This window comes from Dendrobates tinctorius, unplaced genomic scaffold (assembly GCF_039654945.1).
Source record: "Dendrobates tinctorius isolate UK_male_01 unplaced genomic scaffold, ASM3965494v1 ptg000103l, whole genome shotgun sequence".
In the NCBI taxonomy this organism is placed as follows: domain Eukaryota; kingdom Metazoa; phylum Chordata; class Amphibia; order Anura; family Dendrobatidae; genus Dendrobates; species Dendrobates tinctorius.
Genome location: NW_027361771.1, coordinates 22,546,729 through 22,794,292, shown reverse-complemented (window position 1 = coordinate 22,794,292; position 247,564 = coordinate 22,546,729). Strand labels below are relative to the sequence as shown.

The following is a 247,564-nucleotide window of genomic DNA, read 5'->3' as shown; positions in this document are numbered from 1 at the left end:
CGTCAGCAATGGCTAATTGGGGTCTATGATACACTACAGAAGGTTCAGCCTTAGATTCTTTTTTTCACACATACATTATTCAGTAGCTTAAGTAATACATATATTAGCGCTTTTACGGCTACATAAAACAATAAGCAAAACAACAAAATTTGCATACAAGTCTGTACAATGCCAAAAATCCATCCTGCTAGGCCATTAAACCAATTTGCTGGATTTAAAAAAAGAGACTGTATTACCCCACCAGGAGTCTCTGTTTGCACTGTGTTGTTTTAACCATTGGTCTCTAAGTTCACCTATTTTGTCTATACTGGCCCTGATCTGGAGATTGCCAGCAGAGTCAATATAATTACAACAGGTGGGACCAATTATTTGACACATTCTTCCTTCTTTTGCTGTCAGATAATCTAGTACTATAGTATGTTGTTTAGTAACTATGATTAATTGTCTCTGTATTGTATTAGTTTCATTAAGAACTTCAAGAATCTGGAAAATCTGATCGTCCAGGTAGTCGATAGCTTCCACTAATTTATCACTCATTTGTGTTATGAAGGGGTATATTAGCATACTACTGAATATTTTATTTGTTATCGCCATTTCTACTAGATGTGGCCTACCATTTGGACAGGGCTTATTGTATGCAGCCCTTCTATACAAATTATGAATTGGAACTGCTGCAATGTCTATTTTACTATGAGGAACTATGAAAGTGGTTGGTGTCAGTTTGGCAAGAGTGCAAACCCCTCTTATGTCTGGGCTCACCCACCTGTAGGCATGATGTCCGCAAACCAAGAATACTCCTTCTGGGAGAACCCAAACGTGACCAGGGGTCTGTATACATTGGTACAAACTCAAAAGTCCTGTCATAGGTTTATGGGCACACCAAGTATTATTCATTTGTTTTCCGTTTATACCAAATGTACATTTACCCCTTTCTTTCCCGTAGATGCTTTACAGCCTTCAACACCATCTTGGTACACCATCTCATTAACTTGTGTTTGATCATGAGTGTATATACAGAAGCAATTATTGTCCTCACCACAGGTATTTGCTCCAGTGTGTTGAAGACTGAACCACAGTCCATCATTGGGAATGGGATCTGAGTGAGGGATTTCAGTCCTCCTCCCGGCGACCATATTTCCGACGTCTGAATCATATTCCCGCCACCACATTTGTACCTTAGGCCGCGTTATATTAAACTGAAACCAGGGATTAGCGGCCCATCTGATTATAGCCAATGAAGCAGATATATCACGGGGCACATCTTTTCCCCAAAACCTAGACTGAGTCCAAGTCTCATTGTGTATGCAGTGTGGGGTTAATACCTTCCATGGCTCTAGAGGTAAGGCTAAGTACGGCATAGTCCTTGCAGATACTGGACTGTGTGTACAGATCCAAGTCTTTCGATTTCTGTCCTTCCATGTCCTTTATAAGAAGAGCATGATGTCAAATAAGTTTGTTGTCCCAGTCAGATTTGGACAGCTGGACTTGGAAGGGGCCGTCATATCGTGGGTCTAGACTCCTTCTCACGTGTCTGCGTATGACCACCCAATCACCTGGATTCAGCTGATGCACATCTGCACTTTCATTAGGATCTGGAATGGATGAGAACACATGTTTATGTACCACATTAAGTCTTTCCTGTAAGGCCTGGACATAGGCTGTCATAGAACCGTGTTGCATTTGTAGCACCTGTGGGAAGTAACCAGTCTTTGGTGCGCTACCAAGCAGGACTTCAAAAGGAGACAAGCCTGTCTTTCTATTTGGAGTGTGTCTGACTGAAAATAGTGCAAGAGGCAAGCACTCTACCCAGCTCTTTCCTGTCTCTGCCATGGCCTTTTGAATTTCAGTTTAAGTGTCCCATTTAGTCTTTCCACTTTCCCACTACTTTGTTGCCTATATGGTGTATGAAATGCTTGCTGTACACCCAGGGCCTGCATGACTTCCCTCATTATTTCTCCCGTGAAGTGTGTACCCCTATCGCTTGCTATGGTTTCTGGGACACCATACCTGCAGATCAGTTCTTTCATCAGTTTGTCTGCATTCGTTTTAGCATTTGCAAATTTTACCGGATAGGCTTCTGGCCAACCAAAGAAGGGATCTACACATACTACGACATTTGCATACACTCCTACCTTGGTAGCTGTATGTAGTTAATCTGCAGTCTCTGAAATGGGTAGAGAGGCCTAGGTGTCGTTTTCTTAGGGACTTTTACTGTTTTACCTGGGTTGTGCTGTGCACAGATGAGGCTTGATTGTATGAGTTTCGTGGCTGCTTAACTGAAACCAGGAGCGATCCAGAAGGCATCAACCAAGCACACGTGACTTTTTGAGGCGTGAGTGGGGCCATGTGTTGCTTGTGCCATAATTGGGAATAGGGACTTCGGAAGGCACAATTTATCCTTATTCTCCCATACTCCAAATGTTAGGGCTGGCGGAACGCACCAAATTATAAAATAATAGTAGGTCCGTTCGCAGCCCGAGGTCCACCGTGCAGAGGTGGTACACTGCTGCTAAGTCATGGCGGAAGAATTAAGCGGTGTGAAACCAGTCACATGTGGGTTATGTCACCCAATGTGAACAGGGCAAACTCTGTTACTGCACAGAGCCGCACCACCGCAAAACGTAGATGCCGGAGCCTGTTTAGCTCTCAGAGCCCAGCCAAAAGAGCGCACAGTGTACGGCCACAGAACTCTACCCCAAGGACACGGGGATAGAGTCCTTCTAGGCCCACTGAACGCTCGTCGTCGCTGCCGCGAGCGGCGCTATAGACGCTGGCTATGGAGCACGTGCACTGAGGCGTGCCAAGTCCCTGGTGAGACCTGATGCCTGACTCAACCTCAGACCTACCTACGCCTAAGCCTGGGCGCTAGCAGGCTAGACTGCACAACACATTCATACCAAGGGTAGGGGTTTCTTAATGAGTTATTCACCCGAGACATTCATACGTGCATACATCACTCACTTCACATAGTCTGTAAATACAGTCTAAAAACCGGGACATGTGAACCGGCTTAAGGAGAGACACATGAAACGTGTCCGAGATAGCCAAGTGTGGTGGAAGGGCCAGATGGTAGACTACAAGGTTAATCTGCTCGAGGACCTTGAAAGGGCCAATATAGCGCCGTGCGAACTTAGCGGATTCCGCCCGCAGCCTGATGTTTCGAGCGGAGAGCCACACTAAGTCGCCAGGGGTGAAGGGGGACGCGCTGATGCTGACCGTAAGTTAGGAGGAATGGGGTCTGACCGGTGGAGTCGGCCACAGCGTTGTTCAAGGCGAACTCTGCCCACGGCAGCAAAGATGCCCAATCATCCTGCCTGGCCAAGACAAAATGTCACAGGTATGTCACCAGGGTCTGGTTGGCTCTCTCAACCAACCCATTCGTCTCGGGATGATAGGCTGAGGAGAGATTTAGCTCAATGCTGAGCAGAGAACAGAGCTCTCTCCAGAATGGAGACGCAAACTGAGGACCCTGGTCGCTCACAATCTTATCCGGCATGCCGTGTAGGCGGAAAACGTGTTTAATAAACAACTCTGCCAGTACCAGTGCCGAAGGTAGACGAGAGAGTGGTATCAGATGCACCAACTTGGAGAAATGATCGGTGACCACCCAAATGACGGTGCTGCCACTGGACTTGGGCAGACCCACCACAAAGTCCATACCGACCATATCCCAGGGCCTGTCCGCAACCAGCAGGGGATAGAGTAGCCCAGCGGGCCGCTGCCGAGAGGACCTATTCTGGGCGCAAGAGACGCATGCCTGAATATAGTCCCTGACGTCACGAGCCATATGCAGCCACCAGTACATCCTCGCCATGAGATCAGAGGTTCGTTTGGTCCCAAAATGTCCCCCCACCCTGGACGAATGAGCCCAAGAGAGGACCTCTGGTCGCAGATGGGCAGGGACAAAAGTCTTGCCCGGAGGTACCGACTTGAGAGCAACTGGAGCCACGGTCCTCAGACTCTCCGATGGAACTATCAGCCGAGGCTCCTCCTCCTCTGATGACACCACGGAGTGAGAAAGAGCATCGGCCCGGACGTTCTTCTCCTCGGAGAGAAAATGCAGGGTGAAATGGAATCGGGAGAAGAACAAGGGCCATCTGGCCAGGCGAGAATTCAGCCCCTGGGCAGTCTGTAGAGAGACCAAATTTTTGTGGTCGGTGAACACCTGGAACGGATGGCGAGCCCCCTCCAGGAGGTGTCTCCACTCTGAGAAGACCAGCTTCTCTACCCCAAGGACACGGGGTTAGAGTCCTTCTAGGCCCACTGAACGCATGTCGTCGCTGCCGCGAGCGCCGCTATAGACGCTGGCTATGGAGCACGTGCACTGGGGCGTGCTGAGTCTCTGGTGAGGCCTGATGCCTGACTCAACCTCAGACCTACCTACGCCTAAGCCTGGGCGCTAGCAGGCTAGACTGCACAACACATGTGTACCAAGGGTAGGGATTTCTTAATGAGTCATTCACCAGAGACATTCATACGTGCATACATCACTCACTCCACATAGTCTGTAAATACAGTCTATCCTAGCGCATGGCCGAGCGGCCATGCGAACCTTTTATAGCCGCGAGCGTCTGGGACCTTCCTGGCTTCTCGGATGGGCCAATCCGAAGAGGAGCAGGTCCTGAGCACATGACCTTCGATCTCCAATGGGAGATCACTCCACGGGCATGCTCAGTGGCCCGACATGGGGACTTAGTCCCTGGAGAATCTCGCTGCTGAGCAGCATGTATTGCCATAGCTGTGCCAGAGGTGGCGGCGGCAGCAGCAGCAAGCAAACCCACGGAGCTGGTCTGGGCAGAGTGCTTGGACCGACGAGTTTGCTGAGCAACCTCCTCTGTGGCTGGAGAGGAATGGGAGACCGCTGGAAGTAAGGCTCGTTATTCTCGCTGTGCAGCGACAGAAATCCGACACCTAACACCATTTGAGTTCAGTTCAGCTCCCAGTATTCCTTCTCTGTTTGGGCAGCCTGTTGCTGGAGGTATTTCAGGACATCTAGGCTCAGTGTGGCTGGAATACGCTGACTGTCCACTGCTGGCTTGCTGCTACTTTAGCAGCCTTGTCTGCCCTTCTGTTGCCCTCTACCTCCATGGAGTCACTGTTTGTGTGTGCTTTTACCTTGACAATGCCAACCTGAACTGGTAACATCAATGCCTCCATCAATTGTTTCACCAGCTCTGCATTCTTAATGGGCTTACCAGCTGATGTAAGAAACACTCTCATTCTCCAGATAGGGCCATAATCATGGGCTATTCCCCATGCATAATTCAAATCTGAGTAAATATTAGCGACTTTACCTGCAGCGGCTCTACACGCCTCAGTGAGTGCCTTCAACTCTGCCTCCTGTGCCGACATGTGAGGAGGGAGTGGTTCAGCTCAGATTACCTCATGTGAGGATACTACTGCATATCCAGTGTAGAATCGCCCATCCTAGTGGTATCTGGCGCCATCTATAAAAAAACTAAAAATCTGCATTAGGAACAGGTTTTTCATGAACGTGTGCAAAACCCACTGGCTCCTGACTCATCAGTTCAATGAAGTCATGTCAAAGTATTCTTTCTCACTTGCTAATACGGTCACCAATTCCCCCTTTTCTGAATCCACAGGCAGGAGGGTGGCTGGATTCAGAACGTTACATCTTTTGAGGGTGACATACTCAGGAATTAGTAGAGTGCATTCAAGTCGGAGCTGTCTGGCCATAGACAAATGTTTTGGTTGAACTTGTATGAATATGGAATGGATATCATGTGGGGAATAAATTGTCAAAGGAAAAGTCAGCGTGATCCCACATGCCTTCCCTAGTAGTAGAGTAGCTGCTTCTACCACATGGACACACGTAGGTGACGTGACCCTCTGATCACTGGGTCTAATTGTGCTGAGTAGTAAGCTATTGGTCTCTGTTTCCCTCCATGTTGTTGTGTCAGTACTGCGGTAGCATGTCCTCCCTGTTCTGTGCAAAACAAGAAAAATGGCTGGTCATAGTTTGGAATGCTTAAGGCCGGGGCTGACACAAGCAGTCACAGAGTGGTTGCATCATTTGTGAAGCAGACCTTATCCAAGGCTTGCAGTAGGTCACCAAGCCTAGGAAAGTGTGTAGATGCTGATGTGACCTGGGTAGCAGGAAATTTTGAATTGCCTGTTTTCTGTCTTCAGTCAGGTGTCTTGTACCTTCGACAACACAATGTCCCAAAAATGTCACCTTTTGTTTGCAATACTGTAATTTGTCACGTGAGACCTTGCAACCCTTTTTTGCCAAAAAACATAGCAAGAAACCTGTAGCTTCCCTGCAGGACATCTAGTCCAGGCAGAACAGCAAGAGGTCATCCACGTACTGTAAGGCTAAGTGCGCACGCTGCAGAAAATTTCTGCTCAAAAACCTGAATCCCTTCCCAGAAACCGCACCAATTTTTCCACGGTGGTTTTTGCACGTTTTTTGGGCAGTTTTGATGCGTTTTTTTCCGCAGCGGTTTCAAACCACATGGAAGAAGCCAAAACCGCAGAAAAATCCGCAAAATTAATGAGCATGCTGCGGTTTTTACCGCGATGCGTTTTTTTCGCGGTAAAAAACGCATCAATGTGCACAAAAAGTGCAAAATGCATAGAAATGACAGGGAAGCTTATTTTTAGCGGTTTTATAGTGAAAACCGCGGTAAAAACCGCTAAAAAAACGCTGTGTGTGAACACAGCCTAAGGCCGGGGTCACACTGGCGAGGAATACGGGAGAGTGAGAGGCGCAAAAAGCACGCATTAGACACGGACAAATGATTCGCTATGAGGCAGCTCCCATCAGCCGTATATTTCTCCTCAGTATCCTACTCTCCATGCCACTCGCAGCATGCTGCGATTGTCAGCGTACTACGCCCGTAGTACGCCAATGCAAGTCTATGGGTGCGCAAAAAATACGGATTACAAACGGACCACACATGTGTCTTTTAGAAACCCTGTCATAGGGCTCCATTATATGTCCATTTTGCAAGCCTGCGAGAAAATCTCGCCATACGGATGCCATACGGATTGCATACGGATGCTGACATGCGCAAAATACGCGACCACACCTTGATTACGGATGACATACGGAGCACTATTTAGGGGTCTGTCATCCGTATTACGCATGTAAAATACTGACCGTATTTTGCGCAGGTTAGTGTGACTCCAGCCTAAATAAGAGTACAATCTGCGGAGGAGGTTAATGCCACTACTCAAGGATCCCTGCCATCGCTGCTGAATAGATGGCAGGGGATTTCTTTCCCCCTTGTGGGAGGACTGTCCAACAATATTGTTTACCTTTATGAGTAAAGGAAAAAAGATACTGACAGTCAGGGTGCAGGGGTACAGAGAAAAAAATGCATTCGCCAAATCAATGACTGTGAAACATGTTGACATTGCTGGGATCTGTGACAGATGTGTGTGGATCAGGGACAATTGAGGTCACACTTTCTGTAATATCATTAATAGCCCTTAAGTCATGAACCATTCTGTAAGTGTCAGGGGAACCCTTCGGTCCTTTTTTCTTAATGGGATACAAAGGGGTGTTGCAGGGGGAAGATCTTTGCACCAGAACCCCTGCCTTAACATACTCTTCAATATCTCTGCTCAGGGCCATTGATTTGGCTAGGCTCAAGGGGTATTGCTTTAAAACAAGGAGGAGTGGTTCCTTCTTTCAATTTAATCATGACAGTAAATTCATAGGGGTATTGTCACTAACAATAAGTTTTGTAGGCACCACAATTCCAGCACCTCACTGTTTCTAGGTCCCTATTTCCCCTACTACGTCTCCACTGTTTTCCTTGTGCTCCAGCATACATGGAAGGTTGTCATATCGTCCTTGTTTTCCCAACTACTTTAGCCAACTTAGGAAGGTCTTTCGTATCTACATGTCTCCATTCAGGTCTGGCTGTCTGTACTGCGTCTCATAAGTCTTTGTTCATACCGTCAATGAATGCATTCACCAGTATTTTAACATCAAGTGGGTTTATGGGACTGTACCCCATGTCTGCCCATTTCAGTTGTAACCGTCCAAAGTACATCTCTACACTCTCTCCTTTTTGCTGTGTCACGTTAATCAGGAGTACAGACTGCTCTTATTGTTCTACTGTAGCCCACTGTTTTAGTGACTCACAGTACGTCTCCCCAGACCGTGCAGATTTATCATCCATGCCCCAAGCTTGATTCTTTGCCACATCTGTGTGTGTCTTAATTATATGTCCTAGTACGTCACCTGCCTTTAAACTCACCAACCTCTCTAGGTCTGCCCAGGTACACTTGTATTTCCTTTATGTGTCTGTAAAACGGGAATGGTTGATTCAGCATAGCTAGCTGGTCAGAGGGGCTCCATGGATAAGACTCAGCATCCTTCTTACTGTAGTCACCCTTCTAGGTCCTGATGTGGTTGGTCGTCTGGTGTCTACTGTCAGCTTACTCCTCAAAAGTCAATGACCCCACTACCTACTAACCACACTATTAAGTCAGCTTCTTATGTCACTTCATATGATCTTGACCGGACAGGATTTAGCGCAACTCGCTTAGGTTGGAAGCACAGGTCACACAAGTAGCTATTCAGTCTGGGTTTGTCTGAGTCTGACCACAGTGTTTACAAGTCCATCTGTTTTGTCTGGGTCTCTGGTTAAACTTTGTCAATCAAAACATTCATAATACACCTTACTTCCACACTGCTGCACATTCTCAAACATCATTTATTCACTTGCTATTTTCTTCCCTTGTCTGTGCCTTTTTTGTACATCCAAACATTCACACTCTGGCATTTTTGCCTTTTTTCAATATTGGTCCCACTTGTTTTACTGCTTCTTTTCTTCTCTGTCTTTTACAATCTGCCCTTCCTCTCTAGTAATGACCTCTCAAATTCCAGGCTGTTAAATGCAGCCCAGGCCTCTGAGGATGATGGAAGGGTTCCTGTGTTAAAAGGTCCTGGTCCTCTGGGAGTACCCATGGATCCAACACAGACATTGTCCTTAGCCAGTAGAACCAAGGGCTCTTTGGCCAAAATGGGGCTATTGAGATTACTCTGGCTTTGTCTTCTCTGATTTTCCTCAATACTGCTGGTATGAGGCATATTGGAGAAAAAGCGTACAGGAGTCCTGTTGCCCACTCTATTCTGAAGGCGTCCACTGCCAACTGCCTGTCTGCTGGACTTGGGGAACAAAACTTCTGAACCCTTCTGTTGGCTCTTGAAGCAAAGAGATCTATTTTGGGCTGACCCCACATGTCCACTATCCGATTGAAAATGGACTTTTTTAGGGACAATTCTCCTTGTCTCAACTGATTGCAGCTTAAGAAGTCTGCCTTCTGGTTGTCTACTCCTCAGATATGCAGGGCAGATAATGAGAGGAAATGAAGTTCTGCCAGACATAGGATCCTCTCTGCTATCTGCATCAGTGTTAGAGAACAGGTGCCCCCCTGGTGATTTATATAGGCTACTGCCGACTCGTTGTCTGACAGGACTCTCACATGTTGACCCTAAATGCCGTAACAGCCCATTCAGTGCCGTTTCGACCGCCAGCAGTTTGAGGGTAGGCCCCTTTCTTCCTGGGTCCAGGAATTCTGGAGCCACAAGGTATCTAAGTGAGCTCCCCACCCCCAGGGACTGGCATCCACTGTGACTACCCTGGAGGCTCTGCAAGTCCATGGTACTCCTCTTGGGCTGATTTGATTTGCAACCACCATCTGAGTGCCTGGACTACGGAGTCCAGGAGGGTAAGCTTCCGCTCTAACTGCTTCTGTAGTACTAGGTCGTTTTGCGGTACGCACCACTGTAGTTCCCTTGTATGGCCCACTTCACTGCTGGTATGCAGGAGGTTAGGGACCCCAGCAACGACATCGCTTTTCTGAGTGTCATTTCTGGTCTTTTTATTGATGCTAAAACCAATTGTTTGATCCTTTGCGCTTTTTCCTCTGGGAGGCGACATTCCTGTGATACCGAATCTATTTGCAGCCCCAAGAATATCTGTACCATTGCCGGTTCCAATCTGGATTTCTTTAGGTTTAGCTGCCATCCGAGCACGTAAGCTCTCCCCCCCCGACCACGCGCGCGCCCGGTGCGTTATCCAGGCTGTCTCCGGTGATTTTTCCCTGGATGTTCAGAGGTACTCCAAGGAGGGCACAGTCAGGGACTTCCACCCAGGCTCTGACCAGCTGGTCGTCTGGTGATCCAGCTCAACAGGGAGGGCACGATAATGTGGTCTCTGTGGAGCTTATTTCACCCAGACACCGATGCGCCTCAAGGGCTGCATGTCCACCATTTCTTAACAGGGAGGGCACGTAATTGTGGCCTCCGAGGAACTTCATCTCATCCGGGCATTGCCCCATGGGTCGTAGCTATGTTTTCGCTCAGGAAGGGTATGGTGAGACATGGCCTCCGAGGCGTCCTTAGAGGACAACCCGTAATTGTTGCGAAAGGACCAGAATCGTGTGCAGCTGTCGGCGAATAGGACGCCTAACTCTCTGCTGCGGAAGGGACTTACTAGTCCCGCCTGTAGCATCCGAAATAAGCTGGTCCAGCTTTTCTCCGAATAAGCGGCCGCTGTGGTATGGGAGAGAGGTTAGAGATTTTTTGGATGCAGAGTCCGCTCGCCAGTCTCAGAGCCATAGCACTCTTCTAATAGCTACTGCGTTTGAGACTGCAAGTGCAATTAGGCGCATCTAGCAAGGCATTTACCAAATAGTCGCCAGCTAAGGAAATTTGATTGGCCAGCTCCGCTACCTCCGGGGGAAGATCACTTATGTATGGCCTTATGCAGGGAATCTGCCCAGGAAGCCACGGCTTTGGCTACCCAGGTTGCTGCAAAGGAGGGAAAAAGTGCCGAGCCAGAAGCCTTGAAAACTGAACGGGCGAGGTTGTCAATGAGGCGATCTGTGGGATCCTTAATCTAAACGCGATACAGAAGGATCCACTGGAGGGGATTCTGTTCATTGTTTGCGGAGGTCAGGTGAGAAGGGATAGATGTTCTCAAGAGATCTGACCTGCAAAATGTTTGTCTGGCCGCTCCCTATGTCGCCGAGCTGTGTCCTGGAACTCAGGGTGATTGGCAAACACCCTATGCGGATGTTTGGACCTTTCAAAGGACACTGCTTTTTCCACTTGGGAAGTAGTAGGCTCTTCGTCAACCTGCTATGACTGGTTGACGGCCTCAATGAGGCTATCCACTATAGCTGGATAACCTGGCGACTCTAGGTCAAGGTGCCCATCAGACTCTGAATCGGAGTCGTGCTCACTATAAGTCCCTAGAGAGGGAGAGCGAGGAACGGAGCCAACGGACGCCGAGGCGCCAGAGGGCCTGGGTGATGAGCTATGAACCCGTTTCCTAGATGCCTGTCTATTTTAATCGAGAATGGCCCCTGCAAACCGATGGTTCCCCAGATGTAGGGGAATTCTCTGAAGGCGGATTAGTGGTCCTGCTCCTGGAGGGATCCTGAAGGAACTCAATCGCCTTGGTTAGAGAAACCAGATTGTGATAATGACAAAACCCACTCTGGGGGATTAGTCACAGTGGGATCAGTCGCGGTGGGTGGCTCCTGAGTGCAATTAGGGTCACAAGCATCACAGAGCAAAGTATTATGTCCCCTTGGCAACGCAGCCTGACAAGAGGAGCATGAAGCAAAAAACACTTTTGCTGGACTTTTTGGAGGTTTTATGTAGGGACATGCTGTACCCATTATCTCCCAATACACTGCAGGGAAGGCTATGTGCGTGCAGCTGTAGATGAGCAGAGCACTTCGAGTGGAAAAGGGAGGGGGCCTGAGGGCACTGTAGCAGCACTTACCCAGGTCCTGTGCCCCTAAGAATCCTTGTCCCCAGCAGAGCAGCGACGGTCCTAGATGCGAACATAGGGTCCCTGTGTCCATCTGGATATGGCCGCCGAGATCAGGAAGGCGCTTCTCGCAGTGTGCGAGAAGCAGGCAGGTGGGCGGTACCGCCGGCACAACACGGTTGTGGGCGGGGTTACCGGCTTGCAGCCTAGCAAAGGCTGAAGCCGGGGACTAAATTAGCGGTGCCCAGCCATAAAAAGCAACCGGATCCCCAACGCTCAGAGCCCCCCCCCCCCCATCAGAAAACACACCGCGGAAACCTGGAGGGAGTGGAGAGCAGAGCTGCCACCCTCATGCAGGTCAGGGCTGCAACAGGGACGGTGCAGGAACCCTCAAATCCACCATCCACTTGAGGAGGTGGAGGAGGGACTGTCCAAGCTCCAAAGCATCGCTGTTCCATCGGTGGTGGTGCAGTGGGAGCAGCATGGACTCCATGGGGGGGGGACCTTTGTGTATCTGTGTATCCTAAGGCAGGGTTCCCCAACTCCAGTCCTCAAGGCCCACCAACAGATCATGTTTTCAGGATTTCCTTAGTGTTGCTCAGGTGATAATTGCTTCACCTGTGCAATACAAAGAGAATCCTGAAAACATGATATGTTGGTGGGCCTTGAGGACTGGAGTTGGGGAACCCTGCCCTAAGGGTTCACTCCCTTAGGATTTCACAGGACCATGTCCAGCTGTAGCCTGGCTCAGAAGGGGTACATGGAGGTGACACTCCGTGTTCCCGTCTGTTTCTGGTGGGGGGAGATCGGCACCCTAAAGGGAACAGTCGCCCCTAGCTCAGGCATAAGAGAAAACAAGGGCGGGGGCGCAGACATAGGGCTTCACCTGGTATAAATCAATTAAAATATAAAAGTACTCTGGAGTACTCACCCTTTATGGGTTGTGTTCAGACACAACCACTCAACGTTTGTTGCAGTCATACAGCTGCTGCAGAGCTCGTGCAGGTGGACAGCGTCCACTAGGTATCATAAGTTGAGGATCCAAGAAAAGCACTTCTGAGCATCCGCGCTGCTTTAGTGATAAGAATTCTTCAGAAATCCATATAAATCTTTCAAGTTCTTTATTATATGTACTACAGAAACTACACGTTTCGAGGTGACAAACCGCACCTCTTTCAGGTTACAATACAGTGCTTTTCTTGGATCCTCAACTTATGATACCTAGCTCAGGCATGGCATCCCACGTCGCAGGAGAGGATAAGGGGAAGCGACACTCCCCGTGCTCGCCTGTTGTTGGTTGGGGGAGATCGGCCCCTTGAAAGGGACCGTCGCCCCAGTCATCCTCGTGAAAAAAATAAAATAAAAATAATAAAGTATGGTGTGAATAGCAGACCCCGTGTGCCTCCTACGGACACCCTGCATGAACAGTGGGTGGTGTACACTGCAGAGGAGGAGCTGGCCATTTTTTGTACTCACTTAGTGAGCCTCCTAGTGGCAGCAGCATTCACCCCTGTTTCTGTGTCCCCAATGTGGCGTAGGAGAAATTGCAACATTTTCAAAATTTGACAAATTTCTTTTTCATAAATAAACGCAAGTTATATCGAAGAAATTTGACCACTAACATAAAGTACAATATGTCACGAAAAAACAGTCTCAGAATCAGTGGGATACGTTGAAGCGTTCCAGTGCTATAACCCCATAAAGTGATGGTGATCAGAATTATAAATTTTGGCTTGGGCATTAAGTACCAAATTGTCTGTCACTAAGGGGTTAAATAGATAAAAAAAAGGCACATAGTAATGGATGGAGTGCAAACAAAAAAAAGCACAAAATATTATTTGGCTGTGTTTGCTACTTTGAATTATTAGTGATCCTACAGTCTCATTGATTTTTCTGGTGTGATGTATACACCATTTTTTCTTTCTTGGTATTCAAATGATCTGTTCTGCTTTTTAATTCTGTTTTATATTTGTGATTACGAATAAAACATTTACACATCAGTGTATGCAGTACCTTTTTTGTAGGTTTATTAGTTGTATATTTTGCAAGACTACACCACTCCTTGACCTTACAGAGGGTTCTGTGGCTATGACCATTGTTCGTAAGTTTATACACACACAGTGGGGAATTAGCTCACTAGGTAGAGTGACAGACACAGAAAGGTTTCACATGTTCAAAGTTAGGCTCCTTTTCAGCTTTTATTAACACAAGTTCAGTATGGGCAGAAAACATAGGTGTTACACTAGAGATTATATATTTTTCTCTATTCTCACAGGATCAAGAAATAGGATACTGTGAGCAGCTGGTATGGATCTGTGTAAATGTGCACTATAATGGCCTGCATCTCTCTGGACTTGTCTCCCATCAAACACATCTGGGACATCATTGGTCAGCAATTGCAAAGGAAGCTGCCAGCAGCAGATCTTGATGATTTTCATTTTAGAACTTTGCGTGGGCTAGTATCTTCAGTGAAAAAAGAACATGGAGTCCTGGAAGTGATGATATGGCACTACATAGTCCCAATGACAGCATCAATGAGTCTGTGAATGATAACATGAAGAAACAGATTTTCACAAGCCTACATCCATAGAACATCTGTGGTTAGTTCTGCAAGATGTTTGGAACAATCTCACTGCTGAGTTCCTTCAAAATATCCATTTTATAAATACATATAAACACTGTAGATAGAAATATCAAGAAGATAAAAATTACAAAAGAAAAATATTTATTGGAGAGAAAAGAACACTGACAATATGATACAAAAGGTATTTTCTTCCATAAAGGGGGCAACTGGATTTTAACTCAATGTAAAAACATTGTGTGAGATATTGAAGTGTGAACATCGAGTTTATGAAAGAATGGTCCTCCTCTGCTTTTTCAATAAACCTGCAAAAAATTAATAAAATAAGAAAACAGGTGATCCATCAGCTACTGAGATTGAAAATACAGTATATACTTTTCAGTATAGTGGCAGACGTTAGATTCTAGGTCTGTGCCGTTCACGATCTTGTCTAGTTGATCTGCATTAATGAATAATGACCACTAGATGTCTCTATTGTACACAAAATTAAAACGCTAAGTATTATACAGATGGACCCCAATGCTAAAACACCTGCATAATATTGTGGAGGTCCGATGTAAGAAGTTTTTATAAAAAAACAATTTTTTTTTCAAGTTGGGATCTGTTTTGGTGATCATTGAGTGTGTGAGGGCAAGACACCAGCGATCAGACACTTAGCAGCTACCCTGTGAATACTGAGTCCATTAACGGGGCAACCAGTTAAAAGAACTAAAAAGTATAATCTTGCCACATAACTACTGTACATTGGGGAGAATCGGTTTTCCTGCACCCTAATTAATCTAAAATTTCGTTTCGGACAGGCCACTATTAAAAAAAAAACAAAAAAAAAACCGCAGAATACAACAGTGCAGCGTTCTTACCATTCATTGTTCCCAATTAGAAATCAGAGTAATGTTTTAACCTAGGAAAAAGAACAAGAAGTCAGATGTTTCCTGTTTATAGCATTGCTAGATTTAGGCAGGCAACATTTTGTCTTGTGACTTAAGACTTCTTACCTGTACAGTAAGGCTTCACCTTTGTTGTTTCCTATGGAAAAGAAGCCACTATGAGGGGAGAAATCCATTGCTCGGGGAAAGTGGATTATTTTCTTTTTCACTTGTACGGGAAAGTTTGAAAAAACAGTAAATGAAGGTATATGAACCTAATGATAAAAACATAAAACAAAGTATTTTAGCATCACAAAAATATGTGGGGCCTTTAAATTTGATAATTTATATTTAGAATAGATAACAAATCAATGGGAATCCTTCCTTTGGAACCCAAGCAGTAAGAAAAAAAAAGGGGGCCATGGTGATTTTTAATTGGTTTCTTGGAGGGAAAGGATTTGATCATTTCTATGTGCATGTAGCTCTTTCAATGACAAGTCCGGGAATACCTTTATATGGCCAGTCCTTTACACAGTCACTGAGAAATCAAGGTTTGTATTGATATGCAAATGAGGCTGAAGATCTATCTGTAGATCTGAAGCCTCTGTCACTCCAGCTCTATTCCCTTCCCAGCGCTGCCTCCTCCTGCCTGACGACTTTATTTTGCCTGAAGTCACACAGCATAAAAGCAGCCAGTCAAGAAGGAGACCGAGCTCGGAGAGGAATAGAACTGGAGCGACAGAGGCTTCAAATCTACCATAGGCCTTAGGCTAATTTGCATATCAATTAAAATTATGATTTCTGAGTAACAGAGGAATGGACTGTCCATGTAAAAATATTACTGGACCTGGCTTTGGAAAAGCTACATGCACATATATGGTAGTTTGAGGTGTTAAATCCTGCTGACAGATTCCCATAAGCTACGATACCTGAAATACAAGTGCGGCTGTGCCTTGTACTGCAGCTCAGCTCGGTTTACCTGCATGGGCTAAGCTGCGCTACCAGGTACAGTGAAACTCATATGTAGTGTGCTTCGCCAGAATAAGCAATGAAGGGGTTGTGATCATGGACACTCCTTTCTAATCAATACCACTGATCTAAGGAAAAGCCATAAATGAAAAATACATTTTGAGTCAACAATTTTACTTTAAAAAAGGTTTTCTGGAACAATTTAATTTTTCCCTATTGGGCTAAGAACTGACAGTTGATAACTACCTGCCTGGCCAGCGTCAGCTCAAAGTCATGACTGGCGATTCTGATTCCTCATGTCGGCAGAACATATCTTTGATGGGGCATGACTGCCAATGTCATGCTGATTGACAGCTGGATCCCCACAGTTTATGCAGCAGGGAACAGACTGTCAATCAGCATTACATCAGCAGCCATGTCAACAGAGCAGAGCAGATAGGAAACAGCTGCTTTGTCGAAATGATGCCACCAGAAGCCGCAGAATAGCCTGCAGGAGAGGTCTCTGACTGATTTGAACCTGAAGTGATCTGTGCTGGGCACAACAGGCAGGTAGTTAACAAGTACCTAAATTCTTAGGCCCATAAGAAAGAAAAAATAGTCCTGATAAACTGTTTAATATCTAAGCCTTAAAAGGGTTAAGTCAAATAATCTATTAAAATGCTCTTGCCCTAAAGCTAATGGATGACAGACTTGGCATCACACAATTCAATAAAGACGTATTTAGACATGGATTTACTAAATGAGTCAACCCTTTTACTCTCTGTAACACCATCATATCTCCTGAAACACATTGCCCCTTGAGGGGTGCAGTTTTTAGAAAGGTGTCACTTTTGGGTATTTTCTATCATATAGACCCCTCAAAGTGACTTCAAATGTGATGTGGTCCCTAAAAAAAATGGTGTTGTAAAAATGAGAAATCGCTGGTCAACTTTTAACCCTTATAACTTCCTAACAAAAAAAAAATTTTGGTTCTAAAATTGTGCTGATGTAAAGTAAACATATGTGAAATGTTATTTATTAAGTTTTTTGTGTGCCATATCTCTGTGATTTAAGGGCATAAAAATCCAAAGTTGGAAAATTTTCAAAATTTTCTCCAAATTTTCTGTTTTTTTTCACAAATAAATGCAACTTATTGGAATGAATTTTTACCACTAACATGAAGTACAATATGTCACGAGAAAACAATGTCAGAATCACTGGGATCCATGGAAGTGTTTCAGAGTTATTACCTCAAAGTGACAGTGGTCAGAATTGTAAAAATTGGCCCTGTCATTAACGTGCAAACCACCCTTGGGGTAAAGGGATTAAAGAAAAAGGAGACAAAATGAACATATTCTACGATGCCCATATACAGTCATATGTTAAAGTTTGGGCACCCCTATTAATGTTAACCTTTTTTCTTTATAACAATTTTGGTTTTTGCAACAGCTATTTCAGTTTCATATATCTAATAACTGATGGACTCAGTTATATTTCTGGATTCAAATGAGGTTTATTGTGCTAACAGAAAATGTGCAATCTGCATTTAAACAAAATTTGACCGGTGCAAAAGTATGGGCACCTCAACATAAAGTGACATTAATATTTCGTAGATCCTCCTTTTGCAAAAATAACAGCCTCTCGTCGCTTCCTGTAGCTATTGAGTTCCTGGATCCTGGATGAAGGTATTTGTGACCATTCCTGTTTACAAAACAATTCCAGTTCAGTTAAGTTTGATGGTCGCCGAGCATGTACAGCCCTCTTCAAATCATCCCACAGATGTTCAATGATATTCCGGTCAGGGGACTGGGATGGCCATTCCAGAACATTGTAATTGTTCCTCTGCATGAATGCCTGAGTAGATTTGGAGCAGTGTTTTGGATCATTGTCTTGCTGAAATATCCATCCCCTGCGTAACTTCAACTTCGTCACTGATTCTTGCACATTATTGTCTAGAATCTGCTGATACTGAATTGAATCCATGCGACCCTCAACTTTAACAAGATTCCCGGTGCCGGCATTGGCCACACAGCCTCAAAGCATGATGGAACCTCCACCAAATTTTACTGTGGGTAGCAAGTGTTTTTCTTGGAATGCTGTGTTTTTTAGCCTCCATGCATAACGCCTTTTTGTATGACCAAACAACTCAATCTTTGTTTCATCAGTCCACAGGACCTTCTTCCAAAATGTAACTGGCTTGTCCAAATGTGCTTTTGCATACCTCAGGCGACTCTGTTTGTGGCGTGCTTGCAGAAACGGCTTCTTTCGCATCACTCTCCCATACAGCTTCTCCTTGTGCAAAGTGCGCTGTATTGTTGACCGATGCACAGTGACACCATCTGCAGCAAGATGATGCTGCAGGTCTTTGGAGGTGGTCTGTGGATTGTCCTTGACTGTTCTCACCATTCTTCTTCTCTGCCTTTCTGATATTTTTCTTGGCCTGCCACTTCTGGGCTTAACAAGAACTGTACCGGTGTTCTTCTATTTCCTTACTATGTTCGTCACAGTGGAAACTGACAGGTTAAATCTCTGAGACAACTTTTTGTATCCTTCCCCTGAAAAGCTATGTTGAATAATCGTTGTTTTCAGATCATTTGAGAGTTGTTTTGAGGAGACCATGATGCCACTCTTCATAGGAGAATCAAATAGGAGAACTACTTGCAAGTGGCCACCTTAAAGACCTTTTCTCATGATTTGATACACCTGGCTATGAAGTTCAAAGCTCAATGAGGTTAAAAAACCGATTTAGTGCTTCAGGAAGTCAGTAAAAGTAGTTAAGAGTGTTCAAATCAAGAAATTGATAAGGGTGCCCATACGTTTGCACCGGTCAAATTTTGTTTAAATGCAGATTGCACATTTTCTGTTAGTACAATAAACCGCATTTGAATCCAGAAATATAACTGAGTCCATCAGTTATTAGATATATGAAAATGAAATAGCTGTAGCAAAAACCAAAATTGTTATAAAGAAAAAAGGTTAACATTAATAGGGGTGCCCAAAGTTTAACATATGACTGTAATTTGCAACCCAGTCATTGTTTTTCGCCGAGTCTAAAGTGTTTACAAGGCAGCCATGAATGAAGTCTAACTGGCTCCAACAGTGGCGATGCCGAGACCTAATATCAGCACAGACTTTGGAGGTAATTTAGGTTACCCACACCTCATAAAGGTTGTGCAGGATGATGCCTTCCAAAGACATACCAATAGGGAACTTAGTTTGTGAGCCCCATCGGGGACAGCGCCAATAGTGTCTTTAAAGCGCTGTGGAATTAATGGCGCTATATAAATGAGTAAAATAAATAAAATGCCTTGGTGTGAAGGTATCAGCTATGAAGACTACCTCTATATTCTCAAGAACTATTTTTTGCAAAGAAATGAAACACACAGATAAAAGATAAAAAAAAATAAAATAACAGCCCTTACCAGTTTAACAGCATCAGCTGTGTTATTTGAGGCAATTGCCAAAAGTTCTGTACATGGATTAAATACTTGTGTAGAGGCTGCTGTTACCAAATTCATTACAGACTTAAGAGGTTTCGGGGCCGAGCTCTGCAGACAGTCGTCATATCCGTACACATTCACAACACCAGACTCGGAGCTGAAACATGACAATTACAACAAGGTTACCAAAGTGCGGATCGAAGGAAGAGTTAGGCTGTATTTTCCTACTCACAGGAATATTTTCTACAGCTGGTGAAATAAGGCACAACAAAATTAATCTTGACACCTACTGTAATGAAAAGATTGTGAGTCTGCAGATATAAAGGATTCTGCATTAACACCACTACAGACAGGACACGCTTTTGTGCCCACCTACAAGGACAGACACAAACAAAACAGTCCAATGAGAGTCCAAAGGGATAGTCGGCCCCACTGTCCTGAATGGCTTTTGTCTGAACCCAGTTTCTGAGGGATTTACTCAGAATCCAGGATGCAAGTGCTCAGCGTAGAGCACAGTATAAATGTGAGCAGTCTTATTTTTACGAAAGAGTCAAATGACAATAGGAATCAACTGTTAGGGCATGACATTGCATCCTTTTCTAACATTGTATGCACAAAAATTGGATGCCATAGGCAAGGACATTACATTTTGCAATCTATCAAAAAGCTGTGTTTTTAATCCCAAGATTAGAGGGAAGGAAAAAAACAAAAAAAAACTTTATTTGGCATATTGGATGAATAACAATGGACACATCACATGTGTATAATTAATGAAAACCACATTTTTAGTTTGCTAACAATAGAACTGCACTGGATGGTTGATAAATTACTCTTTATAACCGAAAGGGAAAAAAAAATGAACAAATACAGCTATACTTTTTGAAAAGATCATTTAGCAGCAGAGGATGCCCTGAAAAAATATATAGAGTATTGTGGATCAAGCGGGACTCTGCAGCACAATCATATAAGGCTTAATTCAGGATTACACAGTGTAATCATCACATAAATGACCAATGAATCCAGCTGTGTCTATAGCAGATCTATGTTTAGGTTGCTTGTGGAGTAATGCAACTCATTCACTCATAAGCAGGACACTAAATTGCTGTGACTGCATACAGAGTATAGGATACAAAGCACGAAATAAAACTAACAAAAATATTTTGTTATTGTAAACCTATCTAATATCCTGTTGCCACAGGATTTAAGAATGTCAATGTGATGCAGAAAGAAGCCTGAATATTGTGTGATGTGGCCTCTTGGTATATCAGTAGATTAGACTCCGTTAAAAAAAAAAAAAAAAAATATCAAACAAAAAAGATACATATTAGAGATTTGCAGATCGCTTTGCGGATCCCCGGTCCACAGTCCATGTCAGTGCCCTCTGCCCATAGATAGGAAATATGCTTATTTCCTTACAGTCAGGGATCCCAAATTCAGCTTACGAGTGGCCAGGCTGGCGAGAAGTTACAATTGCGTTGGGAAATCCTGACAGTAAGGGTGCTTTCACATTGCGTTTGGTGCCCACGTTGGGTCGTACATCCTAAATCACAAGCAAAACTGGGTCCAGACGCATGCGTCAACGGGGCCGTAGACTGTAATGGTGACGGCAGAGCAAACGTGAGCTCTGCCATCCACTTTTTTTTGATTCACTAAAAAAGTACAAGAAGGGCCTGGATTCTGTGATGGGACATTGATTTAGGGGACTAGTCAGACTGCATTATGTCTAGTCGAGAAGGAATTTTTCCCCTAATATGGGGTCACTTAGCATCTTCCTACTGTCCTCTGGATCAACATGTTAGACTAAAGGTTAAACTTGATGGATTTATATCTACTTTCAACCTTAAAACTATGAAATAATAAAGTACCTTTCAGCAGAGTACAAAGACATGGTATGAATCAAGCGTGAAAGGTTAATACGCCATACAGGCGTTTGCCAACAGAACACTCACCCACAAGACACGTATCGACCGTCTTTAGATACAGCTAGAGAGGTCCCACATAAGCTGCCATCATCAATAAACTTGTTCAGACACCTCCTGCTTTTTACATCCCACACGTACACATGACCTTCATCTAAAGAAAGTAAAGCAGGTACAGCAGTGAGGTGGACAGCCGATCACATAATTTTTACATAGAAAGAGGTCTGTAACAAACGAGATGTCTAAGGAGGTTACACTGGGGTTTGCCCATGGATATGCTGAAGTAATAGAGGGAAGCCACATATACAGAACTATCTTTTGGCCTTTACATTGCTGTAGGAGTGGTCAGTGCAAATAAGTTACATTTTATGCCAAGTATGGGACTGATTCTGGACTGGTCTTCAGAACATTTGTTAATGAAGCAAAACGGGAGAAATCCTGGATTTCAATTGCTGATAAGACTAGATAGGGGTTGTTTATATACTGAAATCATAAAGATACAGCATACATAAAACAGTAAGGAATTCTTATACAGAATGTCAGACAAAAAACAAGAATGTTTCATTTTTTATGTCTTTTGATGTAACAAATTCTTAATGTATGATTTGATACGTCAATGATATCAGAGACTGTAATGGTAATGCTAAAATGAAGGGCTTTGAGGTCCATTTAGTCTCAGGAGAGTCACTGTTGGGGCAATGACTAATGATCTATTTGCAGCTTTTCTGAGTGAAGTTAAAGAGGTATTCCCATCTCCGAGATCCTAGCCCAACATGTAGTAGGTGCAATAAAAATATTAGTAAATACCTCCAATTAGAAATGTAGTATAGTTTTTCTGATTCGATCGATATATCTCTATATATCTCTCTCTATATATATCTATCTATCTCTATCTCTCTTTCCTCATCCTAGGTATCCATGGTTACGGCCACTGATATCATCAGAGTTAGCTATTTGCTAATGGTCGTAACCATGGATATGTAAAGTCTTGCTATGCCTGCACATGAGGAAAGACATAGCGAATCGGAAAAACTATACTACATTTCTAATTGGAGTTATGTGATATTATTATTACTCCTACTACATACTGGGATAGGATCTAGGAGATGGGAAGACCCCTTTAAATAGATATATTTTCAACACGTTCGATTATAGGAATTTATGCAAACTTGCTTTGAAGGGAACCTGTCAGACTGCACAACAGATTGGCAGTATGAAATGAAGAATGGCTGCATAAACCTTTAATATCATTTCATCAGTTTTATCACATTCTTGGAGAGCACCTTTAAAAAAAATTGTCCCAATCATGCAATTCAAATGGAAGCTCGACCTTGTCAAGTGACAGGACAAGATACAGTCTGAAGAAACACCGCTCTGGAGACCTGTGTCAACTGAAGGAGGATCTTTATCATAAGCATTCATACTTCTGTAATCTTAGCAGAAGGACTGTTATATTAGAAGAAATAATGCTTTATCTCGGCTGACTGGACATGCAGGACTGAGGCTGGAGAAAAAAAATCCTTTGTGCTCAGTCAGCCAGGGAGAAGATTTATGTCTTCTGTAATAGCCCTTCTCCGGCAGCTCAGTGGTATGTGTACTGATGATACAGCCCCTCTGACAGTGGAGACCCAGCTCTCAGGAGCAGTGTTTCTTCAGATTGCTGCAACTCATCTTGACACACGACTAGGACGGGCTGCTGTTTGAATTATGTGGTGGGGGCCATTTTATCACATTTCTTGGAGAACCCATTTAAGTAATAAAAAAATAAACAGTAATTGTATTTACAAATCCTTTACCGCAATTTGAGAAGATTTTACTGCTGTCTGAAGAAAATACAGCTTGTACATACTCCGCGTTCATCTTCATACTTCCAATAAGTTCTTTGGTCTAATGAAAAAAAAAAAATGACCTGTTAGCTTACTGTATATGCAGTAATCAACAGAACAAAGGATCTGTCCATCTTTGGAGAACAGCTTGTGAAATCATCATTGTTTTACATGTAGTCTCCATCCCACATGTTTAGTCATGTTGATTCTAGGCAAGGACCCATTTTATTTGCCTAGGATTTGTAAAACACAAACAACAACAACCATTTGGAAAACACAGTACTTGAAAGCTGAAGTATTCTCGAATACGGTCACCATTTATGGCAAATTTACATAAATGAGAATTTTGGGCTAGTCTTCTATTCTATCTAGAAATGTATGAATACATTTACATCTGGGTGCCACCTGTTTGGGTTATGTCCATACACAGACTGATGCTGCCCAATCAGTGCTGACTATACAGAGACGCAACCCTTTAACAAGGTGAATAAAAAAAAACCTTGTCAATTTATTCCTAAATTTCCAAGCGGAAAAAAAAAAAAAAAAAAAAAAAAAAGAAGAGGAATTATACTGTCACGCTCGCACCTTGGCAGATTGGTGCGAGCGAGGGGGTTGTGGATCCACTGTGCCACAAACCAGACTACCCTGGAAGGGGCGTAACTAATGCAGCTACCTCGGTCTTCAATGGAGCCTCTGATGGTGAGGTCAGGCTTGTGCGGCAGGTAGCTGCCAGGTGCCACTCCAGGGTGGTGTCTGGTTGTGGCTGCTGATGCCACTGGGAAACAGAACACTAGGACAGGTGCGACTGGCAGGCAGGCACGGCTGAGACACAGGCAGGCGGGCACTGCTAATTGGGAAGGCACAGGGACATGGACAGGAAGAAGTGGTGTATGGAATAAGTAGAAACCTTTACACACAAGAGGTACTGGTACGGGAAGGATGCGAATATAGATGGGTATGAAGGAACAGGTTTGGACCTGTTCACACTGGAGAAGAACCGCAAGGCTGCGGAGAGGAGCTGCAGTTAGCAGCAAGAGGCTCTGCAGAAGCAGAACAAAGCCGAGCCGCAAGAGTGCGGAGGCCGGGCAGAGCCGCGAGAGTGCGGAGGCCGGGCAGAGCCGCGAGAGAGATTTGGGTTCCAGTACCATCTCTATGCCGATGACACCCATTTATACACTTCTCCTGATATCACGCCTGCCTTTTTGGAAAACACCAGTGATTGTCTTACTGCTGTCTCTAACAACATGTCCTCCCTCTATCTGAAACTGAACCTGTCAAAAACTGAACTCCTTGTGTTTCCTCCCTCTATTAACCTACCTATGCCCGACATTGCCATTTCCGTGTGTGGTTCCACCATTACTCCCCAGCAACATGCACGCTGTCTTGGGGTCATACTTGATTCAGAGCTTTCATTCATATCGATGGATGCTAGGAACTCTCCTTTTTCTATCGAGGTGATGACTGAGTGGAGAGATTCCATTCTGAGTCGTCGTACCTTGACAAAAGTGTTTAAACAGCTTCAGGTCCAGTATGGGCCGCATCGTTCAGTCCTTCTTCGACACCACAAATAGGTTTGAGTAAAAACCCTTGAACCTTTCGTCCTGAGGAACTGGAATAATGACCCCGTCCCTTCGGAGCACATCTACGGCTTGGAAAAAGGCTGTTGTCTGTTTTGGGAGGAGAGGACTTGAAAGAAAACGTGTTGGGGGGGGGGGGGGGGGGGTGGAGAAAACTTTATTTTGTATTCGGAGGACACCAGCTCTCTGACCCACTCGTCGTGGACGACTGAGAGCCATGCCTGACGGAACAAAAGTAAAACAGCCACCTACTTGCCTGCCGGATGCAAAAACTAGTCATTGCGTAGAAGATCTAAGGGGTCTGGCTCCCTTAGATCCAGACGTCTTTGGCCTGGTTTTCCAGGTGCGATTAGGTCTGTATGAGACCTGGGAACCTCTGTCCCCACGCGGGGTCCGCCCTGATCCAGAAGAAAAGGTTGTAGGAGACCAGCTGGAATTGTTGCGAAAAGGCCAGGAAAGAAGCTGTTGTTGATTTTGAAACGGCCGGGTGGGCTTTTGTTGAGGAAGGAATTTACTCTTTCCCCCCGGTAGCGTCATAGATGAGTTGATCCAGTTTTTCTCCAAATAAGCGACCGCTTTGGTAAGGCAGAGAGGTTAAAGACCTTTTGGAAGCAGAGTCTGCTCGCCATTCTCTGAGCCATAGGGCCCTTCTGATGGAGACGGCATTTGCTGCTGCCTGTGCGACAGCATTGGCTGCATCTAGCGAAGCTTTTACCACAAAGTCCCCGGCCTGAGATATCTGACTGGCGAGGCTGACTGCATCCGGAGGAAGATTACCGTCATGAACGGCTGTGGTTAAAACCTCTGCCCAATGGACCATAGCCTTGGCCACCCAGGTCGCGCAAAAGACGGAAAGATAGTCAATTTGACGGTCAGTGGGGTTCTTGACTGAGGAACCGTCAGACAAGGATAGGAGCGCTTTGGATGCAAGACGCGATCTAGAAGGGGACTATATAGCCAATCCTTCATTAGATCCGGAGCAAAGGGATATCTTGACTCAATAGGCTATTGACCTGAGAACCATTTATCTGGCCGGTCCCCATGTCTCTGGAAAATGTCCTTAATCTCAGGATGATCAGAAAACACTGTGAGAACGTTAAGTCTTTTTAAAAGAAACTAAGTGCTCCGGAGCAAATATAGATTCCTCATTCACCCTCAGAGTCTTGTTGACCGACTCAATAAGGGAATCGAGCGTCTCTTGATAACTCTGCGAGTCCTGGACTAAGGACGTATCAGACTCGTATTCGGAATCATGTTCCCTGCGAACCTCGGGAGAGCGAGAAAGTGAACGCCGAAGCGCGAGCATGATCCGGGGTGGTGTCATGGGTCCTTTTTCTAGAAACCTGGGCCCCTTTGGACTGAGTATGACCCCTGCTGGTGGATGGTTCCCGACCATCGCAAGAGCCCTCCGCGGACAGAAAACTAACGTTCTGACTTAAAGTGGGGCCCCGGAGAGAGTATATTGCTTTGGCCAGGGAAGCCATAGACAGACAGGGATGCAGCCCACTCAGGAGGTCTAGGCTTAGTGGGGTCAGTAGCTGTGGCGGGTGGCCTCTGGACGCGTTCCGGGTCACAAGCCGTGCAGAATGGAGTACTGTGAGCTCAGGGCAAGGCAGCATTGCAAGTGGCACATAGGGTAAACACTTTTTTTTAGCCTTCTTGGACTCCGACTGAGACAGTGTACCCGTAGAGGTTATAGACAGAGTATGGGCTGCAGGTGCAGGGAAAAGTGTATAGCACGTGCAGAGAAAGGGGTTAATGTCACCTCTAGATGCGCAGTACAGCTAACCCAGGTCCTGTTCTTTCGTCCCCAGGGAAGAAGTCGGTGATGTCAAGTTGCAAAAGTGCTCTCCGCGATCCCAGCAAAATGCTCTGCGCGATTCTTGCAGCGCTACTGTCAGCGCTGCTAATAAGTGAAGAAGGTACGGGGAGGTATACTCCGCGTTCTCGCCTGTTGATAGTTCGGAGGGAGATCGGACCCTTGAAAGGATCCGTCGCCCCATTCACTCCGTTAATTAAAAAACAGGATTTTTGGGTTGCTTACCGTAAAATCTGTTTCTCGGAGCCTTCATTGGGGGACACAGAAACCATGGGGTGTATGCTACTGCCACTAGGAGGCTGACACTATGTACAGAAAAAAGTTAGCTCCTCGGCAGTATACACCCCACCGACCGGCACTAGTTTCCTCAGTTAGTGAGAAAGTAGGAGAAGTAACAAAATAGAACAAGAACAGAACAGGCAACTCAACTGTAACCAAACAACAAAAGAACAGGAGTTGTAAAACATGGGAGGGTGCTGTGTCCCCCAATGAAGGCTCCAAGAAACAGATTTTACGGTAAGCAACCCAAAAATCCTGTTTTCTCTATTGCTTCATTGGGGGACACAGAAACCATGGGACGTCCCAAAGCAGTCCCTGGGAAGGGAGAAGCAAACTTCCATTAGGTCTGAGAACTCACCACTGCCTGCAAGATCCTTCTGCCTAGGCTGGCGTCCGCCAAAGCGTAGGTGTGGACCTTGTAAAATTTGGCAAACGTGTGGATCGAAGACCAGGTTGCAGCTTTGCAAAGCTGCAGCGCGGAGGCTCTGTGGCGCACCGCCCAGGAGGCACCCACTGCCCGGGTAGAGTGAGCTAATTCCAGGAGGGGGCACTCGATGCTTGACCCGGTAGGCTTCCAAAATTGCCGATCTGATCCAGCGAGCAATAGTAGCCTTGGAGGCCGGCTGTCCTTTCCGCGCACCATCTGGAATGATGAAAAGTGAGTATGTCTTCCGCAAGGGAGCCGTCCTAGCCAGGTAGACCTTCATCGCCCTGACCAGGTCTAGCTTGTTCAAGGAGCGCTCGAGCGGGTGGATTGGACCCGGTCAAAAGGACGGGAGAACAATGTCCTCATTTAGGTGGAAAGTGGACACCAACTTAGGCAGGAAGGAAGGCGGGGGCCGCAGGACCACCTTATCCTGATGGAGCACTAAGAAAGGGGGGTGACAAGAAAGGGCCGCCAATTCCGACACGCGCCGGATGGAGGTGATGGCCACCAGAAAGGCTACCTTCCAGGAGAGAAGTGATTGGGAAACTTCCTTGAGAGGCTCAAAGGGTGAACCTTGTAGAGCTTCCAGAACCAGATTGAGATCCCATGGATCAACAAGAGCGCGATACGGAGGTGCCGCATGAGCCACTACCTGAAGAAAAGTCTTGACCTGTGGTCGGGAGGCCAACGTTTTCTGGAAAAGGATGGAAAGCGCCGGGACTTGACCCTTTAAAGAGCTGAGGGCAAGGCCCGCATCTAAGCCTGCCTGGAGGAACGCCAGGATAGAAGGAATAGAAAAGGACATGGGCGGAATGTCATTGGCCTCACACCAAGTGAAATAGGCCTTTCACGTGCGATAAATTTTGTAAGACGATGGCCTTCTAGCCCGGATCATGGTGTGGATAACCCGATCCGAAAAACCTGACCGTTTTAGAACCGCGGTCTCAACAGCCACGATGTTAAATTGAGCGGCAGAGAATTGGGGTGGCAGATTGGACCCTGAGACAGCAGATCTGCTCTGTCTGGAAGCTTCCAGGGGACGTCTGCGAGAAGGTTGACGATGTCCGCGAACCAAGACCTTCTCGGCCAATCCGGAGCGATGAGGATGACTGGTACCCCTTCCGCCTTGATTTTCTTCAGCAGCTTGGGCAGAAGAAGAAGGGGGAGGAAACAGACAGGGGAACTTGAACTGAGACCAGGGAATGGTCAGAGCATCAGCGCCCACTGCGAGAGGATCTCGGGCCCTGGATACGAACTGTGGGACCTTTCTGTTCAGGCGAGACGCCTGCAGATCTACATCCGGAGTCCCCCAACGACGGCAAAGTTGATGAAAGACGTCCGGATGTAAGGACCACTCTCCCACCGCGAGACCCTCGCGGCAGAGAAAATCGACGGCCCAGTTGTCCACGCCGGGAATGTTCACGGAGGATATCGCTGGGACTTATGCCTCTGCCCAGTGGAGAATCTTGGAAACTTCCGCTAGAGCAGAGAAGCTCCGTGTCCCCCCTTTGGTGGTTGACATATGCCACCGCTGTGGCATTGTCTGTCTGAATCCGGATCGGCAGACCCCCGAGAAGCCTTTCCCAGTGAATGAGAGACAGAAAAATCGCCCGTATCTCGAGGACGTTGATCGGCAGAGTTGTCTCTTGAGTTGACCACCGGCCCTGAACAGTCTGATTGCCAAACGCTGCCCGCCAGCCGAGAAGACTGGTGTCCGTTGTCACAATCTGCCAGTGAATCGGAAGGAATGACCGGCCTAGAGAAATGAGAGGTGACGTCAGCCACCAATTGAGGGACTGTTTGACCTGGGACAAAAGGCGAATTAGACGATCCAGGGAAAGAATAGACCTGTTCCACCTAGACAGGATGGCCTGTTGAAGCGGTCTCAAATGAAATTGAGCAAATGGAATTGCTTCGGCCGTCACCACCATCGTTCCCAAGACCGGAAAGATGGAAGCTGTGAGCTCAGCAGCGCTCGTACATCTCGCCGCAGAGAGATCATCTTCTGTTCTGGGAGGAAGACCCTTGATCGACGGGTGTCAAACAATAAGCCTAGAAACACAAGCCGTTGAGTCGGAACAAGGCAGGACTTCCTTTTGTTTACGAGCCACCCGAAATTGGACAGGGTGTCGAGAACAATGGTAAGACTTTGGAGAGTCTGGTGAAAAGACGGAGCTTTGATTAGAATGTCGTCGAGGTACGGAAAGAGGACGAAACCTCTGGCCCGCAACAGGGCCATCAACGCCGCCATGATCTTTGTAAACACTCTGGGCGCTGTGGGGAGACCGAACGGCAGGGCGACAAACTGGTAGTGGTCCTGATGAATAGCAAAACGCAGGAATTTCTGATGCCCGGGAAAAATGGGGACATGCAGATAGGCATCTTGAATGTCTATTGAGCACATGAATTCCTGCGCCTCCATGGAAGCGATTACTGAACGAAGGGACTCCATCCTGAAATGTCGCAGGCGGACCCTTTTGTTCAGTAGTTTGAGGTCCAGAATGGGCCGAACCGCGCCGCCTTTTTTCGGCACTACAAACAGGTTTGAGTAAAACCCTGAGAATTGTTCTGTTTCGGGAACGGGCACAATCACCCCGGAGCTGAGAAGGGAGGCGATGGATGCAAAAAAACCCGGAACTAGGGCAGGGTCTTTTGGAGGTCAGGACTCGAAGAAGCGATCCCGGGGCCAAGAAACGAACTCCATCTTGTATCCTGAGGATACAACTTCTCCGACCCAAGCGTCTTCCACCGAGGCAAGAGAGACGTCCCTGAAAAAAAGGAGTCGGCCGCCCAGTTGGGAAGGTGCCTCGGGGCTTTGTTGATAGTCATGCCGATGTGGACCGTCCAGTTCTGGACCTGGAGGATCTGCCCTGGGAGGAGTGAGATCGCCAGGAGGGAGTGGGCCTAAAGGAGACCTTCTTCCTATCCTGCCATGCCTGCGGCCTTTGTTGGTTGGAAAAAGGTTCTGCCGTAGCGAGGCGGCGGAAAGGTCGAAACTGATGCCTTGGAGAGGGTCTACGAGGTTTGGCCTGAGGGAGAAGAGAGCTTGTGCCCCCAGTGGTGTCCTTAATAATCTGGTGCAGCTGGGAGCCAAAGAGACAATGCTCCCTGAAAAGGCAGATTGGTAAGGGACTTTTTTAATGACAAATCAGCCTGCCAAGCCCTGAGCCAAACTGTATGCCGGATTGCAACTACGTTGCTGGAGGCTTGAGCTGCGCAAGACGCGGCATCTAAGGAGGCAGAGACCAAATATTCCCCTGCGTGGGAAATCCGGTTGGCTAGCTCGGCCAATCGCTCTGGTTGGGCTCCATCAAGAATGCCTTGACGGAGATCCTCCGCCCAAGTAGCTATGGCCTTTGCTACCCAAGTGGAAGCAAAGGCCGGACTTTGCACCGTCGCAGCCGCTTCGAATGCTGACTTTGCTAAGGATTCTATGATCCTGTCGTTAGAATCCTTCAGAGACGCCACACCTGAAATCGGAAGGACCGTGTTGTTAGCTAGTCTAGACACGGGAGCGTCTACAGAGGGGGAAGCCGACCAGTTGTCGGTGAGCTCTTGAGAAAATGGATACAGCACGCCGAAACGCTTCCCTCTTTGAAGGCGCCTCTTCGGATTTTCTCTTTCCCTGGTGAGGAGCTTGCCAAACTCCGAGTGAGAAGCGAAAACTCTGGAAGGTGCTTCTGCCCTTCTGAACGAAACCTCCTGATCTGAGGGTTTCGCAGGGGAGTCTGTGATCTCGAAAGTGTGGTTAATCACTGCAATGAGGTTCTGTACCGTAACCTTCATGTCCGCGTCATGGTCCGAATCCAGCTCTAAATTCTCTTCAGATGGCGCATCCGAGAACGCTTCGCCTGAATCGGGGGAGGAGGTACGGGAAGGAGACTGCTGGGAAGGAGACTGCTGGGAAGGACTGTGGTGAGATAGGGCGAGGAGAGGATTCCGGCCGGAGATCCTGCCTGGGCCTTTTGCGGCTAATGCTGGCTGGCTCAGATGGAGCCTCTTGTGACCTGCTGGATCCTGCCGAAGTGTCCAGGGGCAACTTATCAAGAACGGCCACTAAGGACTGAGACACCCTGGTGAGATCCGCCACTGATTGAGATAGAGAAGAAGCCCAGTCAGGAATGGGGGATTCACTCTCACGTGGAGCAATAGATGGCTCCTGGGTGGCGGACTGAATGGGATTGCTGCAGTCAAGGCAGAGGGGAGTGGACTGACAAGAGGGAAGTTTGCGTTTGCAAGAAGAACATGCAAAAAACTTGACGAAAGTGCAAGTGGAAGAAGGGGGACGAGCACGATCAGGCTTAGAGTTAGACATAATGAGGGGTGCCGGAAGGTTAAGGGACAGGAGGCAGAGGAGGGTGTCAGTCTGCAGAGCAGAGCTTACTCACGGTCCGGTGTCCTGTAGATGTTTCCAGCAAACGCTGCTGCACAGCTCGACTGGATCTGCGGAGCCCCCGATGGAGGAGACGGAGTCCAGCTGACAGGCTGAGAAAATGGCGGCAGCCTGAGAAGAGCCGGGTAGAAAAAAAAAAGTGCGCGCTTCCTTGAGGAGACAGGGGGAAGGAGAGGGCGGGGCTGACCGCAGTAAGGAGGCGGTAGATGGCGCTGCCCGCTGCCTATAGGCAGGCTAGGGGGCTGAGCGCCGCCCCCAGAACGCAGAAACCGAGGAAAAAAGCGGTGGGCGGGACTACAACGGGCAGGAGAGAAGCCCGACTAAGGAAGAAGTCTGGGGGCATGGCCGCGACGCCGAGGTAGGTCCAAACTGAAGCCGGGGCCTGTAGTAGATGCGGCGGCTGCCTGAAAGCGCGGGGCGGCGCGGAGGCAGCGCCGCACTGCAGCGGCGATCGCTCCTCAAATGGAGATAAGCCTGTAGCCCGGCTGCTAACAAGCACTGATAAAAGTGCAGCCGGGGAGGTGAGGAGATTCAGGGAGAGGAAGGGGCTGTTAAGGGTGACCGAGATACCTGGGTGGAAAAGGAGCCATGACTGCAGCCCGGCTGGTAACAAGCACTGAGATAAGTGCAGCCGGGGAGGATGCTGAGGGGGGGGGAATGCCACTCAGGGATTCCATACTTACCCTCTACCTAGTCCTGCCGCTCTTCAATGTCTTCTGTGTACCTGTGGAAGGGAGTGTACCTCTATCATCCAGCCGAAGGATGTCCGCGTCTCTTCCAGACCGACAAGCTCTGGTGGGCGAGAGACATTTGAAGAGGACCAGTTGGATCGCCTGACACGCGTCCGTGCTTGGGGCTCTTGGTCCTTCCGTGGAGAGCTATGAGGATACGGGGTGGCAGTACACGCCGTACTCATAGCCTCCTTGGGGGACTACAGATGTGACCAATCACTCTGTATCCCTCTGCAAAACCTGTAAAAGAAAATGACGCACACTGAGGTAGATATGGGTCTAATGAAAGACCTGTGTCCACCTCCTACTGACACTAAGCTAAACTGAGGAAACTAGTGCCGGTCGGTGGGGTGTAATTGCGGAGGAGGAACTAACTTTTTTCTGTACATAGTGTCAGCCTCCTAGTGGCAGCAGCATACACCCCAAGGTTTGTGTCCCCCAATGAAGCGATAGAGAAATAAAAATTTACAGAAATAAAATAAAAAATTGAAAATAACGATGGGGTCTGAAACCAGACCCAAGTGCCTCCTACAGACACTAAGCAAGAACTGATTCAATTTGAGCCAGCAGGAGGGTGTATACTGCTGAGGAAGTGTTAAACTTTCTATGTTCTCTTAGTGTCCTCCTAGTTGTCAGCAGCATAACACCCATGGTCCTGTGTCCCCCATGTGGTGTAGGAGAAATTTATTATATAATTACTAACAGAAATATCAAGATAGTGGTTAGCTATTTTTTAAAGCAGTCCAGTGGTCAATCACATAAAAAAAAAAAATTTCCTCTAAGCTAAGTGGATAACAGATTGTTCCACGGGTGACATCACCAGTGATTACACATTTAAAAGAGACTGTCAACACATGACTTCACACCCAGGGCAGGCGTTTGGCGCTTCACAGTCAATCATTTATATACACCTTCCCACCTGCTTGGTTTCCATCTAGCTCTTACTTTTTCTGGCTCTATGAAGCCAGAGCTGTCGATCACATAAGCGGGTGGGCGGGGAGATAGAGTGAAAACAAGCAGGTGGAAAGGTGTATTTAAATGATAGTTCAAACAAAGTCCCGCCACTCGGTGCTCCATGGCGTGACCAGAGTCCCTTTAACTTGAAGAGAAATGAGGACACACGTAAAGTGAAGAATTCTACAAAGCCCATTGATTGTAATGGTCTATCCGGTATAAGTATATGGCATGTCCCTACACTGATAAATTCCCTTTGTGAATGGGGGAGGGGCACTCAAGAATTTCTAACAACGCATTTAAAAAAAGAATTTCACAAATTCATAGATTTTAAACTAGTCCGGGCTTCTCAAATTTTGCCTCCTCAGACAGACTAATGCCCGGACTCATCATCTGTCCATAGCAAAATTAAAATATCCAATTTTGTTCCTTTGTCTCTTGAATCCAGTATAACATTACAATAAGTACAGAAAGAGTCAAATATTTAACTAGAGAATAATGCAGTCATAGCACCATATTGTCACTGCCTTGCTAACAACTAGCTGGTGCCTCATTGCATCCCAAACAGTGAGGCTGGCATTGCCAATCAGGTTACTGGGTTATTTTTTACTTTAAACAATTTACTCATAGAAATAAATTATATCACTAGTGAATAACCAGGCCCAACAAGAAGAGGATCTTTATTTTACTTTGGATTAAAATTTTACCTTCATGGAAAGCATATGTAAATATCCAGAGGAACCTCCGAGTAAAAGCAATGATCCATCTGGAGACACTTCAAAATTTTTTATGTACTTTTCCTCCAAGCCTGAAATAGGAATATATTAAGTAGTAAAATAAAAAAAAAAAAAGCAAAACATATTTACACACAAACACCCTATAGACACACACATACACATACGTGGTCAAAATTGTTGGTACCCCTCGTTTAATGAGAGAAAAACCCACAATGGTCACAGAAATAACTTACATCTGTCAAAAGTAATAACTAAAAAAAATAATCTATGAAAATGAAAGTCAGACATTGATTTTCAACCATGCTTCCACGGAATTTTAAAAAAAATAAAATCTCATGAAATAGGCCTGGATAGAATGATGGTACCCTTAACTTAATATTTTGTTGCACAACCTTTTGAGGTAATCACTGCAATCAAACGATTCCTGTAACTGTCAATGAGACTTCTGTACCTCTTGACAGGTATTTTGGCCCACTCCTCAAGAGCAAACTGCTCCAGTTGTCACGTGTTTGAAGGTTGCCTTTTCCAGATGGCATGTTTCAGCTCTTTCCAAAGATGCTCAAAATATGATTTAGGTCAGGGCTCATAGAAGGCCACTTCAGAATAGTCCAATGTTTTCCTCTTAGCCATTCTTGGGTGTTTTTAGCTGTGTGTTTTGGGTCATTATCCCATTGCAAGACCCATGACCTGCGACTGAGCCAAGCTTTCTGACACTGTGCAGCACATTTCTCTCTAGAATCCCTTGATAGACTTGAAAGTTCATTGTACCCTCCACAAATTCTAGACGCCCTGTGCCAAATGCAGCAAAGCAGCCCCTGTAGGGATAGTGGTCTTTTCTTGATATGCTTCATTTTTCTGTCTGTGAACATAGAGCTGATGTGCCTTGTCAAAAAGTTCCTTTTTTGTCTCATCTGTCCATAGGATCTCCCAGAAGCTTTGTGGCTTGTCAACATGTATTTTGGAAAATTCCAGTCAGGCTTTTTTATGATTTTTTTCAACAACGGTGTCCTCCTTGGTCGTCTCCCATGAAGTCCACTTTGGCTCATACAACGACGGATGGTGTGATCTGACACTGATGTTCCTTGAGCTTGAAGTTCACCTTTAATCTGTTTAGAAGTTTTTCTGGGCTCTTTTGTTACCATTCGTATTATCCGTCTCTTTGATTTGCCATCAATTTTCCTCCTGCGATCACGTCCAGCGAGGTTGGCTACAGTCCCATGGAGATTAAATTTCTGAATAATATGTGCAACTGTAGTCACAGGAACATCAAGCTGCTTGGAGATGGTCTTATAACTTTAACCTTCAATATATTTGTCTATAATTTTTTCCTAATCTCCTTAGACAACTCTTTCCTTCGCTTCCTCTGGTCCATGTTGAATGTGACACACACCATGTCACCAAACAGCACAGTGAGTATCTGTAGCCCTCTATACAGGCCCACTCCCTGACTCCAAGATTGTAGACACCTGTGATGTTAAATAGTGGACACACCTTGATTTAAAGGGGTTGTCCGGGCTTTTCACATAATCTCAGGGCATATCTGGGCTGCAGAATGTTGACAATAAGTAATTTATTTTCTGTGGCCAGTCTGCAAGGTTTCCAAGATATGATCTCTTGCTTGTAAGAAAAACGTCCAGGGGGTGTGTGTTCTGGCATTGAAATGAGAACTGGTCGTTTCCTCCTCACTAGTTTCACTTTCCATAGATCAGTGTTCAGCGTATCTGGGGGAGGAGCAGCTGGGTGGTCCTGCTCTCTGCACCGAGCCTGCTAGAGGGGGAGGATTTGTTAGAGTGTGAGGAGGGCTTGTTCATGTGGTCGGGGAGCGCCTGTAGCTATGGAGGGTGGGGTTGTTGCTATAGAGAGCATGTTTTTAGTTGAGGAGGAAACGACCAGTTCTCATTTCAATGCCAGAACACCCCCCCCCCCCGGACGTTTTTCTTACAAGCAAGAGATGATATCTTGGAAACCGTGCAGACTGGCCACAGAAGGTAAATTACTTATTGTCAGCATTCTGCAGCCCAGATATGCACTGAGATTATGTGAAAAGCCCGGACAACTCCTTTAACGTGTACCTTTTGTCACAAGTTTCAGTGGTACCATCATTTCTGTCAAGTCCTATTTCATGAGTTTTATCTTTTTTTAAAATACTGTGGAAGCATGGTTGAAAAGCAATGTCTGACTTTCATTTGTTCATTTTCATATATTTTTTTTTTTTTAGTTATTATTACCTTTGTCAGATTCAAGTTATTTCTGTGACCATTGTGGGTTTTTATATCATTAAACGAGGGGTACCAACAATTTTGTGTGTGTGTGTGTGTGTGTGTGTGTGTGTGTGTGTATATTAATTACACACACATTATACACAGATATATATCTTGCAACAGTTGTTTAATATCTATCTGCTTTCATTGACTCAGTCTAGTGATCCTTTGTGTCATGGGATTACAATATCTATATACTGTATGTTGCCACAAAAGGGAAGAACGATCAAATAAGTAAAAAGCACAAGCTCAATTACTTCTTGACACATAAGGCACACTATGGGATTACAAGGCTGAACACATGAAAGTAGATATTAGACAATTTTTGTGGTATCTCCAGTCTGCCTAAGGAAATGTTGGGGCTTAAGTATGAAGGCCTGAAAAATGGGACCTGTGCAGAACCATAGAAAGGGTTAATCACTATAAGGAGGCAAATGTAGTCACCTTTGCTCTCTTTTGTCTCTGTTCCAAGAGTGTCTGCCTTTCTGTGGCAGACACAAAAGTGTGTTTGACCATGCTGATCGTGGTCCACAATGCAAAATTCACACATCCACATTTCAGAATCCGGCTATAGATTGATTTCCCGACCAAACTAAACAGCCTCATAGACATATATACGACACTACTGCATTTGGGTCGGGAGACCTGCAGCTGGTCAGGAAATCATGGTCTGTCCATACAGACATGTCAATGTAGAAGCCAGGCCATCTTGATAACTTTTTTCTGCAAACCTGTTTCTTGATGGCTACAAAAGATGTAGTGTGACATGGCAGGTATAAATCACCCTGCCTAGTCATATTTGGTACCCAACAAATGTACGTTTCCAAGAAGTAGGAGGCAGATACATGGTGACTAGAAGGATGAGACTACACACAGGGTTTGCTTATAGTCTGCTCCCGATCAGATGCACAGGCATGTAGAGAAGTAACAGAGAGACAAAGGTATGAGAATTTGATTAAAAATCTGATAAATTACTAAGATTTTGTTTAATATGCACTGAAACTTTAACACGAGTTTTACACCCACCTCTTATCTTGGTAAATGGAATAATGTTTCCACTCATCATGTCGTAAGCATAAAATATTCTATGCCACATTCCAGTGGCGAGCACCTGTTCTCCATCAGCACTGAACTGCGCTTTAAAAACTGGAAATTTGTCTAAATAGACGCTCTGTATCTTTGGATTTAATTTGCCATCAACCTATAGGCAGAACATTGCAAAAAAAAAAAAAAAAAGTATATGTTTTATTTGCTGGAAACAGAATATCAGTTAACCTAATTATACACACAGATGCATTTAGGCCTGTCTGGTTTATACATATATTTAAATGTATTTTTGAATATCGACTGCTTGTTCATTTCAAGATCTGTAACACACGAAACATCTTTTTTTATTCTTCAGTTCATGAAAATCTGTGCTGGGGGATCATTAAAAAAATAGAATGGTCATAATTGCGGTCAAACTGCAACAGAACCATGTGCAAAACAATCCCCATTGCGGTAGCAAGTGGCCGCACTAATTTAATAGTAAAATCACACCACAATAACTAGGTTGGAAGTCAAGTTTAAAGGATTATAATCATCTTTTACATTTATGGCATAACTGCAGGATATCCCCAACTCTATGAGGAATGCAGATCTTACTCTATGGAAGGTAACGGGATGGACATTTCTCTCTACTGTTTCCTAGGAAAGCTATGGAAATTGTTGGGCAAAGATTAAAAAACAAAACAAACCTGAAATAACGATATTGAGCGATCATGGCCTGCAGTCATGAGAACCTGAGCCATGGGGTGGAACTGAACAGTAGTGAGTGGAGTTTTAGACGGCCTCTCGTAATTGCCATTCAAGCAATTTTTTATCTACAAATTAAAAAGGAAAAGATTCATTATAGAAGTTACTATGTTGATGTGTAGTGTTCATAGTCCTATGCACTTGTCATGCAGGAAGAGCACTTATCTTAAAGGTCTTTAGGCACACTGTATTCACTAGGTAATCCTCCAATAAGGAATGGCACACTGCAGTGATGTGCCATCATTTACCATCAGTGAGCGTTTACTGCAGCAACCCTCACAGACCCTCAGAAATTCACAGAACCCCACTGCTCCTGGCCACCTACTGTGGGCGGCCGGTAGTGTGCTACAGAGACCACGCATCCAACACTTGTTTTTAACAGGAACCCCAGAGATTAGACTGCTAGTGACATGTGCTACAATCCCAGTTCCAAAAAAGTTGGGACGCTGTGTAACATGTAAAAAAAAAAGAAAAAAAAGAATGCAATGATTTAGAAATCTTAGCGCCATATTTTATTCGCAACAGAACACAGAAGTTGAAAGTTAGACATTTTTCCATTTCATTTGAATATATTAACTTCCATCTTCTGATCAGTGTTCTTTGTGCTGTTGTGAATAAAATATGGCTATAAGATTTCCAAATTGTTGCATTCTTCTTTTCTTTATGTTTTACACAACGCCCCAACTTCTTGGAAGAAGAGTTTTCGCTAGATGCTATAATACTATGAGTTAGTAATGCAGGTTTATTTTATAGTACAAGTATTGGAATACAGATGGATCCATCTACCCACAAGCAAAGGACGCTCAAACAATAAATCTATAGCTCTTTGGGAGAGTTTAACCTCCCTTCCCTCTAGAATTAGCAGACTGGTGGTGCAGCTTTTTCCCATTCATTACATTGCAAGACTAAATCTTAAGAGCTACAAAAACCCATCACGTGTCCCTCTGCAAACCAGAAAGTACAGACTACCAGGGAACCAGACTTCTTACCTGTAACATGCCCTTTGGGAGGTACGTTGATTTTGCAAGCAAATTTCCTGTTTTACTTAACAGGTTATCTTCATTGTCTTCTTCATCATCATCACCGTCATCATCATCATCTACAAAAAAATGGAGGTGCTATAAAATATAGATCATAAAATGTATGCGAGTCCTCTCAATGAATTTGGGAATGCTCAAATGTGCAACAGTGATTGTACTACTTTCTGAAATTGTAGTGACCACTTCACCTGGACTACAATCGCTTGGCATTCTTGTAGACTGAAAGAGGCACAACCATGATCAAATGTTTTACAGCAAGGCACTCTTTCCACATGGAAAGTTGTTAGTGTCTCAGAGAATGAATGGAGAGGTAGTGTGCATGTTCGAATCCCACTCCGTTCAAATAGATAAAAGAAGGCCCTGTTCTGGCAGTCGTGGGGGACTCAGTGATTGAATCCCCCCAATCTGATAGCAATAATCAATCCAGTGGATAGGCGATAGCTTGTTTTTACAGGAAGACTGCTAAACCAGTCACATCATGGAAATGACAGGTCCTCTTTAATGGAACAACTACATGAATTTGTATCGGGAAACTAGTCACCTCTTCTTAAAGCGAACCCGTTTATGAAATCCCATTTTTTCACTACTTGAAGGGCTTATTTACATGTTGTTGCTTTTGCCACAGAAAAAAAACTATCGTTTTACAATACCAGCAAAGTGAATTAGATTTCTGAAATCTCATGTGCATGTGGCTCATACTTTCGGAATTGAACCTTCAAAGCGGTTTTTTTTTTCCGTTAAATTTGCAGCATCTCATTTCCTTCAGCGTCTTTGCAGCGTTTTTCACCCATTCAAATGAATAGGAAAAAACACAAGTAACTGGATCAAAAACGGGCACGTGATTTGCAGGCTTTTTCATGCAAACTCAGTTTTTTGCAGCAAAAAGGAGATTTTTGTGTACTCACCGTAAAATCTTTCTCTTAGCCTTTAATTGGGGGACACAGAACCGTGGGTGTTATGCTGCTGTCCACTAGGAGGCGACACTATGCATAATCTGAAAAAAATTAACTTTGGCTCCTCCTCTGCAGTATACACCCCTGGACGGCGTCAGCCTTCTCCAGTTTTGTGCCAAAGCATAAGGAGGAACGTAATCAAATAACATAACCATGCCTGTAAGAAGGCTACTATGTACGAGCTCAAAGAACAATATGAGAACTCAACAGTAAACAACGGCCCGTAAGGGCAACAGGGTGGGAGCTGTGTCCCCCAATTAAAGGCTAAGAGAAAGATTTTACGGTGAGTACACAAAAATCTCCTTTACTCTGTCGCCTAATTGGGGGACACAGAACCGTGGGACGTCCCAAAGCAGTCCCTGGGTGGGAAGCAGTGGACGAATATTGTGTTGACAGTTCCCTAGACTTGGGGTACTGCCGCCTGCAGAACCAGTCTACCCAGGCTCGCATCCGCTGAGGACTGGGTATGAACACTGTAGTGTTTCGTAAACGTGTGTAGGCTAGTCCAAGTGGCCGCCTTACACACTTGTTGTGCCGAAGCCTGATGCCGAATGGCCCAGGAGGCCCCTACTGCCCGTGTAGAGTGTGCCGTGATACCGGCCGGAAGAGGGGAACTGTTAAGTCGGTAGGCCTCATGTATGGTGGACTTGATCCACCTGGCAAGGGTAGCCTTGGAAGCCGGCAGCCCCTTGCGACTACCTTCCGGAAGAATGAAGAGGGAATCAGATTTCCGGAAAGGTGCAGTCCTGGACACGTAAATCCGCAATGCTCTGACGAGGTCAAGCGTATGCAGAGCCTTCTCCACTCTATGAACCGGAACCGGGCAAAGGGATGGCAGTGAAATCTCCTCATTGAGGTGAAAGTTGGACACAACCTTCGGAAGGAAGGATGGTACCGTGCGGAGAACCACCTTGTCCTGGTGAAAGGCTAGGAAAGGCCGTCTGCAGGAAAGTGCTGACAATTCCGACACTCTGCGTAACGAGGTGATCGCCACTAGAAAAACCACTTTCTGAGACAGAATGGAGAGTGGAACTCCTCTAAGAGGTTCGAAGGGTGGAGCTTGCAATGCTGTCAGGACCAGATTGAGGTCCCACGTATCCAGCGGACGTTTGTAGGGAGGAACCAATCGGGAAACTCCCTGGATGAAAGTCCTTACTTGCGGTTTAATAGCAATGCGCTTTTGAAAAAGGACTGAAAGCGCCGACACCTGACTCTTAAGCGAACTTAGGGATAGCTTGGCATCTAGGCCCGATTGAAGAAAACCTAGTTCCTTCGGGAGGGAATAAGGGAGTGGGACTTATCCATGAGATTCGCACCAAGAAAAGAAAGCTCTCCAGGTACGATAATAGAGCTTGGCGGAGGCAGGCTTCCTTGCCCTGATCATAGTTGCAATGACTGCCGGTGAAAAACCTGCCTGGGTTAGAATCCAGGTTTCAAGGGCCATGCCGTCAAATTGAGAGCCCCTGAATTCTGGTGGAAGAACGGACCTTGAGACAGAAGGTCGTGACGGTCGGGTAGACGCCAGGGGGCGTCTGCTGTAAGTTGGACGATGTCGGCGTACCATGTACGTCTGGGCCAGTCTGGCGCGATGAGGATGGTCGGAACTCCCTCTTGCTTGATCTTCCTCACGACCCTGGCGATTAGGGGGAGGGGTGGAAAAATGTACAGGAGTCGGAACTGGGACCAGTCCTGGACCAGGGCATCCGCTCCGAGCGACCGTGGGTCGTGTGTCCTGGCCATGAAATTGGGGACCTTGGTATTGAGATGGGATGCCATTAGGTCCACCTCCGGGGTTCCCCAGCGTTGACAGATCTGGCAAAAAATCTCGGGATGGAGAGACCACTCCCCCGAGTCCATTCCTTGCCTGCTGAGGAAGTCGACTTCCCAGTTTTCTACACCCGGAATGTGTACCGCAGAAAGTACCGACCTCGTGTCTTCCGCCCAGCGGAGGATATGAGCCACTTCTCTCATCGCCTGGGCGCTGCGGGTCCCAACTTGGTGGTTCACGTATGCCACAGCCGTGGCATTGTCCGACTGTATCAGTATGTGCGAGGCTGCAAGCAAGTGATGAAAGGCTCTCAGTGCCAAGAGAATGGCCCTGATTTCCAGAACATTGATGGGCAATGTCACTTCCCTCGGTGACCACTTGCCCTGTGATGTAGGTGCACCGCCCCCCAGCCTGTCAGGCTTGCATCGGTAGTCAGGATCTTCCATTGTCCTGAGAGGAATGGCTTCCCTCGTGTAAGCGAGGTTGGTTTGAGCCACCAATGCAGGGACCTGCTGGTTGATGACGTCAACCTGAACTCCCTGTCGAGGGAGAAGGGGTTCCTGTCCCAAGATCTGAGTATGGCTAGTTGAAGGACCCTGATGTGAAACTGGGCAAATGGCACTGCCTCTATTGCTGCTGCCATCCGGCCGAGGACTCTCATGGCAAACCGGAGAGATCGAGGAGGACTGCGAAGGAGTGTGCGAACTCCCAGACGGATGGCCAGTGTCTTGTCCTTGGGAAGGAGCACCAGGCCCCTGGCGGTGTCGAATACCATTCCCAGGAATGTTAGAGTCAGAGTTGGGATAGTCGCCGATTTCTGTAGGTTGACTAGCCATCCCAGGCGACTCAGAGTGTCTAGTGTGATTGAGACACTGACCTCGCAGTCTTTGAAAGTGGGAGACTTGATGAGGAGGTCGTCCAGGTACGGGACGACTAGAATGCCTCGAGTGCAGGACGTCCATGGTGGCCGCAATGACTTTGGTGAACATTCTTGGAGCCGTGGCGAGTCCGAACGGAAGGGCGACAAACTGGTAGTGGTTTTGGTTGACCGCGAACCTGAGAAACCTTTGGTGGGCGGGAGCAATTGGTATGTGGAGATACACATCCTGTATGTCTATGGAGGCGAGGTATTCTCCCTGGTCCATGGATGCACTGATGGACCGGAGGGACTCCATGCGGAAATGACGGACCCGTACGTAATTGTTGAGCTGTTTTAGGTCCAGTATGGGTCGGATGCCGCCTCCTTTCTTGGGGACTACGAACAAATTTGAGTAGAATCCTCGGAATCTCTCGTTCGCGGGAACCGGCACCACAACTCCTGATTGAAGGAGAGAGGAAACCGCTTGGTGGAAAGCACAAGCCTTTTCTGGTGGTGTTGGAGGAATAGAAAGGAAGAACCGGTTCAGTGGAACGGAAGTGAACTCTATCTTGTATCCGGAAGACACTATTTCCCTGACCCACCTGTCTTCTGTAATAGGCAGCCAGACTTGCTGAAAGAGTAAAAGTCGCCCGCCTACTGGTGGGGCGTCTTCCGGAGGTCGCGAGTCATGATGAAGCGAAGTTCTGAGGTTTTCCTCCCTTGGGTTTCGCTTGGCCTGCTTTCGACTGCCAAGCCCTGTCCGATCGCTGCTGCGTCCGTGGGTTGTCCCTGCGTGGAGAACGGTTACGGTTTTGCACTGGGCGCGAAACGGACCAGCCCGAGGAATTCCGAAAGGATCGGAATCGCGTCTGGTTTCTTCGTTTAAACGTGCGTTTCGGTTTTAGTTGAGGGAGAGAAGTACTCTTACCCCCAGTGGCATTGGCTATCATGGTGTCCAACTTTTCGTCGAAAAGTCTTCCAGTAAAATACGGAAGTCGCGTGAGGGACTTCTTTGAGGCCGCATCCGCTTTCCATTCTCGCAGCCAGAGGATGCGTCGGATCGTGATGGCGTTTGATGCTATTCCCGCTACACCTCTGGCGGAATCCAGGGCTGCATGAATCATGTAGTCTGCTACCACTGCTATCTGGACCGCTTGGTCCGAGAGCTCAGGATTTGAAGCCTGAAGACCCTCCTGTAGTTTTTTGGCCCAAGCCAGGATGGCCTTGGCTGCCCAAACTGAAGCAAACGCAGGGCCCAGAGAGGCGCCTGCCGCTTCGAAAATAGAACGAGCCATGCGTTCTACTTGCCGGTCTGCTGCGTCCCTGAGGGTTGAGCTATCCGGCAGAGAGCGTAAAGTCTGCGCTGCTAGCCTTGAAACCGGAGGGTCCACTTCAGGTGGATCTGTCCATTGTTTGGTGTCTTTCTGTGGGAAGGGGTACTTCGCTTCCAAATATTTGCGATTAGCGAATTTTTTCTCAGGCTGCGCAAACTGATTGGTAAGTATTTTCTCAAACTCATGGTGATTAGGGAAGACCTTAGGTGGTTTCTGAACACTTTTGAAGCAAATCCTATGTTCTGGGACTTCCGGGGCCGACTCTGGAATTTTTAGCACCCGATGAATGGCAGAAATTATGTCCTCAACTAGCGCTGTATTGCTAGGGGGAGAAGGTACCACGGACCTGTCCGTTTCGTTATCTGAGTCGGAGTCACAGATGCCCTCCGAATCCTGTGCCTCACTAAGGTGATCCCTGGAGGGTGACCTGGGGCGGGGGTCTTCTGTGGTGGGGGATCTCTGTGGTAAATTGCACTGTCTGTCTGTGGCAGGGGACTGCCCAGGAGACCTGGAATGACGCTGTCTCTCCCTGGAGGGGGACGACCTTGTGCTATAGTGCGACTCAGGTGATCGAGACCTGAGGGTCCGCTTACGTCTGTGAGAGTCGGAAGCAGCATGTTCCTGAGACAAGCTGTCCGTTTGCTGTGTACCGTCCATAGCCGGGGCCCGACTCTGCAGAGCTTGCAGTAATGTAGCAGTTAGGTTGTCTATGGACTGTGTCATGGACTGAGACATCTGAGTTGCCCATTCCGGCGTGGCCTGTGACACTGAAGCGTCAGTAGGGACTCCCTGGGGTTCTGACCCAGAGTTCAGGATGCAGTCCCGGCAGTGCGGATACTTGCTGCCACTAGGGAGCGTGGCTTTGCAGGCTGTGCAGAATGCATAGAAACATTCCTGCCTGGTTCTCTTCCTTGAGCCCGGCATAGTGCACAGAGGCTGGCTATAAGGGATCGTACAGGGGTGGCTACGCAGAGGGAACCCACAGAGAGCCTTATAGGAAGTATAGATTCACAGCTGAGTAATGAGAACCCAGCTGTGAGCTTACCCCACCGGTGTGCCCCTAGGTCCAGCGCTGACAGATCCCAGTTCTGTGCCCCCCGGAGACCGCTGTGATGCTCCTCTCCTGGATCTCATCCAGAAAAAATGGGCACCGGGACTCTGAGGAGAGGGAGGAGGGGGCGGAAAGCTGAAAAGGGCGCGCTGGGCTACGTAAAAACGCCCCAGGGGGTCTTCATCCTCGCCTCAACCTCAACCCAGACCCCTTAAAGGGGTTGGGGAAGGAGGGGGGTCTCGACCTCGAACCAGGACCCGAGGGACTGGGGAGGGAGCGACATGGGGAATAGCCACCTCGACCTCAACCGGGTATCCCTAATAGGGGACCGAGGAGGGAGCCATGCCGGGAGTCTCGCTGGAGACCCTCTTTTCTTCATCTGTATTTCCAGACGAAAAAAGGAAAAAAAAAAAAAAAAAACGGAAGAAAAAAGGTGTGCCTCCTTGCGACACTAAGCAAAAACTGGAGAAGGCCGACGCCGTCCAGGGGTGTATACTGCAGAGGAGGAGCCAAAGTTAATCTTTTTCAGATTATGCATAGTGTCGCCTCCTAGTGGACAGCAGCATAACACCCACGGTTCTGTGTCCCCCAATTAGGCGACAGAGTAAACATCTGCAAATACCCAACAGTAAGGAATCCTTTAGGAACATAAGGAATTAATTCTTTTCACTCCAACCTCTACATTTTTTGGGGTACAAGACTGATTGCAGCGGTCTAATATGTCTAGATGGATTGGCACAGAGTTACTAGATGTAGTACCACCATAACAGTGGAATCTCAATGGCCACCATAAAAGGCACAGGCGCCTATACAACAAAGACGTTACATTAAAGGGAGTCTGTCACCCCCAAAATTCATTTTAAATGGGCTACAGAGGGTTGTATGGACTTGGCCCATATGCTGACCATACTAGCACTGCACCGGTTAGGCTGAGTTCACACGTTGCGTTTTTTTCGCGTTTCCGCGGCGGTTTTAATCGCGCGATTTTGCCGCGAAAACGCGAAAAATAAGCATCCCATGCATTCCTATGGGATTCCGCAATGCTGTGCTAATGCTGCGGTTTTTACCGCGGCGGAATCGCTTCTCGGTAAAAAACGCAGCATGCTCATTAATTTGCGGAATCACGGCGATCCCGCACCCATAGGAATGCATTGTTCCGCTTACATCCCGCATGTGGCTGTGCACACCATGCGAAAAGTAAGCAGAACAATTGCGGATGGTACCCACGGTCCGGAGGAGAGGAGACTGTCCTCCGGGCTTTGGGTACCATATCCCTGTAGAAAATAGAATTTAAAATAAAAAAATATTGTTATTCTTACCTTCCGGCGTCCCTCGCAGCATTCCCGCCTCTCTCCACGCATCCGTTCCCAGTAATCCTTTGCGAAAATGCCCGCGATGGCGTCCGTTCTCGCGGGATCGCGAAGTCTCGCGGTCATTCGCGCGACGTCAGGCGGCCTCAGTAGTAAAAAGTTGGTCACACTCGTCAAACACTATGTTTGACGAGTGTGACCAACCTGTCAATCATTTCTCCAAGCGATGCTACAGATCGCTTGGAAAACACTAGCATTTTGCAAGCTAAATACGCTTGCAAAATGCTAGTTTTTCCGCGGGAAAATCGCGGGAATTTAAAATGCGATTTTCCCGCGGAATGGAATTCCGGAATTCTCGCGGTAATTTCCGCGAGAGTTCCGGTACGTGTGCACTTAGCCTTAGTGGGACAGTGCCTGAGAAAGTGACTTAATCTGCAAGTAAGGAGGCTTTGGTGCATTGTTATGCCTCGCCATTTGCATATTGGTGCCCTTCCTCTTTTCCAGTACTGTCTGATTGCTGCCGGTCACACGCCTTCTCACGGTCTTGTTTCTTCAGATGCCATTCGCTGCACTTTCAGGTAGGTAACGCTAAATTTCCTTCCCAAGGTTCTAGGGGTGGCAACGATAGCGTATTAAAGAAAAGTACTTAGTTATTATATGCTCACCTTCTTTAGAAAGTCTTTTCTTTGGGTCTCTGGAAGCCCAAACTGGCACCCCACCCATTGCTTTCTCAAATCTAGCATATGGATTTAAGAAAAAAAATATTAAAATGAGATTACACACTTATTCACTGATATAACATTTTACATGCAGATACAGAATGGAGTGGTGCAATGAAGGAATCACAGAAGGCTTGTAGCAGAGCCCCTCCTGGTTGTCTACCGCCCACTGTGAGGGGAGACATCCGTTACGCATAATCCGCAGGCGCAAGCATGTACATCAACTACCTACTCTTGTTGCAGTCTGACTTGAAGCTTCTCCTTCTCCAGAGAGGTCTCAGCTTTGCTTTTCATCACATGTTTCCTATAGCGATGGGTCATTTTAATGCTGCAAGTACAAAGTATAAAGATGGTCACAGCCAATCTCATTTACATCCAAAGAAATGGTCTCATCATCAAACCCATTTACTACACCATACCATATACCTTTACATACAGAAGATACAGAAACGTAACAGTGCAATCATTGGGTGGCAATAGGTTGCCTTCAGAATTAGAAGCCTGGCAATGACCCATGTCTGCCTTAGATGTTTACCCGTTTGGTCCTGTGTCAGTAAAATACTGGCAGGCACAGTACAAAGCAATACAAGAGAATTGCAAATGAACATAAAAGAGAAAGGTAAAGTCACATTAGTCGGATGGAAGGCTTTTAATTTTGACTACAATATTATAAAGGAAAAAAATGAATAAAACCATTTATTTGATTTCAACCCCACCATGGTGCCAATGCAAACTTAATGCTGTCAGGAAAAAAAGCTACTTGACTTTAAAAATGTTTTTAGACTGCATATCTGAAAATTTGACACTGCCATAGTCATATTGATCCAAAGATCATAGTGTCACATTAATTATACTAACGCTGTCAAAACAATGCACAAAACATAACTGGATTCACCCCTTCTGCAAATTAGTAATAGACTGGAATGATGAACGAAAGAAAAACATGGATTTTTGTGATAACTCACCGTAAAATCCTTTTCTCCGAGACGCTCATTGGGGGACACAGGTACTGTGGGGTGTATGCTACTGCCGCCTGGAGGCTGACACTAAGTGAAAAAAAAGAGGTTAGCTCCTCCTCCGCCGTATACACCCTCGCCCCGATTGCGGGCGGAAACCAGTTTGGTGCCAAAGCAGTAGGAGAACAAACAAAAATTAGACATCAACCTTAATACAGGTAACATGTCTAGAAAATAGCCACCCTAGTTTCATACCGAAAGCATATTAATTAAATAAACAGAAGCCACTTGGCCAATAGGGTGGGTGCTGTCCCCCCCAATGAGCGTCTCGGAGAAAAGGATTTTACGGTGAGTTATCATAAAAATCCATGTTTCTCCTTCGTCTCATTGGGGGACACAGGTACTGTGGGACGTCCTAAAGCAGTCCCTGGGTGGGAAGTTGACTCACCGATCCAAGCTACATGCACCTCTTGTCTAAAGGTGCGCCACTGCTGCTTGGAGAATCCTTCTACCCAGGCTCGCATCCGCCGAAGCCTGAGTATGGACATTGTAATGTTTAGTAAACGTGTGCAGGCTGGACCAGGCTGCTGCCTTGCAAACCTGTTCCGCCGAAGCCTGGTGTCAAAGCGCCCAAGAGGCGCCCACTGCCCGAGTAGAGTGTTCTCTGATCCCTGCTGGAATCAACAAGCCCCTGACACGGTAGGATTCCTGAATAACAGAACAAATCCATCTGGCTATGGTCGATTTGGAGGCAGCGAGTCCCTTTCTGCAACCCTCAGGGAGCACGAACAGCGAGTCCGACTGACGAAAAGGTGCCGTCCGCGACACGTACCTCCTGAGAGCTCTCACCAGGTCCAACATATGAAGAGCCTTTTCCACACGGTGCTGAACAGAAAGAGGGCAAGACAATATCCTCATTAATATGAAACGACCTTTGGTAAAAAAGGAGGAGCTGGTCTAAGAACCACCTTGTCTTTGTAAAAGGTCAGGAACGGGGCTCGGAAAGATAATGCTGCCAGCTCCGAGACCCTCCTGATCGATGTTATGGCTACCAGAAACACCACCTTCCAGGACAGGTATGACAAAGAGACATCCTGCAGTGGCTCAAGTGGAGCTTCCTGCAGAACACTTAGGACCAGGTTAAGGTCCCAGGCGTCCATAGGTGCTTTATAGGGAGGTACCAAGTGGGAGACCCCCTGGATGAAAGTCTTAACCTGCAGGTTGGTAGCAATCCTGCAATGAAAGAGGACGGATAAAGCCGATATCTGTCTTCTGAGAGAACTGGGAGCCAAGCCTGAGTCTAAACCAGACTGGAGAAAAGCCAAGATATTAGGGATGGAGAATCTCAGTGGCGAACAACCGTTGCCCCGGCACCATGCAAAGAAAACCTTCCAAGTGTGGTGGTAAACTCGTGCCGAGGTAGGCTTTCGGGCGCTAACCATCGTAGCAACCACCTTGCGCCCAAACCCCGTCTGCGTCAGAATCCAGGATTCAACGGCCAAGCCGTCAAACACAGGGCCCCTGAGTTCGGGTGGCAGATCGGCCCTTGAGACAGAAGATCTAGGCGCTCTGGCAGGCGCCATGGCACGTCGACGAGCAGCTGCACTAGATCTGCGTACCACGCCCGACGAGGTCAGTCTGGAGCCAGCAGAATCACTGGCACCCCCTCCGCCTTGATTTTCTTGATGACCCTCGGAAGCAGGGGCAGCGGGGGAAACGGGTATGGGAGGCGAAACTGATTCCATGGCAGGATCAGCGCATCCACGGCGATTGCCTGCGGGTCCCGGGACCGTGCAACGAACATGGACACCTTGGCGTTTGCTCTGGACGATATCAGATCCACATCCGGAGTTCCCCACCGTTGGCAAATCTGCTGAAAAACCTCTGGGTGAAGTGACCATTCTCCGGACGCAAGCCCCTGCCGGCTGAGAAAGTCGGCTGCCCAGTTCTCTACCCCCGGGATGTGGACCGCTGATATCAGCGAGCGGTTCCTTTCGGCCCAGCGAAGCATGTGCCCTACTTCGCGCATGGTTTCCCTGCTGCGGGTGGCCCCTGGAGATTTATGTAAGCCACCACCGTGGCGTTGTCCGACTGAATCCGGACGGGGCGGCCTGCTAGAAGGTGATGGAATCGAGTATCTCCAAGAAGTTGATCGGGAGGGCTGCCTCCTGCGGCGACCACCGTCCCTGGGTCGTGTGGTGGCGGAAAACCGCTCCCCAGCCGAAAAGGACGCTTGACACATTTAAATGACACCTTATGGCCCGCAGCCAGAGTGGAATCATCCTCAATCCCCAGAGTCTGGTTGACGGCTTCTATGAGTCTGTCAACCGTTTCCTGACCACCTGGCGTATCTAGGTCCAGGGGCATATCCGAGTCGAAGTCCAAGCCTTGTTCGCCATCGACTGCTGGCGACGGGGAGCGAGAAGCCGAGCTCACGGATGCCGAGGCACCGGATGGACCGGGAGACGCCGTGTGGGTTTGTTTCCCCCGGGTCTGCCTGGAGTGAGAGCGGCCCCTGCAGGTCGGAGGCTCGTGTGAGGTAGAGGACCCCTCTAAGACAGGAGAGCCACTGTCCCTGCCCCTATCTGCGGCTCGAAGGGACTCGATTGCTCTCGTAAGTGACGCCATAGATTGCGCCAGTGATAACGCCCATTCCGGGGGCCTGTTACACTGGGCTCTGTAGCAGGGGAGGGCTCCTGAGCGCGTTCGGACTCGCAGGCTTTGCATACCAGTTTGGTCTGTGCCCGCGGAAAAGCCGACCGACAGGAGATGCATGCATTGTAAAGGAACGTATGCGTCTTAGATTTTCCTGACATGCTGTACCTGTCAGGTGTCCGTGCTGACAAAAACAAACTGCCGGGGGAGGGCGCTCTTTGTTCCTGATCGTGCAGCCTGTCCGTGGGGTTGGGGGGCAGCACTTACCCCAGTCCTGTGTCCTCAGCGTGCGAGGCGCCGCTTTAATCTGCGCGCCAGTACTGCAGGCTGGCCCCCGGAAGAAAAAGAAGGATCCTGGGGGCGGTCCTTTCTTTGCGGCCTAGTTCCGACCTAAAGCCGGTGCCTAAATTTCTTCAGGCGCCCGCCCAGGCTACGGGGGGCGGGGCCACCGTGACGCTTTGCGGGGGCCGAGGATTAGTGCTGGCTGAAGCCGGGGCCTCGATTTATTCCTCCATCCACCCTGGGGGCGGGCGAAACCGTCGGACCTCCCGAAATGCTCCGGAACCGGATCCCTGGACGCCACAGGAGTCCTCCCTGGTTATCATTCCTCAGGTAGAGGGGAGGGGGGCCCTAAACGACCAGGACGGTGCAGGAACTCTAGCTCCATCTAACCCCCTGCAGGGGTGAGGAGAGGGACCGTACGCCACCCTGCCCCCAGCAGTCCTTAGCATTGGTGGGGCAGCTGGGCTGCGCGGACTACGCTTGTGCCTCTGTGCAGCCCCGGGTTTCAATACCCTGGGGTGGACAGGACTAAGCCCGGCATCACGTCCCACGGTGCGGGAGAGGATACATGGAGGGACACTTGCACGTGCTCGCCCGTTGTTGGTTTAGGGAGATCGGACCCTTTCAATAGGGTCCGTCGCCCCTGTCTTATCTTCATGGGGAAGGAAAAAAAAAAAAAAAAAAAAATCAGTCTTGAGACAGACCGACATGTGCCTCCAACAGACACTAAGCAAAAACTGGTTTTCGCCCGCAATCGGGGCGAGGGTGTATACGGTGGAGGAGGAGCTAACCTCTTTTTTTCACTTAGTGTCAGCCTCCAGGCTGCAGTAGCATAACCCACAGTACCTGTGTCCCCCAATGAGACGAAGGAGAAATAGGGATTTTGTGTACTCACCATAAAATCCTTTTCTCCAAGCCATTCATTGGGGGACACAGACAGTGGGGTGTTATGCTGCTTGCCACTAGGAGCACACTGAGTTAATTTTTTTTCTGGTTAACTCCTCCCCTGCAGTAAACACCCTCTCGCTGGATGAGATATCTCCAGTTCAGTGAAAAAAGCAGTAGAAGCTTAAACAGTCAACAATAACCATAACTATGTCAAATCCTAAGAATGCTACAAATGAGCCAGTAGGCTAAACAGGGCGGGTGCTGTGTCCCCCAATGAATGGCTCGGGGAAAAGGATTTTACGGTGAGTACACAGAAATCCCTATTTCTCCTACGCCTCATTGGGGGACATAGACAGTGGGACGTCCTAAAGCAGTCAATGGGTGGGGAGCATACATCTGCTAATACCCCATGTACCACTGAGTCAACACTGTGGTACTGCCGATTGCAGGATGCGTCTGCCGAGACCTAAATCTGCAGAGGCCAGAGAATGAATTTGGTAATGTTTTGTAAAGGTATGCAGACTGGACCAAGTCGCAACCTTGCAGATCCGTTCTGCCGAGGCCTGGTGCCGAATGGCCCAAGAGGCGCCCACTGACCGGGTAGAGTGCGCCTTAATCCCCACTTGGACAGACGCATTCCTGACACGGTAGAATTCCTGAGTCGCTGAGCGAATCCACCTGGCTAACGCTGCTTTTGAAGCGGCTAGGCCCTTCCTATGCCCCTCTGGAAGTATGAACAGGGCATCTGACTTGAGGAAGGGAGCCGTCCACGAGATGTACAGTCTCAGTGCCCTAACCACATCCAGGGTGTGGAGGGCTTTATCAATGCGATGGACAGGCACCGGACAAAAGGAAGGCAAAACAAATTCCTCATTGAGATGGAAAGAAGAGACGACATTGGGCAGGAAGGACGGGGACGTCCTGAGAACTACCTTGTCCTGATGAAAATTCAGGAACGGAGAACGGCAGGACAGGGCTGCCAATTCCGAAACTCGTCTAATTGACGTAATTGCCACTAGAAAGACCACTTTCCAAGAGAGGACGGTCAATGACACGTCCTGCAGCGGTTCGAAAAGGAGCCTCCTGTAAGGCCCCGAGAACCAGATTAAGGTCCCATGATTCCAATGGCCTTTTATAAGGAGGCGTCACATGGGACACTCCTTGAATAAACGTCTTGACCTGAAGTTTTGTGGCAATCTTGCGTTGGAAAAGCACTGACAAGGCCGAAATTTGGCCCTTGAGCGAGCTAAGCGCGAGGCCTGATTTTAATCCGGATTGAAGGAACTCCAATATGGCCGGAATGGAGAACACCAGAGGGGAACGACCATGATCCTTGCACCATGAAAAGAAGATTTTCCAGGTGCGGTAATAGATACGCCTGGATACAGGCTTCCTAGCACTAATCATGGTAGAAATCACATTGAGAGAGAACCCAGCCTGTGCTAACATCCAGGATTCAAGGGCCACGCCGTCAAAGACAGGGCCCAGGAGTTCTGCTGGTAAATCGGGCCCTGTGAGAGCAGATCCATGCGATCTGGAAGTCGCCAGGGGACGTCGGTGACTAGTTGTATTAGTTTTGCATACCATGCTCGGCCAATCTGGCACGACTAGGATCACTGGTACACCCTCCGCGCTGATCTTCTTGATGACCCTCGAAAGCAAGGGAAGAGGGGGGAAAGATGTACGGGAGCCGGAACCGATGCCATGGCAGAACTAGGGCGTCCGCTCCGATGGCGCATGGATCGCGCGATTGGGCAATGAACCGAGACACCTTGTTGTTTAGTCTGGAGGCCATGAGGTCCACATCCGGAGTCCCCCAACGATGACAAATCTGCCGAAAGACTTCCGGATGAAGAGACCACTCTCCCGAGGCAATGCCTTGGTGACTGAAAAAATATGCCGCCCAATTTTCTACAGCCGGGATGTGAATTGCTGAGATGGGCAAATGGTTGGTCTCGGCCCAATGGAGGATGTGACTCACTTCGTGCATGGCCATCCTGCTCCGGGTACCTCCCTGGCGGTTGATATACGCTACAGCCGTGGCATTGTCGGATTGGATCCTGATGGGGTGACCTGCGAGGAGATGGTGGAAACTCCGTAGAGCAAATCTGATCGCTCGTATCTCCAAAATGTTGATGGGGAGACGTGACTCTCAGGTCGACCAACGACCCTGTGCCTTGTGGTGACGAAAGACAGCACCCCAGCAGAGAAAACTTGCGTCGGTGGTTACTACCAACCATCTTACTGGGAGAAAAGACCTCCCTTGATTCAGGGAGGACCTCAGTGTCCACCACCTGAGGGCTTGCCTGACTTGCAGGGACAGAAGGATCCGGTGGTCCAGGAAGAACGGGTTCTTGTCCCAAGCTAACAGCAAGGCATGTTGTAAGGGACGAAGATGGAACTGTGCAAATGGAACTGCTTCCATCGCAGCCACCATCTTTCCGAGAACTCTCATGCTGAAACGAATGAAGTGAGAATCTGGACGGGAAAGAGTCCGCACTGCTTGTTGTAAGGCTTGCGTCTTTTCTGGAGGGGAAAATGACCAACCCGCGGGAAGTGTCCAAGATCATTCCTAAAAAGGAAATCTGCTGAGCCGGTTTTGGGGAAGACGTTGCAAAGTTTATCTTCCACCCCAGGTGTGAAAGTGTATTTACTGTTATCTCCACAGATTCCTCGCAGGCTGGAAGGGACGGATCCTTGATGAGCAGTTCGTCCAGATACGGTAACACCACTACTCCCCGAGAGTGGAGAATGGCCATGACAGCCACCATGACTTTGGTAAAGACCCTGGGGGCAGTGGTGAGTCCGAAGGGCAAGGCAACGAACTGGAAGTGTTCCTCGTGAACTGCAAAACACAGGAACTGCTGGTGAGATGGGCAGATAGGAATGTGAAGGTAAGCGTCCTTGATGTCGATGGATGCTAGGAACTCTCCTTTTTCCATGGAAGAGACAACCGATTGGAGAGATTCCATTCGGAATCGCCGTACTGTGACAAACTGATTTAACAGTTTGAGATGCAGAATGGGTCGCATCATCCCGTCCTTCTTTGGAACCACAAAAAGGTTTGAATAAAATCCTCTGAACCTTTCATGATGAGGGGCCGGAATGATGACTCCGTCCCTTAAGAGAGCCTGAACAGCCCGTAGGAAGGCTCGTCTTTCCCTTGGGGGAAGAGGAAAGGAAAGAGCGAGTTGGAGGGGAAGAAGAAAATTCTCTTGTATCAGGAAGACACCAGCTCCCTGACCCACTTGTCGTGGACGACCGCGAGCCAGGTGTGGCTGAAGGAAAGTAGGCGACCGCCTACTCTGTTGGCGTCCGCCGGTTACCGCAACAAGTCATTGGGTAGATCTATAAGATCTGGCTCCCCTGGATCCAGAAGCCCTAGGCCTGGGTTTCCAAGAGAGGTTAGGTCTGTATGAGACCTGGGAGCCTCTGTCTCCGCGCGGGGACTGACGTGACTCGGAAGAGAAGGTAGAGGAGCAGCAACCGGAGTTGTTGCGAAAAGATCGAAATCGCGTCGGCTGTTGGTTGCGAAACGGCCGAACAGCTTTTTGTTGAGGAAGGAATTTACTTTTTCCCCCCGGTAGCATCAGAAATGAGCTGATCCAGTTTCTCTCCAAAAAGACAACCTGTTTGAAAGGGGAGAGAAGACAACGATCTTTTAGATGTGGCATCCGGCCGCCAGTCGCGGAGCCATAGGGCTCTTCTAATGGAGATCGAATTAGCGGCAGTTTGAGCAGCGCAATTGGCGGCATCAAAAGAGGCGTCCACTACAAAGTCCGCTGCGTGAACTATCTGCCTGGCGACCGTGGTTGCCTCTGGAGGAAGATTGGTGCCCTGGAAGTAATCAAGACTTAGAATCATAGAATCATAGATTCTATCAAGACTTCTGCCCAAGCGGCCATTGCTTTAGTGACCCAAATTGCTGCGAAAGATGGAAAAAGCGCTGCTCCTGAAGCCTCAAAAACTGAAAGAGCAAGGTAGTCAATCTGACTATCGGAGGGGTTTCTGATTGAGGAACCCTCAGAAACGGATAGAAGCGTTTTTGAATCAAGACGCGATACAGGCGGGTCCACCGGAGGGGACTGTAACCAATCCTTCATTAGGTCTGGATCAAAAGGGTATTTAGCCTGAGTAGACTTTTGCCCTGTGAACCGCTTATTCTGACCATCCCTATGTTTCTGGACAATTTCTTTAATGTCCGGATGGTTGGTAAATAACCTGCGCACACGCTTGGTTTTCTTAAGTGAGATAGGATGTGCAGGAGCGGGAACATTATCCTCAAACAACTTCAGAATCCTTTTCTTAAATAACAAGGCCTATGTAAAGCTTCCTATAATATATACTACAATCCACGAAAAAAGAGGAAGTATGAATAACACTGTAGAAGAACATGCAGTAAGCTAAAAACAGCGTTTATTTAAGTCATATAAAATACATACTCATTGTATGGATCACAAAAGGTATACATAGATACAATGCGCACAATGGAGCCACCAGCAGAGGTCTCACATAAGAAAAAGTATAGGGGAAATGTTACTACCGTATGATTTTATTTAGGTGCACTGAATGATTATCTGAAAAACAATACTGACAGTATATAATGTATAGTTACATCAATGCACCCCTCTTAAATATGTAAATACTGAACAAAATCCCCAATAGCATAATTTATCATGTGATATGAGATGATTAAAAAAGGATGAGCTGTCAGGTAACATATGCAGATAATAAACCACCAGCTAAATCCTCCCAAACTAGCTAGTGCATGGCATAACTAAAGAAGGCTGACAATATGTAAGAGAATTGTATGTCCATTTTCACCAAAAAAGTGCTAAGTGCAAAATGCAATGAGGTAAAGGTATTGTGTAGCCTAGTGGCAATGCATGGAAGACCAATCACAAGATCAGAAAGCCTCCTACCATGGGAAGAACATATCGCTATGTGGAAAAGTGCAAATGCACAACTAAAATAATTAAATATGCATAGCAGCTCAATGTGAATACCTGACCTGTAGGTGGCAGCCGTTCCCCGACGCGCGTTTCGCGTGAGCTTCAATAGGGGGTATTGAAGACGCTCACGCGAAACGTGCGTCGGGGAACGGCTGCCACCTACAGGTCAGGTATTCACATTGAGCAGCTATGCATATTTAATTATTTTAGTTGTGCATTTGCACTTTTGCACATAGCGATATGTTCTTCCCATGGTAGGAGGCTTTCTGATCTTGTGATTGTTCTTCTATGCATTGCCACTAGGCTACACAATACCTTTACCTCATTGCATTTTGCACTTAGCACTTTTTTGGTGAAAATGGACATACAATTCTCTTACATATTGTCAGCCTTCTTTAGTTATGCCATGCACTAGCTAGTTTGGGAGGATTTAGCTGGTGGTTTATTATCTGCATATGTTACCTGACCGCTCATCCTTTTTTAATCATCTTATATCACATGATAAATTATGCTATTGGGGATTTTGTTCAGTATTTACATATTTAAGAGGGGTGCATTGATGTAACTATACATTATATACTGTCAGTATTGTTTTTCAGATAATCATTCAGTGCACCTAAATAAAATCATACGGTAGTAACATTTCCCCTATACTTTTTCTTATGTGAGACCTCTGCTGGTGGCTCCATTGTGCACATTGTATCTATGTATACCTTTTGTGATCCATACAATGAGTATGTATTTTATATGACTTAAATAAACGCTGTTTTTAGCTTACTGCATGTTCTTCTACAGTGTTATTCATACTTCCTCTTTTTTCGTGGATTGTAGAACTTCAGAATCCTGTTGACTGATTATATAAGAGAATCAAGCGACTCTCGATCAGTTGGGGGATTCTGAGGGGCTGACGTGTCAGATTAGAATTCAGAGTCGTGCTCGCTGAGAACTCCAGGAGAGGGAGAGCGAGAGACAGGATGCGCAGATGCAAAGGCACGAACGGAACTAGGGGCCGCGTCATGGGTCTGCTTTCTAGAGACCTGACCATCCCTTGAACAAGTACGGCCCCTGCTGGTGGACGGTTCCCGGCCAACGCCAGAGCCTTCCTCGGTGGGAAAGGACTCCTTCTGGCTTAATGAGTGCTCCCGGAGGGAGAATATAGCCTGGGTCAGAGACTCCACCGACCGTGACAGGGACGCAGCCCACTCAGGGGGTACTAAACGCAGGAGGCCCGTCAGCAGCAGCGAGGGGCAAATGAGCGCAGGTCAGGGCGCACGCTGGGTCGCAGTCCGTCCATAACGGATTAGTCTGTGCACTGGGTAAGGCAGACTTGCAAGTGGTACACAGAGTAAAAAATGCAGTGTGCTTTTTAGCAGCCCGTTTAGCCTCCTTATATTGAGACATAGCGCTCCTGAAAGGGTTAACGGCAGAGTCAGCTGCAGGGAATGTGCCAGGAAGGGGTTAAGCTTTATTCTGAGGGCAGACACAGCTTACCCGTTCCTATGCTGTGTCCCCCGGGAGGAATAGCGGTGTCCCTGCGGTGTCACATGGTATCCGGCAGAATACTCGCCTCACAGCTCGTGTCCAGAGCAGGCTGAGGTAAAAAGACATGGCCCCCGAGATTAGAATTGCACGTCTCGTCAGGGATGAGAGGCGCCAAGGTGAGGGGGCGGCAATAATAGCGCGGGCGGCGCTATTCAAATTGCGGCCTGGTAGGCCAGAAAAGCCGGGGGCGAAATTTTTGAGCCTACCTGAGGTAGGCGCCGGTGGGCGGGGCGGCGCTATTGAAATTGCCGGAAAAGCCGAGAACTAAATTTTTCGGGCTACCCGCGGTAGCGCCGAGGGGGGGGGAGGGGGTGCGATGGGGGGGCTACGTCAGCGCTTCTCCCGGTGGCCAGGACCCGACCCCATACCTCAACTCCAGTGCTCAGCGCTGTCCGGCCATCCACACAGGCTCTCATCCTCCTGTGCTGATGTAGCAGAGCTGGAGGAGTTCTTAAAGGGCCATGCTCAATCGATCCTCCCTATGATAGGGGGATGGAGAGCTATGGGGCTGATTCAGGACCTACGTAAGCGCTGTCCAGTCTTCTCCATTCCGTGCGCCTGCCCTCATATCCGTGGATTACCGGTACTCCGGTTGTAAGGATCATCGCCAATATTGCCAGAGGAATCAGCCCCAAACGTCGCAGGAAAGTGTACGGGGAGGTATACTCCGCGTGTTTGCCTGTTGGTTCGGGGGAGAGCGGGCCGTAGAAAGGAACTGTCGCCCCCTTCTCTCTGTTAATTAAAAAATAAAAATTTACAGAAAAAAAATCAAAAATAAAATAAAAACGGTGGGGTCTGAAACCAGACCCAAGTGCCTCCTACAGACACTAAGCATGAACTGGAGATATCTCATCCAGCGAGAGGGTGTATACTGCAGGGGAGGAGTTAACTTTTTTTCTGGTTTACTTAGTGTTCTTCTAGCGGCAAGCAGCATAACACCCCACTGTCAGTGTCCCCCAATGAGGAATAGGAGAAAAAAAACACTGCGTCCTTGAGGTACGATTGAGACGGCCAAAGAAACGTTCAGGTTAGTGACGTGTGGAAACTGTAAATGTGACTGTTTCGGTCTGCAGATCCGTGTTCTTATCAGAATTGCAGACGGGTGCAGGAGCTGCATGTAGGTACATTCTCATCTGTCACACATACTAGACTAGTTTATGCTGTGACTTATCGCTTGTGTGTACTGGCACGTAGGCCAAAATTGGGGGCTGTCTGTGCATGCGGATGGCACCGCGATGGACAAAATACAGGAGTTAGAAAGAGGCCCATAGACTGAAATAATTGCCAAAAACAAAGGAGCTTGAAGTCCGGCACCTGTCACAAGTATCCTTGTCATTAGCCGAGGACAGTAATGACATTGTGGCAAGCATGTAGATCCACGTGATGAATTCTGAGCAAACTTTTCAATGACCGACAGCAAGGTATCCAATGAAGGATCCTAGAGCCGTCTGGCCATATTGATATTATAATTAAGGCCTACGTAGATACCTTAAGTCTTGTACACGGTGAGTCGCTCGCTACTGTACCTGAAAAAATTGCTGTAAATTCTAAAAGATGATCTATCGTACTGAAATTTGGACTGGACATATCTTGAAAATGACCACCGTTCGCATCCAAGAACGTTCCATAGTGTGATGGTATGTTCCCACGGTCATTAAACGCTGGCGGTTGGACGCTGCGTACATCCACAGCGTCAAACCTGCAGTGAACAGATGTTACAGCATAGTGGATGGTATTTCAAGAAATCCCATGTCCACTATGCATGCTCTGACACCTGCGACGCGTCTTTCCAGACCACAGCATGTCTATTTATCTTGCATTCAAAAGCCGGCAGTGCTTTGGACGCTGTGGACATGTGCTGCATCCAAAGAGCTGCCTAATACTGAACATCTGCACATACTCAAATGTATTCGGCAGGACCTCTTGGGTCATAGCCTGAATTTCTCATTGCATGCTCTCGCAGCGCCTGTAACGTTTGTGACTCGTTCTTGTACGCCCGACCCGTCTAATGGCTCCAAAGGAAAGAAAACAGCATTAACTTCCATAATTATTTTCTCTTGATCAGGTCCTTTCAATTCCTGAATGATAGTGACTCTGTACAGGCGAACACGACCTTTCACTCTGAGATGTGGAATACAACATGCCTGTCTCCTGAGAAAGCCTGTGCAAAGATTTATGTGGAGATACAAGAAGTTGCTGTTTCACATCTTGAATGGTTTCCACAGACATTATTGTACGTCCTCCACATGCCTATCCAGTAATGGTCTTCTATGTTCTAGCATATTCACCAATGACAGAATACTCTGGACGCCAGATTTTGATCTCCAAACTTACTTAGAAACTCACTTCTTTAAAGACCCAGTTTTCCCATAAGTTTTCACAATGAAAACGCGCACCTCCAAACTATCTGCACATTAATAGCAAATGAAGAAGAAATTTGGCAGGAGTAAAATGCAACCACCACACAAACTACTACTACTACTTGATGCGTAGAAACATGTGCAGCAAGGCATATTACAGACGACTGGCGGGGCGACAAGTTGGCAAGACCACTCAGCGCGAGGATGTTCCTCATAGCTGAAGTTCACTGCACGCTCACTACTCCTGAACCAATGCTTGTACAGTCCAAATTTCAGTATGGCCGACTGTCTCTTTCAGAAGTTACAGCCATTTTTCCAGGTAAAGTTGCACGTGAATTACCCTGTAATATAACTACACAAGCCAATGTGCTACCATTCAGACAGATACCAAAATCCTACAGTAATAAAAAACAGGTACAAATATAAAGAAGCAAAAACATTACTTGTGCCTGGTCTTCAAGGGGTTATTACAAGATCATATTCCACTTTACCAGCGTACCTTTCGTCAGCCTCATCATCTTCATCAACCCAAGCTGGTTTCTTGCTGGGGACATCAGCATCCTTTTCTCTTTCATCATCGGAGTCACTCTCTAGAAGATCTGCACTGAGATAAGGTCTGGTCTGCAAGACATAAAACACCCAGCAATGTGAGACAAGCAGAAGACAGGTACATACAAAATGGGCGTTAGTACCAACTAACTAGTACTGCAATAGTGCATCCCTATGACTGACAATCTACTAATGATATAAAAGTGCTTCTACACATATACTGGAGCTTTTCTTTTAGAAAATGTCAGTGATGTCCATTGCATCATTAACACACTGGGAGCAGTTTAAAAAACCAAAAGGACCCATTACGGGTTCCCTTTAATGACTTTGCCCAAATATAGTTTTTTTTTTTTTAATTTGCGCATCTCACTCCGCTCTCTGTCTGGTGTACAGTTTCTGGAGTATTTTTTGGACTTTTCAAAAAAATGTGTAACTTATGTTACTTAAAAAAAGCTGCAAAAAAACCATGAGCATTTTTTATTTTGTGCCAAGTTTGTTAACTTTTTGAAGAATTTGGTGGAAAAAAAAAACATCAAGGCATATAAGGTGACTAAATAAGAAAAGTGACACAAATCACAAGGGATGAATCAGTCACTGTATTGAGTTTCACATTCCTCATTTATCAACTCTGGCTGCAGCACATGTTTTGCAGGAAAAATTGTGTTAAAAAAAAAAAAAAAGCAGTAGCTCTCCTACAAGCACTGTGTGAAGGCATTTTAAAGGGCATGTTCCCACTGTGTCTATGGAGATTTTGGAGCAGGAAACACTCAGAAGAATGGACATATGCACCTCAATGTAAAAATGACTTGCTGTTCATATTTCCAGGCATTGGAGCCAAGAGCCTATCCCAATATGTAGTAGGTGTAATAATAATATTAGCAAATACCTGCAATTAGAAATGTAGTATAGTTCTTCTGACTCGTACGTCACTTTCTCCATGTAGGGCATTGCAGTAGTTAGGTATCCCTGGTTACAACCACACAGTGACAGCAAATTAGCTGTTAGTGGTCATAACCATGGATATCTAAGGTACTGCAATGCCCCATACATGGGAAAAACGACATAGCAAATGTCAGGAGCCATCTGCTAATATTACTGTTACACCTGATACATATTGGGATAGAATCATGGAGATGGGAATACCGCTTTAAGACTGTCAAAGATGCAATTGACGTCCATTCTTCTGGCCTTTTCTGCTAGAAAAAGCCCAATACTTTAAAACAGGTGTTAATGGGAAAGCTAAAAGACTCCCAAACCGGGACAGCGTGTTTAAAACTACCACTAGTTTTCCTGTGCCTGAGCAAAGGAGGGCGACTTGTCAAGATATGGTATCAATATTATGCCTCTGACCCTTAACCCCTTCCTGACATCCGACGTACTATCCCGTCCACGGTACCCGGGCCCGTATGACCGTGGACGGGATAGTACGTCTACAGCGATCAGCGGCGCCCACGTGGTGAGCGCCGCTGATCGCGGCCGGATGTCAGCTGATTATCACAGCTGACACCCGGCACAATGTGTCAGGGGCAGTCACGGACCGCCCCCGACACGTTAACCCCTTGCACACCGCGATCAAACATGATCGCGGTGTACCGGGAGTTAAAGGGAAGAATCGGCAGGGAGGGGGCTCCCTCCGTGCTTCCCTGAGCCCCCCACGGCAGCGCAATGTGCAGCGCTGCTGCGGGGGACTCCTTTCCTCCAGGCCCCCGAATCCAAGATGGCGACGGGGCCTTCAGGGGCCTGAGGAAGCTGGCTTCCTCAGTGCCTGCAAAGCGCAGGCATGAGGAAGCCTTCGGCACTGCCTGTGACAGATCGCTGATCTGTCACAGTGATTGATCGCTGATCTGTCACAGTGATCTGTGATGTGACAGATCAGCGATCTGTCACAGGACAGTGATGTCCCACCTGGGACTATGTAATAAAGTAAAAAAAAAAATTAAAAAAAAAAAAATGTAAAAATAAATTTAAAAAAAAAAAAAAAAAAAAAAAAAATATTCCCCAATAAATTCATTTTTTGAAAATAAAAAAAAAAAAAAAAAAAAACAATAAAAGTACACATATTAGGTATTGCCGCGTCCGTAACGACCTGCCCTATAAAACTGTCCCTTTAACCCCTTTAGCGAACCCCTTAAAAAATAACAATAAAAAACGAAGCAGAAAATAATGATTTATCATACCGCCAAACAAAAAGTGTAATAACGCGCGATCAAAAAGACGCATATAAATATCCATGGTACCGCTGAAAACGTCATCTTGTCCCGCAAAAAACGAGCCGCCACACAGCATCATCAGCGAAAAAATAAAAAAGTTATAGCTCGCAGAATAAAGCGATGCAAAAATAATTTTTTATATAAAAATAGTTTTCATTGCATAAAACCGACAATACATAAAAAAACGACCTAAATGAGGTATCGCTGTAACCGTACTGACCCAAAGAATAAAACTGCTTTATCAATTTTACCGCACGCGGAACGGTGTAAACGCACCCCCCCAAAAGAAATTCATGAAACGCTGGTTTTTGTTCATTCTGCGTCCCAAAAATCGGAATAAAAAGCGATCAAAAAATGTCACGTGCCCGAAAATGGTACCGATAAAAACGTCAACTTGTCTCGCAAAAAATAAGACCTCACATGACTCAGTGGGTCAAAATACGGAAAAATTATAGCTCTCAATATGTGGTGATGCAAAAACTATTTTTACAATAAAAAGCGTCTTTTAGCGTGCGACAGCTGCCAAACATAAAAACTGCCATAAATAGTAAATCAAACCCCCCGTTATCACCCCCTTAGTTAGGGAAAAATAATAAAATAAAAAAAAATGTATTTATTTCCATTTTTCCATTAGGGCTAGGGTTAGGGTTAGGGCTAGGGTTAGAGCTAGGGTTAGGGCTGAGATTAGGGTTAGGGGTGTGTTGGGGTTCGGGTTGGAGTTAGAATTGGGGGTTTCCACTGTTTGGGCACATCAGGGGCTCTCCAAATGCAACATTGCGTCTGATCTCAATTTCAGCCAATTCTGAGTTGAAAAAGTCATATGGTGCTCCTTCCCTTCCAAGCTCTGCCATGCGCCCAAACAGTGTTTTACCCCCACATGTAGGGTATCAGCCTACTCAGGACAAATTGCAAAACAATTTTTGGGGTCCAATTTCTCCTGTTACCCTTAGGAAAATAAAAAATTGGGGGCAAAAATATTTTTGTGGAAAAAAATGATTTTTTTATTTTCACGTCCGAGCGTTATACACTTCTGTGAAGCACTTGGGGGTTCAAAGTGCTCACCACACATCTAGATAAGTTCCGTGAGGGGGTCTAGTGTCCAAAATGGGGTCACTTGTGGGGAGTTTCAATAGTTTAGGTACATCAGGGGCTCTCCAAACGCACATGACACCCGCAGACCATTCCATCAAAGTCTGCATTCCAAAACGTCACTGCTTCCCTTCCGAGCCCAGACGTGTGTCCATACAGTAGTTTTCTCCCACATATGGGGTGTCAGCGTACTCATGACAAATTGGACAACAACTTTTGGGGTCCAATTTCTCCTGTTACCCTTGGGAAAATGAAAAAATTGGGGACTAATTGATCATGTTTGTGGAAAAAATACGATTTTTTTATTTTCATGCCCGGGCATTATAAACTTCTGTGAAGCCCTTGGGGGTTCAAAGTGCTCACCTCACATCTAGATAAGTTCCTTAGGGGGTCTAGTTTTCAAAATGGGGTCATTTGTAGGGGGTTTCCACTGTTTTGGTACATCAGGGGTTTTCCAATCGCGACATGATGTCCGATCTCAATTCCAGCCAAAAACGTCAAATGGCGCCGCTTCCCTTCCGAGCTCTGCCATGCGCCCAAATAGTGGTTTACCCCCACATGTGGGGTATCAGCATACTCAGGACAAATTGCACAATAACTTTTAGGGTCCTGTTACCCTTGGGAAAATAAAAATTGGGGTGAAAAGATCATTTTTGTGGAAAAAATATTTTTTTAATTGTACCGCTGTACGTTATAAACTTCTGTAAAGTCCTTGTGGGTTCAAAGTACTCACCACATATCTAGATAAGTTCCTTGGGGGGTCTAGTTTCCAAAATGGGGTCACTTGTAGGGGGTTTCCACGGTTTAGGTACATCAGGGACTCTCCAAACGTGACATGGCGTCCGATCTGAATTCCAGCCAATTTTGCATTGAACAAGTCAAACGGCGCTCCTTCCATTCTGAGCTCTGCCATGCGCCGAAACAGTCGTTCCCCCCCACAAATCAGGTATCAGCGTACTCAGGACAAATTGCACAATAACTTTTCCAGTCCAATTTCTCCTGTTACCCTTGGTAAAATAAAAAAAATTGAACCTGAAGTATTTTTTTTGTGAAAAAAAGTTAGATGTTCATTTCTTTTTAAATATTCAAAAAAATTCCTGACGCACCTAATGGGTTAATAAACTTCTTGAATGTGGTTTTGAGCACCTTAAGGGGTTCAGTTTTTAGAATGGTGTCACTTTTGGGCATTTTCTATCATATAGACCCCTCAAAGTGGCTTCAAATGTGATGTGGTCCTAAAAATAAAATGGTGTTGTAAAAATGAGAAATCGCTGGTCAACTTTTAACCCTTATAACTTCCTAACAAAAAAAAATTTTGGTTCCAAAATTGTGCTGATGTAAAGTAAACATGTGGGAAATGTTACTTACAAAAAACTTGATGTGCCGTATCTCTGCGATTTAAGGGCATAAAAATTCAAAGTTGGAAAATTGCGAAATTTTCAAAATTTTTGCCAAATTTCCATTTTTTTCACAAATAAACGCAAGTTATTTGAATGAAATTTTACCACTAACATGAAGTACAATATGTCACGAGAAAACAATGTCAGAATCACTGGGATCCATGGAAGCGTTCCAGAGTTATGACCTCATAAAGGTACAGTGGTCAGAATTGTAAAAATTGGCCCGGTCATGAACGTGCAAACCACCCTTGGGGGTGAAGGGGTTAATATAGCTACCATCGCTGCCATAATCTTTGTGAAAATTCTGGGGGCTGTTGCCAGCCCACATGGCAGGGCCACAAACTGGAAATGCTGCTTTTGGACAGTAAAACGCAGAAACATCTGATGTCCCAGAAAAATGGGGGACGTGTAGATAGGTGTCCCGGATGTCTATGGAAATAGGAATTCCTGATCCTCCATAGACATAATTACCGACCGAATCGATTCCATCCTGAAATGGCGTAAGCGGACCCATCTCGTTTAGCCTTTTGAGGTCTAGTATGGGCCGAACTGAGCCATCCTTTTTTGGTATCACAAACAGGTTTGAGTAAAAGCAGGCAAAACGATCCTGCTCGGGGACGATTACTCCTGCGTTGAGGAGAGAGTCGATTGCCGCAGAAAACCTTGAGCCCTAGCAGCGGCCTTTGCTGGTTGCGATAGAAAGAAGCGATCTCGCGGAAGCACGTTGAAGTCTATCTTGCATCCTGTCGATACTACCTCCTTTACCCAGATATCCTCTACTGAACTCCGCCAGATATCTCTGAAGAGAAGGCGGCGGCCTAGTCTGGGAGAGGTACTGGAAAGGGAGCTGGACTCCCTGCTGGCGTCAGGCTGAAGTGGCTGTGCCCGGCCCTGACCTGGTAGTTCTGCTGTTGGAACTGCGGGAATGCCATGAAGGGGTGGCTGAAAGGATAGCTTCCTCCCATCTCTCGGTGCTTGCGACCTCTGTGGGCCCTGAGCATAAGTGCCTGTCGCTGGGGTACGGCGAAAAGGCTGAGCCCTACGTTTGAAAACATATTGATGAGGCTTGGCCTGAAGGAGAAGGAAGCGTGTACCCCCTTGCATCCTTAATGATTTGATCTAACATTGACCCAAAGAGCCGAATGCCCTGAAACGGCAGATTGGTCAGTGATTTCTCTTAGGACAAATCAGCCTGCCAAGCCTTTAGCCAGACCGTCCGCTGGACGGCTACCACGTTACTGGATGCTTGAGCTGCGCAAGAAGCGGCATCCAGGGCTGCTGATACCATATACCTCCCGGCATGGGAGATTTGATCTGCGAATTCCGTCACTTCCGCTGGTGGTGCTCCGGCCATTATGCCCTGTCTAAGCTGTTTGGCCCATTCTGTAACAGACTTAGCTACCCAAGCTGAGGCGAAGGTTGGACACAATGTGGCGGCTGTTGCCTCAAAGGCGGATTTTGCAGGGGATTCTATCCTCCTAGCATTGGGATACTTTAGGGCTGCCCCACTGGCGGGTGGGAGGACTGTGTTGGTAGCGAGTCTGGACACTGGTGGATCCACCGAAGGGGAGGCGGTCCAGTTGGCGGTGAAATCTGGAGGGAAGGGATACAATTTCCTCTCTGAAATCGACTGGTTGTGTTTTCACAACACTTCCTCAAAATCCTTGTGGGAGGTGAAAACCCTAGAGGGGACCTATGACGCTTAAATGAAAAAGCCTGATAATTAGGTTTTGATGTGGCGACCCCAATGTTAAAAGGTCTCACTGACTGCGGCAATGAGGCCCTGAACCATATCCTTGACCTGGGACTGTTCCGGCCCATACTCAGAACCCTCCTCTGAGTGTGTCTCCGATAATGCCTCGCCTGATTACGGGGATGAGGACCGGGAGGAGGCAGACGGCCAGAGGAATTCTGGCAGTGAGACGGGGACCTGGGTTGATGGTCCTATCTAAACCTTTTACGGCCTCTAGAAGGCCCAAAAGGAGGCTCCTTTGGTGCTCCTATGTTCACTGGAGCCTGAAGTGGCAATCTGTTAAGCGCGCCGTTACCAAGGTCTGTGATACCCTGGTAAGGTCGGCCACGAACTTGGATAAGGAAGAGGCCCATCCTGGACACTCGCTGCCTCCCGTGTCGATGGATGACCCCTGGGCGGCAGGCATGGTGCTTCCTCCTGCTCCAGGGGTAATGTGGGAGCTCTGACAGCCAAAACGGGGGGGCTACACCTGCTCTCTATCGTAGGTGACACCGTAGGTCTACTGCAATCTGAGCAGAGTGGAGAGGACTGACTTGAAGGAGGCCTAACATTGCATTTGGTACATACAAAATATTTGACCAAGGAGGAGCGGGACTGCTCTCCCTTGGGCATACTGACAGGTTTTACCTGGTGCCGACCGTCAGGGGTAGAAAGCGGAGTGAGGGAGCAACCTGTAGTGCAGTACTCACATACCCACGACCTGTGTGCCCACCGCAGCTGCAGCCTGAAGGCTGATGAGGGGGAGAGAGCGAGGTGAACAGCCCTGCCTAGAAACATTATGAAATCCGGGCGGGGCCCTGCTCTGGCCTCCTGGAGCACCAAGATGGCGCTGGTACAGGAAGAGGAAGCCGGGGGGTGGAGCCTGCCAGAAGCCGGAATCTAGTGTCGGCCTTGCTGGGCTCCTGCTGGAGCCCAGGGCCATAACACCGCCATGGGAGGAGGCTGGAACCGTGCTGCACCGCTTGCTTGAAAGTGTTGGCTCTTAACATAAGTATAGAGCCCTGAGCTGTAAGCCCAAGTGCTGATTACAGCGGTCACATTCAGCCAGAGCGGATGGTAAGTGGGTTATACAACGCTGCATCCTCTTACCTCCAGTTCACCCCGTAACAGGGGTCGGTTATTATTATGCATTTATATAGCGCCATTTATTCCATGGCGCTTTACATGTGAAAAGGGGAAATATAGACAAGTATAATAAACATATGTAAGACAAGGGACACACAAGTACATAAGGAGAGGGGACCCTGCCTGCAAGGGCTCACAGTCTACAGGGATGGGTGAGGATACAGTAGGAGAGGGTAGAGCAGGTCGTGCGGTGGTTCAGTAGACCGAGGATCATTGCAGGCTGTAGGCTTGTCGGAACAGGTGGGTCTTCCGGTTCTTCTTGAAGGTTTCCGTTGATGGTGAGAGTCTGATGTGTTGTGGCAGAGTTCCAGAGTATGGGGGAAGCACGGGAGAAGTCTTGTATGCGGTTGTGGGAAGAAGAGATAAGGGGGGAGTAGAGAAGGAGATCTTGAGATGATCGAAGGTTGCGTGCGGGTAGGTACCTAGAGACCATGTCACAGATGTATGGAGGAGACAGGTTGTAGATGGCTTTGTATGTCATGGTTAGGGTTTTGAATTGGATCCTCTGGGCAATAGGAAGCCAGTGAAGGGCCTGGCATAGGGGGGGAGGCTGGGGAATAGCGGGGAGACAGGTGGATTAGTCGGGCAGCAGAGTGTAGGATGGACTGGAGAGGAGCCAGAGTGCTAGAGGGGAGGCCAGAGAGTAGGAGGTTGCAGTAGTGGAGGCGGGAGATAAGAGCATGCATTAGTGTTTTTTGTGGTTTCGTGGTTGAGGAATGAGCGGATCCAGGAATTATTTTTGAGTTTGAGGCGGCAGGAGGAGGCGAGGGCTTGGATATGTGGTTTGAAAGAGAGCGCAGAGTCGAGGATCATCCCAATGCACCGAGCGTGCAGGACTGGGGAAAGAAAGCAGCCATTGACATTGATGGATAGGTCTGGTGGAGGGGTAGCGTGAGATGGGGGAAAGATGATGAATTCTGTTTTGTCCATGTTCAGTTTGAGAAAGCGAGTAGAGAAGGCTGAGATAGCAGACAGACATTGTGAGATTTCAGTCAGTAAGGAGGCGAGGTTGGGTCCAGATAGGTAGATCTGCGTGTCATCGGCATAGAGTTGATACTGCAAACCGTAGGATTCTATGAGTTGTCCCAAGCCAAAGGTGTAGATGGTTATCTGCATGAAAAGATTGCTGTCCCAAACCTTATCTGCAGGACGTCTCTCTCGATCATCAGGCTCTGGAGGGCGAGTGATGGGAGACGAAGGTCAGGACCAGGAGCTGCCACCTGAACACGAGTCCTGTGTTAGGGGATAGGGTCCTGCCCGTGGGATTCATTAGGATACGGGGTGGCAGTACACGCCGTACTCATGATCCCGGTGTGGGAGTACAGATGTAGCAGCTCTACTCTGTATCCCTCCATGGTTACCTGAAAAGGAGCGACGCACATTGAGGTAGACATGGGTCTGTCCACCTCTTGCTGACACTAAGCAACACTGATTGTCCTACAGCCTGTCAGAGGGGTGCATACTGCGGAGGCGGAGTTAACATTTTTTTCATGCATAGTGTCAACCTCCTAGTGACAGCAGCACGCACCCACGGTTTCTGTGTCCCCCAATGAGACGCAAGAGAAAAACGGACGAAAAATTACCGTAAAAAGTCATCCAAAAAGACTGCATAATAAGTTGCCAAAATAATTTGAAAGTTTAAAAAAAATGATTAAAAACTTCAAGTTGAACACTGAACATACCCTAAAGGGATTAGAATTAATAAAAACAGGACTTTCTAGAAACCTATCCATGGGTTGCAGTTTCGTGTTGAAGCTCTGCAGTATTAAATTAAATACAACCTGCAAACAGAAGTTTATGCGGTTTTGGCATAAGGTAGCTTGGGCCACGTTCACACGTTCATTATTTGGTCAGTATTTTACACCAGTATTTGTAAGCCAAAACCAGGAGTGGGTGACAAATACAGAAGTGTTTCTATTATACTTCCCACTCCTGGTTTCGGCTTACACTTACTGAGATGGAATACTGACCACATACTGAATGTGTGAACGTGGCCTAATTGTTCTAATGCTTGACAACCTTTCAGAAAAATGAAAAAAAAAAAAAAAAAAAAAAAAAAAAAAAGCTTACCTTGGAATTACCAAGAAGTCTGTCCACAAACTCATCCTCGCCACCAAAAACCAAGTCCTCCAAACATTTCTCTTCATCCCGTTTCTTGGCCAAAATCCGCAAGTTTCTAGCCTTCATCCCCGCCTCTTGTTCTTTATACTGCAGCCGCTTTGACATGCCTGGCTTTTTGCGAGAAGGGCCACGGCCTTCTTCTCCCTTTCGTTTGGCTGAATTATTTTGCAAAGTTTTTTTGGGAGGAGGGTTGAGACCTTCATGGCTGCCGAGTTTTGACGACAGCATTTCACTAGACAGCTACAAAAAAGGACATAAAAAGCATCATTAAAGAAAATGATCCTAATAATAAGCTATTGCTTTATATGGCAAACCCCTCAGTGCTGGGATCAGAGCCCGCTCCAGTCCCAGCACACACAGCAGGAGACAATGACTGGTGCAGGTGGCACAGGTGTACCGCCATGGCTTCCTTCTGATGTGACTGCATGGCCAGATGCAGTCATTAACACATCAGAACCAAGTTACATCCTATAAGGAAAATGGACTTTTCACCATCGATTCCATCAATGTATGCCTTGGCTTACTGGGTGCAGCACTTGTGATACAATCAAGAGTGTTTTTTAGGTGTAGCAGGGCTCAGACAGCTAACCCTGCCCTCACCACAGCTTTCAGCATACATTACACATTGACAGTCACAGTTTTTGTTATGCGTTCTGAGGACAGCCTTCTATAGGTGTCTCAGACACAGATTTCAGGCATGTCACTTATTAGGCTGCGTGCTGCATTTTCAGTGCTATCAGTGTTTTATCAGCAGGAGATTATCACAGTCAGACTAGCTCCTGTGTACCAAGTGGTCCAACCATACCCCCAGCACTGATTAGCAGCTTACTGTCACTGCGCAATGTATACAGAAAGCTGTGGTGAGGGCAGGGTTAGGCTATGTGCACACGTAGTTTGAAGTCCTGCGGATTTGTAAAAATCCGCAGGTAAATTCTCTGGTCAAAAGACCTGCGGTTTCACACCTCTACAATGGAGGTGTGAAATCGCTGCAGATTCCGCACAAAACTGACATGCTGCGGATGCACAGCGTTTTTCAGTTTACCATTGAAAACGATGGTACTGTACAATGCACCTAAATCTGCTGCAGACCCGCAGAGCCTGAAACGCTGCGGATCTGCAGCAGAATCTGGACCGTGTGCACATAGCCTTAGCTCTCTGAGCTTTTCTACATCTAAAAAATACTCTGGACTGTATCACAACTGCTGCACCCAGTAAACAAAGGTCCACATGGATGGAACTGGGGTGTCCAACTGTGGGAATTACTTATATTCCAAGATCGATTAAAGTGTACATCGTGGTAAAGCCCCTTTAGAAAGTCCAAGCTGGTATTCACTAAGGCTACTTTCACACATCAGGTTTTCGGCGGCAGGCGCGATCCGGCGTCGTGCCGGAACGCCGGATCCGGCAAATGTTTTGTAAAACCGGATGTGACGGATCCGGTTTTCTGCCGGATCCGTCTTGTTCTTGACAGACAAAACCGGATCCGTCTCATCCGGTTCATCCGTTTTTCGAGGGTCCCACTGTCTTGCTTTTATATATGTCTTGTGGGCAGAGCTACTGAGCATGCTCAGACCAAAAAAAACGGATCCGGCGGCGCTCATAGGCTTTCATTGTGTGAAAAAGCCGGACACGCCGGATCCGGCTTTTCCGCCGGAGACAAAAAAACGTTACAGTAGCCGTTTTTTCCAGACGCCGGATCGCGACACATTGCCGGATCCGGCGAAAACCGGATGAAACGCATGGCCATCCGGCTCGATCCGGCTCTAATGCAAGTCAATGGGGGGGGAAACCGGATCCGGCATTGCATTTCGCCGGATCCGGTTTTTGTCAAAAGCGCCGGATCGCGCCTGCCGGCGAAAACCTGATGTGTGAAAGAGGCCTTAGATGACAAATACTTTAATTGCTAATACCTCTACAACAAAGGCTAATTAAAAAAAGGGATCTTTTTCCGCTCTGCAGCCACTATTCCATGGTGTGCCCAGCTCCCCACTGGAGAAGCGCTGCCGTCAGTGTGAACAGGGGGATTTTTGTTTTTTTTTTTTCCTTTACACCACGTTCATAGTGTAGGATACATCATGGGATATCTTCGTAGTGTGGATTAATCTTATATTGTGTAGATTAATCTTATATTGTGTAGATTTTTGAGAAAAAAAATATTAGAAATTGATCTAGATAGAAACAAGAAAACAGGATTTTTGGGTTGCTTACCGTAAAATCTGTTTCTCGGAGCCTTCATTGGGGGACACAGAGACCATGGGTGTATGCTGCTGCCACTAGGAGGCTGACACTATGCACAAAAAAAGGTTAGCTCCTCCTCCGCAGTGTACACCCCACCGACCGGCAGGAAATTCCTCAGTTAGTGAGACAGCAGTAGGAGAAGCAACAGAATAGATTGAAAACAGAACAAACAACTCAACTGTAACCAACCAAAGGAAGAACAGGAGTTAAAGAACATGGGACGGTGCTGTGTCCCCCAATGAAGGCTCCGAGAAACAGATTTTACGGTAAGCAACCCAAAAATCCTGTTTTCTCATTCGCCTTATTGGGGGATACAGAGACCATGGGACGTCCCAAAGAGGTCCCTGGAGTGGGAAACAAACTTCCATCAGGCCAGCGGACTCACCACCGCAGCCTGCACAATCCTTCTACCTAGGCTGGTGTCCGCCGAAGCGTAGGTGTGGACCTTGTAGAATTTCACAAACGTGTGAACCGATTACCAGGTTGCAGCTTTGCAAAGCTGCAGCGCGGAAGCTCTGTGGCGTACCGCCCAGGAAGCACCCACTGCACGGGTAGAGTGCGCTCTGATCCCCGGAGGAGCCACTCGATGCTTAATCCGGTATGCCTCCAAAATTGCCGATCTGATCCAGCGAGCAATAGTAGCCTTGGAGGCCGGGTGACCTTTCCGCGCCCCATCTGGAATGATGAAAAGAGAGTCTGTCTTTCGCAAGGAAGTCGTCCTAGACAGACTCTCATTGCCCTGACCAGATCCAGCTTGTTCAGGGACCGCTCCCGAGGGTGAGTTGGACTCGGACAGAAGGACGGCAGAACAATATCCTCATTGAGGTGAAAGGAGGACACCACCTTCGGAAGAAAAGAGGGCGGAGGCTGCAGAACTACCTTATCCTGGTGAAGTACCAAAAAAGGCGAGCAGCAAGAAAGAGCCGCCAATTCCGACACACGCCGGATGGAAGTGATTGCCACCAGAAAAGCTACCTTCCAAGAAAGGAGAGAAAGAGAAACATCCCTGAGAGGTTCAAAAGGAGGACCTTGCAGAACCTCAAGAACCAGATTAAGATCCCATGAAACCACGGGCGCTCGGTACGGAGGAGCCGTGTGAGCCACGCCCTGAAGAAAGGTTTTGACCTGAGGGCGGGAGGCCAACGTCTTCTAAAATAAAATGGACAGCACCGAAACTTGACCCTTCAAAGAACTGAGGGCAAGTCCCGCATCCAGCCCTGCCTGAAGAAACGCCAGAACAGAAGGGAGCGAAAAGCACATGGGCGCGATGTCATTTTCCTCACACCAGGTGAAATAGGCCTTCCAAGTACGATAATAAATTTTGGAAGATGATGGCTTTCTTGCTCGGATCATGGTATGAATTACTCGATCGGAGAATCCTGCCCGTTTCAAAACCTCGGTTTCAACAGCCACGCCGTTAAATTGAGCGGCCGAGAATTGGGGTGGCAAATCGGGCCTTGAGACAGTAGATCTGCCCTGTCTGGAAGCTTCCAGGGGGCATCCGCGAGAAGGTTGACAATATCCGCGAACCATGACCTTCTGGGCCAATTCGGGGCGATGAGAATGACTGGAATTCCTTCTGCTTTGATCCTCTTCAACAGCTTGGGAAGAAGCGGCAGAGGAGGGAACAGGTAGGAGAGTTCGAACTGCGACCAAGGAACGGCCAGAGCGTCTGCGCCCACTGCCAGAGGGTCTCGGGACCTGGAAACAAACTGTGGGACTTTCCTGTTGAGGCGAGACGCCATCAGTTCGACATCCGGGGTTCCCCATTGACAGCAGAGTAGATGAAACACCTCCGGATGTAGGGACCACTCTCCCGCCGCGAGACCCTCGCGGCTGAGAAAATCGGCGGCCCAGTTGTCTACGCCGGGAATGTGTACCGCGGAAATTGTCGGGACAGAAATCTCTGCCCAATGAAGAATCTTGGACACCTCTGCCAGAGCTGAGACACTCCGTGTCCCTCCTTGGCGGTTGACACATGCCACCGCTGTGGCATTGTCTGTCTGAATCCGGACAGGCAAGCCCCTGAGCAGCCTCTGCCAGTGGACGAGAGCCAGATAGATCGCTCGTATCTCTAGAACGTTGATCGACAGAGCTGATTCCTGAGTCGACCAACGACCCTGAACAGTGTGATTGCGGAACACTGCACCCCAGCCGAGGAGGCTGGCATCCGTTGTTACAATCTGCCAGTGAATGGGAAAAGGCCGACCTAAGTGGATAAGAGGTGACGTCAACCACCAGTTGAGTGACCGCTTGATCCGGCCTGAAAGACGTACAGGGCGATCGAGGGACAGAGCCGACCTGTTCCACCTCAACAGAATGGCGTGCTGGAGAGGTCTGGTGTGAAATTGGGCAAAGGGAACTGCCTCTATTGCTGCCACCATCTTCCCCAGGACCCTCATAGCTGTTCGGAGAGACGTAAATCGTGTGGTCTGCAGCGATCGTACATCCTGCTGCAGGGAAAGAATCTTCTCTCGTGGGAGAAAGACCCTTGACCGACGAGTGTCGAACAGTTGGCCCAGAAACACAAGACGTTGAGAAGGAATCAGACAGGACTTTTTCCTGTTGACGATCCACCCGAAATTGGAAAGGGTGTCTAGGACGATCGTCAAACTTAGGCGAGCCTGTGGAAAAGAGGAAGCCTTTATCAGAATATCGTCGAGGTACGGAAAAAGAACGAGACATCTGATCCTCAACAAGGCCATCAGCGCAGCCATGATCTTCGTGAAGAATCTGGGAGCGGTGGCGAGACCGAAGGGGAGCGCGACAAACTGGTAATGTTCCTGGCGAATCGCAAAACGCAGGAACTTCTGATGTCCGGAGAATATGGGCACATGTAGATAGGCATCTTGGATGTCTATTGAACACATGAATTCCTGCTCCTCCATGGAAGCGATTACCGAACGAACCGACTCCATCCGGAAGTGGCGAAGGCATACTCTTGTTGAGAAGCTTGAGATCCAAGATGGGTCGGACCGCCCGCCTTTTTTCGGCACCACAAAAAGGTTTGAATAAAATCCTGTGAACTGGTCCAAGTCGGGAACGGGCACAATCACCCCGGAACTGAGGAGAGAGGTGATGGCCGTAAAGAACCCCGGGATCAAGGCTGGATCTTTTGGAGGACGGGATTCGAAGAAACGATCCCGTGGAAAAGAGACGAACTCTATCTTGTATCCTTACGATACAACCTCCCTGACCCAAGCGTCCTCTACTGAGGCCAGCCAGACGTCCCTGAAGAGAAGTCGACCTCCCAATTGGAAGGGACCCTCGGGAGTCTGACGATAGTCATGCCGATGTAGACCGTCCAGATCTGGATGGTCTGCCCTGGGCAGAGTGGGATCGCCAGGAAGGAGTGGGCCTGAAGGAAACTTTCTGTCTTGGCGCGCCTGCGGTCTTTGTTGGTTGGATGGGTTCTCCGCCGTATTGAAACGGCAGAAAGCCCGAAAGGGTCGAAACTGACGCCTTAGTGGAGGTCTGCGAGGCTTGGACTGAGGGAGGAGGGAACTCGTGCCTCCGGTGGCGTCCTTAATGATCTGGTCCAATTGGGATCCAAAGAGGCGTACTCCCTGGAAAGGCAGATTAGTAAGATACTTTTTAGAAGACAAATCCGCCTGCCAGGCCTTGAGCCAAATTGTACGTCGGATTGCCACAACGTTGCTTGACGCCTGAACTGCGCAGGATGCGGCATCCAAAGAAGCAGAAAGTAGATAATCCCCCGCATGGGAGATCTGATTGGCGAGATCGGCTAACCGCTCTGGGTGTGCTTTATCTAGGATGCCCTGACGAAGATCCTCTGCCCAAGAAGCTATGGCCTTTGCTGCCCAAGATGAAGCAAAGATTGGACATACCGCCGCTGAAGCCGCTTCGAATGCAGACTTAGCTAGGGATTCTATAATCCTATCATTAGAATCCTTTAGAGACGCCATGCCTGAAAGCGGGAGAACCGTGTTATTAGAAAGTCTGGACACGGGCGGGTCCACCGAGGGAGAAGCAGACCAGTTGTCCGTGAGCTCTTTAGCAAACGGGTACAGTACGCCAAGGCGCTTTCCTCTTTGAAAGCGTCTGGTCGGATCTTCTCTTTCCCTGGTAAAAATCTTTCCAAACTCGGAGTGGAAAGGAAATACCCTGGAGGGTGTTTCCGCCCGTCTGAACAAAACCTCCTGATCTGAGGATTTCGCAGGGGGGTCAGCAATCTCGAAGGTCTGGTGAATCGCTGCAATGAGGTTCTGCACCGTAACCTTCATGTTCGCATCCAGGTCCGAATCCAGCTCTAAAATCCCCTCAGAAGACCTGTCTGAGAACGCTTCACCTGACTCGGGAGAGGAGGCCCGGGAAGGAGGCTGCTGAGAAGGACTATGCGGTGAGATGGGATGAGGCGAGGCATCCGGCTGGAGATCCTGCCTGGGTCTTTTGCGACCAACGCTGGCTGGCTCACATGGAATCTCTTGAGACCTGCTGGACCCTGCAGAAGTGTCCAGGGGCAACTTATCGAGAACGGCTACTAGGGACTGAGACACCTTGGTGAGGTCTGCCACTGATTGTGAGAGAGTCGAAGCCCAGCTAGGAATGGGGGGGAGGTTCACTCTCGCATGGAGCAGTAGATGGCTCCTGGGCGGCGTCAGGCTGAATCGGATTGCAAGAAGAGCACGCAAAGTACTTAACTAAGGTGCAAGAGGAGGCAGGAGGACGAGAGCGGTCAGACTTAGAATTAGACATACTGACGGACAGTCACTGAGACAGTGCCGGAAGGTTGGGGGACAGGAGGCAGAGGAGGGTGTCAGTCTGCAGTCGCAGAGCTACTCACGGTCCGATGTCCTGTCGCAGCTTCCAGCAAATGAAGGTGCACGGCTCGTCTGGGCTTGCAGGGGGCACGGCAGTTAGGACAGCGTCCGGCTGACAGGCTGTGAAAATGGCGGCAGCCTGAGAACAGAGCAGGAAGCGCGCGCTTCCCTGCAGAGACCGAGGAAGAAGATGGGCGGGCTAACCGCCGATACTAAAAATGGCGCCGTCCTATCCAGACTGAGGTGGGTGGAGACAGCGCCGCCTCCGGGAGGCTTAGAGTGAGGGGAGAAGGCGGTGGGCAGGCTTAAAGCGGGCGGGAGGAAAGCCCGCCCGAGAAAGAAGGCGGGGGGCGTGGCCGCGACGCAGGACAAGGCCCAAGATGAAGCCGGGGCCTGGATTAGATGAGGCGGTCGCCTGTCAGCGCGGAGGCCCCGCAGCACTGCCGCGGTGACCGCTCCTGAGGCTCGCTGGGGCCGGACAGGAGAAATAAAAACCCCTAGAAATGCACTGGGGGCAAAGATGCGGCAGAACAGGCCGATAAGCCGGGCCTGAATTAAATGCGGCGGCCGCCGGGAAGTGCGGGGCGTCGCAGCACTGCCACAGTGACCTCTGGAGCTGCTGAGGAGAATGGGACCCAGGCCTCATACTTACCCTGCCTGTTCCGTCTCTATGAATAAAGGTACCTTCATCCAGCGTGTGTTGTCACGAAGAGTATCCGCGCCTCATCCGACCGACAGGTTCTGGTAGGCGAGTGGGTGGGAGACGGGGGACGAGGACCATCTGGATCGCCTGACACATCCGTGTTCAGATCTCCTGGTCCTGCTGTAGAGACCTATGAGGATATGGGGTGGCAGCACACGCCGTACTCATAGTCTCTTTGTGGGAGTACAGATGTGACTCTTCACTCTGTATCCCTCCAGATAACCTGAAAAGAAACGACGCACGCTGAGGTAGATATGGGTCTAAAGAAAGACCCGTGTCCACCTCCTACTGACACTAAGCTAAACTGAGGAATTCTCTGCCGGTCGGTGGGGTGTACACTGCGGAGGAGGAGCTAACCCTTTTTTGTGCATAGTGTCAGCCTCCTAGTGGCAGCAGCATACACCCATGGTCTCTGTGTCCCCCAATAAGGCGAATGAGAAAAACTCCATTCACTACAAACGTTGGGAGCAGGAGCCACACGGCGAACCGACCCCCGCCAGACGCTGCTGTCGGAGGCATCGAGGAGAAGCCATGTATAAGGGGCTGACTGCACCTTCCAAGCACAGGACCTGCCGGAAACAGCTGACAACCCTGGGGGTCACACTGCGAAGGGGCTGTCCAGGGCTAGACAACTTCTCAGTGATCCCAGAGTGCTGCACTCCTCCGCAGGACCCCTGACCAGCGTCACATGACCACTGCCTGCAGGACTCCTGCTCTTCCAGTCACACAAGTCATGTTACCTTGGTCCTGACAGGTGTGGGGGGCACAGCATGTATAGGGGTAGACTTTTTGTATGACCTAGCAGCAGGCAGTGTGCCCAAGGGCCAATGTAGGGAGGAGAGGAGGTATCGTACAAGGAGGACTACTGCAGCCCAGGCACCTATGCAGCATCTTGGGGCTAGCGAGCACTGCACCCGGGGGTGGACAGGAACACTGGACGGCACAGTCGCCACCACCATCCGGGCAGCGCGGCCAGTCTGGGGTCCTCCCCTGCACGGAGAGGAAATGAGCGGGACAGAGCTGCCCGTCTCACACCGCCGTTTAACAACCGAACTTACCTCTGCAAAACCACGTGGAGCTTCCTCTGACCTTTGCACCCGAAACCGGAACCCCGCCCCCTGCAGCCCCGCCGCTCCTGCCTCTACACCCCGCGCCACTGGTATCAGCGCAGAAGTTGTGTACTGGGGCGTCACTGTCTGAGAGACCCGCCCCTGCTACGGAACGCAAAGCCAGCCTTCCGCCGGAAGTGGGAGTGGCCGTACAGAGAAAAGCCTATGAGAAGCTTCCTGGCGCGCAGGCGCAGTGGCGGCGTGCTGCTGGTTTTGTTGATGTTGTGCTAGAGTTCATTGTTTTTGTGCTGAGAGGAGATCACGTTCGCCTGCCTGGTTTCCACGGCGCTGGGAACTCACACACGGGTCCTCCATGAGGGGCTGATGGAAAAGGCTAAGGAGCTGGTGAGTGGGGCTGGTCAGCAGGCAGGCTTTGTTGTCATTCCTGTGCTGCAGTGAGGCCTGACTGGAGCAGACCCCAGTGTGTGGGCTCTGGGGGCAGCCGAGTGTGTGCAGCCCGTTCCTCATGCATGCAGCTCTGTGCCCCTCAGTCAGCAGGTGCCCTCCCCAGACCATGTGTGTGCAGGGGCACAAACCGCACCCCCTAGTCTGCAGAGCTGCATTCACACTGCTGCTTCCCCCAGGTGTGACACCTCTGTGCATCCTTCACTGGCTCCAGTCATCTGCATTCTGGGAAGTGTCCTATTAGTAGTAGATCTTCAGATTGTACAACAATCTCCTTGCAGGATATGAGAGAATATGTATACCTGTTGGTAAAAATGCTGCCTGTGATGTGTGTGCTTAATAACTGCTGCAGCCGAATTATGAATGCTGCTCTGGAATGTAATATAGGATGTCACTTATACTAGTGAAGTAATGCACCGTACTTGTATAATGACCGCACTAGCTGCATTATGAATGCAGCTCTGGACTATATAGGATGTAACTTTTGCTAGAGAAGTAATATGTGTATAATGAATGCAGCTCTGGAGTTTAATTAGGATGTAACATATATTAGAGAAGTAATGTACAGTATGTGTATAAACATTAGCTGAATTATGAATGCCGCTTTGGACTATATAGGATGTCACTGATAGTAGAGAAGTAATGTATGTGTATAATGACCGCAGTAGCTGAATTATGAATGCTGCTCTGGAGTGTAAGGTAAAGGATGTCACTGATAGTAGAGAAGTAATGTATGTGTATAATGACCGCAGTAGCTGAATTATGAATGCTGCTCTGGAGTGTAAGGTAAAGGATGTCACTGATAGTAGAGAAGTAATGTATGTGTATAATGGCTGCAGTAGCTGAATTATGAATGCTGCTCTGGAGTGTAAGGTAAAGGATGTCACTGATGGTAGAGAAGTAATGTGTGTGTATAATGGCTGCAGTAGCTGAATTATGAATGCTGCTCTGGAGTGTAAGGTAAAGGATGTCACTGATAGTAGAGAAGTAATGTATGTGTATAATGGCTGCAGTAGCTGAATTATGAATGCTGCTCTGGAGTTTAAGATATAGGATGTCACTGATACTAGAGAAGTAATGTATGAGTGTAATGATTGCACAAATTGAATTATGAATGCAGCTCTGGAGAGTAGAACTATCTGTGGGATAAAAGTAATGTCTTTACAAAGTTACTCAATAACTATCTAGAAACTATAAAAATGGTGTCCAAAGGTTAAAGGTGTTTTGCTATTGTATAGTGAGAGTGTCTTCCTCATTCTTCATAGTAGAGCACTACTTACTGCTAAGGGGACGGGGGATCTAAAGTCTGTACTGTCATCGTATCTGCTCGGCATGTTCTCTGCTCCTCTAATATTTGGAGGATCCCTTTAAGCTTTTGAGATCAGCAATAAGGACACTGTTCAACACTGTATTTGAGATGCCCTAGACCCTGGTTCGGCAACTAGTAGGTGGGATGTATTGGTAGATCGGACAGGTCCTGAGTAGATCAGTGTGTTACCTGACCTAAGGGCAGGTATTGGAGTGGGGTAATCTGTATGGTGCCCCCTGCGGTAGTGAGCCCACCAGTTTTGTTGACTTGCCCTGCAGTGGTGAGCCACTGATCATGCACACGTAGGGGAGGAAGTATACCGCTTGTCTAAGTTACAGTGTGATTCCCACAGGATGGGCATAATGCTAGTACAGGACATGGCACTAATGTTGTAACCTGAACAGACTATCCGTGTCTTATCTATATACTACAGAAGTTCAAAATGATTTCCTCAGGTGACCTGGCAGATGTCTAGGCGGTAGTCGGGTCCTGCCCAGTCACGTGCCAGCATATACTCAGTTATGGACTCCACGGTTTTGCTGATGCGTGTCTCAGGTCATTCAGTTCTTGTGGCAGGGGGATGAAACACTGAGTACTTAATGAAGTTGCAGGGTTTACCATCTGGCAAACATGGAGGCCAGTGCAGTATTGGATAATGGTTTGCCACTAATGTTACCGTTACGTACAAGCCTTTAGTTTTGCACCATCCTTTTTGAAAAAGCCTGTATGTAATATTCCTGATTTGATCACTGGGATCCTCAGCAATGTTTAGATTTGGTCTTCTGAGTGAGGAATTGATTGGTGACAGTCTTGGCTCATGGACCTTATGTTAAATGGAAGTAAGTAATATAGAATGGTGTTTCTCGTCACTCTCCCACCCTGAAAGTTTCCCTGAGGTGCCCCACTAATGCAGGAATCTATGATCTTCCTTTTCTGTCACCCACTAACAGTGCTCACAGTGTGAGCCATGACCATGATTCATGTAGCGATATGGCATCTGTGGTAAACTCTGTAATATCTAGGAATGGGGAGTATCACGTGATGTAAATCTAACTAATGAATCCAAGTAGGCCATGATGATGACATGCTGTATAGGAGGAAGGCAAGAAGAGCCTCCAAGATGTTTCTCTGACAGAGATGGGGACTTCAATCAACTGCATCTATATTATCAGGGGTCCTGGAAACTGAGATATGGTGAAACTGTTAAGCAGTTCCACAGGACCCTACTAATCTGTAGAGCTGGGTTGACCCATGGATGTTTGGGTTCGGCCAAACAGTTAAAGTGTGGGAACCAGAACAGTACCTGGACCCCATCCATTAGAATGGGGGCCCGAACATGCAGTGTTTGCCACGCTGTCATTGGCATGACAGTTCGACAAACACTACGTCTGATCGTCGGTAAAATTATTTCTGCTGGTTGGACAGCCACAGGTCTCACGCTGTCAAATGACAATGTGAGCCCTCAGCTGTGATCAGAGTTAAAAGTTATTCTCGCCTAACGCCCATTCCATTGAAGCCCTTGTTACCAGTAATAAAACAAAAAAACAACCATATCCATCACCGGTCCAACGTTCTGTCCCACGCTGTAATTCATGTCCCATGCCCGAAAGATCAATGCTAGCATAGTGAGAAAAAGCCTCAAGGTGCAGAGGCGAGTTCACCACAGTTCAAATTCACCGCAGTGAAATTCTCCCGGTGAACTCACCTCTGCACAGTGAGACTTTTTCTCACTGTGTGAGCAGTGATCATTTGCCGGCTGGAAAGGCAGCCTCAGTGATCGGCAGTAACCTTGATGACGTCACTGATGCTGCACTTGCAGCAGCTCATTAATCAGTGGTTCTCAGCCTGGACGGTAGCATCTTGGCACCGTCAAGATAGAAACCTTTTTATCCCCAGACATGGATCACGGTGTGGGACAGAAGGTCGGACAGGTGAGGGATATGGTTATTTTTTATTTTTGTTTTATGACAGGAGTAAAAGGATTCATTGGAATGTATGGTAGGTGAGTATAAGTGTGTTTATTTTTATTTCAAATAATAGACTTTATACTGACTGTGTTTTTATTTACCATACAAGTATAGGATTGGTAATGGATAGGCGTCTTATAGACTCCTCCATTACTAATCTGTTGGCTTGATGTCGCCTGACAAAACAAAGGTGACATGAACCCCACTTGCCACCGCTACAGGGCAAGTGGAAAGAGACGGACAAAGCACTTTTCTGGGTGGCTGTGGGCTGCTATTTTTAGGCTGAGAGGGGCCAATATCCATGGCCCCTTACCAGCCTGAGAATACCAGTACCTAGCTGTTTGCTTTAGCAAGTCTGGTTATCCAAAATGCAGGGACCTCATGCCCATTTTTTTAAAATTAACTAAATAATTTTTTTTAAAAACAGCGTGGGGACACCTCTATTCCTGATAACCAACCTTGCTGACACTGACAGCTGAGGGTTGCAGTCCGCAGCTGTCAGTTTTGCCTGGATGGTTATCAAAAATACAGGGAAACCCACGCGGTTTGTTTTTTGTTTTTGTTTTTTGGCTGGCTGTTTTTTGTTTTTTTTTCTAATTATTTAGAACGCATGCTAATGAATACTTCCATCAGCTGAGCCTGTTATCAGTGGCAGCAGGCATAGGATGATGGGAGCAGTATTCCCATCAGCCGACGCCAGTGACTGGAGGAAAACTTTATACCTCCGATCACAGCTGAGCGCTCACGCTGTTATTTGACAGCGTGGGAACCGCGGCGCTATGACTGGTGGTGATGAGTTTACCACCGATCAGAACCAGTGTTTGCCGCAATGTCACCCAGTGGTCGGGGGCCGAACCCGAACAGACACATGTACTTCATGGTGAAGTCGGTGTCTGTGCCCAAACAGTAGGTGTTCGATATGGAAGCCGAACTTTACTGTTCGGGTTTGCACATCTCTACTTATCTGTACTATGTTGGAAACAGTCATAAGTCATTTTTAATTTTTCACATAACTAACAAAATGTGGAAATTCTGTTTTGTTTTTTTTTACCTTTGTAAAAAAATAACTCAACGAGTGAAAAGAGTGTCTCTATCTTTTTTTTTTTTTTTTTTTTTAAATAGGAACTTTACTTTCAACAAACTGTGCATAAAGCTATAGTATGCACAAATATTAGAAACTTTGTAATATGTTACCAGAGAATTTTACTTTTTTTCTACACTTATGAGCCGCTTCTTCCTCCTGAACTCTGCTCAGAGTCAATATTGCATATTGAAGGGGTTGTCAAGGTTTGGGATTCAAGTCTGCAGTTACCCTATGTTGAGACTACACTGCACGCTGTTGAGATTCTCTAGTGCCGGGAACAGGTGTCCCTGTGACTACAAGCATGTGATTTGCATACTTCCAGACACATTCCGACTAGACTTGTCTGACATTGCTCAATTCACTTGTATTGAATAAGCCGCGCATGTCTAGTCGGACCGAGAAAGCATAGATGCAAGTCTCATATAATAAGCCTATTCCCAGCAGCGCAAGTTGTGAGGATGCACGAGTCTGTAGTCACATAGAGTGACTGCACACTGGCACCACAAGCCTGGACAACCCATTTACGAGCTACAGCCAGCAAGATGGGAGACTTGGATACAAGTTATATAATGGCCGAAATAGTGTAATTCCTCATGTACACACAAAACGGCTAATTGTGAACAAGTTACTTGAAAGTGTAGTTACCCATAAGTTGGGTGTCTGTTTGTCAGGTAAAAAAAAAATAAATCATTTCTTCAATTCTATAGGATGAAAAATAAAGAATTTTTCATAGTCTTTATTAAAAAAAAAAAAATGGAAAAAAATCTTTTTGTTTCCAGCTCCTCTGCAGACCTAGGCGTCACCATGGTTACCATAAAGAAGCCATGTGTAGTCATGTGTTACTTCTCCCTTACTAGTAATGATAGAAGAGAATCTGATGGATAATGATGGACAGTGAAGCCTTTCTTTTCGTGACTGGTTTGGTGAAGATGAATGTTGGCTTCTTTCTTTTTTTTGTGTTATAGCCTGGCAGGACTGGAACTTCTCCTTCCTGCTGGATCCACTTCTGACTTTGTTACAAAATGTGCATGTGTTGGCACTGCCTGAATTACCATAGTATGTGTCCTGGGATGTTCTACAGAGGAAGTAACCTGGTGTGCCTCAAGCTGGGTGTTGGGTAACGTAGAAGCCAAATAAACTCTGCCCTTTAATAACCCACTATTGTACTGGGTCCCACTCCTGCAGCCTGTATTTACCTCCCATCCAATCTTATATATGATGACACTCCCTTGTGCCTCCGGGACTATTACTCTATGCAATGCTTTACAGACTGCTAGACTTTAGCTCTCTTCCACTTGTCCCCCCAAAAGGGATGCAACTGTTGGCTGTGTTCTAGCTTAGCCCTCTTCACTTGGCAGCCCATTACTATAACTTTTGTATTACTTTAGACCAAAATTTGCTGCAATTTTGTCACATTTCACGCCATGATCCTGTCTGGCAAGTCATGACCCATTTCCACTTGGCCAAATCCAGATGTGGAGGGAAGTGTAAAATACATTGTCATAATGTTGTGCATGGCTTACATGTGAGGTTTCCATGCACCAGTTAGCAGGGATTGTCCCCTTCTCCTTTCTGTGTTACTACCATTGAGCTGTACAGTTCTTGCAGTCTCCTAAAGTTGTAACAAATGGATTGTTGCTCATCCAACTTCTGAAGATCAATGAATGGCGTTTCTGCCTAGTCAGGGAGGAATTTGGGCAAGTGTATCGCTACACAACTGGCAAGCCATGCCAATAAGAGGTCTGTAATTATTTAAATGGTGTTTGACATGTGTCTTCTCAGGTTGACCTTTCTTCACACTGTGTGCGGAAAAGACGGGACTCATTCGGAATGTTTGACGGGTATGATAGCTGTAGTGAGGACACCAGCAGCAGCTCGAGCTCTGACGAGAGCGAAGAGGAGGTTGCCCCACTCCAGGCCAGTCTCCCCATTATTAAGAACAATGGTCAGGTGTACACGTATCCAGATGGGAAATCTGGCATGGGTAAGTAGAATATTTCCTTACGTAGACGCTGATCTGCCGTACATGTCAGCAGCTGCTAAACAGTGTATAGAGCTGTGGTTTTGTGCTCCGTGCACGGTTTACATCCATCTGCTGCCAGAGATGATGATGACTGATTGGTGAGGGTGCCGAGTCCCCTCTCCTCCATCACCAATCTGACATTGATGACTTATCCAGAGGATGTGGTCATAAATCTAAAAGTAGTGGACAACCCCTTTAATGAATTGCACAGCTACACTGCAAGTCAACTCTCAGAGCTGCAACCTATCTGTTTTTCATCTTTTTGTTTTATTTTATTTATTTTTCAGCTACATGTGAAATGTGTGGAATGGTCGGTGTCCGGGATGCTTTCTACTCTAAAACAAAGCGATTCTGCAGTGTCTCTTGTTCGCGAAGTTATTCTTCAAATTCTAAGAAGGCGAGCATCTTGGCAAGGCTACAGGTAGTGGACAGTAATGCTGGTTCATAGGGCTGGGCCATTAATTCAATTTGCCAAGTTGCCTTCTCAACAAATCTGATTTTTGTCAGAATTGAAAAATCGAATTTGGCCCTGCCACTAAGGCTAGTTTCACACTAGCGTTTTTGAGCGCAGCGACGGCCTGCACACGGCCGCCGCTAAGCCCCGCCCCTGCCGCGCCTCCGCCGGTAGCTCCGCCCACTGGCGCATGACGCTGAATGCGTCCTGCGTCCCCTATCTTTATCACTGGGGGGCGCAGGCCGTGCGCAGTATGCGTTTGGCGGCGCATGCGCCTTTTTGACGGTGGGCCGGCGCAACCAAACTGCAGCAGGTTGCATTTGGCACAGGTCGGCGCACCGTCAAAAGGACGCATGCGCCGCCAAACGCATACTGCGCACGGCCTGCGCCCCCAGTGATAAAGATAGGGGACGCATGCAGCGTCATGCGCCGGTGGGCGGAGCTACCGGCGGAGGCGCGGCAGGGGGCGGGGCTTAGCGGCGGCCGTGCGCAGGCCGTCGCTGCGCTCAAAAACGCTAGTGTGAAACTAGCCTAAAGCAGCATTCACTTACCCTGGGTGGGAGTGGGCAGGAGATGTGTGTAGATCTATATTTAAGTTGGAAAATAATGATCAATGTAGGACAAACTGTTTAAACAAGTATTCCCATCTTAGACATTTATGGCAACTCTCATAGAAAGAATGGGGAGAGCTGTGCACATGTTTGGCTACCTCTCTTCATTCTCTGCCAGGACATGGTGGGCACGGTGGCTCAGTGGTTAGCGCTGCAGCCTTGCAGCGCTGGGGTCCTGGGTTCGAATCCCACCAAGGACAACATCTGCAAGGAGTTTGTATGTTCTCCCCGTGTTTGCGTGGGTTTCCTCCGGGTACTCCGGTTTCCTCCCACATTCTAAAGACATACTAATAGGGAATTTAGATTGTGAGCCCCATCGGGGACAGTGATGATGTGTGTGCAAAAACTGTAAAGCGCTGCGGAATATGTTAGCGCTATATAAAAATAAAGATTATTTATTTATTATAATAGGGGGTTGAGGATCACCTTATCTAATATGGGAATACTGCATTAAGGACATTTGCTTTTTACTGTGTGGCAAGGGTTATATGTTTGAGCACATTCTTTTTACTTTTCAGGGTAAGCCTCCTGTTAAAAAAGCAAAGGTTCTCCAAAAACAGCCATTAGTTGCTAAGTTGGCAGCTTATGCACAATATCAAGCTACCTTGAAGAATCAGTCATTAAGTAAAACTGGTAAGAAATAAATTGTTAACTCTACTTTTGCTGTACAGTGCACCTTGGAGTTTAATTTAATCTATTTTTTTCCCCCATAGTCATAACAGCAGAGGGTTTTAGCTGGGGCAACTACATCACTAGCAATAACTTGGTGGGTGCTCCAGTGTCTTGCTTCAAACATGTAAGTATGGCCCTTTATTGTTAATAAAGATTGTATTATGATGTTGCTGAAGCTTAACAAATATGCTGTTACTTAACTTGTTCGTTTTTTAAATACCCCTTTATCACATGTCTCCAGAATAGGTGGTAACTACTGGATCAGTGGGGGTCTAACACAGATTGCAGTAATGGGACACTTACTATTAATTTCTAAAGCATCATTGATTACATGCTGCTGTTTAGAATGTTTACATACATACAGTGGGGAAAAGTATTTGATACCCTGCCGATTTTTTTTTTTTTTTTTTTTTAAAGTTTTCCCACCTACAAAGAATGGAGAGGTCTGTAATTTTGATCGTAGGTACGCTTCAATTGTGAGAGTCTGAATATAAAAATAACCAGAAAATCACATTGTATGATTTTTAAATAACTGAATTGAATTTTTTTGCATGAAATAAGTATTTGATCACTGACCAACCAGCAAGAATTCTGGCTCTCACAGACCTGTTAGTTTTTCTTTAAGAAGCCCTCCTACTGTGCACTCATTACCTGTATTAATTGCACCTATTTTAACTTGTTACTTGTATAAAAAAAAAACCTGTCCACACACTCAATCACACTCCTTCATGGCCAAGACCAAAATTGCTTTCTAAGGACACCCTGGACAAAACTGTAGACCTGCACAAGGCTGTGATAGGCTACAGGACAATAGGCAAGCAGCTTGGTGATGACTGTCAATCTTCCTCTGGCTGGGGCTCCATGCAAGATCTCACCTCATGAGGTAAAAATGGTTCGGAGAAAGGTCAGGAATTAGCCCAGAACTACACGGGAGGACCTGGTCAATGACCTAAAGAGAGCTTGGACCACGGTCTCAAACACTACCTTTAGTAACATACCACACTGTCATGGATTAAAGTTCTGCAGAGCACTCAAGGTCCCCCTGCTCACTCCAGCACATGTCCAGGCCTTTTTTGAAGTTCGCCTGTGGTCATATGGATGATCCAGAGAAGACATGGTACAAGGTCATGTGCTCTCATGAGAACAAAAAGAACTTTTTGGTATGAACTCCACTCGCCATGTTTTGAGAAAGAAGGATGAGTACAACGCCAAGAAAACCATCCCAACTGTGAAGCTTAATGGGGGAACATCATACTTTGGGGGTGCTCTTCTGCAAAAGGGACAGGATGGCTGCACCGTATTGAAGGGCGGGTGGATGGGTTCATGTATCGTGAGATTTTGGACAACAACCTTCTTCCCTCAGTAAGAACATTGACTATGGGCCATGGTTAGGTCTTCCATCATGACAATGACTCAACATACATAGCCAGGGCAACTAAGGAGTGGTTCCGTAAGGATTTCAAGTTCCTGGAGTGGCTTAGCCAGTCTCCACACCTGAACCCAATAGAAAATCTTTGGAGGGAGCTGAAGCTTAATGTTGCCCAGCAACGTCCCCAAAACCTGAAAGATTGAGACAATCTGTATGGAGGAGTGGGCCAAAATCTTGGTCAAGAACTGCAGGAAACATCTGACCTCTGTAATTACAAAGGTTTCTGTGCCAATTATTAAGTTTTGTTTTTCGATTATATTAAATACTTTTCATGCAATAAAATGCAATTTAATTTAAAAATCATACAATCTGATTTTCTGGTTCTTATTTTTAGATTCTGTCTCTCACAGTTGAAGTGTACCTACTATAAACATTACAGACCTCCCCATTCTTTGTAGGTAGGAAAACTTGCAAAATCGGCAGTGTATCAAATACTTATTTTCCCCACTGTAATGTATGTGTATTATAATGATAAAACTAACAGTGATAAATTGATACAGAGGGGGAGAGGACCCTGCCTTCGGGGTCTTATAATCTGCAAGGTAATTGGGAAGAAGACTGTAGGTTGGGGAGGTCGGAGCAGCTCTAGTGGTAGTGAGCTGGCAACAGGGTTATTACAGGCTGTAAGCTTTCCTGAAGAGATTAATTTTCAAGTTGTGTCTGAAGGTTCCTGATGAGAGAGAGACTATCGGACTTGTTGAGGAAGTGATTTCTTGAATACAATTTGGTAAGGAATGGCTAAGAGTGGAGGAGAGTAGGTCATGTGAGTACCAGGGATTACATATGGGAAGGTAACGGGAGATTAGTTTGGAGACGTATGTGGAGACAGATTGTGAACAGCCTTGAGTGAGATGGAGGAAAGATTAAGTTTGGTTTTGTCCACATTGAGTTTTAGAAAGCGTGATGAGAAGGAGGATTTGGACGATTTAAACTTTGGGATTCTGGACAGCTGAGAGATGCCATCTCTGCTACAGAGGTAGATTTGCGTGTCATCAGCATTTAGGTGGTACTGGAATGAGTTGACTCGGGCCGTATAGATATAGGTGGGGAAGAGTATGTATGAATCCCAGGACGAGCTTTGTGGGGACACCAATGGTGAAAGAGTAGGATGAGGAAGTAGTATAGGAATGAGAAATGCCAAATGTGCAGTTAGTGAAGTATGAGGAGATCCAGGCGATCACATGAAAATTACCTAAGCATACTCACACTGCCCACGGATCCAACGCGTGTCTTTGCTAGCCTGCAGCTTCGTCAGGGGACTCCAGCAATTGCCTTCCCTCATCTATGGACTTGCATGGTAATCATTTGGATTGTTTACATACCTACAAGTGACTATTAGACTGATCAGACTTTACTGCTGCAAATTGTCCATATGTTTATACCAAACACTTTATGCATATTATATGGTGATAGAGGGCATTGTTGTGAATGCATTTTTTTGAAACACTTATTTATATAAACTTTTCTTCCTTTGTATTCTGCATGTGTTCTCCACCTGCCCACTTTTGTTCCATTTGTGGTTTTTAATTGTTTTTATTGTACACTTGGATCTCTATGGCTATTGTATGTCAATAAAAGCCTTTTTCACATGGACATTCTGCTGTTGTGTGCATGTTATCCTGTGTCTCTTTTCTCCCTTTTTTTCATTTGATCTACTTGGCACAGTGTTGCACCCAGTTATCATTCATGACATATTTTCCGTGGTGCCCACCTATACAGTTATAGATAGGGATGATAATGTGAGTAGATGGTGATCAGATAGAAGTGGTAAGGTTATATAGGGATCACAGATGGGTGAAGATGAAGTCTAGTGTATGTCCATCTGTGTGGGTGGATATTGGAGACCATTATTTAAGACCAAAGAATGAAACAAGTGAAAAGAGTTTAGAAGCTGCTGACTGGCAGGTGTCAATGAGAATGTTGAAATCTCTCGTGATGACTATGGCAATGTCAGCAGAGAGAAAGTGTAAAAGACTGATGGAGAAGTGATCAATAAAGGCAGATACAGACCCCAGGGGTTGGTGTATGATGGACATTTGGAGGTTGGAGGAAGCTTAGATATGGGCAGATTGCGCTTCAAAAGAAGGAAGGGTAGAAGTGGGATTGGGCTGAAGGTGCAGTTGTTAGAAAGAAATGCGAAGACCAACTCCATCATGTTTATTGCCAGTGTGAGGATTGTAGGTGAAATGAAGGTGACCATAACAGTGCAGCAATGTTAGAGGGTGTTGGTCATGTTTCTGTGAGTCCCAAGAAGGATACATTGTGAGAAGCAAATAGGTTGTTAATGACAGTTGGGTATTCAATTGTTATCTAGAGAGCGGGTTCACCGGACCAGAAGTCAGGTGAATGGGTTTTAGATTGGAGAGCTAGAGGTGATTTCTAGTAGCTGGGGAGTGGTGGGAAAGAGAAATTAGGTTATCAGCTGTGGAAGACCAAGGCTGGGCGATATATCACCAGCAGTGAGGAGAAGTGCAGAGATGGAGAGTGCATGACTTGTTTTGTGTTTTAAATGGAGAGAACTTGAGTAGTGATGAGCAAACGTCTCCACATAGCGTGTTATCCTAGTTTCCCAGGCATGTTCAGATCCCCGCAGCTGTATGATTCGCGGTTGATAGCTGCAACACATGCAGGGATTGCCTGTTAGACAGCCACAACACATGCGTGGATTGCCTAACAGCTGCAAATCATGCAGCCACGGGGACTCGACCATATTATCCGAGCACGCTGAAGATACTCTTAACACCCCATCATGTTCAGATAACATGTCATTCGAGCTCGTTGCTTATTACTAATCCTCAAGTTTAGGAGCAGATCTGCAGATGAGGTCAAGTGGGGTAGTTAAGAGGGAGAAATGCATATTTGTCTGGGGATGGCAGACGAGTAAGGATTACTGGGGCAATAACTGTAGGAGCAAATGTAAGCATGGTGAAAGAGTAGTTGTGTGAAAACTTAAGCTGGAGGTGCAGTAAGTAATAGGCGTTAGGGGCGGAGAGCGTCTGGTCCCTAATGGATACTAAGGGCAAGAACTGAATGTAGCTTGAATATTTGCGGTCCTTGCTCCCTTAAAGCGATACACACCCCATTATTGGTACATAACTGGGGTACATAGACTGATAATGTCTTGACTAGATGGGAGTAATTGCTGCATCTGCACTGGCACGTTATATGATTCGCTGCTATTTACTCTGTCGCCTTATTGGGGGACACAGAACCGTGGGTGTTATGCTGCTGTCCACTAGGAGGCGACACTATGCATAATCTAAAAAAGATTAACTTTGACTCCTCCTCTGCAGTATACACCCCTGGACGGCGTCAGCCTTCTCCAGTTTTTGCTTAGTGTCGCAGGAGGCACACCTAAGATTTTTTACTCCGTCTTTTTTCCTGGATTTTTTTCCAAAGGACTACAGATGAAGAAAAGAGGGTCTCCAGCGAGACTCCCGGCATGGCTCCCTCCTCGGTCCCCTATTAGGGGTACCCGGTTGAGGTCGAGGTGGCTCTTCCCCATGTCGCTCCCTCACCAGTCCCTCGGGTACTGGTTCAAGGACGAGACCCCCCCTCCTTCCGCAGCTCCGTCCGGCTCTGGGTCGAGGTCGAGGCGACGATGAAGCCCCCTGACGGTGACAGCAGCACCCTCCCTAATCCCCCTCTGGGGGTATTAGGTTGAGACACCGTAGGTAGGGCCTGTACCAGGCACCAGGGACCCCAGTCCACCTGTGGGCTCCTTTTGGGACCGGGGGAGGTGCAGCGAGGCACGGCACTTATCAGAGACCCGGTCTCTGCAGCAATGGCGCCCCAAGGGACCCTCCACAGGGCCCCAGTCACATATATGGCCCCACCGCCAGCCCTCCTTTCATTCTGGGGGGGTCTGGTTTAAATCCGACCCCCCCCCCGCGGACGACCGCGCCGTCCTGGAGCCCTGCTGGGCAGGAGACCTCAAATTTAGGCCGCGGCTTCGGCCTAGCCGAAGTCGCCGCCCCCCAGCCCGCCCCCCGGATGACGAAAATGACACTGCTGTGTCATAGAAGGGGTGGATCGAGGCAGGAGGTGCGTGCTTTTACATGGCCCAGCGCGCCCTTTTCCAGCTCTCCGCCCCCTTCCCTCTCCACCTCAGAATCCGGTGGCCATCTTGCTGCACCTGGAAGAACGCAGCACAGCAGTCTCCAGGGGGGCACAGGACGAGGGACTTATCTGCGCTGGACCTAAGGGGGAGCACCAGTGGGGTAAGATCACAGCTGGGTCCTTGGTACTCAGCTGTGAATTCCTATACCATATAGTGCTCTCCTACTCCTTTCCTCTGCGTAGATACCCCTGTAGGGCCTCCACTAATCAGCCTAGGTACTATGTCGGGCTCAAGGAAAAGAACCAGGCAAGACTGCTTTTATGCAGTCTGCACAGCCTGCAAGGCCACTCTCCCCAGCGGCAGCACGTACCCGCACTGCCGGGATTGTACCCAAAAAACAGGATCAGAACCCCAAGAAGTCCCTACCAACGCTTCTGTGACCGCTACTGCGCCAGAATGGGCGACTCAGATGTCGCAGTCTATGTCACAGTCTATAAATAACCTGACCTCCACATTACTGCAGGCTCTGCAGGGTCATGTCTCGGCTATGAACGTTACCCAGCAAAGGGACGTCCGGTCTCATGATCACGGCGCTTCCGACAGTTCGAGGCGTAAGCGGACCCACAGGTCGCGTTCATCTGCGTCCTCACATAGCAATAGGTCTTCCCCCTCCAGGCAAAGACACAGTGGCCCTCAGGTCACTGAGGCCGTCCCCTGATAGAGAAGGACAATGCAGATCTCCACAACGATCCCAGACCAGGGAAACCTCCGCTCTAGTTCGCCCGCTAGGGAGCTCCTTAGCGATGCGCAGGACTCAGAGGGCATATGTGACTCCAATTCAGATATCGAAACAGAGAACGCTTTGCTCCCTTGTCCCCCTAGCAATACTGCGATAGTTGAGGATATCGTCTCTTCCATCCTTCGGGTGCTGGACATTTCAGATCCAACCCCGGAAGCACCAGAACACAAGATTTCCTTTGAAAGCGTTCAGAAACCATCGAAGGTCTTCCCTAATCACCCGGAATTTCAAAAAATCCTTTCTAAACTTTTTTCGCAGCCTGAGAAAAAATTCGCCAATCGCAAGTATTTGGAAGCAAAATACCCCTTTCCACAGAAAGACACCAAGGATTGGACAGATCCGCCTGAAGTGGACCCTCCAGTCTCTAGGCTGGCAGCACAAACGCTTCTCTCGCTGCCGGACAGTTCAACCCTCAAGGACACAGCAGACAGACAAGTCGAACGCATGGCTCGTTCAATCTTTGAAGCGGCAGGTGCCTCTTTGGCTCCCGCATTTGCTTCAGTTTGGGCAGCCAAGGCCTTCATGGCTTGGGCTGATCTATTGCAAAAGGGCCTTCAAGCTTCAAATCCTCAGCTGGCGGACCAGGCGGTGCAAATTGCAGTGGTGGCAGATTACATGGTCCATGCAGCGTTGGACTCTGCAAGAGGAATAGCGGTAATAGCATCAAACGCCATCACAATCCGGCGTATTCTCTGGCTAAGAGAATGGAAAGCGGATGCAGCCTCAAAAAAGTCCCTAACAAATCTTCCGTACTTCAGTGGCCGTCTTTTTGGTGAAAAGCTGGATACAATGATATCCAATGCTACCGGGGGCAAAAGTACTTCCCTCCCTCAACTAAGACCAAAACGCACGTTTAAAAGGCGTAATCAATCTCGTTTCCGATCCTTTCGGAATTCTTCAGGCTGGTCTGTCTCACGCCCAGCACAAAACCGTAATCGTTCCCCCCGCAGGGACAACACACGTGCGGCACAGAGGCCGGACAGGAACTGGCAATCAAAGGCAAGCCAGGCAAAACCTAAAGGAGGAAAACCTCAGACTTTTCCCTCATCCTGACTCATGCCCTCTGGAAGACACCCCACTTGTAGGCGGACGACTGCTACTCTTTCAGCAGGTCTGGCTGCCTATTACAGAAGACAAGTGGGTCAAGGAAATAGTGTCTTCAGGATACAAAATCGAGTTTACTACCAGCCCACCGCACAGGTTTTTTCCCTCTGTCCCTCCAAAATCCCCCGCTCAAAGCTCAGGCCTTCTGTCAAGCGGTTTCTTCCCTCCTGCGAGCAGGAGTCATAGTGCCAGTCCCAGCAGAAGAGCGCTTCCGAGGGTTCTACTCCAACCTGTTCGTGGTACCCAAGAAGGGAGGCAGCGTCCGATCCATACTAGACCTCAAGCAACTCAACAAGTATGTTCGAGTTCGTCACTTCCGCATGGAATCCCTCCGGTCAATCGTTGCATCTGTGGAAGAAGGAGAATATCTTGCCTCCATAGACATACAGGACGCATACCTTACCTGCATATACCGATTGCTCCCGCCCATCAGAGGTTTCTCAGATTCGCAATCAACCAAGACCATTACCAGTTTGTGGCCCTCCCGTTCGGTCTCGCCACGGCTCCCAGAACATTTACAAAGGTCATGGCAGCTACCATGGACGTTCTGCACTCCAGAGGCATAGTAGTCGTTCCATACCTGGACGACCTTCTCATCAAGGCCCCCACCCTCAAGGACTGCGAGGTCAACGTCTCGATCACGATCGACACTCTGACGCACCTGGGATGGTTAGTCAATTTACAGAAGTCCTCGACTACCCCGAGTCAGTCTCTGACCTTCCTGGGGATGCTATTCGACACCTCCAAGGGTCTGGTGATCCTCCCCAGGGACAAGGCACTGGCTCTCCGTCTGGGAGTTCACACACTCCTCCGCAAGTCCCCCAGATCTCTCCGGTATGCCATGAGAGTACTTGGCAGGATGGCAGCAGCAATGGAGGCGGTACCATTTGCCCAGTTTCACCTCAGACCCCTTCAACTGGCCATCCTCAAGTCCTGGGACAGGAATCCGTTCTCTCTCGACAGGGAGTTCCGGTTATCAGCAAACACCAGGAGGTCCCTGCACTGGTGGCTCAAGCCAACCTCGCTTGCAAGCGGAAAATCCTTTCTCTCCAGTCAATGGAAGGTTTTGACCACCGACGCAAGCCTTATGGGTTGGGGCGCGGTGCACCTACATCACAGAGCGCAAGGCAGGTGGTCACCAAGGGAATCGACCGTGCCCATCAACATCCTGGAAATTCGGGCCATCTTCCTGGCGTTGAAAGCCTTCCATCACTTGCTGGCAGACTCTCATATCAGAGTACAGTCGGACAATGCCACGGCAGTGGCATACGTGAACCATCAAGGCGGCACCCGCAGCATCCAGTCGATGACCGAAGTAACGCGTATCCTACAATGGGCAGAGGCTGCAAGGTCGGTGCTCTCCGCCGTCCACATTCCGGGTGTGGACAACTGGGAAGCCGACTATCTCAGCCGACAAGGAATGGACTCGGGGGAATGTTCTCTCCATCCCGAAGTCTTCTGTCAGATCTGTCATCGTTGGGGGACCCCGGACGTGGATCTGATGGCATCCCATCTCAATGCCAAGGTTCCCAATTTCATGGCCAGGACGCGCGATCCGCGGTCGCTCGGAGTAGATGCCCTGGTTCAGGACTGGACCCAGTTCCAGCTTCTGTACTTTTTTCCACCCCTCCCCCTGATCTCCAGAGTCCTGAGGAAGATCAAACAAGAGGGTGTTCCCACCATTCTGATCGCTCCAGACTGGCCCAGGCGTACATGGTACGCCGACGTCGTGCAACTCACAGCAGACGCTCCCTGGCGTCTCCCCACACGTCCCGACCTCCTGTCACAAGGCCCGTTCTTCCACCAGAACTCAGGGGCTCTCAATTTGACGGCGTGGCCATTGAGACCTGGGCTTTGACCCAAGCAGGTTTTTCACCGGACGTTGTTAAAACCATGATCAGGGCTCGAAAGCCCACTTCAGCCAGGATTTACTATCGTACCTGGAAGATTTTCTTCACATGGTGCGACTCTCGTGGGCAGATTCCACTTCCCTATTCTCTTCCAAAGGTCCTCGGTTTCCTTCAGTCAGGCCTGGACGCCGGGCTATCCCTGGGCTCGCTGAAGAGCCAGGTGTCAGCGCTCTCAGTGCTCTTTCAGAGGCGTATTGCTAACAAGCCGCAAGTGAAGACTTTTCTCCAAGGGGTTTCCCGATTGGTTCCCCCCTACAAACGTCCGTTGGAGACGTGGGACCTCAACCTGGTCTTGACAGCACTACAGTCACCTCCTTTTGAACCCCTTAGGGTGGCCTCACTCCGCTTTCTATCACAGAAAGTGGTTTTCCTGGTGGCAATCACCTCGCTACGCAGGGTGTCTGAACTTTCAGCTCTTTCCTGCAGACAACCCTTCCTGGTTTTTCACCTGGACAAGATGGTTCTCCGTACTGTACCATCCTTCCTTCCGAAGGTCGTGTCCAGCTTCCACCTCAATGAGGAAATATCACTACCGTCTCTTTGCCCGGCTCCCGTTCATAGGGTAGAGAAGGCTCTGCATACGCTTGACCTTGTCAGGGCATTGCGTATTTACGTGTCTAGGACTGTTCCCTTCCGGAAGTCTGATTCACTTTTCCTTCTTCCAGAAGGCGTTCGCAAGGGCCTACCGGCTTCCAAAGCCACCCTTGCTAGGTGGATCAAGTCCACCATTCAGGAGGCTTACCGCCTCAACTATTCTCCCCTTCCGGCCGGTATCACGGCACACTCTACGCGGGCGGTAGGGGCCTCTTGGGCCATTCGGCATCAAGCCTCAGCACATCAAGTGTGTAAGGCAGCCACTTGGACTAGCCCGCACACATTTACAAAACACTACAGAGTGCATACCCAGTCCTCAGCGGATGCGAGCCTGGGTAGACGGGTCCTGCAGGCAGCAGTACCCCAAGTCTAGAGGACTGTCAGCACAATATTCGTCCACTGCTTCCCACCCAGGGACTGCTTTGGGACGTCCCACGGTTCTGTGTCCCCCAATAAGGCGACAGAGTAAAGGAGATTTTTGTGTACTCACCGTAAAATCTTTCTCTTAGCCTTTAATTGGGGGACACAGCTCCCAGCCTGTTGCCCTTGCGGGCTGTTGTTATGGTTGGGTTCTCATATTGTTGTTTGAGCTTGTTTATAGTAGCCTTTTTTTACAGGCATGGTTATGTTTCTGGTATATTCCTCCTAATGCTTTTGCACAAAACTGGAGAAGGCTGACGCCGTCCAGGGGTGTATACTGCAGAGGAGGAGCCAAAGTTAATCTTTTTCAGATTATGCATAGTGTCGCCTCCTAGTGGACAGCAGCATAACACCCACGGTTCTGTGTCCCCCAATTAAAGGCTAAGAGAAAGAGATTTTACGGTGAGTACACAAAAATCTCCTTTTTTGGTTCCCCCATTCCATTTTACTTCTTATGGGACCATTCACTTTACACCTGTGTTAATTAACTATCCACGTTGTCTTTTTTTCCTGCGATTTATGTAATTTATTCTGTTGGACTATATTACTTTTTCTTAATAAAAATGTTTTGATATATTTTATTTGGGATTTTTTTGCTCCTTGCAAACGAAAGAGAGAAATTGTAATTATGGGAGTATCCTGTGCTAATATAGCCTTAATTTTTCCACTGGGTATAAGGATTAACTGATTGATTGATAAGATGTGTTGTGATCTAAGGTTCTTAGTAATAGGTTGTAGCTCGTCAGTTCTGGTATATTTCTAGTGTGCGCTTGGCAGTGCTGCGTGTATAGACCACGGTCAGCAAAGATCTATGGCTTCAAAGATTAAATAACTGTAATTGCACATGACCTAATAAGGAGGAAATAGAGTAAAAAATATACCAAAAAATGCAAACATTTATTGTAGAACATACATAATTAACAATTCCAATATCATATGCTAGCAATTTCTTTATATGTAAGCAATGAATACATGGGTTCTAACATAATAAATAAGTGATTAAATCTATGGGTGTAAACAGCTGAAGAAAAGGTCAGGATATATTAAAAAAAAGAAAAAAAATTTAAACAGAGGGCGGGGAATCAATATATGTACTCAGAGCATGTGCCTCCCGGTATATTAAATCAGCCTAAAGTGCATACTACTGTATCTCTCCGTATGCATATTGTTCTAGTACAAATGACATGAAGCGGGGAATAATTGCCCATCTCCGTGATGTGTCCCGCCTTGACCTTGGCCACGTACCCCGACGCACATTTCGCGTTCCAAAAGTGTTGCTTCCCTATTATGTATTGATTCATGAGTCGCTATTTACATGGGTATATGGTCATCTATTACTGCTAATTTTTTATAGATGTAATTGCACATGAGTTACCAGTTGTGAACAAAAGGGGGAAGAGCTACAGGGAATGCAGTCAGAGGACGTGTGCTTAGTGAAAGGCGTTGCAGTTTGCAATTTACCAGTTTACATAGCAGGGAAGGAAATGAAAACCTGCACATACTACCAGAACTGTAGAGATATTGAGCTGTGAATAAGGATATAAACAGTTGGGGGATTCTGGGTTCAGTGGTACCAGTAAGAAGCAGACCTACTAGTTAATGAGTGATTGGTGGATTGGATCAGGAGGTAGTGATAGAAAATGAATGGATCATGCGATTACATTACTGGTATGTTTCTGTTGTGCACGTAAACGGGGTATCTGGGTCTTTTAAATTAAAAAAAAAAACATGTTGCTTACAGAGGCATGTACCTGCTTATTCTACCTGGCGCCCTTTTTTTTCCACTCTTGCCAAAATTTACTGGTGTCAAGAGTGTCCTTCTGAAAATTTCAGTGGGTTCGCATGCATCTAAAAAAAAAAAAATTGTGTGCACATACCCTGAGACTCACCATAGAGGTCTAAAAAAAAAAAGCTAAGGAAAAAAAAAGCAGCCCACAAATGAGAGGTGAAAAGCGGCTCCCTGATGAACAACAACTGAAGCTGTACCTGCACACCACTACTCTAGTGCTTGCCACCGTGTTTTCTGATTGGGTGCAATGGAGACATGTTGACATGATGTAACCGCTGCATACAATCATTGTACTCCGCAGGGATTCTGTTGTAGGTTGCACCTGAAAAATTTACCCCTTTATAATTTTATATATATGTGTGTGTGTATGTATGTATGTATGTATGTATGTATGTGTTTGTGTGTATATATAATATAATATTTATATATTATAGCATTATAAGCATTTGTGTGTGTGTGTTCGTGCTTGTGGCTGCGTTATACACTGCACCCATTACCACACATCTTTGCAACTTCTTCTATATTCAAAGATCTTAGTCTTTTAACCTGCATCTAGCCATAGGACCTGTATTGCATGCACCTGAAATTTTCATTTACTTGTCAACACATTAGATTTCTAATTCCATCTGAAAAGTCTTGGGTGCCTTTCTAACCGTATGTGCAGCAAGTATTGTAAACTTGAAATGATGGCCTTCTTTTACAGGCGCCAATGGGGAACTGCTGGGGGGACATTTCAGAAGGTGTAAGAGTAGAAGTTCTCAACACCGATAACAGTTTATCTCCAAAAGTGTTCTGGATTGCGGTCATCGTGAAATTAGCAGGTCAGTACTTAGTGTTCTTCATTCATTGTGCGTCAGCTCACTGCGAGTACGGAATACGTGAACTCTACTGGTGCGATTCATGTAAAAATAAACATTCACCCATTACCATGTGCCCAGCCAGGCCTCATGTGAGCTGGGGGACAGCTAGGAAAGTTTGGTGGATAAATGTGCACCCTCATATGCAAGCTATAAAAAAAAAAAAAAAAAAAAATGCATAAATGATTGTTCCAGTACTTTTATATTGATGAGCAATCATTATAGTAGGTCAACAATATAGGGTCGTTTGGTGTGCAGCAACCCTATTCTGAGTGATGTTTGGAGCCTGATGTTAGAACTTATGGAGCTGAACAGCATTTGAATATGGGCAAATCTGCAGCACTCGGAAGCAGCCACAGCACTGCTGATGAAGCTGTCCTGTTCAGCTCCACAATTGCCAAAATCTGGCTGCCACTAGTATTTTAAACAACTAATTGGTGAGGGTGCCAGATGTCTGTCCCCACCGAAGTGACACTGATGCCCTGTACGAAGGACAGAATATCAATATAAAAGTAGTGGAATCCTCCTTTAATACCTCCTCTAACTGTCCTTGTCAATCCATAATTGTCTTTTTTTCACAGCGTGTGACTGCTTAATTAACACAATGTTTCCATATGACATGCATACATATACTGTTCAGTGTGGTCAATTGTAAAATGAGGACTTGTATTTTTTTAAATAAATATCAAAAAGAAAAAAACCAGGAACAGTGAGAGTTATGTAGATGGCATGCTTGGCCTTGGGCTACAAGTCTGCAGTCACTCTGTAACTGCAGACTTGTGAATCCTCACATCATGCACACTGCGCTGTAAGGATTCTCCGGTGCTGGGAGCAACGGGCGCATAACTGCAAGTGTGCAAATGTCATGTATGCTGTCACGTGCCAACTAGACGTGTGTTTGGCCTCAATCAGTGCAAGTTTATTTAGCGAGGCCGGACAAGTCTAGTCAAAATGTAGACTGAATTATGCAAATCAAATCACATACTTGCGGTCACATGACCTCCCGGTGTTGGTACTGGAGAATCCCCACAGTGCACTGTGATGTTAAGATCCATAATTCTGCAGACATAGTGGCTGCAGACTTGTAGCCTTAAGAGCCAGACAATCCCTTTAATGGATTTATATCTACACTAAAGTTATTTTCCATGCTTGGGGTTTAAGTCCGCATGTGGGGTGAGGATTCACAAGTCTGCAGTCAGGTTTCTCTGGTGCAAGTAGCTAGAAGCCGCTAGATCTCAAGTATACAATTTGCTTACATGCTGTCACTGGCTGGACATGTCTAGTCAGAATGTGGCCGGAAGTATGCAGATCGCATATGTGGGGTCACATGCACCAGTGATTCCTGCCAGCGCGCAGTGTCAGGATTCACAAGTCTGCAGTCGCACAGAGTGGACTGGAAATCCCTTTAAATAATGTTACGCCTCAAATGAAAAATAAATATCCTTTTCATATATATTTTGTGTGAGTTTTTGATTTTTATTTTCAGGTTACAATGCCTTGCTGAGGTATGAAGGCTTTGAAAATGATGCCAGCCTTGACTTCTGGTGCAATATCTGCAGTAGTGATGTCCACCCAGTGGGCTGGTGTGCAAGCAGTGGAAAGCCCCTTGTCCCTCCCCAAAGTATGTGTACAAAATTCAGGGGTATATTTTTATTGATGCAATGATAAACTCTCAAGGACATACCATTTCTTATGTTACAATGCATATTACCGTACATACATTATTAAATATATCTTAGACTTAATATGGTGTTCTTTGTAAATCTTTGTATAAATGGCTGTATGTTATTTAATTGGTATTCAAATTAGGAAAACCTATGTTGAAAATTTACATCAACATGGCTGTCTACTCTAGGCATTAAAATTCTCATTTTAAATATCAGGCAGGAAAACTTTCCCATAGCATTATGCACACATTCTGACGTGTGTATACACTCACTGGCCACTTTATTAGGTACACCATGCTAGTAACGGGTTGGACCCCCTTTTGCCTTCAGAACTGCCTCAATTCTTCGTGGCAGAGATTCAACAAGGTGCTGGAAGCATTCCTCAGAGATTTTGGACCATATTGACATGATGGCATCACACAGTTGGTGCAGATTTGTCGGCTGCACATCCCTGATGCGAATCTCCCGTTCCACCACATCCCAAAGATGCTCTATTGGATTGAGATCTGGTGACTGAGGAGGCCATTTGAGTACAGTAAACTCATTGTCATGTTCAAGAAACCAATCTGAGATGATTCGAGCTTTATGACATGGCGCATTATCCTGCTGAAAGTAGCCATCAGATGTTGGGTACATTGTGGTCATAAAGGGATGGACATGGTCAGCAACAATACTCAGGTAGGCTGTGGCATTGCAACGATGCTCAATTGGTACCAAGGGGCCCAAAGAGTGCCAAGAAAAAATTCCCCACACCATGACACCACCACCACCAGCCTGAACCGTTGATACAAGGCAGGATGGATCCATGCTTTCATGTTGTTTACGCCAAATTCTGACCCTACCATCCGAATGTCGCAGCAGAAATCGAGACTCATCAGACCAGGCAACGTTTTTCCAATCTTCTACTGTCCAATTTCGATGAGCTTGTGCAAATTGTAGCCTCAGTTTCCTGTTCTTAGCTGAGAGGAGTGGTACCCGGTGTGGTCTTCTGCTGCTGTAGCCCATCTGCCTCAAAGTTCGACGCACTGTGCGTTCAGAGATGCTCTTCTGCCTACCTTGGTTGTAACGGGTGGCAATTTGAGTCACTGTTGCCTTTCTATCAGCTCGAACCAGTCTGCCCATTCTCCTCTGACCTCTGGCATCAACAAGGCATTTCCGGCCACAGAACTGCCGCTCACTGGATTTTTTTTCTTTTTCGGACCATTCTCTGTAAACCCTAGAGATGGTTGTGCGTGAAAATCCCAGTAGATCAGCAGTTTCTGAAATACTCAGACCAGCCCTTCTGGCACCAACAATCATGCCACGTTCAAAGGCACTCAAATCACCTTTCTTCCCCATACTGATGCTCGGTTTGAACTGCAGGAGATTGTCTTGACCATGTCTACATGCCTAAATGCACTGAGTTGCCGCCATGTGATTGGCTGATTAGAAATTAAGTCTTAACACACAGTTGGACAGGTGTACCTAATAAAGTGGCCAGTGAGTGTATATACCAGCCTCATCATATTGTGCTTTTGTTGACAAATCCGATTTAAAAGGATACTCTGGGGCGGTAAGAAACTGGAAATGGACGTGACTTCATAAACTATAAAGGTAACGTCCATAGTGTTTCTTGTAACCCTGACAGTACGTGCCATTAAATGGGATTGTGGATCCGCGGCTCAGTGCTCTTTCCCTTCTGGGAAGTCACGTCACAGATCAGGGGTATGGCCTGCTCCTGGCTTCTAGTAACAGCATGTACCCTGATAACCTCTTCTTCCCTGCAGCCCAAGATCAGGGACATGGCCAGCCCCTGCTGAGCATCTACAGTCAGTGTACCAGAGCTCTGCGTGCCCCTTTCTCCACTTGTGAGCCATGCCTTCTAATTTCTCAGCTTCTTTATTAGTCACTAGATGGTGGCCTGATTCTAACGCATCGGGTTTTCTAGAATATGGCCAATTCACAATCCATAGAATATGCCCCCATATGCTGCTCCATAGAATATGCCCCCATATGCTGCTCCATAGACTATGCCCCCATATACTGCCTCCATAGATTATGCCCCCATATGCTGCTGCTGCAAAAAATGCCATACTCTCCTCTCCTGCTCAGGACCCGGCACCTGAGATATTCACCTGTCCCCCAGTCCATCGCTGCTCACCCCTGTCTGCCACGTCGACTGTCAGTAACGTTCAGGCAGCAGAGGGCACGGCGCGCACTAGTAACGTCACCACGCCCTCTGTTGGCTAAACGTCACAGATAGAGGACGCAGCAGACAGCGATGAGTGAGCAGCGATGGACTGGGGGACAGGTGAATATCGCTCTACCTACCCCCTTCTGGCACGGTCTCTGCAGCCCTGTTTCTCCATGGTCTCCCTTCCTGCCTTCAGTGGTCACGTGATACCGCTCATTACACTCATGAATATGTGCATATTCATGAGTTTAATGAGCGGTATCACGTGACCGCTGAAGGCAGGAAGGGAGACCATGGAGAAGCGGGGAGGCTGCAGAAACCGCGCCAGGAGGGGGGGGGTAAGAATGATCTGTGACATCCCTGCTCCCCTCCCCGGAGATGAGCCGCGGCAACCGTCGGGAGATAGCGGTGGCTTGAGGCCTTCGAATTCCAGACTGCGCCTGCGTGGTGCGCTTGTCGCTGATTGGCCCCGGCCGGCCTCGACCAATCAGCAACGTGGGATTTCGGTTACAGACAGACATGATAAGACGATTATATATACAGATAGCTCTGTAAATGCTCCTGGACATGAAATAAAGAAGCTGAAAGTACTGTCAGAAGATTGCATAATGTGTACTTTCATGTGTCAGACAGAAAGATACATACGTCCGTGCTTGTGCAGTGCATTATGTCCTGATATGTTGCGTTACATCACATAAGCGAGGGGGCAGTACTGAGGTGCAGATCCACCGTCTCATTCAGTAGCGGGTACTGTCAGGATTACAAATAACACTATGGAAACCTTATAGTTTATGAAGGCATGTCCATTTAAATATTTTATCTCCTGCAGTAAAGCGTGTGTACACCTTCATTCCTAAACACAAAGGCCATTTTCAAAATTTTATTTTTTTTTTTTTTTAATTACAGAAACCCTTTTCTAGGCTGAAGTTTGTTTTGAATACCAAACTTTGCTTTACCATCTCTGGGTCTGTTGCTGAGGCTCCACATCAGCCAACAACTGTGCTCAACAGCTCTGCCAGAGTTGACCTCAAGAGCTGCTGAGCTTCGTTATTGGCTGCAGCGGCAGAGACCTGGGGAGGGTGAGTAAAGAAAGTGTTGTGGTTTTTTTTTTTTAAAAAAAACACAAAAAATGTGCAGCCAGAGTGCTACAATTCCATTAAGGCTGGGATCACACATGCGAGAAACTCAGACGAGTCTCGCATCTTAATACCCGGCACTCGAGAGCGGTCCGAGTGCCAGGTATTACGATCCGAGACTTGTCCAAGTTTCTTGCATGTGTAGGGAAGGTGACCGGACGGACAGACTTGTCAGAATAGAGAAAGATAGGTTTGCACAGTTTAGACAGCTGTCAGTTACTACAGTGGGGAAACGGCTGAGAAAGTGTAGTGGACGTGCAGTACCTTGGGTTGACCATTAGAGGGCAGGGAGGAGTGTGAGCAAAGGACTTGACATCAGCTTAGGGCTTAGGAATCTGTTGGTCGTGGGGGGGCGGAGTTACAGGGAACCGGGAATGATATAAATTTGGGTTCCAGAAAGTTCCAGTCCCCAGGGAGAGCTCCAGTGACAGGAGGACTACGACAGTTTGTGCACTGTGAGGAAAACTAAACCAGGGGGACTGAGGAGAGAGAAAGTCAGGGGGGTGGTCCTGACACAAAAGTACCGCAGTATAGACGAGACACTGAGGTAAAGCATACCGTATCGAGAGAGACGACTGATCAGTAGAAGTACTGTTGGTTACAGGCCTAGGGCAGCCACAGTGACGGATCTGACAGGAGCGTCGAAGAGTGAAGAGGGGACGGTGCGTATATGTACGTCCCCGGTGTAAAGTACGGTGTGTGTGAAGCGGCCCTGGAAACGGAGGGCCGATAAGTGAAGTAAATTGAAGTGCGGTGTACTTCGGAGGCCGTCAGGCGGATGGCAAGAGAATAAACTTGGACCTGTTGTACCCGACACTTGCCTCATCGTGTTTCTGTTACGTCTCTGCGCGGTATACAGAGGGACCACCCCCCAGTCCGGCCCACCGACCCTACACATGTGTGATTCTGGCCTAAAGCTTCGGCTCAGTTCTGACTTTTCTCTGTGCACTCCCTTCTCTTAATGTTAGGGAAGGGCAGTGGGTTACACACAGGTCCACAATGTGGCGAGCAGTTAAGGCATCTACAGTTTCTGATTGGGCAAAGTCTATGGGCTACAGATAAGGAAGAAAGCCAATAAAGAGTAAATAAGTGCAGGACCGATGTTGTGCTGAAATATGAGCTAATGAACACAGTACCACGCCAGGAGCACACAGAGCTCTCATCTTTCCTTTGTTCAGGCGACTAAAACTTTGATCAGGCTTGATTTACTCTGTCGCCTAATTGGGGGACACAGAACCTTGGGTGTTATGCTGCTGTCCACTAGGAGGCGACACTATGCATAATCTGAAAAAGATTAACTTTGGCTCCTCCTCTGCAGTATACACCCCTGGACGGCGTCGGCCTTCTCCAGTTTTTGCTTAGTGTCGCAAGGAGGCACACCTTTTTTCTTCCGTTTTTTTTCCTTTTTTTCACGGAAATACAGATGAAGAAAAGTGGGTCTCCAGCGAGACTCCCGGCATGGCTCCCTCCTCGGTCCCCTATTAGGGGTACCCGGTTGAGGTCGAGGTGGTTTTTTCCCCATGTCGCTCCCTCCCCAGTCCCTCGGGTCCTGGTTCGAGGTCGAGACCCCCCTCCTTCCCCAACCCCTTTAAGGGGTCTGGGTTGAGGTTGAGGCGAGGATGAAGACCCCTGACGGTGACAGACGCACCCTCCCTAATCCCCCGCAGGGGGTATTAGGTTGAGACGCCTCAGGTAGGGTCGGAGATCAGGCGGCATTTTGCAGCTTCCAGGGACCCCAGGCTGGCTGAGGGATCCTGTTGGGGCCGGGGGAGAATCATAGAATCGTAGAGTTGGAAGGGACCTCCTGGGCCATCTGGTCCAACCCCCTGCTCAAAGCAGGATTCGCTAAATCATCCCAGTCAGATGTCTGTCCAGCCTCTGTTTGAAGACTTCCATTGAAGGAGAACTCACCACTTCTCGTGGCGTGGGAGGGTGCGGACTGGATGGCACAGCAGAGACAGGGTTTTTCTGCGTCCCTGTCTCTGCAACAGCAGCGGCTCCATAGCGCTTCAGGGGCATCCCATACAAAAACCACTACCCCTGCTACCCCCATCGCTATCCAGTCGACCATTGTGGGGGGGGTCTGGTACAAATCCGCCCTCCCCCCGGACTACCGCGCCGCTTTGGAGCCCTCCTGGGCATCAGGCTTCTAATTTAGGCCGCGGCTTCGGCCTAGCTGAAGCCGCCGCCTTTTCCCCGCCCCCCGGCCCGCCCCCCAGATGACCAAAATGACACGCTGGAGTGTCATAGAAGGGGCGGATTGAGGCAGAAAGGGCGCGTTTTTACACAGCCCAGCGCGCCCTTTTCAGCTCTCCGCCCCTTCCTCCCTCTCCTCAGAGCCCCGTTGGCCATTTTTTCTGGATGAGATCCAGGAGAGGAGCATCACAGCGGTCTCCGGGGGGCACAGAACTTGGATCTGTCGGCGCTGGACCTAGGGGCACACCGGTGGGGTAAGCTCACAGCTGGGTTCTCATTACTCAGCTGTGAATCTATACTTCCTATAAGGCTTTCTGTGGGTTTCCTCTGCGTAGCCACCCCTGTACGATCCCTTATAGCCAGCCTCTGTGCACTATGCCGGGCTCAAGGAAGAGAACCAGGCAGGAATGTTTCTATGCATTCTGCACAGCCTGCAAAGCCACGCTCCCTAGTGGCAGCACGTATCCGCACTGCCGGGACTGCATCCAGAACTCTGGGTCAGAACCCCAGGGAGTCCCTACTGACGCTTCAGTGTCACAGGCCACGCCGGAATGGGCAACTCAGATGTCTCAGTCTATGTCACAGTCCATAGACAACCTAACTGCTACATTACTGCAAGCTCTGCAGAGTCGGGCCCCGACTATGGACGGTACACAGCAAATGGACAGCTTGTCTCAGGAACATGTTGCTTCCGACTCTCACAGACGTAAGCGGACCCACAGGTCTCGATCACCTAAGTCGCACTATAGCACAAGGTCGTCCCCCTCTAGGGAGAGACAGCGTCATTCCAGGTCTCCTGGGCAGTCCCCTGCCACAGACAGACAGTGCAATTTACCACAGGGATCCCCCATCACAGAAGACCCCCGCCCCAGGTCGCCCTCCAGGGATCACCTTAGCGAGGCACAGGATTCGGAGGGCATCTGTGACTCCGACTCAGATAATGAAACGGTCAGGTCCGTGGTACCTTCTCCCCCTAGCAATACAGCGCTAGTTGAGGACATAATTTCTGCCATTCATCGGGTGCTTAAAATTCCAGAGTCGCCCCCGGAAGTCCCAGAACATAGGATTTGCATTGAAAGTGTTCAAAAACCACCTAAGGTCTTCCCTAATCACGATGAGTTTGAGAAAATACTTACCAAACAGTTTGCGCAGCCTGACAAAAAATTCGCTAATCGCAAATATTTGGAAGCGAAGTACCCCTTCCCACAGAAAGACACCAAACAATGGACAGATCCACCTGAAGTGGACCCTCCAGTTTCTAGGCTAGCAGCGCAGACTTTACTCTCTCTGCCGGATAGCTCAACCCTCAGGGACGCAGCAGACCGGCAAGTAGAACGCATGGCTCGTTCTATTTTCGAAGCGGCAGGCGCCTCTCTGGGCCCTGCATTTGCTTCAGTTTGGGCATCCAAGGCCATCCTGGCTTGGGCCAAAAAACTACAGGAGGGTCTTCAGGCTTCAAATCCTGAACTCTCGGACCAAGCGGTCCAGATGGCAGTGGTAGCAGACTACATGATTCATGCAGCCCTGGATTCCGCCAGAGGTGTAGCGGGAATAGCATCAAACGCCATCACGATCCGACGCATCCTCTGGCTGCGAGAATGGAAAGCGGATGCGGCCTCAAAGAAGTCCCTCACGCGACTTCCGTATTTTACTGGAAGACTTTTCGGCGAAAAGTTGGACACCATGATAGCCAATGCCACTGGGGGTAAGAGTACCTCTCTCCCTCAACTAAAACCGAAACGCACGTTTAAACGAAGAAACCAGACGCGATTCCGATCCTTTCGGAATTCCTCAGGCTGGTCCGTTTCGCGCCCAGTGCAAAACCGCAACCGTTCTCCACGCAGAGACAACCCACGGACTCAGCAGCAACCGGACAGGGCTTGGCAGTCGAAAGCAGGCCAAGCGAAACCCAAGGGAGGAAAACCCCAGAACTTCACTTCATCATGACTCGAGACCTCCGGAAGACACCCCACCAGTAGGCGGCCGACTTTTACTCTTTCAGCAAGTCTGGCTGCCTATTACAGAAGACAGGTGGGTCAGGGAAATAGTGTCTTCCGGATACAAGATAGAGTTCACTTCCGTTCCACTGAACCGGTTCTTCCTTTCTGTTCCTCCAACACCACCAGAAAAGGCTCGTGTTTTCCACCAAGCGGTTTCCTCTCTCCTTCAATCAGGAGTTGTGGTGCAAGTTCCCGCGAACGAGAGATTCCGAGGATTCTACTCAAATTTGTTCGTAGTCCCCAAGAAAGGAGGTGGCGTCCGACCCATACTGGACCTAAAACAGCTCAACAATTACGTACGGGTCCGTCATTTCCGCATGGAGTCCCTCCGGTCCATCATTGCATCCATGGAGCAGGGAGAATACCTCGCCTCCATAGACATACAGGATGCGTATCTCCACATACCAATTGCTCCCGCCCACCAAAGGTTTCTCAGGTTCGCGGTCAACCAAAACCACTACCAGTTTGTCGCCCTTCCGTTCGGGCTCGCCACGGCTCCAAGAATGTTCACCAAAGTCATGGCGGCCACCATGGACGTCCTGCACTCAAGAGGCATCCTAGTCGTCCCGTACCTGGACGACCTCCTCGTCAAGTCTCCCACTTTCAAAGACTGCGAGGTCAGTGTCTCAATCACTCTAGACACTCTGAGTCGCCTGGGATGGCTAGTCAACCTACAGAAATCGTCGACCATCCCAACTCGGACTCTAACATTCCTGGGAATGGTATTCGACACCGCCAGGGGCCTGGTGCTCCTTCCCAAGGACAAGACACTGGCCATCCGTCTGGGAGTTCGCACACTCCTTCGCAGTCCTCCTCGATCTCTCCGGTTTGCCATGAGAGTCCTCGGCCGGATGGCAGCAGCAATAGAGGCAGTGCCATTTGCCCAGTTTCACCTCAGGGTCCTTCAACTAGCCATGCTCAGATCTTGGGACAGGAACCCCTTCTCCCTCGACAGGGAGTTCAGGTTGACGTCATCAACCAGGAGGTCCCTGCATTGGTGGCTCAAACCAACGTCGCTTACACGAGGGAAGCCATTCCTCTCAGGACAATGGAAGATCCTGACTACCGATGCAAGCCTGACAGGCTGGGGGGCGGTGCACCTACATCACAGGGCACAGGGCAAGTGGTCACCGAGGGAAGTGACATTGCCCATCAATGTTCTGGAAATCAGGGCCATTCTCTTGGCACTGAGAGCCTTTCATCACTTGCTTGCAGCCTCGCACATACGGATACAGTCGGACAATGCCACGGCTGTGGCATACGTGAACCACCAAGGCGGGACCCGCAGCGCCCAGGCGATGAGAGAAGTGGCTCATATCCTCCGCTGGGCGGAAGACACAAGGTCGGTACTTTCTGCGGTACACATTCAGGGTGTAGAAAACTGGGAAGCCGACTTCCTCAGCAGGCAAGGAATGGACTCGGGGGAGTGGTCTCTCCATCCCGAGATTTTTTTACCAGATCTGTCAACGCTGGGGAACCCCGGATGTGGACCTAATGGCATCCCATCTCAATACCAAGGTTCCCAACTTCATGGCCAGGACACACGACCCGCGGTCGCTCGGAGCGGATGCCCTGGTCCAGGACTGGTCCCAGTTCCGACTCCTGTACATTTTTCCACCCCTCCCCCTAATCGCCAGGGTCGTGAGGAAGATCAAGCAAGAGGGAGTTCCGACCATCCTCATCGCGCCAGACTGGCCCAGACGTACTTGGTACGCCGACATCGTCCAACTTACGGCAGACGCCCCCTGGCGTCTACCCGACCATCACGACCTTCTGTCTCAAGGTCCGTTCTTCCACCAGAATTCAGGGGCCCTCAATTTGACGGCATGGCCCTTGAAACCTGGATTCTAACCCAGGCAGGTTTTTCACCGGCAGTCATTACAACTATGATCAGGGCAAGGAAGCCTGCCTCTGCCAAGCTCTATTATCGTACCTGGAGAGCTTTCTTTTCTTGGTGCGAATCTCATGGACAAGTCCCACTCCCTTATTCCCTCCCGAAGGTACTAGGTTTTCTTCAATCGGGCCTAGATGCCAAGCTATCCTTAAGTTCGCTTAAGAGTCAGGTGTCGGCGCTTTCAGTCCTTTTTCAAAAGCGCATTGCTATTAAACCGCAAGTAAGGACTTTCATCCAGGGAGTTTCCCGATTGGTTCCTCCCTACAAACGTCCGCTGGATACGTGGGACCTCAATCTGGTCCTGACAGCATTGCAAGCTCCACCCTTCGAACCTCTTAGAGGAGTTCCACTCTCCATTCTGTCTCATAAAGTGGTTTTTCTAGTGGCGATCACCTCGTTACGCAGAGTGTCGGAATTGTCAGCACTTTCCTGCAGACGGCCTTTCCTAGCCTTTCACCAGGACAAGGTGGTTCTCCGCACGGTACCATCCTTCCTTCCGAAGGTTGTGTCCAACTTTCACCTTAATGAGGAGATTTCACTGCCTTCCCTTTGCCCGGTTCCGGTTCATAGAGTGGAGAAGGCTCTGCATACGCTTGACCTCGTCAGAGCATTGCGAATTTACGTGTCCAGGACTGCACCTTTCCGGAAATCTGATTCCCTCTTCATTCTTCCGGAAGGTAGTCGCAAGGGGTTGCCGGCTTCCAAGGCTACCCTTGCCAGGTGGATCAGGTCCACCATACATGAGGCCTACCGACTTAACAGTTCCCCTCTTCCGGCCGGTATCACGGCACACTCTACACGGGCAGTAGGGGCCTCCTGGGCCATTCGGCATCAGGCTTCGGCACAACAAGTGTGCAAGGCGGCCACTTGGACTAGCCTACACACGTTTACGAAACACTACAGTGTTCATACCCAGTCCTCAGCGGATGCGAGCCTGGGTAGACTGGTTCTGTAGGCGGCAGTACCCCAAGTCTAGGGGAATTTCAGCACAATATTCGTCCACTGCTTCCCACCCAGGGACTGCTTTGGGACGTCCCAAGGTTCTGTGTCCCCCAATTAGGCGACAGAGTAAAGGAGATTTTTGTGTACTCACCGTAAAATCTCTTTCTCTTAGCCTTTAATTGGGGGACACAGCTCCCACCCTGTTGCCCTTACGGGCCGTTGTTTCCTGTTGAGTTCTCATATTGTTCTTTGAGCTCATACATAGTAGCCTTCTTACAGGCATGGTTATGTTATTTGGTTACGTTCCTCCTTATGCTTTGGCACAAAACTGGAGAAGGCTGACGCCGTCCAGGGGTATATACTGCAGAGGAGGAGCCAAAGTTAATCTTTTTCAGATTATGCATAGTGTCGCCTCCTAGTGGACAGCAGCATAACACCCAAGGTTCTGTGTCCCCCAATTAAAGGCTAAGAGAAAGAGATTTTACGGTGAGTACACAAAAATCTCCTTTTTTTAATTAAAGAGTTCCTATAACAAAACTGAAGTTGCCCTTTTAATTTAAGAGTGGGCAGTTTCAATGTGGTGACTTAATGAAATATAAGTTGGAAGTACAATGGCTTCTAATGCCCCCCGAGAAGGGCTTTGTTATAGTCAAGGCCGCACTTCTGGGTTGTGAGATCCGTGTTCCCACAATCCGCCTCAATCCCTCTCGCAGTGAAAGAGCGAGATCTTACGCTTTCCAGTAACCCAGCGCTGTTTCATTCTGTAATAAGCTGTAACCGAATGACCACATCATTACAGCTGTTTAAAATTCTGTAACCCCTTAGTAAAGTACATGGCAGCTCCTGGGCCATGGAGGATTGTGGGATCCCAAAATCCAGAAGTGCTGATGGAAAGTCTGGCCCTTTCTGGGGGCATTAGGTGCGCTTTTGAACACTAACTTACATTTAGTAAAAACCACCATTCTACAACTGCCCACAAGTAAGAATGCCAGCCCTAGATTTTTGACGGTTTCGCTAAGTGCTACTCCTTTTTAAAGTAATGGCTCGTAGGAAAAAAAAACTAATTTTTAAAAAATCCTTTATTCTTATTTCATTAAAAAATCCAGATTTGTGGCAGTTATCTGATGCTGTGGAATTCCGCTTCTGTATTATATACACAGTAGCCAGTCTAAAAATGGCTGCAGTATAAGGCATGATTGCCACAAAGAATTGAGCCACTGTTTTCACATTGAGTCCAGTTGCATTAGGAAGTTAAGATGGAATTACTGGATTATAGCTGTGACTTTATGGAATAGAGCTGCATGGATTATTAAAAAAGAATAGAGACTGCTCTCCTGGATTGGGTGCAAGACGCTCTTATGGCCTTATTGTGCTAGGAAGCGATGATTGCGTTATCTGGATTTGAGGACTGCTGAAGCTTTTAAGGGATTGCATTAATTAGTTGATTGGAACAGTGCAATCATGAGTGCAGTTATTGGCTCTGGAGCCACAGTCGACCACCACAATGCTCGGTGCTACATCCACAGAGTTGCCTGCAAGTGTCACCTTCTTTCCCTTTCCCGTCCTTATTACAGTACCACATCTTATCAATTTCACCTGTTATTTGAAATGCTTTTCTGATTTCCCACCAGAATAATTAAATACATTGCTGTTGTTTTTGTCTTGTCATTGATTGATTGATTTATTTTATTTTTTATACAGCGATACAACACAAATACTCTAATTGGAAAGCTTTTTTAGTCAAAAGACTGACTGGTGCCAAGACTCTCCCTCCAGATTTTGCGCAAAAGGTAGGTAAACATAAGGGACTGAAAAGCAGGCAAGAATTTTAGGAGAAATCTGATTTAGTCTTGGGAGACAAAATCCTTGCATTTAAACCTATTTGTTTCATCTATGGCATCACTAGAGGTTGTTCATGGGGAGATTATGGTAAGCGGTCAGGATCTTTCTTTGTGAGGCACAGGTTCTTTAAGCTGCATATCACAAAATTAGTAGGTATAAAAATATTATTTGCAAATACCTTCAATTAGAAATATAGCTTATTATTACACCTACTACATATTGGATAGGATATTGGAGATGGGAATCCCCCTTTAACACTCATTATAACATGCCCAAACAGAATCAGGACATGAATTTTTACTTTCTACACCCTTCATATTATATTTAGAACTAGCTGAAGAGCCCGACGTTGCCTGGGCATAGTAACCAACTGTGGTTAGTTATAACAATTTATAATCATTATATTGCACATAAAATCCGTGCATCTAATCCTATCCTGTGTGATAATGACTGCTGAGCCGTGTATCTAATCCTATTCTGTGTGATACTGTGTGCTGACTGAGCTGCGCATCTAATCCTATCCTGTGTGATACTGCCTGCTGAGCCATGTATCTAATCTCCTGTGTGATACTGGCTGCTGAGCTGTGTATCTAAGGGTACTGCCACACTTAGCGATGTACCAGCGATCCCGACCAGCGATATGACGTGGTCAGGATCACTGGTACATCGCTAAGTGGTCACTAGAGAGCTGCCACATAGGCAGATCTCACTAGCGACATCGCTGGGGACGGGGGTCGCTACTTACCTGTCACACCAGGCGATCCTGCGTCCTCCCGCCCGGCTCCACGCGTCGCTCGTCGTCACAGCAGGAAGCGGACGACGAGAAACAGTCCAGCCTGTTCTCGCGCGATCAGCGATAACCAGCCGGGGAGCGGGTCGTAGGTAAGTATCAGACATAGCGATATCGCTAGCAATATCGCTATAACGTCACTAGTTATAGCGATATTGCTAGCGATATCTCTTAGTGTGACATGCCCTTAATCCTATCCTGTGTGATACTGACTGCTGAGCTATGTATTTAATCCTATCCTGTGTGATACTGACTGCTGAGCTATGTATCTAATCCTATCCTGTGTGATACTGACTGCTGAGCCGTGTATCTAATCCTATCCTGTGTGATACTGACTGCTGAGCTGTGTGTCTAATCCTCTCCTGTGTGATACTGCCTGCTGAGCTGTGTATCTAATCCTTTCCTGTGTGATACTGGGCTCCCCCTGCAGTCTGTGTCAGAGGGTGGTCTGTGTTGGCACGGTAATAAATTGTGTTATTTCCAGCTTTACAGAAGGACGATAACACCATAGAAATGATAAGAATAATAGGCCTCAGTTACCACAACTGTCTACAAAGAAAACTGTTGCTGATAGCAACCAATCACAGCTCATTTTTCATCTTTTAAACAGCTCAGGGACAGCGTGGCGAGTTTTGAGTGGCGACTTTTGTGTTTCGACTTTTATGTGGTGAGGTTGGTGTATGTGTGGTGAAATGTGTGCTGAGGGTGGTATATGTGTTGAAGCACGTGGTAGTGTGTGGCGCATTTTGTGTGTGTGTTCATATCCCCGTGTGTGATGAGTATCCCATGTCAGGGCCCCACCATAGCAACTGTACGGTATATAGTCTTTGGCGCCATCACTCTCATTCTTTAAGTCCCCCTTGTTCACATCTGGCAGCTGTCAATTTACCTCCAACACTTTTCCTTTCACTTTTCCCCCATTACGTAGATAGGGGCAAAATTGTTTGGTGAATTGGAACGCGTGGGGGTAAAATTTTGCCTCACAACATAGCCTATGATGCTCTCGGGGTCCAGACGTGTGACTGTGCCAAATTTTGTGGCTGTAGCTGCGACAGTGCGGATGCCAATTCCGGACATACATACATACATACATACATACATACATACATACATACATACACACCCACATTGAGCTTTATATATTAGATATTGCGGCAGTTATTTGAAAGCTAGAATTTTGAGATTTGCATCTAAAGAGCCATTTACACTGCACAATATGCAACATTAAATGATAAGCTATTAAAAGGCTACTGGCCAGCAAACATCTTGCCAGTCTACACAGGCCAACCCATTTTTCCCATTTAAAATTTAAGTAATTTAAAAAAATACACAAATTAGAGAACTGAATGTTTGCGAAAGTACGAACTTTAAAAGTATCAAATTATTCCAGTTTGATTAATATCAAACCTCCAGGATTGTGGGATTTTTTTTGGCAGCTGCAGTATTGCAAAATTGTGTTAAGTTGTGATCAAAACATCATATTTAACCCAAAACAGTATCAATACAAATATTCATATTTTTTTTTTTTTTTTTTTTTTTTTTTTTTTTTCTCGCCTCTTAAAAAAAAAAAAAAAAAAAAAAGTGCGATATTAAAAGTAATCATGCTGATCTAGAGAATCCTATGCTAGGTAATTTTTACTCTATAAGCCATAAATAAAAAAATAAACTTAGTAATTCTTTTATATATTGATATGTTTTTTTTTTGCTATTTTCTCAACATTTTATATTTTCCTGCTTTCCAGTACATTAGTGATGAGCAAACGTGCTCTGATAACATCTTATCTGAACATGCTCGGGTATATTATATTATGTTCAAGTCCCTGCGGCTGCATGATTTGTGGCTGTTAAGGTACTGTCACACTTAGCGATGCACCAGCGATCCCGACCAGCGATATGACGCGGTCAGGATCGCTGGTGCATCGCTAAGTGGTCGCTAGTGAGCTGCTACACAGGCAGATCTCACCAGCGACATCGCTACTTACCTGTCACACTAGGCGATCCTGCTTCCTCCCGCCCGGCTCCACGCTCGTCGCTCCACAGGAAACTGACGACGAGAAACAGTCCTGGACGTTCTCGCGCAATCAGCGATACCTACGACCCGCTCCCCCGCTGGTTAAGTATCAGACATGGCTATATCGCTAGCAATATCGCTATAACGTCACAAGTTATAGCGATATTGCTAGAGATATCGCTTAGTGTGACAGGCCCTTTAGACAGCCTCAACACACGTGGGGATTCCCTAACAAACAGACAATCATACAGCCGGCAGGGACTCTGGCATAACATACGAGCACTCACAGATCGGATAACACCCGAGCATACTCGGATAAGATGTTATCCAATCACGTTCACTCTTCACTACACTACATCACATAATAAAATGGATGGTGTCATTGAAAAGTACATCTGGTCCTGTATAACTGCAGAAAGATAAAAACACTATGGCTCTAGGAAGAAGGGGGAACTAAAGCGCAAAAAATGGAAAGTCGCCTTTTGGGAGGGGGTTACAGACATGGTGTATTGCTTGAGCCCTTCTAATTGAATTTCTCATTTCCTTTATTCACACCAGTACCATTGTCTTCTGTTTTTTTGTTTTTTTTTGTTTTGTTTTTTTGTAGGTATCAGATAGTATGCAGTATCCATTCAAGCCTTTAATGAAGGTAGAGGTAGTGGACAAAACACATCTTTGCCGGATGCGGGTTGCTGTGGTAGACACAGTCATTGGTGGTAGATTACGACTTGTGTATGAGGAAAGTGAAGACAAAACAGATGACTTCTGGTGTCACATGTATAGCCCCCTCATTCACCACATTGGTTGGTCTCGAAGTATAGGCCATCGCTTTAAGAGATCAGGTATGCAGGACTACAACTTAATTATGACACTATTTTTATTGGATCCTGTGCTTTGGTAATTCTAGACTTTAAATGCTTTATTTTATCTCATAGATATTTTAAAGAAACAGGAATCCCATTATGATGCCCCTGCCCATTTATTTAAAAAGGTAAATATATACCTGTAAATGTATATGCTGCCTCATTCCCAAGAGGGCACCGATCGCCAGTCATTCTGTGTTGACAGACAGACTCCCTTTTAAAAGAAACATGTTGTCAGGGTCCTGTTGGCGCCGACGTGCAGCCTCCGCTGAACAGGGACTCACCTGCACTGTAGGGGGGCCCGGGTCAGGTACGGCCGGAAAGTACAGACAAACGGGGCCTGGGGACGCTGAAGTTTATCAAGCAGTGAAGGACCTACGGTCATGTGACTACAAGGGGCAGGGCTTAGCATCCTGCTTCCAGAGATCGGCAGGACACTATACAGAAATACTCAGTCAGGCAAAACGGAGGTCATACACAGAGATGGCAGTAAAGTACCAGGGATGAGACAGAACGGATAGTCGGGGCCAAGCAGGGGTCAAATCCAAACAGACAGAAGGTACCAAGCAGAATCCAACAAGCAGTATCCAGGGAACAGACCAAGTCGTACACAGAGTATCAAGCAACCAGAACACAGCACAAACACACTCAGGGGTCAACACAACTCTGCCAAGGGCGAAAGTATAACTGACAGGGATGGGAGCTTCCTGAGGCTATAAGAAGCTTTCCCAGAACCAATGAGAGGCCACCATAATAAGCCCCAGGTGTGCAGGTAAGAGTCTGCACTGAGATCAAAACATTAACCCCTGAAGTGTAGGTCCACCAGCACTGGTAACATGTCACCATGTAAATGCAGTCCAATCTCCAAGCACCATCTTAAAGAGCAGGAGGAGCTGAGCAGATTGATTATATAGTTTTCTGAGATAAGATTCAGTATAACCCATATTTTCATCATTTACACTTTCGGCACAATGGGCGGTTGCTTATCTTTGTATAAATGTGCAATCAGGCACACACTCACCTCATGTACTTCACATGATGGCTTATTTTAAAAACTCAACTGAAACTTTAGTTATTTAGCCTTGTCTCCATACAGTTGATAGCAACTGTACAGAAATGACGGCTAAATCATAACTAAGGAAAAAGTAAAATGTTTCTGTGGTTTACAGTAAGCCAATGAAACAACAGTTTAAATACAGTGGGTATGGAACGTATTCAGACCCCTTTAAATTTTTCACACTTTGTTTTATTGCAGCCATTTGGTAAATTCAGAAAAGTTCTTTTTTTCCATCATACATGACAGCACCACGAGAGAGGGGATCCGCCCTTCAAGGACAGGAAACCTTCAAGATAAAAGGGGCGGCTCCTCTCTCTGCATCAGTTGGTTTCCTGTCATTGATGGGGAACCCTCAAGATTAAGATTCTTGAAGAAAGAAGAGGATGCCTGAGTCGGATGGGTTTTGACAGGCACTGGTCTGCTGCATCCGTCACCAGGTACCGGTAGTCGCCTCGGGGGCCATGTATTCGCATGGCCACAGCCCGTGAGGCAATGCCCAGGTGAAAACAGGAGCCTCGGAGGCCACATTCGTGTACCCTCCCTGATGCCGACAATACCCCACGTTATTCTAAGGTTCTCGGAGGCCACAGGTTACTGTGGCCTCCCTGTTGACGTATGGTGGCCATGCAGCCTGTGAGGCACATCAGTGCCCGGGTGAATTAAACTCCTCGGAGGCCAAATTTATTTGCCCTCCCCGTTGAGCCCAAGACGCCGGTCACCATTTGGGCAGGGTCCCTTCAATCACCCTCAGAAGTCTGGGCTGCATTTGACAGCCTGAAATTTGAAAGGTCATTACTAGAGAAAAAGGGATTCTCAGATGGGTTAATATCCACTTTACTCAGTAGCAGAAAGCCAGTAACTACCAAAATTTCTGGAAGGATATGGAGAAAATTCTTATCCGTCTCAGGGCCAATACAGGAAAGGGAAGTCCCGATAGTGGCAATACTGGAATTTCTGCAGAAGGGTTTAGAGTTGCGGTTAGCAGTCAGTACCCTCAAAGTACACGTTTCAGCCCTGGCAGCTTTATTTAACTGTGACCTAGCAAACAACAGGCTCGGGCCTGTAGTAGAGCTCACGTCGGCCCCTTAGGATTGGGGATTTACATGCATTATCAGCTGACCCTCCCTACACTGAGATCATGGACGATAGAGTTGTGTTAAAATTAGATCCAGCATACCTCCCCAGGTTGTGTCAAAATTCCACAGGGCTCAGGAGATAATCTTACCATCTTTTTGTCCTAACCCTAGCAACCAGAAGGAGGAGAGGTTCCATTGCCTAGATGTGAGGAGATGTCTCCTGCAGTATTTAGGTGACAAGACCCTGGAGAAAGCAGAGGGCTTTATTTGTTTCATTCCAGGGGTCAAGAAAGGGCCTTAAAGCCTCTAAACAGACTATAGCTATATGGGTGAGAGAGGCCATTATGCTAGCGTATAGTAGTGCAGGCAGAGCTGTTCCAGATGGTCTAAAAGCCCACACCACAAGGGCCATGGCGATGTCCTGGGCGGAGAGAGTAGACGCTTCCATCGACCAAATCTGTCCTCTCCGTCTACCTTCTTCAGACATTATAGGTTAGACCTAACTGCTGCCTCTGATCTCACATTCGGGAGAAGAGTGTTACAAGCAGTGATCCCTCCCTAAGAGAATACAAATCTCTGTAACTCTCTCGTGGTGCTGTCATGTATGATGGAAAAACACGGGTATTACATACCTGGTAATGTGTTTTTTCATGAGACATGACGGCACCCTTATATTCCCTCCCTATTTGATCACGTTATTAGTTGGGTGCATTATTAGCATTAGACACTCCCTTGGGTGTTGGTAATTAGGTGTATAAAAGATGTATTATTTACATGCACACTAATCTGCAGCGTTCCTCTCGTGCTCTGTAAAACAACTGATGCGGAGAGAGGAGCCGCCCCTTTTATCTTGAAGGTTTCCTGTCCTTGAAGGGCAGATCCCCTCTCTCGTGGTGCCGTCATGTCTCATGAAAAAGCACATTACCAGGTATGTAATACCCGTGTTTTTTTCTCATAAGTGTACACTCTGCACCACATCTTGACTGGAAAAAAAAAACAAATGTAGACATTATAGCAAATTTATTAAAGAACTGAAATATCACATGGTCATAAGTATCTAGACCCTTTGCTCAGACACTCGTATTTAAGTCACATGCTGTCCTCTTCCTTGTAATCCTCCTTGAGATGGCTCTTCTCCTTCACTCGAGTCCAGCAGGTGTTTTTAATTAAACTGATAGGACTTGATTTGTAAAGGCACACACATGTCTATATGAGCTCGCAGTGCATGTCAGACCAAATGAGAATCATGAGGTCAAAAGAACTGGCCAAGGAGCTCAGGGAGAGAATTGTGGCAAGGCACAGATCTGGCCAAACTTACAAATGAATATCTGCAGTACTCAAGGTTCCTAAGAGCACAGTGGCCTCCATAATCCTTAAATGGAAGAAGTTTGGGACAACTAGAAGTCATCCTAGACCTGGCCGTCCAGCCAAACTGAGCAGTCGTGGGAGAAGAGCCTTGGTGAGAGAGGTAAAGAAGAGCCCCAAGATCACTGTAGCTGAGCTCCACAGATGCAATAGGGAGATGGGAGAAAATTCCACAAAGTCAACTATCACTGCAGCCCTCCACCAGTCGGGCCTTTATGGCAGAGTGGCCCGATGGAAGCCTCTCCTCAGTGCTACATATGAAAGCCCGCAAAGAGTTTGCTAAAAAAAGCCTGAAGGACTCCCAGACTATGAGAAATAAGATTCTATGATTTAATGTGACAAAGAACTTTTTGGTGATAATTCTAAGCGGTATGTGTGGATAAAACCAGGCGCTGCTCATCACCTGCCCAATACAATCCCAACAGTGAAACGTGGTGGCAGCATCATGCTATGGGGGTGTTTTTCAGGTGCAGGGACAGGACGACTGGTTGGAATTGAAGGTGGTATGAATGTGGCCAAATACAGAGATATCCTGGATGAAAACCTCTTCCAGAGTGCTCTGGACCTCAGACTTGGCTGAAGGTTCACCTTCCAACAAGACAATAACAGCGCACAGCTAAAATGGCAAAGGAGTGGCTTCAGAACAACTGTGACCATTCTTGACTGGTTCAGCCAGAGCCCTGACCTAAACCCAATTGAGCATCTCTGGAGAGACCTGAAAATGGCTGTCCACCAACATTCACCATCCAACCTGACGGAACTGGAGAGGATCTAAAAGGAAGAATGGCAGAGGATCCCCAAATCCAGGTGTGAAAACTTGATGCATCATTCCCAAGAAGACTCATGACTGTACTAGCTCCAAAGGGTGCGTCTACTCAATAATGAGAAAAGGGTCTGAATACTTATGACCATGTGATATTTCAGTTTTTCTTTTTTAATAAATTTGCAAAAATTTCTACATTTTTTTTTTTCAGTCAAGATGTGGTGCAGAGTGTACATTAATGAGAAAAAAAAATGATCTTTTTAGAATTTACCAAATGCCTCAATGCAACAATAAGTGAAAAATTTAAATGGGTCTGAATATTTTCCGTACCCACTGTAGCTCAACGCAACTAATATAACAAGTGGTTTCTCCAAATTCTACTAAAAATGCCACTTTTGTGACTTCTGCAGTCTCAGAATTATTCACCCCTTTAGTAGAGCATTTTGGCTGTTATGACCTGCTGCAAATGTGTACAGTCAGACACCCACTTATAGCAATGTTCCTGAGGAATCTTAGCCCACTCCTCATGTACAATGGTCTCCATTTCACGAATACTTCAGTTTGCTTCCTGAAAGCAACTTCTTCAAAGCCAACCAAAAATTTGCTATAGATTCAAGTCTGAAGAGTGTGATAGCTACTCCAGAATATTCCACAACTTCTTTCAAAGCAGAATCTTGGTGGACGTTGAAGTATGCTTGTTATCGTTGTCCTGATAGAAGGTTTAAAGACTCTCAAGCTTTGGCTTCTTCACTGACCCTGACATTTCCTGCTACTTGATTTACTCCAACTTGCCCTCCACATATTGCAGATTTCCAGAGTATCACTGAGCTTCCTTACTGTAGCCAGGTGTTATTTTGAGTGCATGCTTCATTCTTCCGTCTCCTGTCCTACCAAAGATCCATAGGCATGAAAAGGTCCAGTTTTGTTTAATCACTTCACAAAACAGAATACCAAAACTAATGAGGCTTAGGGTCAATAGAGTTGAATGTCTTTATGTACAGCCATGGAGACCTTCAGTTTTTAGCTCGAGCCTTAAGTCCCCTTTACATTTAGCGATGCACCAGTGATCCCGACCAGCGATATGACCCGGTCAGGATCACTGGTGCATCGCTAAATGATCGCTAATGAGCTTCCACACAGGAAGATCTCACAGCGATGCAGCAGCGACGCAGCGGACGATACTTATTCAGACGCGGCGATCCTGACGTAATCCGCCCGCGTCGCTCGTCGGCGCCAGCAGGAAGCCCAGCAGGAAGCACCCGACGAGAAAAAGAGCTGCGCGATCAGCAATGGACAGCGGGGGAGCCGGTCGGAGGTAAGTATCACACATAGCGATATCGCTAGTGATATCGCTGCTACGTCACCAAATCGGTGATGCTTTAGCGATATTGTTAGCGATATCGCTATATGTAAAACCCCCCTTTACTGTGTAAAGTGAAATCTGGCGTCTGTTGCGGCCAAAACTCACTGCAGGTCTCTTGTGGTCACTTAAAATAATTTGACTACCTGAATCCTCAGGAATCTGATGGTAGACAGTGATTGCTTCTTCTTTCTGCCACTTCCAGATAGTGCAACCAGTGTTCCATTAACTTTGCTCTAGCAAACTGTTTACAACTGTATCTCTGGGAACATTCAGTGAGTTTACTATCTTGTGTCAGTTCGCTTTTGGACCACTGTATTGAGGAATGGGCTAAGATTCCTCAGGCATGTTGCCGAATCTGGTGTCACTTTTGCTGCAGGTCCGAACAGCCAAAGGTTGCTCTACTAGGTGCTAAAGATACTTGTCATGAAGGAGGTGTAGTAGTAATTAAACATGGAATTTTGTCTTGAATTTGGAGAAATCACTTATGTTCGTGGAGTTGAAATACTTACAGTAAATTGTTCTTGTATATTTTTTTTATTCCAAACTCCAGAAAGTTTGTACATTTTGCTAAGTGGGGGTAATGTCTCTTATTACGGAGAGTACCAACTAGTGTAAGATGACTCATATACCAGGTTTGCATTTTCCACGATCTGAGACGTTCCCTTTTAGACACCTGTCCAGAGGCCTCTCATCCATCCAAATCAGACATCTTGTTTTGCAATGATGAGGAGCAAACAACCTGAAACACTTGTTTGGTTTGGCCTTTATCCTAGGAGTCATGTGGCAAGGATCGTTAAAGGGTCGATATTGCTACTTCCAATTAGTAGCACTAGAGTTTTAGTCCTCTTTAAGAAACCTATTGCAATTAAACCTAATTTACAATGGGGTTTGAATAGTTTTGATTACAGCTGTTTTTGTGGCCTTCAGCTTTTTTTTTCTCTACTGTGGTTCAAGGGACACAAGAGGAAAACGGATTTAGGTGCTGATCCGACATTATGCTTTGGGATATTTCCGTTTATCCAGTGCATCAGTTGTTAAATTGGATTGGTTTTGGAGCCAGATCAGGTAACAAAACCTAAACCTGCTATGGATGCCAGACTGGTGCACTATTTGGCTTAAAACCTGGCTGGACATAACTGAATAACTGATAATTGAAAATCCAGCCTTAAAAAGGAAAAAAATTGTGCTCTACCTTCATTCCAAAGATGTTACATTTTGTTTTCTCAAGTTAGAGTGGCTCGTCTGTAAATGTAATTTTCTAGGCTTGCATTTCTGCTCCTTCAGCCAAGTGGCAGGTCGGACCCTCTCCAATCCTACATTGTGGCCTACAGTTAGGAAAAGCCATCAATGTTTTACTCCCAGAATCTCTTTGCCTACTGTGTCATTTAGCACTACATGAACTATGTGTGTTTATTATTTTTACACCCTAAAATATTTTTTCTAGTGAGGGGAAAAAAAGGATTTTGTGACTTGCCCAATGATCTCTTTTAAATTTGAGAAGAAACTGGTGTACCATAATGTATACGGTAGCAATACATTGACTAATTAGTTTTTTGTATTTTTATTGTTATTAGGTCAAAGATGTTGACCAGAGCTCTGAATGGTTCAAAGAAGGGATGAAACTGGAAGCTATTGATCCCCTAAACCTTTCTGCAATATGTGTAGCAACCATTAGAAAGGTGAGTCATAAAAATAGATGTGTCCAGAAGTAAAAATACTGTCCACAAGATTAGCAACAGTCCTGCTATTCACCTTTATCATATTCAGCTGGAAGCAGAGAATAGTGACCATGTTTGCTCCAGTGTACCAACCTTTGCTAGCCAGTATACTCAATCCTTTAATTGTATTTCTTTTAAGGTTTTGGCAGAGGGCTACCTAATGATTGGAATTGATGGCTCGGAAGCAGCAGATGGCTCAGACTGGTTTTGTTACCATGCGTTATCCCCCTCAATATTCCCTGTTGGTTTCTGTGAAATTAACAAGATTGAACTAACTCCACCACGAGGTAAGACTCGCACAGTGTTGGGCTGGGAGGCCTGGTCTGACCCTGTTCACATTTCCCAGCCCTGCACTTTCTGTACACTTCAGTAGGGAGTAGGTTAGGTCTGAACGTGGCCATGTTTCCACTACAGTGTATGAAGACTGGTAGGCAGTAATTGATGTGTCTTGTGAAGGCCGACTTTAAGCCTAGCAGTCACAGCATGCTGATATGTGGGTTTTGAAGTAAAGCGGCTCAAATTTGTTGTTAAAGGGGTTTTTCACCTTTTATGGACCTTTTAGTTAAATGCATGCAATTAGGGCTAAAAATCAATCCTTCTCAGTTTGCTTCCTTTAGCTGCTGTAGTACATGGTCTATTGCTGGCTACAGAGAGTGGGTAACCAGGTCGGCCACTTTACCTTTACTCTAACAAATGTGTTGGGGGTCATGATTCTGTGGCACTTACGTTTATATACTGTAGGTATGACAGGTTCTTATCCCTGCTCTTGTTACTGCAGCTTTCCTGTCCATATAATGGCTGCTGGTGGAGGAGCATGTGACCAGACCTGTCCATCAGTGTCCTCCAATAGGAAACCTCACATGAGAAAGTTGTGGACAGGTCCAGGCACATGCTCCTCCACCAGCAACCACTGTATGGACTGGAGAGCTGTACAGTCTGTGAGGAAAGCTTCACTAACTAGAGCAGGAGGAGAACCAGTCATACCTATAATAGTAGATCTACCCAATATCATGTCCCCAACACATCTGTTAACTCATTCTGCAGCCAGCAATAGACAGTGTAATATAGCAGTTATTGGAGGCAAATGATGCAAAATTTTTAATGAAACCCAATTGTATGTATTTACGTAAGAAAAAAATTACCCCAAAGGTGGACAACACTTAACAGCTTCATGACTTTTGACGCAAGTTTGTCATGGTCGGATAGGTGTTAACAACCCATGACTTAAACTTGCGTCACCGGGATCGCGTGGGTACATGAACTGTGCCCATGCGATCACTGCCGGGAGCACTACATAAGTTCTAGTTGAGCTTCTGCTGTTACGGCCAGGAGCATTGCTCGCACCGCTTACAGCCTGAGGGAGAACAATTCAGATCTTCAGACCAGTAGCGTGGTCACTTTGATGGTCTGAACTGTCTCTCTGTCTCCTGATTGATCTTGGGGAAAACCCCTTCAAGGAAAAAAAAAAAAAAAATCTGCCTCAGTGGCTTTTATCTACTGTTGATAGGTTGTTCATGGAGTTAAATAAGACTGTATACTCTAGTGAGGACTGCCAATGGTAGATCATACTTCATCAATGTAAGTTCCTGTTATGTGTTGTGGTATAGGGTACTGACTGCAGTCATTACTGTATATGCGTCTAAAGCTAGAAGTCCCACAAAGTGAAATAAAGTCTCTGCTCTACAAGTACTTCTGGGGTGTGGCAGACCAATCCATGAACTCAATCATACACACATCCAACTTTTGAACTCTGTATTGTATACTCTTTTGCTTGTTTGCATCTAAAAATGTACTCCACAGTGACATTGCAACATCAAGAAGGAAAAGTTGTAGAATCGTGGAAATCACAGGATTGATAGACCTGTTAATGATACGCAAATGATGAAAAAACAAAAATGGAAACATCTGGATTTATCGAGTATGGGTGCCATTTGCAGTATTACACGCCCTATCATGCTATTTATGAGGTCATTAATGGTTGCCAAAGGAATGTTCCTCCACATTGAATGGTCTTGGGCTCACCAATCATCATGATCTGCTGCTGGCAGCTCTATTTGCAATTGTTGTATCTTGACGTCCCAAATGAGCTCAATGGGAGACAAGTCCGGAGACGCTGCAGGCCAGGGCAACTTGTTTAGGCCTTGTAGGCTGCGCACAGTAGCATGGGCAACATACGCCTTGGTGTTGTAATATTGAAAAACAGCTCCTGGATACTTTGAATAAATGACCGTACCACTGGTTCCACGGCCAAACCAACATAAAGCCGAGCTGTTTGTGGACCTGGAATTACCATTAGACCACTCTTCAGCTATTGCTGTATCTAAGACAAAACTGTGACTCATTTCTGGAGACCACGTGTTTGGGCTTCAACTTGTAGAGACCTTCACAAGGAGATCTGCCACTGGCCCTACTCCTGAGAATATAGTACCGCATGGCAAATGTACAGTAGCTGGACCCTTGTAGTCTTCATTCCAGGTACACTGACAGGTTGACATTACACTCATTAGGCACTGGAACCAGAGATGCATCTAACTTTCCAAAGTGTCTCAGGAGCCGTTTTTCAACAATATCTCACCAGGCCACATGTTGCTCAAGGTACTTTGCATTCGTTTGGGTGGCCTAAATGTGTTATCTTCGCTTGCAGCATCTCTGTTCTTAATTCCTATAAAGCACATCTAGGATGTGAATTCATGGGCAATTTTAAAATAAGCTGCCATCGGTGGATCTTGATTATTTGCCTACCGTAGTACACTCGGCTTGGCAGAAGATTCCACAGCCATTAATAACATCATTGATAGCAGCCAAGGCGTGTGAGTGCGGAGATTTCTGCATGTGGCGCGAATACTCTATACAGAAGAAATCTAGATATTTTAAAAACTCTTACTTAATTTTTTTCAGCATTTGTATATCATTAACATTTAATTATCCGTTATTCGATAGGTCTACGACTTTTTCTTCTTGGTGTTGCAATGTCACTATTGAGTGTATAATCAGAGATCTGAAATGCGTTCTCACGTAGCATTTGCAAATGTGACTGACTATTTTTAAGTACAGTAATTGATTATTAACCTAAATCTGCTAGATTGGAGAATTGCCTTATACACGTTGATTGCCAACCCAGACAAGATGACTAGTAATTATTTATTTTTCTAGGCTACGCAAAACTACCTTTCAAATGGTTTGACTACCTCAGGGAAACTGGATCCATAGCTGCTCCTGTTAAACTTTTTAACAAGGTAATTTACACATTCAAAACCATATGGTGGATGTGCACTGTACATGTGTGGTGCAAGCCCACGCCATGCAGCCCTGGGTGCTGGCACTAGGTGGAGCTGTTTATCTGCATAGATTGTACTGACAATCCTAATGGAGGAATTAAAAAAGGCAGCAAGTGTGAAGACTGTCCAGTCGTTTGCCTATTGTCCCCCTCCATCTTGACAAGATTGTATATGGCATTCTTCATGGCAGTCGGGCACCTACTGAAGGACCTTCTGTTTGGCACCTTAGTACACATTGGAATCCCATCATGTGGCTAAGTTAATTGTCACTACGGCAAACATGGTCTCTGAATGAATAGGTGATCGCAGGTTCAAGTCCCCAAAGGGGTATAGTGTGTATAAAAAAAATAAAAAAATGATGGGGTGGGGGGTATAATAACAAAAATATAAACATCTTTTCCCTTATCTCCAAACATAATGTTATCAGTGTAACATATTTGGTATTGCTGCCTGTGTGATTGTCCTAATAAAGAAATAAAATATTTACCCTCTACAATGAATGCTGGAACTGAAATTTAAAAAAATAATTGGAATGAAGGAATTGTTGTTGTTTTGATACGTTTCCTCACAAAACAATGGAATAAAAACCAGAAAATCTTATGAACCACAAAATAGTACCAATAATAACTGCAACTCAATCTGCAAAACTCAAGCCCTCACACAATCCACAGTTGTTTTGACTGAAAAATAAGTTCTAGTGCTCAGAATATGGCAACTGAAATACATAGTGATTGGACAAAAACGGTATTAGGCTAGTTTCACACTAGCGCTTTTGAGCGCAGCGACAACCTGCGCACGGCCGCCGCTAAGCCCCACCCCCTGCCACGCCTCCGCCGGTAGCTCCGCCTACCGGCGCATGACGCTGCATGCGTCCCCTATCTTTATCACTGGGGGCGCAGGCTGTGCGCAGTATGCGTTTGGCGGCGCATGCGCCTTTTTGACGGTGCGCCGAGCGCAACCAAACTGCAGCAGGTTGCGTTTGGCGCAGGTCGGCGCACCGTCAAAAGGACGCATGCGCCGCCAAACGCATACTGCGCACGGCCTGCGCCCCCAGTGATAAAGATAGGGAACGCATGCAGGCGCGGCAGGGGGCGGGGCTTAGCGGCGGCCGTGCGCAGGCCGTCGCTGCGCTCAAAAGCGCTAGTGTGAAACTAGCCTTAATTTGACTATACCATACCTGATATTTAGAACAAAGTTGCAAGATTACCTTTATTGGAAATGTTGTAAAACGAAACCCAACTGTATACTCCCTCCCCCACTGATGTTATTCTAAAGCACCCCACTTTTTTAAAAAAAAAAAAAGTATCTGCCCCATGGTAACACTGTGGACCGAGTGCTATACTATGTTTTATCACATAGCAGTCCGCCGAGTTATACGGTAGTGTGACTTCAGCCTTAAATGTGTTAATCTTACAGATGGGCGGACTCCTGGAAAAAGAAAAAAAGTGCCAGAACAGTGCCCGAACCCTGACCCCAAGGGGGGCCCGAACATCCAGTGTTTACCACGCTGGCATGTGTATGACAGCGTAGTAAACGCTGCCTCTGTCTCGCAGAGTAACTGACCAGTGTGACACTACCCAAGGGTTGGTCGGTCACCAAACGGCACAACACCACAACGTCGATGGAATAGGGGAGAGGAAGGCCCTGACAATAGGGAATCAGGGATGGTCACCTCCTGAGCTTCACCCTGAGCCTGTCCCTGTTCTCACCTAACACCCTATGCAGGTCCATTCCCTTGTCAACGTCAGAATACCTTGGCCCTATTTGTCACCTAGATCTATCCTAGCTAATGCACTGGCCGGTAAGGAGCTCTAGCCTCACCTCTGCAGATAAAACACACAGGGGGAAGTGACACACCAAAGGGACAAGGTAACAAAAATACAACACTTAGCTTGTGCACACCGCTGCTTAACTCCACACAACAGGTAGCACAGCAACACATCTCCAAACACCAAACTTGGCTGACCCCAGAAAGCTGCTTCTGAAACGGTTAGTCTCCAAAGAGGAACTGTATCGCCAACAGTCAGCTGATTCAACAGGTGACCTTTTAAAGGATGTGGGAGTGGTCAACATCAGCTGACCCTGCAGTAACACCAGCATGCCAGTGGGGGAAAAGCTCCATTTAACCCCCACTGGCCTGAAAGGAAAAAAGTTTTAATGTGAGAGGAACCAGAGCTGCCAGAAATCCAAAAATGGATTGTGACACTCTGATCGACAGTAAAATCATGACCGCCACTCAGACAGCCACGGTTTCCACATTGTCAAATGACAGCGTGAGCCCGCAGATGTGATTGGGGGTAAAAAAGTTTACCTCCAGTCACTGGCGTCAGCTAATGGGACTATTGCCATGGATTTTGGCCTCCCAGCCTAAAAATAGCAGCCCGCAGCAGCCCAGAAAAGGCAGTCTATTAGATGAGCCAATTCTGGCGCTTTGCCCGGCGCTTCCCACTTGCCCTGTAGCGGTGGCAAGTGTGGTTCATATTTGTGGGGTTGATGTCACCTTTGTATTGTCCGGTAGCATCAAGCCCACATCTTGGTAATGGTGAAGCGACTATAAGACACCTATCCATTACTAATCCTATAGTTGTATTGTAAATAAACACACATAAAAAGTCTTTTATTTGATAAAAAAATCCTTTTTTAAAAAAAAAAAAGATATACTCCCCTAATGCCCATTCCATTGAAGCCCTCATCACCTGTAATAAAACAAAAATAAAAAATAACCATATCCCTCACCTGTCTGTCGTTCTGTCCCATGTCGCAATCCATGTCTGGGATAAGTAGTTTTCAACCTGAACGGTGCCAAAATGCGACTGTCCTGACTGAGAACCACTGGTGAACGAGCCCAGCATCAGTGACTAGCGGTGACGTTATTGAGGTTATCGCAGGTCACTGAGGCTACGTTCCCAGTCGGGCCCCTGAACAGCAATGACCTCGGTGAAATTACCGCTAGCACAGTGAGAGAGTCTCTCGGTGCAATGCTGAGCTCAGAGTTCACTGGGAGACATGAGAAATTTCTCCCTGTGAGCTGTGGTGAACTCACTTCTGCATTATTTATTTAAATCCCAGGCGCCGCCTGCTCTTGCTGCCATTAGCGGCAGCAGGCGCAAGCTGATGGGAGCAATAGTCCCATCAGCTGACGCCCCTTGACCAGAGGTAAACTTTGTACCTCCGATCACAGCTGTGGGCTTACACTGTCACTGCAGCTGTCTGATCGGCAGTAATGATTTTGTCACCGCTCAGAGGCAGCATTTGCCGCGCTATCATGCACATGAGAGTGTGGCAAACACTGGATGTTTGGGTCCCTATTCAAGTGAATGGGGTCAGGGTTCTGGTACTGTTCTCGTACCCGAACCCAAATTTTTTTTTTCCCAGCATCGTGAGAAACACCTGGTGTTCGGGGGCCTGAACCCGAACAGTAACACGGACCTCCTGGTGAAGTCCGTGTTCGGAGTCCGTGCTCGAACATTAGGTTACGGTAAGAACACTGAACTTTACTGTTCTGATTCGCCCATCTCTAATTATTGTGGTTTCATCATTGAAACTACAAAAAGGTCACACGAATGGGATTTGGGATTCCATGTCCCATGTTGGAGTATAGGTGATAGCTGTTCCATTCAGTATTTATGGGACTGGGGAAGATAACTAATAACGGCACTCGCGTTTGTGGTTTGTTTGTTTTTCTTCTTCTCATCGCACCTCTTTAATGATGCAGCCAGTTTTGCCTTTTTTCCATTTTTTTCCTGTTTGTACTTTAAAAGCTGCAATTTTTTTTATCACACTATTTTTTAAGGTAAAAATTAATAATGCATATATAAAGTGCACTCTTAAGGGTGTTGTCTAGTACAAATCAATAAGTCTGCAGTCACTCTATATGATGGCTGACTTATAAATCTCCCCAGCGCACGCATCGTGCGCTGTGGTGATTCGCTGGTTTCTGACATGAGACTGGAGGGTATGTATGAGTTTTACATACTCCCGGCCAGGGGCTTGGAAACTAAACGGCACGGCCTTACTCCATACAAGAGTATGGAGAGCAAGGCTGCGCCTACTTGACTTGAGTATGACTGCGCCCACTTGACTTGACTTGAGTTCTGGTCCTGAGTCATAAACCGGCAAATCCCTACACTGCGTGTGTTGGGGGTTTTCATACGTTTGCAGTCACATAGTGACTGAAGACTTATCGATTTGGACTGGACAACCCTTTCATAAACTAATAAATATACAGTACCTTGGAATAGTAGTCATACCTCATAGACTTTTTCACATTTGACCCACATACTTAAATGTATTTTATTGGGATTTTATGTGCTATATCAAAACAAAGTAGTCAGTATTTGTGGTGTAAAGGAAATGATGCATGGTTTTCAACTTATTTTAAAAATATAAATCTGAAAATTGTGAAGTGCATTTGTATTCAACCCCCTGCAGTCTGACACTCATAAATAAAGTACCAATTGCCTCCAGAAGTCACATAATTAGTGAATTGAACCCACCTGTGTAGGTAATTCTCTGTATAACTACAGTTATTCTGTTCAGATTTATTTGAGACAGCGTCATGAAAGCAAAGGAACACACCAGACAGGTTGGGGATAACGTTATTGACAAGAGTAAAGTAGGGTTAGGCTATTTTAAAACAAAAAAAAAAAAGGCCCAAGTTCAGAACATCTTATATATCACTGTTCAATACTTCATCCAAAAATAGTTAGTGCATGGCACAACTACAAACTTACCAAGTCATTGTTGTATTTCTAAAGTGAGGGGAATACTAATTAGAGAAGTATCCAAAAGGCCTATGGTCACTCTGGAGGAGCTGCAATTTATCCACAGGACGATTGTTAGTCCATTAGTGTACTCCAAAAATATAGCTTTTATGGAAGAGTGTCAGTAACCACCGATCGACCAAACCGCTGCACGACCAGCTCTACCCTCGCCTACTGTATTATCACCCATCCCTTGAAGATTGTGAGCCCTCGCGGGCAGGGTCCTCTCTCCTCCTGTACCAGTTATGACTTGTATTGTTTAAGATTATTGTACTTGTTTTTATGTATACCCCTCCTCACATGTAAAGCGCCATGGAATAAATGGCGCTATAACAATAAATAATAATAATAATAATGAAGAAGGCTCTTTATGAAAGCAAGCCATAAGAAGTCCCATTTTGCAGTTTGCAAAAAGTCTTGTAGGGGACACAGCTTGCATGTGGAAGAAGGTGCTCTGGTTAGGTGAGACCAAATTAGAACAACTTGGGCTAAATGCAAAATTCTATGAGTGGTGGAAAACTAACACTGCGCATCACTCAAAACTCCATCCCCACAGTCAAACAGGGTGGTGTTGGCATCAATGTTGTAGGGATGTTTTTCTTCAGCAGTGACAGGAAAAGCTGGTCAGTGATGGGAAGATGGATGTCACTAAATACAGTGCAACCCTGGAGGGAAACTTGATAGAGGCTGCAAAACACTTGAGACTTGTTCAAAGGTTCACCTTCCAGCAGGATCTTAAACATACTGCCAGTGCTACAATGGAATGGTTTAGATCAAAGCATATTCATGTGGCCCAGTCACAGTCCAGACCTAAATCCCATTGAGATCTGGGGTAAGAGTTTAAAATTTCTATTCAGATGCCTCCATCCAATCTCACTGAGGAAGAGCTGGTTTACAAAAATGAATGGGCAAAAATGTGCAAAGTTGGTAGAGACATAGCCCAAAAGATTTGCGGCACTAATTACAGCGAAAGGTGGTCTTACAGTACTGAATCCATGTGATGCTGAAATACAAATGCTTGTCACAATTTTCAGATTTTATATTTTTAAACGAATTAGAAAACCATGTATCGTTTATTTTATAATTCACAAATGCTTGCTTCTTTGTGTTGGTATATCACATAAAATACATTTTAAGTTTCTAGTTGTAATGGGGAAAAGTTCACCGTGTGCAAATACTTTTTCAAGGCACTGTGTGTATGCAAATTTTTTTTTTTTTTTTTTTCAGTGCCTTGATAAATGGGACTAGGCTCCATGCACATCTGTGGCAATTCAAACTGCAACTCTTCTCCCATTTTTTTCCACGTAATGTCTTTGAAATCTGCGTTGGGTTTTTCCTACTTGAATAATTCTTTTTGTGTCAAGATATCGCAGCCTGGGAAGGTCACGAAGGACCACCCACTGTGAGCTTTGTGTTGAACAGATCTCGGCTGCCCCCTGTCGTCCAGACAACTGTCAGCTTTTTGCCTCCTCACTGGAAATTTGTACAACAGGGAATGGGGAGAATGCTCCCTCACTAAAGAGGCTTCGAAAAATATTTTCTGTGACTGTGAATATGGCCATTTTAATCCATCAATGTCTTGTTTATTTTTGTAGGAAGTACCAAATCATGGCTTCCGTGTTGGAATGAAGCTTGAAGCTGTAGATCTCATGGAACCCCGGTTAGTGTGTGTGGCCACAGTCACACGCATTATACACAGACTGCTAAGGATCCATTTTGATGGCTGGGAAGAAGAGTATGATCAGTGGGTAGACTGTGAATCCCCAGACCTCTATCCTGTTGGCTGGTGTCAATTGACAGGCTACCAACTACAACCTCCAGCTCCACAATGTAAGTTATCAGTTTGGTATCCCTTCATTACGCACAGTGTTGGAGTGCAGGTTTTAAGTATTTGGGTTTTCAGCTAGTAAACTGTAAGACTTCTACCATGATATCAGATGATTGCTACAGGTCCCACTAGTCTAACCCCTTGTAATCGGTTACAACTCTAATGTCTTCTTTCCTATTTATACTTGCTTCAGTCTAAACTACTTTATATACATTATTTTTAAGACTTTTCGAGCAAGATTTTGTATGATCTTGAAAAGTCTCAAGTGTTTTATTGTTTACAATCAGCAGTGTCTGACATTGCAAGAAACCCTTCCTTGGTCCGACTGCCCCCTTTTATAGATCAGGAAGAACACTTGAAGCACTCTACCCGATCACTTAGAACTGCATAGGCTCCGTTCGACACTGATCAGTGCAGGACTGGAGAGCAGGCTGAACGTAAAGTGCACATCACGTGTAGTTTCCTGCCATGTAAAGAGCAGTGGGATAAATACAAAAGCTCCCCAGGGTGCAGGTCCCCTCTAAAAATGAGCAGCAAGACAGGTGATGAGAAGTCCTGGCTGTCATGATGTAAGCAATCACATGGGCGGAGTTGGTGTCAGCAAGAAGACTAGGATTGGGATTTTGCACTGGGCACTACACGTGTGTTTTTTTTTTTTTTTTATTAAAGGGGTTGTTCACTGGAAAACTTCTTTTCTCGTTCGCCTCATTGGGGGACACAGGGCCATGGGTGTATGCTGCTGTCGCTAGGAGGCTGACACGAAGTGAATGCAAAAAAAAAATTGGCTCCTCCCCTGCAGTATACACCCACACACTAGCTCTAGCCGAACCATTTCTTGCTTAGTGTTCGTAGGAGGCACAAAGGTCTGCTATTTAGACCGCAACTTTTTATTTTATTTTTTGTTTCTACTTTTTGCTTTTTACCAATTTTTTGCCAGGATTATAGGGGTGACAGATCCCTTCAGGGCTCCGGTCTCCCCCCACACACCCCCAACCAGCAACAGGCAGGAACGTGGAGTGTCGCCTCCACGTACCCCTTCCTACACAGTCTATAGCCATGCCTGAGCTCTATTCTATGGCGACAGGTCTCTTAGGGCACCGCTATTCCTGCACCATCAACAGATGGGAACATGGAGTACCACCTCCATGTGCCCCCCTTTTGAAGCCAGACTTACAGCCGGACAACAGCCCTGTCCTTCCTAGGGGAGTGAACCCCTAGGATGTACAGAGGCATCTATGATGTCCGAGCGGCCCCCACTGCATCACCACTGATAGAACAGCGGTGATGTAAGGAGGCGGACGGTCCCTCTCTACATCCTTGCACCGTCCAGTCTGCGACTTCTGACCTGCAGGCAGAGTGGTTAGGCTCTGTGATTCCTCAGTGATCATCCGGATCTCCGTTTGGTAAGGGTCAGGGGGGTGCTCCTGACGGTGCTGTGCTCCTCAGGTCGGGTATGTTCCTGCCAGCGCAGGAAATTTACTCCCTGGCTTCAACCTTAACTAGGCCGGAAGCTCTGCCCACTCAAGCGCGTGCGCTCAGCCAGCTGTGCCCACTATTTTGGTGCTTTTTCTCAGCGCAAACTTCTCTTCCTGTGTTCCGGATGCCCTTCTGCACTGCAGACTCCTCCAGTGATCCTCTAGTCCACCTTGGGAGCTTAAGTGCTGTGCTGCAACACTGCCGGGTTTCCAGCATAGAGAGGACCGCTTTGAGCACATAGGACCGTGGGTAAGAGTTGGGCTGCTAAACTTTGGCTTTCCCTGCATTATATCCATTTACTCTTTGCTTACTGCGGCACTTAGCAGAGTCAGGACATTCTGGGGTACACCATGTCATTTTCTAAGACATCCAGGAAGGCCACTAAAGCCCATACAGTATTCTTCACCTCATGTACCTCCTGTCAATTTTCACTACCCCGAGGACAGAGTAATCCTCTCTGCAAAGCTTGTGATCTCAAATGTGCTCAAGAGCCACCTGCTGCTACCGAACCCAGTGTACCTAGTCCCCCTGAGTGGGCTTCGTCACTTTTGCAGTCCATGGCCTCACTGGCTAAAGCGATTGAGTCCTTCCAGGAACCCTCCACGGGTCGTGGCATTCATCTGCCTGTTTCAGAAGATTCCTCTTCTACTTGAGAACCGTTGGCCTGCAGGGGCCGTAATCGGGCGCAAAATATACGGAGAGCTAGAAAACGGACCCATAGTACATCTCCCGGTCCCTCTCGCGCCTCGGCATCAGTAAGCTCAGTCTCTCGCTCAGCCCCCCCGGTGTTCGCAGCGACCAGAACTCTGACCACGAGTCTGAGGATTCTCTCGACCTGGACTCATCTGAGTTTCAGGTGACAGTGGATAATCTCATTGAGGCAGTCAACCAAACCCTGAAAGTGGACGAGGATCATGTGGTGTCCTTAAAGAGGACTAAATGTCCGCATAGGGTGTTTGACAATCATCCTGAGTTTCAGGATATACTTCAGAGGCATGGGGAGCGGCCAAACGTTTCACAGTACCGAAGCCTCTAGAGGCCAGGTATCCCATCTCATTGGATCTATGAAAGATATTGGCGGAGTCCCCTCCAGTTGATCCACCTGTGTTCCGTTTGGCCTCCAAAACTTTCCTGTCCTTACCAGATGGGTCCTCAAGTTAAAAATCCCACGGACCGTCAGAGAATCTTGCTCGCTCAGTATATGAAGCCTCAGGCTCCGCTCTCTCCCCCTCTTCTGCTGCGACATGCTTCGCTAAAGCAATGGTCTCCTGGGCGGATTCCCTAGTCAAAACCATTCATGACAGTAATCTTCCCCAGGACACAGCAGATCTGGCCAATCAGATTTCCCTGACCACTGATTATTTGATGCACGCTTCCCTGGATGCTGCCGATTGTTCTGCATTGGCAGCATCAAATGCCATCACCATTAGAAGGGTTCTGTGGCTCGGAATGGCGAGTGAACTCTGCATCCAAAAGTCCCTAACCTCCTTGCCTTATCAGAGCGGTTATTTATTTGGAGAGAAGCTGGACCAGCTTATCTCTGATGCTACAGAAGGAAAAAGTAAATTCCTCCCCCATCAAAAGACCGGGCGACCCTTTCATTGCCAACAACAACCTCGATTACGGTCCTTTCGCTCCAACCCTGGCTGGTCCACTACGACCGCCTCGTCAGGATTGGGACGCTCGCCTCGTAGGGACAGGGGCTCCCCAAGTTTCGTATAAGCCCATCCCTTCCTGGAAGGGCCGACAAACAGTCCAGAACTAAGGGATCTATGTCCCATAGATTCTCAGCTCAATGACTGGTTGCATCTTCCGGTCGGCACTGACAGGTTAGGCGGGCGCTTACTCCTGTTTCATCGGGCCTGGCTCTCCATCGTTCACGATGAATGGGTCAGGGATCTGATGTCTTCCAGATACAGAATAGAATTTTCTTCTTGTCCCCCGGCAAGATTCTTCCCATCTCATCGCCCCAAAACAGAGGCGCAGGCACTGTCCTTTTACCGAGCCATATACTTGCTACGCCAAGACGGGATCATTATTCCAGTCCCAGAAAACGAGAGGTTCGAATGGATATACTCGAAACTATTCATTGTTCCGAAGAAGGACGAAACTGTGCGGCCCTTTCTGGACCTGAAACTTCTAAACAAGTTCATCAAAGTCCGGCACTTCAGGATGGAGTCTCTCCGTTCGGTGTGGAGAAGGGGGAGTATCTCGCGTACATCGACATTCTGGATGCGCACCTCCATATTCCGATATTTGCCCTTCACCAGACATTCCTGCACTGTTTGCGAAGAGAATTTCCAGTTCACAGCCTTGTCCTTTAGACTCGCCACCATTCCCAGAGTGTTCACGAAGGTCATGGCGGCAGTCATGGCCATTCTGAACTCTCGGGGCATGGTTGTTTTGCCATACTTAGGCGACCTTCTTATCAAGGTATCGTCTTTCCTGGCCTGCTCGCAGAGTGCGTGCGTATCACTCTGGATACTCTTTCTTGCCTGGGCTGGCTGTTGAATCTAAACCAGTCCTCTCCCGTTCCAGCTCAGCAGATGTCCTTTTTAGGAATGCTCCTGAACACCTCCCGAGGGTTGGTGATTCTCCCTTAAGACAAGGTCTTGGCCCTGCAACAGGGAGCCCGGGCACTTTGTCGCCCATTCCCTCTCTCCATCCGTTTCAGCATGAGGGTCCTGGGGAGAATGGTAGCAGCGATGGAGGCTGTTCCCTTCACCCAGCTACACTTACACCCTCTCCAGCATGCCCTTTTGGCAGCCTGGGACAGGAACCAGTTCTCCCTCGACCGGCCGTGCAGTCTCTCTGCGCTGGTCAGACAAGCAATCAAGTGGTGGACGTTGAGGTCTTGCCTCAACCAGGGAAGATCCTTTCTTCCGGTTCAAAGGCTAGTGGTCACTACCAACTCCAGTCTCCTCGGCTGGGGAGCTGTCTCCCGTCACCACACTACCCAGGGGTGCTGGTCTCCTCAGAACGCGCATCTTCTGATCAATGTTCTGGAGATTCGAGCGATCTGGTTATCCCTGTGACAATTCCACCATCTTCTAGCTGGTCGCCCCTTCCGGATACAATTGGACAATGCCACGGTCGTGGCATATATCAATCATCGGGTGCACCTGCAGCTGGGCGGCAATGCGCAAGGTAGTTCACATTTTCCGCTGGGCCGAAAAGAACCTTTCGATCACTTCAGCAGTTCACATTCCGGGCATGGAAAACTGGGCTGCAGACTTCCTCAGCCGTCAGGGTCTCGCCTCAGGGGAGTGGGCTCTTCATCCGGAGGCTTTCCACCAGATCTGTCTTCGCTGGGGGACTCAGAATGTGGATCTAATAGCGTCAAGATTAAACACCAAGGTGCCAGTGTTTGTAGCTCGGTCTCGGTATCCAGACGCCATCGGAACAGACGCATTGGTCCTTCCATGAAGGCAGTTTCGTCTCCCATACATATTCCCCCGCTTTTGTTGATCCCAAAGGTCATCAGGAAGGTCAAAGCGGAGGGGCTTCCAGTGATCCTGATCGCTTCGGACTCCCCCCAATGAGTGGCTCGGAGAAAAGGATTTTATGGTGAGCACACAAAAATCCCTGTTTTGTATGAAGTAGTCCCATTTGCTGAAGAAAAGAAGAAACTACACTGATGCTTTTCCAGCAATGCTTGCTTGGCAATGTTGGGCCACGTTAGCCCTACAAGTCAAGTCAGCATATGTTATGATGCCCACCTCCCTTGGACAAGAGGAAGAAGTGGGTGCGTAGCAGCCCCCATAGCAGTTGCTTATTGGCTGCAGGGCGTAAAAGTGCCACGCAAATATCGCTGGAATAGCGTAGGTGCAGGTGGTGAGTATTTTTTTTTTTCGTGTGGGGGAGGGGTTAAGCTGTGTGGCTTTTTTTTTTTTTTTTTTTTTTTTTTTTTAATCATTTTGACCATAAGACCAGTTCATTACTGCACAATAAACATTGTGAAATAAAAAAATAATAAATGCAATTCACTGCACTTGTATTTTTTTTTTCTCCAATTTCTCAGTACATTATATGGTAAAATGAATAGTGTCATTCAAAACTACAGCTCGTCCCCCCAAAAAAACAAACTCTCATACAGCTATTTCCATGGAAAAATGAACTTGTGGTTCCTGGAATAAGGGCAAAAATGAAAATTGGTCACAGTTCGAAAGGGTAAAAGGGGTGTTCGAAGGCCAAAGTAATTTTCATTCTAAATGTCAATCTATTTGATGCCATACTCTAAACTATTTTCTAATATACTTGAATTGAAAATTCCCTATCCTTCCCCAACTACACTAACTGCTATTGTACTTTTTTTTTCCCCTTTCTTTGATGGTGCTTTATTTGAGAATCCAGTGCATATTGGGATACTCAAATGATGCGCCATCATGGGACAGAGGCTTCAGTTCCTGCAGCAGCACCTGCCCTCCTCCATGAAACGAAGCGTTGTCAGTACACTCGAGTTGGGTCTGGGCTATTCCCTGTGCTTTGTGTGATGTGCACAACCGTTCGCTGTCTGTTGCTGGCTCAGATCAGCAGTAATTCGGCAACAGTGCGCTGTAATTGCTGCAGAGGTCAATGATGTCACCTGAAGTGACGGCTGCTGCAGCTTCATTTTAAGGAAGTTGTCAGAGACTGCGGAAGTGGGAAAAAAAAAAAAAAAAAACTAGAAAAGCAGGTGGTGTAGTCTGGGAAGGATAGGCAAATTTGTATATAAGTATATTAGAAAATAGTTTAGATTATGGCACTAAATGGCTAGGGGTTTAGAATGAAAATTACTTTGTCGGACCACCCCTTTTAAGCACGGTCAACAGTTTAATTGCAAGTGCGGCTGCACGGAGACAATAAAGTTCTGTTTTCCTAGCAGCCACTGGCTGCCAGTCATCGGGGCGGTGAACAGTCGGCACTCTACTCTAGTGAACGCTGACTACTAGTGCTGCCCAGATCACTGGAAGAGTGGCTGCTAGGAAAACAGAACTTTATTTTCTCCCTGCAGTCGCATGTCCAATTAGACAACATATTTAAAAGTATGTTTACCGGCAGACCAGCACTATGTCTACAGGTAAATATAGTTAAAATAACTCATAATATTAGTGTGCGCTTGGAACACTCATAAAGAAGAGGGAAATCTAAATTAGGTGGTTATGGAGAAAAAAAAAAACCTCTTATAAGTGCTCTTTATGTAGCTGGATAATAGCGAGAAAATAGCAATTAGAAATAGACAATTGTAAGACCTCAGGAGAAGTGCTGAAGGGAAAAAGAATATATATACATAGATGCTGGTGGCAATCTTAGTTCCAACCTGAACAATCAATAAAAACTAAAAAGGCATGAGTGAGGGTAAAAACCTGAAATCACAGAACAGGTTCTATACTGCAGGGTACTTCTCCCTGATAGCAGCTTTAAAAAAGAAAGTCAAAGTCAAATTGCAGCCTGTGAACTGCTGTGCAGAGTAGCCGCAATAGTAAATGCACAAGTCAGAGAGCGGTACCTGTAAAGATAATGCGATGTGAAGTCATCACTCCAGTAAGCGGTGCAGAATAAAATATAGGTAAGGCTGTCATCATTGCCCACATGACTCCTAAGCTTGTAGAAGGCTTGTATTTACGTGATTTTCAGCTGCTGCCTCGATATGTTCTGATGTATGCAGCTCTCATTGAACTGATCAGCACTGTAAATTTACGGTATATTCCAAAATCTTTCTTCATCGGCTGCTAAACACCTACAGTCATATGTTAAAGTTTGGGCACCCCTATTAATGTTAACCTTTTTTCTTTATAACAATTTTGGTTTTTGCAACAGCTATTTCAGTTTCATATATCTAATAACTGATAGACTCAGTTACATTTCTGGATTCAAATGAGGTTTATTGTACTAACAGAAAATGTGCAATCTGCATTTAAACAAAATTTGACAGATGCAAAAGTATGGGCACCCTTATCATTTTGTTGATTTGAACACTCCTAACTACTTTTTACTGACTTCCTGAAGCACTAAATTGGTTCTGTAACCTCATTGAGCTTTGAACTTCATAGCCAGGTGTATCAAATCATGAGAAAAGGTATTTAAGGTGGCCACTCCTATTTGATTCTCCTATGAAGAGTGGCATCATGGGCTCCTCAAAACAACTCTCAAATGATCTGAAAACAAACATTATTCAACATAGCTTTTCAGGGGAAGGATACAAAAAGTTGTCTCAGAGATTTAACCTGTCAGTTTCCACTGTGAGGAACATAGTAAGGAAATGGAAGAACACAGGTACAGTTCTTGTTAAGCCCAGAAGTGGCAGGCCAAGAAAAATATCAGAAAGGCAGAGAAGAAGAATGGTGAGAACAGTCAAGGACAATCCACAGACCACCTCCAAAGACCTGCAGCATCATCTTGCTGCAGATGGTGTCACTGTGCATCGGTCAACAATACAGCGCACTTTGCACAAGGAGAAGCTGTATGGGAGAGTGATGCGAAAGAAGCCGTTTCTGCAAGCACGCCACAAACAGTCGCCTGAGGTATGCAAAAGCACATTTGGACAAGCCAGTTACATTTTGGAAGAAGGTCCTGTGGACTGATGAAACAAAGATTGAGTTGTTTGGTCATACAAAAAGGCGTGATGCTTTGAGGCTAAAAAACACAGCATTCCAAGAAAAACACTTGCTATCCACAGTAAAATTTGGTGGAGGTTCCATCATGCTTTGGGGCTGTTTGGCCAATGCCGGCATCGGGAATCTTGTTAAAGTTGAGGGTCGCATGGATTCAACTCAGTATCAGCAGATTCTTGACAATAATGTGCAAGAATCAGTGACGAAGTTGAAGTTATGCAGGGGATGGTTATTTCAGCAAGACAATGATCCAAAACACCGCTCCAAGTCTACTCAGGCATTTATGCAGAGGAACAATTACAATGTTCTGGAATGGCCATCCCAGTCCCCAGACCTGAATATCATTGAACATTTGTGGGATGATTTGAAGCGGGCTGTCCATGCTTGGCGACCATCAAACTTAACTGAACTGGAATTGTTTTGTAAACAGGAATGGTCACAAATACCTTCATCCAGGATCTAGGAACTCATTAATAGCTACAGGAAGCGACTAGAGGCTGTTATTTTTGCAAAAGGAGGATCTACGAAATATTAATGTCACTTTTATGTTGAGGTGCCCATACTTTTGCACCGGTCAAATTTTGTTTAAATGCAGATTGCACATTTTCTGTTAGTACAATAAACCTCATTTGAATCCAGAAATATAACTGAGTCCATCAGTTATTAGATATATGAAACTGAAATAGCTGTTGCAAAAACCAAAATTGTTATAAAGAAAAAAGGTTAACATTAATGGGGTGTCCAAACTTTAACATATGACTGTATATAGATTATATATTATATATAATTTATATATAATTTTTTTTTTCCATCTACACTGTGATGGTTCTGACACTGAATGGTAGCATTTTTTAATCTCTGTGGGTGAACACATGCAAGAAAAATGCTGATGTAACTGTATAACTTCATTACTAAAGCAATAGTCTTCCTGTGCTTTATAGCAACGAAAGACAACCAGACGACTGTCTCCAAGCAGAAGAAGAAGTCCAAGTCTCAACAGTGCAAAGGACATAAAAAGAGTAAGTCAGATTTTTTGAAAAGTTTTTGAATATGTGTTCCAAATCAAAACTTGGGCATTAATTATCATTAAAACAGATATGTTAGGGGTTAATGCTTCTTGTAATACCATAAGCGCTTTCAATCACTTTTAGAGGATTTACAAAATTTTTTGCGAGTTCAAAGAGTAAGTGAACTGAAGAGCTCTAGTTCTTAAAAAGGAACTCACTTTTTTTTTTTTTTTTAATTAAATTATTGATCAGCCTTGTATAGAGTTATGAATCAATATAATAATGAACTTCTTTAGCTTGTATTACACCAAGCTGAAAGTGCTGGCTTATCTGTCTAGTTCATTCTGTTTGGGTAGTTGATTTTAAACTCCATTTCTAGCTAAAGCCGAGTGCTCCTGTGCTCTCTACGAGAGCCGCTGCTAGACATCTCAGGCTACGGCTTATCTCCCAGAGGACAAAAGGTTCTGCAGTCCGAAATCAAGAATGCTGGATCCTTATCCTTCTTCTCCAACAATCATCTGTTTGTTTTTTTTAAATATCTTTTTATTGAGTTTTAAATGTAAAACAAGAAGAACATTCTTTCAAATGTATCTAGTCTTACAATGGAGTATTGAAAGTCCTTTGTTGATTAATCATAGGTAAGTATACAAAGCATGACCTTAATCATATTCGTTCATATATACCGTAATAATTCCTCAGTAGAAATCCGTTATCCTACTGTAAAGCCATGTAGTTCGGTCTCCTATACACTTATTCTCTAGGAAACATTCTTTTACATACATTCTAAAAGCTAAACAGTATAAAATACAGATACAAAAAGAATAAACAGAAGATGGGAATGGAGTAATAAAAAAGTTCCCAAGCCTGGGGAAGGGGGCGGAATGACGCCTAAATTCAGACTATCGCAGAAGGATTTCAGGGATAGTGTTATCATTGCCTTAGTATCTGGCCTAGTTTTAGTACAAGATGAAGACCATTTTCTTGAATCTTTCCAAAAGAGACAATAAGGATTTATACTTTGTTTGCGGGAAATCACTGGACCAGTTCAGGAAAGCAAGATTCCATTGTAGAGGTTTTGTAAGCTTGCACAATTTAGTGATAATTTTCAGGACACCTTCCCAGAACTGCTTTATCATATTGCAAGACCACCATAAGTGAAGGAATGTTCCCTTATCTATTGCACATCTCCAGCAAATTGGAGGAATATTTGGATACCATCTATGTGTTAGCACTGGAGTGATGTACCACCTCGTAACAATCTTATAGGAGGTTTCTTGAACTCTCACACATCCGGACGGGCCATATGAATTTTTTTATATATATATATATATATATATATTATGTTCAACTTCCTAGTCCTGCAGTGTGATGCCCAGTTCTTTCTCCCATGCCAGTATATACGCTTGTTTTCCAGAGATTGAATTGGTCATGAGTATCTGGTACAATTTTGCCAGTATACCTCTTGGGCGTTTGGTCTGGGTTATTAATGATTCAAAGACCGTTAATCTCCTGGTTGGGACTCCAACAATCATCTGTTGATGAACCTCATACACATTACTGTCGGCCAGACCCGCCAGTATCATTGGGTTTGCCTGATGTTAGTTTAATTGTCTGAACTAGCATGAACTAGGCAGACCAACTGACACTTTCAAATTGGTGTTAGAGATAGAAGGGCTCAAAATATGATAATCAAGTATATTAGAAAGGATCATAACTATAAGACTGATCAACAGGTAAATTAAAAAAAAAAAAAAGTTACTCTTTTTAAGTACTTGAATTTCACATTAAACATCAATTTTGTAGCAACTTTTTTTTTCTGCTTTATGCATTGTACCATTCCTCCGATCCTCCAAGAAATGTAGTTATATTTTTGTAATTGCATGTTATCAGTTAGGCAGGGTCAGCACTGATTGGACAGTGATGTAGTATGTTGGTGCCCAACCACAGAGGAATGGCATAGTAACATAGTTATTAAGGTTGAAGGGAGACATTAAGTCCATCTAGTTAAACCCATATCCTATCCTAACTTGCCCTAACATGTTGATCCAGAGGAAGGCAAAAAAAACCCATGTGACAAACAGTAAGCTTCACATTGGGGAAAAAAATTCCTTCCCTACTCTACATACGGCAATCAGACTAGCTCCCTGGATCAACGCAATATTAATGCACAATTCTAAGAAATGATCTTCCAAGCTTGTGATTACATGAAGAATACAAGATTTTACAAATAAAATGGCAGTAAACTGCTTTCTACATGAACATACATGCATCCATAACACTTAAAATGTACTTTTGCCTTCGGATCACCCCCTTTAGCTCAATCTAAACAATAATGAGCCAGGAACACAGCGATGTTAAAATACCTGGCAGAGACCAGTGATCTCACTTGCATGGATGGCGCTGATCTGCACGCCGTGTATTGTGATGCCACTGTGTTGCCAGGTCATTACTACAGATGTCAGTCAGCAAGAGAGCGGGTACTGTCACTGTGCACAGCGCAGAGGCAGAGCAAGAACTAGCCCAGCCCCTTGACCGATCGTCGCTGATAACTCTTCATTTGAGGCATGGGGCTATGGCAGTGACCGCCCCCTGCTCTGATGACACTTCGCCTTAGTATCCCAGGATGCACTGGGCGCTCTCAACTGAATCCTCAGACAGGAAGTAAAAATAAAAAAAAAACTCCTCCAAAAAATAGAATAGCAGTTAGTGTAGTTGGGGGAATGGTAGGGAAGCAAGTATATTAGGAAATAGCTTAGATTAAAATAGGGAATTACCGTATATACTCGTGTATAAGCCGACCCCCCCCCCCTAATTTTGCCACAAAAAACTGGGAAAACGTATTGACTCGCGTAGAAGCCTAGGGTGGAAAATGCAGCAGCTACTGGTAAATTTCAAAAATAAAAATAGATACCAATAAAAGTAAAATTAATTGAGACATCAGTAGGTTAAATGTTTTTGAATATCTATATTGAATCAGGAGCCCCATATAATGCTCCATACAGTTCATGATGGGCCCCATAAGATGCTCCATACAAAATACACCCCATATAATGCTGCAAAAAGGTTAATAATGCCTGTTATGATTGGGTCACTGTGGAGGAGAGCAAGACCAAGCTAAGCCACAGAAAACCCAGAGAGGTTGGTAACTAAGCGGATTGCAGACCCCTGATCCTATCCACACAACTAGCAGTAGCCGTGCAGCGTACCTACGATGATCCTGGATGCCTCGACACAGCCGGAGAACTAAATAAGCCTAAAGCAAGAAAGGGAAAATCTAAACTGCCCCAGAGCAGACCCCAAAGGAATAGATTGCCCCAAACATTTAATGTCGGTGAGACAAGATGAAAACACAAACGCAGGTAGGAAAATAAACTGAGAAAACGATGGGGCCCACACTAACTAGACAGGACAGGAAAGGAAAGACACTATCTGCAATCATCCAAAAAACGCTGCAAAAAATGTCCAACACGTCTGATGGAAAAATACTGAAGTCACTCGACTTCGCCCACTATATCAGCACTCTGGTATATTCTGAAAGCAGAGCAAAAAGAGGCCAATCTAATAAGGGACAAAAACAAACTGGCACAAGCAGTAACATAAGGATGGAAATTCAGCACAGCCCCAGCTGGAGCTGGCTGACCACACAAAACTGAAATAGACAAAACCAGATCAAATGTGAACAATAGCAAAAGAACACTTAGCTGAGCATGCAGGGACTGAGCTGGAAACCAAGACCTCAGGAGGCAGGAAAAAATCACCAGCAGGGATAGAGGGAGTCGACTGTCTTAAATCCAGTCAGAAACTCCAGATGTCCAATCGTCCTCCTCATTATCAGGTGGCAGGCCTCTTAATTAGATCAGCTCCATTACTTCCAGTAATCACCAGAGGGAGCCCGGAAAGGGAAATCGCGACCCCCTCTGTCAATATAACCAGCTCCACTACCTTCACTAGTAACCAGAGGTAGGCCAGAAAGCGAATTCACAACAAATGCCCCCATAAGATGCTCCATAGAATAATATGCCCCATATAATGCTCCATAAAGGTTATGGCCCCATAAAATGCTCCATAGATTATGCCCCCATAAGATGTTCCATAGATTATTCCCACATAAGATGGTCCATAAAATGCTCCATAGATTATGCTCCATAAGATGCTCCATAGATTATTCCCCATAAAATGCTCCATAGATTATTCCACAATAAGATGCTCCATAGAATATGCCCCCATATGCTGCTCCATAGACTATGCCCCCATATGCTCCTCCATAGAATATGCCCCCATATGCTGCCCCATAGAATATAGTAACATAGTAACATGGTTATTAAGGTTGAAGGGAGACTTTAAGTCCATCTAGTTCAACCCATATCCTGTCCTAACCTGCCCTAACATGTTGATCCAGAGGAAGGCAAAAAAAACCCATGTGGCAAACAGCTTCACATTGGGGAAAAAAAATTTCTTCCCAACTCCACATACGGCAATCAGACTAGCTCCCTGGATCAACGCAATATTAAGGAAACTAGTGTTTATACCCTGTAATATTATACTTTTCAAGAAAGGCATCCAGTCCCTTCTTAAATTTTAGTAGGGAATCACTCATTACAGCATCATATGGCAGAGAGTTCCATAGTCCCCATATGCTGCTCCATAGACTGTGCCCCCATATGCTGACCCCATATGCTACTCCATAGAATATGCCCCCATATGCTGCTGCAAAAAAAAAAAAATGCCATACTCACCTCTCCTGCTCAGGACCCGGCACCTGACATATTCACCTGTCCGGGGTCCACATCGTGCTCACCGCTGTCTGCCGCTTCCTGTGTCAGTGACTGTTCAGCCAGCAGAGGGCATGGTGCGCACTAACCATGTCACCGCGCCCTCTGCTGCGTAAACGTCACTGACACAGGACGCAGCAGACAGCGGTGAGCAGCGATGGACCTGGGACAGGTGAATATTGGATATAGTTACCCCCTCCTGACGCGGTCTCTGCAGCCCCCCCGCTTCTCCCACTGTCTCCCTTCCTGCCTTCAGCGGTCACGTGGTAGTGCTCATTACACTCATGAATATGCACATATTCATGAGTGTAATGAGCGATACCACGTGACCACTGAAGGCAGGAAGAGAGCCCGTGGGAGAAGCGGGGGAGGGGGGGCTGCAGAGACCGCGCCAGGAGGGGTAAATATGAAATCTGACACCCTCGCTCCCCCTCCCACACTGACCCCCAGGTATGTGACTCATGTATAAGCCGAGAAGGGGACTTTCAGCCCAAAAAAATGGGCTGAAAATCTCGGCTTATACATGAGTATATATGGTAGATAAAATTTACTTTTGCCTTCAGATCACTCTAACATTTTATTAAAAGAAAATTAAACAACCATAACAGCCTAAAGTGCATTGAAGTAATTCAAATCCTGAGTATAACCTCAAGAGATGACTAGACTATACACACAAAAAAACAAGAAAATGTCTTCAAGTACACAAAGGTACCACAATTGTAATCGTATGCGTCGTGAGATGTGAGGCATACATTCTAGTTGTGGTACCTTTGTGTGACTCGCATTACTTGGAGACCTTTTCTTGTTTTTTTTGTTTTTTGGTTTTTTTTGTAGAGTATATTTTGGTCATCCGGAGTTATACTTTTGAATAAAGGGTTAAGTTTTATTGATGTGTCTTTTTCAGTGAATCTCATTAATCTGGGATTGAATTTGAGATTTTTTTTTTTGTGAATTTATTTTACATGAAAAAACAGAATCAAATAGAAAATAAAGTATCCGCTAACTAAGCATCTCTCCCTCCAGTCTATGCTGCCCTCATATGGTGGTAGTGCATATGAATATATGACCTTTTGGAATCTATGGGGATAATCTGGCATCTTCTTACATTCCAGCCATCTGCATTTCCCATTTTATCCGCTTCGCGACTGCTTACTGTAGATGTACGTGAGCGCTTGCTGGGCTTCGTGCATCGCCGACGTTTGTTAACAGTCGGCAGTTTTGCCCTCTGGGATTCCGGTGCAGGCCGCTTGCTGCGACCCCTGACCCCATCGAAACCTGATTGGCTCTGGTCCTGATGATATCAGTCATGCCAGCCAATGAGGGCAATTGCTGGGAAAGTTTATTGTAGTAACAAACTTTCCCGTCTGATTTGCCTCAGAAAACACGGTTTCTCCTCTGATCTGGTCAGTGAGCGATCAGAGGAGAAACCGTATGACAAGTGCTTCTGACTAGAGCTGTGTCAGTGATCAATCTTGTCACACTGTGACAAACACGCATAAATCGAGAGCTTCCTCCCCTTTCCCAATTAGTTCTATCAACTTATTAGTTAGGCTATAGTGTTAGTTGGGTAGATGTTTAGTATAGTGTAAGATGATTAATATATTTATAGTCTTAAAATTTAAAATAAATTGTTAAGGTTAGGCTTGATGGCAATTGTTTTGCCAATCATTTATTAGTGGTTCCATCAAGTATTTGAACAATTAGTTGCATCAGTTAACTTGTTAATTATATAGTATGATATATGTATAATTTGATAGTTTTATTTTAATTCAAAACTTGTTCCTAATACTGTGTTCTGGAATTACATGTTATGTTATATACATTGATATATAAAAAGTAATAAAATGTCACGTTAGTCTTGGGCTGTGTTCATACGTTGCGGTTTTTTACCCATTTTTTTTCCCGGATTTACCAAAAAAAAACGCTTAAAAGAAGCTTCCCATTCATTTTAATGCATTTTGCACTTTTTGTGCATATTAATGCGTTTTTTTCCGCGAAAAAAACGCTTCGTGGTAAAAAATGCAGCATGCTCATTAATTTCGCAGAAAATTAAGCATTTCTTGCTATTTTCTATGTGTGTGGGGACGCGCGGAAAAAAAGTATAAAAAACGCTTAGTTTTTGCGCAAAAAAAACGCGAAAAAATCACGCTTTTTCTGGGAAGGAGTCCTGTTTTTATGCAGAAATTTTCTGCATACGTGTGCACATAGCCTTATACTGCAGAGGAGGTGTCTGCCCAATTATGTTTTGACAATGAATAGAGTGTAATGTCAGGTGGCGATGATGATTTAGAGGGCTTTAGTTTTCAGTGACCGTGATGGCTGAGAAATATACAGTCATTCTGGTCCTTCCTGAAACCTGAAGGACTAACACAAGAGGGGCAAATAGCGCTGCTGGAGAAATGTCTCCAAATCGGGAACCATGCCCAGTAATAGTGAAATGGCGCTTGCCAATGTACAAGGGGCTTTTCCACTTGATGTAGCATTTCCCAGATAGGAGGTTACAGATTTGGCTTCTCCATTCATTTTAATGCAATTCCTAGTATAAGTGTGAAGGTGGGAGATTTTGGACCGTCCATTTTTCTTTTTAATTCGTTTCATATATGGGGTGCTAGGACATATTGTCATGCAAACAAATTTATACGCTTCACAATTTACCAGTCTGAATCCACGATCCTATTATGCGAAGTCAAATTTATGGACGCCAACTAATCTTCTTGTAATGAAAACTGTGAGGGACGAGGGAGACTCCATTTTGGATTTATTAGTTCAGGCCCAATATATTGTCCAGAGATCTTCCTTCACTCCTGAAGTGGCCCCCCACCCTTGGGATAATTACACAAATCCCCAAAAGAACAGAGCTTCACCATTTGGCCAGAGAATTTGAGGCCTCGTGTTAATGAAGGCAAGGAGGAGCAGAGCTAGGACCCCCTGCTGTCTTTTGCGCCAGGCAGCCAACATCAAAGGAAGCTCCAGACCAAGCGTCACCTACGCCCCGAGATGAATAATGAGAGTACCGTGAATCTCAGGGGTAAGTCTAACATACCACCAGAACCCTGGGAGCCCTCCGCATGCACCCTGCATCTCTTATTTCTTTAGCTGTCCCTGATACCAAGCTATCGAGACTGGCTCTCCAGAAACACTTAGCCGACCCAAGTTTGGACTCTCCATATCTGTCCAGCCCCATCGAACTCGTTGAGAAGTTAGTCGTCCCGTTTGGACCTCCCACTAGGAAGTTATGGCCCATCCTAGATATTGGGAATTATTTCAGCTAGGGGGTCAAGGGAGCAGAGTTCAGTCCATTCCAGAGGGGTGGTGGCAAATATGGGGAGGGGTCGAGCTAGGGATTAAAAGTTGGCTACACGCCTTTAGCCTTTGTCATTGTTCTGCCATGGAAGCCATGTCACGCCTGGAGACAGACTAGAAACTAAGAAGGTGCCTGTGAATGAGAGCTTCCCTCCATCCACAAGTTATAATGAACGGTAACGTGACACATACAGCTAACTGCTATCTCCAACCTGCACCCTACTTTTATCTGTACTTCTGGCTGTAATATCTATATATTACTCTGTATATATTTGTAGTATCTAGTGCTATCTAGGTTCTTTGGGTGTCTCATGTGGACTTTAATCTTGAGCTCCTTCCACAAGTTTTCAATTGGGTTAAGGTCAGGAGACTGACTAGGCCACTCCAACACCTTGATTTTTTGCCTCTTGAACCAGGCCTTGGTTTTCTTGGCTGTGTGCTTTGGGTCGTTGTCTTGTTGGAAGATGAAATGACGACCCATCTTAAGATCCTTGATGAAGGAGCGGAGGTTCTTGGCCAAAATCTCCAGGTAGGCCGTGCTATCCATCTTCCCATGGATGTGGACCAGATGGCCAGGCCCCTTGGCTGAGAAACAGCCCCACAGCATGATGCTGCCACCACCATGCTTGACTGTAGGGATGGTATTCTTGGGGTCGTATGCAGTGCCATCCAGTCTTCAAACGTCAAGTGTGTGGTTGGCACCAAAGATCTCGATCTTGGTCTCATCAGACCAGAGAACCTTGAACCAGTGTGTCTCAGAGTCCTCCAAGTGATCATGAGCAAACTGTAGACGAGCCTTGACATGACGCTTTGCAAGTAAAGGTACCTTACAGGCTCGTCTGGAACGGAGACCATTGCGGTGGAGTACGTTACTTATGGTATTGACTGAAACCAATGTCCCCACTGCCATGAGATCTTCCCGGAGCTCCTTCCTTGTTGTCCTTGGGTTAGCCTTGACTCTTCGGACAAGCCTGGCCTCGGCACGGGAGGAAACTTTCAAAGGCGGTCCAGGCCGTGGAAGGCTAACAGTAGTTCCATAAGCCTTCCACTTCTGGATGATGCTCCCAACAGTGGAGACAGGTAGGCCCAACTCCTTGGAAAGGGTTTTGTACCCCTTGCCAGCCTTGTGACCCTCCACGATCTTGTCTCTGATGGCCTTGGAATGCTCCTTTGTCTTTCCCATGTTGACCATGTATGAGTGCTGTTCACAAGTTTGGGGAGGGTCTTAAATAGTCAGAAAAGGCTGGAAAAAGAGATAATTAATCCAAACATGTGAAGCTCATTGTTCTTTGTGCCTGAAATACTTCTTAATACTTTAGGGGAACCAAACAGAATTCTGGTGGTTTGAGGGGTTGAATAATAAATGACCCTCTGAATAAACTTTTCACAATTTTTAAAAAAAATTAAACAAAGAAATAACATTCTTTTTTGCTGCAGTGTATTTCACACTTCCAGGCTGATCTACAGTCCAAATGTCACAATGCCAAGTTAATTCCGAATGTGTAAACCTGCTAAATCTGCAGGGGGTTGAATACTACTTGTAGTCACTGTATACGATGAGAAACTGGTGGCAGAATACCATTCTGGTGTTATTGGGGGATCCTGGCAGTAATGGATTGGAGGTTTATATTCCTGGCCTGGGACTGGCACTATATATATATATATATATATATATATATATATATATATATATATATATATATATATATATATATATATATATATATATATATATATATATATATATAATATTATTATTATACCGCCATCACTGCAGAGTGCCTCGATAGCCAGTACTTGACAGGGCAGCCTCTCCAGAGACTACTTATCCTTGGTGCAGTTCCCTGACTGATCTGAGGGTAAGAGAGGCGCCGGAGAGCTGTGACTGTGTAAGCCCCATCACAGATTCGTGACGGCGGGGGGATATCTGTATCCCCTGGCTCTCCTCTCGTGCATTTGTTTCCTTACAAAAACATTTTTAGGACTTAAATTTGCTATGGTGCTTGTTTGTGTTCGGTTTTTTTTTTTTGTTTTTTTTTTTTTTTGGTTCAGTCTTGCTTGTCCGAGCACCCTGGTCAAGCCACCCCTATGTGTTCAGTTGTTCTTCATAGGACCCGCAATGAAATGCTTTTGATATTTTGGCATTTTAACAATAGTCACTGCCTGCCCAGAAATGTCCCAGAATATGACCGCCTGTATCAAATCAGAAAAGTTCTTAAGGCTCTACCCCCTAGCACAGAACATTTCTATATGAGTCCCTTGTAAAAGTCAAAGGAAGACTGCACCTCAATTAATTTATCCCATCTAAGAGGGCAGGGTTCAGAATAAAACCCTATAAAATGTGAGAGTTCAACAAGATACATATCAGCTTTACAGGAAACTGTGCCCGCTATTATTTATCCAGACACAAACAAGTATTAACAGTCAGAGGGCTTTAAAGGTATGGCTTTTCCATTGTGCTAGACAAGTGCGGTTGGATCCTGTAAAATTAAAGGGAAGGTGCCATCCAAAAAATTTTTTTTCAGCAATTGAAAAAATGTAAAGACTTAATGTTTACATTTTCTTAAAAAATATTATCGTTTGTTTTTAATTTTGCAAAATATGAAAAATAATTTTAAAAAGTTTGGCATTTCCACTTGTTAAACACTAGGTGGAGCAGCTACTGAAATCTGGCACAAAAACCTATGACATCTAGGAACACAGTGAGCAGCCATTTTGATGGGGCCTGCAAAGTTACTGACTGTCTTTGCATGTAAAGTCTGGATCAGAACGGCCATCAATCAGCCTGATCCATACTTTGCAGGCAAAGACCCCATTCCCCTCCTCAGATCCTGTCCTGGCGATGTGTGAAAGCAAGGCGACAGGCGCAGTCCGGGGTGACGCTGGGAAGCAGGATGGGGGAAATGTAGCCATACAGTAACGATAAAAATGAGACCCCTCTCTTCAGCTGCCTCACCAGCCCTCCCCTGACTGCACCTATTACCCCTGACCCGTGTGCAGGTGCTCAGCCAGAACCACCCTAGAATGGGTCCCCTTTTAGCAGATAATACTGCCATAGTGTTCTCACATAATACCGCCATATAGTTCACACATAATACCGCCATATAGTTCATACCACCATGTAGATCACACATAAAACCAGCAGGGTGACAGCAGCACAGAGTATTTCAGGAGAGCAGTATCACACGGGATAGGATTAGATACACGGCTCAGCAGTCAGCATCACACAGGATAGGATTAGATACACGGCTCAGCAATCAGTATCACACAGGAGAGGATTAGATACACGGCTCAGCAGTCAGTATCACACAGGATAGGATTAGATGCACGGCTCGGCAGACAGTATCACACAGGAGAGGATTAGATACACGGCTCAGCAGTCAGTATCACACAGGAGAGGATTAGATACACGGCTCAGCAGTCAGTATCACACAGGAGAGGATTAGATACACGGCTCAGCAGTCAGTATCACACAGGATAGGATTAGATACATGGCTCAGCAGTCAGTATCACAGGATAGGATTAGATACATGGCTCAGCAGTCAGTATCACACAGGATAGAATTAGATACACGGCTCAGCAGACAGTATCACACAGGAGAGGATTAGATACTCGGCTCAGCAGTCAGTATCACACAAGACAGTATTACAGATATGCCCACACTGGTGAAACTTCGAGCCCCCCCCCAATTATACACTAGACTATGGGCTGTATATGTCACTGTCCTCAGACAGCCATAAAAGCTCTCATAAAAGGGAAGGTGTCAGATTACCGGAGATCACTGGGGCTGTGAGTGAGGAGGCGGAGACAGAGCAGAAGAACACAGTAGAGCAGGAAACACAGGGCCGAGCCTGGAGTAAGCAGGACAGAGGAGCATAAAGGAAAGTCACCCGCACTCACCACTCTCCATCCTCCGGCTCCAGTGAGCGCTTCTCTCCTCTGCTGACCACCTTCTCCATATCTTCAGCCTCTCCTCACAACACAGGACCTGTTATGCCACAAGTGGTCCTGTGATAGAGTGTAAGTGGAGCTCAGCAGATAGCACTGGGCTACAGTAAAATGGCTCCCAGCCACACCTACAGCAGTGAATGGTGCAGCCCACAAGGGCGTGCCTAGTTCACTGCTAATGAGGCTGCATGGTGGGGTTGGGAGCCGACCGCAGTCTCCTATGTGCAGGGACTGCCATATTTGCAGACTGTATGAGTCCTCCACAGATCTGCAAATCAAGATGGCAGCGCCCAGTGGCTACATTAAAACATTATTACAAACAAACCATAAATCCTGGTTAGTACAACATTTGCTGAAACAACATGTTTTGTTACTTACTATTTTTTTGCAAATTATATAAAATTGCGGCACCTTCCCTTTAAGTGTGAATGCTTGTCAGCAGAAGTCTTGTGAGGTCACAGAGATTGACCACAATTTTTTTTTTTTTTAAAGTGATGTCCAATCCTTGGGATAAGCCATCAATATCTGATCAATGTGGTTACAACACCCATCACCACTGCTGTTACTGGTGGACGGAAGTTCTCTGATGCTGCTGGAACACGGCAGCTTTGCCAAAGCTATAGTGGCTGGTTGGTGGATCTGCAGTATGCAGCCACGTCCACGATGGACATGATGGCAGCATTTGAGCATTTCTGACTGCCAGTAACAGCTAAACAGCTTGTTGTTTATATGATCTGTTAATTCTTCCATATTTTACATTTAATATTTAAATGTCTATTTCAGCCAATACCTGTAGACTGGCCACTTTTTCTGATGAGTTGATCTCTAAGGAGCTCACTGCAGAGCTATTTAATAAAAACTATAAGGCTCTGTGGTGATTTAGTCATGCGACATATGGATTTCTACCTCTCTGAAATCTTAAGTGCTGCGGATCCACTCTCTTTAGTTGTCAGCACAATGTTTTCAATCTTGAGGTCACATCCTTAAGGTTTAAGAAAGTGTCTATTTTACGCCGGAATAAATGATCCGAGCACCCAACAAGAGTATTTTACTTGTTAATCAGGTGACAAGCAGCCAAAAATAGGGAACCGAAAAAAAAGCTTGTTCACCGATTATGGACTATTAGAAAAATGGTAAAACTGTTTATTTTTCAAATACTGCATAGGTTTTTGTTTTTATTTTTTTGCAAATCCTAACTACTTAGAATTAAACTTTCAGTGTGACTGAAGTTAAACGCAATCATCCACCCCCTTGCACACTGACAAAGGTCCAGAAAGCAAAGATATGAGTGGGTGTTGGGTGAGGATCTCGCTCTGTAGAGTTGCATTCATCATTGCCTGTAGTGTCTTAGGACCACTAGTGATTTTTTTATTTTTTTTGCTATCCATTGATCCAAATTTAAGAATCTATGAGTCAAAAAAAGCAGCAAGTTAAGGTGAATTTAAACTGCACGATTATTGTGATCTAGATCTCCTAAGATCGCTTGTTTCACAGTAATTACTCAGTCTAAAGGGCCTGTCAAACTAAGCGATATCGCTATAACGTCACTGATTTTGTGACGTAGCAGCGATATCGCTGCATGTGATACTTACCTACGACCCGCTCCCCCGCTGATTATCGCTGATCGTGCGAGAACGTCCTGCACCGTTTCTCGTCGTCAGCTTCCTGTGGCGCTAACGAGCGACGCGGGCAGGAGGACGTCAGGATCGCCTCGTCTGACAGGTAAGTAGCGACCCCCGACCCCTGCTATGTCACTGGTGAGATCTGCCTGTTTGGCAGCTCACTAGCGACCACTTAGCGATTCACCAGCGATCCTGACCGCGTCATATCGCTGGTCGGGATCGCTGGTACATCGCTAAGTGTGACCGTACCTTTATAATGAAATAACCTGTGTAAATAGCACCTGTGCTGGTGAGAACAATGGACGTCTAAGTGCACTGAATGATCTGCTACACATGCACATTTGAATCTCGATCTGCCTGTGTAAACAGGCTGTTACTTGACCAGCAGACATGTTGCTAGATGGCTTTTTTGTACAGTTGTTCTCAAAAGTTTAAATACCCTGGCTGAATTTTTTTCTTGGCCATTTTTCGAAAAATATGAATGATGACACCAAAACTTTTTCCCCTCTCTTGGTTAGTGGTTGGGTGAAGCCATTTATTATCAAACTACAGTGTTTTCTCTCTTTAATAATAATAATGATCTTTATTTTTATATAGCGCTAACATATTCTGCAGCGCTTTACAGTTTGCACACATTACCATCTTTAAATCATAATCACAACCCAAAACATCCAAATGACCCTGATCAAAAGTTTACATACCCTGGTGAATTTGGCCTAATAACCTGAACAGAAGTTGACACAAATGGGTTTGAATGGCTACTAAAGGTAACATCCTCACCTGTGACCTGTTTGCTTGTAATCCATGTATGTGCATAAAAGCTGAATGAGTTTCTAGAATCCAGACAGACTCTTGCATCGGTCATCCAATCACTGACGTTTCTGGATTTGGAATCATGGGGATTGCAAAAGAGTTGTCAACAGAGGTAGTTGAACTGTATAAAACAGGAAAGGGATACAAAAAGATATCCAAGGAATTGATAATGCCAGTCAGCAGAGTTCAAACTGTGATTAACAAATGGAAAATCAAGAGCTATGATAAAATAAACCCACGGTCAGGTAGACCAACAAAAATTTCATCCACAACTGCCAGGATAATTGTTTGGGATGAATAGAAAAACCCACAAATAACATCAGCGGAAATACTGAACTCTCTGAAAACTAGCGGCGTGGCTGTTTCAAGATGCATAATAAGGAAGCACTTGAAGAAAAATTAGCTGCATGGTCGAGTCACCAGAAGAAAGCCATTACTGCGCAAATGCCACAAAGTATCTCGACTACAATACACAAAATGGCACAGAGACCAGCCTCAAAACTTCAGGAACAAGGTAATTTGGAGTTTGAGACCAAAATTGAACCTTTTGGCCACAACCATAGACGTTACTTTCCAGTTCACCAATCCTAACCGCACCATGGAGGTCATCCTTCTTATCCTCACTGGGACAGAAAACAATGAGAGGTTAAAAGGACCCTCCCATCTCCACCCCTCAGAGTTTTTCCTGTCCCAGTGAGGATAGGAATGATGAGAGGAAGCTCCTATTTCTGGCTGCATCAGGCAGATCAGCATGGTTCAGGGGGCCCAGCATTTCCCTTCCTGCTAGCAAGAGATCTGTGGCCTACACCCTCCGATGGTGGGGTCCCTCAGCCTACCTCAGTGAAGCGCTGCTCCTGAGTTGCGAGCCGCGTCCTCCTGCCTGGGGGCTCTCAGCTCGGACGTCTGCCTCAGGCACACTGAAAGCCCTGCAGGCGCGCTTCCAACGACGTCATCTCTGCAAGCCGGGCAGAGCACTTCCGAGTCGCAGCTGGCGTGCGTTCCACGACGCAGGAAAGGGTATCTGGCAAGGACATCAGCAGAAGGGTCCTAAAATGTGTGTAGGCTGCCTAAAGGTACTGTCACACTTAGCGATGTACCAGCGATCCCGACCAGCGATATGACGCGGTCAGGATCGCTGGTACATCGCTAAGTGGTCGCTAGTGAGCTGCCACACAGGCAGATCTCACCAGCGACATCGCAGGGGTTGGGGGTCGCTACTTACCTGTCAGACGAGGCGATCCTGATGTCCTCCTGCCCGCGTCCACGCTTCTTCAGAGCAGGAAGCCCAGCAGGAAGCTGACGACGAGAAACGGTCCAGGATGTTCTCGCGCGATCAGCGATAACCAGCGGGGGAGCGGTCGGAGGCAAGTATCAGACATAGCGATATCACTAGCGATATTGCTATAACGTCACAAAAAACAGTGACAGGCCCTTTACTTTAAGCTTACGACTTGCGGATTCTGCTAAGACTGACATTGGCTTGGAACGAAGCCAGGGGCATGTGAGTAAGCTTGTAAAGTGTTGCACACAGCCTAGAGAGTATCCCACATAAAGTCAATTAAAACATAACCTTTAATGAACCACTAAGAGGACATAACACACAAAAACATTACAAAAAGGTGCTCATGTGAACCAGTGCTCAATAAAAAATGGTTTGGTCTCACCATTGGTATTAGATATAGGACTCCACTTGGTTGTAACAGGGACAGTCACACTAGTTTTTTAGGCACCTCGCCACTGCAGGGCCTGTGGACTTAACGGATAACACTAATTCTATACATCCTTTCCTACTGCTTTATATATATTTGACTCCCCTGATGAATCCCCACCATTGGGGAAGAAACAAGTAGGGAGCTTCTGTCTATTTTTCCCCTTATCAGTGGGGATGTCCACTACAGGATCCACTTGGGGCCTGTCCTTGTTAGGACAAGAGTAACGCTGGGGCACGACAGGGAGTGTAGGGGAATACTTTACATTAATACTGGTTTTCCCATGTCTCAGCTCCCCATGAGTGGATTGTCTCTACAGCAGGATACGCCCTGATGCTGGAATGCTATATCTAATACCAATGGTGAGACCAAACCATTTTTTATTGAGCACTGGTTCACATGAGCACTTTTTTGTAATGTTTTTGTGTCCTTTTAATGGTTCATTAAAGGTTATGTTTTAATTGACTTTATGTGGGATACTCTCTAGGCTGTGTACAACATTTAACCCCTGAGGGTTTTTTTGGAATAGTGTCAAAAAGCTCACACTATAGCTGAGTGCATAAGCTTGTAAAGTGACACCCACTCTAAGGCCTTACCCCACACATAGAAGCACATGGCATCTACTCTGTGTATTCTAGGGGGGGAACACCTGTCTCGGCAACTCCTATGAAGGATGGCAAGATGTCAGGGAAGGGTAAAAGATGTGTTATCTGTAACCTCAAACTACCAGATACCTGGCAGAAGCACCTAAGCGAGCCCTGCACTTCAAAAATAATCAGAGAAGTACAGACTTCTTTGCTGTCGGACATGAGATCCATAATCGGAGAGGAGGTCCAGGCCTCAATTTCTGGGATAGCATATGCTCATACCTCACAGTCCGAATCCCAGGGTGGGTCCCGTAAAAGACCATGGGAGATAGAAGTGTCCGCTGAAGAAGAGATGATGTTGGATGAATCCGACCAAGAAGAAGGGGTAGTATTTACTGACCCAGCAGAGGGAGGGAAGAAATATCTCTCTTCCTCCGAGGACACTGATGAACTCCTCCATGCAGTGCAAAATACCATGCAGGTGGCGGAAACCCCAAAACCCCTCTCCGTACAGGACGAGATGTTTGGAGGGTTACGATCCCAGAGAGAGTATTCGCGGTCAACAGTCACATTCGCTCTATGATCATGGAGGAATGGGAGGATGCAGAAAAAAGTCTGGTTATTCCTAGAGATTTTAAACTGTGCCTATCTTTTGAGCCAGAGGACATCAAAGCCTGGGAAGATATCCCCAAGATCGACATTCCGGTAGCCAAAGTTTCGAAAAGAACCTCAATCCCATTTGAAGACTCCTCCAGCCTGAGAGAACCCGTGGACCGGAAGGCAGACTGCCTCCTAACGAGAACCTCGGCAGCCATAATCTGGGCTAACATCGCTGCAACCTCGGTGGCTCGATCCATGCATTTATGAGTCGACGACTTGGAGGAACACTTGAGATCTAAGGCCTAGGGGTTCTTCTAGACTCCCATCTAAGAACATGTTTTTTTCCCAGAAGAGAAACGGCGCCATGCTCGAGAGAATCCACCAATTTACAGGAAGCCGCAGCTTCATCAGAGAAGCAATGAGAATCCTGGGACTAATGACCTCTTGTAGCCTCAGCGTATGGTGGAGTTAGTTCCACTCTTGAGAGCTCCAGGGCGCAGTTCTACTTGTCTGGAACAAACAAACTGTTGCTGGACACGTTGATGCCCCTATCTCTCCCAGTGAGGGACTCTCAACGTTGGTGGACCACTCCAGAAAACCTCCAGGCGGGAGTTCCCTGAATTCTCTCCCCGTGCATCGTGGTCACCACCGACGCAAGTCAGCTAGGCTGAGGCAGCCATGTGTAAGGGATATATTTCCAAGGAGAATGGAGTCCAGAGATGGGATCCAGGTCTTCAAACTTCAGGGAACTGTATACAGTATGGAAAGTACTATTTCAGGTCCAGTCGATGAGGCAGACATATAAAGATCCTGTCCGACAACATGACGGCGGTGGCATTGTTCATCATCAAGGTGGACCAAAGCATCCTACACTGCAACACCCGGCGAAGAGGATCTTCTGATGGGCAGAAAGGACTGTCCTATCCGTCTCTGCAGTACACCTGGAAGGAACCAGGTGGCAGACTTCCTGAACAGGCACAAGTTATCCCCCACAGAGTGGGAACTGAACAAGGAAGTGTTCGGTATACTGTGTCAATGCAGGGAGGTGCCACGAGTGGATCTGTTCAGTCAGAGAAAATGCGAATGTCAGAAGATTTCTCCCTAAACCCCCTAGACTGTTCAGTGGGAGTCGACGCACTATCCCAACCATGGGGAGAGGGGCTGTCCTATGCATTTTCCCCCCTTCCTCTGGTTCAGAGTGTTCAGGAAAGTGCAGGAGGAAAGGGCGAAGATTGTCTTGGTGGTGCCCTCCTGGCCAAAGAGGAGTTGGTTCCCTCTGCTGATGAAAATGGTTGAAAAAGACCTCATCCTCCTTCCAAGAAGAAAAGATCTCCACCAAGGCCCAGTTCTCCACCACAATCCGGACAATCTTCAACTCTCAGCATGGATCCTGAGAGGCAGGCCCTGAAGTCAAGGGGATTGTCCGACAGTGATATCTACCCTTCAAGCAAGCAGGAAAGCCGTGACCTTTGCTATGTATAATAAAATCTGGAAGCGCTTCTGCATTTATTGCAGAGAATCGTCAGTAGAACCGTCCCTCCCGGACATTCCCAAGATTCTTGATTCCTGCAGACCGGTTTCAAGAAGGGTCTTAGACCAAGTACTTTAAAGGTACAGATCTCGGCCCTTAGCATAATTTTCGACTCTCCCCTATCTACCCACCCCTGGATAGCTAGGTCCTCTAGAGCTATTCAAAGACTGAAGCCTTCTGTGAGGAAGTCTGTACCACCTTGAGATCTAAACCTGGTGCTAAATGTGCTTTATAAACATCCATACGAACCATCAAAGAATATGGACATTAGTAGGCTCTTGTTTAAAAATGCCTTCCTGGTAGCAATCACATTGGCCAAAAGAATAGAAGAATTGCAGCCCCTATCTATCTATTCAAGACCGGTATTTACAAGTGTTCGAGGACCGACTGGTCTTGAGGCTCGACCCAACATTCCTCCCCAAAGTGGTATCAACCCCGAACATGAGTCAGGAAATTGTTCTCCCCTCCTTCTGCCAGCACCCTAGAAACCTAAAGGAGCAATAGCTAGGTGGATCGGATCCACGATTGTTCTAGCCTATGAGGCTCAAGGAAAATCTCCCCCGGAGACTCTTAGAGCCCATTCAACTAGGAATCAGCCGCAACTTGGTCGAGTCTAAATACCTTCTCGAGACATTATAAGTTAGATGTAGTCTCAGGGCAACTGGCTTAGATCATCATACTTTGGTATTCTCCATGGTGCTGTCAGGATTGGTGAACTGGAAAACGGTAAGTAGACCTACCGGTGATTGTATTTCCAGGAATCCAATCTGACAGCACTTGCAATCGTCAGCACAGAAGATGTGCATGGGACGTACTTGGACATTCCAACATGACAACGATCCAAAAGACAAGGCCAAGTCGACCTGTAATTTGGCTACAGCAGAACAAGGTTTGGGAGTGGCCATCTCAGTCTCCTTATCTCAATTTCATTGAGCCACTCTGGGGAGATGTCAAGCTCGCAGTTCATGCTAGACAGCACAGGAATTTACAGGAACTGGAGGCTTTTTGCCAAGAAGAGTGGGCAGCTTTACCATCTGAGAAAATAAAGAACCTCATCCACAACTACCACAAAAGACTTCAAGCTGTCATTGATGTTAGTGGGGGCAATACACGGAATTAATAAATGGGGTATGTAAACTTTTGATCAGGGTCACTTTTGATGTTTTGGGTTGTTATTATGATTTAAAAAGAGAAAACACAGTAGTTTGACAATAAATGGCTTCACCCAACCACTAAGCATGAGTGGAGAAACAGTTTTGGTGTTATCATTTATATTCTCTGAAAAAAGGCCAAGAAAGCAAAAATTCTGCCGGGGTATGTAAACTTTTGAGCACAACTGTATGCTGCACATCGCACCATGTAGATGAACCTTTACTTTTTGACTCTACCGAGCAGGTATTTTGTTAGGACTATCACAGCCACTTTGCGGCTACCGGCTTCCTGGGCCTCTGTCGGTATGACATTTAGGAAGTGCACCTATTGCAATAGGAAAAAAAATAATATATAGTTATTTGGATCTATTGCTAATTGGTATTTTTAAATTAAATTCCAGATATCAGAAATCTCCCTGGTAGCAAGTTCTAAGCAGTGACTATTTCAGCCAAGCATCCGTTCTGTTCTGTATACATGCAGACCTTTTTTTGTTTTTTTACTTTTTTGTGTCAAATGTATATCTATACCTATATTTTTATTTTCTTACAAAATAAATATTGAAGTTAATATAATTTTGTTTTGTGGTTCTATCGTGTCACTGGGGCCATATGCAGTCTTCAACACAATTACCTCTATGAACATTTTTACTCAGGCTTATTTTTGGTCAGTATTAGTAAAGCTGCTTCACTCTTGAATTCCATTATAGGAACTGAAAAACTGACCTCCTGAAGGAAACTGAACTTTTCCATAAGAGCAGGTGCAGATTTTTTTTTTTCTGCATCTGAGAAACTTGGTTCCATTGTGCTAATCACACTCAGAGTGTGATCTGATTTTCTTGCAGGGAGAAAAAAAATGAAAGTTTCTCTAGAAAGTCAGTCTGTAAAAAAATCGAACCACACTCTGACGTTATCAGAGTGCATGCCAAATAGTAGAAAAGACAGCGCCTCAAACGTTGGTGAAAAAGAATTCACATTTTATTCTGCCTCCTGTGGCAACGTTTCGATCCAAAGATCTTTCTTCCTTGAGAAAGATCTTTGCATCGAAACGTTGCCATAGGAGGCAGAATAAAATGTGAATTCTTTTTCACCAACGTTTGAGGCGCTGTCTTTTCTACTACCGTATTTGGTATGGACTCTTCTCCGGCATGAACTCCCTAGTTGTGATGTGCGTCTTGATTAGTGTCCTGTAGGACCCTGGCTATATGAGGTGCGGTTTAACTTATAATTTTTGATTGACTGTGAGTTATCAGAGTGCCGTCCGTTTTTGTTTTTTTTTGTTTAATTTTTCATGGACCGTTAAATGGGCGACTGCCATCTGATTGTTTGAGGCAAATTTTGCATGGTGGTACTTTGCTTTTTGCTTGGACCACTCAATCTGAGGAAACATGTACCCAGCCCCATAGAATATCATGGATGTGAGTGCTATCCGTCAAGACCATAAAACTCAGAAGAGTGCGATCTGTGGTTGTGTTCACGATCCCTAATGGACGCAAACTGACCCCTTTTGACTATATTTGAGGGCTGATTAATTTTTCCTTGGGTGTACAAATCTTTCCATGATACTCTCTACTTCCCTCCACCCCACTTCTGCCTTACAAATACAGGCCAAAGTCCACCAGTGAGACAGTCTAACGCACAAGCCAAGGTATCGCCTGTCAATGCAATGTAAATAACCATAATAAAAGTTTGCACAGTTGCTTTTTTTTTATCCAGTACATTCACATGTTACAATCAACCATATAAATGCCAGTTTTATAAGGTGTTGTTTTGTACTTATGGGAATAAAATTTTTGAAAAGACATTGTGTCTTTATTGGGCTGGTGTCTGTATATGACAATAGGGTATTCATATATAGCTTAATGTCACATGGACTTTAACATATGCCCATTTGGCTGGAAGTCTGATTGTCGTCTGTATTGATCAGGTTATTCATCATATTTCAGTGGAACAACAAGTAGTATGTATAGATCAGCCTGCAGGCCAGAGGCTACATGTGGGCCACAATGCCAGTCTGTACGACCCCCAACCATATGGATAGAAAAATGCTTATCTGGGATATTAAAATGGATGCCATAAAGATTGGGTCCATATTGTGCTGGGTTTTCTGATGCACCCTTATAGGATAATGTGCAAGCCAGATGATTAAACTAGAACATGCAGTGTTGGTGATTGTTGTAGTGGGAGGGTTGTGGAATATTTGAAAGCGACAACACAGTTTCATTTTAAAAAGAACATATTGGGTTGATCAGCAAATGGCAAAAGGTTTGTTGTCCATTTTAAATTCTAATGACCATCTGTATTAATTGTATGGTTAGAACATATCCGCAGGATAGGATACTGATCAATGCAGGTCCAACTACTGGGACCGTCCGTTAAGGGAATTATTTTTCCAAATGGGGAATTTTTTTCCCCCGTTACAAAATGGCACATAAAGTTGGTCGCCCGACCATCACTCCATTTATTCTCTACAGTGTTTGAATGCATCACTCGGCAGCCCAATAGGGAATTAATGAAGCCCAGGTATAACCTGCTACTCCATTTTAATGGGGCTAAAAGTGTCCTCTTCTAACGGTCGTTGCGGATCCCAGCTGTTGGACCCCAATCGATCAATAAGTTATCACCTATCCTAGGGACTGGTGATACTTTGTTTCAATCAGAATACTCTTAGGAAAATCCCTTTTTATAATGTCCACTTGCTCTAATATGACATAGGGACAGGGATTGTCCCTTTGAAAGACAACCTCAAAGAAAAGTGGTTACCAGACTTTTCCCATTGAGCTAACTTCTGATATACTAATGTATGGGCAATTATTTCAGGGTGGGTGTAGATTCCCTTTAAAGAGGATCTATTGGCACAGACCTTTTGGGTCGACCTGTTGGAAATTGATGTCTGTATATACATTTGGGAGATGTGAAATATCACTTGAAAGGGGTATTCTCATCTCCAAGATCTTATGCAATGTGTAGTAGGTGTAATAATAATGATTTTAGCAAATACCTCCAATTAGAAATGTAGTAGAGTTCTGCTGAATTGCTACGTCGCTTTTCCCATGTGCAGGCGTTTCAGTAGCTTAGGTATGCATGGTTATGACAACTCACATATTGTTAGTGGCTAGTGGTCATAACCATGGATGCCTAAGCTACTGCGATGTCCTGCACATGGGGTAACCAACATGGCAAATTTTAAACTATACTACATTTCTAATTGGAGGCATTTGATAATCTTATTATACCTACTATGTACTGGCATATGATCTTGGAGATGGGAATATCCCTTTTAAGCATTAAAAAATGATCACTTATTCTTCAAAAAAGTACTTTCCATGAATTCTTGGCTTTTTTTTGTCTTTCTTCTGAGCACTAATATACACAGTAGAACAAGCCTATCCATTTACTTGACCACTGCAGCTAGTGACTGGCTTGAGTGGTGATGTTTTCTTGTAATGCACGGGCAGCGGTGGTCATGTGACTGATGCTCAGGTGGAGACCACCACAGCTGGAACACTTCACTGTCATGGGATTTGGTTCCTTGCTCATGGCCAATTTTGCATAATCCCAAAAAGCAATAGTTCCCTATAGTGCTGTAGTGTTAAGTCAGTGGAAGACTATGGCCAAATAAACCCAATATACAATACGCATGTGAATGAGTCCTAAGTCAATTATATATATATTTATTATTTTTTTTTTTAAATTTTAGCATAGAACACATACCCAGTATATTCTACAGGTCTGTTCACACATTTGTGTGGTTTTTTTTTTTGGTACACTGTAACCAGAGAAGAAGTCTCAAAGAAAAATGTCTGTTTTTAATGGGACTGGATCAAAATGCCCATACAACTCTATGGGTTGAAGAATATAACAGACAGTACACAAATTCCTGCTGTCTGTTTGTACCAAACTATTTGATAGGTAATATTGGACACACTGACAAGACCTGTTCCTCTGTTTGTAGTCTGTATAGAGGAAAAAAATAAACTTTGCAAGACACTTGTATGCCCTCTTATCTTTGGAGCTTAGGAGAATCCCAATCTTAAGTACACCAATTTTTATTTTTTCCAGTAAGTGCACCATGGAAAAAAGAGACATGGGGAAACGCCTCAAAAATAAATTAATGATGCTGTTGATTCAGTTGTTAAATGGAGGTTAAAATGTGGCCTAATATCTGTTGTCTGATTTAGGCCTTAAGGGGGAACCTGTTGTGAAAGAAAAAAACACGCTATTTACCTACAGATATGGGGTTAACCTGCAGGTTAATAACATGCTAAAGTTATGCGGCTGCAGCAACCAAGGCCCAAGCTGCCAGGAGTAAAATAACTTTTTTCCTCCCTTCAGCTTTGGGCTTTCAGTCATAAAGTGTGTCACGGCACAACTTCAGTTACCATTCAGCACATAGAAAAAAATGGTACCTGTGTCATCGGTGTTTCTCCGATACTTTACAATGTTAAACACAGACCCCACCCAGACTGTACCTGCTGCCATCCTTGTCACGTGGACCCGTCCTGTGTGACACGACCCGCAGGCCCGTAACTAAGACAACAAGACATGGCACGTGTAACTGTCCTATGTGACATGACCCGCAGGCCCGTAACTAAAATGACAAGACACGAGGGAAGGGAAAACAGTTACAACGGTGGGCCCTGCGATAGGGAACGGGGACGTGGAGACCTCCTGCACTCCCCTGAGTCAGTGTCCCTCCACTCCTAACAATCCCTAGGCCGGTTCCGCATCGGGCGCCAATCAGGCTACCTGTCACCCTAGCACACCCTACACCTATCCCTTGCTAGGGAGCTGGGTGGTGCAGGCACTGGCCCCACCGCTGTACTAATACACACCAAGGAAAAAAAACAAACAGGGAAACACCACTTAGCCTTGCTCTGTTGCTCTTGCTCCCAGCAACAGAGTCCACCACCAGAATGCAGCTTTCCTCCTGAATAGCTGCCACCCAGCTCTGTCAGAGCTGCAAGGAAATCCTCTCTGACTCCTTCCACACCAGGACTCTGACTGAGCTGCCAGGAACTCTCTCTCCTTCCTTCACCAGTCTTGGTTGGAAATGAGCAATATCACCAACAGTAACTGCAACACCTGACACTCTTTTATAGCAGAGCCAGAGCAATCAGACCTGCTTTATAATCACATGCTTTAAACTAAAGAAACCAGAGTGCAATGATCCTAATGGCCTACGGGGGCAAAACTAGAACTGAAACCACCACAGTGCAATGACCCTATGGCCACCGGGGGCAAAACTATCTTTAAGCACCACAGCTTAAGGAAAAAAAAAGGTTACTAATGCATTTTATCTGTCATGATCCAGCATGGATCATGACAGTACCCTCCCCTTAATGAGGGGCCTCTGGACCCTCAAGACTGCTCCTCATCAGGGAACCACCTACAGCGGGGACGCCCAGGTCCAGAGTTCACCCCAGCAACTACCTGCACTTCAGGTTTATGACAAACGAGCACTGCTGGTATTGGCAATGTATGTTCCGGAGGCACCACACATCTCCGAAGCGCCTACCTGGGGAACGAGTTGTGTATGTGCATGTTTGGGGGTAACTCGAGCTGGTAAGACTCCGCAACACACTTCCACTGGATGTTTTTTGGTGGCCACCCATACATGCTCGTTCACACACAGGTCCGGACCTGAACGTTTATTATTGCCACACATTAGTTTGTCACAATTCGTTGAACTCTTTCTGGGATCGACAACAGAGGCGTCCCCCTGTGTCACCACACTCACACCCCCGCAATTCACCAAGGGATACACCACCCTCCAACCCTTTCCACCACGAGGTCTGCGTCTCCCAGGGTTGGCTAATGGCGAGGGTTGAGACTTGCCCCTACTCTACTGCAGCACATCTGCTGCTCTCACTGGAGAGGAAGGGGTCGGTTGAAGAAAGACGGCAGAGACAGTCCCTAGGCAGCAGCCCTCACACGACTGCCCCCAGCTGACTACTTCCCTCGCCCGCCAATCAAATTACCGGGTTGTTTTTTCAGCCAAGGGAGGCCTAAAACGATAGGTACTGGCATTCCCTCCAAGACGTAGCATGACAAGGACTCCTCATGATGTCCTATACGTAGATGGATATTTTCTACGACTTGGGTCAAGCTCCCTTGGCTCAGTGGAATAGAGTTTATGGCCTGGATGCTTATAGGTTGGGCTAGTGTCCTACACCTCTGGCCATGAGTCTGGACAAAGCGAGCATCCACCAGACTGACTCCTGCTCCGCTGTCCACAAGCACCGGTATCACCTCTGGTACCCCGCCAGCCAACACCCCTGCTGACATAGTACCTTGGGAGGGCAAAATGGAGGAAATATATACACTCCCTGGTCGTCTCCCTCCAAACGACCAGGGGAAGGCGGCTTCTGAGATGACACAGATAATTTGACGCGCATTGGGCAAGCCTTAAGGACATGACCAGTCTGCCCACAGTAAAAACATGCCGACACCACTCCCTGAACCGTAGGCAGGCCTGAACACACACTAGCACCTCCTACTTGCATAGGTTCGTCTGGAGACTTGGCACGAACTGGGCAGGCTCTCATAAAATGGCCCGGCTTCCCACAGGAAAAGCATACCCCCCCACCACAACGAGCCGCAGACACCCCCTTTTTTGTACCAACAACACCGGGCTGTCTGGGTTCCTCCGTCCGCACTGGTGGGTCCTCCTCCCTAGCAAGGACATCAGGGGGCACATTTTGTGTATGTCTCTCCCTAAGGCGTCTATCCACCCGGATGGCAAGGGACATGGCGGCCTCCAGCGACCTGGGGGCGGCGCACTGCACCAGAGTATCCTGCAACTTTGGAGACAGACCCTGCACAAATTAACTCCTAAGTGCAGGGTCATTCCACTGAGTGTTAGTGGCCCACCTCCTAAACTCTGAGCAGTACTCCTCAGCAACCTGGGCTCCCTGTTTACACCTACGGAGTCGGGATTCTGCCAGGGCGACGCCATCAGGATCTCCATACACTAGCGCCAAAGCCGCAAAAAACTCGTCCACGGACTCTAATGATGGTGAATCGTCCGGCCGGGAGAAGGCCCAGGATTGGGGATCTCCCTTAAGAAGGGACATAATGATTCCCACCCGTTGCTCTTCACTCCCTGATGAACGAGGGCGCAGCCTGAAGTATAGTTTACAGGCTTGCCTATTATACCAAGAATTGATCTCTCCCTCCAGAAAACCTGTCAGGGTTCTGGCTGAGCCTGTTCCTGAACCAAGCTCCCAAAGCCCACCAACAGCCGCATGACACTTGTGCTGTACATCTTTTTCATGGAACCATAGACTTGAATTGGCCCTCTTCATCCGTTCTGCCTGAAGGTAGCAGACATGTCCTCTGTGTGCTTCACACAGACACACGTTCTGTGAAAAACACTGCTAAATGAATCGTACAGAGTATAATAGGTAAAAAACAAAAAAACGAGGCCATGCACAGACTTCTAGATCACCTGCTGAATGTCAATGTCTGGGAGCGAGGAGTGAAAGTGCTCTATCCCTGAGAAGACTGAACAACTGTCCAATTGGTCTACAAACAGAAATTTCACATAATGCCTTCCAACATCAACACGTGAATATCTCTATAATAAAGAAACGCAGCAGAACCAGTGAGCTCAGGGCGTTGTACCTAGTTAACTCATTATATATATGTATTTTTTTATTTTTAGCAAGTGCCAGGCCCTCTTTAAAGGTTCTTAAGGCAACTAAAGCAAAACTATTAGCAGGGTTGTCTGACTGCAGACTTATGAATCCCTTCAGCGTACACACACTGCGCTGCGAAGATTCGCCGGTTTCTGAGCTGGGACTAGCGGCCAGAGCCTGCCTAGTGGGCGTGGCCTCGCTGCATACACTTGTATAGAGCAAGGCTGCACCCACTGGATGGCCACATCTCTGGACAGGGTGCGGCCTCGCTCAGTATAAGTGTATGGAGTGAGGTCCACGCCCACTAGACTGGCTCTGGCCGGGAGCATGTATAACACATACATCACCGCCGATCCCAGACCAGAAAGCGGTAACTTCCCACAGCACACACTGTGTGTGCACTGAGTGACCGCAAACTAATCGATTTTGACCAGACAACCCCTTTTAATGTTTTAAAAATGTATACAAATGTACAGAGCTTAATAGATACAAAGGTAAAGAGCATGCATAAAAAACTAAAATATAAAACGTGTACAATACTTGGCAATCAATTCCATGTTGTAAATGTCTTTGCCTTCTCCCAAGAACAAGAGCCGAAACTGTGCATACATCCAGTTGATGTGGAATCTCAGCTTATGTCAACACACCATGATTTTTACACACTTCATCATAGGGTTGGGTTGAAAATACAGCCCCCTGCTTCATAGGGCAGCCTGTAGGAAGGGCACATGATTGTTTGTGCTTAACGCCACCTACCAATTTCAATCAGCTTTTATTCCTAAGGAAGAAGTGGCAATGGTAAGCATCTTTTCATAAGCCATGATACCTTCGGACTATCAGATGAGTACAACTGGATTGTCCCAAACACAAGGGGAGGAGCTAAAACCGCTGGAGGTATCGCTGTATCTATTATGTGCTTATAAAAAGATGAGACTTAAGGTACTGTCACACTTAGCGATGCACCAGCGAACCCGACCAGCGATATGACCCGGTCATCGCTAAGTGGTCGCTAGTGAGCTGCCAAACAGGCAGATCTCACCAGTGACATAGCAGCGGTCGGGGGTCGCTACTTTCCTGTCAGACGAGGCAATGAAGACGTCCTCCCGCCTGCGTCCATGCATCGCTCGTCGCCCCAGCAGGAAGCCGACGACGAGAAACGGCCCAGGACGTTCTCGCGCGATCAGCGGGGGAGCCGGTCGGAGGTAAGTATCACACACAGCGATATCGCTAGCAATATCGCTGCTGCGTCACAAAACCAGTGACGTTATAGCGATATTGCTAGCGATCTCGCTTAGTGTGACGGGCCCTTTACTGTACTACATTTGGTGAGGACATGGAAGAATCCTATGAAGAAAAGCCTAAAAATATAATTTAATCAAACTATCAGCAGCTATTTTTAATAAACTTGGTTGCGTAATTAACCCCTTCCCGATAGCCATTGTATTTGTATGACGGATATTGTGCCACCTGTGTGGGGTTTCATCTGAGCCTGCGCCATATGCAGAAGGCGCAGCTTTATTATCACACCACGGTTTAACCCCTTAGATAGCTCAACCAATAGCAATCGCTGCGTCTAATTTGGGGGAAGGGGATCATGACTGCATAGCGGGGTCCGGATGGCTTTTAGTAGCAGCAGGGACCAATTTCCCACTGCCATCATTGTACTTCTTTGATGAACTTGTAGGCAGGGCATAAAAAGGGAACCTGTCTTCAGGATTGTGCACAGTAACCTACAGACAGTGTAAGGTTGGCGCGGTTATACTGATTACAATGATACCAGGTGATGAAATCCGTGTTGTGGTTGTTGTCTAATCTTTATTCTCAGTTTTGAGTTAATGATATGCTCGTGCTCTGGGGCAGCCTGGGGGGGTCTTCATGTGGTGCTCTGATTAAGTATTCATAATGCAGACTGCTGACAGGTCACTGATCCCTCAGAGAACTGCCCCCTAGTTTATATAATGAATATTATATATACATAGTGGAAAAAAAAAAACCTGCAGGAAGGTGCTGACCGTGGCCCCTGCACTGCAGCATAATCGCATGTTTAGTGTCCTAGTAATAACTGCTTGATGTTATACAGATAGAAAACAATTCCATTTGAAAATGGCTCCTGCCGTGCATGAGCAGTAGCAGCTATCGGTGTGTATAGAGGTGATCCGATAGCTGCTACTGCGCAGGCAATGCCAACTTGCTGGAGATGAGAAAACAAAATTTCCTCCTCCAAGATTTCTATATCTGAGAGCTGCTACTGCTCTGGCGGCACCATCTTGGAGGTGGATATTTTTTTTCTCATCTCCAGCAATTTGGCACCGCCTGCACAATAGCAGCTATCGGATCACCTCTATTATATACACTGATAACTAATACTGCTTGGGCACCATTTTGAAATTGATTTTTTCTTTTTCACCTGCCTGCCGAAGGGTTTTTTTTTTTTTCAGTATGTACAGATATTCATTATGTAAACTAGGGGGCAGGTCAGTGAGGGATCAGTGACCTGTCAGCAGTCTGCATTATGAATATCTAATCAGAGCACCACATGAAGACCCCCTCACAGGCCGCCCCGGAGCACGAGCATATCATTAACTCAAAACTGAAAATAAAGATTACACAACAATCACAAGACGGATTTCATCACCAGGTATCATTGTAATTAGTATAACAGCGCCGACATGACGCTGGCTTTAGGTTACACAACACAATCCTGCTGACTGGTTCCTTTTAAAGAACATTGTTAAAATGGTAACAAGTAAAAAAAAGTCTTGGGGTGTATTGTGCAAGGGTGCACAAAGACAGTTCTATAAATTTTCCATTCTTTATGTAAAAAAAAGTGTGTGTGTGTATATAATATACACTGCTCAAAAAAATAAAGGTAACACTCAAATAACACATCCTAGCTCTGATTGAATGAAATATTCTCATTGAATTCTTTGTTCTGCCCAAAGTTGAATGTGCTGACAATAAAATCACACAAAAATCATCAATGGAAATCAAATTCATTAACCAATGGCCTGAATTTGGAGTCACCCACAAAATTAAATTGGAATGTAATGTCCTTAAAACAAGTCAAAATGAGGCTCAGTATTGTGTATGACCTCCCTACTGTACAACGCCTGGGCATACTCCTGATGAGGTTGCGGATGGTCCCCTGAGGGATCTCCTCCCAGGCCTGGATTAAAGCATCAGCCAACTCCTGGACAGTCTGTGGTGCAACGTGACGTTGGTGGATGGAGCGAGACATGATGTCCCAGATGTGCTCAATCGGATTCAGGTCTGGGGAAAAGGCGGGCTAGTCCATAGCTTCAATGCCTTCATCTTGGAGGAACTGCTGACGCACTCCAGCCACATGAGGTCTGGCATTGTCCTGCATTAGGATTAACCCCGGGCCAACCGCACCAGCATATGGTCTCACAAGGGGTGTGAGGATCTCATCTCGGTACCTAATGGCAGTCAGGCTACCTCTGGTGAGCACACGGAGGGCTGTGTGGCCCTCCAAAGAAATGCCACCCCACACCATTACTGACCCACTGCCAAACCGGTCATGCTGAAGGATGTTACAGGCAGCAGATCACTCTCCACGGCGTCTCCAGACTCTGTCACGTCTATCACATGTGCTCAGTGTGAGCCTGCTTTAATCTGTGAAGAGCACAGGGCGCCAGTGGCGAGTTTGCCAATCCTGGTGTTCTGTGGCAAATGCCAAGCATTCTGTACGGTGTTGGGCTGAGAGCACAACCTCCATCTGTGGACGTTGGGCCCTCATACTGTACCATCCTCATCCTACTGTAACCGATTGTGCAGGCACATGCACATTTGTGGCCTGCTGGAGGTCATTTTGCAGGGCTCTAGCAGTGCTCCTCCTGTTCCTCGCACAAAGACAGAGGTAGCGGTCCTGCTGCTGGGTTGTTGCCCTCCTACGGCCCCCTCCACATCTCCTGGTGTACTCGCCTGTCTCCTGGTAGCACCTCCAGCCTCTGGACACTACGCTGACAGACACCTTCTTGCCACAGCTCGCATTTGTCACGATCCATATTCCCCCCCCCCCCCGGTGGCCACTGGTGTTACTACATGTTTAGTCAGTCAGCAGGTGTGACCACTCCCTCTTTGCTATAAAGGGTCATCAGGTGCTGCAACTCACTGATGGTGATATTATTCATTTGGAGACCAACCAAGCTGTTCTGGTGCCTTACTCTGCTGCTCGGAGCATTAGAGAGGTGATCTGTAGTCAGCAGAGAGAAGCTAAGTCTTGTTTTTTAGTTTATTTTGCCCTTAGGTGTCTGTCGTATCTTTCCTTGTTTGTTATTTGGTGCCGTACACGTTTTCCCTGTCTCACCTCCTGGGGAGGGGGTTGGGGGTTTAGCTCAGGGCTAAACAGGAGATAGGGACAGGTCGGGGACGTGGGCCTCACTACCATCAAGTGTACCCCCAAGTTGAGAGTCAGGGCACCCCCTTAGCCTGAAGGGCAGTTCAGGGGCCCAGGTTCCACGTCTCCTGTTTTCCCCCTACTGCCCCGTGACTGCATTGATGTACCATTCTGGGTGAGCTGCACTACCTGAGCCACTTGTGTGTGTTGTAGAGTCCGTCTCATGCTACCACGAGTGTGAAAACACAACCAACATTCAAAAGTGACCAAAACATCAGCCAGAAAGCATTGGTACTAAAATTTGGTCTGTGGACCCAACCTGCAGAACCACTCCTTTATTGAGTGTGTCTTGATAATTGCCAATAATTTCCATCTGATGTCGATTCCATTTGCACAACAGCATGTGAAATTGATTGTCAATCAGTGTTGCTTCCTAAGTGGACGGTTTTATTTCACAGAAGTGTCATTGACTTGGAGTTACATTGTGTTGATTAAGTGTTCCCTTTATTTTTTGAGCATTGTATTTATTTAGTATCACCAAGTTCATAAAAGTACAATATTCGAGCTGCCGTGACTTTTTAGTCACCTTGGATCAGAGTAAAAGAAAAAATGAACACTCAGTCTGATGCACCTCAAGATAAAAACTGACACATCCTGAAAAAGAAAAAAAAAACATTTCATTACACAGCTCCATCATTAAGAAAAAATGGATTTTTAGAAAAGTTTTTATTTTTAAAAGCAGTTATAAATAAGCATGATAAGTTTGATATTGGAGTACTAGAATAAAGACGACATTGTTTGTTTTTTTACTGGAATTGTACAGTGAAAACCAGCAATGATGAAGTTGTTTTTTTTTTCTTTTTTTTTCCTCTCCATTTCTCCCCGCCAAATTTTTTTACCCATTTTTTTAGTATGTAAATTAACTGGGGGTATTTAATCTTGTCCCACAAAACAAAGTACATGGATTTGTCGGTCATTTATTGGGCTGTTTGGACTGGCTGATTGCACTCCAGTGTTCACAGAACGATCATTAATATGATTGTTCTGTGCAAATAGAACATCATATTGTCGGCAGCACATTACTTGTTTAGGCAAGATAACATGCTGCTGATATTGATAACTTCTAACTTTGCTTAAAAATCCTCTTACATGATATGACCGGTTTGCTCTTTCATCAGGTGTTTGACAGTCTGTTTAGACAGACTAATAGTCAGGAACTAATACTCTTGCTTCTCGATTATCGGCTTGTCTGAATTGTTCAAGTACAGATCCTTTAACAATAAGCTAATAAAAAAATGTTATCCTGCAGGGACCCCTAGCAAAGATCTGTAATCTGTGGGACTATCTAGCAGTAAGTGTTGAATTTCCGTGCGACATCTCAACAGGAGAAATTATTCATTGTACAGTCCCCACCTAAATCCGTATACTGTGCATTAGAGTTCGTGTAAATCTACCTGCATGATCCGATCCAGCAAGTCATGTCCATAAACTATGGCCTTCAAACAGGTTCTCTGAGAACTGCCTCATACCTCTCTCCAAGCATCTGCAGATCTTGTTTTGATTAGCTGGCTGGGCACAACATCATTTGTCTGTCAAGCCTTAATGATGACATCACTCCAAGCCAGCTAACCTAAAGAAGAGCTGAGGTTTCCAGAAGATAAGAGGCGATTATCAGGGCTCCCATCGAACAGTCCATTGGCCATAGATTACTGACTTGGCCAATGGACCAATCACTGCAAATCCATTCGCACCATTTCTGCTGTCATATGCGCTTTAGTTTATGTACACTGCTTACTAATCGTCAGCTTCCTTAGTTTCTCATTCAAAGTTTTATGGATTTTCGAAAAGTAAACAATCATCCACACGAAATTATGAAAAACGTTATACAGGTAGTACATTTTGGTGAATAAAAATCTATTATATAAGGAGATATAAAGAAATGGATACAATTAATAAAGGGATGATATGGGGAAAGGGAAGAGTTGAAAAAGAGAAATTAGACAGATTTAGAATAAGAATCTGAACTTGGAACACTTGAGACTTGTAGGGGTTGTAGAAAAAATATTTTTTGAGAATGGTCAGAGGAAGACGAGGATTATTTGCTAAAGACTTATCATGGATCTTTTTAGAATATTTCTAAAGAGTGGATAAGAAAGAAAGGACTCCCAAAGGAACCACTTATTAGTGGTAGTAGACCTCTGTTGTTGAGTTTGGACTATCAGTGGTTCCATACAGTGGGCTGCGGATATCTCCACAAACCATTCTTCCAAAGTGGGGGGTTGGTCTGTTGATCTCCAATGTTGGGGAATTATTGCTTTGGCAACTTGAAGTTGCCGTAGAAGGGATTTTTTGTAAACTGATTGGACATGGGAAACATACAGAGCAGTAATTCTTCCCGGGAAGGAGGGCACCAACATATCAGTAACCTCTTTACCCCCTTGAATCGCACCTTCTCAAAAAGCTCCCGGAATCAGACAAAACTACCAGATGTGTGTCATCGTTCCTTCTTCTATCACACAACACCAGCATTAGTTGGAGACTCCCAGATATTATTTATGTAAGGCAGAGGGAACCTGATATCATCTAGAGAAAATTTTAAAACTGCTCTCTTGTGATATGGTTGCGATAGCTGACATATATGACAAAAACATTTATCCCACTTCTCTCGTGAAAGTTTTGTTAAGTTCAGTTTCCCAGGCCTTACAGAAGGGAGGGATAAGCTCCAGTTCTGGTTCTAGTAATAATTTATAGATACTCAAAATGGTACATGGAGAAACTGAAGCATTGACACACATCTTCTCTAAAATTAATAGAGGGCGAGCGTAATCGAGTCTACCGTTGAGAGAGGAGTAGAAATGTTGGAGTTGAACAGATTCAGAATGATGACGGATCAGCATTGTCCGATCCCCAGAATGGAAGGAAGAAGTAGGAACTCTCCTTCAGGTGCTGTCTAGTGAATGCGAAGAGGTGATTTCCTAGTGCTACTCAAAAATGAAAGTGTGGAGGAACCTGGGGGAAATTGAGGAGTGTCTTTTATGGGTTACAAGGGTCCCTTTGGATCTACTAGAATGCCTTAGATGGATAATGGATTGTTTTCAGCATCTGTTTGACAGTAAAGGGCAAGGAAATATTACTCCGTGATATAGAGGACCAGGTCCAGGGCACTGTAGCAACCGACTGTGGACAAATACCTTGTGCGATATAGACCAACAACTTTGAGGTATAACAATGTAATTAATAGAGTATCCTTGAATGTGCAGCTGCTAATAAGAACGACAATCAGGGAAATTGACTCCTCCCGCTGCTTTGGGGTAAGTTAGTATATTATGTCTAAGTCTTAGACGCCTTGGGGAAGACCAAGACATCCTGTCAAGGGCCTTTTCGGTGTCTAATGACAGGATCATGAGAGGGGACTCCATAGGTATTTGCATAATTCATGAGTTTTAAGGGTGTGTTGTCACGGACTTCTCTGCCCGGAACAAAACCCACCTGATTAGGGCGAATCAAATTAGGGAGAAGGGGATTTAATCTGCTTGCAAGCATTTTTAGTGTATAATTTTAAAGCCACATTTAAAAGCGAAATAGCACAATAACTCGTACAAGAATGGGGATCTTTCCCAGATTTGGGGATTACTGTAATGTGAGCGGATGTGGATTGGCAGGGGCAAGGTGAAGAACCTGAGATGGAATTAAAAGCCTGTAACATTATCTGGGATATTTGTTTAGAGATGAATTTATAAATCTTAGCTGTGAGACTGTAAAGGCCCAGACTTTTATTACTAGGTTATTCTCCAATCATTCTCAACAGTTCTTGAGAGGTAAAGGGAGCTTCCAGGTCATTATCTCTGGAGCATGGACTCTAAAAGGAGAGGGCGTATTGAGGGATATCCCAGTTGATGTAGGTAGATTATATAGTTTGTAATAATAAGATCTAAATGTATCATTCATTTCCAGGGTGATGTTAACCATAGTGTCCTGTGTTTTTTTTATTCTTGGGATGTGATTTAGTGAGATTCTGGATTTCAGGCTCTAGGTAACATTCAGCCTATGGTTTGTTCCCATACTAATAAAATCTGCTACGACCTACCTGAAGCAGGCCCTTAAAAGAAGTATCTAATAGGTGCTTAACCTCCAATCTGGCCTTCAAAAGATTCCTAAGGGATTCAGTGGAGAGGGCTTGTTTATGGACATGTTCCAGTTTGGTGGCTGAAGAGGCGATTTAAGCCACAGTCTTTTTCAAACATCGCTAAAATAAAAATATACATAAAATGAATGTGCTGTACAAATCTACATGTGAGTCAACAAATACACAGGGATGGTGCAAATACATCCAGTTCTGAGAAAAAAAGTACAGTTACAAAAACAGCAAAAGGTAAAAAGCAATCGGTAACAGTAAATGGCTAAGCTTTATAATAAATTGAAGGACATCACCATGAGACTAGAGTGTACTAGGGAGGGATCTGATTTTATGGAGCAGTAGGAAAAAAGAAAGGGGAGAGTGTCATGAGGGTAGGCATTGCTTATGGTATTACCGTAATTGAGACAACAATGTCACGACTCAACTTTTGGGTGACAGGGACCAGGGGCTTGCCCTATTCCCCAGGATACTTCTAAAGGTGAAGATGCCGGGGCCTCCACCCTTGCCTTATCTCCTGAATCTGCCCTCCATCTAGTCACTTTCCCCACCCAGAGAAGAGGTGAGTTGCCATGCACCAACCCAACGAACAAGGGGTAACTGAAAACACCAGGCATGCAAATATTCACTTATATATAACAGAGGAATGTATCGGGTAGTGGAGGATGGAGAAAAACCAAAATAAGAGGAGAGAAGGGAATTATCACACTTACAAACCCACGCAACAGTCGCAGATAAATTCTCTAAACTCCTCATATAAGCACCAAAACACCTCTCCTCCAAGCCATGCAGCATAATTAGCTCTGACGATGTGTTTCAATCAGGACCAAGATTATATAGGGGTAGGAGTAGCTAACTGAGCTCAGCTTAGAGCTCAGACTCCCAGAGCTCCCAACATTGCCAATTAACCCCTGTTCTGCCAAAAGAAATAAACACCATTTAAAAAGAAGGTGAAGTGCTTCTTTTCATCACAGGAGTAGAAGCAATCACACGCAGTTTTCTGGCTCCTCTCTGCACCGTGAATGAATTAAAGGAGACATCAGGTCAACTAGCTTAAACATATAATTTGCTTAGGCTTGATTGGGAGCATAAAATTACCAATTGTGAATATTTGACAATCTACCAATAGCGAGAGAACAATATACCGTACCTGGAATTCGTAACTAGACTACAATTAATGATTTGATGTGTCAGGGATTTAGGAATAGCAATCACCACCCCTTTAGAGCATGATGTAGGGTTGTGAGCAAAGTGACAGGTTATGTAATGTTTGTGTTTGATGGTTGGTGGGTTACAAGTTTTGAAATGTGTTTCTTGAAAACAGATATGTACCTTATGGCAATGAAAATGATGAAGAATCTGCGCACATTTTTCGGTAGTGTTGAGTCCTTTCGCATTAAAGGAGGCAGTATTTAGTACTGCCATTTGTGTATCAATGGATATTCTTTGTGGAAGATGATGCTGGGTCGCTATGTTCACAAAAAGGAGAGAAAGAGAAGGTGTCAAAATGAAAAATTGACTAACAACATTAAAATGTAAAGCCATAGGGAAAGTCTCTGCATGATAAACTAAGTCATCCCCATCGGTACAGAGGAATTTGCTTAGCCCCAGAGGCTCCCAACCTATTGGGGAAGAAAAAGTAGCAATGCTGTGGATTAGCTCCTGAGCAGACGGAACATAAGAAGCAAATATGCCTACCGACATCCAATTAACAAATTATCATTCAATGGGTATCATGCCAGCAAATACTGATTTGCACAAATATAGATAAAAGAGACTAACCAGTTAAAGTATTCATATAACTCGTACAGGCAAATATTTATTAGTAACTGTAACATAGAGCAGACTTATTAGTGTAATATAAAAGTAAAGGAGAAACCAATCAGCTCATCCTTCTGGAGACCAAAGGACCCAATCAATTACCGTATAAGCTCCAGAGGACCAAGAAGCCACAGTCTGATCAGTGTCAACCAGCCTTAGAGGTCAGATTTAAATCCATCTATAACCATCATTTGGTAATGTCTAGGGGGGAGACCCCTCTTTCTGCTTTGACATGCCTCATTTGGAGGAAAACCTTTACGCTGCACATATGTAGACAAACCAGGAGGATTTCTGGGATGCTCTCCCGAAAATCCAGTTGACCGAGTCAGCCAGTTGGAGAGTTTATTTCGGCAAGTCCAAACTAGTCAGAAAAGCCAACAGATCTTCTGGGGATTTTAAGACAAATGTATATGGGCCTCTCCTGACCTTTATTGAGAAAGGGAATTCCTCTCTTACAGTAGATCCAACAGAAATTTGACTGCAGATCGTTGCATTAGGGTATAACAAGATAAGTCTGGCAAAATTATGGTAGAATGGCATCTATGTGTAGAATTTTGTCTCTTTCGGACAGCTTAGAGGGTGACCTCTTTTAATGCGAAGAAATGGACCTGACAAGTTATCTCTGCATGATCGAGGGTCTTTTTGATCAGGAGGATGTAGAGCCCTGTTTAGCTCAACACGCACACCAGGTCAATGATGAGGTCATTAAAAATGAAAGTAAGGATTGATGGTATGCCCATAGCAGAGATGGATTCGGGTAGACCCCGGACAGAAAGGTTGTTCCTTCTGTTTCTATTTTCTAGGTCATCCAGGTTCTGTTGGAAATCTCAAAGTTTTGACAAGTGTTGGGATACAGTGTCCTTCAATTGCGCGTAGGATAGAGTCTTGACCTCAGTAGCGAGGGTTGAGAGTTCAGAATGGAATTGTGCAAACTACTGTTTGCAATCCACTACCATTTGAGTGGCTAAGATAGAAATGTCCTGTTTGGTAGAGATTGATTACACCAGTAAGCACTGGTCAGCTAAGGAAGCCAATGTGTTCGTCCATGGGCAGTTGAACAGTGGGTGCAGAGCCGCCATAGCAGATCTGATTACTTAGTGCCGAGATGCAATATGCCTTAGGGATGTGTGGAGAGGAAATTGACATGTCCTTTTCAAAAGCGCTGGTATTTGGTCTGATGGGACCAGCTGCTATAATAGTGAGGGATGATGTGTGCACCTCCAATCTGCAAGCTGTAGAGGGTTGAGGGGAAGATGTTGCCCATGAGGAGCTTGTCACCATCCAGGCGGAGAATCATACTGGACCAGCAGTGGGGGCTCACTGCAGGGTCCCTGTCTAGATAAAGGTGGGGATCATCTAACCTTTCAACTTGGCCTTGAGAACATAACGGACTTGTCGAGGGTGGTGGTCCCTGATTCAAGGGGTTTTCTGAGTGAGGGGTTTGTTCTCTATTATTAGTATATGGAAATTTGAATGGGCTCAAGTGTTTCCTGAAGTATCTGACCTGAGGGCTCCAACGCAGTTGCTTATGGAGGAGTCTGATTCCCTGAAAGCACAAGGGGGTCATCGGTACACTCCTCATGAAGTTCTCCCCGGTGTGTAGCTGCAGGAGAAATCAATTGGTGGCACAGTGGAAGCCACAGACTGGAGTGCATGGGGGATCGAGAGGCTGTGGTTGTGCCTCGTGCTGCATGAAGTTGCTGGCCATCTTGTAATGGTGCAGTCTCCCTACCTCCAGTACCTGATGTGGCGGGCTGAGGCTCCTGACATCGGGGGAACTTCCTGACAGTTCTTGCCGCTAAGTTAGGTGAGTGCTCTGCTGTCCTTAGTCCCAGCCATTTAAGCTGCTGGTACCCGGCAGGGCATCATCACCAGAAACCGATGGAGCCTGTGTGGGATCCTCCTGCTCTGGGCAGTTGGAATGAGTGAATACTGCAACAATATCGCTCTGGATGGAAGTGTGTCTTGTAGCAGACTGGGAACTTGCCTTTCTCGTGGATTTTCCCATTATGCTGAACGAATGTTGGCGTTTAGACATGCAAGTTTCCCGGGCTTAACTCACATGGCCAGAAAGCAGATAAGTGTTTCACACAGGGGGTTATATCAAAACCATATTAAGGATAAAAAACCCATAAGAATGAAAATTGATGACATAGGATACATACATACATATGTAACCATATATAATGAGTTTAACTTAATAGGATCAATAGGGACAATCGCATATGACATGTAAATACCCACCAGAAAAAATAGAGCGATCAAAATAAGTCCAAAAGACTCAGTATTGGAAAAGATAAAATGAAAACTTTATTGTAATGTGAACAGAGACAAGGAAAAGGGGGAAATTAAGTCAAGATTGACCATAGCAGCACAAAGGCGAACACCTGGGGCATACATGGGATAAAAGGACTAAAAAGGGATAAGGCATAACTAAAGCATTGTTGCAATATAGTATTGGATGATACATTGCGCTAGTCCCAAATAGTAAAGAATGACCAGACAGGTTATATTGATATAGACATTATCATTATATGCAATTAGACAATGGAAAAACTTTACCTGTTAGGACAGCAAGTAGAGGTCCACCCACGTATGTACCCCCCCCCCCATACATACTTTTTAGTCCTTTTATCCCATGTATGCCCCAGGTGTTCGCCTTTGTGCTGCTATGGTCAATCTTGACTTAATTTCCCCCTTTTCCTTGTCCCTGTTCACTTTACAATAAAGTTTTCATTTTATCTTTTCCAATACTGAGTCTTTTGGACTTATTTTGATCGCTCTATTTTTTCTGGTGGGTATTTACAGGGGGTTATATGTGGACCAGAATTCACGTCTTCAAGGTAAGTCTATAGACTCTCCACCCTGACCAAGAAGTGAGGATCCTGAATATAGGATTCTTCTTTTCTCAGTTACAATTTCCTAGTAGGGTTTTTGAAGGTGACTTTTCTAAAGCAGACCACCAATTTAAATGCTATTTTTCAAATGCTTAAAGTGAATGGCCTACCTTAAACGCCATATTTTTAACCTTTTTCAGCCAGAGCAGTGCTTATTTGCTTCAGAATTTTATATGCCCTACATAAAGCAGTAAGCTACCGCTAGTGGTGGCTACAGGTAGCTGATATTGAGGATTTTTGAGGATACCAGGCAAGTAAAATAGATTAATATAATCTGAAATTGTATTTTGTATTTACTATGTTCTCCTCAATATTATATTTACATTACATTGTATAATAAGAGAATAGCTGTGACTGTTCCTCTTTCTTTTTTCAGTACCAACGCTGCAGCTAAAGGAAGAGTTTCTTGATGGAGAAGACTATTCATTTCTACAAGGAGCTTCAGATCAGGAAAGTAATGGATCTGGCAGCTATTACATTAAACAGGAACCTTGATGCAAATTTTATGATTCTTAATCATAATTTTAAGAATGTTTTCATATAAACGAAAAAAAAAGACTATTTGAAAAATAAAACACAAACGGACTCCTGTGCAGGGACACTCTGGGAAGTGACAAAGAAAATATTTTGGTGAAGAAAAAAAAAAGATTTTACAGTTTATTAAATAACATTAACGATTTTGTGTTGTATTTGAAGTTTTTGAAAAGAATTTTAATATTTTCAAATTTTACAAATATTGTGCATTGTGGGCACTGCAACAAAATTCTTAGTTTTTTTGGTACGCTTAGCAGGGTTAGATATATTTGTTTAGGAAGGGTGATATTTTGCAGAAAAAAAAATAACAAAAAAAATTACACTTGGTACACACTGGGTAGCTTTTTTTTTCCGTGACCAGGAAATTTATTTTAGTTGATTTTTTTTTTTTGTTTGTTTTTAAATGTTTCAAAATGTTATGTAAAACTTTCCCATCTATAACTATCCTTAAAATTACTATTGAGCTCTAAGCTCAATTTAATTGTTCGGATTACACCTGCTTCCTCATTATTTTAGTTCAGAACAATGTCTTTGCTTTTCTGCCGTATTTTTATAGTATTATTTTTACTTTTTATGTTTCAGTTACAAAACTATTAAACTAAAATGGGTGAAAGGCACATACAAAGATTTTATTTTAACTATGTTTTTCTGTGCTGTTAGTTATATTATAAGAAGTGACTGAACTATACGGTGATCTTGATTTCTTTACCTCCTAGCTGTGTCTATGTTCACCCGTAAGTGAATAAGTGAACAGTTGACCGTTCAGGTCAGGAGTCTCCATTGCAGATTGTTTCAAAAATTCTAGAAAAAAAAACTGCGCCGCACTATTAATTCTAGCGGACCCTATTATAGTCATTGAGTCCTACTTTAAAGAGGCATTCCCAGCTAATGTTGTATTCCCTAATTCCTTCTAAATATATCTGTAGTGTAATGTAAGGACATTGACCTATCACCGCTGTCTTCTCCGATTTCCAGTAGCACTTTGGTCCTCTTGTAGACCACATCACCTCAAATCCAACTACCCAGCTTCCAAAGGGTGTATGTGTGGACTAGAAGTCGTATTCCCAAGGTAAGTCTATGGAATCTGGTTCTGAGTTTCATAGGCTTGGATTGGGAAAGCAGCACTAGGTGAGGCAGCAAAGCCGAATAGTGGTCAAATGATGAGTGCCAAGGAGGACCAGTGCTGGAAACCTGAGAAGTTGACAATCTGCAAGTTTTTCCATGCACTTTCACTACAGTGCCACAAGTATTTAGAGAGGACTAGAGAATAAAAATGTAGCCAGGAAGCTACTTAAATATTCATAATATTTTCTGTTATTGAGAACTAGTAACAGAATCGATCACCAGGTTTTTGCTACCTCATCTGAGAGCAGCATGATGTAGTCCCTGATACCAGCAATGTCACTTACTGGGCTCATTGTTGTCAATTTGATAAAAACAGTGTTTTATCTGCTGCAGATCTACAAGTTCTCCGTATCACCCCGCCCACATCACTGATTGGAGGCTTTCTGTGTGCATAGGCAGAAAGCTGCTAATCAGTGATGGGGCAGGTATATGTAAAACTAATGAATATGGAGGTCTAAAATAAATTAGGGAAAATAATTTGCACAGGTTAGGTGTGCAGAGTAGTGAGTATAATGTTAAGGAGATGTGGGCAAAGGTTAAAATACCAATATATCAACATGTGTCAATAGTGGTACTGGTGTTAGAAAACTTATGGATCTCTCTACAATAGAGTACAAGCAAGCAGGGATTACCCGAGGATACTGTGTGGTGGTGCGTTCTGCCTCAGGGTCCTAAGGTGCATTGATTCCTGTTGGACTGTTATGCAGGATTTCCCAAGTCCAATGAATGTTGTTGCAGACAGCAGTGTTATGGGCTGTAAGGCTGGGGAGAGCACTGTCCAGGCCGTATCAGGCGCTCATACGCAGAGTCCGGCAGCACCCGTGCGTGCGTTTGGGTGCTTGCACGACCTGCGTGAAGTCTTCAGTCACGTGATTCTCGCAGTCATATGGCGATGATGCGGCCAAGTACGGTGAGCGAGTGGGACCAGTTTCCTTCTTCAGGGATTGTGGAATATGGAGGACTACCTGACAGCAAGTTTACTAGTTTTCTAGTAATAATTTCCTGATGATAAAACTATGATTTTTATCAAAAAAACAACAACAAGCAGCCTAGTAAGTGACAGATAACAGGAATCAGGGTATCTCTATCTCTGCATTATGCTGCTCTCAGATCAGCGAAAAAATAATGAAGTAGTCAGCTCAACAAAACTGAGTGTAAAAAATTCATGGCCTGACCGTCTGGTTGGCTGTCAGTCTTTCGTTTGTATGAAAGGGATTAAAGGGCGTTCTCCTGGACAATATGATTAACCAGTGAGAAGATGTCATTAGTGTGAACGTTAAAACAAGAAAACAACATAATGGCAAAAAGTAATCCAAAAAAAACATATTCAATATTGTAAGATCAGATCATGTCTCAAATTGAGACCATAGGGCGAACAGGTTTCTAACATAAGTATCCAATAGGACTCTCTAATCAGCAACATGTGTTTATGGTCCCCTCCACGTAAGGGCTTGTAGACCTTCTCTGTGCCTGAAAACCTAAAGCCAGTCAAATCACCATTGTGTATAAGAACAGCTGAAGCTGACATTGCTAAAGGGTTAATCACATCAGAGAGGTGTCGTGTTATGTGTACTTTTAATGGACCAGTGGTGCAGCCTATATATTGAATTTTGCATATAGTACATTCAATTAGATGGATATCGTTGGCCGTATTGCAGTTTATGAAATCATGGATTATAAAATTCTGTTGATTATATAGAGATTGGAAACAACATCTATAGTATAAAAATAATATGGTATGGTGGATTTATCGACGTTCTCATAATATGGGCGGGTACACAAGATGAAGCCAAGGGATTCTTCCAATATATAAATAATAACCATTTCAACCTAAAATTTACCAACTTTTTTGATAACACAAACATACATCTTAGATTTTCATTTAACAGCAGATATTGTTAATCATACACTTAGCATAGCACCTTATAGAAAGCCTACAGCTAGTAATTCCATCCTTATAGCCCAATCCTGTCAACCTCTACCTGTTAAAAAATATACATATTTATTTTCAGGGACCTCAACAGGATAAAACACAATTGTTCCGATGGACAAACATTCCTTAATGAGTCCCATAGAGCATGCAAGATATTATTGCCATGATTCCTCTGCTCAGAGTGTCTGGACTCTGTGATGGACAGCGCTGGCATCCTATCCTGTGCTGGGGCGTGCTGAGCTGTCAGTGCTTTGATTGACAGCTTGGTTGACCTATCTAACTGGAATGTGCAGAGACGTCCACAGGTGCTCCATATCCTTGGTAATTGCCCTGTTATCAAAAGCTTTTTCTAAGCCTGTGCTCTCTGGTGTGTTCGCCTGTACCCTGTGCTGTAAGTTCTGACCGTGTTCAGACTACTCATTTGTCATGGCCCCTTTGCATCTGATATGCTGCTGCTGACCTTTGGACCGTGTTCAGACTACTCGTTTGTCATTGCCCCTTTGCATCTGATATTCTGCTGCTGACCTTTGGACCGTTTTCAGACTGCCCATTTGTTATTTTCCGCTTTGCATCTGATATTCTGCTGCTGACTTTTGGACCGTGTTCAGACTACCCGTTTGTCATTGCCCCTTTGCATCTGATATACTGCTGCTGACCTTTGGACCGTGCTGCTGACCTTTGGACCATGTTCAGACTACTCGTTTGTCATTGCCCCTTTGCATCTGATATTCTGCTGCTGACCTTTGGACCATGTTCAGACTGCCCATTTGTTATTTTCCGCTTTGCATCTGATATTCTGCTGCTGACCTTTGGACCGTGTTCAGACTACCCATTTGTTATTTTCCGCTTTGCATCTGATATGCTGCTGACCTTTGGACCGTGTTCAGGCTACTCGTTTGTCATTGCCCCTTTGCATCTGATATTCTGCTGCTGACCTTTGGACCGTGTTCAGACTGCCCATTTGTTATTTTCCGCTTTGCATCTGATATGCTGCTGCTGACGTTTGGACCGTGTTCAGACTGCCCATTTGTTATTTTCCACTTTGCATCTGATATGCTGCTGCTGACCTTTGGACCGTGTTCAGGCTACTCGTTTGTCATTGCCCCTTTGCATCTGATATTCTGCTGCTGACCTTTGGACCGTGTTCAGACTGCCCATTTGTTATTTTCCGCTTTCCATCTGATATTCTGCTGCTGACCTTTGGACCGTGTTCAGACTACCCGTTTGTCATTGCCCCTTTGCATCTGATATTCCGTTGCTGACCTTTGGATTGTGTTCAGACTACCCGTTTGTCATTGCCCCTTTGCATCTGATATTCCGTTGCTGACCTTTGGATTGTGTTCAGACTACCCGTTTGTTATTACCCTTTTGCTTATCTGCTGTTTCTCTGGCATTCTGATCCTGGCATGTGACCAGACATACGACTTTGTATTTTCCCTTGGTTTACTATGTGATCTTTTGGTATTGACCTCGAAACGGCTGACTGCTCTGATTCACGGCGTAGCGTCATAATTATATGAGGGAGGATATCCCAAATGGTCTCTGGATAGGGCGAGCATGAAGGTTTCTAGCATAGATCGTAAAAAATTATTAAGTAACTGTAAAAATTATTCTAAAAAAGATCCAAACTCTATAATCGCTTTTTCAACTGAATATCCATGATTTCATCAACTGCAGTACAGCCATGGTTAACCATCTAATTGAATGTACTATATGTAAAATTCAATATATAGGCTGCACCAATGGTCCATTAAAAGAACGCATAACATGACACGTCTCTGATGTGATTAACCCTTTAGCAATGTCAGCTGCTAGAATGCACAATTTTGATTTGACTGGCTTTAGGCTTTCAGGCACAGAGGTCTACAAGCCCTTACGTGGAGGGGACCATAAACACAAGTTGCTGAGCAGAGAGCCCTATCGGATATTTATGTTAGAAACCCGATCGCCCTATGGTCTCAATTTAAGACATGATCTGATCTACAATATTGAATGTGTATTTTTTGGATTACTTTTTGTCATCATGTTGTTTATATCACAGTTATGTTTTCTTGTTTTAACGTTCACAGTAAGGGTGTGTGCACACGCTTCGGATTCTGCTGCGGATCCGCAGCGGATTTGGCCCTGCGGATCCGCAGCAGAATCTGCTGCGTTGTACAGTACCTTTATAACGTATGGAAAATGGAAACCGCAGTGCACATGGTGCGGAATTTTCCGCACGGTTTTTGCTGCAGTTTGCAATCCGCAGAAAGAATTGACATGTCATTCTTTTCTGCAGATTCCGCTGCGGTTTGCCATCTCCTCCATTGTAGAGGTGATAAACCGCAGGGCAAAACCGCAGGCTAATCCGCAGATAAACCGCAAGTCTTTTGACCTGCGGATTTTGCAAAATCCGCGCAGCAAAGTCCACAGACCAATCCGCAGCGTGTGCACATAGCCTTATGACCTCTTCTGACTGGTTAATCATATTGTCCAGGAGAACGCCCTTAAATCCCTTTCATACATACAGTGGGGAAAAAAAGTATTTAGTCAGTCAGCAATAGTGCAAGTTCCACCACTTAAAAAGATGAGAGGCGTCTGTAATTTACATCATAGGTAGACCTCAACTATGGGAGACAAACTGAGAAAAAAAAATCCAGAAAATCACATTGTCTGTTTTTTTTTCATTTTATTTGCATATTATGGTGGAAAATAAGTATTTGGTCAGAAACAAGCAATCAAGATTTCTGGCTCTCACAGATCTGTAACTTCTTCTTTAAGAGTCTCCTCTTTCCTCCACTCATTACCTGTAGTAATGGCACCTGTTTAAACTTGTTATCAGTATAAAAAGACACCTGTGCACACCCTCAAACAGTCTGACTCCAAACTCCACTATGGTGAAGACCAAAGAGCTGTCAAAGGACACCAGAAACAAAATTGTAGCCCTGCACCAGGCTGGGAAGACTGAATCTGCAATAGCCAACCAGCTTGGAGTGAAGAAATCAACTGTGGGAGCAATAATTAGAAAATGGAAGACATACAAGACCACTGATAATCTCCCTCGATCTGGTGCTCCACGCAAAATCCCACCCCGTGGGGTCAGAATGATCACAAGAACGGTGAGCAAAAATCCCAGAACCACGCGGGGGGACCTAGTGAATGAACTGCAGAGAGCTGGGACCAATGTAACAAGGCCTACCATAAGTAACACACTACGCCACCATGGACTCAGATCCTGCAGTGCCAGACGTGTCCCACTGCTTAAGCCTGTACATGTCCGGGCCCGTCTGAAGTTTGCTAGAGAGCATTTGGATGATCCAGAGGAGTTTTGGGAGAATGTCCTATGGTCTGATGAAACCAAACTGGAACTGTTTGGTAGAAACACAACTTGTCGTGTTTGGAGGAAAAAGAATACTGAGTTGCATCCATCAAACACCATACCTACTGTAAATCATGGTGGTGGAAACATCATGCTTTGGGGCTGTTTCTCTGCAAAGGGGCCAGGACGACTGATCCGGGTACACGAAAGAATGAATGGGGCCATGTATCGTGAGATTTTGAGTGCAAACCTCCTTCCATCAGCAAGGGCATTAAAGATGAAACGTGGCTGGGTCTTTCAACATGACAATGATCCAAAGCACACCGCCAGGGCAACGAAGGAGTGGCTTCGTAAGAAGCATTTCAAGGTCCTGGAGTGGCCTAGCCAGTCTCCAGATCTCAACCCTATAGAAAACCTTTGGAGGGAGTTGAAAGTCCGTGTTGCCAAGCGAAAAGCCAAAAACATCACTGCTCTAGAGGAGATCTGCATGGAGGAATGGGCCAACATACCAACAACAGTGTGTGGCAACCTTGTGAAGACTTACAGAAAACGTTTGACCTCTGTCATTGCCAACAAAGGATATATCACAAAGTATTGAGATGAAATTTTGTTTCTGACCAAATACTTATTTTCCACCATAATATGCAAATAAAATGAAAAAAAAACAGACAATGTGATTTTCTGGATTTTTTTTTCTCAGTTTGTCTCCCATAGTTGAGGTCTACCTATGATGTAAATTACAGACGCCTCTCATCTTTTTAAGTGGTGGAACTTGCACTATTGCTGACTGACTAAATACTTTTTTTCCCCACTGTATAAAAGACTGATTTCCAACCAGAAGGTCAGGCCATGAGTAAGACGCAAGTTGAAATATACAGGTCCTGCCATTAGTACCTGATTTGCACCATTGCCAATGTAATATTTGGAGGTTCTTCTAAATGGCCTAATAAATGCTAAGTCTTATATATGAGATTGAAATCCTCTTCATCACTGGATCGTGTCCGCTTCTTATTGCTCTCACTTTAGGTGGCAAAAACCTGATGACGGATTCCCTTTAGTAAACACCAGGATTTTAGGAGCTTATGGTGAACTGTCATTGACGTCTAGAGAGTCACTCTTTGACATTGCAAACAAAAAACAAATTCCAACAACTACAACGATTAATTAGAAATTAATCCGCACAGAATTTTGGTGTTAATAGGTATCCTTATGTACACTTAAAATAAGAAACATTCATAAAAAGCACAGCAAGAAGTGTTAAGGGAAATATTGGAAAGTGAGGCTGGGGTCCAGAAACCAATAAATTCCATCATGCTATAAGCACATAGATCAATGTGCCTTGATTTGTGTCAGTCCCTGAATACCACAATGTAAGGTTGAAAAGTCTACATGTGTTCAGAGGTTTATTTTTGTTTACTTTGTAATACCATCCTCATCCTGCATATTTCATAATTGTCCTATATGGAAAACTTGTAAATGATGCCTTCATTATGGAAGTACCCGCGCTCATATATTACAGATAAGAGGGCAGTCATAGGCCCTTAGATCTCATCAGGACTGTTGTTTGCAGTCCGTATTTTACTGGTGGGCATGTACAAAGTAATGTAGCCCAGTAATATATATATATATATATATATATATGCACAAATTGGCCTTCTTTTTAATATTACAAACTATTCTCTGCTCTCCCTTGGTCCTTGACCTTTTGTGTCGGTATTTGGTTTCATAGTCTATTTTATAGCCAAATATCTCCTAATTACAAGAATGATGACAATGCAACAAAGAAAGCCAGACCATCATCCTGTAGGCATCCCCGATAATGTGTGAGCATTGTGCTGGAGGCAGGACTAGTTATATCAGATGTAAAGGTTGAAAATCACAATATGCTATTTTTCCAGGGCTCAATTTATCATGACTGCTTCTACTCTCGTGATCATAGTTTGCCGCAACGATCTGTTGTTCCAACAATATGTTCTTATCTGTCTGGCCTGGAGATACACAGGGATCTAAAACACCATTGTATCAATATGTTGTGCTATGTAGGTACAGACATACCTAAGCTTCAGTCTTGTGGGCAGGATCAACCGAAGGTGAAGAACATTCTCACTTCAGCGTTCGGCATTCACATGTTCAGTAATTGATCAGTATTTCACATCAGTATTTATAAGCCAAAATCGGAGAAAAGTATAATAGAAACATGTCAGCACTTCTGTATTTATCACCCACTGCTGGTTCTGGCTTACATACTGATGGAGAATACTCAGTAAATGCTGGACGTGTGAAGATATCCTAAAGCTGTATGAGCCACACAAAAGATTTGGAAGTTTAGATGTGAAAACCTCAGAAAAAATATATAGTATCAAAAAACCTCAGAGAAAAACCAAGAAAGCAGCCAAATTGACCCCTAAAATTAACTTTTAATTGAATAAGTAAAAACTTTGGACAATCCCAACTCATAGGGTACAAGGCAGTGTGTCACCAAAAAATAAAAATAAAAAATACACAAATACCAGGGACAGCTACACTTGCCCTAATGGGCCCTAATAAGTCCCTTCCTGACTGCGGAGGTTGGCACCCTAGTTGTTGACGATGTGGCGCCCCTGCTCAACGTCGGTAGCCCTGGAACACCCTAATAATCCCTAGTCAACGAAGAGGATACACAGAAAAAGCACAAACATACATATATACCCGAAAAAACCCTAGTGGAGAGACTGGATATAGTCTCTTTAGAAAGTGCAAACTTGCTGTAAACTTATCTCGTAGTATCAAAGTGGGCACTAAGTCCACAATAAAGACAATGAGGTAGACTATCTTGTAGTAAAAATTCCTTAATTATGCAGCTTAAATAACTTATCTCGGAATCAAAAGAGCTTATGCTGCAAGCAATGGCAGACCATGAGAAAAAAAAAAATTCCAAAAAGCTCAAAAGGAAAAACCGTCTACACAAAATAAATGGGGAAAAAAAATGAAAAAAATCCCATGGACAAAAATACATGTCACACAGTTAATGCACTCAAGATTAATCACCAATCAAAAATAATTCACCAGGTGGAACAGATATCCATGGCATAGAAGTGCTGATCAGTAATCCCTACTGGACATAATAGTCCACACAGAAGCACAAAAGACAGCATAAATCCCCCCTATAGTCCAGGGTGTCATAATGCCCAAGTATAGCCAATGTGCATATTGCCATAAAAAGGTCTGTCAGCATATAAACAATCAATACTTATCAGCCATTGGTAAATATGCGGCCCAGCCCGACTCGTTTCCCCCTCCACGATGCTGAGGGCTCATCAGGGGCAAAGGAGATGGGGTCTCATTACCCTGGCCGAAAGGACAGTACAATGTGCGGCGTGTTTCTTGTGTCTCAGACGCTCATATTTACCGCGCCCTGATAGCGACGTCTCTTCCGGTCACGTGTAATGGGGATTATTTTCAGTGGAACGCACCCTGCGTCCCATACAGCGGAAGTGCGTCAGAGAGAGGGGCGGATCATGTGAGGAACGCGTTCCTGATGTTGAACCATGCTTCAGAGAGCGAGCGGCATCACTCCAAGTCACGTATGATAGAGAGGTGACATCAGTGAACCGCAACTACCGCTCCAACAGCGGAGATGTCACAAAAGAGGGGGGAGGAACAGGATGGCAACAATAAAAATAAATAAATAGTGACCCCCCTCAGAATAATTATACTAAAAAACAGCTATGTGACTTAAATATAGTGGAGCATTAATTGAAGGACAACAATATCTTCACCTAATGGATAAAGTCATGCAGCAATAATTTAATATATGCAAGAATACCACTTAGCCCCTTAGAAAGAGACACATCCATGTATCCAGAGACAAATATATCTAATTTATTGTCATACATAGTGAAACAATGTCACTGCTCACAAAGTGAGTCAAAGTAAAGCATGCTGGATCCGGCAGGTACCACTTATAAAAACTCGTAAAATTCAATTGCTCATTTAGGCTATTAGGGATCTGCGATTCGAGCCAGAAAATCCAACGTGTTTCACGTTGTAGGACCTTCCTGTCCCAATCCCCCTGCCTTACTGCGGGCTGGATTCTCTCAATTACACGGAATCTGATCTGCTTCTCATCCCCCCCCCATGAACAAGATTAACATGGCGGGCAAGTGGGGTGTCCCTGTTATGTCTAATATCACCCAAATGTTCGCCAATGCGAACACGCAACTCACGTTTGGTTTTGCCCACATAATCAAGGGGACAGGAACATGTGTATAAGTATACAACCCTCACAGTTTTGCAGTTCGCAAAGAAATTCATATTATAGGTTCTTTTCGTGTGGGCACTGACAAATAGTTTTGATGGCGTAATAAATTTGCAAAAACTACAAGGGCAAGTGTAACTGTCCCTGGTATTTGTGTATTTTTTTATTTTTATTTTTGGTGATACATTGCCTTGTACCCTACGAGTTGGCATTGTCCAAAGTTTTTCATTATTCAATTAGAAGTTTAGATGTGGGAGACTTGGGAGCTTTTGTCACTAAATTACATTTGACTCTAATATGCATAGATTTGGTACCCTGTTGCCGCATTGTCATCTTTAGTTTTGCAATCATGGTGACCTGACGTTGTGACCTCTTTCCATAACAGAGGAACAGTTTTATAATCATATTAAAATATTCAGTCTTTTTAAAACATAATAAAAGTTTCCTACTTAGGAAAGATTAATGTGGGAAGGTAAGAGTATATGTTACCATTATAGGGCATGTGTCAGCAGTTTTGAACTAAGATAAAGCAGTTTAAACTACCAAGGTGGACGTCATATTGGTTCCATGACTGAGGGAAACCACCTTTAATTCTCCATGCACTGCACAGGCCTTCGGGGGCGTCTCCTTCATGTGACGTGTTCTGGGCTCTCTGCACTGAATGTTTCCCAGCCTGTCCCCCCTGCTTCAGAGTGACAGCTGTAGCATCAATCCAGGAGACTTTTAGAGCTCCACAGTGGGATGTACTCTGTTAGCACTGCTACTGGATAACCCCTTATTAATATCCCCAGGGTGCTGCAGAAACATAAAAAGTATACTAACCTCTTGGACCAGCGTCACTTCTCTGCAATCACCCTATGTTCCCCATCAGTCACTAGACATAAACAATGTCATGTAACCCCTGCAGCCAATCGAAAACTGCTGATTGGGTGCAGCCTTCATTTTAGTGTCCAAATTGAAGAAACACTGTTCTTCATCTAAGATCAAGTTGTGAAGGCTACAGCAGTCGCATGCCATTGTTTATGTGAGGTGACTGAAGGGCCATAGCGCTAAGAGCAGAGGAGCAGCAGTATGGAGCCATTAGTATTGTCTTGTATTGGACAACCCTTTAACTTTTGCTTATACCCCTCCATTATGTTGATAAACCCTAATAGGGACAGCTCCTGTAATCCCAGTCTCCCTCCATTTATTACTCACTGGAGTCCAGGAAGCTTCATTGCCGGTCTTGCAATGTTGCTTGAGGTACCTGCTGCCTGTGTAATGTACACCAGAGGTTCCTGTTTTGGCTAAGCTCGGGATTGCCTGAGCATATTTCACAGTTCTTGTACGGATCACAAGGCCACAATGGCAGCAGGTCTCGAGATCTGAGCTTACACCTTATATGTGCCTATCAGGCTGTAAGTGAGGGTCAGGAGACCTGCAGTCAAGCCGGTCATTGCATTTCGAATACGAATCCTGAAATGCACAAGTCAACCTGGCCCAACAGTGATATGTCTGACTCCCCTCCTTAATATCTAGGCTTTGATTGAGCATACCACAGATACAGGTGGAAATACAGTGCACGTGTCCTCCACATACATGCCAATTCAGTATGATTAAAAACCACACACAAAGCATGTCCATTTGTGTAGAGTATATCGTTCAAGAGAGAACCACACAAAATGCTGCTCTAGGTTTAGGTTGACTGCTTGTGATTTTTTATGGCGTTTTGTGAAAGGTTATGTGAACAAATCTTTTACTTCTCTCTAAGCTAAGAACAATTTTATGCAGCCCTCATGTTAGCCTCTAGTCACACTTACATCCGTTCTGCCCCGGCAGTTTGTCGTTGGTCTGAATAGCGTAGTATGCCATTTTATCCATTGTCTGCAGATAAATAGCATTTGGGGTTTTTGTTTTGCTCACAGGTTCCTTTGAAACCTAGACCATTGCTTTAAAACTAAAGTATTTCATTATTATTATTATTATTACTGCTGTTATTATACTCTTAACTTTCTATATAGTCTTCAGATAAGTACTGTTTGAATTTTTTAAAGGAAATGTCCTTAAATGCCTTCCTAGTCCCTCCTATTATTGCGCTTTCTCATAAGAGAGCCTCAAATAAGTTTAAAAAAAAACAAACATGCATTGTATGATTTGCCCCGAATCTTGACCACTAATTTCGTCTCCCCAGCATCAGGGATTGGAAGTTCTGGAGAAGCTTTTGACTCCATATCTCTAGTTCTCTGTATGTACGTTCTGAACCTGTATAAGAGCCAGGTTGTCACCTACGGACAGAACATTGTTACTTCACAACAGAATAAACATTGGGTAGTAAACTCCTCTAAGAAAATACTCTGCTTTTCAAGGATAAATCCAACAGGAAAGTCCAGAGTTTACTCCATAGGGCCCTCACTATCTAAATGTGGCCTCCCCATGATGACATATAGGACGTCAATGTAAACTAACAGTTACTACATTGTAAAGTTTATGGCAGAATGTGTACAAATCCTTAATGGAGACTGAAGGAGCGCTGCTGGGATTTGGGAAGCTACTTTATTTCTCATACTCCATGTTTCGGCTAAGCACGGCAGCCTTCGTACATTGGTGGAGCAAGGCTAGTTTGTCCTGTAATTTCAGGCTTCGGAGACTTCTCCAGAACATCTTAACCACAGTAATGCCTCAAAATTTTGCTGATCACAGTTTGACTTAAAGTATAATATTCAATGCCTCCACTTGTAGGGAATTCCTTCACATTTTCATTTTGTGATAAGGTAAAATGAGCAATAATGTATACAGAAAAAGCATGTACAATTTATAAATACATAAATATTAAGATGTGATATAATTTTTTTCACAAAAATGTGATTCTTTTTTTTTTCTTCAGCGTTCAATTTGCACTGAGATATATGGCAGCTAAAATATTGATTTTTAAAATGTACCTGGCACTTAGTCTCTTGATAGATTTCCTTTTTCATAGTGTGCAGTGCAATATGTCCCTTATACAAAGTAAAGGAAATGGAGGAATCCATGGAGGCTCGTTAAAGGGTCGATAGTGACTTTTAGGATTGCTACTTCCAATTGGTGGCACTACAGTTCTAGTCCTCTTCCTCCCTGAAGAGACAATTTGCATAGTACATTTGATATGAAAACAGACTACTGATATCAATATCTAAAGAACAGATTGCTTACTCTTGTCTTGGAGTAAGAAGTTTTCTTTCTGCAGAATTCTTTTTTTCTTTTTTTTTTTTGCTTTGTCAGGCATATGCTAACCAGTGAATTCTTTATAAGACAAAGCTGAGACAATCCACCAGTTCACGTACATCATTTATGTATTACAATATCGCAGATATTGTGAAAATATATAAGTAAAAGTAGAAGAATATAAACTATAGAAACCAACTTCTATTTTTCTTTAAAAAAAAATGTAAAAACAAAACATTTTAATAAAATACATTATATATCTGAATACTATCACCCTAATGCAATGTAAATATATCATTGTACATAAAAATGCAAGGGCGGTTAATATGGCAAAGATGATGTTTAAAATTCTTTATTAATAGTGTCCTAGTAGTCATTTATACCTGTTTTTATTTACTAGTCAGTTACATTAGATATTGAGTAGGGTACAGTTTTTCAGTCTTTGCTCAAAATCCGTTAATATTACCCCAATGCTAAAACCATAGAAAACATTTTCCTTCATCCCTCGGTACCCCACACTGAGGTCCTTTTCTCTTTACACCGTGAAAATACAGATGGCCATACACATGGGATACTAGTCATCTAAACCCACTGATTTCACCTTGATTGGCCAAAAATCTACTTTGTATAAGCGCCACCATTGCAGATATTGGGGAGTAGATGGATTTTGACTTTTCAATTTTAATTGATCCTTGTTAAATATGAGAAATAAAGCACGACCGGAGAGGTCTGGCAGCTATCTCATCAAACAAGTAATTGAATTGTCTAATGGCCCCAAAACACATTAAAGTGGTCCGAATCCACCAATTTCGGAGCCTTCCAAATCTTACCCAAGAGATGATGATGGGGGGGGGGGGATCAGACAATCCTTTTGATTCCTCTGGAAATAAGTGACCTCCAGAAGGTATCTGGCAGTAGTTTCTGCTTTCTCTGAACATAGTTGTTGGACTAATGAGCATGTAGCTGACCACTACCTGATGTGTATAGGCACCTTTGGTTGATAACATAGGGGGTCTGCTTTTCCTTCCCAGTAACCCATGTCAATAGGCTGTGTCTGGAGTTGCAACTGTTCTGTCATTTTGGACAACCCCAACAACCCACGTCCCATTGACATCAGTATTGTGCAAACAGCTAGTATTGTAAAAATGTTCTCTTTATCACACATTAAAAAAAACTAATACAAAAGTGACTAAGAAAGTCTTGACATTGTTGTTTTCTCTACTGGCAGCAAGCTGCATGTCACGGTCCCCTTGTGTGTAACGTAGACTTCTCTCTTAGGCTCTGTTCACATGTCCAGTAATCATATGTTAGAGCAGATGCAGCAGCAAAAAAAGGTGCACAGGTACAACTAAGGCCTGTTTCACACTTCAGTTTTTTGTGTCAGTCAAAATCCGCCAAAAAGGCGGAAAGCGGATCCATTCTTAACTGATGTGAACGGATGCCACCAGATCCGTTTTTTTGACGGATCCGCCCAATGAAGATTTTTAAAGGAACCGCTGCCCGGGAAAAGGAGAGAGAATTTTTTTCATCCGCCAGAAAGGATTTCAGGGTTAAATTCCCGGCTGACTTCCTTTCTCTGGGCATGCACACTGTAAAATGCGGATCCAGCAGCCAAAAAAACGTTGCAGGGTCCGTCCAGGCATGTCGGCGGACACAAAAAATTTGGCGGATCTGCAAAAAAACGGATCCAATGAATTGCCATCCGTCAAGATCCGCCGGTAATGCAACTCAATGGGGAAAAAAACGGATCCGCCCAAAAAAATGGCGGCGGATTTTGACTGATGGTCAAAAACGGAAGTGTGAAACAGGCCTAAGTGGATTTCCATTGGATCTGTTTTGTTAAAGTTGAAGTATATGGACAACGAATCTGTTAAATAGCCAATCCTGTTTTCTTCCATTTGAAAGTGATCCAGTAAGCAAAAAACAGATCATTTTCAAATGAAAGAAAACTGCTATTTTAACAGTTAAAAATAAAAAAAAAAAAAATACAGTTTTATTTTTTTTTTTTTTATTTAGACAAAACAGTTGAGTCTGCACAACTTTTTTTGTTACTGGATTGCCTCTGGATGCGTTTTAGCATAGGGTTACTGGACATGACCTTACAACTATATATTATCAGAAATTGGGGCCAGAAAAAAGCGGATGTTAAGTGATCCATTTTTTTTATGATTTTTGAATGCGGTCAGAAAAAAAATCTGTACCCCTATTTAGTATTAAGGATCTGAGTTTACACATGACAGGCATTCTTATAAAAGAAAGCAAAAAACAATATTTATCACTGCAATCCACCATTTCTCTGACCATCTCCACTAGGAGTGGAAGTGATGGAGTCCTGGTTACTACTCACCTGACCCTGGAGGCAAAGAGTAAGCCTCAGCAGCCAAGTGCCTGGTGGTCAGACGCCCTAACTTCTGGTCTCCAGGAATACCAATGTAGTGGCAGCACTGATGTATGGGCTGATCCCATTATTAAGTCATGTTTCTTGTATCACCTGTAAACCTAGCTGAAGCCATGGAATACCCCTATAAAGTAGTACAGTTGGAAAGTATGAATGGTTTTAAATAGGTTACTTTCTGTAATTTACATAGGAACCTTTCTAGTCTCTCCAATGCTTTAGTCAGAATTATAGTAAATATTTATAAAAATATTGCTCATATTTGCTTTATATGACTTCCAGAAACAATATTCGCATATTGATGCACCAGCCTTTATAACCAGTAACCCCCCACATGTACTTTATTCTCAGGAATGGTGGAGTTTTTAGTGTTGAATATCTGAACTTGTAGCAATAATCTGCACAATCACTTGGAAGAGTGAACACAGAGTTTTCTATCCATAAATGCTTTTGTAAGAGGATATAGTCAAGAGGAGCCTTGAGCACAACAATGTAATTCCTCAGTTTTACAGTTGTATGGAAAATGTGTAATAAGTCATCTGCTAGAATATACCGTATTTTTCAGACTACAAAACTCACTTTCTTCCCCAAAATTTGTGAGGAAAATGGGGGGTGCGTCTTAGATTCCGAGTGTACCTTACCGGGCGGTGGTGCAGCAGGGTCACAAGAGGCAGGGTCGCCGCTGCAGGAAGCTGGGAGCGGCAGGAATGAGGCAATGCTGCTTGGAGAAGGGAGTGTCCTGGCGGTGCGAGGCAAGAGCCATTGATCTCCCAGTGGTGGGCTTCAGGAAACTGTCAGTGATGCAGGGCAAGAGCCCAATCCCCACTGTGCATATTCATCTATCGGCAGTGGGCTTCAGAAGAATGTTGTAGGTGCCGGTGCATGCACATATTTAGATCTCAGCTCAATGGTCTCACCGCCCGAGATCTCAATCTGCGCATGCACCACTTCCGGCGGCCATTATTCCGAAGTCCATTGCATGGAAGTCCAGGGACGTCAGGGTTTCATAAAATGTCGGCAGCGCCCCCCGCACTGCCAAGCATCCCCTCCTACCAGCATTGCCCCACTCCTGCTGCGACCAGCTTCCTGCAGCAGTGACCCTGGAACTGCTCTCCACCGCATCTGGAAAGCTACATTCGGATTATAAGATGCACCTCTAATTTCCTCCCCAAAATTTTTTGGGGTAAAGTGCCCCTTATAGTCCAAAAGATACGGTAGATAAAAACTTTGTTTTTGTTTGTTTGGGGTTTTTTTTTTACATTGAAGCTTATGGTAAACAGATGATAGCGGCTTAACCATCATTTCATCTGTTATCAGACCTGTCTTCTTCCACTGTCCACGCACCGAGCACGAAGATTGTTCCAAGGTACCATCAACAAAACCAGAGTCGTTAAAAACTAAACAGACTGATCCATTCAAAACCTGGAACTTTGGCTTTTTTTTTGCCTCTGTGTTTGTTCCGTTTGCGAAAGATCAAGTTTATTTTTAAATTTATGGATTATTTACAAAGTGATGACAACTGCATATCTGAACAGGCCCTTAGAATTCAGGAATCCTTCATTCTCCAGTCACTTCCCAAAAATCATCTCTTACCAGCCTGCTCTGCTAACGGGATCTGATCTAGCAACACTTCCCATATACTTGTTTATGTGGATGCTGTGACTCCTGTAGGACAACACAAAGGTCCACAATGATTTGCACCACTGCAGTATAAAATATAATAAATATGCATTCAGCCTACAATTTTTAAGCTGCGTAATTGTTTAGAAAAGTAGTAATAAGGGTATTTTATACTGGTGCATGCAAGAAGATCTGGTAAAGGACATTGATTGTAACATCTCTAACCTGTGAGTTAAGGTAAATAACAAGTAACATTAAAGAGTCGCTCCACCCAAGACACCACATTATTAGTTGATTATGTAGCTTTGTGTAGTAACATATCTTTTAAAAGAAATGACTGTATTTGTCATTAATATTAGCAGGCTTACCCCTGACATAAACATCAGTGAATAGTTGATATGATCCTAATTAAAGTGGCTGTGTGGCCAGATTTCCCAGAACACACTACATGAATTTCTAATTAGATCTCTCAGATCTGATAAGGATGCAGTATTAACTTTGAAAATCTATAACCAAAAGGTTGTATAGTCTAGCTGGGCTGTAAACCTAGCTTGAGTGACAGCTCCTCAGTATCCCTCCTCCCTGCTGAGATCTCACACTGCTCTGTACCAGCTGCAGCTGTCGGGCAGGCTGGGTGCATAGACATTAAATACACTTCAATTCATGAGCTAGTTCATTCTTTAACTAGGCTCAAAAAAAAAATGTTCATATTGAAATGATTATACAACAATTTTGACACCGATTTTCAAAGTAAATACACCGTCTTCACCTGGTCTAAGAGATTGATTTAATAATGTATACAGTTTCTATTGTGAAATCTGTTGACAGATTCTATTTAAAGCCCAAGTAACAATGTACTTATTATTAGGTTATAGCTCTACTCTAAAAAGTATCTCCAGCATCCTACTAGAAGATCAAAACTTAAAATAAATTCGGTAAATAATGTGACATACCATACTCCTTCACATTTATATTTTGGTTGGGTTTTTCTTCATGGCCATGTATCTAAAATCAAGATTTTTTTTTCTTCTGAAAAAGAGAAATGTTCAGTTTAGGAAACGTACCCATGTTCACTCTTCTGGAATCTATATGCCAAAAAGTCTGTTTCCTCATAAAATACCATTTTTTGAGCATATTTCCATAGAACCTCTGACATCTTCCCTTCCTGCTATTCTTATTGGAATTGTTCTTAATTTTGTTACATTCACAAAGGGAAAAATAGCACCAAGCTGTCAATGAAGGGTAGGGACACACTTCATTTCTGGCCATTATTTGCAGAGGACAGTGACCACAGACAGGATTGATGCCTTGGGATCTGTCCACCATGAGGACCCTTTGTAAAAATACGTACACCACATAATATAAATTTTTTCAGTAACCCCTTGTGAAGGATAGTACAGTCTGCAGTGCTCTCACATACCGTTAGAGACGTCACACCTGCCATAAGCCAATAGAGCACACTTTTGACCTCCTTCTGATTAATGGGACTATTGAAATATTCATTAAGAAAAAAAATCCCGTTTTAATTATATATTTTTATATAAAATAAGAATGACTTCCAAGTTCTAAGGAAAGATGGAAATCCAAGTATTTACATTTCTGTCAGAAGGGATGGCCGGTCTTCCATAAGGGATGCCTGCATTTCTTGTAGTGCTGAATTATTGATGGAGCATTAACAATAGACTGTGGCACTAGCAGTCGCGTCTACGAGATGTTGATGTTGTCTCCGTAGTATGTCGGTATGGAATGTCTAGCCTCAGTTTTCGTGTGTGTGCTTATTAGTCTCTATGGGGTGTTTTATTGTTTTCATTCCCAGGCAACGCTGACTGTTCCGTTCATACATTACCTTGGGATTATAACATACCTTACTTTTGTGTGTAGGATACAATCTGAGCGCTTTCCCGGACAGATTTTGGGTATCACTGTGTGTTATGGTATACTTTCCTTTCAGCAGCTGCTTAAATAAAAAAATCCACTTGTGATATATGCAAATTCTCTCGGCATCGAGGGGATATGTTTGGTTTGATGTATTCCGCTTCATTTTGTTTACAATGTTTGCCTCTCCAATGAGCCATAGCTTACAATCTACTTCACGGAGTGATTGCAATTACCGTTCCTCTCTTCTAGAATAGCATCGGTTTCTGGAAAATGAAATATGTAACAGCTCGGGATTTATAACCTACTTTAGATTTGTACATATGTAATGATGGAAATGCTGATAAACCCGTTATGACCTTTTGTCATGGCGTTCAGTTTAATTGATAACCTTTCTAAGATGGAGACGAGATCTCTGCGTCTGTAACACAATTTCAGGTGCCTATGGGATGTCGGTTGCTTAGTGTTCGCTGTTTACACCTCTTCCTTTTAGCTAATGTGATGTTAAGCTTTATGGTTTTTTGTATATAGTGATTGGAATGGCATTGTTCTAGATCCGACCATCCAGTTCTGGGGTGGAACGTAATCAGACGGGGCATAAACATAGACGAAATAAATCTACATGTAAACTGTATATGTTTTACCTATTTCAGTTCTTTCCTTTGCCTTTTATTATTTGTAAAATAAATACCAATTTCCTATATACATAAACACATCTCTCTATATATATATATATTTATATACATGGTGCTAAATTCCAGACAGCGACCCTCCTTAATTATTTTTTAAATACTGTGATTAAGTCGTTTTATTTAATTTCATACTTAAATAAACCAGCAGTTTATTGTTAGGGCAAAGAAAATATACAACAGAAAGAGCTTTTTAAAAGTATACAGCAAATGATGATCGTGAGAGAAATATCCTTTTTACATTGGTATTGTATGTATTTGAAATATAAATTTATCTATGTCGAAAATTAATGCTATTTTCTGTGCGTGATTATTGCGAGGGATTCTACTGTACATAAATAAGTGAAATAAAGTTTGGACGTTTGTTCAAAGCATGAATGTGAAAATCCGATAATTGTAACTGTGTAATTCACTAACTTTGATTTGATTTTCTTTTTATTTTAATTTTTTTTACACAAAATAAATCTGTAAATATATTTCTTCTGAATTTGGTTTCGTAGTTCTAATTCCACGTTTCATTTCCCAAACACTTTGTAATGGACCGTCTGTATTTGGGAGAGGGTCTTCTGCTCACTAAAGTGAAATCAACTGCCAATAATAACACTTTTTGTGGAAGACCCCCTAAATGGATGGACTCCTATTTGACTCTACTATTACTACACTGCTTTGATGAACTCCATACATACCGTACCTCGGATGGAAGTTTTCGCTTGCCCCATGAAGAAAAATTAATCGCAGTGGAGTCCAAGTCGGTGTGGTCCCTTTTTTAAATGTACCCCATGGGTGTAAAGTCCCTTCTGCATTGGAGTAGGAGCTTGTCGATTGCATATGAAACTCAGTTCAGTAAGGCTCAGTGTACACTGTGTGTTTAAGCATTTTGCACTCGGAGATGGAAGTGTCCTGTGTCGCCCTGTCCAGTTGAAAAGAACATCTACAGCACAGTATACATAATTTTTTCGATGGTCTACTGTGTAGAAAAGCTCAGTTTTCAGTAGTAAAAATATGAGCGGTGTCATGCGTTCCATCCATAAGATAAAAATCGGTGAGTGTACCCAATGTTGATGTATAAGCTCAGAGCTTTTCTGACCGAGTGCACAGAACCTGAGGGTATGTTCCCACGGTCAGTAAACGCTGCGGGTTGGACGCTGCGTACATCTGCAGCGTCCAACCCGCAGCAGCCAGATGTTTCAGCATAGTGTATGGGATATCTTGAAATTTCATCTCCACTATGCGTGCAGGGACGCCTCCGGCTTCCCTGCGTAGACGCACATGCGGCTCGTCTTTACAAACTGCAGCATGTCTATTTATCTTGCGGAGACGCTCAATCTCCGTAAGATAAAGTCATCCATACAATGTATAGGACACGGTGATTCCGCACGGTTCAATGAGCACATACGGAATCACCTGCATTCAAAAGCCAGCAGCTCTTTGGACGGAGCGGACATGTGCTGCGCCCAAAGCGCTGCCAGTTTCTGCATGTGGGAACATACCATAAGAGTAACGCTGCTGATTCACTTTTTATGCTGTTGACATAAAGTTCTGGGTCCAGGAGCCTACACAGTGGTACTGACAAAGAGAGGCAGCCTTCACCTGGTTTCAAAGCTGTCACTGGCACAAGTAGATACAGCAAAATTATTAAATGGAAATGTCACCAGGATTTTGTCGCTTAATCTGAGAGAAGCATGATGTAGAGACAGAGGCCCTGATTCCTGTCATGTGTCGATTAATGTAATTTTGATAAAATCACTGTTTTATTAGTAGTAGATGAGCATTAGAGGACTGGTTAAACTGTTGCCTGCATGAGCTTTGTATAAGCCCACAACTGATTGGCAGCTTTCTACCCATGTACACTGTACACAGAAAGCTGCCAATCAGTGGTGTGAATAGAGTTATACAGAGCTCAGCATTCAAATGGCTGGTAGATCTGCAGCAGATAAAACAGTGAATTTATCAAAAGACCACAAGCAGATCAGTAAGTGACACTGCTAGAATCAAGGTCTCTGTTCCTACATTATGCTACTCTCTGATGGGGAAGCACAAACTTGGTGACAGATTTCTTTTAAGACCAAAAAAAGGTAAAAGCCATATCGCACAATACAGTGGGGAAAATAAGTATTTGATACGCTGCCGATTTTGCAAGTTTTCCCACCTATAAAGAATAGAGAGGTCTGTAATTTTTATCTTAGGAACACTTCAAGTTTGAAAGACAGAATCCAAAGATAAAATCCAGAAAATACGTATGATTTTTACATAATTTGCATTTTATTGCACGAAATAGGTATTTGATACAATAGAAAATCAGAACTTAATATTTGGAACAGAAACCTTTCCAATTACAGAGGTCTGACAATTCCTGTAGTTGACCAAGTTTGCACACACTACAGCAGGGATTTTGGCCCACTCCTCCATACAGATCTTCTCCAGATCTTTCAGGTTTCGATGCAGCTGCTGGGCAACATTGAGTTTCAGCTCCCTTCAAAGATTTTCTATTGGGTTTAGGTCTGGAGACTGACTAGAACTCCAGTACCTTGAAATGCTTCCTACGGAGCCAATCCTTAGTTGCCCTGTGTGTTTAACCCCTTTCTGACCTATGATGTACTATCCTGTCCAGGTGCCCTGGGCCTGTCTGACCATAGATGTGATAGTACGTCATAGCGATCGGGCGCACTCATGGGCGGAGAGCGGCTGATCGCAGCCAGGTATCAGCTGATTCTCACAGTTGACACCCGGCACTAAGTGCCAGGAGCGGTCACGGACCACTCCCGGTACTATAACCCCGGCACACTACGATCAAACATGATCGCAGTGCTCCGGTGGCGTACAGAAGCATCGCGCAGGGAGGGGGCTCCTTGCGTGCTTCCCTTAGAACAACGCAATGTGATCGCCTTGTTCTGAGTGTCTCCATGGAGACCCCCCGGCTCCAAGATGGCCGCAGGGTCCTTCCAGGTCCTGCAGTTAGGTGGCTTGTCAGTGCCTGCTCTCAGCCTCCTTCACTGCCTGACACAGTGCTGTGTAAAGTGTCAGATCAGCGATCTGACATGATATAATGATGTCCCATCCTAGGACAATGTAATAAAGTTAAAAAAAAATAAAATAACGTGAAAAAATATTTTAAAAAAATTCCTAAATAAAGAAAAAAATATATATTTCCCTAATAAATGCATTTCTTTATGTAAATAAAAAAAAATAAAAGTACACCTATTTAGTATCCCCGCGTCCATAACAACCCGACCTATAAAACTGTCCCATTAGGTAACCCCTTTAGTGAACCCCATAAAAAAACAAGGCTAAAAACAATGCTTTATCATCATACCGCCGAACAAAAAGTGGAATAACACGTGATCAAAAAGACGGATATAAATAAACTTGGTACCGCTGAAAACGTCATCTTGTCCCGCAAAAAATAAGCCGCCATACAGTGTCATCAGCAACAAAAGAAAAAAGTTATAGTTCTCAGAATAAAGCAATGCAAAAATAATTTTTTTATATAAAATAGTTTTTATTGTATAAAAGCGCAAAAACATAAAAAATATGTAAATGAAGTATCGCTCTAATCATACTGACCCGAAGAATAAAACTGCTTTATCAATTTTACCACACACAGAACGGTATAAATGCCAACCCCAAAAGAAATTAATGAATTGCTGGTTTTTGTTCATTCTGCCTCCCAAAAATCGTAATAAAAAGTGATCAAAAAATGTCATGTGCCCTAAAATTGTACCAATAAAAACGTCAACTCGTCCCGCAAAAAACAAGACCTCACATGACTCTGTGGCGCAAAATCTTAAAAAATTATAGTTCTCAAAATGTGGTGATTCAAAAACTATTTGCAATAAAAAGTGTCTTTTAGCGTGTGACAGCTGCCAAACATAAAACCCGCTATAAGTAGTAAATCAAACCCCCCTTTAGTACCTCCTTATTTAGGGAAAAATAATAAAATAAAAAAAGTATTTATTTCCATTTTCCCATTAGGGTTAGAGTTGGGCTAAAGTTAGGGTTGGGGTTGGGATTAGGGTTAGGTTTGTGTTTAGGGTTAAGGTTAGGGCTGGGATTAGGGTTAGGGGTGTGTTGAGGTTAGGGTTGGTGTTAGCATTGGGGGGTTTCCATTGTTTAGGCACATCAGGGGCTCTCCAAACATGACATGGCGTACAATTTTGCATTGAAAAGTCAAACAGCGCTCCTTCCCTTCCAAGCTCTGCTGTGCGCCCAAACAGTGATTTACCCCCACATATTACCACCACATGGTGACCAATAATACCACATACGAGGAATAAATATCTCCATACCATGGCTGGACAACATATTACCACCACACTGATTGAATAATAGCACATAAAAGGACAAATACCGCCACACCATGTCCAGATCACATATTACCACGACATGGTGGCCAATAATACCACATACAAGGAACAAATACCGCCACATCATGACTTGACCACATATTACCACCACATAGTGACCAAATAATAGCACATACAAGGAACAAATACCGCCACACCATGGCCACCACATAGTGACTGAATACTACAATACTGATCATTAATAAAAAAAACAATACTAATATCACCATAAGTGCCATTATACACAGGAGATCTGTACTTCTATGCAGTGTCAGTGTACAGGTAATACAGTGATTGCCGGTGACATTATACACAGGAGCTCTGTATACAGTATCAGTGTACAGGTAATACAGTGATCAACAGTAACATTATACACAATGTTAAATGTTATGAATCCTGGATTGGACCCACTGGCTAGCGGTACCGACCGATCCTGGGCGAGTTGGCCAGGTGGAACCGACCCCTATACAAGGGCCGTTAGGGACAAGCCAAGGAGGAAGGTATACCGCAATATCTAGTGCCAGAGAGGGGCGGCTCGAAGATAACGAGAATTTGGGTACTCACCAAGAACCAGACAGAGCAGAGAAATCACAGAGTCACGGGGTCCTGGACAAGGTAGAGTTGACACTGAAGACACGGGATCCTGGGCAGAGCAGAGCACGCACAGGAAGCCTACAGGGACAGAGCAGAGCACGCACTGGAAGTGTACAGGGACAGATCAGAGCAGAGAACACACTGGAAGCGTACAGGGACAGAGCAGAGCATGCACTGGAAGCGTACGGGGACAGGGCAGAGCAGCGTACGCACTGGAGGCATACAGGGACCTGGGAGAAAACCGGCACAGGGCAAGTGCAAGAAATAATAATCGGGCGCCGAGGAACGACCGAAACCGCCTGATATACCTGACTCAGGGCGCCATGAAAATCACTTCCGGGTCAGAACTCCGGCAGAAGCCTAGGACCCCCGGCAAGCGTGCAGACGAGGCCTAAGGGTGCGCATGCGTGGACAGCGGGAGAACCGGAGGAGATTGCAAGGCTGGCAGTAAAGTGACAACGCAGCACGCCCCGGTCCCAGAAGCCCGTCGGGAGACCGGAGAGTGGGGATCGCGGGCGGACATGGTGGTAATATTAAATATAGGTACGCAAGACGCATGCAGATCTTAGGAAAGCAGTACGCAGGCCTACGCTGAGCACAGTTACGCAAATGTGAACCCGGCCTTAGACGCAGGAAGGAGGGACAGATGCCGCAGCGAGGATGCCCCTCGGACTGGATAATCCTTATTTACATACAGCATGGCAGCATATCAAATGGTATTTTTGGGGTACATAGGGGGAGTTGGAAGCTGATAGACAAGTTTGTGGGATGCAGCACAGGAGCGGATAAAGGTGGTGCCATTTGTTCATAGGCTCAAAAACTGGTGACAGGATCCCTTTAAATAAAATTCAAATCCCACCAAGGACAACATCTGCAAGGAGTCTGTATGTTCTCCCCGTGTTTGCGTGGGTTTTCTCCGGGTACTCAGGTTTCCTCCCACATTCCAAAGACATACTGATAGGGAATTTAGATTGTGAGTCCCACTGGGGACAGCGATGATGATGTCTGTAAAGCGCTGCGGAATATGTTCGCGATATATAAAGATTATTATGAATTTATTTACATAGCGACATTGATTCCATGGTGCTGTACATGAGAAGGGGTTACATACAAATTACAGATATCACTTACAGTAAACAAACTAACAATCACAGACTGATACAGAGGGGAGAGGACCCTGCCCTTTCGGGCTTACTGTACATGCTACAGGATGGTGGGGAAGGAGACAGTAGATTGGGGGGTTGCAGCAGCTCCAGTGATGGTGAGGCGGTAGCTCCAGTAGTGGTGAGGAGGCAACGGGGATCATTGCAGGCTGTGGCCTTTCTTGAAGAGGTGGGTTTTCAGGTTCCGTCTGAAGGATCCGAGTGTGGTTGATAGCCGGACATGTTGGGGCAAAGAATTCCAGAGGATGGGGACTATTCGGGAGAAATCTTGGAGGTGGTTGGGTGAGGAGCGAATAAGTGTGGAGGAGAGAAGGAAGTCTTGGGAGGATCGGCGATTATGTGAGGGAAGGTATCGGGAGATTAGTTCAGCGATATATGGAGAAGACAGGTTATAGATGGCCTTGTAGGTCAGTATTAGTAATTGAAATTGGATACGCTGAGGGAGTGGGAGCCAGTGAAGAGATTTGCAGAGGAGTAGCTAGGAGAGAGATGAATTAGTCGGGCAGCAGAGTTAAGAATGGACTGGAGAGTGCGAGGGTGATAGCAGAGAAGCCACAGAAAAGGATGTTGCAGTAGTCGAGACGGGAGATGACGAGGGCATGCATAAGAATTTTAGTAGAGGGTTGAGTAAGGGACGGATTCTGGAAATATTTTTGAGCTGGAGGTGGCAGGAGGTGGAGAGAGCTTGGATGTGCGGTTTAAATAAACTGCACGCCTGGAATCATACTGGTCATGCAATCACATCATTTTTACCATGAAAACCATTAAGACAAAACCCCAAACAATGGGGAAATTGTATTTTTTTTCACTGCATTTGGATTTTTTCCATTTTTCAGTCTATTATATGCTAACTAGATGGAGGCTCAATGCAATGGTGGTAATGTCACGATGAGGGCAGGCTCTGCAGCATTAAGAATCTCTCCCCCCCAAGTGCTCACCCACCTATCCACTCTCTCTTTCCCCATGTGCTGACTTCTCCCGTCTCTGCTCTCTTCTTTGGCCTGTCTACCCCATGTGCTATCCCCCTTGTCTGCTGTCTCTCTCCTTTCAGTGCTGTGTTCTCCCCTCATGTGCTGTCCCATTTGAGCTGTCTCCCCCCTGTGCTCTGTCCCTCTCACCCCTGTGTCTGACTGTGTACAGAACATACCACAGCTCCTGGGCAGGGGAGGAAGCAAAAGACAATACTGACATGACAGTAGGAGATCACAGAGGATACATTTTGTGAGGTAAAATATTGTTTAAAAACAGTGAAATATTTTACCTCACAAAATGAATCCTCTGTGATCCCCTGCTGTAATTTCAGTACTGTATTTTGCTTCCTCCCCTGCCCAGGAGCTGTGGTATGCTCCGTACATGGTCAGACACAGACAATTTTTAAAATGAACTTTCGTTTGTGGCAAAACTCCTTTAATGTGTCTGGCTTCCTCTGCCTGTAGACACGTCATGCATCTGCAGCTGGGATCAACCGAATGATTCACTGCGCCTGCGCGGAATTCACGCAGGCGCAGTGTTACGGTGTTCCGCTGGTGGTACTGCGCAAGAGGCTACGTGAGTGTGTGAGAGTGAGAGTGAGTGACAGTGTGATGCGTATGGCGTATAGAGAGTGTGTGTGTGTCTGTGTGTGTTGTGAGAATCATGTGGGAATAGTGGATGAGGGCAGGTATATCTCGCCCAGATACCTTTCCTATGTGGCCTAGTCTAGGACAATGTAATAAAGTTAAAAAAAAATAAAATAACGTGAAAAAATATTTTAAAAAAATTCCTAAATAAAGAAAAAAATATATATTTCCCTAATAAATGCATTTCTTTATGTAAATAAAAAAAAATAAAAGTACACCTATTTAGTATCCCCGCGTCCATAACAACCCGACCTATAAAACTGTCCCATTAGGTAACCCCTTTAGTGAACCCCATAAAAAAACAAGGCTAAAAACAATGCTTTATCATCATACCGCCGAACAAAAAGTGGAATAACATGTGATCAAAAAGACGGATATAAATAAACTTGGTACCGCTGAAAACGTCATCTTGTCCCGCAAAAAATAAGCCGCCATACAGTGTCATCAGCAACAAAAGAAAAAAGTTATAGTTCTCAGAATAAAGCAATGCAAAAATAATTTTTTTATATAAAATAGTTTTTATTGTATAAAAGCGCAAAAACATAAAAAATATGTAAATGAAGTATCGCTCTAATCATACTGACCCGAAGAATAAAACTGCTTTATCAATTTTACCACACACAGAACGGTATAAATGCCAACCCCAAAAGAAATTAATGAATTGCTGGTTTTTGTTCATTCTGCCTCCCAAAAATCGTAATAAAAAGTGATCAAAAAATGTCATGTGCCCTAAAATTGTACCAATAAAAACGTCAACTCGTCCCGCAAAAAACAAGACCTCACATGACTCTGTGGCGCAAAATCTTAAAAAATTATAGTTCTCAAAATGTGGTGATTCAAAAAACTATTTGCAATAAAAAGTGTCTTTTAGCGTGTGACAGCTGCCAAACATAAAACCCGCTATAAGTAGTAAATCAAACCCCCCTTTAGTACCTCCTTATTTAGGGAAAAATAATAAAATAAAAAAAGTATTTATTTCCATTTTCCCATTAGGGTTAGAGTTGGGCTAAAGTTAGGGTTGGGGTTGGGATTAGGGTTAGGTTTGTGTTTAGGGTTAAGGTTAGGGCTGGGATTAGGGTTAGGGGTGTGTTGAGGTTAGGGTTGGTGTTAGCATTGGGGGGTTTCCATTGTTTAGGCACATCAGGGGCTCTCCAAACATGACATGGCGTACAATTTTGCATTGAAAAGTCAAACAGCGCTCCTTCCCTTCCAAGCTCTGCTGTGCGCCCAAACAGTGATTTACCCCCACATATTACCACCACATGGTGACCAATAATACCACATACGAGGAATAAATATCTCCATACCATGGCTGGACAACATATTACCACCACACTGATTGAATAATAGCACATAAAAGGACAAATACCGCCACACCATGTCCAGATCACATATTACCACGACATGGTGGCCAATAATACCACATACAAGGAACAAATACCGCCACATCATGACTTGACCACATATTACCACCACATAGTGACCAAATAATAGCACATACAAGGAACAAATACCGCCACACCATGGCCACCACATAGTGACTGAATACTACAATACTGATCATTAATAAAAAAAACAATACTAATATCACCATAAGTGCCATTATACACAGGAGATCTGTACTTCTATGCAGTGTCAGTGTACAGGTAATACAGTGATTGCCGGTGACATTATACACAGGAGCTCTGTATACAGTATCAGTGTACAGGTAATACAGTGATCAACAGTAACATTATACACAATGTTAAATGTTATGAATCCTGGATTGGACCCACTGGCTAGCGGTACCGACCGATCCTGGGCGAGTTGGCCAGGTGGAACCGACCCCTATACAAGGGCCGTTAGGGACAAGCCAAGGAGGAAGGTATACCGCAATATCTAGTGCCAGAGAGGGGCGGCTCGAAGATAACGAGAATTTGGGTACTCACCAAGAACCAGACAGAGCAGAGAAATCACAGAGTCACGGGGTCCTGGACAAGGTAGAGTTGACACTGAAGACACGGGATCCTGGGCAGAGCAGAGCACGCACAGGAAGCCTACAGGGACAGAGCAGAGCACGCACTGGAAGTGTACAGGGACAGATCAGAGCAGAGAACACACTGGAAGCGTACAGGGACAGAGCAGAGCATGCACTGGAAGCGTACGGGGACAGGGCAGAGCAGCGTACGCACTGGAGGCATACAGGGACCTGGGAGAAAACCGGCACAGGGCAAGTGCAAGAAATAATAATCGGGCGCCGAGGAACGACCGAAACCGCCTGATATACCTGACTCAGGGCGCCATGAAAATCACTTCCGGGTCAGAACTCCGGCAGAAGCCTAGGACCCCCGGCAAGCGTGCAGACGAGGCCTAAGGGTGCGCATGCGTGGACAGCGGGAGAACCGGAGGAGATTGCAAGGCTGGCAGTAAAGTGACAACGCAGCACGCCCCGGTCCCAGAAGCCCGTCGGGAGACCGGAGAGTGGGGATCGCGGGCGGACATGGTGGTAATATTAAATATAGGTACGCAAGACGCATGCAGATCTTAGGAAAGCAGTACGCAGGCCTACGCTGAGCACAGTTACGCAAATGTGAACCCGGCCTTAGACGCAGGAAGGAGGGACAGATGCCGCAGCGAGGATGCCCCTCGGACTGGATAATCCTTATTTACATACAGCATGGCAGCATATCAAATGGTATTTTTGGGGTACATAGGGGGAGTTGGAAGCTGATAGACAAGTTTGTGGGATGCAGCACAGGAGCGGATAAAGGTGGTGCCATTTGTTCATAGGCTCAAAAACTGGTGACAGGATCCCTTTAAATAAAATTCAAATCCCACCAAGGACAACATCTGCAAGGAGTCTGTATGTTCTCCCCGTGTTTGCGTGGGTTTTCTCCGGGTACTCAGGTTTCCTCCCACATTCCAAAGACATACTGATAGGGAATTTAGATTGTGAGTCCCACTGGGGACAGCGATGATGATGTCTGTAAAGCGCTGCGGAATATGTTCGCGATATATAAAGATTATTATGAATTTATTTACATAGCGACATTGATTCCATGGTGCTGTACATGAGAAGGGGTTACATACAAATTACAGATATCACTTACAGTAAACAAACTAACAATCACAGACTGATACAGAGGGGAGAGGACCCTGCCCTTTCGGGCTTACTGTACATGCTACAGGATGGTGGGGAAGGAGACAGTAGATTGGGGGGTTGCAGCAGCTCCAGTGATGGTGAGGCGGTAGCTCCAGTAGTGGTGAGGAGGCAACGGGGATCATTGCAGGCTGTGGCCTTTCTTGAAGAGGTGGGTTTTCAGGTTCCGTCTGAAGGATCCGAGTGTGGTTGATAGCCGGACATGTTGGGGCAAAGAATTCCAGAGGATGGGGACTATTCGGGAGAAATCTTGGAGGTGGTTGGGTGAGGAGCGAATAAGTGTGGAGGAGAGAAGGAAGTCTTGGGAGGATCGGCGATTATGTGAGGGAAGGTATCGGGAGATTAGTTCAGCGATATATGGAGAAGACAGGTTATAGATGGCCTTGTAGGTCAGTATTAGTAATTGAAATTGGATACGCTGAGGGAGTGGGAGCCAGTGAAGAGATTTGCAGAGGAGTAGCTAGGAGAGAGATGAATTAGTCGGGCAGCAGAGTTAAGAATGGACTGGAGAGTGCGAGGGTGATAGCAGAGAAGCCACAGAAAAGGATGTTGCAGTAGTCGAGACGGGAGATGACGAGGGCATGCATAAGAATTTTAGTAGAGGGTTGAGTAAGGGACGGATTCTGGAAATATTTTTGAGCTGGAGGTGGCAGGAGGTGGAGAGAGCTTGGATGTGCGGTTTAAATAAACTGCACGCCTGGAATCATACTGGTCATGCAATCACATCATTTTTACCATGAAAACCATTAAGACAAAACCCCAAACAATGGGGAAATTGTATTTTTTTTCACTGCATTTGGATTTTTTCCATTTTTCAGTCTATTATATGCTAACTAGATGGAGGCTCAATGCAATGGTGGTAATGTCACGATGAGGGCAGGCTCTGCAGCATTAAGAATCTCTCCCCCCCAAGTGCTCACCCACCTATCCACTCTCTCTTTCCCCATGTGCTGACTTCTCCCGTCTCTGCTCTCTTCTTTGGCCTGTCTACCCCATGTGCTATCCCCCTTGTCTGCTGTCTCTCTCCTTTCAGTGCTGTGTTCTCCCCTCATGTGCTGTCCCATTTGAGCTGTCTCCCCCCTGTGCTCTGTCCCTCTCACCCCTGTGTCTGACTGTGTACAGAACATACCACAGCTCCTGGGCAGGGGAGGAAGCAAAAGACAATACTGACATGACAGTAGGAGATCACAGAGGATACATTTTGTGAGGTAAAATATTGTTTAAAAACAGTGAAATATTTTACCTCACAAAATGAATCCTCTGTGATCCCCTGCTGTAATTTCAGTACTGTATTTTGCTTCCTCCCCTGCCCAGGAGCTGTGGTATGCTCCGTACATGGTCAGACACAGACAATTTTTAAAATGAACTTTCGTTTGTGGCAAAACTCCTTTAATGTGTCTGGCTTCCTCTGCCTGTAGACACGTCATGCATCTGCAGCTGGGATCAACCGAATGATTCACTGCGCCTGCGCGGAATTCACGCAGGCGCAGTGTTACGGTGTTCCGCTGGTGGTACTGCGCAAGAGGCTACGTGAGTGTGTGAGAGTGAGAGTGAGTGACAGTGTGATGCGTATGGCGTATAGAGAGTGTGTGTGTGTCTGTGTGTGTTGTGAGAATCATGTGGGAATAGTGGATGAGGGCAGGTATATCTCGCCCAGATACCTTTCCTATGTGGCCTAGTCTAGGACAATGTAATAAAGTTAAAAAAAAATAAAATAACGTGAAAAAATATTTTAAAAAAATTCCTAAATAAAGAAAAAAATATATATTTCCCTAATAAATGCATTTCTTTATGTAAATAAAAAAAAATAAAAGTACACCTATTTAGTATCCCCGCGTCCATAACAACCCGACCTATAAAACTGTCCCATTAGGTAACCCCTTTAGTGAACCCCATAAAAAAACAAGGCTAAAAACAATGCTTTATCATCATACCGCCGAACAAAAAGTGGAATAACATGTGATCAAAAAGACGGATATAAATAAACTTGGTACCGCTGAAAACGTCATCTTGTCCCGCAAAAAATAAGCCGCCATACAGTGTCATCAGCAACAAAAGAAAAAAGTTATAGTTCTCAGAATAAAGCAATGCAAAAATAATTTTTTTATATAAAATAGTTTTTATTGTATAAAAGCGCAAAAACATAAAAAATATGTAAATGAAGTATCGCTCTAATCATACTGACCCGAAGAATAAAACTGCTTTATCAATTTTACCACACACAGAACGGTATAAATGCCAACCCCAAAAGAAATTAATGAATTGCTGGTTTTTGTTCATTCTGCCTCCCAAAAATCGTAATAAAAAGTGATCAAAAAATGTCATGTGCCCTAAAATTGTACCAATAAAAACGTCAACTCGTCCCGCAAAAAACAAGACCTCACATGACTCTGTGGCGCAAAATCTTAAAAAATTATAGTTCTCAAAATGTGGTGATTCAAAAAACTATTTGCAATAAAAAGTGTCTTTTAGCGTGTGACAGCTGCCAAACATAAAACCCGCTATAAGTAGTAAATCAAACCCCCCTTTAGTACCTCCTTATTTAGGGAAAAATAATAAAATAAAAAAAGTATTTATTTCCATTTTCCCATTAGGGTTAGAGTTGGGCTAAAGTTAGGGTTGGGGTTGGGATTAGGGTTAGGTTTGTGTTTAGGGTTAAGGTTAGGGCTGGGATTAGGGTTAGGGGTGTGTTGAGGTTAGGGTTGGTGTTAGCATTGGGGGGTTTCCATTGTTTAGGCACATCAGGGGCTCTCCAAACATGACATGGCGTACAATTTTGCATTGAAAAGTCAAACAGCGCTCCTTCCCTTCCAAGCTCTGCTGTGCGCCCAAACAGTGATTTACCCCCACATATTACCACCACATGGTGACCAATAATACCACATACGAGGAATAAATATCTCCATACCATGGCTGGACAACATATTACCACCACACTGATTGAATAATAGCACATAAAAGGACAAATACCGCCACACCATGTCCAGATCACATATTACCACGACATGGTGGCCAATAATACCACATACAAGGAACAAATACCGCCACATCATGACTTGACCACATATTACCACCACATAGTGACCAAATAATAGCACATACAAGGAACAAATACCGCCACACCATGGCCACCACATAGTGACTGAATACTACAATACTGATCATTAATAAAAAAAACAATACTAATATCACCATAAGTGCCATTATACACAGGAGATCTGTACTTCTATGCAGTGTCAGTGTACAGGTAATACAGTGATTGCCGGTGACATTATACACAGGAGCTCTGTATACAGTATCAGTGTACAGGTAATACAGTGATCAACAGTAACATTATACACAATGTTAAATGTTATGAATCCTGGATTGGACCCACTGGCTAGCGGTACCGACCGATCCTGGGCGAGTTGGCCAGGTGGAACCGACCCCTATACAAGGGCCGTTAGGGACAAGCCAAGGAGGAAGGTATACCGCAATATCTAGTGCCAGAGAGGGGCGGCTCGAAGATAACGAGAATTTGGGTACTCACCAAGAACCAGACAGAGCAGAGAAATCACAGAGTCACGGGGTCCTGGACAAGGTAGAGTTGACACTGAAGACACGGGATCCTGGGCAGAGCAGAGCACGCACAGGAAGCCTACAGGGACAGAGCAGAGCACGCACTGGAAGTGTACAGGGACAGATCAGAGCAGAGAACACACTGGAAGCGTACAGGGACAGAGCAGAGCATGCACTGGAAGCGTACGGGGACAGGGCAGAGCAGCGTACGCACTGGAGGCATACAGGGACCTGGGAGAAAACCGGCACAGGGCAAGTGCAAGAAATAATAATCGGGCGCCGAGGAACGACCGAAACCGCCTGATATACCTGACTCAGGGCGCCATGAAAATCACTTCCGGGTCAGAACTCCGGCAGAAGCCTAGGACCCCCGGCAAGCGTGCAGACGAGGCCTAAGGGTGCGCATGCGTGGACAGCGGGAGAACCGGAGGAGATTGCAAGGCTGGCAGTAAAGTGACAACGCAGCACGCCCCGGTCCCAGAAGCCCGTCGGGAGACCGGAGAGTGGGGATCGCGGGCGGACATGGTGGTAATATTAAATATAGGTACGCAAGACGCATGCAGATCTTAGGAAAGCAGTACGCAGGCCTACGCTGAGCACAGTTACGCAAATGTGAACCCGGCCTTAGACGCAGGAAGGAGGGACAGATGCCGCAGCGAGGATGCCCCTCGGACTGGATAATCCTTATTTACATACAGCATGGCAGCATATCAAATGGTATTTTTGGGGTACATAGGGGGAGTTGGAAGCTGATAGACAAGTTTGTGGGATGCAGCACAGGAGCGGATAAAGGTGGTGCCATTTGTTCATAGGCTCAAAAACTGGTGACAGGATCCCTTTAAATAAAATTCAAATCCCACCAAGGACAACATCTGCAAGGAGTCTGTATGTTCTCCCCGTGTTTGCGTGGGTTTTCTCCGGGTACTCAGGTTTCCTCCCACATTCCAAAGACATACTGATAGGGAATTTAGATTGTGAGTCCCACTGGGGACAGCGATGATGATGTCTGTAAAGCGCTGCGGAATATGTTCGCGATATATAAAGATTATTATGAATTTATTTACATAGCGACATTGATTCCATGGTGCTGTACATGAGAAGGGGTTACATACAAATTACAGATATCACTTACAGTAAACAAACTAACAATCACAGACTGATACAGAGGGGAGAGGACCCTGCCCTTTCGGGCTTACTGTACATGCTACAGGATGGTGGGGAAGGAGACAGTAGATTGGGGGGTTGCAGCAGCTCCAGTGATGGTGAGGCGGTAGCTCCAGTAGTGGTGAGGAGGCAACGGGGATCATTGCAGGCTGTGGCCTTTCTTGAAGAGGTGGGTTTTCAGGTTCCGTCTGAAGGATCCGAGTGTGGTTGATAGCCGGACATGTTGGGGCAAAGAATTCCAGAGGATGGGGACTATTCGGGAGAAATCTTGGAGGTGGTTGGGTGAGGAGCGAATAAGTGTGGAGGAGAGAAGGAAGTCTTGGGAGGATCGGCGATTATGTGAGGGAAGGTATCGGGAGATTAGTTCAGCGATATATGGAGAAGACAGGTTATAGATGGCCTTGTAGGTCAGTATTAGTAATTGAAATTGGATACGCTGAGGGAGTGGGAGCCAGTGAAGAGATTTGCAGAGGAGTAGCTAGGAGAGAGATGAATTAGTCGGGCAGCAGAGTTAAGAATGGACTGGAGAGTGCGAGGGTGATAGCAGAGAAGCCACAGAAAAGGATGTTGCAGTAGTCGAGACGGGAGATGACGAGGGCATGCATAAGAATTTTAGTAGAGGGTTGAGTAAGGGACGGATTCTGGAAATATTTTTGAGCTGGAGGTGGCAGGAGGTGGAGAGAGCTTGGATGTGCGGTTTAAATAAACTGCACGCCTGGAATCATACTGGTCATGCAATCACATCATTTTTACCATGAAAACCATTAAGACAAAACCCCAAACAATGGGGAAATTGTATTTTTTTTCACTGCATTTGGATTTTTTCCATTTTTCAGTCTATTATATGCTAACTAGATGGAGGCTCAATGCAATGGTGGTAATGTCACGATGAGGGCAGGCTCTGCAGCATTAAGAATCTCTCCCCCCCAAGTGCTCACCCACCTATCCACTCTCTCTTTCCCCATGTGCTGACTTCTCCCGTCTCTGCTCTCTTCTTTGGCCTGTCTACCCCATGTGCTATCCCCCTTGTCTGCTGTCTCTCTCCTTTCAGTGCTGTGTTCTCCCCTCATGTGCTGTCCCGTTTGAGCTGTCTCCCCCCTGTGCTCTGTCCCTCTCACCCCTGTGTCTGACTGTGTACAGAACATACCACAGCTCCTGGGCAGGGGAGGAAGCAAAAGACAATACTGACATGACAGTAGGAGATCACAGAGGATACATTTTGTGAGGTAAAATATTGTTTAAAAACAGTGAAATATTTTACCTCACAAAATGAATCCTCTGTGATCCCCTGCTGTAATTTCAGTACTGTATTTTGCTTCCTCCCCTGCCCAGGAGCTGTGGTATGCTCCGTACATGGTCAGACACAGACAATTTTTAAAATGAACTTTCGTTTGTGGCAAAACTCCTTTAATGTGTCTGGCTTCCTCTGCCTGTAGACACGTCATGCATCTGCAGCTGGGATCAACCGAATGATTCACTGCGCCTGCGCGGAATTCACGCAGGCGCAGTGTTACGGTGTTCCGCTGGTGGTACTGCGCAAGAGGCTACGTGAGTGTGTGAGAGTGAGAGTGAGTGACAGTGTGATGCGTATGGCGTATAGAGAGTGTGTGTGTGTCTGTGTGTGTTGTGAGAATCATGTGGGAATAGTGGATGAGGGCAGGTATATCTCGCCCAGATACCTTTCCTATGTGGCCTAGTCTGGTCAGTATCTCACCTGGTAACTAATGAATAATGGGAGGCGGATATAAAAAGATGCCAGGTGGTTGTGTGTCTCAGCCTGGGAACACAGAGAGCCTGTCTGTGTGAGAGACACACGTGAGTGAAAGCAGTGGCCACTGCAACTGTGGTTTGGCTGGACTGGAGAAGCCCGCCAGTTGGTAGTTAGGTTGTACCTTGTTTAGTTAGTGCTGGACAGGCAAGGATTTGTTTTATGTTTTATTTCCTTTATGCATTGCTTTCACCGTTAATAAACCTGACCCAGTGTCAGTTATACCCCGATCCCGGCTCTGCGCCTGAGTTTCATGCTGAACGCACGTGACTTTTGACCCCAGCAAAGGCGATCCCGGAGTGTTTTATCACAGTGTGTTGTGCGACTGTGTTCCGCTGGTGGTACTGCGCAATAGGTTGGTACCAGCAGCAGTTTCATTATTGAGACACCCATCAATTGGGTGTCCCAATATGGCAGTCGGTGAACTTCCTCCCCTTGGAATTCTGGGATACGGTGACGTCTGGACAGAACAGGAAATGAAAACATTGCAAGGCAATTATATAAATAGATGTGAATGGCGTCATTCAAAACTTCAACTTGTCCTGCAAAAATACAATATACACTATAAATAGTCCTTAATGGCTATATCAATTTCCCATATATTGGGTTGCACTTACTTAAATCAAGCTCAGGAATACCAAACTTGTCTCTGAATTAGTATATCAGAAACAAAAATTGAAGTGACTAGAGAATAAATATTAAAACATGATATTTTATTAATTAAAAAATTATTAAAAAAATACTAGAATAAGGTACTGGACTATGGGGCCATATAAGAGTCCACAAAACGTTATACAGTCATATGTTAAAGTTTGGGCACCCCTATTAATGTTAACCTTTTTTCTTTATAACAATTTTGTTTTTTGCAACAGCTATTTCAGTTTCATATATCTACTAACTGATGGACTCAGTTATATTTCTGGATTCAAATGAGGTTTATTGTACTAACAGAAAATGTGCAATCTGCATTTAAACAAAATTTGACTGGTGCAAAAGTATGGGCACCTCAACATAAAAGTGACATTAATATTTCATAGATCCTGCTTTTGCAAAAATAACAGCCTCTAGTCGCTTCCTGTAGCTATTAATGAGTTCCTGGATGAAGGTATTTGTGACCATTCTTGTTTACAAAATAATTCCAGTTCAGTTAAGTTTGATGGTCGCCGAGCATGGACAGCCCGCTTCAAATCATCCCACAAATGTTCAATGATATTCAGGTCTGGGGACTGGGATGGCCATTCCAGAACATTGTAATTGTTCCTCTGCATGAATGCCTGAGTAGATTTGGAGCTGTGTTTTGGATCATTGTCTTGCTGAAATATCCATCCCCTGCGTAACTTCAACTTCGTCACTGATTCTTGCACATTATTGTCAAGAATCTGCTGATACTGAGTTGAATCCATGCGACCCTCAACTTTAACAAGATTCCCGGTGCCGGCATTGGCCACACAGCCCCAAAGCATGATGAAACCTCCACCAAATTTTACTGTGGGTAGCAAGTGTTTTTCTTGGAATGCTGTGTTTTTTAGCCTCCATGCATAACGCCTTTTTGTATGACCAAACAACTCAATCTTTGTTTCATCAGTCCACAGGACCTTCTTCCAAAATGTAACTGGCTTGTCCAAATGTGCTTTTCCATACCTCAGGCGACTTGTTTGTGGCGTGCTTGCAGAAACGGCTTCTTTCGCATCACTCTCCCATACAGCTTCTCCTTGTGCAAAGTGCGCTGTATTGTTGACCGATGCACAGTGACACCATCTGCAGCAAGATGAGGCTGCAGGTCTTTGGAGGTGGTCTGTGGATTGTCCTTGACTGTTCTCACCATTCTTCTTCTCTGCCTTTCTGACATTTTTCTTGGCCTGCCACTTCTGGGCTTAACAAGAACTGTACCGGTGTTCTTCTATTTCCTTACTATGTTCCTCACAGTGGAAACTGACAGGTTAAATCTCTGAGACAACTTTTTGTATCCTTCCCCTGAAAAGCTATGTTGAATAATCTTTGTTTTCAGATCATTTGAGAGTTGTTTTGAGGAGGCCATGATGCCACTCTTCATAGGAGAATCAAATAGGAGAACTACTTGCAAGTGGCCACCTTAAATACCTTTTCTCATGATTTGATACACCTGGCTATGAAGTTCAAAGCTCAATGAGGTTACAAAGCCAATTTAGTGCTTCAGGAGGTCAGTAAAAAGTAGTTAGGAGTGTTCAAATCAAGAAAATGATAAGGGTGCCCATACTTTTGCACCGGTCAAATTTTGTTTAAATGCAGATTGCACATTTTCTGTTAGTACAATAAACCTCATTTGAATCCAGAAATATAACTGAGTCCATCAGTTATTAGATATATGAAACTGAAATAGCTGTTGCAAAAACCAAAATTGTTATAAAGAAAAAAGGTTAACATTAATAGGGGTGCCCAAACTTTAACATATGACTGTATAGTCACATAAATACCAAAATTTCAAGGATTATTAAGGCTATGTGCCCACGGTGCGTGTTAAAACGCACACCAAAAACCGGACTCCTTCCCAGAAATCGCGCGTTTTTTTCCGCGCGATTTCACCGCGATTATGATCGCGATTTTGCCGCGATTTTCGCGTGCGATATTCAAGCACTTTCCAAGCGATTTGAAGCATCGCTTGGAAAGTGATTGACAGGTTGGTCACACTCGTCAAACATAGTGTTTGACAAGTGTGACCAGCTTTTTACTATTGAGGCTGCCTATGCGGCATCGATAGTAAAAGATAGAATGTTAAAATGCTAAAAAAAATAAAAAAAATCGGGGTATATTTACCTTCCGACGTCCCGCACTGCCATCCCGGGCCTCAGCGTTCCCAGCGATGCCTTGCGAGACCTGTGATGACGTCTCGCGTTGCTATAGCGATCTCGCGAGACCACTAGAGTTACGCGAGACTACGTCATCACTGGACCGTGCAACAAGGCATTACTGGGAACGCTTAGGCCGGGAATGCAGCGTGGGACGCCGGAAGGTAAATATACCCCGAGTTTTTATTCTTTTTTTTACAGGGGTATGGTACCCAGGGCCTGGAGGACAGTCTCCTCTCCTCCACACCGTGGGTACCAACCGCACATGAGACGCTTAACTTCCCGCATGGTGGGCATAGCCACATGCGGGAAGTAAGCGATTCTCATGCATTCCTATGGGTGCGGAATCGCGGCAATGCTTTGCGATTCCGCAAAAAAGAATGAGCATGCTGCGATTTTTTCCGCGATGCGATTCCGCCGCGGAAAAAAGCGCAGCATTAGCACAGCATTTGCGGAATGCCATAGGAATGCATGGGGGGCGTTCTGTACACGATTTTTAAATGTTTTCGCTGCGTTTTCGCGCCGAAAATCATGGCAAAAACGCTTAAAAATCGCTACGTGGGCACACAGCCTAAATTTTAAAACATTTCAAAAAAAGTGTTGGTGCTTCCATCTGCATAAACCAACCAGGAAAGATATACAGTACACACCAAAAGTTTGGACACACCTTCTCATTCAAAGAGTTTTCTTTATTTTCAGGTCTATGAAAATTGTAGATTCACTTTCAAGGCATCAAAACTAGGAATTAACACATGTGGAATTATATAATTAACAAAAAGTGTGAAACAACTGAAAATATGTCTTATGTTCTAGGTTCTCCAAAGTAGCCACCTTTTGCTTTGATTACTGCTTTGCACACTCTTGGCATTCTCTTGATGAGCTTCAAGAGGTAGTCTTGTTAGCCTGTAGATAGAAAAATATTTGGAATTGAGAGTGAAGCATTTCGTTAGCATAAAATTATTATCCTGTGTATTTTTTGCATTTTATATACCGTCCTGTGCTGATCTATGAATGAATGATGATACCCTAGAAATGCAGAGAGGACAGCACCATTTAGTAGTGAGTAGAGTTGAGCGAAACGGGTCGAAAAAATTCAAAAGTCGCCGACTTTCGCCAAAGTCGGGTTTCATGAAACGAAACTCGACCTTAGCGTGAGGTCGGCCACGAGGTCGGCGACCATCGCGCCAAAGTCGCATTTCAAAAGATGCTTTTGCGCCCCTTTTCAGCCAACCAGGAAGAACGGACACTGTGGGCAACGTGATGACATAGGCAGCGGTTACCACCATCTTGGAGAAGGGCATGCAAGTGATTGGCTTGCTTTATGTGGCGTCACAGGGGTATAAAAGGGCGGGGACGCCGACCGCCATGTTACTCATGCTGATCTCAGAATAGGGAGAGCTGCTGCAGCTGCTAATTCTGTAGGGAGAGCATTAGGAAGGCAAAAAGAAAAAAAAACTGCTTCTGCTGCTAGCGCTTTTCACTGTAGTTACTGTGCAGTGAAAGGTGAAGATTTTTGCTTTTGTGCAGCAGCACTGGTGGTGATTAGCCTGCCTTTTCAGGCTAGCTGCATTGCTGTGTGCACACTGGTGTTCAAACTGCTTTTTTAAAAGCAATCCAAATTGTATTGTTTTGTCCTGGTGAGGCAGTGAGCGTTCATTTTTTCACACACCGTACAGCGGTGTACGCTCCTCACACAGTACCATATAACGGCTGTTATCACGGCCAAATTGAAGCTATCTACGTGTGTGACTCTGTAAGGAAAAGTCGAGGAGTTTGTTCGTTCTTACAGACCTACACCTTATAGTTTTGTCCGTTTTTCAAACAGTTTAGTATGTTTGCTGTTTGATTACATTCAAAACTAGAGAGAGACAGCGTGTGTCAGTCCGTATACAAAAGCACGGAGCTTGACAATTTTACATACACTGTACAGCGGTGTACATGCACGCTCCTCTCTCAGTACCGTGTAACGGCTGTTATCACGGCCAAATTGAAGCTACGTGTGTGACTCTGTAAGGAAAAGTCGAGGAGTTTGTCCGTTCTTACCAACCTACACCTTATAGTTTTGTCCATTTTTCAAACAGTTTAGTATATTTGCTGTTTGATTACATTCAAAACTAGAGAGAGACAGCGTGTGTCAGTCCGTATACAAAAACACGGAGCTTGACAATTTTACATACACCGTACAGCGGTGTACGTGCACGCTCCTCTCTCAGTACCGTGTAACGGCTGTTATCACGGCCAAACTGAAGCTATCTACGTGTGTGACTCTGTAAGGAAAAGTCGAGGAGTTTGTCCGTTCTTACAGACCTACACCTTATAGTTTTGTCCGTTTTTCAAACAGTTTAGTATATTTGCTGTTTGATTACATTCAAAACTAGAGAGAGACAGCGTGTGTCAGTCCGTATACAAAAACACGGAGCTTGACAATTTTACATACACCGTACAGCGGTGTACGTGCATACTCCTCTCTCAGTACCGTGTAACGACTGTTATCATGGCCAAATTGAAGCTATCTACGTGTGTGACTCTGTAAGGAAAAGTCGAGGAGTTTATCCGTTCTTACAGACCTACACCTTATAGTTTTGTCCGTTTTTCAAACAGTTTAGTATATTTGCTGTTTGATTACATTCAAAACTAGAGAGACAGTGTGTGTCAGTCCGTATACAAAAACACGGAGCTTGACAATTTTACATACACCGTACAGCGGTGTACGTGCATGCTCCTCTCTCAGTACCGTGTAACGGCTGTTATCACGGCCAAATTGAAGCTATCTAAGTGTGTGACTCTAAGGAAAAGCCAAGGAGTTTGTCCGTTCTTACAGATCTACACTCTAGGGAGATTCCAATTCTGCCCAATTCTATATACACCTTGTAGTTTGTCATACACTAGGCAATTTCTGCCTGTCACATTGCGGTGTATTATAAACAGGGCCTGACAGAATCCAACTGTGTCCTGAAGTCTAGAGAGATTCCAGTTCTCCAGTCCTCTATACACATTTCTTACATCATCCAGAATCTGCCTGTCACATTGCGGTGTAATATAAACAGGGCCTGACAGAATCCTACTGTGTCCTGAAGTCTAGAGAGATTCCAATTCTCCCCAGTCCTCTATACACCTTTCTTACACCATCCAGAATCTGCCTGTCACATTGCGGTGTAATATAAACAGGGCTTGACAGAATCCAACTGTGTCCTGAAGTCTAGAGAGATTCAAATTCTCCACAGTCCTCTATACACCTTTCTTACACCATCCAGAATCTGCCTGTCACATTGCGGTGTAATATAAACAGGGCCTGACAGAATCCAACTGTGTCCTGAAGTCTAGAGAGATTCAAATTCTCCCCACTCCTATATACACCTTGTACCTTGTTTTACAGTACCATATAGTTGGTGGTTTTTTGGGTACATTTTCCCCAAAAATGAGGAAGTGTGGTGGAAGAGTCCGTGGAAGTGGGCGGGGGTTGGCAGCTGGTAATGATGGTGTTGGTGTTGGTGGTGGATCTGCTGGTAGTGGCTAAAGCAAAATAGCACCTAATGCAGGAGGTTTGAGCCTGCGTCATCGTCTGGCTCCAAAAGGCCTCGAAGGCTCCCTTTTCTGGGAGTAAGTAAACCGCTTTTAAAGCCGGAGCTTCAAGAACAAGTTGTGGTTTACATTGCTGACTCAGCCTCCAGCTCTATCACCTCCTCTTCTGAAGTTTTAAAAAATAAAAGCACTGAGTCGTCATTGGAGGCTCATGGTCATGAACCACACCTTTCCTTGTGTCCTTCACCCCAAACAAAATTGAAGGATGCGGCAGGCCACACTACAGATTACTCCATGGAGCTGTTTTCACATACCATGCCTGGGTTATCAAGTCAAATCGTGAATTACCCAGGCCAAGATGAATCTGACATGGAGTGCACTGATGCACAGCCACTGATAGATGATTCTCCTGGTACATTCACTCAGAGCACTACATTGTCCTCGCAGTGTACTGAGGCAGGATCTGACCCTGATGAAACTCAGGTGCCCCTTCACGCATACTATACCACCATACACGGTGACACAGAGGAAGGTGCACATGACATTGAAGAGGAGGTGATGGATAACCCAGTTGTTGACCCAGATTGGCATCCATTGGGGGAAGAGGGTGCCGCTGCCAATAGCTCAGAAGAGAAGGAGGAGCATCCGCAGCGGGCATCGACATCACAACAGCTGTTATCTGGCAGGCCCGGAGCAGTCCAAAAACAGGTTACAAAAACCAAAAGAGTTGCAGGACAGCTTGGCCAGACGGTCAAAATAGCACAGCGTGCAAGGCCTCAAAATGTTTTCCATAGTAGGAAGAGTGCAGTGTGGCACTTTTTTTAACAAAATCCTAATGATCAGGCAAAGGTTATATGTAAGAAGTGCGCAAAGACATTTAGCCAAGGGAAAAATCTGAGAAATTTGAATACCAGTTGCATGCTAAGACATTTAAACACCATGCACTTGCAAGCGTGGACGGACTACAAAAACTCACGTACCACATGTGCACCTGCTCCCAAAGAAGGTATTCAGCAACACTACATTGTTTCCCCCACTGTAAGCCCACCGGTGAGCACACCACCAGCAGCAAATGTTGAGTTGTCGTCGCAAGGGCTAATCAGTCAGGGAATCACACTGTTATTGCAACGAAAGACTGAATCTAGGCCATTAGAAAGAACACCAACTCCATCACCATCAACGCTCTCTCAGTCCGCCATGTCCACGGCTAGTTCGACCATATGCAGCTCTCAAGTCCAGCTCACCCTACCAGAGACTATGAGTAGGACAAGAAAGTTCTCATCCTCTCATCTGCGTACACTGGGTTTGAACGCCCACATTGCCAAACTAATCTCGTTAGAGATGATGCCCTATCGGTTGGTTGAAAGCGCAGCTTTCCGCGAACTCATGGCCTACGCAGTACCACGCTATGACCTACCCAGTCTCCACTTTTCTCGCAAAGCCATCCAAGCCCTCCACCTTCATGTGAAAGACCGCATTGTACATGCACTCAAGCAATCAGTGAGTGGAAAGGTGCACCTCACAACTGAAGCATGGTCCAGTAGGCATGGCCAGGGCCGTTACGTGTCCATCACTGCACACTAGGTTAATGTGGTGGATGCAGGGTCCACAGGGGACAGCGGTGGTGGGACAGTGCTGCCTAGCCCACGGTATAGGCAACAGTTGGCTGTAGGCGTTCGACCCTCCTACTCCTCCAGAAGCGAAAGTTCGTCCACAGAACGCAGTCGCACGAGCACTCCATCCGCAGCTGCCAGTGTTGCACACGAGGTGTCCCCCTATCAATCAGCTAGTGGAAAGCGTCAGCAGGCTGTGTTGAAGATGATGTGTTTGGGCGACAGACACACCGCGGAGGTACTGACCGACTACTTTCAGCGACAAATTGAGTCATGGCTGGGCAGTCTACATCTTGAGGCAGGCAAGGTAGTTAGTGATAACGGCCGGAATTTTGTGGCAGCCATAGCCCTTTCAAAACTCAGACACATACCTTGCTTGGCTCACACCTTGAACCTGGTGGTGCAGTGCTTCCTCAATAATTATCCGGAGTTAACAGGCCTGCTCCAGAAGGTCCGAAGACTGTGCTCGCACATCCGCCGGTCGCCGGTACACTCCAGTCGTGTGCAGAAGCTGCAGCGATTGCTCCACCTTCCCAAGCACCGCCTAATTATCGACTTAGCAACAAGGTGGAACTCCACCCTGCACATGGTTGAGCGGCTGTGCGAACAGAGGCAGGCCGTAATGCATTTGTGGGAGGATACACGGGCAGGCACTTTGAGGGCAGACATGGAGTTGACAAGTGTGCAGTGGTCGAAGCTGAAAGACCTCTATAAAGTCCTTCAGTGTTTTGAGGAATGCACACGGCTGGTAAGCGCAGACAACGCCATCATAAGCATGAGCATCCCACTTATGCGTCTGCTCATGCAAACTTTGATGCACATTAAGGAGCAGGCGTCTGCAGCCGAGGATGATGAGGAAGAGGAGGAGGGAAGCCTTGATGACAGTCAGCCATTGTCTGCTCCGGGAACTCTCCTGGACGAGGTGGAGGAAGAAGAGGAAGAGGAGGAGGAGGATGATGATGGGGATGATTATTTAGGTGAGGAGGATGCTTCTCGTGGGGCAAGAGAAAATGTTGGCGTGGCAAGGTCTGGTACAGGGTTTGTGCGTGACTGGAGGGATGTGGATTTGCCAGAAAGTGCTCCTCCACCCAGCACTTGCAGTGCATAATTGACACCGGGAACATTGGCCCACATGTCAGATTATGCGTTGCAGATCCTAAAAAGGGACCCCCGCATTGCCAAAATGATGAACGATGACGACTACTGGTTGGCCAGCATCCTGGATCCACGCTATAAAGGCAAATTCCAAAACATCATGCCACAGGAGAACCTTGACCTAATATTGGCTAACAAACAAGCAACTCTGGTAAACCGGTTGGTTGAGGCATTCCCAGCACACAGCAGCGGTGATGGTTCTCACACGAGCCGTAGGGGCCGGGGGCAGCTTGGAAGAGGTGTTGGTGGTGCACACATCAGAAGTGGCGTTGGAGACGGGTTTCATGACCATGTTGTGGACTGATTTTTCAAGTCCCGCTCACACGACTGGTAATACTGCATTGATTGAAAGTGACAGGAGACAGCACTTGTCAACTATGGTTACAAACTACTTCTCGTCCCATATCGATGTTCTCCCTCACAGGTCATTCCCATTTGACTATTGGGCAGCTAAACAGGACACCTGGCCTGAATTGGCACAATATGCCTTACAGGAGCTCGCTTGCCCAGCTGCAAGTGTGCTATCGGAAAGAGTCTTCAGTGCTGCTGGAGCAATCCTGACAGAAAAAAGGACCCGTCTCTCGACCCAAAATGTGGATTATCTAACCTTCATTAAAATGAACCATGCATGGGTTTCCAAGGATTTTGTCACACCTTACCCTGATGACACATAGGTTGCCAGAAAAATGGCTTTCTTTGGTCCTCCTCTTCCTGGGACTTGACCAATTTCGCTTTTAGCAGCAGATGAATGTCCCACATCAACATATGCCATTTTGTCAACCTCCCTCACTGGGCTGCCTCCTCCCCCCATGGCCGGGGTCACCACCTAGCGCACGCAACCATGCGAGTGCCGTTGCCCTGGACAGGTGGGTGGGCCGACTCTTGGGCGCGGGCACTGGCACAGGGTCCCTCATAGTGCAATCAAGTGTCTCTGACGGTGGGTGTGCACACCCGCCGTCAGACACACCGCCGTACTATGAGGGGCCCTGTGCCAGTGCCGTCGCCAACGAGTGGGCCCCCCCTGCTTGCTCAGGATCACAGCACTTGCAAAGTTGAAATACTTACCTCTCCCTGCTCCACTGCTATGACGTCTTCCGCATTTCCTGACAGTGATATTCTGATCAGAGAGCGCAATGACATGACGTCTGTACGCCCAGACAAGTACAGGGATTCCCTAATGAGGAGACTTATTTGAGAAGACTTAATTGTTTTCAATGTTGGGACAGCAATTTTTGGGGAGCACTATACTCTGGAGAATGATACATGGGGCCCACCATACACTGGATCATTCCAAAGGTGGATATCAGACACTGGAGCAGCATTTACATGGCCCATTATACACTAGAGCATTAGAAATGGGGCCCAGGCCCATTATACACTAGAGCATTAGAAATGGGGCCCATTATATATGGAGCATTATTTGGGCCCATAAGACAGTGCAGCTTCATCCATGGGGACCAACATATGTTGAGCTCATCATATACGGTTTCAAACATTATATGGGACCAATGATTCTGTATGGTGAAATATATGGGCCTCATTACTCTGTATAGCGCACTAAGCGCTGGCCATAATACTGTATGGAGTTATATACTGTCCGTTTTTGGAGGTATTGGAGAATTTAAAACGGAAATCAGTCATGAGATGTAAGAAGTGAAGTATTTTTCATTGTACTATACCGCTATTTCTCTGCCGTATCGGAGCATCATGAGTTGTGGTATGTGTTAAAGGGGCACTCTTTGGCCCTGGGCACATGAAAACCTGGAGCCAGCCCTACCCCCCCCCCCACAAATTTAGCCAAATAACCCCCATTTTTCAGTACGTAACTAGTATTATGAAGTAAATTAAGGTTGAAATGCTTCAGTAATAAGAATTGATGTTTTTGGCATTAAAATGGGCACTGTAGGTGTGTTTCCTGGCCTCCACTCCCTGCCGACTTTTCTTCCCCATTGACTTGCATTGGGTTTCGTGTTTCAGTCGGCCTTTGACTTTTCACGATAATCGGCCGATTGCGTTCGACCCGACTTTTGCGAAAGTCGGGTTTCGTGAAACCCGACTCGACCCGATAAAAGGCAAAGTCGCTCATCTCTAGTAGTGAGCATACTGAGCAGTGCATCATCGGATTCACCAATTATTTATTTTGTGCACAGTTATTATGAATTTGATTAGTCGCATTATGCACTATAATTCTATGGTTGGGTTAGGCAGATGGAAGCACTAGCACTTTTCTGAAATATTTTTCCATGGAATAATCCTTGGAATGTTGGTATTTATGTGACTATATAACGTTTTGTGGACTCTTGTATGCCCCCATAGTCCAGTACCTTATTCTAGTAATTTTAATAACTTTTGACTAAAATATCATGTTTAAATATTTATTCTCTAGTCACTTCCAATTCTTATTTCTGATATACTAAGTCAGAGCTCAGAGACAAGTTTGGTATTCACGAGCTACAAAAATACAAGCTGTTTCCGGTTTGGGGTACTATGTGCAGCCTGCACACATGCTCACAAGTTGGGGGACGTGTCTGTGACTAGGAGCCGGCCAAGACCCCACAAGCGTGCATTAACCCCCCTCTCCCGGGACTACCAGACACCACAAGCGTGCATTAACCCCCCCCCTCTCCCGGGACTACCAGACCCCACAAGCGTGCATTAACCCCCCTCTCCCGGGACTACCAGACCCCACAAGCGTGCATTAACCCCCCCTCTCCCGGGACTACCAGACCCCACAAGCGTGCATTAACCCCCCCTCTCCCGGGACAATACAAAGACCTTTCTAATGATCTTTTTACTCTTAGACCTGTGACGGGGACAAGGGGGCATCCTCTACGTCTGGAGGAAAGAAGGTTTAAGCATAATCACAGACGCGGATTCTTTACTGTAAGAGCAGTGAGACTATGGAACTCTCTGCCATATGATGCTGTAATGAGTGATTCCCTACTAAAATTTAAGAAGGGACTGGATGCCTTTCTTGAAAAGTATAATATTACAGGGTATATACACTAGTTTCCTTAATATTGCATTGATCCAGGGAGCTAGTCTGATTGCCGTATGTGGAGTCGGGAAGGAATTTTTTTCCCCAATGTGAAGCTTACTGTTGCCACATGGGGTTTTTTTGCCTTCCTCTGGATCAACATGTTAGGGCAAGTTAGGATAGGATATGGGTTGAACTAGATGGACTTAAAGTCTCCCTTCAACCTTAATAACTATGTTACTATGTTACTATGTTACCCCACAAGCGTGCATTAACCCCCCTCTCCCGGGACTACCAGACACCACAAGCGTGCATTAACCCCCCCCTCTCCCGGGACTACCAGACCCCACAAGCGTGCATTAACCCCCCTCTCCCGGGACTACCAGACCCCACAAGCGTGCATTAACCCCCCCTCTCCCGGGACTACCAGACCCCACAAGCGTGCATTAACCCCCCCTCTCCCGGGACAATACAAAGACCTTTCTAATGATCTTTTTACTCTTAGACCTGTGACGGGGACAAGGGGGCATCCTCTACGTCTGGAGGAAAGAAGGTTTAAGCATAATCACAGACGCGGATTCTTTACTGTAAGAGCAGTGAGACTATGGAACTCTCTGCCATATGATGCTGTAATGAGTGATTCCCTACTAAAATTTAAGAAGGGACTGGATGCCTTTCTTGAAAAGTATAATATTACAGGGTATATACACTAGTTTCCTTAATATTGCATTGATCCAGGGAGCTAGTCTGATTGCCGTATGTGGAGTCGGGAAGGAATTTTTTTTCCCCAATGTGAAGCTTACTGTTGCCACATGGGGTTTTTTTGCCTTCCTCTGGATCAACATGTTAGGGCAAGTTAGGATAGGATATGGGTTGAACTAGATGGACTTAAAGTCTCCCTTCAACCTTAATAACTATGTTACTATGTTACCCCACAAGCGTGCATTAACCCCCCTCTCCCGGGACTACCAGACACCACAAGCGTGCATTAACCCCCCCCTCTCCCGGGACTACCAGACCCCACAAGCGTGCATTAACCCCCCCTCTCCCGGGACTACCAGACCCCACAAGCGTGCATTAACCCCCCCTCTCCCGGGACTACCAGACCCCACAAGCGTGCATTAACCCCCCCTCTCCCGGGACAATACAAAGACCTTTCTAATGATCTTTTTACTCTTAGACCTGTGACGGGGACAAGGGGGCATCCTCTACGTCTGGAGGAAAGAAGGTTTAAGCATACTCACAGACGCGGATTCTTTACTGTAAGAGCAGTGAGACTATGGAACTCTCTGCCATATGATGTTGTAATGAGTGATTCCCTACTAAAATTTAAGAAGGGACTGGATGCCTTTCTTGAAAAGTATAATATTACAGGGTATATACACTAGTTTCCTTAATATTGCGTTGATCTAGGGAGCTAGTCTGATTGCCGTATGTGGAGTCGGGAAGGAATTTTTTTTCCCCAATGTGAAGCCTACTGTTTGCCACATGGGGTTTTTTTTGCCTTCCTCTGGATCAACATGTTAGGGCAAGTTAGGATAGGATATGGGTTGAACTAGATGGACTTAAAGTCTCCCTTCAACCTTAATAACTATGTTACTATGTTACCCCACAAGCGTGCATTAACCCCCCTCCCCTCAGGGAGCCCCACAGCTCCCAGATAAACACCCAAATCCCACTAGAACACGCCCCCAGAAATGACATCACACCTGGAAGGAGCCCATACAGTCTAGCATTTACCCTAGCCCTTTGCCACTACGTCCCTCCACCTGGCAGCGCCGCTCTGCGCTCCACAGTCCTACAGCCAATCACAGATCGTGTCATATGAGGTGGTGTGACGTAACAACCCGCAGCAATTTGTGAGCGGATCGCTGATTTGCTAAGCTACTTCCGTAGGCGGGGTCTCGTGTGTCGTTTACTTCCGGATCGGTTTGGCGGCTGTATCCGGGGTTCACTGTCGTTCTAAGCCTGACGCGTAAGTCTGAGGTAAGCGGTAACGAGTTGTCAGTCATTCTTCTTTAAGCTGCTGAGACGAGCAGGACGGCGGTCACCTTGCTATGCAATCCGGGAGGTGTCATGTTAAAGGGGCGCTCCATCCTCAGTCATGTCACTGGCTCTGCTCTCTTCCCCATCATAATGGCTGTGCAGGGAGTAGGCGCAGAATTTGCTGTGCTGGCTGGGAATGTGCACACACTATCGCCATGCTTCTCATTAGTGCCCCAGAGCTGTGCTTTTGGGTGCGGATGTCTGAAATACGGTTAAAAGGACTGACCACCTCAGGGGGCTTTTTTCTTTCTTTAATGAACATATTTAGAGTTAAAAATTGGGTTTCAGTCCTTTTTTTTTTTTGCCTGTTATGGACTCTGGGTAGCCCGTCTGTTGCCGGCTGCAGAATGGGAGAATTGAGGATCCATCCGTCCACGAAAACACACTGACCAGAGAGTGTGAGACTCTTGTCTCTCTTCTTCTGAGTTCCTCTCAGCTGACTTAGGACCGCAGACAACATCAAAGTGGAATGTGAACGGGAGGAATACAAGTTGATTTCTTATTCGGCAATTTTTTATTTTCTGTTTTTTAAAGGTTTAACAACAAAAAAATAAGCATCACAATAATAACATAAAATGCAGCAATGTGCCCTGAAGTGAATACACTTACAAACAACTACAAAAACTATAAAACTGGCACAAAAATGGGCATCAAAGTGGGCACCGAAGGGCGTTAATGAAACGGTTAAATCGCTTTGGGTCACTGATATCTCACTGCAGACATATAGAACAGTGAGCCCCACATTAAAACCAGATCTCTCCAGCCTGGCCCAAATGGGTTCTTGGCATCAAAGTGGGCAAACGGCCGATTTTCACAGATTTGAATAAGTAACTGATGTTTTTAAGGGGTTAAATGACAGGGTCACTGATCACACACATCTATTACATGCATATTGATGCTTCACATCAAATTCAGTTACCTCCAGCCTGGCTCAAATGAGACGCCAGTTGCTGAGCTGCTGCAAGAACAACTGCATAGCCGCCAGCAAAGGGGGGAAAAGACCGCAGTTGATTCCCTGGGTATAAAATAATCCATTATATTCAGACCTTCTGTACAATTAAATAAAGCGAACCATGCATAGGCAGTAACCTTTTTTTTTTTTCAGCAGTGCAGAATATGACCCCATCTGTAGATGGTTATGGGCAAACACCTGGATGTTCAGGCACATGACAGTGTGTCAAACACTGGATGTTCAGCTTCCCCCCTCCCCCCTCCTTCAAGTGAATTGGGTTCTGGTATCTGAACCCAAACTTTTTGTTTCATGACAGTGCGGCAAACATCGCTTCTGATCGGCGGTAAAATCATCACCGCTGGTCAGACAGCCGCAGTTTCCACAATGTCAGCTGATGGGAATACTACTCCCCTCAGCCGACGCCTGCTGCCACTAATAACAGCTAGAGCAGGCGGCGGCTGATGGGAGTATTCATCAGCCTGCGCTCTAAATAAAACAAAAAGACGTGGTTCCCCTGTATTTTTGATAACCAGCCAGGCATAATTCAAAGCTGGGGGCTGCAACCCTCAGCTGTCAGCTTCAGCAAGGCTGGTTATCAAGAATAGAGGGGTCCCCATGCTGTATTTTTTAATTAAATAACAAAAAAAAGCATGAGTTCCCCTTCATTTTTGACAACCTGCCTTGATAAAGCAGGCAGCTGGGGACTGGCATTCTCAGGCTGGTAAAGAGCCGTGAATATTGCCCCCCAGAAAAGGCGCATCTACATTTCTGGTGCTTTACTCGGCTCTTCCCACTTGCCTTCCAGTGGTGGAGAGTGGAGTTCATATTTGTGGGTTTGATGTCGCCTTTGTATTGTCCGGTGACATCAAGTCCACATTACTAATGAAGAGGCGTCTTATAAGACACCTATCCATTACTAATCCTATAGTTATACGGTAAATAAAGACACAGCCAGAATAAAGTCCTTTATTTGGAATAAAACAAAACACACTTTTCCATTTTTATTTCAAATAACAAACACAGTTATACTCACCTAACGCTCATTCCACCTAAGCTCTCGTCTTCTGTAATAAAGCAAAAATAAAAAACCACAATATCCCTCATCTCGCCGATGTTCTGTCTCACGCCGTAATCCATGTCTTAGGGATAAACAGTTTTACACTGGGACGGTGCCAAGATGCAACTGTCTAGGCTGAGAACCACTGGTGAATGAGCTGCTGTAAGGTACAGCGCTCAGCTCAGAGTTCACCGCAGTTCACTGTAAAAAACTTGTCACTGTGGTGTGAACTCTCTGAGATCACTGCTGCACCATGAGACTTTAAATAATTTTAAAAAATGATGTGGTTTCCCCTGTTTTTTGATAACCAACCAGGCAAAACTCGCATGTGGGGGCTGCAACTCTCAGCTATCAGCATTAGCAAGGCTGGTTATGAAGAATAGAGGGGTCCCCTCGCTGTGTTTTTAATTATTTAAATAAAAAAGCACGATGTGGGGTCCCCACCACTTTTGACAACCAGCCAAGCTAAAGCAGGTAGGACTAGCTTACCTATATGCCCATATTAATAGGTCGTATATGTCTCAGGGGGTGACGAATTCCCATTAAGGGTCAACTCTCATACTGATCCACTTTCACAGGACTGTTGGTACATTTCTGTGGGGGTTACGGAAACAGCCTAGCTTAGCAGCTGTCCGCTACTTCTGTAGCCTCGTCTCCAGCAGTCATAGTATATAGACAGTTATTTTGAAAGATGTAGATGAGAATAACCCTTAAATGATGCTCTCCAGGCACCAGAACAATTAGCCAGGAAGCCGTTGTCCCTGTGTTTGTTGAGCTGTTATGAACAGAACCTTCCCAGCAGGAGTTCTTCCTTGTATAACCCACCACCAGCAGTCAGTGTCCTAATGCTATAATTCATGAAGGTTACAGCCCCTATACACATTAGAGAAAAGTTGGTCAAAGCCATTTATATCGGAAGCCTCCCAACTCTGCTGGATCCGGCATGTCTGATTTTGAACTGATAATCCATTTGTTGCCTGCATGATAAGCCACTGCCAGAAGAGTCTGTAGCAGCTCTCTCATGCAGAACAAGGGGCTAAGCCGATCACTCATATGTATGGAGAAGTTGGAAGACAGAGCTGTTTACTGAACGGTTGGCCGAACTTTCTTTCACCTCACAGCTATTGTTTATGGGGACTTCATTGCCAAATCCTCTGCCCTAAATTCTATGGTCTGCTGACTCTCAATCCTAGTGCATCATTTACACTGAATCCATCAATCACCATATTATTCTGTTGTAGATTTCTGCTGCACCATTACTGCCATGTATGACTTTAGGAAATGCTTCAAAATGCTTTTTTCAAACATGATTTAATGCAACTTTTGATGTGTCATCACATGACAAATACATAGCTGTGAGCAATATGTAGACTCTAGAAGCCATTTACAGCACACATGGCATTTTAGTGGCCACCTTGAAAAATAGGCAGGGAATATTTTGGGTTGGCTAGTAAATACTACTGCCCCTAATTGTTTCTGGGAGCCTTACTCCTGATTTTCAGCCTGTGCTCTTCTGGTCCTTACTATGTGACATGAACCTGATTTCTTTGGTCGGACAGCATCTCCTGTGAGGACCAGAAGTCAGTCGCTATATGCATTTCTATGAGAGACTTGTTTGGGGCTCCTAGGACTACATGGAGACATTTACATTACATATATTTAGCAGTGCAGCAGAAAACTGCGGTGTAAACGCTGTAGTCCATGTGCATTTCTACGATACTCGCATGGTCTGCATAGAGCGACTGACTTCTCCTCCATACTGATGGAGCTGTATGATTTGAGAAGTCAGAGCGGGTCAGATGATTCAGCTGAGGATCGAAAGAGCTCTAAAATCATGGCGAAAAGTAAGCATTAAAATTAACAAGGGCTCTACTATTTTTGTTGATTTACTTTCAGACAAGAATAAAATTCCAGACTGCTTCGTTAGGATTTTTCTTCGGAATATGTCTTTGGTTTTTGTTAAATGCAGTAATTCTTGATTTTTTTTTTTTTTTTTCATATATATCTACTAAAAGCACTGTGGCCACTATTCATCAAAGCATTTGACAGAAATCTGACGTAAAACACTTTAATAAGTTGCGAAAAGTTTTTGCAACTTGTTGGTGTGCAAAAATGTAGTAACTTTTGCTGTTTTCATGCCAGTTTTGCCCAGCTTTTCCACCACGGGCAGGGGTGGGATGTGAGCGCAGGAATGGTTGCGTGAAAAATGCTGGTCTTGGTGACTCGGCGCCAAAGTCTATTCAAATAAAACTGTACATTTTGCTTGGTGACCTTTCAAACATTTCTTTCCCACAGGTCATGGACTCCCGCTTTAGCCGTGGAAAGTCTACCATTTTAGAGCGTTCACTTGCTAGACCAAAGACAGAGGTGAGCCTTAGTGCATTTGCACTTCTGTTCTCTGAAATAGTCCAGTACTGCCAAAATCGTGTTTATTCTGTTTCTGAGCTCCAAGCAAAACTATCTGAACTTGGCCAGCAAGTCGGGTGTCGCATCCTTGATCCGCTGGTGATGAGAGAGAAGAATGGAAAACGAGAGACTAAAGTTATTAGTGCACTCCTTTTCATAAAGGTTGTCGCTTGGAAAGCTCTATTTGGTAAAGAAGCAGACAAGCTAGAGCAAGCAAATGATGACGACAAAACTTACTATATTATCGAAAAGGATCCTCTTATTAATTCGTACATTTCTGTACCGAAGGAGAACAGTACTCTAAATTGTGCATCTTTCACCGCTGGCATTGTAGAGTCTCTGTTGACCTGTAGTGGATTTCCAGCAAAAGTAACTGCTCATTGGCACAAAGGAACCACTCTCATGATTAAATTTGACGAGTCTGTCATTGCACGGGACAAAGCACTGGATGGACGCTAGCCTGTAGATATCAATCACATTCTCAGATTTCTCTTGTATGAATGTTTGATTCAGTTTAACCTCAATTTATTTGTTTTCCATCAGCATGACACCTACATTGTGTAATTCTTATAGACTGTTTAAAGATCTCCAATATTTTCTGTTTGCATTTATTACACGTGACTATTTAAACATGTTTAATGTAGTCATCAAAACTTAAATAAAAATAACTTCTGTACGCTGACTTTCTTTTATCCACAAATAAGTTATCATGTAAAATACACACATCGGGTGAAATAAATATTGAACTCATCACTAATTTTGTAAATTAATATCTCTAAAGGTGCTGTTGACATAAGTGTCACTGGATGTCGATAACAACCCATCCAGTCCAGAAAATCAAACCATAGATGTACCTAACTTAGTTATGTGTAATAATAAGAAATGGCACAAGGAAAAAGTATTGAACACGCTTACTGAAGTTTAATACTTAGGACAAAAACCTTTTGTTGGTGATGACCGCTTCAAGACATCTCCTGTATGGAGAAACTAGTCACATGCCTTGCTCAGATGTAATTTTAGCCCATTCTGCCATACACTTTTCACATCCTGAAGGTTCTGTGAGCTCCTCCTATGAACTCTGACCTTTAATTCTTTCCCTAAATGGTTTTGTTATGGCATCCAAAAAGTTTAATTTTGGTCTCCCCTGACCAGACTATATTCTCCCAGTATTTCACAGGCTTTTCTAAATGTTGTTGAACAAACTCTAAACTTGCTTGAACATTCATCAGGCAAGCGCCGAAGCGTAAGGCTGGAGTCACACTAACCTGCGCAAAATACGGTCAGTATTTTACATGCGTAATACGGATGACAGACCCCTAAACAGTGCTCCGTATGTCATCCGTAATCAAGGTGTGGTCGCGTATTTTGCGCATGTCAGCATCCGTATGTAATCCGTATGGCATCCGTATGGTGAGATTTTCTCGCAGGCTTGCAAAATGGACATATAATGGAGCCCTATGACAGTTTTAATAAAGAAATGAAAGAATAGATATAGACACATAGAATACATAGAATGCGCATATATATATATATGTGTCTATCTATTCTTTAATTTCTTTATTAAACCTGTCAGTGTGAGTTTACTGTATCGCGCACTGAATTGCCGGCTTTGCTAAAAGACACCTGGTGCGTATTTCTCGCAAGTCACACGTGTGGTCCGTGTGTAATCCGTATTTTTTGCGCACCCATAGACTTGCATTGGCGTATTACGGCCGTAGTACGCTGACAATCGCAGCATGCTGCGAGTGGCACGGAGCGTAGGATACTGAGGAGAAATATACGCCTGGTGTGAGGGACCCCATAGAGAATCATTTGTCCGTGTGTAATGCGTGTTTTTTGCGCCTCTCACTCTCCCGTATTCCTCGCCAGTGTGACCCCGGCCTAAGGAGGATAATATGGCTGTTTTGTGTTATTTTTTATTAAAGTTTTATTAAAAGTTTTCAAAAACAAACAAGGAGAACAGAAAGAATGGACAATTACATCAAGAACACAATAAGACAATTAAACAAACATGGAAATATACTGGAGTGTAATCCGGTAGTAAACAAATTGATATGAAAAGGGGGGGAAGGGAGGCAAATCGTAATGTTTTCATATTATTTAGAAATGTTTTGTTAAATATATATTTTATTTATATATACACACTCACTGGCCACTTTATTAGGTACACCTGTCCAACTGTGTGTTAAGACTTAATTTCTAATCAGCCAATCACATGGCGGCAACTCAGTGCATTTAGGCATGTAGACATGGTCAAGACAATCTCCTGCAGTTCAAACCGAGCATCAGTATGGGGAAGAAAGGTGATTTGAGTGCCTTTGAACGTGGCATGATTGTTGGTGCCAGAAGGGCTGGTCTGAGTATTTCAGAAACTGCTGATCTACTGGGATTTTCACGCACAACCATCTCTAGGGTTTACAGAGAATGGTCCGAAAAAGAAAAAAAATCCAGTGAGCGGCAGTTCTGTGGCCGGAAATGCCTTGTTGATGCCAGAGGTCAGAGGAGAATGGGCAGACTGGTTCGAGCTGATAGAAAGGCAACAGTGACTCAAATTGCCACCCGTTACAACCAAGGTAGGCAGAAGAGCATCTCTGAACGCACAGTGCGTCGAACTTTGAGGCAGATGGGCTACAGCAGCAGAAGACCACACTGGGTACCACTCCTCTCAGCTAAGAACAGGAAACTGAGGCTACAATTTGCACAAGCTCATCGAAATTGGACAGTAGAAGATTGGAAAAACGTTGCCTGATCTGATGAGTCTCGATTTCTGCTGCGACATTCGGATGGTAGGGTCAGAATTTGGCGTAAACAACATGAAAGCATGGATCCATCCTGCCTTGTATCAACGGTTCAGGCTGGTGGTGGTGGTGTCATGGTGTGGGGAATTTTTTCTTGGCACTCTTTGGGCCCCTTGGTACCAATTGAGCATCGTTGCAACGCCACAGCCTACCTGAGTATTGTTGCTGACCATGTCCATCCCTTTATGACCACAATGTACCCAACATCTGATGGCTACTTTCAGCAGGATAATGCGCCATGTCATAAAGCTCGAATCATCTCAGATTGGTTTCTTGAACATGACAATGAGTTCACTGTACTCAAATGGCCTCCTCAGTCACCAGATCTCAATCCAATAGAGCATCTTTGGGATGTGGTGGAACGGGAGATTCGCATCAGGGATGTGCAGCCGACAAATCTGCGCCAACTGTGTGATGCCATCATGTCAATATGGTCCAAAATCTCTGAGGAATGCTTCCAGCACCTTGTTGAATCTCTGCCACGAAGAATTGAGGCAGTTCTGAAGGCAAAAGGGGGTCCAACCCGTTACTAGCATGGTGTACCTAATAAAGTGGCCAGTGAGTGTGTATATATATATATATATATATATGTATTAAAATGGTGACAGTGGCCGCATTTGCGCAGTAGCATCTACCGTGTTCTGATAGATGCTACTGCACAGGAGCAGGTGCCATTTTGGTAGAGAAAAAAAAATTAACCTCCATCAAGATGCCTGTGCACTACCATCGTTCCAATAGATGCTACTGTGCTGGCGCCATCTTGATGGAGCCTAATTTTCTATTTATCCCTACCAAAATGGTGCCGGAGGCGCGGAAGCAACTATAATTATTTCATATCGAGGTGTGATGTACCTGTCAGTCTTTTCAGGGAAGAAAAAAAAAAGTGCCCATACACCCTTGTTTTTTAGATTGCAAAGATCTTTCGATTTCCACACTGGCACTGGGATTTTCTGTTCTCCATAATAGGACATAGTGACGGTTCACCTTTATGCTGAAGTGGAAGGTTGCCTCCTCACTGAACACTAGCTGGGAAGCAAATTCTTCATCTTTCAATGCTGCCTGAAAAAGTGCACAGAATTTGTATCGGATGCCATGGTTGGCTGGCCAGATGTTGCAATAGCTGTATGCGATACTGTTTTTGGCACTGTCACCATCACAGAATTGTCAAGTCTGCAGAGAAATGCCAGGTTCATGACTTGCACGATGTGTTGATTTCTGTTGGCTACATGCAAAGGTCTCTTGAACCCTCTCCACTGCTTTGCCTGTAACACTTGGTCATCCTGGGCTTTTACGTTTACACAATCATCCTGTGCCTTTAAATTGACGATGCCACCACAGAATGCTCTGGTGACCAGGTGGGTCATTTTCATACTGTCTTTAGAACACTCGCTTTGGAATAGTAACAATTGATTTACACTTTTCATACTCTAAGGCTATGTGCACACGCTGCGGATTGGTCTGCGGTTTTTGCAAAATCCGCAGGTCAAAAGACCTGTGGTTTACCTGCGGATTAGCCCTGCGGTTTCACACCTCTACAATGGAGCAGGTGTGAAACCGCTGCGGATTCCGCACAAACAATTGACATGCTGCGGTTTTGAAACCGCAGCAAATCCGCGTGGAAAAATCCGCAGCATGTGCACAGCGTTTTTGTTTTTCATAGATTATAATGGTACTGTACAACGCAGCAGAAACTGCTGCGGATCCGCAGGGCCAAATCCGCAGCGTGTGCACATACCCTAAAGCACAA

General features: G+C 45.4%; 3 protein-coding genes across 8 annotated transcripts; 2 read left to right on the top strand and 1 right to left on the bottom strand.

The window, feature by feature from the left end:
- Positions 1-13,941: 13,941 nt before the first annotated feature.
- Positions 13,942-80,160, bottom strand: UTP18 (UTP18 small subunit processome component). Of its 4 annotated transcripts, none has more exons than XM_073588161.1 (15): positions 80,011-80,160; positions 71,180-71,470; positions 61,483-61,604; positions 47,581-47,676; positions 47,295-47,365; positions 39,304-39,413; positions 38,257-38,382; positions 37,547-37,721; positions 34,230-34,330; positions 23,313-23,403; positions 21,547-21,670; positions 19,580-19,754; positions 15,339-15,484; positions 15,204-15,244; positions 13,942-14,648 (listed from the first exon to the last, which is right to left on the bottom strand). In XM_073588161.1, exons 2-14 carry the CDS (start codon positions 71,456-71,458, stop codon positions 15,220-15,222), a joined length of 1,641 nt encoding a protein of 546 aa, XP_073444262.1. In that variant the 5' UTR covers positions 71,459-71,470; positions 80,011-80,160; the 3' UTR covers positions 13,942-14,648; positions 15,204-15,219. The 4 variants fall into 4 exon arrangements, with proteins under 4 accessions (XP_073444262.1, XP_073444264.1, XP_073444261.1 ...); XM_073588163.1 differs by lacking the exon at positions 80,011-80,160 and adding an exon at positions 79,833-79,972; XM_073588160.1 differs by lacking the exon at positions 80,011-80,160 and adding an exon at positions 79,807-79,958.
- Positions 80,161-80,249: 89 nt separating this feature from the next.
- Positions 80,250-186,910, top strand: MBTD1 (mbt domain containing 1). 3 transcript variants are annotated; one of them, XM_073588158.1, is made up of 16 exons: positions 80,250-80,406; positions 86,609-86,810; positions 87,137-87,246; positions 88,433-88,547; positions 88,628-88,710; positions 101,395-101,512; positions 103,035-103,169; positions 115,258-115,346; positions 118,807-119,041; positions 119,135-119,190; positions 126,261-126,365; positions 126,544-126,691; positions 129,558-129,640; positions 136,041-136,275; positions 145,284-145,361; positions 186,609-186,910. In XM_073588158.1, exons 1-16 carry the CDS (start codon positions 80,386-80,388, stop codon positions 186,725-186,727), a joined length of 1,932 nt encoding a protein of 643 aa, XP_073444259.1. In that variant the 5' UTR covers positions 80,250-80,385; the 3' UTR covers positions 186,728-186,910. The 3 variants fall into 3 exon arrangements, with proteins under 3 accessions (XP_073444259.1, XP_073444258.1, XP_073444260.1); XM_073588157.1 differs by having other exon boundaries at positions 87,137-87,270; XM_073588159.1 differs by lacking the exon at positions 186,609-186,910 and adding an exon at positions 165,787-165,951 and having other exon boundaries at positions 87,137-87,270.
- Positions 186,911-238,389: 51,479 nt separating this feature from the next.
- Positions 238,390-243,695, top strand: TRAPPC5 (trafficking protein particle complex subunit 5). The gene is made up of 2 exons (XM_073588156.1): positions 238,390-238,544; positions 242,909-243,695. The coding sequence occupies exon 2, from the start codon at positions 242,912-242,914 to the stop codon at positions 243,476-243,478; it is 567 nt and encodes a 188-aa protein (XP_073444257.1). The 5' UTR covers positions 238,390-238,544; positions 242,909-242,911; the 3' UTR covers positions 243,479-243,695.
- The last annotated feature ends 3,869 nt before the right edge of the window (positions 243,696-247,564 follow it).

What these genes read in the sequence shown, in the direction of transcription:
- UTP18 (XM_073588160.1), bottom strand. Translation starts at nt 79,911, where the DNA reads ATGGTGGTGGCGACTGTGCCGTCCAGTGTTCCTGTCCACCCCCGGGTG. An exon ending in GATGATGAGGCTGACGAAAG is followed by an intron (nt 47,677 to 61,482) that starts GTACGCTGGTAA and finishes TTGTACTTGCAG; the next exon opens with CATTAAAATGACCCATCGCT. An exon ending in TACATATGCTTTCCATGAAG is followed by an intron (nt 23,404 to 34,229) that starts GTAAAATTTTAA and finishes TTTTTTCATTAG; the next exon opens with ACCAAAGAACTTATTGGAAG.
- MBTD1 (XM_073588157.1), top strand. Translation starts at nt 80,386, where the DNA reads ATGGAAAAGGCTAAGGAGCTG. An exon ending in TGGAAAAGGCTAAGGAGCTG is followed by an intron (nt 80,407 to 86,608) that starts GTGAGTGGGGCT and finishes GTGTCTTCTCAG; the next exon opens with GTTGACCTTTCTTCACACTG. An exon ending in GTGTAGCAACCATTAGAAAG is followed by an intron (nt 126,366 to 126,543) that starts GTGAGTCATAAA and finishes ATTTCTTTTAAG; the next exon opens with GTTTTGGCAGAGGGCTACCT.
- TRAPPC5 (XM_073588156.1), top strand. Translation starts at nt 242,912, where the DNA reads ATGGACTCCCGCTTTAGCCGTGGAAAGTCTACCATTTTAGAGCGTTCA.